At 42.2% G+C, this 270,556-nt stretch overlaps 6 protein-coding genes across 6 annotated transcripts; 4 read left to right on the top strand and 2 right to left on the bottom strand.

The window, feature by feature from the left end:
• Nucleotides 1–30,942: 30,942 nt before the first annotated feature.
• LOC308301169 (uncharacterized protein) lies at nt 30,943–34,862 on the top strand (the record flags this gene model as incomplete). The annotated part of the gene is made up of 6 exons (XM_080745062.1): nt 30,943–31,164; nt 32,751–32,883; nt 33,313–33,368; nt 33,655–33,713; nt 33,898–34,508; nt 34,765–34,862. The coding sequence occupies exons 2-6, from the start codon at nt 32,784–32,786 to the stop codon at nt 34,860–34,862; spliced, it is 924 nt and encodes a 307-aa protein (XP_080601188.1). The 5' UTR covers nt 30,943–31,164; nt 32,751–32,783.
• A 453-nt stretch (nt 34,863–35,315) lies between these two features.
• znf512 (zinc finger protein 512) lies at nt 35,316–45,458 on the top strand (the record flags this gene model as incomplete). Its single annotated transcript, XM_080745061.1, has 10 exons — nt 35,316–35,377; nt 35,880–36,004; nt 36,576–36,662; nt 37,931–38,029; nt 39,584–39,751; nt 40,422–40,619; nt 41,010–41,111; nt 42,415–42,477; nt 43,870–43,968; nt 44,913–45,458. The coding sequence occupies exons 1-10, from the start codon at nt 35,332–35,334 to the stop codon at nt 45,456–45,458; spliced, it is 1,533 nt and encodes a 510-aa protein (XP_080601187.1). The 5' UTR covers nt 35,316–35,331.
• Nucleotides 45,459–67,478: 22,020 nt separating this feature from the next.
• On the bottom strand, nt 67,479–75,716 carry LOC308301167 (tRNA-splicing endonuclease subunit Sen34-like; the record flags this gene model as incomplete). The annotated part of the gene is made up of 6 exons (XM_080745060.1): nt 67,479–67,681; nt 68,261–68,360; nt 69,714–69,886; nt 71,611–71,755; nt 74,152–74,462; nt 75,650–75,716. The coding sequence occupies 6 exons, from the start codon at nt 75,714–75,716 to the stop codon at nt 67,479–67,481; spliced, it is 999 nt and encodes a 332-aa protein (XP_080601186.1).
• Nucleotides 75,717–80,940: 5,224 nt separating this feature from the next.
• gtf3c2 (general transcription factor IIIC, polypeptide 2, beta) lies at nt 80,941–140,178 on the top strand (the record flags this gene model as incomplete). Its single annotated transcript, XM_080745059.1, has 19 exons — nt 80,941–80,977; nt 81,483–82,359; nt 86,342–86,490; nt 88,182–88,372; nt 90,588–90,685; nt 91,622–91,699; nt 94,117–94,218; nt 95,425–95,652; nt 101,952–102,063; nt 102,639–102,756; nt 110,800–110,831; nt 111,209–111,338; nt 112,772–112,916; nt 120,644–120,805; nt 122,074–122,161; nt 122,652–122,780; nt 123,825–124,025; nt 127,438–127,545; nt 139,867–140,178. 19 exons carry the CDS (start codon nt 80,941–80,943, stop codon nt 140,071–140,073), a joined length of 3,192 nt encoding a protein of 1,063 aa, XP_080601185.1. The 3' UTR covers nt 140,074–140,178.
• Nucleotides 140,179–148,928: 8,750 nt separating this feature from the next.
• Nucleotides 148,929–181,194, bottom strand: slc30a2 (solute carrier family 30 member 2; the record flags this gene model as incomplete). Its single annotated transcript, XM_080744185.1, has 8 exons — nt 148,929–149,074; nt 151,705–151,839; nt 152,793–152,898; nt 154,888–155,107; nt 157,657–157,810; nt 158,687–158,833; nt 172,477–172,688; nt 181,112–181,194. The coding sequence occupies 8 exons, from the start codon at nt 181,192–181,194 to the stop codon at nt 148,929–148,931; spliced, it is 1,203 nt and encodes a 400-aa protein (XP_080600311.1).
• Nucleotides 181,195–185,170: 3,976 nt separating this feature from the next.
• Nucleotides 185,171–264,434, top strand: LOC308300657 (uridine-cytidine kinase-like 1; the record flags this gene model as incomplete). The annotated part of the gene is made up of 15 exons (XM_080744537.1): nt 185,171–185,283; nt 189,452–189,660; nt 204,419–204,525; nt 215,110–215,280; nt 223,466–223,537; nt 232,584–232,773; nt 235,662–235,723; nt 242,643–242,659; nt 246,666–246,764; nt 247,555–247,648; nt 248,950–249,012; nt 253,764–253,886; nt 254,658–254,765; nt 259,158–259,314; nt 262,463–264,434. The coding sequence occupies 15 exons, from the start codon at nt 185,171–185,173 to the stop codon at nt 262,537–262,539; spliced, it is 1,662 nt and encodes a 553-aa protein (XP_080600663.1). The 3' UTR covers nt 262,540–264,434.
• Between the last annotated feature and the right edge of the window lie 6,122 nt (nt 264,435–270,556).

Raw genomic sequence — 270,556 nt, 5'->3', positions numbered from 1 at the left:
TCTATGCCCAATATATTTGTTGTTCTGGGCCCTGATACATGCATTATCACCCCTTGCCAATGTAGTACATCACTGTGCCCATACAGTATTTACTAGAAAACCAAATCCTTAATTCAAGGAAGCACTGACTGAGGATGGGGTGTAACGATACATTTTAATAGCGATTCGATACATATCACGATGCATGGTTGACGATACGATACATGGACTATATTGGTTAATTCATGGCGATACGATATGATTCGATTCAATGATTTAAAATCGATATAGTAACTATTTAGCAAAGACATTAAATCTGTGTGAAAGGTGTGGATAGTGCAGGTTTTTTAAGGGAAACATGTATTATTATGGATATAAATAAATAAACACAGTGATTATCTGCCAAATACATGGACATTTTATATTGAAAAACCTGCACCTTGATATGAACCCAGAGATTACACACATTTATCGATAGACCAGTGTAGCTATATGGAAAGGAAAAGTAATTAAACCCCTCCTTTTAATTTGTTCTTCTTAAAAATGCTAAATACAATGCACAAGTAGGTAGTATCGATACAATCGATTCTTTGCACTGCCGATTCGATACGATACAAAATATAACGATACGATTCGATTTTATCTGTTTTCATTTCGATATACTTCGATATTTTAAGTTAAAAACGATATTTCGATACAGTTACTATATCGTTACACCCCTACCAGTGAGAATTGATGTGTGTTGTCATCATAGCCACCTGAGCAGTCATCAGCTGGATGAAGCTGTAGAACCAGACTATGGGGTCCTGTCATTGCAGGGCACTTGGTATCCTGTTAATCCATCCAGTTGTATTCTTGTGGTATATCTTAAAAAAGCTTGTATGCAAAGTTGTTTTGTTAGAGACATTCACCTGTTGAATGTTCACACCAAAAATGGAGAGCAGTTTGAAAGGCTAGAGTGTGTGGCTGAAATTACTTTTCTTTTGTATTTGCAGGAACACACGACGAGAATTGCACATTGAATGACGAGATTCTGCAAAGAAATTGCATAATTACGTTGACTCAAGACATATCTCTGGACAGTGAGTGTGACCTGCTCCTTGCTCAGTTAGTGAGAACAGTCCCTTTTAATACACATGGCCATTTAGGAAAACCAAACTGTGTTTCTCAACTTGCCAAACAGAACATTGCAGGAAGAGTGGGAGAAGCTACGGGAAGCTAAAGCTGACGTCCGCTCTCCTCTACCTGTCAAAATGGCACGTCAAAAAAGGCCTGTATCTGTGTGTCCTCCTTGGGAATCACTGCAACAGGAGCCTCATCCCAGAAGACATTACAGGTGAAACCGAGACGAATAAGTAAATCAATACATTATTGACATATATAAAGAGAGTCTTAATTAAAATCTGAGGGTGAAAATAATTACACTATCAAGAGTTAATTTAACACAAATGTTGCAGTGTAAGGTAGTTTATTTGGAACTGGAACATCCTTTAACTAATTTAGTTTAACTAACTATAGGTAAGCAGTCATAATATGTGGATCAATTTGTCATTTCCTGTTAGTGAGAAGTGAGTCTTGTTGTTATTATCCTGTTGTATTCCAGATTGTAGCTCGTCCAAAAGTTGTACCTTCAATGAACCTGTATCAGGTATCGTAGGAATCAGAATACACCATTCTCTATAGTTTCAAATGGACTGTTAATTGCGACCGTCAGGTCGCATTTACTATCAAAACCTCCCCCGGCTGTCCGTCAGTCAGTCCGTCAGTCAGTCCGTCAGTCACACTTCACACTTTTGCTCTGCTCATATCTCCGCAACCATTGCCCCGAACCATGCCAAATTTTGTTCTCTAGCGCCACCATGAGGCCGATTCTTGCAAAACACATTTTTGGACACTGCTCCTACAAATTTTGCCCTAAAATCACGCAAATCGGTACACAGTATGTCTACACTCATCTCATCAACATGGATCTGTCCCATATAGCGCAACCGTTAGGCCGCTTTTTTCAAACACATTTTTGGACACTACTCCTACACATCTTACTGGTTATATGTGGATCAATTTGTCATTTCCTGTTAGTGAGAAGTGAGTCTTGTTGTTATTATCCTGTTGTATTCCAGATTGTAGCTCGTCCAAAAGCTGTACCTTCAATGAACCTGTATCAGGTATTGTAGGAATCGGAATACACCATTATCTATAGTTTCAAATGGACTGTTAATGTACTTGTGTCTGAACAAATTACTAAGAAACGTCACACTCTTTACTGACAGTGATCATACCACTCTATATTCATGTTGCGTGTAGATAGATGATGGATAAATATACACTACATGCTAAGATCTAACTATTTATGCATTAATAGACAACTGCAGCCTGACCTGTTTGAACACTGCAACACAATGCGGTGAAGCCACCTATAACACAGAGTTCTGCGGTAGTAAAGGTACGTGTCCAACACTTAGGCTGGCCAGCATGATGACCACAGAAACATTCTATCTCTGCTGTCAAACGCAGCAGTGTGCAAAGACCTTTAGTCAGTGTAGACAGCTATTTGTGATTTCAGTAACTAATCATTTCTGACAGCTTACATAAAATAGGCCTACAAGTCACACAAGTAGCCTATTTCTGGATATGAATATTTTAGGGATGCACCGAATATTCGGCCACCGAAAATATTCGGCCGAATAGTGCCAAAAAACGCATATTCGGTTTGATTTTATGGCCGAATAATTATTACCGAATAGTACTGAATACCAAATATTACCGAATACTGAATACCGAATACTAGCGAATAATGTATAGGCTATTCAATATATATATATTTTAATAATTTATTTAATTTTTTACATAGATATTTCTTATTTTGCAATAATTCAGCTGTATGGCATGTTAATATTTTGAGACATATTGTCTTTTATTTCAAATTTACTACACAATAGTAAATAATTCTACACAATCAATAAATGTATGTTTTAAATAACTCAATATGGACCCTTATACTTATTGCCATAAACATGTAGCTCTACAACAGAGGCACAGCCATGACAGCAATTGTGTTTCCTATATTCGGTATTCGGTTTCGGCCAAGAATTTTCCTTTCGGTACATCCCTAGAATATTTTAGGAATCTCTGTCGCTCATCTCCAGTTGTGTTTATTAATTCTTTAAGAATCCCTGACAAACTGAAACTAGAAAGGTGCAATTATGGGAAATTGCAAGTGTGGTTGCCTATTTATAGTCATAGCCAGAATGTCATGTGAAGCCTGACCAATCGTCAAGCTTGCACCACTCCTCCATTGAGCTCAATGGACTTTTGGGGTTACTCTATAAAGGTGACGTCACAGAGATTGCTGATTCCTCATTGGCTAAAAATGTATCTAGATTTAAAGCTGCACTAGTACTATAGTACTAACTGGGGACCCCCCCACCCTGACGAGCACTAAGAGTTGAGGCAGCATTACATTTTGTATAACATGGTTCTATTGTGAAAATATCTGGAGAAAGAGATTTTTTGGGTGGGAATGGGCCTTAAGAGTTGAGGCATTACATTTTGTATAACACGGTTCTATTGTGAAAATAGCAGATCTACATGCTCACAGCGCCTCTTTTCACAATTTCAGCCTCTAATATTTGACAATTTGGCCAATGTTTCATTTGTCATTTTAGAGGTATTAAAACGTCCTTAAATTGTCACTTTAGAAATGTGCAGATACCCTCTATACACTTAAATGTTTGGTTGGTTTGTTTACTGTTGAGTGAGAAAACAATGTTGCACATTAAGTTAATCTTCTGGGGACCCCCCAACATAATTTGGGGACCCCCCCTGGGGGTCACGACCCACAGGTTGAGAACCACTACTATAGTACACTACACTAACTATAAGCACTGAAGCTGCTTGTGCAAGAAAATATATATTATCTTTGTATTATTCATTCATCGTGATGGTTTTGGGGAATATAGGCCTATGAATTGCCTACCTGTGCGTATACTGTACGTCAAGGCTATGCTCACAATTCAAATTCACTCCAATTATTATTATATGATATGATGGTGTAGAAAAATACCCCTTAACTTGATGTTTCCTTGTTTTAGATTTGACTGAAAACAATTACTTTATTAACATAAGTGAATCAAACAACAGCTGTTACAACTGTCACAGCCCTGTGACAACGCCGGAGGAAAGGATAAGTGTGGATTCACTGCTGGTAGGAGACATCGACCCAAGCTGGGCTGCGTAAGTTATAACTTACAGTATATAGTCGGGGGCCTTGGGGAGATAGAATGGTAATTTCGCACTAATCAATCTAAAAGCGCCAAATGTTGCACAGATGTAGCTCAGGGCATGCTCTAATGATTTAGCTAGGGCGCCCGAGTCGGCGACCTTCGGGGTCGCCACAGCGGCCAAATGAAGTTGGGCTCCCATTGACTTTCTATACAGGTTTTCTGTGTATTTAAGTAGGATGTGAGGGGTCTAACTAGGCGTTCATCATGATGCTGAATCCATTGCAAGCATTTGTTTTGCACAAAAAACATTCCTTGAGCTAAAGATGGCCCCAGAAAACGATGTTTAGTGATGAAAAGTGATGGAAAGTGATGAGTCATCACTTTTCACAGTTTTGTGGGCGTTTTCTGGGGCCATTTCTAGCCCAAGGAATGTTTTTTGTGCAAAACAAATGCTTGTAATGGATTCAGCATCATGACAAACCCCTAGTTAGACCCCTCACATCCTATTTAAATACCCAGAAAGTCGATGGGAGCCCAACTTGATTTGGCTGCTGTGGCGACACCGAAGGTCGCCGACTCGGGCGCCCTAGCTAAATCATTAGAGCATTCCCTGTGCTACATCTGTGCAAAAGTTGGCGCTTTTAGACTGATTAGCGTGAAAAAACCCTAAGGCCTCCGACTAATAAAAGTGAGTGTAGGTTTAACAGTGCGGTACGATGACTGCAATACCGCTCCTGCTGCTCAGAGTATAGTGGACAATCCAAATATTTGTTATTTTAATTACCCCCCAAATATTTATTTTTGCATTATTATTTAGTATTTACAATGGCTCAGACACCAGCAGCAGTGTTGTTTTTGACAGCAAATCTTGATTTAGTTTTAGTCATAGTCTTTTTAATAAAATGTTTTAGTCACAATTTAGTCACCTGAAAAGACTAAATGTCATAAGATTTTAGGCGACTAAATCTACAGTTGATTTAGTCAACTGAAACGTATTTTGGCAGGCCTTGATGGCATCGTAATGACTGATTTTACACTTGGTTGTGTGCTGAAAATAGCAGATCTACAAGCTCACAACACGTCGCAGGGATTGTAGATCTGCTATTTTCAGCACACAAGACCTGAGAGCAACCAAACATAAAATGACTCTCTTCTCCACTAGTCCCTCCCTAACGTCTAGTTTTTATTTTGTTGACGAAATTGTTGACGAAGCTTAGTTTTTATTTCGTTTTTATTTAGTTTCTGTCAGTGAAAAAAACACAGTCGACAAACATTTTTCGTCATAGTTTTAGTCAACAAAATCAACACTGACCAGCGGTCAACTGCTCTACATTTCCTTCAACAGTCTCATCATGGACAACATGTCCTCCCTGATCCCTTTCCTTCAACAGTCTCATCATGGACAACATGTCCTCCCTGATCCCTTTCCTTCAACAGTCTCATCATGGACAACATGTCCTCCCTGATCCCTTTCCTTCAACAGTCTCATCATGGACAACATGTCCTCCCTGATCCCTTTCCTTCAACAGTCTCATCATGGACAACATGTCCTCCCTGATCCCTTTCCTTCAACAGTCTCATCATGGACAACATGTCCTCCCTGATCCCTTTCCTTCAACAGTCTCATCATGGACAACATGTCCTCCCTGATCCCTTTCCTTCAACAGTCTCATCATGGACAACATGTCCTCACTGATCCCTGAGATGAACGGCTCTTCAGTGGAGGTGATCATCGGGGAGGTCATGGGGACATTGGTGACCCAGGAAGATGATGTGGATTTTGAGGCCATCTCCTTTGGCTACACCTCCCCCAACTCTAGCGCAAACGTAGGTGGCATATTTTTTTTTTTTTTTAAGATTTGTTTTTGGGCTTTTGCCTTTATTTGATAGGATAGTAGGCTGACAGGAAATGGGGAGAGAGATGGGGAATGACATGTGGCAAAGGTCGTCCGGATCGGGAATCGAACCGGCGACGCCAGCAGGCATAGCCTTGTATGTGGTATGCGCCTCGACCACTAGGCCAGCGGGTGCCCTGGCATTTTTTTTAAATAAAATATATATTTTGTTTTGATAATAATAATTTAATCTGGGTTCTGGGAGTATTCATTCTCAGTCTACATGATAATGTGGGAGGTGCACAACCATTAGTTCACTGCAAATATTGCTACACAAAATTAATGCACACACACGCACGCACGCACGCACGCACGCACACACACACGCACACACACACACACACACACACCACCAACTTGTTAGGGTTAGGGTTAGATATTTCTGTACTTTTACACCTTTTTACATGAATCCTGTTATGATGCATGAGGCTTCACAAACAGGGATTACCTGATGCTAGTAGCCTAATAATAAAAAATAAACTGTATAGACACTCATCACCTGTGTTGTTTCTTACAGATTATAGAGAGCAAAGATGGATTGCGTGACTATTCAACATCTGTTTCACTGTCAAGGGAAGCATTTGAGCAAGCGTACGATGCAGCCAATGGTACACAGGTACCATTTGCAGCTGTTTTCAGATTCATCAACATGGCTAAGGTAAAAAACTAAATCTCCCAAGTAGACACAAGTAATTGTACCATATCAATTATTTATAATTATATACGTAACTCAGGGGTCTTCAAAGTTTTCAGGCTAAGGACCCCTTAGCTGAGAGAAAGATGAAGCAGGGACCCCCCACAACCCGTTCATAGATTCCATATAGTTTCATCGTTTGACAGCACAATCATCAGTGTATTTTGGATTCATGTCAATTTGTGTTTTCAGATATTTAACCACTTGAACCGTCAACACTTAATAAACTTGAACTTTTCCCCTTTTTGCCGAAAATAGCCGATCTACAAGCTCACAAGCGTTGTGAGCTTGTAGATCTGCTATTTTTGGCTAAAGTTCTCAGAATATGGACATTAGGGTTCAAGTAGTTAATATAACTATCACACAAAGATTTGGAGGACCCCCTGTAGTCACTCTGAGGACCCCCTAGGGGTCCTGGACCCCCTGTTGAAGACCCCTGACATAACTATTTTTATGTTTGTTCCATGTTTTAGGATGAATTAAACAGCAGTATTTTACACAACGAGACCATAGCAATTCAAATGGGAGTAGCTGTTTTTAATCTCACAGATAAAATACTCATCACTTTTCGACATGTCAGAGAGGTATGTCCATAACGTTTTATTCAGTGTTGTTTTTGACAGCAAATTTTGATTTAGTTTTAGTCATAGTCTTTTGAATAAAATGTAATTTAGTTTTAGTCATAATTTAGTCACCTGAAAATTTTTAGTTTTAGTCTAATTTTAGTCGACTAAATCTACAGTTGATTTAGTCGACTAAAATGTATTTTGGCAGGCCTTGGTGGCATCGTAATGACCGATTTTACACTTGGTTGTGTGCTGAAAATAGCAGATCTACAAGCTCACAACGTGAGCTTGCGTGCTGCGACGCGTTGTGAGCTTGTAGATCGGCTATTTTCAGCACGCAACACCTGAGAGCAACCAAACATGAAATGACTATTCTCCACTAGTCCCTCCCTAACGTTTTAGTCTAGTTTTTATTTTGTTGACGAAATTGTCAATATATTTAGTCTTAGTTTTAGTCATCACAGCTTAGTTTTTATTTTGTTTTTATTTAGTTTTCGTCAGTGAAAAAAAACGCAGTCGACAAACATTTTTCGTCAGTTTTATTCGTCAAAATCAACACTGGTTTTATTATATTTTATTTATTACTATTAGTATTTATAATAATATGGATTTTAATTTGCCTCTCAATATCGGCATTTCTCTAGAAAGGCGTTCCCTCATGTCGCTCATGGAACGGACAAGGTATTGTGTTGCCTCTTATACTGCATTACTACTGTGCGTTTATATAAGGGGTGGTCGATATGGTGATAAATATCGTTGAGACGATACAATGTCTCCACAATATGCCTTTTCAGAGGTATCCTATATATCGTGATACAATTGAGGGAGCCTTGTGAAAAATTCATTTGTATACTGTCAGAGTTACATACTTGTAAAGTTTAATTTAGACCTCCCAAAAGGAACCCAGAGAGTCTAGTTTTTGTCAAGTAACTTGAAAAATAACCATAAAAAGGAAAGTGTAAAAGATTTGTGATAAAACTGTGTATCGTGATTTATGATACAGCTTGGGAAAATATAGTGATATTGTATTTTTCCATATCGCCCACCCCTAGTTTATATGTGGCTTTGCTTTTTTTTTTGTGGCTGCATGATCATGTCATCACATCTGACATGAAATATGAACTTATAATCGGGGGATATCTTAAAAAGTCCTGGAATAAATTCCTTACCAAAACATTTCTTCACCAATGTGTTTGTAAAGGTGTCTAGTAACATATCTAACAAAGACTGAAATTCAGTTTCCCTAGGAACATCTTTGACAGCTAGGGTAATTCTGGGTCTCATTCACTCACTATACACTATACTATAAGGGAAAAAATCACTCCCAAAAAATATGCTTTAAGTGGGATGTGAGGGGTCTAACTAGGTGTTTTTAATTATTCTGAATCCATTGCAAGCATTTGTTTTGCACAAAAAAACATTCATTGGGTTAAAAACAGCCCATAAAATGATGGTTTAGTGATGAGTCATCACTTTTCACAGTGGTATGGGGGTCCATTTCTATCCCAAGGAATGTTTTTGGTGCAAAACAAATGCTTGCAATGGATTCAGAATAATTAAAAACACCTAGTTAGACACCTCACATCCCACTTAAAGCATATTTTTTGGGAGGGATTTTTTCCCCTATAGTATAGTGTATAGTGAGTGAATGAGACCCAGAATTACCCTAGCTGTCAAAGATTTTCCTAGGGAAACTGAATTTCAGTCTTTGTGAGATGTGTTACTACAGTAGACACCTTTACAAACACATTGGTGAAGATTTATTTTGGTAAGGAATTTATTCCAGGATTTGACACTATTTCTAAAGATATCCCCCGATTATTATCCAAAAGCAACCAGTCCATTGTTCTTGGTGTAAAACAATGTGCTTACTGTTGTAGGAAGCCTGCCAAACTGGACAGATGAAGGATGTCTGACCGTCTATGTCGGAGACAACATAGAATGCCAGTGCACACACTTGACATTCTTTGCTGTGCTTATGGTAGGCTACACAACCATTCCCATATGTTTCTTTCTTTTTCTTTATTTTGTACTCTTATTTATTCACATTTTCAGGCATTAGCAGCACCCTGAAATGCCCCTTTACTAGGGCTGTCACGATATGACATTTTACATGACGATTATTGTCACTCAAATAATTGGCGATTAACGATTTAATTGTGTTATGGTCATTGACAATTACATTTCTGTTTGGCTTTTAGGCTTTGAAGTTGTACATGGTAGATATGACACAAAACCTAAATACACGAAGAAATGACTGACATATTCGACAACTTACTACTTAAAAAATAACATTGATAGTGGAAATAGCAGATCTACAAGCTCACAACGCGTCGCATCGCGACGTGTTGTGAGCTTGTAGATCTGCTATTTCCACTATTTCTGACATTTTTTAACATTCACGATCATGACGATTATGACAAAATAATTGCGATAATGTCAAATAATCACGATTAGACGATTATGTAATAATTGTGACAGCCCTACCCTTTACTGACAGTCTACGCTTTGTTGTTGTACAAATTGCTCCTGAAACTAATACAAAGCAGAATGCAACAATACAAAACACACACACCAGAGTGTTGTTTAAATAGGTGGTGCCATAGTTTTGTACTTTTTCTGTTTTGTATGTGTCTATGGAGTTAACAATACTCTAATAGACCCCCAGGTGTGGTTATAATATGCAAATATGTTTTCCCTGTGTATTTTTGGTTTCTTCCAGAAAACTGAAAACCTCTCAGTCAAAAGGCCCAATGTAAATACACTGCTTTAGTGACACAATAAAATCATCCCCTCTCCTTTTTACCAAATACAACAGCTAGGGTGTGGCTAAATTTGGGACACGATCAACACAATTCTGAGTTATTTTTTGTGTTCAATCTGTGTTTTTAGATATTTTAGTATTTTGCATCACTAGTAGTACATGCTGAAAAACAACAATAAAATAAGATCGGGTTGTCCCAGAGATGAAGTGGCCCTTTAATGAACAGGTGGGTGTGGCCGGCACCCTGACAAAAATGACTTCATGAGGAAAAACATGACAATCTGTATAGTCTGTTCAGGTTGACCGTGGCGTGAACTTGTTTTTCTTTAATGGCTTTAAAAGAAAAAGCACATTACTTATTTGCTGCATGTTGTGGTGATGTTAAGGAGCAAATTGACTCTTGTATGACATTGTTTATTTTTTGTTCCCCGTTGGCAGACTGTGCCCACCATCTCCATCACTGACTTAAACGCTCTCACCTACATCACCTACGTTGGCTGTGGCCTGTCGGTGTTCTTCTTGGGGATAGGCCTCTTCATGCACTTCACCAGGTGAGAAAAGAGAGAGAGAGAGGCTGTATTGAGGGAATGTTGAATCTTTCAAACCTGCCGTTCCTATTCTGGGCATGTCATTAGCGAAAATCTCTCTCGATGATGATTTTCAGAGTATGTCATCATTATTACTAGAAGGTTTCTCATTATGATGACTAAAAACATATTTTTTTCTTTCCCTGTAATGCGTCAATCTAATGCAGGGCTTCTCAAAGTGGCACCCTAGGGTGCCTTGACGCGAGTCCAGGGGTGCCTCAGAATAATTTGATCGGTGGCGCAGTGGTTAGCGCTTCGCCTCACGGATAGAAGGTCCTGGGTTCGATTCCCGCCAGGGGACGATGTGGGTGCTGGGGGCGTGTTTCTCCCTCCGCGTCATCAGCGCCCACACCCTAGGTGGGATCGGCGATAGGGCCTTTCTGTGTGGAGTTTGCATGTTCTCCCCGTGTCTCCTAGGGTTGATACCCTCACAAAAACATGCAGTAATCCTGGTCTCTATAATGCCTCCCCCTGGCCAGCCGGGCGCTTGATGGAGGGGAAAGGAACTGGTTGGAATAACGTGTTCCTTCCACGCGCTACGTCCATCCCGGTGAAATCCCCCCTGTCAGGTGAAAAGAAACAACTTGGACTACTCATGCATTGAAGGAAGCATGAGGTCAGTCCGTTGTCTCCCCAGGCATGGCAGAGGGAGAGCAGAGCCCAGGATTACATAAGCAATTGAGTGAAAATGGGTTGGATAAAAAAAAAATATAATAATAATAATAATTTGATCATATTTGGAATTCATTAATATCACTTTAGTTTAACCACTTAAACCCAGTATACTTAGTAAAACAGACCTGAGTTGCACTGTACTTGGTGAGTTCCTTTTCACCAAAAATAGCAGATCTACATGCTCACAACGCATCACGTTGTGAGACATTGTGAGCTTGTGGGTCGGCTTTTTGGTGAATGTTCCCCCAGAATAGGGATGCTGGGGGTTTAAGTGTAAAGGTTATTTTGAATCTGTCCTATAATGGAAACGGATATTCTCTAAACTTTACTGTATCTGTAATTATTTACATATTTGACATAATTGTAAGGTGCTTTAAAGTAACAATATGTCATTGAGGGGTGCCTTGGATGAAAAGGTTATTTACAGGGGTGCCCTGAGCCAGAAAACCACTGTTATAATGAATGTTATTTTTGTTACCATCGACCACAATAACAGCTATAAGACTGTATGTAAAGTATGTGTAATCATGTAAAGTAAAAGGTACTTAGGAAAGTGAAACTGTTGAAGAGCAGCCTCTGTGTTGTGTTGGAGTGCCAGGATAGCCACGACGGCTGTCTAGCTGATCCTTATTCCTAATGCAAATGTATATGTACAGAAGGCCTATACAGTATGGTTGTGCAAATTACTCATTTGGAATAATTGTAGCAATCTTACAGTACACAATCCTAAATCTCACAGCTTGACTTTTCATTCTGAATATACCGGTAAGACTTGCATCACATTTTGATGATTAAATAGAAAGGGCCGCAGTAACAGGATTGATTACATCCATGGTAACGATATTCAAGGTAATTTAGGTTGCAACCTTACTGTGTACAAAGACTTGCTATCTGTGCAGTGCTTGCTCCACCATCATATTAACTATTTGTTGTTAGATTGTTCCTGATTAATATGCATAAATCATGATACAGTAATATTAACTATATGATGGCATAGCAAGCACTAGTCTGCACAGATACTGTAGCAAGTCTTTGTACAGAGTAACAGTGTAACCTAACTACCATGAATATTGTGGATGTACCCTTATACTGATGTTGTCATCCGCCCATTTGTCGATTTGGTCAAAAGAAATTGGTCGAACAGAACTCATATTTTGGGACCATCGCTCCATTGTTCACAATGGTTTGTAATGCAGGCTGCTATCCCAGGAAGTCATGTGATCCAAGATGGCCGCGGTGTGAATATGGTCTATGGTAGCCTGACTGCAAGCGTCAGACTCTATCACACACTCCGTTTGGGACACCACCCACCAACAGGGGGTGGTGATGTGCGGACTGATTTATCAGGCTAGGTCTATGGGGCTTTTAAGCCTTGACATCATTTTGTAGTCAGACCTCCAAGCAGATTTATTGTCAATATCTGTCCCTCGCTATTTCAACAGATCCAAGAAAAAAAATAACGACTAAAGTATAATTCTACCACTTTCCTTTCAACAACAAGAAAAATTAGTAAATAGTAAAAATAGTAAAAAGATTAACGGGCGCTGGGGCCTTTTGGCCCCAGAAGTTCTCCTCTGCCTACAAAATTATGTCAGACTTAAAGCTATACTGTGTAAGTTGCTCAACTAGTGGTCTGTAGCAGTATAGCAAACCGCGGTCGCGTCTGCTTTTTTCGGCCTTTTTTCGGCCTTCAGACCACCGCGTCCGCCTCGCCTCGCCGAGACGCATCTATAGAGGGGTCTCGTGTCCTTCTACGAGCAGCGGTTGGGGAGTTACATGCTAGACTTCTAGACCAGTGTAAACAAAGCTGTTGAAGCAAGCTATTTCCTGAAAAGACGCAAGATGCACTGTAATTGGCCGGTAGTGTATCATGTGTGTATGATCTGCGATGTGATTGGCCAACGTATACATCTGTCTGACATTGTGTCCCGTCCTCCCAGGTGGCGCAGCAAGGCCAACGACACCACAAAGATCCTCATGCAGCTCTTTGTGGCCATGTTGCTGCTCAACCTGGCCTTCCTCACCAACAAAGGCGTGGCAGACCTGAAGAGCCACGTGGGCTGCGTGATGATGGCGGTCATCATGCACTACGCCCTGCTAGCAACGTTCACCTGGTTTGCTGTGGAGGCCTTCCATCTGTGTCTGCAGCTCTACAAGGCTGGCACCGTCACTAGCAAGCACTATCTGCTCAAAGTCTCCGTTGCCGGTTGGGGTATGTCTTGTGTCTTCTTGTGACAACAGTCTTTCCTGTGAAGAATGAAAAGAGAACCAAAAAGAGTGGTTCTCTTTTTGGTTCTCTTTTCATTCTTCACATAAATCAATTTCACCTATAATGACTTGCTCAAAATATAACCTGGTTGGTCAATAATTGCGACCGAAGGTCGCATTATACCCCGAGAAATCTTGTAGCTTGTCTGACTGTCAGTATTGTCTGACTGTCAGTACAGGAAGTGATGTCACGTGATGTCAGTGAGTCACAGTGATGTGGTACAGAATGACTCATATATGGGCATAAAAAGGATGTTACGTGACATCACTTCCTGTACTGACAGTCAGACAGACAAGCTAGGAGATTTCTCAGGGTATAAAAGTCCATATATGGTCATTCCCAGAAAAAGGAAAAAAAAAATGTTTATGCCCATACATGGATATCATAAATCCCAGGCCGAAAATGAGATTGTTAGGGTACCCCCTTATGCCCATATATGGAGATCCAGAGGTATCAAACCTAAATCACCAAGGCCCTGCTTGGCATTACTTACGTATGTTTTATGCCCATATATGGAGATTCCTATATTGTCAATATTAAGGACATTATTAAGGATATTATGTTATCAATATTAAGGACATATATGGGAATGCCCATATTTGGTAATATCCATATATGGGCATGTTTTGACATAGCATAACTACCATTATGAGTAACTGGTCCCATATACATCACTGGCCAGATGGCCAAGAATTGGCGCGACCTCGCCCTTTAGGGCGAGGTCGCATGTCACCCTGAGTTCGCAAGTCACCCTGAGGTGTCTTACTAGTTTGTATTGATTGACTGAGCACTTTATTGAGAATGAATTTAAAAGGATAAAGGCACAAATTGTGGCCTACCACTCTACATTTTAGGCTCTCTGTTACGGTCTGCCTTTGAGGTTTTTTTTTTAACAATTATTTCTTGATTTGAGCATTAAAGTCATACTAAACAAACCCTTGGTTAATAATAAAGTTAACCTGTTATATTGTATTGTATTTTGTCTGTTTTCAGTTCTTCTTTTCTCTTTCTTTTCTTCTTAAATATGCTAAAACAGAAAATTGTTAATATGATAACTGATACATGTTGTTGATAATCTTTTGGCACTTATTTGACAAAAAAAATAATAAAGTTAACCTGTCCGCTCTTTTTCTCTTTTCATATCAAGTACTGCCGAGTATTGTCGTGACCACCATCTTCAGCCTGGGAAAATATGGTGAACAGGTCATCATCACAGAGGATAACACTCAGGTCACCATGTAACTAACAGCATTTCCTAATCCTACAAAATAATATGTTTTGTTTAATTTAATATGTTTTGGTTGCGTTTACCTGTTAAATTGTCTGCGGATGTGATATGTCATGTTCTGCAAGAAAGTTCAACACTCGGTGGTTCTCAAAGTGGATTCCAGGGACTTTGTGGGTGCCTTCAGGGGGGTCTAAAATTACCCTTACAAGTCTGTAACTCTGACAGTGTACACATGGAACCAAATGAACCCTGACGGGTCCATTTGGTTCCATTTGTACACTGTCAAGAGTTAAGGGGAGACCTTGAAATTTGAACGTTTGAGAAACACTGCTCTAAAAGAGCGCTGTAGATTAATTGTACAGAGCAGAGCACTTTGTTTGCAGGTTAATTACAACCTGTCCTTTCTGTACCGAGGTGCTGGATAACAGACAACGATGTCCACTACTTTGTCAACGTGGGCTACTACGCCGTGGTCTTCCTCTTCACCTTCACCACCTTTGTGGTGGTGCTTCGCTGGCTCTGTTACGTCCAGAGCAGCAGCGTGAGGGCTGGTCAGATGGACAGGAGCAGGAAAGATACCTGGACCGTGATGGGTCTGTGCTGCATGCTGGGAATCACGTGGGGTTTCGCTTTCTTTGCTCACGGCGTCTTGCAAGTGCCCGCCTACTACATTTTCACCATTCTCAATTCTTTCCAAGGTATTCACAATCACAGCTATTCTATGGTTAACAAGTTGCAACTATTTTCTAACACCCCGCCATCCCCCCCGGCAATTATTTTACTTTCTAAAATATTTATTCACAGATCCATTCGGGGTAAGGGAAATAGAATTTGACTTATAGGCCTAATGCAATTGTTCTCAGAAGGGGTCCAGGGACCCCCAGGGGTCCTTGCGGGGGTTCGCTGGGGGTCCCCAGCAAAAGTAGTTAATATACTGTTCTGTTTTATCAAAATACAACACTTTTAACCACTTTAACCCTGGATACATACTGTAGGCTAATTGACTATAGACAATAATCTAATCTGACAATGCATTGTCAACATGAAAAATGTTTGAGAACCAATAATGGTTCTGATAGTGATCTTCTAGGTGTGATCTTGTGCTGTATGTTTTGCCTTCCTGTGTGACTGACTGGTCTTGTTTACTTGGCAGGTCTTTTCCTGTTCCTCTACTACTACAACACCAGGCAAATAAGAGGAGATGACAATGACAATGAGGGATGTTCCAGCACCACCACAACCATGCAAATCTTTGCCTATGAAAACCCCTACATTCATTATTAAGGTGGTTGCTAAAGAGTCAACAGAGCTTGTGTAGACTGAAGTCCAAAGTGCACTTGTTTGACGTCCTCTCTGGTCACGTGTCTGGTGCTGTCATCTAGATAAGCGTTAACGTCATGTCTGTGAGAATCACTGGTTTATTTCCTTTCAAGAGTGAGAAAATTAAAGAATGAATGAATGTGGATAGATTCATTTATACTGTACATCAAAGGATCCAACCAGGGGTGTTGCACCAAATTCTGGGCCCTGGGACTGGGTACTTTAACTATTGAAAAATAGCAGATATACAAGCTCACAGCACAGCACTCACGGCACCGAGTGCCATGCTTCGAGCTTGTAGGTCTGCTATTTTTGAAAAATCGGGAACATTTGTGCAAGTCTTTGAATATTTCAGATCCTTCTAAGTTTTTTTTTTTGGAAAAACCTATGTTTCTATGTCAGTGGTGCTCAAACTTCACCACAGACCCCCATCTCAAAATATTTAGTTCCAGGGACCCCCCAGAAGCAAAGTTTGAGTTATAAATGTTCAGTTTAAAAATACATATTTTCAAAGATTTGCACACATTTTCACGACTTCTCAAAAAATAAGTATAAAATAATTCCACCCCCCTTGTGACACCCCTGAATGGAAGATTTCTCACTTGGAATCTTTCCCATTGCCTCCTTGACAAAGTTTACATCAGTTCCAGTTTGTGCAGGGCATGGTGGGCAGAAAGCCAAGATGTAGTCACTTTGGTCAATTGATTTCTTCTGTCGCTGTCTAATATCTTTAAGTTTACTAATGACTGCATAATGAGCACCGCCAGTCACGAATACCAGAAAACTCGCCCTCTTTCAAAGTCGCCCCAAACTCGTTTCCCAACGGGTCTGTGGCCTTAAGCTAGATGCAGATTAGACTAAAATCAAATCTGTGCTTCTGGGGGTCCCTGGAACAAAAAGGTTTGCAATAGGGGTCCATCCGTGGAACAAAATATTTTGAGATGGGGGTCCACAGCCAAAAACACATTTTGGGGGTCCTTAACCACTGATAGGCACATTCTACAAATGTCTTCTAAATCATAACAATTTTCTGAAAAAAAACCCACTTATGTTGCCATCAGTGTTTCTCAAACTTTGTCATGTGAAGGACCCCCAGAATGATATGTATTTGGCTACGGACCCCCATCACAAAATATTTTGTTCCAGGGACCCCCAGAAGCAAATATTTGATTTTAGCCTATTTTGCATCTAGCTTAAGGCCACAGACCCGTTGGGAAAAGAGTTTGGGGCGACTTTGAAAGAGGGCGACTTATCTGGCTACCCCAGTGAATCCAGTCACACAGACGTAGAAAGGATTGTGATATCGTTTGTGCCAAAAAGTGAATTATAACAACACTGAAAGGACAGAAAAATATGAAAACAATCAACATGTTTGCCTTTAAAATACATGTAAGACATTTATCTGATGCTTTTTATCCACAGAAAAGTATAACAAGCGTTATCATAAAATAAATGATCTTATCTGATAGCAACCAATCAAAGGTCAATGTAATTCTCGAAGGGTATAGTGTCAAGAAAGGCTACACCTAGCTTGCCACTCAGGGTTTTAACAGTATGTATAACAGTATAACATTTATCTATTAAGTATCAACATGAATTTGTTTCATTTTATAATTTAAGAAAAAGTGCAAATATGTGTGGGGAAATTTCCATTTTGTTACATATTAAATGTTTGTTGTTCACATGTGTGAACTTTTTTGTGACGCCGTGTGGGCACGAGGCACACGTGGGCACTTTAGGGACATGTGGGCACTTGGAGAGATGGGCACCTGGACAACTGGGCACCAAAACCATCTGGGCACTATAGGAACATGTGGGCACCTGGAAGAGTGGGCATATAGGGATGGAGACATCTGGGTGTGCGCTATAGGGACATGTGGGCACTTGGAGAGGTGGGCACTTGGACAACTGGGCACCAAAATCATCTGGGCACAACGCCGTTGCACACAGTTTCTTTTACCTTCTTCAAAAGGTTAAACTATCACAGATCCATCCATGAATGAATTAAAGGTAATCAATGTGTTTTACTGTAGCCATAGAATCATCTTCATGCTGTTTTAGCTGTGTGTGTGTGTGTGTGTGTGTCAGTGTGTGTGTGTGTGTGTGTGTGTGTGTGTGTGTGTGTGTGTGTGCGCGTGTGTGTGTGTGTGTGTGTGTGTGTGTGTGTGTGTGTGTGTGTGTGTGTGTGTGTGTGTGTGTGTGTGTGTGTGTGTGTGTGTGAAATCATCACTTTATAGGCCTAGCATCATATCTAACTGCCAAACAATAATCACTTTAGAGCGTCGTAGACTATATTTAGGCTATTATTAAAAAGGGTTAGTATAAAATGTATAGGCCCATGCAACAATATTTATGAATCTAACTATATTTGAGTACCTTTTTCCACCATTGGTCAATAATATTGGTCAGATTGGTCACCAGCCTTTCCACCGCAGAGGAAAACTTTTGATCCAGCCCGCCCAGCTATTCTCAGTAAAGTGTAGTGCAATTTGAAGAAAGTGCGCCATCTTGTGACCAAGCAGAGGTAACAGCCGTTTCATCACTGTGGACAACTGCAGTTAAACGACTCGTGTGATGGACATGTCAATATGTCATCAGTTTAAACAAATACCTACATTCTAGATGTGTGTGTGTTTAATACAGTACTTATAGATGTATTGTATATTATTATTTTGTTTTAGAAGAGTAGGCTAATCGACGTTGCACCAGAGGTTTTTGTGTATGTTGTCATATAGCGACCGCATTGCACATTGTGGGTGCAGTGTCCATAATATTAATGCATTTTTTACTGAGAGGTTACCTTTTCTTTCTTCTGACAATTCATCATTCTAAAAAATAGTCTTAATTTTTCAGACGACATGGTGACGTCACCCGGCCAGGATCCACCACGTGTCGTTCGCGCGCGTTCATAGCAACGGTTGCTAGGCTGCGTGTCACTCACCACACACCATATATGGTCATCATAAACAAATCAAAACGTGTCACAAATCAAATAGTGACGTGGAGGTGACGTTGCAGAAAATGTGGCCCTATAAAAGGAGATCCCAGCCACACATGTATCAGTGATCAGTTTGATTATCAAGCAGCAGTACATTTCATAGCAGTCAAGATGTCCCAACTTGGAGATAAAAGACCTTCATGCAGCGACTCAGCAGATGAACATCATGACTCCATGGGTTCAGCTGGAGACAGCAGAGAGAGGAGGATGAGAGGAGATGAACATCATGACTCCATGGGTCCAGCTGGAGACAGCAGAGAGAGGAGGATGAGAGGAGAGCTGAAGCGAGAGGCACTGAAAAAGATGACACGTGGTCGTGTGAAGATAGAAATCAAATTCATTGCGGACACGTTAAAGCGACGAAAGGCCTTCAGCAAGCGTAAAAACAGTGTCATAAAAAAGGTCAAAGAGCTGGTCAAGCTGACAGGAACCCAGGTTCTCTTCCTGGCGGCCAGCGAAACGGGACGCGTCTATGAATTTGCCTCCGACAAGCTCCAGCCCATGCTGACCACAAGAGAGGCAGGCATTAAAGCCCTGATTCAATCGTGTCTCAACTCAACACCAACAGCCCACGATGTTGACACACCCACGGATGATGTGAGCACCTGTTCACGAGATGTTGATGATGATGTTGCACCCACGGATGTGAGCCAGTGGGCCGTACCGTACCGTAGTGCTACGGCTGCCACGGGCTTGGAGGAGAAGATGGACCTCAGCTTCCAGGCTTCTGAGTCCAAGAGCCTGGCCAACACTAATGATGAAGCATCTTTGGACAACGTGGTCAGTATACCAGCCACCACCACCACCCCCAGCAGCAGCAGCAGCAGTGCCCAGTCCATGGTGGCCACAACCTCCAGCACCTGGACTGCAGGTTCAGCAGCACAGCCAGGCTCTCACTCAAACAGAGAAAGACTTTCTCCATTGAGTGCACTGTGTGCATGCGTGAGGAGCGTCGGTACCTGCCAGCGAGAAGCTCTGCCACTCTGTGTCAGAGAAATGTAACAGATTTCTTCTACTCAACCTTTTAACACCAAATGCTTGGATACTAGTCCTCTGATATAGGCCTACCTACACCTTCTGAACCACCATGCAATCTCAGTGATCATGATGCACCTTAGATTCGGAGTCGCGCTGTTCTGCTAGCTGGCTGTACGTGGCTCGCCTTCAGCCTAGAAGCCGGTCTAGCGAACAGCAAACAGCAGGCTAACCATAGCTTTTCTAGGATCTCCTTTTAGTAGACCTTGTACCAGTGAACTGTACCGTCATGAAACTGTACCTTTTCCTAACTTCTAATAAAGTCTTCAATCAATCAAAACATGCTACTTAAGCATATTTTTTGGGAGTCATTTTTCCCCTGATAGAATAGTGTATAGTAAGTGAATGTACCCTAGCTGTCAAAGATTCTCCTGGGGATGTTGAATTTCAATCTTTGTTAGATATGTTACTAGACACCTTTACAAACACATTGGTGAAGAAATTGTTTGGTAAGGAATTTATTCCCAGGTTTTATTAATATCCCCTGACTATACTTCCTGGCCAGGGATATCATAGTTTTGTCCCAGAGGTTCTTCTCGCCCCCCTAGAGGCGAAAAAAAATAACTTCTGGGAACTCAGATTGGTATAATGCCTGACACTGTGGTTCCCCTGACACATCACTGTGACTTCACAGGTGACATCGCAGTGACATCAGATACTCAGAGCAGGGATCTCCATATATGGGCATAAAAGGGATTCTGTTAGGGAACTCCATATCAGAGCAGGGATCTCCATATATGGGCATAAAAGGGATTCTGTTAGGGATCTCCATATATGGGCATAAAAAGGATTAGTGATGTCAGATACTCAAGAACAGGGATCTCCATATATGGGCATAAAAGGGATTCTGTTAGGGATCTCCATTTATGGGCATAAAAGGGATTGTATCCCAGATGATGCCCTGTTAGGAAAACTACACTAACAGAATCCATATGTATGGCCAAGACCTTTAGGGCGAGGTCGCTTTTCGCCCTTAGGCGTCTTACTGGTTATGATCATTAGGTGTTTTAAGGTAATAAGAATTTACAATTCCAAAGGCCAAACGACCGTGTCTGTAAAAGTTATTAAATTCTTGCTGGGCACTTTCACATGGTAGGCATTGGTGTGAACTGGGCACTGTTTAATTGCAATTTTCAGGCAATTAAATATACACCTTTCAAGTTTTTGTAATGTGGACAATTCTGAATCTATTCCTAGTGATTTCCACTTTTTAAATGGCAAACAATGAAGTGTAATCCATTGCACACACATTAAAGAAATTACCATCATCCCTACTACACATGGTTGACTTTTATCTATGAAGGCAATAACAGCTTGATTATAAACACAAAGGCAGTAATTAACATGAATTATAGTTTTAATTTTATTTTCATCTGGTGTTATAACACGCTGGTACTATGAAATAGCAGCACATAACTTCTAAAAAAAAGAGTAACAAGTAATTTGTGGATTAATTATAAAGGATTCTAATGTACAATCAGTTGAGACATTGTTCTTCAATGAATACAAATTATATCCCGTAAAATAGATACATGAAGTCCTTCTGAAATTCTATTATGATTTCAGTTTAAAAACGGTGCACAGTTATTTCAACCTCTATTTAAATCTGGCCTAGATATAATATTGTTTGAATAGGTTTAGATAACAGAAGGGCTTATTAGGGCAAATGGCACAAATGATTACAACATGGCAAGATATGCTGAACTTTGTTTGCTTTGTAGCAAGACTAAGTATTCTCACAGGGCTCCCATTCTTTTCATTTTGCTGGCCTCCATTTGAGAACAGTGTCAGCTGCATTTATGTAGATAGAGTCTGTATCCCACAGCCTATAGTTTTATTTTAGAGGGTTGTGTTGTTCAAAGCCTTTGCCAGCTAAAATCAACTCAGAATTCAACATCTTGTTGTAGGTATACTCCTAGCCTGGCGGGGCCCGACGTCATACTGCGTTCACTCACTCATTCCTTCCACAGTATAACCGTCCATAGTTACCATAGTATTCCATAGTATTATACTGTGGAAGTGAGTGAACACAGTATGATGTATGGCCCCGCCAGGCTAGTATACTCCAGCATAAAATGTCTGACAAAGTGCAAAAAGAAACGACTGATAAATGATTGTGTTGGGTAAAAGAGAATGACAAGGATCATGCCCTGGGTCATCTCTGTTTGACCATGCTTAGCAGGAACCTGGCTTGTGGGAATACCAGCTATTCTAAACAATTACATCTGACCTGGGATCAATGATAAGTCCTTGAAATTGGCTCATCTTGTTAAAATCTCTGTGTTGAGGAGCAAACGTTTTTTTTTGGTCAAAAGCATGAACAGACATGGGGATTATTTCAATGACAGGGTTAGGCATTTAGAAAGATAACTCATAAACATCCATAATGAAAGGAGCTCAAATATAACAGATAAGTGTGTTACATCCATCATGGGCAGACATTTACAATAGCAGAAAGAGACATAATGTTATTAATAGTCACAGACCAAGGTGCCTGGTGACTCAGGCAATTAGTGCACAGACCATATCGTCGTTGTCGGGTGAAAACCTTGTATGTCCAAAACCGTTTGTTTTGTATTTATCATTTTTAAAATGATTTAAACTAGTGTGCGCAGTGCGAGGCGTTGTGTGCTTGTAGATCAGCTGTTTAAAACTACTTGTGATGGTCTTGTATGGTGAAGAAGGGCTTTACTTTGCAAATAAATTTACAAATTTGAAACTTGGAGATACAAGGTTTCTGACAGTGACGATATTTGAATATGGTTGGAGTCCCATCTTGTCTTGTATGTCTTACACTGACCTAACTGAAAATATTGCCAAAAAATGAAACTTTATAAAAGAAAAATGCTGGTTCATTGTTGAAACAGCCCCCATGTGTGGGTTATTCTTCTGAACTTAAATCTTCTTTCAAAAAGGCATCTTATGAAGGGCAAAATGCACTTTGACCAGAACCACACAAATACCTTTGACACAACATTTTAAGATTAACAGTTTTGTTTTTGTTGTTGCAATGGAACGATTAAGTTCCTCCAACCAAGTTTGGCCTGACAGAAGCACAGAAAGGGAAACATTGATGAAAGAAAAATAAACTCAATACATTCATGAATGCAGAGAAACTGAATGAGAAAATAGAAATCATTAGACTACATTCTGATCCTAAATCCATCTCCACTGCACAAAAACAAACTAAACTACTGTAGTGTCAAAACATCACAGACGTACAACGACCATCCATGACCGTACACCACTAATATCAAAGGTACAAAATGCAGAGTACATAAACATTACATGCTATTGGTTAAATATGTAGTGAAATAGATATATAGAAAAAAAATATTTAGTTCCAGGGACCCCCCCAGAAGCAAAGTTTGAGTTACAAATGTTCACTTTAAAAATACATATTTTCAAAGATTTGCACACATTTTCCCGACTTTTCAAAAATAAGTATAAAATAATTCCAGCCCCCCCCCCCCCCCCCCCCCCCCCAAGTGATTTCTCACTTGGAATCTTTCCCATTGCCTCCTTGACAAAGTTGACATCAGTTCCAGTTTGTGCAGGGCATGGTGGGCAGAAAGCCAAGATGTAGTCACTTTGGTCAATTGATTTCTTCTGTCGCTGTCCAGTATCTTTAAGTTTACTAATGATGACTGCATAATGAGCACCACCAGTCACCTCAGTCACATGGACGTAGGATCCCAACAGATTCCCTATGGCGATGACACATATTTGAAAGGATTGTGATATCGTTTGTGCCAAAAAGTGAATTATAACAACATTGAAAGGACAGAAAAATATGAAAACAATACATGTTTGCCTTTAAAATAAATGTAAGACATTTATCTGATGCTTTTTTATCCACAGCAACTTATAACAAGTGCTATCATGAAATAAATGATCTTATCTGATAGCAACCAATCAAAGGTCAATGTAATTCTCGAAGGGTATAGTGTCAAGAAAGGCTACACCTAGCTTGCCACTCTGGGTTTAACAGTATGTATAACAGTATAACATTTATCTATTAACTATCAACATGAATTTGTTTCATTTTATAATTTAAGAAAAAGTGCAAATATTTTTTGGGGAAAATTCCATTTTGTTACATATTAAATGTTTGTTGTTCACATGTGTGTACTTTTTTGTGACGCCGTGTGGGCACGAGGCACACGTGGACACTATAGGGACATGTGGGCACTTGGAGAGATGGGCACCTGGACAACTGGGCACCAACACCATCTGGGCACTATGGGGCTGTTAAGTCTGACATCATTTTGTAGGCAGAGGAGAACTTTTGGGGCCAAAAGGCCCCAGCGCCCGTGAATCTTTTTACTATTTTTACTATTTACAAATTTTTCTTCTCTTTGTTGTTGAAAGGAAAGTGATAGAATTATACTTTAGTCATTATTTTTGTCTTGGATCTGTTGAAATAGCGAGGGACAGATATTGACAATAAATCTGCTTGGAGGTCTGACTACAAAATGATGTCACGGCTTAAAAGCCCCATAGGGACATGTGGACAGTGGGCACTTGGAGAGGTGGGCACAGGTGTGTGTGTGTGTGTGTGTGTGTGTGTGTGTGTGTGTGAAATCATACAAACTTAGGCCTAGCATAATATCTAACTGCCAAACAATATAATCACTTTAGTGCGTAGTCTATCTAATGTTTCAACATGGTGCCCATATAAGTGTATTGGGTAAAGCATTGCTAACATGTACATACTGAATTTATATCAAAATGTATTTTAATTGGTCATAAAATAGACATTATCCTTAAGGGGGGCCTTTACCCCACTTTACTCTATAGGCTATTATTGAAAACGGGTTAGCATAAAATGTATAGGCCCATGCAACAATATTTATGAATCTAACTATATTTGAGTAACCTTTTCCACCATTGGTCAATAATATTGGTCAGATTGGTCACCACTCACCAGCCTTTCCTTTCCACCGCAGAGGAAAACTTTTGATCCAGCCCGCCCAGCTATTCTCAGTAAAGTGTTGTGCAATTTGAAGAAAGTGCGCCATCTTGTGACCAAGCAGAGGTAATAGAGAGGTAACAGCCGTTTCATCACTGTGGACAACTGCATTTAAACGACTCGTTTGATGGACATGTCATCAGTTTAAACAAATACCTACATTCTAGATGTGTGTGTGTGTGTGTGTTTAATACGGTACTTATAGGCCTATAGATGTATTGTATATTATTATTTTGTTTTAGAAGAGTAGGCTAATCGACGTTGCACCAGAGGTTTTTGTGTATGTTGTCATAGCGACCGCATTGCACGGTGCAGTGTCCATATTAATGCATTTAACGTTACTGAGAGCCATGGTGACGTCACCTGGCCAGGATCCACTACGTGTCGTTCGCGCGCGTTCATTGCGACCGTAAGGTCGCAGTTTAGTATGAAAACCTCCACCGGCCGTCCGTCGGTCACACGTGCGGTCGACCGCACGTCACACGTGCGGTCGACGTGTGATGAGGTCACGATGAGTCATCTATGCCCAAATATAGATTTCTAGGTCAGATGGCCCATAGAGTTTGTGATGTCAAACCTAGCAACCCAATATAAACAAACCTGATGTCAGACCTGAAGTATCCTTTTATACCCATATATGGAGATACAGAGATCTCCATATATGGGCATATTAGAAAGCCCATATATGGGCATATACGGATGACATCAGGGATATCCATATATGGGCATAAAAGGGACAAGGGCTTACAGTTAAGAGATCTCCATATATGGGCATATCAGAAAGCCCATATATGTTCATATACTGATGACATCAGGAATATCCATATATGGGCATAAAAGGGACAAGGACTTACAGTTAAGAGATCTCCATATATGGGCATAAAGGGACAAGGACTGTTACAGTAGATATAGAGATGTCCATATATGGGCATAAATGAACTAGGACTGACAAACACTGAGATCTCCATATAACCTATGGGAATATAAGGGACGAGGACTGTCAGCTTGTAGACCTATTTTCTAAATATTGTTGTACATTAAAAACTTGAAATGGGTCGTTCTGCATAGTACTTGGGATTTGTTGATGTAAATGTTCACATAGAGTGTAATAATTGGTAAAACAAACTTTTGGCCTATTTGTGGAGATAAGCGACCAACGGTCGCTTATCTCCCGATTAGGGAGTCTTACTGGTAGCAACGGTTGCTAGGCTGCGTGTCACTCACCACACACCATATATGGTCATCATAAACAAATCAAAACGTGTCACAAATCAAATAGTGACGTGGAGGTGACGTTGCAGAAAATGTGGCCCTATAAAAGGAGATCCCAGCCACACATGTATCAGTGATCAGTTTGATTATCAAGCTGCAGTACATTTCATAGCAGTCAAGATGTCCCAACTTGTAGATAAAAGACCTTCATGCAGCGACTCAGCAGATGAACATCATGACTCCATGGGTTCAGCTGGAGACAGCAGAGAGAGGAGGATGAGAGGAGAGCTGAAGCGAGAGGCACTGAAAAAGATGACACGTGGTCGTGTGAAGATAAGAATTGAATTCATTGCGGACACGTTAAAGCGACGAAAGGCCTTCAGCAAGCGTAAAAACAGTGTCATAAAAAAGGTCAAAGAGCTCGTCAAGCTGACAGGAACCCAGGTTCTCTTCCTGGCGGCCAGCGAAACGGGACGTGTCTATGAATTTGCCTCAGACAAGCTCCAGCCTATGCTGACCACAAGAGAGGCAGGCATTAAAGCCCTGATTCAATCGTGTCTCAACTCAACACCAACAGCCCACGATGTTGACACACCCACGGATGATGTGAGCACCTGTTCACGAGATGTTGATGATGATGTTGCGCCCATGGATGTGAGCAAGTGGGCCGTGGTACCGCACCGTAGTAGTGCTGCGGCTGCCACAGGCTTGGAGGAGAAGATGGACCTCAGCAGCTTCCAAGCTTCTGAGTCGAAGAGCCTGGGCAGCACTGAAGATGAATTGAAACCATCTTCGGACAACGTGGACGTGGTCAGTCTACCAGCCACCACCAGCACCAGCAGCAGCAGCAGTGCCCAGTCCATGGTGGCCACAACCTCCAGCACCTGGACTGCAGGTTCAGCAGCACAGCCAGGCTCTCACTCAAACAGAGAAAGACTTTCTCAAATGTGCGCAATGTGTGCATGCGTGAGGAGCCAGAGCGAGAAGCTCTGTCACTCACTCTGTCTGTTACAGAGAAATGTAACAGATTTCTACTCAACCTTTTAACACCAAATGCTTGGATACTATAGTGTGTGCCAACGGTAACACAATTGTAGTCCTAGAGCGGCCATATTTTGGGTCAAACACAGGTGTTTCAATTGTTTGATTGGGATAGAACTAATGCTCTACTCCAATCAGAACACCTGTGTAAGGCTGTGTTGACCCAAGAAATAGCCGCTCTAGAACTACATATTGGCACACCCTATAGTCCTCTGATATAGGCCTACACCTTCTGAACCACCATGCAATCTCAGTGATCAGCACCTTAGATCACTTTCTTCGGAGTCGCACTGTTCTGCTAGCTGGCTGTGGCTCGCCTTCAGCCTAGAAAGAAGCCGGTCTAGCGAACTGCAAGCTGTGACTAACCATAGCCTAGAAACTACCCAGCTTTACTACGGATACTGACAAAATGGCACCAACAGCGGCAGAAGTCAACTCATTGAGGACGGAGCTCCACTCCATTATAGTTCGTTCAGGAGGTTAGTAAAATGGACCATTACTAACCTCCTGAACGAACTCCTCCAGCGGCAATCACAAATCCAGGACCGCCTGGCCATCATGGATCCCCAGAACGGAGAGATGCTCGGAGCGGAGAGGCTGCTTCCCGGGAGCCCTGCTGCCCGGGAGGAGTAGCGGCCACAGTCTCCTACCTTCTCTCGGAGGGGCTACGTACCTCATCCTCTACGGTGGTCAAGGGATCACACCGGCGGAGACTATCCTTGTCCCTCTTCGATCCATTGGGTTGTGGAGAACGTGACCTGACCATTGGCTTTCCCTGTTCTAACTCCTTGCCGCTCCTTTTACCAGTCATGAAACTGTACCTTTTTCTGTGCAAACTTCTAATAAAGTCTTCAATCAATCAATCAATCAATCAATCAATAAAGGGCAAGGTCGCGCCAATTCTTGGCTATCTGGCCAGTGATCTATATCGGACCAGTTACCCAATCTCAACAGTGCCTGTTGAGATTGGCAGAACATGCCCATATATGGGCATTACCAAATATGGGCATTCCCAGATATTCCCTTATATTGATGACATCGGGACAGGGATCTCCATATATGGGCATAGAACGGACAAGGACGTAATTAATTTGCAAGTGTGATCTGGGAATGCCCATATATGGGCATGCCAGAACATGCCCATATATGGGGATTCCCAGATATGCCCTTAATATTGATGACACAGGGACAGGGTTCTCCATATATGGGCATAAAACGGACAAGGATGTAATTAATTTGCAAGTGTAATCTGGGAATGCCCATATAAGGTCATGTTCTGACATCACATTGTCGACTATATATGGGCATAAAATATATGGGCATAGAAGGGACATCAAGCCAGAGCATGAGGTCCCAGTGACATCAAAGCATGATGTCAGAGTGATGTCACAGTGACAAGAGAACCGTAAAAATGTGTACAGACTGACGGCTATGGCATTTCTCATGGTATACTGCCACCTTCGGTCCCAACCACCCAGTACAACTTCAGCAACCTAGCAATTCCCTTTACCAACCAGCAACATGTCCAACTGCCCCAGTTTTAATGGGTCTTTTAAATGTTAGAGAAGTAATTTTTATGTCAGGATTTTATTCCGAATTTTAATGTAGACTTTTTTTATGATTACTGAGACATGGCTGACCCCCGATTATTGCGACCGAAGGTCGCAGTTTACCATGAGAAATGTCACAGCTTGTCTGTGTGTAGACGTGAAGCGTGTGTGTACACATTTTTACAGTTTAGGTTGGTTCCCTTGACACATCACTGTGACATCGATAGGCTATAAAAAACACCTGTTAGGATCATGAAAAGAATGTATTAAAGATGTATTAAAGATTTAAATGTAGTAGCCTCATCTATCTATAAATGCGACAAATCTCTGTCTGTTTGTTTGTTTGTTTGTAATCCGCGTATCTCGAGAACCGTTCGTCCCACCGGCTTCAGATTCGGCACGCGCGTTCCCCGCCGCCGCGCGGAGTGCAGTGCCGGGCCTCGACCCGACCCGACTCACGGTTTTCCGAAACCGGCGCGAAACGTTCGGAATCTCCTTATGCGGAGCTGATTGTTGACATCAGGCTGTTCCGGAGGAAATCGGCGCAAGCGCTGACTCATTGTGACATCACTTCATAAAAGGCTCTGACATCACGTACGCCACATGAGTCAACAAAAAATCTCTGTGAATGTGTATGTATGTATGTAATCCGCGTATCTCGAGAACCGTTCTTCCCACCGGCACGTGCGTCTGACATCAGAGTTTTCAGCAACCGGTACTGTGTGTGCAGAGATCTCCATATATGGGCATAAGGGGACAAAGGCAAACAGATGGTCAAAACGGGACCTATGACAACAGGTATATTGGGGTTTGCATTAAAGGGTGGGGCATTCATGGGGTCTGCTCCAAAAAAGAAAAAGAAAATAAAAGAAACAAAGACAAACATAAGACAAGCAACAAAGCGTGGGACTGGGAGGATGACTTGAATGATGCAGATTTAAGCAGGCTGCGTATTCTGCTTAAAGAAGAAACAAACAAAAAGCAACAGAGATCTCATATATGGGCATAAGATGGACGCAGATAAACAGATATCTCCATATATGGCATATATGGGCATAAAATGTACGCAGAATCACAAAGATCTCCATATACGGGCATAAAGGGACACAGACAGACAGATACAGAGATCTCCATATATGGGCATAAAATGGACGCAAATAGACAGATATCTCCATATATGGGCATATATGGGCATAAAATGGACCCAGAACTATATCTGCAGTGATCTCCATATATGGACAGATATATCGACAGATAGATACAGATATCTCCATATATGGGCATAAATGGACACAGGCAAACAGATGGTCAAAACGGGTCCTATGACAACAGGTATAATGGGGTTTGCATTAAAGGGCGGGGCATTCATTCCCTATTTACATCGTTCCCGAGTTGGCCAGGTCGCCGACTAGACGGGCGGCCCAGCTTCTAGTATAATTAAATATTCATATAATAATTCACCAGTATCTTTGATGGCTTGATTCTAGGCTTAATTGATCATTGATGTAGCCTAAACATGTTTGTAAAAGTTTATGGGAAATTGAAAGGGAGATGTTTTAGTGGCACTAGTAAACCACGCCCACTGCATGCCCTATAGTACCCGCCCCTTTCACAGTTCTATAGAGTTATTTATTATACATTATAATATATATGTTCTAAACTCATAGATAACTTAGCCTTAGCTACAATAGACACGTTTATGGAAATGCAAAGCTAGATTAATCAAACGAGACTGTAAAAGTACCTTTGTTTGCTAAACTACGCTCAGCCAATCACAGCGCGACCCACGGTCCCTCTGGGCTATGGGACTGAGACGTGGCGAATAGGCCGCGAGGAGGCCAGGAGGGGCGGGTCCACGAGATGACGTCATGTTGTGAAGTAGCTTCACGGTTGAATTTATGGTGATGTTGAAGCCTGGTGTGTTGTTGTGGTGATGAGAGACACAAATACCATTTTTGAGAAAGACTGTAGCTTTTGTCCGGGGTGGATATGATATTTATTTCCCCGACTCGGTCCCGTGATGTTGGCCCCTTAACGAGTGCACATTATTGGGGATGCAGTCGTATCACTGCCGGGGGAAAGGCGAAGGAGGAGGAGGAGGAATAGCTGGGGAAGATATGGAGGCTAACCTTGCAGAGGGGAGTGTACACAGTATGGTAGGGTCCACTCCGATCGCAACACATTTGTTTTAAACAACCTGCCCGTGATCTGATAGATAAACTATCGAAATCACGCCCGCACAATCTCAACTGTGGCGCGGCTGATGGGTGTGAATGGTGGTGTGAATGAATGCACGGCGCGCCCGTCACATAATGTCAAAAATGCAGCTAAAATCTGTACAGTTCTAGTCGGACGTCTGTTTTTCGGTGTCGCGGGGTTGAAGGCAAAAAGCGACCGCTTTTGTGCGGCTATCCGCGGATAATGATGGTGGTGGAGCCCGTTCTGCTGCTCTTCAAAGCGGCTGTGGTCTCAACAATTTATTGTTGGACTTTAAAGCACAAATGAGCCCGTGTGTTGTTGTACTCATTCAACTGAACAGTAATAACGTTGCTTGTAATAACGTTATTTGTCTGTCATTCAATGTTATATGAGATACTTCAATGGTTTCCAGTGGAAATAAGCTTAGTCTTTTCATGGATCTCCTTTTAGTAGACCTTGTACCAATGAACTGTACCGTCATGAAACTGTACCTTTTCCTATGCAAACTTCTAATAAAGTCTTCAATCAATCAATCAATCAATCAATCAATCAATCAGTCGCCCTCCTGGCGAGATGTTCTATTCTAGACTACTGTACACCTTAAATGGGAAAAATGTCCAAATTAAATGTGCAACGACAACAGACACACACACCTCTTCCATAATTCCCATTGCGTGACATGCTGGTTTGTTTGCAATGTGCAGGCCTTAAAAAATGTGTAACAAGAAATGACACATTCCTTCTAAACCAGCTTGTGGAAAAGTTTAGTGTTTAGCCTTGTGGAGCAGATCACTGGGAACTGAATTCTGTCTTACAATTTATATTGACACACACACACACACACACACACACACACACACACACACACACACACACACACACACACACCGTGTGTATGTACTATTATTTATAATATCTCATAATTCTGATAACATCTCGTAACATCTCCTGCAATTTGCGTCATCGGCTGTCTATATCTATTGATCATCTTTGTAAGCTGGAAGGCCTAATAATAAAGACAATAGCTTACTGTAGCAGGTTGAAAACAATTGTAAATCAGAAGCTAAATGTCAGTTTATAAGTTTTCAGTTGTGTAATTAGAAGATCCAGACTCATGTCATGATGTCAAGCAGGTTGTACCAGTGGCTTATCCTATTGCAAATACATGAAGACATTTGAATCCATACATTAAAAGCTATATATCAGTAGAGATAGGATGACACTCTAGAACCCAAGTCCCAAGAAGTTAAATGCTCTGAAATAATAGGGCAGTGAAATGCATTTATTCCCTAACCAAGCCAGAAGCCATGTGTGGTAAAAGCAGATGACTGACTCTGAAGTGGCTGGCAACAAGTTTGATGTAAGAGTTAAAACTTCATGTGTCACTGTCTTTTTCATGGATGTACAGCTGGTTGCTGTCCCAACGTTTCTATAATAGAACCCCAGAGGTACCTCTTAGCCAAATTGTGTTGAAGGGGATGTAGTATGACGACCAAAGGCATGAACCGATAACATCTTACATGATTTGTGTTCTGTATTTCAGTGGTGATCATTGAGGTGTGCTGCCACTCCTGCAATGGACCACACACACATCGGAGGGGACATGTCACCTTTGTATGTGCCAAGGAAGAGAAGATCTGTCCAATCTCAACAGAAAAGTGGTGTGCCATGTCCAGGTATAAGCTAACACCTGCTTGCCCTTGCTTAGTTTTAATTCACACACTTTCTGTGTTTAATTTTTAGGAATGAATAAACCCTTGAATAAACGCCTCACCGCGATGCGTTTATTCAGGTGAAGACAAAAACAAACAAACAAACAAACAGGCAGTTTCACATAATGTATTTCTCAACAGAGAAAACTGACAGCACACAAAATCTGTCTTGTTTCAGCACAAATATTTTTTTTTCTACCCCAAAGCATCTTCAGAGCTTGAAGCACCTAACAGTGTGATGTGATTGAGATTGAAAAGAGGGCAGTGAACTTGTCATGATTGTTGCATGTGCATCCATTATAAGATATGCATGTATACAGAAGGGGTCACTGTTTTATTCTGATATTTATGGTGTTTTTAATAATAAGAAATTAACTTTGATCTTCCCTATAGTTGTCCGACGAATGCCAGAAAGAGCCTGTGAATTAAGTGTGATCGGACCAGCTAAGGTGAGAATGACTCAGCACCCCCACATACAGTATAATGTATGATTTATCGTTCTTACTTATTCTTCTTTCAAAGAGTTGTTTTTGTCCATGGCCAATTTGTATTTGCCTTGTTTGGCTGGCATCCATTCATTCATTTGGTTGTCACTGAATTCTCATAGCAGAACCTTTGCTAATGATATAAACATAAGGATATGGTTGTCCGTTTCCCACTTCTAATATTTAAAATATGTTAACTTTATGCATACCGTGGAACTCTACTTAACAGTTCTGTACTTGAATGTTTTAGAATGACGGGTCTCAAGCCCAGGATGCTTCAAAGATGAAAAGATCGTATGGTCGAAAAAGGTAAGTGATGATCTCAGTCCGTACAGTACTAGTGCGACTTTATTATTTCTAGATTCCCTTTTAGCCAATGAGGAAGCAGCATTCCCGGTGACTTGAATGGGAGAGTGTAGAAAAGGCAACCACACTCGCAGTTTCCCAGAAGTGCATCTTTCAAGTTTGTAATGTTCTGCTTTTGACTCCTCAGATATGAGATCCAGAGCATTTCTATTGGAACCGAGGACTTCCCGACCACCAGTTGCTCTGTCATGGCATCAGGAGCTCTGGCCAACGGAGCTGGCCCGGTGTCCCTGACCGCTGGCCCGGTGGCCCTGACCGCTCCCACTGCAAGGCTGCCTCCGAGGCTGGTAGGGAAGGACGTGTGGCCCCAGCAGGGCCAGGAACCCAGCAGGGAGTCGAGATCCCAGGCCCAGGAGCAGTCCTGGAACACGAGCAGGGAAAGAGGTGCTGCTGAGCAGGCCTGGGGGGCCGCGGGTCGAGACAGAGCCCAGGATCAGGCGTGGAACAACGGCAGAGACAGAGTGGGACACTCGGGTCAAGATCAGACTTGGATGGCAGGGAGAGATGGGACCCACGGCGGGGCGGACCAGGCTTGGGCTGCTGCTGGTCGAGAGCGAGCACCGGAGCAGGCCTGGGCCACGAGCAGAGACCGAGCTCAGGATCAGGCGTGGAACCCTGGCAGGGACCCAGGAAGGGACCGGGCCCCCTCTGGACCGGAGCAGGGGTGGAACACACCCCGAAGCCAAGATCAGTCCTGGAGTTCTGCAAGCAGAGGACAAGACCCTGTCTGGAGACCTGGTACTCATTCACATCAATCACATGCATTGTATTGTAATTGCCTGCAGCTCAAGGTTCAATTGGGGTTGTGTAGAATTTAGAATGGCATATAAATGTCTACTAAATGGTTTTTGGGGGAATGTTATTATTCCAGGAGAAATAAAAGAGATGGTATCTCAAACAGTTAAGGACTGCTTAGAAATGCGGGGACAGCCATATTACACATACAGTACATTTTAGATGTTTTTAATCTTTTCCATTTTTGTTCCCTTCCCAGACCTGGCCACGAAGAAGGTCCAGAGAGTGGAGATGGATAGAAATCCTCCTGTCATCAGTTTCCCCCAGGCCCCAGACGCTAGAAACTGTGGCAAGTGATCATACAATGTTTTTACATCGTCTTATCAAGAGTAGCATACATTACTACTGTATGGGTCAGCTTTAGTGTGGATTTAGTGTAATGCATTGTATGTAGGGTTTATATATTAAGCATTTAAAGAATAGATAAGATCTGATCCCAGGCTTGCTTTCTCAGAAAGAAAATAGTGTCCACATTAAACTACGACTACTCAGTGAAACAAATGACTGCAGTAAAAAAGTACAAAAGATGTTGATGCAATTCAGTGTAAGCCTTTCTGCACCATGACAGGACATTTAAGGGGACTTACCAACATGTATTTTAGCCGCAGCTGAATGAATGACACAATCCATCCACTAAATGGACAGATCAGCAGTCTATCTGGACTCACAGGTGTTTGCTTCCACTGTGGTCCCACTAGGCTCAGATCCAGTGAACTTTGGAGACACCACAGAGGCCTCCACTGCTCAGCCCATTGAGGAGCTGAAAATGCCACTCTTCTCCACCAAGAAAGAGCCTCCTAGCTACCCTCCAGGTGAGTGGAGCTCACTTGTCTTTGGATGAGAGAGGGGTAACACTAGTTGTGAATTTCTAAGCCTACATATCTTGAAACAATATCTAACAAACTCTCCACAAATTCTGTCCTTTGTAAGAGCATCTCCTCAGGAGTCCTTGTTCTCAAACTGTATGCTGCTTCCCTCAGTCGTCTAGTCGTCAAAATGATAATGCTGTTGTCCATTGTAGATTGTGTCTTGGCGAAATGTTGTACAACAGCATACATTTTTGGATTTACCTATTTGTCCTCATTATACTCTGCTGTATTTGGTGAACACTTCCAACTCGGTCACCTTTTTAAAATGTTTTTGATGTGCAGTCCATGAGCCCAGTGTACGTTGTGAGCATCAAGTAAAATAATAATGAAATGACACGCCCACACTGTTGAATTTAAACAACAAATCAAGAATATGCACCGGTGAAGTCATCATTCCAAGTAAACTTGTGTCGATGATAGCTGTGTGTCTGTGTCCGCTGACCAGGTAGTCCGGAGGAGCGATGGCAGCTGCAGATCGTGGCCAAAGGAAGGGTTAATTGTCCCAAGTGTAAAAGCGTCAGCAGGAAGACTGTGGAAGGACTGAAGAAGCACATGGAGAACTGCAGGCTGGTGTGTAGAGAACCTTCCCCTCAGTGCTACTAACGTTATGACGGTGAAAGCAGGGAAGACTCATTTCCTACAGCGCACTTGCTACACCCGTGTTCCTGAGAGCACCATTGGTCCATTTACATTTTAGTGAATGTCTAAAACGGGGGTCTTCAGCGTTTTCAGGCCAAGGACCCCTTTGCTGACAGAGAGATGAAGCAGCACCAAACATCTTTACCCGAAAATAGCCGATCTACAAGCTCACAACGCCTCAGCGAGGCGTTGTGAGCTTGTAGATCTGCTATTTTTGGCTAAAGTTCTCCGAATATGGACGCTAGGGTACAAGTGCTTAATATAAAAAAAGTCACAGAGATTTGGAGCACCCCCTGTAGTAACTCTGAGGACCCCCTAGTGGTCCCGGACCCCCTGTTGAAGACCCCTGGTCTAAAACAAAAATACATATGGAACTTGAACTTGACTACAGTGTGTACAGTGTGCCTGTGATGTTAATCTCTTCCTCTAGCCTGGACCTGATGTGTAACTCATGTACTGTACGTTGTGTGTAACTCATGTACTGTACATGTGTTGTGTGCAGCAACCGTTCACCTGTCAGCACTGTGGGAAACAGCTCAAATCCTCCACAGGGATGAAGTATCACGTCATGGCAGACCACAGCCACTTGGTAAGAGCATGCCTGCCCCTCAAATGATCACTGAAGCCTAGGGCTGTCACGATTATGACATTTTACTTGACGATTAATTGTCACTCAAATAATAGCGATTAACGATTTAATTGTGTATTTGTCGTTGACAATTACATTTCTGTTTGGCTTTTAGGCTTTGAAGTTGCACATGGCCGATATGACACATAACCTAAATATACAAAGACATTACTGACATATTTGACAACTTCACACTTTAAAAAGAACATTGATAGTGGAAATAGCCAATCTGCAAGCTCACAAGTGAGCTTGTAGATCTGCTATTTCCACTATTTTTTTAAATGTTTGAACATTTATAAAAAAAAATCAACATGTAAACGATTATGACGATTATGACAAAATAATTGCGATTATGTCAAATAATTGCGATTAGACGATTATGTAATAATTGTGACAGCCCTGCAGTTGCCACTGTTTCTTAATATACAAATGTGGTCGGAAAAGAAAGAGGGTATAAATAAAACAAAACATGCTCTTTAGAAAATATTGGCTTATGATATTCACATGAACACGATAATGGGTTGACAAATCTTTTTTTTTTTAAACACTTAACTCATCTAGTGCCTTTCGCGTGATGTCACGCGATAAGTACTAGAGTACGTATAGTGCCGAATGCGTGATGTCGCGCGAAAAGTAATATATTACTGTAACAGCGAGTAAAAATACCTAGTACAATGGCCGACGCTCCGGAGACGAAATCCGCGCTGATTTGTCATCATCACGGCTCCACGAGCACACAATAGTCATCCCATAACATTGAGGTGGACGGCCGATCTCATCTTTAATGTCCATTATCTCAAAACAACACTTTAGAAGCGAAGATGGAGGCAGATGCTCGCTTATAAAACACATGTATAAACGCTCCTATGCAATCCAGCATGGCACCACGTAAACAATGTTCGGTTCCGTCGCAGGATCCGATGACGTCAGACCGGAAGTACTTCCGGTCTAGACTTCTGGCCTTCAAAATAAGACAATGGCCGTTAATGGGGCCGGGAGGGGGCACTCTGGACCCCCTAATCCGTTAATGTCCTGGGCTCTGGATGAGTTAATAGCTTCAAAATTCACAATTGAGATATTATAGCACAGACCACCAAAACAAAACGTTGGAAATCTGGCAAGGGAACCCACTGATGACTTTTTCAAGACTATAAACTGTAGCACTCTACAACAACAACAATAATAATAAAATAATAACTTGGATTAATTGTGTCTTCTTCTCTCTCTAGCCTTCACCAGATGATGCCAATGCCCTGGATGACAAACAGGTTAAAGAAAAACTGCGGAAAATTCTAAAGAGACTGGGAAAATTAAAATGCTCTAAAGAGGCAAGTACTGTAACAGTCACTTGTGGTACTGCAGGCTGTTTACTGATGTCAAATAGTTTGAATCTGGCTCCTGACTTGTGTTGTATGTCCTCTGTTCCCTGTCTACAGTGCTGGTAGCATGTTTTAGTGTTTATATAAAGGCTCAAAAATAGAGATGTCCCGATTGATCGGTGAGTGATCGGGATCGGCCGATAATGCCTCTATCGGCTTTGATCGGTATCGGCTTTGCCTCTATTGGCTTTGCCGATCTACAAGCTAGATCAGCTATTTTCACAATATTTATCTGTGGGACTGAATGTAACCTCAGCTTCAACTCCTACAAGTTGAATTGGATACTAAAGGACCTCAGCCTGCAATCTCCTAATGTTTATACTTAATATACAATGTCATTGTTTTGTAAGAAGAATCATTAAATACATAAATGCTGCTACAGTAACACAATAAATAGAAGAATTTATGGATTTGACGCTGTAATCAGGAATACCGGTATCGGCAGATACTGATTTCCAGTTGATCGGTGATCGGTATCGGCTTCTAAAATCGATTCCCAGCCTTTTCTAATCTCTGAGGAGTACAACCTGCAGAGTGTGTCTATAGGGCTGGACTTCTGTCGTATATGTACTCCCCCGGAATTATTCTTTTTTTTTCTTTTTTTTTTGTCACAATACAGGTTTCATGCACGAGAAATATAAACGGGTCACAAGAAATATAAACAGGTCCGTAAAGCCTCAGCGTAACTTCCTTGGGTCGATACTTCTGCCAAATTCCAAAAACTCCGCTTAGACACTCAACGGGCTTGATCTCGCACAGTGTGGGCAAAAGATGAGAAAGCTGCTGCAGTTCACAGTACTTGTGTTAAAGCTCCATCTACTGATCACTCCATTAAATAGCGTCTTTAGCGTTCTAACTGCAGGATAAATAATGGTAAAAACAAAGGTGTCATAACTGCTGATTCTGATGTCATCAAAAAAGTCAAAAAATGGCTGGTATATCGGTTGAGCTCTATGTTTAACAGTTTTACTGCCAGATGTTGTTATTTATTTATTGGGTTTTGTGCCAGCAAAAGCACCTTACCTTTGCAATGTTATAGACAAAGATGTATTCATTTTTTTTTTCATCATTATTATTTTCTTTTCTCCTTAAATAGGTGTACTTTCGCTATACTAGCAGTAGAGGGCAGCCTCATGCAAGAATTAATGTGAAATGGCTGCGGTAGGCTACCGTCCGTCAAGACAGCTCAATCGCTACAGAGCAATAGACCCAGAGAAAATAACAAGGAAGAGTGTTGTTACTCCATTGATGCTAACGTCCAGTGGGTTTTTGAGAGCACTTTTACGGTAGCTGTCTCTACGGCACACACCCGTGCGACCCCTCATCAGTTTACAGACATCAAAACAAGGTACAAAAGAACGAGCCAAAGAACGTACAATTGGCATCGCGCCGCCGGGAAAAATGGGGCGAACGGGAACGTCCAAAGCGGTAAAAGAGTTAAGAAGCTGTGTGTGTGTGTGTGTGTGTGTGTGTGTGTGTGTGTGTGTTTCCCCCTCTCCACAGGGCTGCAGTGCTGGGTTCACCAGCATCATGGGCTACGTGTACCACATGAAGAAGTGTGGTAAAGCTCAGTCTGAGCTGGAGAAGCTGGTGCTGAACTGCTCTCACTGTGGCAAGGCCTACCGGTCCAAGGCTGGCCTGGAGTACCACCTCAGATCAGAGCACGCTCCTGTGAGTGTTGCTGTTGCATTTCATGAACAAAATGATTCACCAGGCACTCAATCAGTGGTTCTCAAAGTGGATTCCAGGGATTTTAGGGGGTTCTAAATTGACCCGTACGGTACAAGTCTGTAACTCTGTCCAAATGGACATTTGGTTCCATATCTCTGCTGTCGGGCCGAAACCTCTTAACTCCAAAATGTTCATTTTCGGGAAAATGAGCTCAAGTGGAGTTAGGAGGTTTTGACCGAAGGGCTTTTTACTACTTTTAATTGGTTCAATATTATTTTAACCAACACACAGACGTAAAGGGTGTTCAATAGCACATATTTATGAAAAGAGAGGGCCAATCGGGTGGAGTTAGCTGGCTTGGCAGAAAGCGTGGAGTTAGGAGGTTTTGTCCCAAGCACCTTTTACTACTTTCCATTGGTTCAATATTATTTTAACCAACACTCAGATGTAAACGGTGTCAATAGCCTTGATTTATGCCAAAAAAACATAAAACAACGCTCCACCTGGCTCGCAGCGCTGTGAGCTTGTAGATCTGCAATTTTTTTTAAGTTAAAGCATAAAATAATATTACTTAATAATGCGTACCCGGTATAAATGGGTTAACATTTTTGTCGAAAAGTCATTTTGAAAATGTCTACACTTTATTCCCTGCTCTCTGCTTGCCACCCAGACCCCCCAGCGGAACGAGGAGGAGGACGCCCTGAAGACGGAGACGGAGGCCAGCCCTGAGAGGACGGCCAGCGGCAGGGTGCAGAGAGCCTCGGCGCAGGTGGCCAACTTCCACCTGGCTGAGATCGCTAACAACGAGCTGCCCAAGGACTGGCCCAAGAGGAAGTTCCAGTCTGACCTGGTGCCGGAAGACCACAAGGTCAGAGGATGAACACGTCCTTCGTACAGTGACGCGCAGAGAATGTTAGAGAGGCTGAGATTTGTAAAAGGGCGGTTTTGGGGGGCGCCCGCTGGCCTAGTGGTCCAGGCGCATACCACATACTAGGCTGTGATGCCTGCTGGCGTCGCAGGTTCGATTCCCGATCCTTACGACCTTTGCCACATGTCATTCCCCATCTCTCTCCCCATTTCCTGTCAGTCTACTGTCCTATCAAATAAAGGCATAAAAAAGCAACAAAATAAATGCGGTTTTGGTGAAAATAGACGACCTCCAAGCGTGAGCTGTGAGCTTGGAGGTCGGCTATTTTCGGTAGTTCAAAGTAAAACGTCTTCATTACAAACCCCTGTTTTCCTGTCTGTTCCAACACAGTTGATGTTTACGCGGCCCAGCCTGCCTGCCTTCAGCCAAGAAGTCCTCAGGAAATGGAAGAATGAAGTGAAGCTGCAGAGAAAGGTCCAGTGCCCCAACCAGGTTAGGAATTGAATTACATGGCAATGTGCCACAGGTGCAGGCTCATCTGGCTTTTAACACTTATGTTGCAGTGATTTTTTCTCTCCAATGTCCCGCGATGCCATGGTCTCCATAGACTTCCATGTAATTTATAGTGCACGGATCGTGCGCGCCCCTTGCCTAGATGATGCACCACGTGTGTGCACACTGTTCACAGCTTTCAAACAAAACAATCCTCTTGGAAATCCGTTCAGGCATTCATGATTTATCAGCCATTATGTTTTCTTCAGATGTAAACAAACATGGCTGCCATGTTTGAAAGAATGGGTTGGTATGGGGGTTAAACATGCAATTTCGCGATCGCGATCATGCCTAATACATTTCTGGAGGTCCAAAAAATATTTTTGAAAAAAAAAAATGAAAAAAAAAAAAAAAAAAAAAAAAATCTTCAAAAACGGCCCAAACTCGGGGTTGGCACAGGGGTGGTAGTGGTACCTTTTCAAACTCGGGAAACTCAGGGTTGGCACCAGATGTGTTAAAAGACAAGAGAGAAGATTCTGATTAGGGGTGTAACGATATAGTATTTGAATCGAAATCGATGTTAATTTGCAACAATCTACTATATCGATATGCAAAAGTATATCCTACTGTTTTGGCTTTGTATCGTATCGGTGTCGTTTGACAATGCAGATAATTGGTATCGAATCGTTTTGCAGTGCAAATAATTGATTGTATGGAAACTAAGTATTTGTGCCATATATTTAGCAATTTTAAGAAGGAAAATGAAAAAGAGGGGGTTGATTACTTTTCCATTCCATAGAGCTACTCTTGGTCTATCGATAAATGTGTGTACAGGTAATCTCTGTGTTCATGTCAAGGTGCGGGTTTGTCCATATTATGTTGAAATATAATGTCCATGTATTTGCCAGAGAATCACAGTGTTTTTCCCTTAAAAACAGACAGATTTAATTTCTTTGCTAAATAGTTACTATATCGTATCGCCAACCATGTTGGTATCGTATCGTTGTAAAAATGTATTGTTACATCCCTAATTCTGATTGGTTTCATTCAAGTTACGCCCAAAATGCACCCAGGACCAATTCAGAGACTTACCTTGCACCTTACTTTGCCCCCAGAGAATGTAATAAATTGCTAAATTGGAGTTGGACACGGCTTCAAAGTTCTTGTGCCCTGTGCTTTACACCTTGCACCACCGTGTGCCATAGATGGTCTAAAATCGAAACAGGCCCCTAAGAGTTTTTTCAAAGCCTCTGCATTAATCTGTGCAGAGGACAAAATAAAAGTATCTTTAATCCATCCTCAGGACTGTGGCTGCATCTACACCAGCGTGTCTGGACTGAAGGCTCATCTTGGAATTTGCACAAAGGTAGGACATGTTTGTCACTCTCAGAGTCAGAATCTCTTTCTTCACTAATATAAACGTACAGAAGTCTGATGACCAGTGGGGGCCATTGTTCAATTTAATAATATTTTGGACCGATTTGATCCCTCGGGAGAAATTCTGTTTTCAGCGAGTGCGTGGAAGGAACACGTTATTCCAACCAGTTCCTTTCCCCAACATCAGGCGCCCCGGCTGACCAGGGGGAGGCAGTATAGAGACCAGGATTACTGCATGTTTTTTGTGAGGGTACCTACCCAAGTTCAAGTTCTTGTCTGAGCACTAATGAACACTGAGGACATTGGAGTGTTTTTTTTGTTGGAGTGCTGGTTCTTCTGTGTCGCTCTAGCAATGTATATTATTCTACGTTTTCCTCATAGTAGGCCTGCTGGACAGTTTCTTCCTCGCGTAAACAAAACATGACTTGACAGTTATTCCCTTCATCATCAGCGCTGTGTAGTTGTCCAGTCTGACAAAAATATAGGCCCTATCATATTAGCCTGGCGTTGCTCATACTAATTCCTCACTGCGTATCGGATATTAGTCTGGACTCAGTCTGGTTTTGGTGGAGTCTGAAAAGGTGAGTCTTCACTCGCTAGCTTTCGCCGAGGACTGAAGACTCACCTTTTCAGACTCCACCAAAACCCTTAGCACTACTGGAAAATCAATGTCCATACATGAAGCTAGTTAGCATTTGTTTTTTAGGTGTTTTAGAAACCTTTTTATTATTGTATTTTCTTTACAGATTATACTGTTTTTCTAGATAGATATTCATTTGCATTTGTTATATTGCTGTTGATGTACTGACATTTGTTTATTATTGTGATATTTGATCTGCTTATTGTAAGTCGCTTTGGATTAAAAGCGTCTGCTAAATGCCTAAACTGTAAACTGTAAACTGACTCACGGGCAGAATTTTCATTTCCAAGGGGTGGGTTAATTTTTTTTTATCTGGACACGATTGGTTAGACCAGACCAATGCTGGGCCCTGCTGATTGGTTCCCCCAAATTTTGGGGGAGAGGCCAGACCCATATTCGCCAAGGGCACGGTTTTTTGCCCAGGCGGATTGGTCTCGTTCCAGGCTACTATCATATTGATGGAATTGTTCAGTTATTTAAAATAGTTGATTGACTGGCTTTGTCTTTTTACCAGTTTCGAGTTGCAGACACCTTTTTTTCTTTCAGAGTGGTTTTAAAAGAGAGTAGGGATTTACAGTCTGACTGACTTCCCACTCAGCCCAACAAACCCTAGTGTCCTCTGCGATACACATGCAACATTTGAAGTTGATCAGTCAGATGGTCTTTGAGTAAGACAAAGATGACTTGCCTTTATAGATAGCTGGTGTGTTGCTCATTCACTGTCCTGTACCGTTACTCCAGGGGGACTTTGAGGCTGGGAAATACAGGTGTCTCATCTGCAACAAGGAGTTTAACTCTGAGAGTGGAGTTAAATACCACATTAACTCTGTCCATTCACAGGTATGTATAACATCTTCTTAACGTGTGTGCGTGTGCGCGTGTGGGGTCAGATATTGATGGATCTGTCAAGTGAATTCCTTCATGTCAAGGAATCCCCTGAAAGGTTCATTCTGTTTTGGGGATTTGGTGCGTGGCTAGAAACACGTCCCAGTCACCATTGTTTTCCTAGCGTGCCTGGTGCATGCTCCTTTTTGTAGCTGTTTTAGATATGCTTAAAAATTGAAATATTACAAAATATCGCACTACTCATTCCTGTTTAGATGAAGGTAAATGTGGTACACAGGGTGGGACAATGGCGAAATGGTACGTTTGATATTAAATTAAGATTCAGTGTCTTGAATTTACCTGATTCTGGGTATTCTAAGTATGACTATTTAAGAAAAAATCCCTATAACACAAAGTATCCTTTTTTAACAGTTCTACTGCCAGATTTATTATTTATTTATTGGGGCTGGTGCCAGCAAAAAGCAGCTTACCTTTGTGATGTTATAGAAAAAGATATATTCATTATTTTCAAACGATTCTTTTTTAATTTTCATTTATTATGTGTGTACTTTGGCCAAGCTGGCGGCAGAGGGCAGCCTTATGCAAAAGAATAGGTGTGAATTGGGCCGCTCCGCTTGCCGTCGTTCAGAGCATAGAAATGCACAATCTAGATCAGGTCCACAGAGAACAGCCAGGAAGTGAATTGGATATCATTGATGTTTACGTGTGGTGGAGATTTGAAAGCAGCATTACGGGAGATGTTTTTACTGTACACACCCGCGCGACCCCTCATCAGCTTACAGTCATCAGACAAGGTAAAAAAGAACGAGCCGTATTGGCAGCGAGCTGGGTTCAAAAATTGGGAACGTCCGAAGCGGTAAAAGAGTTAAAGGAGCACATTTAAGAAATCGTAAATCTTGACTGGTTCGCTTTGACTCCACCGTGTCACATCTCAACAGGAATGGTTCGTGACAAACAAGAAGGCGTCCAAGAAGTTCGAGAAGTTCCTCAAGAACCAGCCCAAGGAGTGTGTCCACGGCGTGGACCGGCAGATCATCCAGCAGTACCACCAACACCACCTCCATCACCACCACCTGCAACAACATCATCATCAGCAACACCACCAGCACCACCAGCACCACCACCAGCAGCTCCAAGCCATCCAGCAGCCACTGCAACCCCTTCACCACCTCCAACACCAAGTCCAAGTCCACCATACAGAGAACTACCACCCGCAGCAGCATCACCCGACACCGATAGAACCTCAACTGCAGCCACTGCTCAGCTACACCCCTCTGGAGCCACCCGTGGTGGGATCCATGTGGGTGGACATGGACCGCAGGGTGGGCTCAGTCGTACCCGAGCAAAGCCAGGTTCATCTGGGTTTGCCCGGGATGGATAAGTCGTCTGCGGGTGAGAGCAGCAGCGGAATGGTGGGCGGCAAGCGGAGGGAGAAGGGAGGGGTGGGCAACTCTGAGCTCGCTAAGCGACAGAGGAACGCTTAATAGAGCCATTTAGGGCCTAGAATTATTGAATGCTATAACTATTGAAAAATAGCAGATGTACAGGTTCCGCGCAGCGAGCTTGTAGATCTGCTATTTTTGAAAATTTGTAAACATTTGAATTTTGACCCGATTTTGACCCGATTCTATTACCGGTATGTGTATTTTGAAAAACCTATGTTTCTATGTCAGTGGTTCTCAAAATTTTTCATGTGAAGGACTCCCAAAACGTTTTCATGTGAAGGACTCCCAAAATTATAAGTATTTGGCAAAATCTGAGTTACAAAACGTTAAAAATACATGTTCAAAGATTTGCACACATTTTCACGACTTTTTCAAAAATAGCAGATCTACAAGCTAGCAGCACGGCACTCGGTGCCGCGCTGTGAGCTTGTATATCTGCTGTTTTTCAATAGGTAAAGCATTCAATAATCCCAGGCCTAAATGGGGTAATATAGAGCCAGTGGGGTTGCTTTGCAGTGACGCGTAAACAAACCAAGAGACAACGGTTTTGAGAACGTTTGTTCTCTTCATCGTCTACTTTTCTCATGCAGCACCTCTGCCAGAGCAGGACTGATCTGGTGACAAACAAACCAGTGGATAAGAACGTTTTCCACCTACCTGACGTGGATGAAAGTTGAACTTTGTCATTAGTTTCAAATGAAACACACTCGAAGGAAAAACGGTGGAGGAGGCAGCTTTAGAGGACTCAACACAGTTTGAGGAAGTTCTCAATGTTCTGATTTTTTTAGGCCATGTCGGATGCCTTTTAAGATGACCCTAAGGCTATAATGTCCCGATGACAGCAGACTGTTTCGTTAGTCAGTGTATAGCCTATACAGAGATGTAGTATATTGTTTACGTGCTTAACTGTAACAGAGATTCTTTTTGGGCAAACAATTCAAGTTTGATAATCCTTTGTTTTTCATTTGTCCAATATTGAGAAGGGGAAAAAAATCTACTTTGTGTTCTACTTGTCTTACTTGCTCTCCCTTTCAAAAAAAACAAACATGTGCCTCTAAACTAAAGTATGATCTGTATTACCTCAGTTTGTACTATTCATCCACACGGGCCCCTTCCATTTTAACTACATTCTAACTTGACTGTGTGTGCAGGACACTAAAACTCCTGGTTCATGCTTCTTGTACGGTGAGGTGCATTCATAACGGTCTGCTTACACCAGAACCACCTGTGCACGTGAAGCCTAATTCTTTCTTTGCAGCACGACTGCATCACTTCCTGAAAAGACATGTTTTATGGCGTGGCACCGTGGGAGGATGGGAGAGTGTTTTCTGCTGGTCTTTCAGTCCGAGTGTATCAAAGGGTGCGTTCGGAAATGCGCACCGGGTCTGGTTAGGGTTAGTTTTAGGCATAGTTTACAGTTTACAGTTTAGGCATTTAGCAGACGCTTTTAATCCAAAGCGATTTACAATAAAAACATCACAATAATAAACAAGATAAATAGATAATATGTCAGTACATCAACAGCAATAACAAATGCAAATGAATATCTATCTAGAAAACAATATAATAGGCATAGTTTTACTGAGGTTAGGGTTGGGTTTAGGCATAGTTTTACTGAGGTTAGGATTAGGGTTGGGTTTAGGCCCTCACTACACTGAGCACACACCCAGTGCGCATTTCCTAACGCACCCTTTGATACACTCGGACTGAAAGAACTGCAGAAAACACTCTCCCGTAGGAGGCTAGTTGTCTAGAAAAGGGTCTGTATGTCTGGGACAAATCCTGCAAACTGATATGTCTTGTGCACAGGCCAAGGAAGTACCTACTGTACCTCCACACATTTTGTTCAGATGTGTATAATATTCTTTGATGTAATATTTAACTTAAATGTTTTATAATTGAAGTCAAAGGAAGTTGGAGCGGGCTAAAACCTTGCTCAAATATGTAATCATACATACTGTAAATACTGATGTCATAGACTACAGAAGGTCCAAGTCCTACATGGAAGCAGCGCCTTAATTAGATCAAGTAATCGTTCAAGTGAAATCTGTCCTTTTCAGTGAGCAATGCAGTTGTACGATGAAATATAAATTGGACGTAATGGTTCCCAGATAGTAATATTTGATGAGAGAAGTGTATAAATTATTGTTAGTATTAACTAACTAATACTACTAATTGTAACACATTTTATTTGAAACCACATTTCTCACACCCAGTGTGCTATAATCTATGACGAGAGATATGGTATGTTTTTCCCGGTTTGCCTAGAGTCTTACAGCAGCACCAAAGCACTGGGGTTTGAGACCAGCATGACCATGTAATGTTTGCAGATGGCATGTTCTTCATTAATGCACGTCAAGCTGCAGAAAGCATGAACTGAGAGAGAGATGAAGCAGGGACCCCCACAACTCCATAGATACATATAGTTTCATCGTTTGACGGCACAATCATCTGTGTATTTTGGATTCATGTTTTCAGATATTTAACCACTTGAGCCGTCAATACTTAATAAACCTGACCTTTCACTCTGTACTTAGTCTGCTCTTTTCCCCTCTACACCAAAACTCTTTGCTGAAAATGGCCGATCTGCGAGGCGTTGTGAGCTTGTAGATCTGCTATTTTTTGGCTACAGTTCCCAGAATAAGGACAAGTGGTTAATATAAAAAATTAGAAACATAAGATTCTATTCTATCACTCAAAAGATTTGGAGGCCCCCCTGTAGTGACTCTGAGGGACCCATAGGGGTCCCGGAACCCCTGTTGAAGACCCCTGAACTAGGCCTTAAGACACAAAATCAACCGGTACTGTTAAGCCCGGGTCATAGTCGGGTCCGCGGTGTAGTCTTTTCGAGTCTTTTTGAGTCATGAAACTACAACGTTACATCATTCCTCGCGGTGGAGAGCTTTACACCTCGAGTCCCAACACATCTCTCTGTTTTTACTATCAGTCCTTCATCTACCCTTCTCTCTTCCCTCCTGAGTCCTGATGGTTACCTTTGGCAGGTTTTGAAGAAGCTTCTGGTGCAAAACCAGCTGATTCATGATGGTGCTTTTTAAACTTTGTTCAGACTGGTTAGTTTATCAAATCTGATCTTTAGGACTGACTTCCCACTGAACGCGATCAGATCAGATTAGTGTATTCAGACGTTGTAATCTGCTCTGGTTGTTGTAAGGCCGTTATGACAGAGGTGTGGGTAATGCTTTAACATACTCTGTCGGGGGGTGCCTGCTGGCCTACTGGTCCAGGCGCATGCCACATAGGCTCTGATGCCTTGACAGTGTGTCTCAGGTTCGAATCCCCATCCCGACGACCGTTGCTGCGAGTCACTCCCCATCTCTCCCCATCTCCTGTCAGTCTACTGTCATGTCAATAAAGCCCCTTTTTCTTTTTTAGCGGTGTGATGGTGAAAATAGCCACGCAAAGTGACACGTCATGTGATGGAGCATAAATCAGACCTGAGATGGTTTGAAATGGTAGAAATATGATCTGAATCGCATTTCATACCACCTACAGTACATGGAGGAATGTTGTTCAATCAGATTTTTAATTCCAATGTGTTTCTTTGCCGTTCAGATTTGTCAAAACCAATCTAATTCCAATCTGGATGAGCCAGTGTGAACATAGCAGATATTAGGCCTAGAATTATCGAATGCTTTAACCAGTGAAAAATAGCAGATATACAAGCTCGCAGCGCGGCACCGAGTGCGGCACTGCGAGCTTGTAGATCTGCTATTTTTGAAAAATTGTGAAAATTAGAATTTTGACCCGATTCTATAAGTGTCTTTTGAATCCTTCTAAAGATTTTTTGAAAAACCTATGTTTCTATGTCAGCAATCTGGCCAGCCATCGTCAAAGAAAAGGTCCTTTTCACTTAAATGGAGCTCAGTCTGTTCTTGAGAGACTACTATGTCAGTGGTTCTTAAACACAGCACATGGTCCACATTGGTCCAGGTGGAAGGGAAAAGATAACGGCCACATGTATCATCCTCTCCCTTGCCCACAAAGCAGTGGTGGGAAAAGTACTCAAATGTTTTACATAAGTAAATGTATGAATACTGCAATGTAGAAATACTGTTACAAGTAAAAGTATGGAATTCAAAATGTATTTGAGTCAAAGTACAAAAGTATTGGCATCAAAATGTACTTAAAATACCAAAAGAAGAAAGTAGTAATTAGGCAGAATGTCCCATTTTACAAGTTTTCAAATGTATACTAATCTTCTGAATATAGTAGATCTACAAGCTGTGATTGCGACGCATTGTAACATTGTAGATCGGCTATTTTCAAATGGCCTAAATGTATACCAAGCTGAAGTGGTTAATATATGTTTTGTAATAATGATCAAAATCTACAAAGTAGGCCTACTTAAGTAAATGTCGTACTTAGTTACTTTACACCACTGCCCACAAGAAGCTTCAATCACCACCAAATAGAAACAGTCTAAAACCATTTCATCATCAGGCATTTAAAATGGAGGAAGGGAGCCTCATTTCTGTACGTTTAAATTCTACCAGACAGACCTCTATACTGTATATCTATTTCACTACATATTTAACCAATAGCATGTAATGTTTATGTACTCTGCATTTTGTACCTTTGATATTAGTGGTGTACGGTCATGGATGGTCGTCGTACGTCTGTGATGTTTTGACACTACAGTAGTTTAGTTTGTTTTTGTGCAGTGGAGATGGATTTAGGATCAGAATGTAGTCTGATGATTTTCGTTGAACTAATTTCTCATTCAGTTTCTCTGCATTCATGAATGTATTGAGTTTATGTTTCTTTCATTAATGTTTCCCTTTCTGTGCTTCTGTCAGGCCAAACTTGGTTGGAGGAACTTAATCGTTCCATTGCAACAACAAAAACAAAACTGTTAGTGTTAAAATGTGTCAAAAGTATTTATTATGTGGTTCTGATCAAAGTGCATTTTGCCCTTCATAAGATGCCTTTTTGAAAGAAGATTTAAGTTCAGAAGTCTTTTTTGCAATATTTCAGTTAGGTCAGTGGTCAGTGTAAAGACATGCAAGACAAGATGGGACAGACTCCAACCGTATTCAAATATGGTTTGTGCACTAATTGCATCAGGCACCTTGGTCTGTGACTATTAATAACATGTCTCTTTCTGCTATTGTAAATGTCTGCCCATGACAGATGTAACACAATTATCTGTTATATTTGAGCTCATTTCATTATGGATGTTTTTCAGTTCTCTTTCTAAATGCCTAACCCTGTCATTGAAATATTCCCCATGTCTGTTCATGCTTTTGACCAAAAACGTTTGCTGCTCAACATCAAGAGAATTTAACAAGATTAGCCAATTTCAAGGACTTATCATTGAACCCAGGTCAGATTTAATTGTTTAGAATTCTCAACCTTTTCAGACCGCGACCCCCCAAAATAATCATATTTTCACAATTTCCATCTCTAATTATTGACAATTTGGCCAAAGTTTGATTTGTCATTTTAGAGGTATTAAAAAGTCCTTAAATTGTCACTTTAGAAATGTGCAGATACCCTCTATACACTTAAACGTTATGTTGATCTGTTTACTGTAGAGTGAGGAAAACAATGTTGCACATTAAGTTAATCATCTAAGGACCCTCCAAAATAATTTGGGGACCACCCTAGGGGTCCTGACCCACAGGTTGAGAACCACTGGTTTAGAATAGCTGGTATTCCCACAAGCCTGGTTCCTGCTATGGTCAAACAGAGATGACCAGGGCATGATCCTTGTCCTTCTCTTTTACCCAACACAATTCTGTCATTTTTTGCACTTCTGTCATTTTTTTGCAGCATATTTTATGCTGGAGTATACCTACACAAGGTGTTGTCTTGAATTCTGAGTTGGTTTTAGTTGACAAAGGCTTTGAACAACACAACCCTCTGAAATAAAACTATAGGCTGTGGGATACAGCCTCTATCGACATAAATGCAACTGACAATGTTCTCAAATGGAGGCCAGCAAAATGAAAAGAATGGGAGACCTGTGAAGATACTTAGTCTTGCTACAAAGCAAACAAAGTTCAGCATATCTTGCCACGTTGTAATCATTTGTGCCATTTGCCCAAACAAGCCCTTCTGTTATCTCAAACTATTCAAACAATATTATATCTAGGCCAGATTTAAATAGAGTTTGAAATAACTGTGCACCGTTTTTAAACTGAAATCATAATAGAATTTCAGAAGGACTTCATGTATCTATTTTATGGGATATAATTTGTATTCATTGAAGAAAAATGTCTCAACTGATTGTACATTAGAATCCTTTATAATTAATTACTTGTTACTCTTTTTTTAGAAGTTATGTGCTGCTATTTCATAGTACCAGCGTGTTATAACACCAGATGGAAATAAAATGAAAACTATAATTCATGTTAATTACTGCCTTTATGTTTATAATCAAGCTGTTATTGCCTTCATAGATAAAGGTCAATCATGTGTAGTAGGGATGATGGTAGTTTCTTTAATGTGTGTGCAATGGATTACACTTCATTTTTTGTGCATTTAAAAAGTGGTAATCACTAGGAATAGATTCAGATCAGGGAAATAAATGAATATATATATATATATGAATTTAACAAAATAAAGTATTTTAATTTACTTAGTAAATAAGTAGAAGTAGAAATAAATATTTACAAAGTATCAACATACAAACTGGCACTGGGGCAGTGAAGGCAGGGAGGGCATCAAGGCCAATGTCTTGTACCTTAGGGCAAGGGTCTTCAACATGGGGTCCAGGACCCCTAGGGGGTCCTCAGACTTACTACAGGGGGTCCTCCAAATATTTGTGTGATAGAAACTTTTTTTTCCTTCTTTTTTTATATTATTAAGCATTTGAACACTAGCGTCCATGTTCTGAGAACTTTAGCCAAAAATAGCAGATCTACAAGCTCACAACGCCTCGTGCTGCGAGGTGTTGTGAGCTTGTAGATCGGCTATTTTGGGCAAAGAGGTTTGGTGTAGAGGGGAAAAAGAGGAGACTAAGTACAGAGTGAAAGGTCAAGTTTATTAAGTATCGACGGTTCAAGTGGTTAAATATCTCAAAACACAAACTGACATGAATCCAAAATACACTGATGATTGTGCTGTCAAACAATGAAACTATGTGGAATCTCTGAACAGGTTGTGGGGGTCCCTGCTTCATCTCTCTCTCAAGTTAACTAAGGGGTCCTTGGCCTGAAAACATTGAAGACCCCTGCCTTACATGATCAGTCACTGGGAGGCGTGACGAGAGGCGAGCCATAAAGCTCAGCCAGAACATCCTCCCACTGGAAGGTGAGTACAGTCTGAGGAACGGGTGCTGCTACACATGGTGCTACAGTGTGGGGCTGAAAGGTCCTCCCCCCAAAATGTATTAACATATATATATTCTCCTGTGTTCTGTTGAATTCTGTGCATGTTTGATACACTTATCAGGCTTGCTTTACTAGCATGGGTACAATTTCAGCCTTAAGGCCTCTCCATACTTCGACCGAAATGTTCGGTGAGTTGTGTTTTCCGGCGTGCAAATTTCCGAACTCTCGTTCGGTCCAATGCTTTTCAGAAGTCCCGAGGGATATAATTTTATGGTAGAAAAGTACCTTTTGACCGAAAACGGCGGTTTCGGTCGAAGTATGGAGAGGCCTTAAGTCATTACTTAAAAGTGAATATCTGTTGCATGCATTGCCCCCATGCACCCCTGAAGCAGGGGATCTGGGGGTCCTCCCCCAGAACATTTTGAACATAGTAGATGTAATTTCCTGTGTTCTGGTGAAATTTGGGAGTTTGATACCAAATCCAGGAGAAATCCAGGAGATTTGCCAATCCAGGAGCATGGCAGATGGGATCAAAATCCAGGAGACTCCTGGGAAATCCAGGAGCATTGACAGGCCTGCTTGGGATGAACAGGGGGCTGGTGGGTAGGATTCTGGGTCTGATTCTCACGTGGGTCTCTCGTTCAAACTCTTGTACCTGTGTGGAGAAAAAATGGGGTTAAAGTGTTAAAAGCCAGTATCCTATTATTTTACATACAGCACAGTACACCCCTAGTAAATAACTGTTGAAGATCTGCATGACAGAACATGACTGAACATGACTGGTACGTTGCTCCATTAGCCTTATTCACGGCCCGCCCACTCAGCATCCCCCGGGTGCTGAAGTCACATTTTGAAGGGGAAAATCCTACTATAGCCTATAGAGTTAACACAGAAGTAAAGTATAAAATACGGCTAGCATGATCAAGAACACAAGATAGTAAAAGGCACAAAGCATTATAATTGACTTTACCGTTCGAAATAATGATTTGTTGGCTTTAAGTCCAGCTATTTCTGTTATAGTTTCCCCTTCTAAATTGATGTCAGCACCCGGGGTATGCTGAGAAATTTGCTGAGTGGGCGGGCCGTGAAACAGAAAGTGCAGAGAAACAGAAAGTGCAACACTGGAATAACAGTGTTGCACTTTCTGTTTCTCTGCTCCCGAGTCCCACCCGTCCAGAGGACAGAAGTAAATCGTTACTGCCACAAATTAAACGAGGTAAGCTACTTACTTTGGTGTCCTTTTGCGACCTATAATGGTTTGTGAAGTCAAGGTGTAATTGATACGATTCTGTGGGTCTGCTGAACATTTGATTAGCTGTATCCTATTAATGTCTACTCTGCATGGCTTCAGTGATACAGTAGACGGAACTCAAATGATAATAATAGCTTAAGATGTACTATTTTCATGAAAGTTAAAACGTTTCAGACAACAGCTGTACTGTAGATACCTGATTAGAACACAGTTAGCTTTCATCAAACAATGCTATTGGCAGAGTCAGAGAACCATCATTCCACAAAACCGGTACGATTTGAGGTCCCTCTAATCCTTTTAGGTGTATTTTATCTATTTGGTCACCAAAATTGATTTTTAAAAGCTTTTTATCATTAATTGAAATGTTCCCTTTAATATTGTGTAAAACTTACATAGATTTGATCTTAATTCCAGAAATTATCTTCCCTTTTTTTAGTAGACACCACCTATTTTGTCCATTTTCTCATGTCCCGGATGGCTGCTAAGGAAAGTGGACTTGAGATATGACTACCGGTACTAAAAATGTAAAATAATTCATAAATTATGCTATTCACACAAAACCAGCAATGTACTCTATTGCTGGTCCTGTTTAGTATTTTAATAGATGATTTATCATTAAAATCACATTATATACCTCTGTCCCCAAATCACACTCAACCCCGTTACAAAGTCATTCTCCTCTCTGTAAAAAGTATGAACTGCTCCTTTAGTGACATCAACAACATGCAATGGCATTCTACAAGTCTTCAGAGCAAGATGCTGCATAAAGAGGACATTTCCCAACTTTTTACACCTATTTATAGTCATTTATACTTTCATAGTGTGGTCGTAAAGCTTAACAACTCAACCCCGTTACATGAAATAAAGATAGTGTTGGACATAGTGAAATGTAAAAGAACGTAATTTATGTTGAACAACTCACAGGCTTATTATATTATCACTTGGCCTGGTTAAAGAAGGAACAATATTGACTGGTTGAAATGACTGCAGATGCACTGGAAACTTTTCAAGCCTTTAGGGGCCTCTTTGTGGTTAAGCATTTCCTGTGTTTGAAGTACATACGCTGTGTACGCTCTTTTTGGGGGATTCTTATCTTGCACCTTGCTCAGATGTCAAGCAGTTGGAGGAAGGTAAAATTGACTTACATTAAAATTAAATTATTTTGAGATTAAGCCTATTTGGCGTTAAATATTATACATTTTTGGAACTATCAAATCTAGACTGGCCTGTAACTAAGGCTAAATCTAATGGAACCTCCTGCTTTTGAATCTAAATTCTGAATTATTTTGGAACAAGCCTAATTTAAGGCATTTGTAAATCCTGATTGATTTCTTTTCTATTCTTTTTGTATTCGCATTTGTATTGTTAAATACACATGTGTAATACCGCTGAGCAAATAAAAGGAAGCTTTTAAACTTCCAAAAAGCCTAATTTTCTGAATTTTATAGTGCTGTAAGGATACATTGACTTGGTCTTCTATAGGAGAAGAAGCAATACCCATCTGTGAGTATCGGAATTCCACACGGCTGTTACATTACTGATAAAAGCTCACATTTCACGCTTTCAGGGGAGCCCCCCGGCCCCCCTGTTACGGTCTTTAATAGAAAACAATCATTTGTTAAAACTATCTTCGTTATTTCAACAATGTATCTGATTTCCTAATGTCATGCATGCCATGTGGTCTCCTCGTAATCACCACAGGTAGAGTAAGTGCCATCTTGAGTAAAAAATCTCAACCCCGTTTCACTCAACCCCGTTATCAATGTCAACCCTGTTAAATGGATTATTCCATATGCCTGAGATGGGAAAATATGTTTTTCTGCATGTTAAATATGTCCTTAATGGTGTGGGCTATTCAGAAAAGTAATTCATTTCGATCAAATCTTCCCGAAAAAAAATGTCCAAATCGTACCGGTTTCGTGGAATGACTCTACTACGGTGGTACAGTATCTGCAAAGGTTCTCAAACTATAGGTCAGGACCCCAAGTGGGGTCAAGGAAAGTTGACAGTGGGGTCTTTCATTGGCAGCTGAAAAAAGAAAAACACGTCCTTTCATTTAAGTCTAGGGTTAGGGTTAGTCTTGTTTTTATGTAAAAAAAAAACTATTCTGTATAGCTTTTAACCTGCGTTAAGGCATACCATTTGCAGGGATCACATTCCTGTTTAAGTCGGGACGTACCTGTTCCCCAGGTTCTATGTTCCCCAGGTTCTATGTTCCCCAGGTTCTATGTTCCCCATTTACCCCCCCAAAAAAGGTTCTATATGTTCCCCGCTTATCCAAAAAAGGTCTATGTTCCCCACTTATCCCCACAAAAAAGGTTCTATGTTCCCTGATAGATAAATCTATAATGTGTTTTTATTTGTTATCATTTGTATGTGTTTAATGTCAAGGTAATCTTAAAATGTGAATAATAAAACAAACTCCAATGGATTATACTGTAAGTCCTGAAAGCGGCAGTCTGATCTGCATGTCATCTTGTGACATGCAGTGTCCTAAATGTTTACTCAGATATTTACAGTTTCCCGTGAGTCAGTGGTGTGAGATGTTATACCACCGTTTTCTATTCTAACCATTTGTATGTATAAAACTGATGATTCATATGTTGGAAAGAAGAAGCCACTCAAAGGAAATATTGGACTATAAGATATCAGACTTTGACCACCACTCCTCTGCTGTCTACATCTATTGACACATCCTGCTGTACTGATGAGGACCCTGGGACTTCACAATGGGAAAGGAGGCTAAACCTGTGATGAACTCAAACATACAATGACTTGCTTCCTCAGTTGTTGATTCATGCAATCAACAACTATCAGTTTGTGACTGTCTCATCACCCAGTGTCTGCCTGCTACATTGACTTATTGTTTCATTTAACTGTTGTCAAAGGATGTGAACTGATTAATCCAATCAACAGCCTCAGCTTTCGACTGTTCCATGACTGCTTGATGAGTATTGAGTAATGTCCTGCTTGTACTTTGGAACTTGGAGGTGTGTCTTGAAGAGGAGTGACTTAATTCCAATAGCCTATATAAACCTGTGTCTTTCTGTATTCTAGAGAATTCTCATGAATAAACCAACGGAACGTCACGTAGCCTACACTTTTCTCCTCTCGTCTCTATTTATTATCAGTTTAATGGTTATTTCCTACTTAACAACTTGGTCCTTCGAGCGGTGTCTCAATATCTCTGAGCGTAATGCTGGACGTGGTTGAGGGCCCGCGCAGAACTCTGCGTTTTTCGAAAGTCCTGGTTCTGAAATAAGAATTTCAACAAGGCGAACCGCACCAGCAGACCGAAATTCACCGAATCAGAGTGACGAGATCAAAAGAACTATTTCCGGTTAGTATTGGTTTATTCATTAAAATAGGTTTATTTGAACAATTGACTACTAAATTATAATACATTAGATGTTGTGATCTTGTGTATTATATTCTACAGTCCTTTTGCTTAACATTACTAAATTCTAAATTGTTTAAAAATATTTCTTTCTTGTTTGAGTAAAAGTTTTATTAATTTCATATTTCAGTACGACAAGCAAGCCTATTGATAATGTTAACGGGGTAGCTATTAGGTGGGTGGAATGCACAATATAAAGTGTCTTGGATAAAGCCAAGGTGCGATATAAAATGCCCCGTTTACCATTATTTACCAACTATTAATATAAGATGTCAAATACAAGATTGCCGTCTGTTTTTGTTTTAATATTATGATTATCTATTCTTTTATCTGACACTAATTTGTGTTAGACCTTGATTATTTATGCCTTTTATCTGACACTAATATGTGTTAGACCTTATGCACAATATTGTGCTGATTATGTATTATTTTATCTGACACTAATATGTGTTAGACCTTATGCACAATATTGTGCTGATTATTTATTAATTTTATCTGACACTAATATGTGTTAGACCTTATGCACAATATTGTGCTGATTATTTATTATTTTATCTGACACTAATATGTGTTAGACCTTATGCACAATATTGTGCTGATTATTTATTCTTTTATCTGACACTTATATGTGTTAGACCGTAGGCACAGTATTGTGCTGATTATTCTTTTTATCCAACACTAATATGTTTTAGACTTTTGTGTGTATGCGTATGTATACAGTATCTTTCATTTTTTCACAATATTGTGCTGATTATTTAAAAGAAAATCAAACAGCACAAGTATTGTGTTGATTAGTTTGTATATGTTTTGTCTTTCCCCACTTATCCAAAAATGCAGGAAACATTCCTTTATAATTATTAATAATAACTCAAAACACCCAATAATGGGGAGAGATTACGAATACTAGTAGTCCAGTCATTTTAGGCCAAAATTAGGCCAAACCTGGAACAAATTGCAATAGTAGCAAACTCAACTGATTTTGTATCCTCAATATGTCCTTAGTGAGGGAAAAAAAAGTCCCAAGGAATCCCATCGGGGCAAAGTTTTGAAAACGACCTATCTACCTTCACTTACTATACACTACAATATAAAGGAAAAAATGAAAAGGAAAATCTGCTTTAAGTGGGATGTGAGGGGTCAAACTAGGGGTTTTTAATTATTCTGAATCCTTTGCAAGCATTTGTTTTGCACGAAAAACATTCCTTGGGCCAGAAATGGCCACTCAAAACGTCAATTTTCATCAATTTTCATCAATTTTCATCAATTTTCAGTCTTTTGGGGTCCGTTTTTAGCCCAAGGAATGTTTTTCATGCAAAACAAATGCTTGCAATGGATTCAGAATAATTAAAAACACCTAGTTTGACCCCTCATATCCCACTTAAAGCAGATTTTTTTTCAGTCATTTTTTCCGTTATATTGTAGTGTATAGTAATTGAAGGTAGGTAAGTCGTTTTCAAAACTTTGCCCCGGTGGGATTCCTTGGGACTTTTTTTCCCTCACTAAGGACATAATGAGGATACAAAATCAGTTGAGTTTGCTACTATTGCAATTTGTCTGAGGTCTAACCCTAAAATGACTGGACTATAGTGGGACAGGGGGCACTAGGGACCTCTGGACACCATACTTTTGTCATGTCTGGGCATCTGGACGAGTGGGCACCTGGACATCTGGGCAATAGGGACGTGGGCATTTGGACGAGTGGACACATAGACGAGTGGGCACTTAGGGGTGGAGACATCTGGGCACCTGGGCAAGATGTCCCACCATTTCCTGCATTTGAGTGGGGAACATACATTTTGTAGATCCTGTTTTTGGTTGCGAGGGGAATATAGAACCTTTTTGTGGGGAGGGTAAGTGGGGAACATAGAACCTTTTTGGGGGTAAGTGGGGAACATAGAACCTGGGGAACATAGAACCTTTTTGGGGAGTGAGTGGGGAACATATAACCTGGGGAACAAAGGGTGGACCCCGTTTAGGTCAATATATGCTTTATTTTAAATATGCTTTATTTCAACTTTGAAATTGCATTAGTCAAGTGAGGTTGCCATAAAATGGGGTCCAGGAATAAAGAAGTTTGAAAACCTCTCACAACAAAAACCAATGTGTCGACTAAATAAAGATAGTCTTTGTCATTAATCGTAAAAGACCTGAGAGCATTTGGCTGAACTAATGACTTTACTCAAGTTCAATTTGATGACTTTGTAAATGTAAGTGGTGTACTTCCTGTCATACTCAGTGTGCTCATACTGTACACTGACAACACAAGAAACCAGGGCACCAACCTGTTCTTGGGAGCAGTTAGGGGTTCATTGCTCAAGGACACTTTGATTTAACAAATATACAAATATACAAAACTGCACTTAGGTACAGTACTTAAGTAAATGTAATCTGGGTTCCCAGAAGTTTTTCACTTTTTGGCCACTAGGGGGCGCGGGGGGGGGGGGGGGGGGGGAGGGGAGGCTACACGTTACTTTACACTACTGTAACACCGCAGAAATGGCAGGTAGCGCCCTCTGCAGGGCCGCTCAGTAACTCGGTCTATACTTGTGTCATAGAGGCACAGCATTGCATCCCAGTGTGAGTGAGATCAGGCTTAATGCAATCTGATTGTGAAAGAATATAATACTATACTATAATAACCCTGCAATAAGAATATAATACTATACTATAATAACCCTTCAATTTAATGTTACATGCAATACCTTTTCATTTCATTTCTTCTTCCAGACATCCCACCTTTGTGTTGGACAGGCCTATTCATGCTTGATTGATTATTGATGAAAACCATTGATTTTATCTGAAATGGAGAGAAAACCCTGTGTGATTGGTTCATTTGTCTTATTGGTAATGTGGAAACAGCCTCTCACTCACACACCTGTACATCTCACACATCTCAAATGTACCTATGCAGAAGTTCAAAGTAAACTATTTCTAGCCTTGAAAAGGCTTAACACCTTAATGTTTTATTAAAGACACCATTCGAATAGCTAATATAACTAATGATCACGTTTTCATTGTTCAACAGATTTGTATTATGCATATGGATGTTGGCTGTGCTGTCACATGTTCCAGTGCAGAGTATAATGCAGAGGGGAGATGCTGTCAATTGTCTGACACTGGTACTAAAAAACTAACAAACTGTTTTACATGTAACAACTGTTACGCAGGTACATTATCTATAATCTATAAATATTATAATTATAACATTTTGCTTGAAGTTATACTGTATATACCCCCATCATCACAGCTTGTCCGTAGACGTCCGTCCGGATAGGTAAGGCCTCACTGTGGTTCCCCTGACACATCACTGTATCACTGTGACATCACAGTGATGTCAGATACTCAGAGCAGGGATCTCCATATATGGGCTTAAACAGGTGATATCACAGTGATGTCAGATACTCAGAGCAAGCATGTCCATATATGGGCATAAAAGGGATTGTATCCCAGATGATGCCCTGTTAGGAGAACCACACTAACATAATCCATATATGGCCAAGACAGATGGCGCGACCTCGCCCTTTAGGGTGAGGTTGCTTTTCACCCCTAGGCATCTTAATGGTTTAGTATGCTTCCTTGCCGATATGACCTAGTCACCTAGAAAACTGTATTTTCTGGATTTAAACATTATGTTCAATTTGTGTCATGTGATTGTGTTTCTGTTTTCCTAGGAACATCATCTAAAGATACAGTGTGTCACAGTACTGGTGACACATATTCAGATGGTACATTTACATCTTGTCAACCTCACACAGAGTAAGTGTAATGTACACAAGAGCAAAGTCCTTCATACCAATTCATAAAATGAACTGAACCAATTCAAACCTTTGTTCTCTATTATTCCACCAGGGAACCAATTAGACCAGGAAATCGTGAAGAGAAGAAAAGTTCAACTTCACAAACAAGCACTCGTGTTGTTGGTGTGATTGTTGTTGTAGTTGTTGCTGTTGTTGTTGTTGTTGGTGGTGTTGGTGTAGTTGCTGTTTTGGGTGTTTTCCGGGTTGTTTTCCAGCTTGGTGATGCTTTAGTTGTTGCTAACAGTGTTTGTCTTTTGTTTGGTATTGTTCTTCGTCTTGGTTATGTTGGTGTTGATGATGTTTTTGCTTCTGTCGTTTTTGGTGTCTGTGTTGTTTTTGTTCTTGTTTTTTTTCTTGATTTTTTTATTGGTGCTAAGTTTGTTGCTTTAGCTGGTTTAAGTGGTGGTCTTTTGGTTAGTAGTGTTGTTGGTCTTTTTGGTTTTGGTGTTGATGTTCCCAATGTTTATGTTGGTTTGGTTATTGCTGGTGTTGGTGCTGGTGTTGTTGGTATTTTGGTTGGTCCTTATGATGATGATAAGGGTTATCATATTGCTGATAGATATAGATTTGCTATGGTTGTTCATGCTGTTGCTGCAGGGGTTGCTGTTGGTGTTTTGTATGTTGTTGGTGTAGAATCTGTGGGTCGTACTGATAGTAGTGTTGTTCGTGTTGTTATTGGTTTGCTTTTATTTCTTATTGTTATTGTTATTGGTGTTTTAGTTTGGATTCGTATTGTTCTTAGTGCTTTTCTTGAGGGTTTTGTTTATGGTATTTTAGGGAGTCTTACTGGTGGTATTGATAGTTTGATTATTTCATCTTCTGCTTTTTATGGTAGTATTTTGGTTGGTATTGGTGGTAGTCATGCGTTTGGTCATGATGCTATTATTTTCAAGCTTGTTGTTGGTGAGGTTATTGGTGTCGGTATTGATGTTGGTTTGGTGATTCTGATGTGGATTAAAAAGTCATTCCTAGATGATTGGTATCGTCAGAGAATACATGGTAAGTTTATTTAGAAAATGTATAAACTTATATACAGTATAATTATGCTGTAAAATTGTACTGTTGCCGTTGAATAAGCTGATGGTTCTCATTGTTATTCTACAGCCAGAAACATTCCACAAGAGGTTTGTTTTCCCACATGATTCTATTTAACACCATTTACAAACATTAGATTGAAATTATTTTAATGACGCTTCTTGCTCATTTAGGATCATTTCTATTTTCAGGTCACAATGGGACCATCACAGCCAGATCCACTGGTAAGATGCCACTGAACTCATGTCCTTATTCATAAATGTATACTGGCCAAACACTGCCTCTCAAATGTTTTTTTCTCTCAGGCTTAAACATCGGTATCTCCAAATAATTAAATCTTTTTTAATAAGACTCATTTCGGATATTTCTTTTCTATTTTCAGATCGCAATGGGACCATTACAACCAGATACATAGTGACCAAACACTGTCTTACAATAAACATACATTTTCTCATGCTGTTTGGACCAATACCTACTCAGGCTATGGGCTGAGAAGTTTGTATGTGAAATAATTCTTTTTTAATAATTCACTATTTAGTTATTTGATATAAATGTCCCCCCATTTTCTCCCTTCCAGGACCTTGTTTGAAGTTATAGTGGGTTTGTATAAGAAGGTCCTGGAAGGGGGGAAATTAATATCAAATATCTAAATAAAGAAATTCTAAAACTGTCCTGGGTGTTCATAAAAGCCTGATTAGAGGATAAAATGAAAAAAAAATTTTTTTTAAAGTGAAATATCCCTTTAACCTTTTCATAAAAAAAGGAAACATCACTTGCACTATCATTAATAGGCACGTTAACACTATGATGTGATTTCAAAGAAAAGGTGAGATATCTTCAGTAGTTGCACCGTTGATTAGAAATAGTTTTACCAAAAGAGACTCATACCGCCCTTCTAATAAGCAAGGAGGTTGTGTTTTTCATTTACTTTTTTCATTTATTTTTAATAATGTTTAATTGTATTTTTTCTTTTCATTTTCCAAAAGAATTATACAAAATACATTCAGATGGTACCGGTAAATGAAAAAAAAACTGCAGCATCCTCACGTATTAGGAGGGCGGTTAGCTCTGGTCCATAGCGTTAGTGGAGTTCTCCCTAACGCTATGTTCCTCTTCCTCCGTATTCCTTGGCAAAACCGGAAAACCCTGCCGTCTGGTCCGAAAATAACAAAAAACTGTTTCGCCCCTCACCAAACCAAAGGTATCAGTGGACAGTTGAAAGCTTACTCTACTTAGTGGACGCGGGCTGAGCCCCCCACCACACGATTAAAATACATTTCTAGGACAAAATGAAAAATATTCTACCGGATGGAGACTCCATTTCTTCTCGTTTTTCACTATTTGTCGTCGCCATCAAGGTGCCAACTCACTACTGCCGCGCAGGTCAGAGGACCGAATTACACAGAGCATTAGTCTCGTTGGGTGTTATTCAACTCTGCGACGTTGGAAGCGCTGTTTCGTAAAAACGAGGAAGAGCGTCTCCATCCGGTGGAATATTTTTCATTTTGCCCTAAAAAATGTATTTTAATCGTGTGGTGGGGGGCTCAGACCTCGTCCACTAAGTAGAGTAAGCTTTCAACTGTCCACTGATACCTTTGGTTTGATGAGGGGCGAAACAGTTTTTGTTATTTTTGGACCAGACGGCGGGGTTTTCCGGTTTTGCCAAGGAATACGGAGGAAGAGGAACATAGCGTTAGGGAGAACTCCACTAACGCTATGGACCAGAGCTAGAGGGCGGTATGAGTCCAAGGACGGGTGTTTTCAATGAATCTGGTTAAAAGGGAGTTTGAACTTACAATGGGTTTGTTTAGGATATCAAATGTCTAAATACTGAATCAACTGCCTGCCATAGTGACTCACTTCTTCAGCCTGATGGACTATAAAATCTAATATCTCCCCTGGTTCATAAAGATACTCCTTTAGTCTGATGGTTAAGATGTTGGACTTTCACGTGGGACACACGGGTTCGAATCCCAGGCGTTACAATGGTGCTGTGACCCGGTTTGGGTTTTCCCTGTGGAAGGCGGTCAAAAGGGACTCACTGGCTCAGCCTGATGGCCTGGAGAGTCTAATATTTCCCCTGGTCTGACGGTTAAGTTGTTGGACTTAAACGTGTAAAACCCAGGTTCATATCCCGGGTGTTACACAAAAACAAGGTAAAAACCGTCTGGGGTGCTCCCAAAAGCCTGAGTAGAAGATAAAATGACCAAAAGTTGTTTTTATCCCTTTAAATATATTGGTTTGGTTTCTTTTCATGTAAGTGTATAGTTATGATATGGTTACCAAAAGATACCTACAGTACATATAGATAATCGGCTACTTACAGATTATTTTCATCAGTCTACTGTATTCTGTGATTTTTAGGGCTGGGATGCGATATTTTTTTCAAGTAAAACACATTTTGTTGTACGAGTGAATCAACGAGTGAGTTTTTTAATCTAAATTTCGCACCCACTGGGCCAAGCAAAGCGCTCTGATCGTCTACTTCTCCTTTTGCGTTTGTTGTCTCTTCTTGTTTGGTGCATCGATCGGTATGCCCGAAACTGAAGGTTCTGTGGTGCAAAAACTAAGTGCGATTAAAATGCGTACATTTTTTTAATCGCGTTAATTTTCTGTAATTAATTAATCGCAATTAATCAGTTAAAGTCCCAGCCCTAGTGATTTTATTTGTTCTTTTAATTCTTTTTGCTTGTAATTCAGTCTACTGTCTACAGTACATGTCGAAGTGTCCTTGGGCAAGACACTGAACCCCGATTTGCTCCCGGTAAGCAGGTTGGTGCCTTGCATGGTTTCCACCGCCACCGGTGTATGAATGTGTGTGTGAATGTAATGCACATTGTAAAGCGCTTTGAATAAAAAGTGATATAAATGCACCATTTACCAATGAATATGCTTACATCCTTATAATGGTTAGTTCAGTGATTCTCATAAGTAGAGTAGATTGGTTGACACTTAGCCTACCTGATCAAATGGTTGAAGGGAGGCTCTGGGCCTGTGGGTGTGTGGACCAGGACAACAGAGTTTGAGTCTGGATATGCACTGACCGACCCATGATGATGAGGATGGCAGAAGGGCACTTAGTTTACTGCTGGCCTTGTCAGCAGACTCAGAGAGTCGTCGGTTGGTATACAGTAGGATCTCTGTCTGGTGGTAACTAACTAGTTCTCTCTCAGTAACTGCTAGTTCCCACCACTACTGCTAGTTCTCTCTCTGGTTCTCTTCTCTCTCTGCAACACGTTGACACCTTTAAGCGCCACAACGTTCAAAGCTTGGCCAATCACAAGGCTGAAAGGTTGAGTTGACCAATCAGAATCAGGAAATGTAGCACCGGTAAACTCTGATTATGCAAGACTAGCACACATGGCGGATATTTTTAACCATCTGAATGGCTTTGTGTGTCCCACGCCCATATATGGTCATTTCAGTCCAGAATGAACAGGTCTTTTCAAAAACAAAATGTGTGTTTAATGTCCATATATGGTCATCTCAGTCCAGAATGAACAGGTTTTTTCAAAAACACAATGTATGTCACCTCATGTCCATATATGGTCACTCCAGTCCAGAATGAACAGTTTTTTTCTGTCCCGTACGTCCAGAATATCAGTCCAGAATGAATAGGCTTTTTCAAAAAGCAAAATGTGTGTCCCATGTCCATATATGGCCATTTCAGTTCAGAATTAACAGGTTTTATCTGTCCTGTCCCGTCCGTCCGTCCGTACGTACGTACGTACGTGTGTAGTGTCCGTCCCGGTCTGATGATTGGATACTTTGAGGATTGGTCAAGCTTCACATGACAATTCGGCCCTCCAGATAAAATCATTAATTCATTCAGAATATAAAGAATGTATAGATCACAGAGTTCATAGCTCTAGAACACATAGAATAAAAGTTCACAGCTTCACTTCGAACCGAGGTTTGATTTTTATTAAAAGAATCTTATTTCACGCACGTTAGGGTTTAATGTTGACATTACAACGCAATACACCGTGGAAGACAACCTTTCGTCAGGGGGCTGGGCAATCTTTGTGTATACATGTACCCTGGATCCAACCTTGATTAAATTAAATGTGTAACGTGCATGTAATCCGTTATATGCAAAAAAATATAACAATCAAATAAACATTCCGCCAATTGTGTTATTTCTGAGCTCAGATGACAGTCCTAGTCTCCAGGGTTCCAATGAAAGTGATCAGGTAGTTTCTAGATATCATCCCAAAGAGACTCTCCGTGAAGGGAGCCGACAAGTCAGTCTGTTTGATGAAGGGAGTGTCAGACCATTCCACTCCACTGTAAGGAGCGTTAGACCATTCCACTCCACTGTAAAGGCCACTTTTAACCAAACAGATTCGTGGCCGAATCGGCGGCGGATAGCGGCGGAAAGCGTTGCCGAACGGGAGCTCATCGGTAGGTTTTCGGCAGCGGGTCGGGAACGCTATCGACCAGTATCGACGGAAAACTGGAAGACTGGACTTGCTCAGTTTTGTTGAGTCGCCCCTGGACGTCGGTGAATTGTAGCGAGTTGTAATGGACCATTAGTTTGCTACTGCTGCAGCAAAACTAAGCCTAAATAAGCCAGAGACATTTTCCCGTTGCACATTTTAACTAAATAGCATATTCACAATCTCAACTCTCAATTTCCTATACTAATCAACTCCAAGGCAACGCTAGTAACAGTGATGTGTGTTGTTTTGGTGTGAGAAGAAGAAAACACCGGACAGGAAGAATCTCTGCTTCTGCTCCCCGGTTGCCAGATTCTGTGAGTTAAACAAGCGACCAGGTCTATGAAAACAAAGCCTAAAGAAGCGTCCAGTTTCACCTATTGAGCTCTATTATATTAGCTATTTTCGAAAAGAATGTTGAAAGCAAGACCAAATAAGCAACTACAATTCAGAAACATGCCCAAACAAAAGTAACCCACAACTAGCAACATAGGAAAACAGGATCAAAGTCGCTTGTAACGAGCCGATATGGCAACACAGTGCGCATGCGCAAAACTGTACAGTAATTACAGTCGGCATACAGTCGGCTGGAAAATTCAATGTGCTTAGTTTTTTGCAGTTCTTTGCAGTCTGTGAACAGTTTGAACAAGTCTCCTGTAGTATTTTCGGTGTGGAGGCACCTTAAGGAGCGTTAGACCATTCCACTCCACTGTAAGGAGCGTCAGACCATTCCACTCCACTGTAAAGGAGGGTTAGACCATTCCACTCCACTGTAAGGAGCGTTAGACCATTCCACTCCACTGTAAAGGAGGTTTAGACCATTCCACTCCACTGTAAAGGAGGGTTAGACCATTCCACTCCACTGTAAGGAGGTGTACAGGACACGTCCCTTTCCGTCCACGTCCTCTGGACAGGGGGAACACAGCAGGACAGTCTTCTTCACGTTGGAACCAAGCCGAGCCACCGACAGAATGTCAAACAGGGACTGGGACTGGTCTAGCAGCAAGCACACTGCAATGAAATGAGCGTGGAATCGCAGCGGGTCACCTAATAGGACAGAACAAGAACACAGAGAATCATTGAATGAAAGATACCAAGTAAGTAAGATATGGTAACAATATTGTATTGTGACAATAATAGACACTTTCTAAATCATTTTCTAAAATAACAACTAGCTCTACAAGCTTGTAGATCGTTGTATTTTTGGCTAACAGGTGAAAAAGAAGGGAACCAAGATTCAAGTATAGACCCCTGGGGTACCCCGGTCAATGACATATATAATACTGTAGAGTTTAAGTGGTTAATAGCGACTTTAAGCTCGATGATTTTCAGGACGTCAACGCCAGGCGGACTACGGCTGCTATGACGTAATCGCCGTAGCGGTCAAAATGGTTAAGCAAAGCCTCGGCGGCGACGGGTTCCCACCCCTTTCACTGAACGCTTTGGTTCCCATGGCGACGCGTACATGCAGCAGACGGAGTAGGCGCTACGTGGGAAGGGACCTTCTGCCATAGTAGAGACGGCTGCAGCGACGGCAGGTTTATCTATCAAGCACGGATCATTTCCGGTTACCGCTGTCATCTGCCGTTGCGTTGCTTAAGGTCGCTATTATTAACCTCCACCCACCTGGATAGACCAGGAAGTCTCCTCCAAACTTCCCTGCAGACGTCAGGAAGAATCCTCGCCCTCTCAGATCTCTGAACACCTGGTAGCGAGTCTCAGATATCTGGAAGCACAAACTAAAGTTACAAAGTACACCTAGACACACAGACAACACACCTCACATACAGTGAACCCACAGAGATAGGTTCCATCACATTTGGAACCATTTCCGGACCCAGTTTATCACCCTGTCAGAGCTGGTAAGTGGACTTTACGTCTGCAGTGGTTCTTTCAAGGACCATATATAACCCCCCAGGAGCATAACTCTTACGGGTCCAATGGGTTCCATTTGTACACTCTCAGAATACAGACATGTAAGGGTCCATTTGGAAGCCCCTATAAGAATCATTAAAGGAGTAGTTCACCCCCAAAATGTCTTTTTTTTCTATTGATTACTCATGCCATGGAGAGTAGAGTTCAATAATATTTTTTGTTTTTTGTAACATTCCTAAGACAAAAATTTGATTCGAGTAAATTTATCCCCATTGATTCTGGACCCGTTTCGAAACAGGTCCCCATCCGGAACGAATGGGAGTAAATTTATTGTTATCACATTTTTGTCTTAGGAATGCGACAAAAAACTAAAAATATTATTGAACTCTAGTCTCCATGGCATGAGTAATCAATAGAAAAAAAGACATTTTGGGGGTGAACTACTCCTTTAAGGAATTGGACCGTTAAGAGGGTCTCGTTAAGGAACCAGAATCGTCAAAATCCCAAACGATTCCCAACATATACTGTACAATAAATACTACTAACATACTAACACATTACATACTGACACACATGTTACAGACAGCACAACAAACATACAGTGAACTAGCATACAGTTACTGTCGGGTGGAAACCAAACCTCTTTTCCAAAACTTCCAAAAATAGAACAAAATAGCAGATCTACAAACTCAAAACACTTCGCAACACATAATGACTCAGCAGATAAACCACTGTTCCTCAGCGTCAGGTCTGGGTAACTGGAACTAAATATTTTGAGATGTGGGTCCGTGGCCAAATAAATATTATCATTTTGGGGGTCCTTCACATGAAAACGTTTGAGAACCACTGACATAGTAGTCTCTCAAGAACAGACTAACTGAGCTCCAGTTAAGTGAAAAGGACCTTTTCTTTGACGATGGCTGGCCAGATTGCTGACATAGAAACATAGGTTTTTTTTTTTTAATCTTAGAAGGATTCAAAATACACTTATAGAATCAGGTCAAAATTCTAATTTTCACGATTTTTCAGAAATAGCAGATCTACAAGCTCGCAGCGCAGCACTCTGTGCCGCGTTGTGAGCTTGTATATCTGCTGTTTTTCAATAGTTAAAGCATAAAATAATGATACACTATAATGTGTACCCGTTCTAAATGGGTTAAGAATAAGTGGTATAAATGGACTGTGTATATTGATGGGGTCCTACCTGGTCCGAGGCAGGCCAACACATCTTGAGGTAGTCCCGGTCATCAGGCCAGTAGTCCAGACCAGCTCTGGCCGTGTTCAGCTGAACAGACATGGCTGAACGATCGAACTTGAAGCTCTGCTCTAAAGACCTCAGGCGTTCTTCCACAGACTGCCGACTTCCAGACCCTTCACCTGAAAACAACACAACACTGTGCATTATGCTTTATTATCATCAAAAGGATCACGAATGTTGATGAAATATCATAAACACATGCACACAATCTCAAGTAGCACAGTTCTTACTCAACCAAAAGATATTAACCACTTTAACCCCAGCATCCCTCGCCCACACCCTAGGTGGGGTTGGCGATAGGGCCTTTCTGTGTGGAGTTTGCATGTTCTCCCCGTGTCTCCTAGGGTAGATGCCCTCACAAAAACATGCAGTAGTCCTGGTTTCTATACTACCTCCCCCTTGCCAGCCAGGTGCTCCCCAATTCCCCTGGCGCGGCAGGGGGAGAGTGGAAACCAGGACTACAGGTTATGTAGTTGTCACTGGGTGAGAAAATGGGTTGCAAAAACCGTAGGATAAAAACTATTGAAAAAAAAAAAAGAAAAAAACAGCATCCCTATTCTGGGCATGTCATAATAAGTGAACCTTCAGCAAAGAACATCAGATCTACAAGCTTGACATACTGTGAGCTTGTGTAGAGACTTGCTGTGTAAAGCATGGGTCTTCAAAAGGGGTCCGGCACCCCAAGGGGGTTTTCAGAGTTTGAACTTTTTATCTTAATTACACTTGGAACCCTAGCATTCCTATCCTGGGGACAACATTCACTGAAATTAGCAGAGCTACAAGCTCACAATGCAAAGTGGGGTAAAAGAAAAGAGCAGACCAAGTAAAGAGCCAAAGGTCATGAATGAATGCCTTTTTAAGCGGTGGTAAACCGCTCCATAGAGTGGCTGTGCGTGTGTCTGTAGCCACTTTTTCCTCAGCATTTTGCCATAGCAATGTGTGTGTAGCCTGTACTTGTCATGTGAAGCTCAACCAATCCTAGACTTGTAGCCTGTACATCCTAGACTTATATCCTAGTCTGAAGACGTTATGCAAACACGACCACCGCTCACTTCACATTGGGTGTGATTTTTATTTAAAGATGTGTCATATGAGTACGAGTGTAAAAACAGCTAAACACAAATAGCAAATATAGCTACTCTTCAAGCTCACACAGCTCCGTAATGCATTGCAAATGTGTCTGACTGTGGGTTTTATCAATATTAAACCAATGAATTATTAACAAGAGCTTGTGTCTAAATAACTACACAGGATCCATTGGAACAAAGGGAACACTGGTTATTCGTTGTTACTTTTCCTATAAAGTAACAGTTTTGTTCACTGTTTCTACCTTGACCAAACAATATGCATTTAATGTTCTTTCATCTTAGCACACAGGGACGTGCAGAGAAGGCAGGGGCTCACATTTCTGAAAGGGCACTTTTGGTGAAAACATCGAAAATAGCCGATCTCCAAGCTGACAACGTGTCGCGCTGCGACGTGTTGTGAGCTTGGAGGTCGGCTATTTTCGATGCTTGATGCCACACCAAACTAAGCATAATCAAGTCAATACTGGAGATGTGACGTGCAGCATGGGTTTCTACACAGAGAGGGCAATTCTTTCAACATAAGATAATGCATTCAAGTTCAGGAGAGTTTGGATGCTGCCTTCAGGTATGGCATGGAAAGAGGGGCATTTGCATTTCTTTCACCATAGTAAAAACTGCATTCATGGTCTGGAGAAGGCACTTCTTACAGACAAATAAAGGGCAGGGGCTCAATCCCCATTTGATGTTTATGTGTGCACGTGCCTGTTAGCACAGAGAATCCCACAGCATGTTGTCTGTCTGTCTGTCTGTCTCACCTTGCTGTCTGTCTTTCAGAGCGGTGAGGAGAGCCTTCTTCCTGTCCTCCAGGGCCAGAATGCTCTGCTCCTCATAACTCCTCTCCTGCTGCTCCTCATACTGCTCTGCTGATCTCCTCCTCTTCACCTCCTCTTCCTCACCTCCCTGCACAAAACACCAACCAGCGTCTCTTTAACCCATTTAAGCCTAGAATTATTGAATGCTTTATAAACTATTGAAAAATAGCAGATATACAAGCTCACCGCGCCGCGCTGCGAGCTTGTAGATCTGCTATTTCTTTGAAAAGTTGTGAAAATGTGTGCAAATCTTTGAATATATGTATTTTTAAGCGAACATTTGTAACTAAAATTTTGCTCCTGGGGGGGTCCCTGGAACTTAATATTTTGAGATGGGGGTGTGTGGCCAAATACATATCATCTTCGGGGTCCTTGACATGAAAACGTTTGAGCACCACTGACATAGAAACATCTTGCACACATTTTTCACGATTTTTAAAAAATAGCAGATCTACAAGTATATAGATCTACTTGTATATCAGCTATTTTTCAATAGTTAACATTCATGGGGGGCCAACAGTGAATCCTTGTACCCAGGGCCCAGAGTTTGGTGTGACGCCCCCGCCTCCCTGCACAAAACACCAACCAGCGTCTGTTTAAATGATTTGTGGTGGAGGGCTCAGAGTGCTCCCACTAAAAGTAGAGTAGGCTTTTAACTCACTGCAGCCGTCTTTGTTTTGTTGAGTAGCGAAACAATGTATGTTTTTACTACAGGCGAGAGGGTGCGCACCCTTTCCTGCTGGTGCAAAGGATCATCGGTGACATAGTAATGCTAGGGAACTCCTTCTAACACTATGGGCCATATGAGCATTTAGCTCTGGTCCTCTGACAGGCTGCTGGCTAAAAGACTAGACCAGGATTTCTCAACTTCAGTCAATATAAAATTCACAACTCACCAAACCAAAGGTAGTTTGTAACATACATTATTTCTGTCAAGAAATAAAACGCACCCGCCTCGAGCCATCCAGCGGCCACCGCAGACACAACCCGGAAATAAGCGGCGGTCGAGTTGGATGCGTTTTATTTCATGACAAAAATAATGTATTTTACAGAGTGGGTGGGGTGCTGAGAGGTTTCCCACCGCGGAGAATAGACTTTCAACAACGCAAAACTACCTTTGGTTTGGTGAGTAGCGAAGTAGTTTAGTTTATTTTCACTGAAGTTGAGCCCTCGTAGGGGAAGAGAAATCCTGGTCTAGTCTTTTAGCCAGCAGTCTGTCAGAGTGTCAGTGCAGCTGATGCTCTGGACCAGAGCTACAGAGCAATGTTCCTCCTGGTATGTGAGGTCTTGGTAGAATATAAAACAAGCAGTACTAGAGGTTCTGGTTGGAAATCAAACCAGCAGTACTAGAGGTTCTGGTTGGATATCAAACCAGCAGTACTAGAGGTTCTGGTTGGATATAAAACCAGCAGTACTAGAGGTTCTGGTTGGATATCAAACCAGCAGTACTAGAGGTTCTGGTTGGATATAAAACCAGCAGTACTAGAGGTTCTGGTTGGATATAAAACCAGCAGTACTAGAGGTCCTGGTAGGATATATAAAACCAGCAGTACTAGAGGTTCTGGTTGGATATCAAACCAGCAGTACTAGAGGTTCTGGTTGGATATAAAACCAGCAGTACTAGAGGTTCTGGTTGGATATAAAACCAGCAGTACTAGAGGTCCTGGTAGGATATATAAAACCAGCAGTACTAGAGGTCCTGGTAGGATATATAAAACGAGCAGTACTAGAGGTCCTGGTAGGATAAAACCAGCAGTACTAGAGGTCCTGGTAGGATAAAACCAGCAGTACTAGAGGTCCTGGTAGGATAAAACCAGCAGTACTAGAGGTCCTGACTGGTAAGATAAAACCAGCAGCAGTGTTGGGGTTAGAACCAAAGTTTTAACCCATTTAGGCCTAGAATTATTGAATGCTTTAACCAGTGAAAAATAGCAGATATACAAGCTCACAGCGCGGCACCGAGTGCCGCGCTGCAAGCTTGTAGATCTGCTAAAAAGTCGGGAAAATGTGTGCAAATCTTTGAATATATGTATTTTCAAAGCGAACGTTTGTAACTCAAATTTTGCTTCTGGGGGGTCCCTGGAACTAGATATTTTGAGATGGGGGTCCGTGGCCAAATAATAAATATCAGTTTGGGGGTCCTTCACATGAAAAGGTTTGAGAACCACTGACACAGTAGTCTCTCAAGAACAGACTAACTGAGCTCCAGTTGAGTGAAAAGGACCTTTTCTTTGACGATGGCTGGCCAGATTGCTGACACAGAAACACAGGTTTTTTTTTTCAAAAAACTTTAGAAGGATTCAAAAGACAGTTATAGAATCGGGTCAAAATTCTAATTTTCACAATTCTTCAAAAATAGAAGATCTACAAGCTCGCAGCGCGGCACTCGGTGCCGCGCTGTGAGCTTGTATATCTGCTATTTTTCAATAGTTGAAGCATAAAATAATGATACACCATAATCTGTACCCGTTAATTAATACAAACCTGGCGTCCAGTGGGGAGCGCTACAGCTCTGCCCATCTCCCCCAGCAGACGAGCCTCCTGGTGCTGCAGCAGCAGGGGCCTCCCCAGGCGGCCGTTCTGGCGGGGCTGGCGGGGCAGAGAGCCCACCAGAGTCCCCACCACGCCCAGGCCACGGACCACCTTCAGGTCAGCAGCACCAAACACAAGAGGGGTGGAGTCACACAGACTGACCCCCACCACAGAGGAGCCCCCCTTCTCCTCCTCCTCCTCATCGTTGTCTTCTTCAGCTCCTTTCACCTCCTCTACTGCTCCTTCCTGACACTGGTTCCAGTCTGTCAGTGGAGGAAAGTAACTCATTACATTTACTTAAAGGGGAAGACCACTCATTTTCAATATTGAACTATGTCATTAATATAACTTAGAGGAGTCGTGTGGAAATAGAAAAAAAGTTCCCCCCCTTCTGTGTTGCCTAGAACTGGAGGATTGATTTTGGGGTTTGTATTGTAAAGTACAACTTGATGACATCACACCGTTGTACATTGAAATTTTGGGGTATTTGTACTTTACTTGAGTAATTCCAATTTCCAGTACTTTCACTTCTACTCCACTACATATCGGATCCAAATATACTCCACTACATTTATTTGAACATGTTAGTTACTAGTTACTTTGTAGATTGATTATTACACCACTTCAACTCTATATACATTTCGGCCATTTGAAAATAGCAGATCTACAAGCTCACAATGTGTCTTCATGCGAAGTATTGTGAGTTTGTAGATCTGCTATTTTCAAAGGATTTTTATACATTTGAAAACTTGAAATGGGACATTGTGCACAGAGTGCTTTCTACTTTTGGTACTTTAAGTACATTTTGATGCCAATACTTTTACTCAAATAAGATTCTACAATGCAGACAGTATATTGATAGTTGTACTTACTTAAAAGGGAGAACCACCCATTTTCAACATTGAACTATGTTGATTGATTGATTGATTGATTGATTGATTGAAGACTTTATTAGGAGTTTGCATAGGAAAAGGTACAGTTTCATGACGGTACAGTTCACTGGTACAAGGTCTACTAAAAGGAGATCCATGAAAAGACTAAGCTTATTTCCACAGAAAACCATTAAAGTATCTCATATAACATTGAATGACAGATGAATAGAACACAGTACTATGCAGTAGATATAATAGTCAGTAAAACAACAAAAAAATGAAAGAACAAAATACAGTAAGTCAATACAAACAGTAAGTATATACAAAGAAGGGGCAGGGGAGGGTGGGGCTGGGCTGGGCTGGGCTAGGTTTGTTTGAAGGGGCAGGGGAGGGGAATTAATGTCATTAATTAATATACCTTTGAGTTGTTATGTGGAAATAAGAAACAAGTCAACACAGAAGGAGGGGGACTTTTTTCTTAATTCCACATAAAAACTTCAAGGGTATATTAATGGCATAGTTCAATGTTGAAAATGGGTGGTTCAACCCAAGAAATGTGAGTAGCCTACTTTTCCCACCAGTGCAGTGTGTTGTTGTGGTCTTCTCAATCTCATCAGACCCTCCTGGTCCTCCTGGTCGCTCCATGGTCAAGGTTTATCCACACGTGGGTTCATCATTCATTCAGAAACATGTGTTCTTCTATTGCCAGATACCAAACAATGAACACAGAGAGAGTAAAACTAGTTTTATCCTAAAGAAAAACACTAAAATGAGATCCACGCTGGTGTTCAGAGTGAATGAAACACTCGTGTAACACATTTGGTTAGACCAGGTTCACGGCTGTGCCCGAAAGGGCGGAGTTAAATGGTTTTAAACGGCGTTTAAAGACCTCACCGCACGTCCGGGCTGTCCGGGAGTTATGTCACACGCGCACCCAAAACAAACAGCACTTCCGCGTGTGACCGTCCAATAGAAATGTAGATGACAATAAGTCAAGCTTGCAAGAAAATAAATACATTTACAAGTTAAAACAACGCTGTGAGCTTGTAGATCTGTTCTTGGCAAAGTGATGCCATCGTGACCAAATTTATGCTAAACGAAGAAAAGCGCTGTTAATTTTCGTTCTTTTGCAGAATAATGGTACGTCCCAAGTGTAGTCCGCCAACACTAGGTGGCGGTAACACGCACACGCACATCTAAAATACATAACACAATAAAGAAGAAGAATAGAGATGGGATTTATGGCTCTTTGAAGTGAGCCGGTGGGATCCGTTCCTTTCAAAGAGCCGTTCAAAAGACTGGCTCATTTTAATTTGTTACTTGAATATAATTACAAATCACTTAAAATTGATTACATTTCGGCCATATGCTTTTCCACCATTTGAAAATAGCCAATCTACAAGCTCACAATTTGCGTCGCGAATTGCGATGCATTGTGAGCTTGTAGATCTGCTATTTTCAAATGTTTTTTTTTCTACATTTTATGGAAATTGTGAGTAGCCTAATTAAGTTTCTACTATTGGTACTTTAACTTAAGTACATTTTGATACCAATACTTTTGTGCTTTTACTCGAGTACATTTTAATTCCGAACTTCTACAGCAGAGTAGGCCTACCGGTATTTCCACATTGCAGCATCGATACTTTTACATAAGTAAAGTAAGAATTTGAGTAGCTCCTGACCCCTCTTTGTATTTACTACTATGTTTTTTTTTTTTTTATTAATTTTTCCTGACTATATCTAGGCCTACTGCATAGTTGCGACCGTCAGGGAGCAGTTTACTATGAAAACCTCCACCGGCCGTCCGTCCGTCGGTCGGTCCGTCGGTCGGTCGGTCGGTCGGTCACACGTCACACGTCACACCTTTGCCCTGCTCATATCTCCGCATCAGTATATAGGGCTTGTTTGTTTATTGTATGACATCACGCCACATCATCAGCTGTGGACTCTGTGATGTCATCGTATCGCATCAGTATATAGGGCTTGTTTGTTTATTGTATGACATCACGCCACATCATCAGCTGTGGACTCTGTGATGTCATCGTATCTCCATATATGGCCATCTCCGTATATGGAGATATAAGTCGTCCATGCCCAAGTATGGGCTGGTGAGGTCAGACTTTGTGTGATGCGTAGGTTATCTCCATATATGGAGATTCAACATTCCAGGCAATGCTCTCTTCCCTGGTGAGAATTGCCCCTTTATATAGGGCTTGTTTGTGTATTGTATGACATCACGCCACATCATCAGCTGTGGACTCTGTGATGTCATCGTATCTCCATATATGGCCATCTCCGTATATGGAGATATAAGTCGTCCATGCCCAAGTATGGGCTGGTGAGGTCAGACTTTGTGTGATGCGTAGGTTATCTCCATATATGGAGATTCAACATTCCAGGTGTAACTATGGCTACCCGTATGACGTGAGAGGTGGAGGTTGTGATATTTGTGGAGACTTATCTCCCGATTAGGGAGTCTTACTGGTAGTGTTCTATCGTCTGTCATTCAGTGTTATATGAGATACTTTAATGGTTTCCTATGGAAATAAGCGTAGTCTTTTCTTCTAGGATCTCCTTTTAGACCTTGGACCAGTGAACTGTACCGTCATGAAACTGTGCTTTTTCCTATGCAAACTTCTAATAAAGTCTTCAATCAATCAATCAATCAATCAATCAATCAATCAAGACAATCAATCAAATACTTTTTTCCACCACTGTGTTCATTAGTAAGGAACGGCTCCCTGCTGCGAACCGGATCCCATCGTTCATTTCAAAAGAGCCGTTCAAAAGACTCGACTCGTTCGCGAACGTCCCACCTCCACACAGAAACATACAAATGCTTCTTCCTCCAGATTTTCATAAAGTTGCAGGATGAGTGATGACTAAAGTGGATTTCTATGAAACCAACAGCATGCGGATTCAAAGCGGCGCACGCTGCTCATAGAGGTGCAACATCTGTGAGTTTATCACCGTTAAATACATCCAGGTGAGACTTTTATTTCTCTCTTGCAGCAGCATGGGTATGTATGGAGCAGTACAGTACCCAATGCTAGCCTTACATTAAGAGACTCCTGCCGAGACTTCCACATTGCCGTCGCCCCAACGTCTCGGCAAGAGTCTCTTAATGTAAGGCCAACGCAATGCTAATGCACACACTGTTGAAACTGCAGGAGCAAGGGGTGAAGTTAAGTGAACTTAACGGTATTTATCTGGGTAGGTGGATTGTATTTTGCCTAGAAACTGAGGTATACTTATTAATACTTTGTGTTGGCTTGTGCTGCATGTTGGGGGATTCGAGCCCTTGCAACTTGCAGCCTGGAGACCTTTAAAGAACCGACCGAGGTCTTCCACCTTGCGCCACCGGGACAGCACGGCGGTTGACCACTTTAAACCTGGCCAACTAACTCATATTTGTTTTAATTTTTCATAAACTGGCTGCCAACCAACGTGATTGCTAATAGGTTGCCAGCGTTGCTATCAACGTAACGTTTAGCAGAGTCAGACAGTGAGGCAGTTCGCCTCCAACCGGGAGTCGAACCTCAGCCCCCCACTCAGCAGACAAGGCAAGCAACCCGCAACACCAAGAAAACTAGCTCACTTGGCATAGCGAGTAACGGCCATATCTCTTGCAGGGTCGTTACTTACACTATCATCAGAGCAGTCAAGCTAACATTGTATGACACACACACACACAAAGACTGTACAAGAGCGTATTGTAACATTTCGATGACCATGGGCATGGTGGATAGATGAGATCTATCATAGATCTCACTGCCTATAATAGTGTTCCAATTACAAACTGGCACTGCATACATCATGTAGTGGACAGCAGTAGAAAGTCTGTACAGTTGGTTCTCTGGTTCGACCCCGGTTCGATCCCCCATGTGTGTGAAAACTCATTAAAACTACTCTAGCGCCATCTGGCGATCATGTTGATTGTTGAAGTTTCAAAGTCTTGGAAGCAGAATTATGAATTATGAATGAATTTGAAATGTTTTCCCTTTTTTCCCCTCCTGACTATATCTACTGCATAGTACTGTGTTCTATTCGTCTGTCATTCAATGTTATATGAGATACTTCAATGGTTTCCTATGGAAATAAGCTTAGTCTTTTCTAGGATCTCCTTTTAGTAGACCTTGTACCAGTGAACTGTACCGTCATGAAACTGTACTTCTTCCTATGCAAACTTCTAATAAAGTCTTCAATCAATCAATGTGAGCTGTATGGTCAAGCTAGCCACGTTGTTATGAACTCAAGTTTACTCAGCTCACATGCAGCACAAATGAAATGTGGTTTGTTAAATTGTTCAAAATGATCTCTGTGCCTCCTTCCAGCTTGGCAGAAGACATAGTCTGTAGATGTTGATATGAGAGTGACAAGTCTTCTTCAGTCATTGGAGCTGGCACGGGTGGCTGAAATAATTCAGCCAATTACAAAATAACAAGTAATATGGAGGTACGTTTCTTCAGTGATCATATTTTGCAATCACATATTTAATAGCATACACTTATAATATATAATGTCACATACATACTTTTATATGCTCTATAATATTATATATTTTACAGCAGGGACGTGCTGGGCCCCTGATTCAGTCCGGGAAAAAGAGTTGGAGAGGCCCTCATTGCGCGCTATGGAGAGATATCTCTCTCTATAGCGCTGCTGCTACTCAAAGATTTGCCATTTCAGATCATGACAAGTGACAAGCCAGTGGGCCAATTACTGTACATGAGTAAAATTTCGTCGTTGCCGGGTGGAAACCTTGTAGGCCTATGTCCAAAACCGTTTGTTTCGTATTTATCTTTTTAAAAATGATTTAAACTACTGAAAACAGCCGATCTACAGTTGTAGATCGGCTGTTTTCACTACTTTTGTGCGACAGCCTTGTATGATGAAGCAGGGCTTTTGCTTTGTGAAAAATTTACAAATTTGAAACTTGGATATACAAGGTTTCTGCCCGACAGTGACGATTTACTTTGTTGGCCGCCCAGCCCCCAAAATGGAACGAAGGCCGACATTTTATTTAATTTTATTTCCTAATGGCCGGCCGGGAATGAACCAGCCGTTCGGGGGGTTGTCCCGCTTTTCCCAATGGCCAGCACGTCCCTGTTTTACAGACCGGTGAATGTATGTTGAAGTGCATAACATGTGTATTTTTGTTGTTGTCTGACTGCAGCAGTCTCCCCAGGCAGAGAATGACAGTGTTCTCACACCCAGGGATGTTAATACCACAACACAAGCAGCAAGCAGTGAACATCCTTTGGCAAGCACATCAGCACAAGGTACTGTATGACGTCCGAGTGATATTGTTAGGCACGTGCACGCATAGACATGAGTGAGCACCTGCCCTTTTAACAGTCTGTAAAAAAGTGCCCTCTCCAGACCATGAATGCAGTTTTTACTATGGTGAAAGAAATGCAAATGTCCCTCTTTCCATGCCATACCTGAAGGCAGCATTCAAGAGAATTGCCTTGTCCAAACTCTCCTGAACTTGAATGCAGCCTCTTATGTTGAAAGAATTGCCCTCTCTGTGTAGAAATTCATGCTTTACCTCACATCTCCAGTATTGCCTTTTTTATGCTCAGTTTTGTGTGGTATCAAGTACTGAAAATAGCCGACCTAACATTCCCTGCACGTCCCTGGATATTGTAATAATAATATGCCTTTGCTGTCACCTTCCGTGTGCCCTATTAATGGCAGCCACAAATTCTGTGCACATGCACATTTACAGTAGCAAATACTGCAACATCTGTTTGTCTGGGGCTAATATTGCATGTCCTGGTAGTCAATGGTGATCAATTTGGGCTGAAATAGTTATCACTGAAAACAATACAAATGATCATGCACCGTCTTTTAATGTATTTCTATCATGAAAGAGCCATCTACTAAAGGCTTTCACCAGAAGAGTGTTGTGGCTTTTCTCTTTGTTGTACCTTTTGGGTCCCCAACCAATCAGCCCCCTTATTACACTCTTTCTGGACTTCTGAGCACTCCAGACCTTTTCTTTTTTCACTGATTTCATAGATGACTGACATCATACTATACTAGCTTCAAGTTCATCCCTGCATCCTTTCATATACAGTACATTTTCTATGGGGCTGTTAAGTCTGACATCATTTTGTAGGCAGAGGAGAACTTTTGGGGGCAAAAGGCCCTAGCGCCCGTGAATCTTTTTACTATTTTTACTATTTACAATTTTTTCTTCTCTTTGTTGTTGAAAGGAAAGTGGTAGAATTATACTTTAGTCGTTATTTTTGTCTCGGATCTGTTGAAATAGCGAGGGACAGATATTGATAATAAATCAGCTTGGAGGTCTGACTACAAAATGATGTCACAGCTTAAAAAGCCCCATTAGGAGAGTGAAAGCACCTCAAAACGACTTTGAATAATTCTTGACGTTGTCCCTCACAGGGGGAGATGGGCCGGTCGAACAGCACTCCCTCACAGGGGGAGATGGGCCGGTCGAACAGCACTCCCTCACAGGGGGAGATGGGCCGGTCGAACAGCACACCTTCACAGGGGGAGATGGGCCGGTGGAACAGCACCTCACAGGGGGAGATGGGCCGGTCGAACAGCACCTCACAGGGGGAGATGGGCCGGTCGAACAGCACTCCCTCACAGGGGGAGATGGGCCGGTCGAACAGCACTCCCTCACAGGGGGAGATGGGCCGGTCGAACAGCACTCCCTCACAGGGGGAGATGGGCCGGTCGAACAGCACCTCACAGGTGGAGATGGGCCGGTCGAACAGCACTCAGACCTGAGCTCCAGAGGGAGAGCACGGAAGAGGAACCCCAAATTTATGGACTATGAAACCGACCTGGATCTTAACGAGGAAAACCCCAAACAACAGAGAAAATCCCCCGCCAGGAAAAGCCCAAATAAGGGGAAAGCCACCCAGAAGCGGGGCAGAGGGCGTAAGAGCTCCGTCAAACCAATTGAGGATGGGGACCAGGAAACTAGTGAAAAACAGACGGTGGAATCTACTGAAGAACCTCCTAAAAAGACCCCAGCGGGAAAGAGGACTCGAGCTAAAAGGAGGTCTGCTAAGAAAACCAAAAAGACGGCCAAGGCAGTAGAAGAGGTCCCATCCACGACGGTGGGCGCCCAAACGTTAGCGAAGCAGCCGCCCAAACCAAGAGGAAGGAAGCGAGTGACGAAGCAGGAGGTTCAGGACGTGGGTCCGGCCGAAACCCTGGCAGATCAGGAGAGATCCACCAGCCTGCCTGAGGAGGAGCCGGAGGAGAGTGTGCCCCCTGGTGGCCGTCCCAGGAGAAGTGCCGCTAAAGCGTAGGTCACATCTACAGTTGTCTGACACTTAACATCCTCCTCACTCAAATATCATGGCTGTGATTTATATGGCCAATGGCTACCTGTGAAAGTTGAGTAGAACGTGGAATTTATTGCAGATTTATCCGCGATTTGCGGATTTCTCTGCAATTTGTGGATTTCTCTGCCGTCCGCGGAATAACAGTAAAACCTGACATTATATCAGTTGTTACTCCTATTATAAAACGTAGGGATGCCCCGATCACGTTTTTTTTGCTCCCGATCCGATACCGATCAAATATTATTGCTTCCGATTCGATCCCGATCTTTCCCGATCCGATCATTTGGTAAGGCATTAAGAAAAAAAAAAATCTATTAATTCTATCACTTAGTGCAGCACTGAATCAACAAATTAAAAACAAAGCTTATGAGTAGTGTATAGTGATATAGGCCTACTAGTGCAGTGTTTCTCAAGCATTGTGCAGCGGACCTTTGGTGTGGCCTTTGAAATTTGGCAGTGAAGTCACGATTTAAGGACTTTTTTTTACCTAAAAAAATAAAATAAGATAGACCATTACAGCATCAAAAATAATCAACAAACTATATAAAAACTGGTAAAGCATTGGCCATTTTTAAAGTTGAAACAAAATAAGTTAAGAACCAATTAACCAGTCTGCTTGAAAAGTATGCATCTGTAGCAGCTAGTTGACAGTGCAGAGAGACATAATTGCCTTCCTTTGATCCATTAACAAGGGGCCGTTACTACTTATTGGCATCAGCTGCCAGCTGGACACAGAGTCTGACACAATCACCTCCCCTCTGCAGGGCTCTGTCTGTCTCATTTCTCCAAAAGCCCTTGAATATGATTGAAAATGATTAAGGATTACTGTGATTATGGTAAGCTTACATTTCATATCGCATTCACCTTACCTGTAACTTTCACTACTCCCAGAAAATATTTTTTTCGATATTTTTTTCCCGATTTCCGATCTTATAAAAATTACCATATCGGCGGCCGATCCGATCACGTGATCGGGATCGCACGTGATCGGGATCGGGCAACACTAATAAAACGATTTGTAGCCTGCATGGTGAGACCACCTCATAGGACTTTGCTTCACAGGGCCCTGGGGGAATAGTTTGACTGACCGACGCTGGATGGTCCCACATTCCTACATGAAACTGTGTCCTGACATACAGTAGTTACTATGGGCATGGTTTGGATGGCAATATAGTCTTTGCAACAGAAATGAAATATTAATAACAACATTTATTTTTAATTTAATATTACGTAGATGTCTATTCTCAAAAATGATCATTCGAATATTTAATTATTCTAACCACTAAGTACAATTAAGTGTAGCTATTTCATGAAGGGTTTTACTTGATTATTAGAACAAAATATTTTTTTGTTTTTTGATAACTGGTCGTTATTTTTTGTTTTTTTAGGTTAGGTTCTCTGCAGAATTCCACAGAATCAGGATTGTTCTCCGTGAAATTAAGACTTTTTCTCCGCGGATTCCTGGGGGGACTAGTTGAGGTTGAGTTGTTCTTAATCGCAGGCCGGTGTCATGCACTGGTTATAGATGATCCTCAAGTAGTAGATCAGATGTTTTTGATGTTCGACACCTGCCCGCCAGTGGAGGAAGCAGACTGTTTCTAATAACTTTAGAATAACTATCCCTTTATAAATAGTTAATTTATAATTCACAACCTGTTATTTAATGACTTGGTTATTACTTGTTGTGTTTCTTAAAGGGATATTTCCCTTTAAGAACACATTTTGGTAATTTTATCGTCTAATCAGGCTTTTGGGAATACCGGGACAGTTTTTAAGTTGCTTGATTCAATATTTAGAAATTTGGTATTGATTTAATCAGACACGCCCCCTTCCTATACAAACCCATTGTAACTTCAAACTCCATTTTAACCAGTCCTTTTTTCTGGGGACTCATACTTCCCTCCGGATACGTGAACAGGCTGTGTGTTTTTCATTTATATTTAATATATTTTGATTGTATTTAATCTTTTTCATTTTCCAAAATAAAAATGTAAAATAAATGAAAAAACTCGGCCTGCTCACGTATCCGGAGTCCCCAGAAAAAAGGACAGGTGTATTCAATTAATCTAATCTATCATGGTTAAAATGGAGTTTGAAGTTACATTGGGTTTGCATAGGAAGGGGGCGTGTCTGATAAATCAATACCAAATATCTAAATACTGAATGAAGCAACTTAAAAACTGTCCTGGGTGCTCCTAAAAGCCTGAGTAGACGATAAAATGTCCAAAAGTTTTTTTGAAAGTGAAATATCCCTTTAACACATCTGGTGCCAACCCCGAGTTTCCCGAGTTTGTATTGGTACTAGTGCTGTGCCAACCCCGAGTTTCCCGAGTTTGGGCCGTTTTTTATTTTTTTATTTTATTTTTTTTCAAAAAACTTTTTAAAAAATTTTTTTGGACCTCCAGAAATGTATTAGGCATGATCGCGATCGCGAAATTGCATGTTTAACCCCCATACCAACCCATTCTTTCAAACATGGCAGCCATGTTTGTTTACATCTGAAGAAAACATAATGGCTGATAAATCATGAATGCCTGAACGGATTTCCAAGCGGATTTTTTTGTTTGAAAGCTGTGAACAGCATCTACACACGTGGTGCATCATCTAGGCATGGGCGTGCTCTTTTTACACAATTGCACAATTACATGGAAGTCTATGGTAACCATGGCAACGCGAGACATTGAAGAGAAGAAATCATAGCAACATAAGTGTTAATTTGTTATGGATTTAAAACTATGCCTAATAAATAGTTAACAGATCATGATCAAGCTGTTAATATAGTACTTACTAATGACTTAAGTATTGAGAAGTATTGATTAACAACTTAAAATACAAGTAAACCCTCTCTGCTGCCAACTAATCTAACATCATCAGTACAGACAAAGACAACGCCTCTTCTCTTCTCAGCCACCTACAGTACTACATAACCCAGCACCTCCCTGGAACCTACAGCTGGCCTCATCTTGCATTCCATCTAACACATAATTTTAAAGTGTTACATTGTTCTTTTGTTTTTTGATGGAGACAGAAGTAGAGAATTGACAGCATCACTACTGAGAGAGGAGGAGTGGAGAGAGAGAGAGAGAGAGTGGACAGCTGCCGGTCGGGGAAGGTATATGGAAGATCCACCATGTGTCTGTCCAGGGGCGTCACAGGGGGGGGGAAGTCGGACTCAGTTACTAGGGCCCAAGCTGGAGGGGCCTTTATTATTTTATATTTTAGCTAGTGAAAAATGGCAGATAAACAAGCTCACAGCGTGGCACCGAGTGCCGTGCTGTGAGCTTGTAGATCTGCTATTTTTGAAAAGTCGTGAAAATGTGTGCAAATCTTTGAATATATGATTTTTTTAAGCGCCTATTTGTAACTACAATTTTGCTTCTAGGGGGTTCCTGGAACTAAATATTTTGAGATGGGGTCCCGTGGCCAAATACATCATTTTGGGGGTCCTTCACAAGAACAAGTTTGAGCACCACTGACATAGAAACATAGGTTTTTCAAAAAAACTTTTGAGATTTGAAATTTTCAAAGACCTGCACAAATGTTCAAGATTTTTCAAAAATAGCAGATCTACAAGCTCGCAGTGAGCTTGTATATCTGCTATTTTTCAATAGTTAAAGCACAAAATAATGTGTTCCCAGTCTAAATGGGTTAAACCCCCTCTCCCTTATGAAGAACATTCATGGGGGGCCCGCAGTGAATCCTTGTACCCAGGGCCCAGAATCTGGTGCGACACCCCTGTATGGAAGATCCACCATGCATGTGCCCACGGTCATTTTGCCTTCATAGCTCCAACACACACACACACACACACACACACACACACACACACACACACACACACACACGTCTCCATCGCAGACACAGGGCGTCTGAAAGGGCACATTGCTTGTGCAGTTCAAACTAAGGTAAACCTGCTTCTAATGGCATGTCATTCTTCCACAGGGCATTGAAGTACCTCCACTCCTTGGCCAGAGAGGTGCTAGGCGGTCCCAGCAGTTACTCTGAAGCTCAGCAGAGGTCCCAGAGCGGTGCCTCCACCCCGGTCTCAGAGACTGACCCAAGGAGGAAAGCTCCCAAAGGTGGCAGAGGAGGTATGGCCGCAAACCCCACGGGAAATAGCCTATGCTGTAACTCAGGGGTGGGCAACTTTGATGATGGCGAGGGCCACTATATTTCCACCTTCACTCCAGAGGGCCACATTGCATATTGCTACGTCCTACTTTGTCATTCTAGTATCTCATACAAAAGAAGCAAAAATAGCAGATCTACAAGCTCAAAACGCATCGCGCTGCAATGCGTTTTGAGCTTGTAGATTGGCTATTTTTGCCTCTTTTGAATTGGAATCCTAAATTATCTTTTGTTATTTTTTAATTGGAATTCTGAAATGTAAAATTTTGATTAAATTTCAAACGCATTTAGTTCTATACTCATGTTAACTTCATGAACCTAAATACAAATACATTGGACATAAAAAAAACACATTTTAATACTACTATACTAGTCATTAAGCTACTAAGATTAGACTGACGGAATTAAAGCAGGTCATGTTTGGAATTGTAACAGGTGAAATCAATAATATATCAGTATTCCGGTATTAACCTGTGGGCCGCATTAAGTGAAGGTGAGGGCCGCATGTGGCCCCCGGGCCGCCAGTTGCCCATGTATGGCCTATGCTGTAACTGTACGCAGTGCATCACAAAAGCCCTGTAGAAATGTTAAATTCAAGATTACAAATGTTATGCAGATAATATACATATTAAAAAATGTATATTTTTATTTTGTTAAATGGAAGAATAATCTTGCTAATGCCCCAAAAGTAGACTGCAGGACCCTAGGATTATGGTGGCCCTACGCAAAAAGAAACGTGCGGCCCCCACAAAACAATCACAGTGCAGCCACCAAATTGAACTGTTGGAGTTTGTTGGAGTTCCATACACTGGCCATGCCAATTAGCCCGGCCTCTACGTGAGATAATTGTTCACTTTGTGATACAAGCACCAAATTTTGCCCAAAGTTTCCTCTGGACCTTGGCCTTTCTAGCCCAAGGAATGTTTTTTGTGCAAAACAGATGCTTACAATGGATTCAGCACCATAAAAATCCCCTAGTTTGACCCCTCACATGCTATTTGAAGCAGATTTATTTTTTTGTATTATTTTACTGTATAGAAAGTCAATGGGACCCCAACCCTATTTGTTTTTAATTGAGTGGCTAACTTGCTTTCCTGAACAAGTAGGTCCTAGGCATGGTTCATGCCAAATTTGGTGCTTGTATCACAAAGTGAACGATTCTATCAATAAATTGACTTGTAGCCGCTTGACTAGGGCCCTCCACGCAAGAGCCTTCCTCATTTTAAGATCTTGCTCTGTTGAGTTGACCCATGAGCTGCCGGCCCCTTGGGTTTCTGACAATGTGGCCCCCTGAACAATTTAGTTGAATACCCCTGCCGTAGGCCTTCAGAATCTTCATCATGGGGCCTCTGTGTATTGAGTCAAATACAGCCGTCAGGGTGTTCTTCTTCACCTCCTCGATTCATCTCCTCAGGGCCACGGTCTGGGCTACTGTGGTTCTCTGCTCTCGAAAGCCGTTTTGGTTTTCCGTCAGGTGAGGGTCGACGGCATGCTGAATCCGGTTTAGTAACATACGGTTGTAGACCTTTGCGGCGATACAGGTCAGGCTGATGCCTCGGTAGTTGTCTGGCTTCGAGATGGTCTCCAGGGAGGATCTAGTCAGCATTATTGTAGCAATACTGTACACTTAAGTACCCTTAACATGTGTTTACAGGATGGGGTAAGGGTAGAAAGAGGAAGCGCCGTGACAGTGGGTCATCAGATGATGGAGACGAGGAGTTCCTACCAGGAGGAAATGACGAAGATGCAGAAGAGGAGGAGGAGGAGGAGCAAGTGTCAGAAGGAGAACTGGAGTCTGACTTTGAGCCAGAATCACGAGCACACCATCGCAGCAGCAGGATGATTGTGAGTACTATGTGAGAGCAAAAAGAACCATTTCCAACATGCCAGGTGAATGTCAAGTCTCTTTTTTTTCGACAGCAGTGATAAATGTAAAATAATGCAAGGCGAAGGCAGCCTGCTTTGCTTAAAGTTTGCTTTGTAGTTGTCTAATATAATTGAATTCAATTCAATTCGAGTGTACTGTAACTTGTACAATGCTGTGCATGGCAGAATGAGGCAGCATTCGTGAATTGTCAAGGATCTCTATTAGTGCAAAAAAAACACATAACAAACACAGTCCCTGACCTGAGCTACAGTAACATCATTTCATTTTTTCTTTTTTCTATAAGTTTTATCCCACGATTTTGCAACCCATTTTTTCACCCAGTGCCAATTGCCTATGTAATCCTGGGCTCTGCTCTCCCTCTGCCGCGCCTGGGGAGACAACGGACTGACCTCATGCTTCCTTCAATGCATGAGTAGGCCAAGTTGTTTCTTTTCACCTGACATGGGGGATTTCCCCGGGATGGACGTAGCGCGTGGAAGGAACACGTTATTCCAACCAGTTCATTTCCCCTCCATCAGGCGCCCCGGCTGGCCAGGGGGAGGCATTATTGAGACCAGGATTACTGCATGTTTTTGTGAGGGTATCTACCCTAGGAGTCACGGGGAGAACATACAAACTCCACATAGAAAGGCCCTATCGCCGACCCCACCTAGGGTGTGGGCGCTAATGACACAGAGGGAGAAACACACCCCCAGCACCCACAGCGTCCCCCGGCGGGAATCGAACCCAGGACCTTCTAGCTGTGAGGCGAAGCGCTAACCACTGCACCACCGTGCCCCCTAGTAACATCATCTATACTATAATTTTGCGAATGTCTGAGTGAGTGAGTGAGTGTCTGTCTGTCTGTCTGTCTGTCTCAGCGTTTCTCCTCAGTGGCTGGAGCAATTGATCTGAAATCGCATCACCATCAGCATATGAACACACCTGACATAACTGTGAAGCCCGTTTGTCACTTTCACAAATCGTATGCTGTATATTAGCATTTTTATGGTGTATCTATATCTATTTAGCCTACAGTACCTTTTGTGACCACACATGTTAAGGGAGGGGCGCTGTTGTTCAGGCCATGCACAATCACACACAAACACACACACACACACACACACACACACACACACACACGGGGGGGGGGGGGGGGGGGGGGAGAGTGTGTGTGTGTGCAGGCGGGCAGGCGGGCGGGCGGGGGGGTGGGGGGTTCTGGCCCTGTTACAGATGTTGTCCAAAAATCATGCAGATCGGTACACAGTATCTCTGTAGCCGTTACATGGAACGGGTATTTCTTACATTGATGCTCCTACATATTAGCATGCAAGCACCAGTTAAAGTTACTTTCCATCCCTCATATACTGTGTGCACAGTGCACATCCCATAACCCACACACTGCACATCATTTCGGAGCTCATATCTTTGAACGGGTAAGGGCTAGTTTCAAATAATATGTTGAGCCTGGGCCCTGGTCCAGCGGTCCAGACACCTAGGCTGAAGTGTAGCCTGACAGCACATTGTGGGTTCGATTCCTGTTCCCGACCATCGATTCCCGTTCTCCCCATCTCTCTCTCTCTCGATGTTTCCTGTCTGTCTCTAATCTGTAATCTATGAATGAAGGCCAATACGCCCCCCAAAGTATCGTAAAAAAAAAGAATAATAAGATGAATACATTATTAATACCTAGCACGAAAGCACAAAAATAAAATGTAGAGACAAATGTAAAAGTATCCAACGTTAAAATTGTCTTTAGTTCGGTGACATAATAATGACTGATACAACAGAATTATTATTATTTAACATAATCGCGATTATTTTTCATAATCGTCACAATCGTTTCCATGTTGAAAAAATGTCATATTAAAAAAAAAAAGGTCAAAAATAGTGGAAATAGCAGATCTACAAGCTTGTAGATCGGCTATTTCCACTATCAATGTTCTTTTTTAAGTATAGTTGTCAAATATGTCAGTAATTTCTTTGTATATTTAGGTTATGTGTCATATCTGCCATGTGCAACTTCAAAGCCTGTGTAAGCCAAACAGAAATGTAATGTTCAACGACAAAAACGCAATTAAATCGTTTTTTTTTGTTGTTTTTTTTGACAATTAATCGTCATGTAAAATGTCATAATCGTGACAGCCTTAATCATGGATCTTGTGTGTTTGTGGGTGTTGCTCCTCTGTGCAGATTCATCATGGCAAACGGGCGCTGGGCATTGCGCCTAATGGACTTGCTAACAACACGCTGCAGCCTTGCTGGGAAGCCACACAGTCCAACCAGAAGTTGTAAGTATCCTCACCACTTTCTCCACACGTGCTCATTTGCATGGGCTCTGTGCCGCTGACTGTGTGTATTACTGTGCTTTTTTTGTTGTTGATTGATTGATTATTTTATGAGACAAAAATGGAGAACAGTACAAGTATAGGGCTGTCACAATTATTACATAATCGTCTAATCGTGATTTTTGGACATAATCGTGATTATTTTTCATAATCGTCATAATCGTTTCCATGTGAAAAATGTTCATATATTTAAATAAAAGGTCAAAAATAGTGGAAATAGCAGATCTACAAGCTCACAACGCGTCGCATCGCGACGCGTTGTGAGGTTGTAGATCGGCTATTTCCACTATCAATGTTCTTTTCTAAGTATAAAGTTGTCAAATATGTCAGTAATTATGTGTCATATCTACCATGTGCAACTTAAAAGCAGAAATGTAATTGTCAACGACAAAAACAATTAAATCGTTAATCGCAATTATTTGAGTGACAAATAATCGTCATGTAAAATATCATAATCGTGACAGCCCTATACAAGTATAGTCAATACAATAGTAAGGTAGTACAGTACAAGTACAGTTAAACACCCTGCCTAAAAGGAACATCTCAAATAAGACCTTTTACAGTCTTTTTTTACATTGAAAGCCCTCTGTATTTAATTCATGGACATAATAAATAGCAAGCAAAAAGCAAAAAAAAACATTCAAAAATATTGCAGTTATAAAAACACTATATGTACAGGATCGGGGAAACAAGGGGGTGGGGCTAGGGGAGAAGTGATAACTCCCTCCTTCTCTGGCCTCCTGAAAGGTGAGTTTTCAGGGCAGTTTTGAAGGATGCCAGCGAGCTACATGTTTTAAGGGAGGTAGTCAAGGAATTCCACACAATGCATGAATGTAATTCCGCATGATGTGACTGATGTCTGTTTGGTCCGTTTTCCAGCCGAGAGAAACATCAGAGCAGCTGGGTCTTCCCAGACTGGATTCCCTCCACAAATGACTGGAGCGTCGTTCCACAAAGGTTAGTCCCTCTTTCATACAACTTCAAATATTAGTTCATACAATCTCTTACATTCTCACGGTTACTGCTGAGAGACATGGAAGGGATGGGTGGACGCGGAGGGAGACCTTAGAGCAGGGGCGTCACACCAAATTCTGGGCCCTGGGTACAAGGATTCACTGCGGGCCCCCCATGAATGTTAACTATTGAAAAATAGCAGATATACAAGCTCACTGCGAGCTGCTATTTTTGAAAAATCGTGAAAATGTGTGCAAGAAACCTATGTCAAGGACCCCCAAGATGATATGTATTTGGCCACGGACCCCGATCTCAAAATATTTAGTTCCAGGGACCCCCAGAAGCAAAATTTGAGTTAGAAAAGTTCGCTTAAAAAATACATACCGTAAATCCCCAATTAATCGCCCGGTGGCAAACTGCCGCCGGGTCCCATATATCCGCCCGGGGTCTGACCCCATTTTGCGCAATAAACGCCTGTTTCAAATAAGCGCACGGTCCGTATAAGCGCCTGGGCCGTTATTTGCAATTAATATTATCCTTATTATGTTTTATGTAAGAGCCCGGGCTATTATTTGTTTGGTTGTTTGGTATTATTTGCTATTTATTCAACTTAACTGGTCATTTATGTTGCATGGCAGTGGTGCGCTGAAAACAGCAAATCTACAAGCTCACAGCAGTGCTGTGACAGCACGTTGCAACGCACCGCACTCGCTGTGCGTCGCTACGGGTCATATGTTGCATGACGGTAATGCGCTGAAAACAGCAAATCTACAAGCTCACAGCCCTGTGAACAGACACTTCTACTTTTAAGCCAAATGTATATGGTGCCCAGCCCAGCCCAGTGCTGCGCTACCATATGAAGCGCAGGACGCACTGTCTGTCTGTGCGTCGGGGAACAGATTGCCAAAGGACACAAAAAAAAGAGAGAGAAAAAAGGACTAAGGAGTCTGCTGCTCTCTGCTCACTGACCACCATTCATTACTGTCTAAAACGTTGCTACAATGCAAAGTTTGCGTGAGTAGGCTACTTTAATGGCAAAACGTTGTGATGGAGAAAGACTGGACAATAAACACCAGCTGGATCAGAATAACTCATTACCTGTTGCTGCCTCTTGTTATCCGCATTTTGAAGAAGTAATCCATTATTTTGAGGTTCAAGGGGAATGCAGAAGGTTTAATCATAATGCAATACCATAATATTTTAATGTCAGGATAGTGGAGCTGTTCAGTGGTCATGTCAGAGTCCAGTCAGAGCACCAGCTGCAGGACTTCTGCGCTAATTGGGTCGTTGAGTCGACTCGTTGACTACAGAGTCAGACCTAGATGCGTCTTTGCTGGTATGCGGTAATTGATTATTTTGGAGAAAGATTCCCTTAGTATAAATAATAGTATATATTTTTTTTTAAAAGGCATTCATACACTCTTGATATTTTTTAAATGAGGTTTGGTCTAATAGATCGCAATGTGCTATTTTCTGGGTGTTCATAACAATTAAAATAATAATAATTCTAACATTTATTATAACATTTTGATTATTATTACTATTATATAGTTTGAGAAAGAAAAAAAATACCAAATAATGGCCCAGTGCTGGCCAGTGCCAAAATAAATAAAAGCCTGTTACCAATAGCCGCCTGGTCCCTTTTAAGCGCCCGGGGTCCGACCCCATTTTGCGAAATAAACGCCCGGGCTACTAATTGGGGATTTACGGTATACCGGTATTCAAAGATTTTCACACATTTTCACAACTTTTCAAAAATAGCAGATCTACAAGCTCACAGCGCGGCACTCGGTGCCGCGCTGTGAGCTTGTATATCTGCTATTTTTCAATAGATAAAGTTATAAGGGCCCCTCCACCTTGGGCCCCAGTAACTCAGTCCCACTTAACTTTCCTACCCCTTGTGACGCCCCTGCCTTAGAGCAGTGGTTCCCACATGTTTTCAGGTCGAGACCTAAAAGAAGTTTGCCCGGGACCCAAACTAGTGAATTATTATTATTTATAATATTTATTCATGATATGTCTTAGATTTGTTTGTTTGTTTTAAAAATGTATAATCTTTTTTTTTTAAATATAATAAATTGTTACTGTCAGGCAGAAACCTTGTATCTCCAAGTTTCAAATTTGTACATTTCTTTTGTACAAGTTGTACAAGTTAAGCCTTGCTTCATCATACAATGCCATCGCACAAAAGTAGTGAAAACAGCTGATCTACAAGCACACTGCGATTGTAGATCGGCTGTTTTCACTAGTTTAATAATTTTAAAAATGATGAATACAAAACAAACAGTTTTGGACACCCGACAACGACCAACGATCATTTAATGGCTGGCTACTGGACCTCTCCTAGAGGCATCAGTCTTGACTGCACAACCATAGAAGGGCGTGTCAAAGTCCATCCTTGTGATCTGTGTGTTCTTTAGTGATGTGGAGGAGTATCTGCCCCAGGAGATGCTGTCTGCCGCTTTCAAGATTTCCCGAGAAGGTCTGAGCAAGGAGGAGACCCCTCTACACAATCTGAACAGGTTGGGACAATCAGCTGCTGTAGTTATTATTTCGTGCAGTTATTATTTTGGCTTGTGAGTAAACCTGTGAGCATGGAAACTTCCGGTGTGAATTCTTACCATGACAATGACCCATTTCAAGGGATCCGAAGTCTAGCAAATCAAAATGGAAACTGCAAATTGATTTTGTCGTTTTTAGTTAATTTAGATTATATAATTATAAACAATGTATAAACTCAGATTTGTCAAGGTCCCACCCCCATTATGTCATTTTCTGGCATCGTAATGACTGATTTGACACTTTATTGTGTGCTGAAAATAGCAGATCTACAAGCTCACAACGTGTCCCACTGCTACGCGTTGTGAGCTTGTAGATCTGCTATTTTCAACACTCAACACTTGAGAGCAACCAGACATACGGTAAAATGACTCTCTCCTCCACTAGTCCTTCCCTAACGTTTTAGTCTAGTTTTTATTTTGTTGACGAAATTGTCAATATATTTACTTACATACATACTTAGTTTTAGTCATCACTGCTTAGTTTTTATTTCGTTTTCGCCAGCGAAAAAACGCAGTCAACAAACATTTTTCGTCATAGTTTTAGTCGACAAAATCAACACTGAGTGGCACTGACTAGACTTGAGCACAAGTAAACTTTTTTTTTTTTTTTAAACAATATGTTTATTTTGTTTTTTTTTCACATTTGTTTAAAGACATACAAGACAACATATACAATACAACAAAATACCACACTCAAAGCTCAGACAAAACAAAAAAGTATACAATATACAAAAAAAAAAGAAAAAAAAACTGACACTAACACGACATAAGAATATAAAATAATTATGGTACAAAGAGCACATATAACATTAACATCCAGATTCCTATGCCACACGGCCAGACAAACGACTGTAGAGAGAAAGCTGCTACCCCACTCCCGGTTCCTCCATCAAATAGGAAAGATCATTGCCCTTTATATACTGAATAAAGTTCCCCCATATTTTCTCAAACAGCTCTTGTTTGTTTTTGAGAGTGTACGTGATTCTTTCTAATGGAAGGCACAAAGACAGTTCCTTAAACCACTGAGCGATGCTAGGTTTCCCTGTCTTTTTCCATGAAAGGGCGATAACCCTTTTGGCTTGTAGGAACCCAAGATCCAGAAATTTTATCTCGTTGTTTTTTGAGCACACGTAAACTTACCTGCTTGTTTCTTTGAATGCCCTCCAGGTTTGAGGCTGTGGAGCCGCACCCAGAGCGCTGGGACGCCCTCATGTTCACCGGAGGGCCCGTCTGGGCCATGGAGTGGTGTCCCAGCCCGGACGGCTGCACTGATCAGCAGTACGTGGCCCTGGCCTGCCACCGAGGCATGGACGACCTGCACTGTGCCAACGAGAAGTACCCTGGGCCTGGCCTCATTCAGCTGTGGGACCTGGGCAAGCTGGAGTATGATAGCAGGTAAGAAGTACCCTGGGCCTGGCCTCATTCAGCTGTGGGACCTGGGCAAGCTGGAGTATGATAGCAGGTAAGAAGTACCCTGGGCCTGGCCTCATCCAGCTGTGGGACCTGGGCAAGCTGGAGTATGATAGCAGGTAAGAGAAGTACCCTGGGCCTGGCCTCATTCAGCTGTGGGACCTGGGCAAGCTGGAGTATGATAGCAGGTAAGAGAAGTACCCTGGGCCTGGCCTCATTCAGCTGTGGGACCTGGGCAAGCTGGAGTATGATAGCAGGTAAGAAGTACCCTGGGCCTGGCCTCATTCAGCTGTGGGACCTGGGCAAGCTGGAGTATGATAGCAGGTAAGAAGTACCCTGGGCCTGGCCTCATCCAGCTGTGGGACCTGGGCAAGCTGGAGTATGATAGCAGGTAAGAGAAGTACCCTGGGCCTGGCCTCATTCAGCTGTGGGACCTGGGCAAGCTGGAGTATGATAGCAGGTAAGAGAAGTACCCTGGGCCTGGCCTCATTCAGCTGTGGGACCTGGGCAAGCTGGAGTATGATAGCAGGTAAGAGAAGTACCCTGGGCCTGGCCTCATTCAGCTGTGGGACCTGGGCAAGCTGGAGTATGATAGCAGGTAAGAAGTACCCTGGGCCTGGCCTCATCCAGCTGTGGGACCTGGGCAAGCTGGAGTATGATAGCAGGTAAGAAGTACCCTGGGCCTGGCCTCATTCAGCTGTGGGACCTGGGCAAGCTGGAGTATGATAGCAGGTAAGAAGTACCCTGGACCTGGCCTCATTCAGCTGTGGGACCTGGGCAAGCTGGAGTATGATAGCAGGTAAGAGAAGTACCCTGGGCCTGGCCTCATTCAGCTGTGGGACCTGGGCAAGCTGGAGTATGATAGCAGGTAAGAAGTACCCTGGACCTGGCCTCATTCAGCTGTGGGACCTGGGCAAGCTGGAGTATGATAGCAGGTAAGAAGTACCCTGGGCCTGGCCTCATTCAGCTGTGGGACCTGGGCAAGCTGGAGTATGATAGCAGGTAAGAAGTACCCTGGGCCTGGCCTCATTCAGCTGTGGGACCTGGGCAAGCTGGAGTATGATAGCAGGTAAGAAGTACCCTGGACCTGGCCTCATTCAGCTGTGGGACCTGGGCAAGCTGGAGTATGATAGCAGGTAAGAGAAGTACCCTGGACCTGGCCTCATTCAGCTGTGGGACCTGGGCAAGCTGGAGTATGATAGCAGGTAAGAAGTACCCTGGACCTGGCCTCATTCAGCTGTGGGACCTGGGCAAGCTGGAGTATGATAGCAGGTAAGAAGTACCCTGGGCCTGGCCTCATTCAGCTGTGGGACCTGGGCAAGCTGGAGTATGATAGCAGGTAAGAAGTACCCTGGGCCTGGCCTCATTCAGCTGTGGGACCTGGGCAAGCTGGAGTATGATAGCAGGTAAGAAGTACCCTGGGCCTGGCCTCATTCAGCTGTGGGACCTGGGCAAGCTGGAGTATGATAGCAGGTAAGAGAAGTACCCTGGGCCTGGCCTCATTCAACTGTGGGACCTGGGCAAGCTGGAGTATGATAGCAGGTAAGAGAAGTACCCTGGGCCTGGCCTCATTCAGCTGTGGGACCTGGGCAAGCTGGAGTATGATAGCAGGTAAGAGAAGTACCCTGGACCTGGCCTCATTCAGCTGTGGGACCTGGGCAAGCTGGAGTATGATAGCAGGTAAGAAGTACCCTGGGCCTGGCCTCATTCAGCTGTGGGACCTGGGCAAGCTGGAGTATGATAGCAGGTAAGGAGCAAGGAGAAGTACCCTGGGCCTGGCCTCATTCAGCTGTGGGACCTGGGCAAGCTGGAGTATGATAGCAGGTAAGAGAAGTACCCTGGACCTGGCCTCATTCAGCTGTGGGACCTGGGCAAGCTGGAGTATGATAGCAGGTAAGAAGTACCCTGGGCCTGGCCTCATTCAGCTGTGGGATCTGGGCAAGCTGGAGTATGATAGCAGGTAAGGAGCAAGGAGAAGTACCCTGGGCCTGGCCTCATTCAGCTGTGGGACCTGGGCAAGCTGGAGTATGATAGCAGGTAAGAGAAGTACCCTGGGCCTGGCCTCATTCAGCTGTGGGACCTGGGCAAGCTGGAGTATGATAGCAGGTAAGAGAAGTACCCTGGGCCTGGCCTCATTCAGCTGTGGGACCTGGGCAAGCTGGAGTATGATAGCAGGTAAGAAGTACCCTGGGCCTGGCCTCATTCAGCTGTGGGACCTGGGCAAGCTGGAGTATGATAGCAGGTAAGAGAAGTACCCTGGGCCTGGCCTCATTCAGCTGTGGGACCTGGGCAAGCTGGAGTATGATAGCAGGTAAGAGAAGTACCCTGGGCCTGGCCTCATTCAGCTGTGGGACCTGGGCAAGCTGGAGTATGATAGCAGGTAAGAGAAGTACCCTGGGCCTGGCCTCATTCAGCTGTGGGACCTGGGCAAGCTGGAGTATGATAGCAGGTAAGAGAAGTACCCTGGACCTGGCCTCATTCAGCTGTGGGACCTGGGCAAGCTGGAGTATGATAGCAGGTAAGGAGCAAGGAGAAGTACCCTGGGCCTGGCCTCATTCAGCTGTGGGACCTGGGCAAGCTGGAGTATGATAGCAGGTAAGAAGTACCCTGGGCCTGGCCTCATTCAGCTGTGGGATCTGGGCAAGCTGGAGTATGATAGCAGGTAAGAGAAGTACCCTGGGCCTGGCCTCATTCAGCTGTGGGACCTGGGCAAGCTGGAGTATGATAGCAGGTAAGAGAAGTACCCTGGGCCTGGCCTCATTCAGCTGTGGGACCTGGGCAAGCTGGAGTATGATAGCAGGTAAGAAGTACCCTGGGCCTGGCCTCATTCAGCTGTGGGACCTGGGCAAGCTGGAGTATGATAGCAGGTAAGAAGTACCCTGGGCCTGGCCTCATTCAGCTGTGGGACCTGGGCAAGCTGGAGTATGATAGCAGGTAAGAGAAGTACCCTGGGCCTGGCCTCATTCAGCTGTGGGACCTGGGCAAGCTGGAGTATGATAGCAGGTAAGAGAAGTACCCTGGACCTGGCCTCATTCAGCTGTGGGACCTGGGCAAGCTGGAGTATGATAGCAGGTAAGGAGCAAGGAGAAGTACCCTGGGCCTGGCCTCATTCAGCTGTGGGACCTGGGCAAGCTGGAGTATGATAGCAGGTAAGAAGTACCCTGGCCTGGCCTCATTCAGCTGTGGGATCTGGGCAAGCTGGAGTATGATAGCAGGTAAGAGAAGTACCCTGGGCCTGGCCTCATTCAGCTGTGGGACCTGGGCAAGCTGGAGTATGATAGCAGGTAAGAGAAGTACCCTGGGCCTGGCCTCATTCAGCTGTGGGACCTGGGCAAGCTGGAGTATGATAGCAGGTAAGAGAAGTACCCTGGACCTGGCCTCATTCAGCTGTGGGACCTGGGCAAGCTGGAGTATGATAGCAGGTAAGGAGCAAGGAGAAGTACCCTGGGCCTGGCCTCATTCAGCTGTGGGACCTGGGCAAGCTGGAGTATGATAGCAGGTAAGAAGTACCCTGGGCCTGGCCTCATTCAGCTGTGGGATCTGGGCAAGCTGGAGTATGATAGCAGGTAAGAGAAGTACCCTGGGCCTGGCCTCATTCAGCTGTGGGACCTGGGCAAGCTGGAGTATGATAGCAGGTAAGAAGTACCCTGGGCCTGGCCTCATTCAGCTGTGGGACCTGGGCAAGCTGGAGTATGATAGCAGGTAAGAGAAGTACCCTGGGCCTGGCCTCATTCAGCTCTGGGACCTGGGCAAGCTGGAGTATGATAGCAGGTAAGAAGTACCCTGGGCCTGGCCTCATTCAGCTGTGGGACCTGGGCAAGCTGGAGTATGATAGCAGGTAAGAGAAGTACCCTGGGCCTGGCCTCATTCAGCTGTGGGACCTGGGCAAGCTGGAGTATGATAGCAGGTAAGAAGTACCCTGGGCCTGGCCTCATTCAGCTGTGGGACCTGGGCAAGCTGGAGTATGATAGCAGGTAAGGAGCAAGGAGAAGTACCCTGGACCTGGCCTCATTCAGCTGTGGGACCTGGGCAAGCTGGAGTATGATAGCAGGTAAGAAGTACCCTGGGCCTGGCCTCATTCAGCTGTGGGACCTGGGCAAGCTGGAGTATGATAGCAGGTAAGGAGCAAGGAGAAGTACCCTGGGCCTGGCCTCATTCAGCTGTGGGACCTGGGCAAGCTGGAGTATGATAGCAGGTAAGAAGTACCCTGGGCCTGGCCTCATTCAGCTGTGGGACCTGGGCAAGCTGGAGTATGATAGCAGGTAAGAGAAGTACCCTGGGCCTGGCCTCATTCAGCTCTGGGACCTGGGCAAGCTGGAGTATGATAGCAGGTAAGAAGTACCCTGGGCCTGGCCTCATTCAGCTGTGGGACCTGGGCAAGCTGGAGTATGATAGCAGGTAAGAAGTACCCTGGGCCTGGCCTCATTCAGCTCTGGGACCTGGGCAAGCTGGAGTATGATAGCAGGTAAGAGAAGTACCCTGGGCCTGGCCTCATTCAGCTCTGGGACCTGGGCAAGCTGGAGTATGATAGCAGGTAAGAAGTACCCTGGGCCTGGCCTCATTCAGCTGTGGGACCTGGGCAAGCTGGAGTATGATAGCAGGTAAGAAGTACCCTGGGCCTGGTCTCATTCAGCTGTGGGACCTGGGCAAGCTGGAGTATGATAGCAGGTAAGAAGTACCCTGGGCCTGGCCTCATTCAGCTGTGGGACCTGGGCAAGCTGGAGTATGATAGCAGGTAAAGGGGCAACTCATCCAGAGAATGTACGCCAGGGGTCTTCAACGTTTTCAGGCCAAGGACCCCTTAGTTGAGAGAGAGAGATGAAGCAGGGACCCCCACAATCTGTTCAGAGATTCCATATAGTTTAATTTTTTGACAGCACAATCGTCAGTGTATTTTGAATTCAAGTCAATTTGTGTTTTCAGATATTTAACCACTTGAACCGTCAATACTTAATAAACCTGACCTTTTACTCTGTACTTAGTCTGCTCTTATTCTCCCTCTATAAGCTTTTTGACGGAAATAGCCGATCTACAAGCTCACAACGCCTCGCAGCGCTTGTAGATCTGCTATTTTTGGCAAATGTTCTCCGAATATGGACGCTAGGTTTCAAGTGGTTAATATAAAACAAGTTTCTATCACACAAAGATTTGGAGGACCCCTTGTAGTAACTGTGAGGACCCCCTAGGGGTCCTGGACCCCCTGTTGAAGACCCCTGATGTACACAACATCACAGGTTCAGATCCGTCCCATGATGCATGCTGTTTCCTTTCTCGCCGTTGTACTGATGATAATAATAGTTAGTTTGTTCAGTAACAGGGGCATCCACCATCTCTCCTGCTCTTTAGTAATTAGAAAATAGATTTCCAGGTCGGGATAACAATTTGATCCAATCAGGAGAGAGAACTCGTGCAGGATACAGACTAAACCAATAAGACTCCCTAATCAGGAGATAAGTGACCGTCACAGAATATGGGAAATGGGACAGATCCATTTTGACGACTCGATGACTTTAGAGATACTGTGTATTTTAGGCCAAAATCTGTAGGAGCAGTGTCCAAAAATGTGTTTTGCAAAAATCACCTCATGATGGCACTAAAAGAGGGCCATGTAAGAAATCAGGGCTGGAGGTTGTGAGTTGCCATCCAAGGAGTGTGTGTGCAAAGTTTGGCATGGATAGGGGCGATAAGAGTAGGGGCAAAAGTGTGACGTGGCGGACAGACAGACAGCCGGTGGAGCTTTTCATAGTAACTTGCGACCTGGCGGTCGCAATAAGTGAAATTGGAAGTGATGAAACAAATTGCTGACAAAGTAGTAACCTGAACACTGACTTGAAAATCTGTATTCCGACACTTATGTTATTATGATTTCAGACAATAGAGCTTTAACATTTCTTTACGCAAAGAATATCTCTTAAACCAGTGGTTCTCAAACTTTTTTGGCTGCTGTACCCTCTTATACTGATTTCTGAAACTGAGTACCCCCTTCCCCTGACTACAGCATTTTGCTAATCAAAAGCTCATCAATTTATATAATAACAGTTGTACTAGTCAAGTTGTTGATTTGGTTTTACAATGTACAGATTAGAAGGTTCACACAAAGACTGTCAATGTTTTGTCATTACCCATAACCGTAAAATACATATTCCCATTTTCTCCTGTACCCCCTGCAGTACCCCTGCGTAGGCGCGTACCCCTAGGGGTACACCTACCCCCTTTGAGAAACACTGTCTTAGACTACCTTTAATCTCATAAATATTTCATAAATGTCCTCTCTCTTTTCCCAGTCCAACCTCCAGTCCATCTCTAGTGTACGGTCTGGCTCAGGACAAAGGTTTCATCTGGCAGCTCAAATGGTGCCCCTCAGGAGCCTGGGAGCTGCCCACCTTCCCCAGGAAGGTAGGAGACACAGGAGTAGAGCTGGCACAATTATTACAGAATCGTCTAATCGCAATTATTTGGGGTAATCGCAATTATTTTGCATAATCATCATAATCGTTTCCATGTTGAGAAATGTTAATATAGTTACAAACACTTTCAAAAAGTAGTGGAAATAGCAGATATACAAGCGATGTGTTGTGAGCTTGTAGATCGGCTATTTCAACTATCAATGTTGATTTCTTAAGTGTAAAATTGTCAGTAATTTCTTTGCATATCGTCACTGTCTGGCCCAAACTCAATTTTTGAGGTTTTTGATTTTTTGGGAATAAATCAGGGCTATTGAACACCCTTTACGTCTGTGTGTTGGTTAAAATAATATTCAACCAATGAAAAGTAGTAAGAAGCCCTTTGGTCAAAACCTCCTAACTCCACTTGAGCTAATTTTCCTGAAATTGAACATTTTGGAGTTAGGAGGTTTCGGCCCAACAGCAGAGATATGCAAAACCTAGGGTAAATAATGTATGTGGTGTACTATAATGTATACCACATATAGGGATACTGGGGGTCATTAATACACTCTCCTACTCTGTCAGGCTCCATACCTGCCCAGGCTGGGTCTGTTGGCAGCAGCGACCTCTACTGGCGTGGTGACCATCTACAGCCTGCCACACCCTCAAGCTCTACTCCCTGGCAAAGTGCCAGCCAACGCAGGTAAGAGTTGGGAGCTGAAATCAAATGTAACTCAACCTCCAGACAAAAGGTATCAAATAACTTGCACAATAATTGACAATGTCAATATGGTGGCTGGCAACCATAAACTCAATAGTCCATTGATCGCTGTATCACTGTGCAAATATAATATTTATTTACTGTTTTGGGGGGTTATTCTCCAAACATTGATACTATTTGGAGTTGCATCAGGTTGCAGTTTGTGTGTTTCCTCAGTAGGGGGCAGTGTTTGCCAATGTTACCAGTTGTGTCTGTTGTAGTGGTCTGGAACTGAATATTTTGAGATGGGGGTCCGTGGCCAAATACTTATCATTTTGGGGGTCCTTCACATGAAACAGTTTGATCACCACTGAGAAAAAAAAAACCTTAGAAGGATTTGAAATATTCAAAGACAAATTTTCAAGATTTTTCAAAAATAGCAGACATACAAGCTCACAGCGTGTGTGAGCTTGTATATCTGCTATTTTTTAATAGTTAAAGCACAAAATAATGCATAATAATGCGTTCCCAGTCTAAATGGGTAACCCCCCCCCCCCCCCCCCATGAAGAACATTCATGGGGGGGCCCACAGTGAGTCCTTGTACCCAGGGCCCAGAATTTGGTGCGACACCCCTGTGTATGGCTATCAGTGGACGGCTCAGGCGATGGCCCTGTGGTCCAGTCTATTACGTTGAGAATGATGCTAGCACCATTAGCCTCTGGGGCTGTGGTGATGAAGACTGTTATTAATGAGATTAATGTCTCTGTTATCTGCACCATCCATCATACACAAGACCCCTGTTTGTGTCTGGTCTGTCATTCTGGCCATCTGCATGTGTGTGTTTCTCTGTCGGTCTGTCTTTGCCCGTTAACCGAGGCTTAATTTTATTACTTTGCTCTCATTGCCATCCCCGCAATTTGTCAAACTTTGCAGTTATTTTTTGTTATGCAACGCTTGATGAAAGGGTCTCTCATTCTAATCTGTACCCAAACCCAGCTAGCAGTGAATGACCAAAACCAAATTACAACACATTATGGTCCTGCTTACAATCTGCTGCTACACACATACTGATATGATGGGTATTTTTCCCTGGCTAATTATCTGTTGCATGTAATTAAGACAAGAATAAATACAGTTTCCCCAAAAGATTAAAAAATCACTCCCACACAAGAAGAGACCACACCAGTGTAATGTCCGTTTTCTCTTAGTTGTATTAAATCAATCAGCGTACAAAATAATGTCCAGTGGTACAATGATCAGGTTTCTCCTCTCTGAACACAATGTCTATTCATTTTACAATTATAGTTCAGTGTGCACAGACAAACAAATAGACATGTCACATTTATGATTGGCCTGTTAAACATAACAACAAATCACTCACCACACATGCATAAGTTGGTTGTTCCAAAACAGAATAACCTTGACACTGTGACACTGAAGTTGGTGTCTAACATATAATCTAGATATTAAAATCTAATTTATACCAACACACACACACACACACACACACACACACACACACACACACTAGGGCATTAATGAAAAAGTCAACAAGTTGACTCAGTTGATTTCATTACACAAGTCGAAGTTGGAAAAAGAAAAAAAACGTTCTATTGTGAAAATAGCCGATCTACATGCTTGTAGATCTGCTATTTTCACAATTTCTGCCTCTATATATTTGACAGTTTGGACAAAGTTTAATATGTCATTTTAGAGGTATTAAAAGTCCTTAAATTGGCACTTTAGAAATGTGAAGATACCCTCTATACACTTAAACTTTATGTTCGTTTGATTACTGTTGAGTGAGAAAACAATGTTTCACATTAAGTTAATCATCTGGGGACCCCCCAAAATAATTGGTGGGTTGTGTGTGATGTGATGACGTCATCAAACGATAAAGTCGACTTCAATTCAACTTTTTACTGAGTCGAGTCGACTTGCAAAAATCACGTTAATGCCCTAACACACACGCACGCACGCACGCACGCACGCACGCACGCACGCACACACACACACACACACACACACACACACACAGTTTGCAAGGGGGTTCCTTCAAGAGATAAGGATGCTATTACATTAGTGCTGATTCACGGTGTTGATCTTTTCCATAATCTCAATTGTGTTAGCCCTCTCTCTCTTTCTCTCTCTCTCTCTCTCTCTCTCTCTCTCTGTGTCATTCATTCATGGCTGCCTCCTCATGATTTAGAGGCAGTCTGCGCTGAGCTCTGTTGACGTTGGTGATTTGTGGTGTGCTTTTATTCTCTCGCTCTGAGCAGCAGTGACTCTCAGTGCCTGAAAGGAGTCGTGCCTTTGTGTCACAGCCACTCTGTCAGAGAGAGAAGGACACTCAGGGCTGTTTTTTCTCCCCCCTCGCATCCATCAGCCAGTCAGTCAATATCTTTGCTTTGTAAGTGAAACTATACGCTGTAAGTTGAGTTAATTTACTTTTTAGCCACACGAACCACAGTCAGTGTTGCTATTCTGGGCATGTGGTTGCGGCTGTCACAGTTATTACATAATCGTGACCTAATAATCATAATTATTTGACATAATCGCGATTATTTTTCATAATCGGCATAATCGTTTCCATGTTGAAAAATGTAAAGTAAAAGTATCTGCCGGAGCTAAAAAATAAATAAATAGCTCTAGTGATATACAAGAACGGAAGATACAAGGTAATACAAGGTAAGATACAAGGTAAGATATGGAAGATACAAGAAGGGACCCCTGGGGGACCTTGATCAACGATACATATAGCGTTGTTTGAGTGGTTAGAAAAAAACAGGTTTGTTATTTTCACTAAGGTGTCGGACGGCGTCACAAAATGAACCGGGGTGAATTTGAGCGTCCGACGTTGACGTCGGCAGTGGAGCACCCTTCATTGATTAAAACGGGAGCGTTCCCAGCGTTGACGTTGACGCGATGCTCGACGCGCCCGGTGGAGCCGGGGGGTAACATGGAAACCTTGATGATACTATTTTCCTAATTCATTCCATGGTACAGTCTGTGCTTGAACAGTCAGATACAAAACAAAAAGTGTTTTCACATCATCAGAAATGTATTCATTTTAATATTTTCCAGGAGTGGTACAGTACAGTACATAATACTGCCAGTTGAAACATTAGGCAGCCTCACAGCATGAACATGGGTTGTGCTGTATATCCGTTGCTTCACGAACTCCATAGCCTTTGATTTCCATTTTCTCTCTGGTCACGGGTCATTGTCTCCACATCCACACTGAGTGTTTCTCTCAAGGCTGGCAGAGGAGGATTCCCTCCGGTGCGGTCGGTTATGGGATTCTTAAAGGTTAGAGAGGTCACTTAACAGGCGCGCTGTGGCGCTTGGCCGATTTCACAATAGGATATAATGTCGACCATGAAGTCAGGACCCTGTTATGTTAAATAACACAATATTCCTCTCTTATCGTGAAATCGTCCTCCTTGCACTGGGATCAATTCACCTTTTATTTGCCGAGCTGCATATAATCTGGTACCACTTAATTGGTAAAAGTAACAGACCTGGAAATAAGGTGATAGTCTTTTTTCTCACTCTCTACCAAAGCTCACAACGTGTCGTATTGCGATGCGTTGTGAGCTTGTAGATCTGCTATTTTTTGGCAAATGTTCCACCCCAGGATAATGTTTGGGATATTTTGATTATCACAATATTGTAAATCGCAATTTATTTGGTCACAATAACCATCCCATCCTTAGTCTGCAACACCGTAGGCTGACGTCTCCGCCTCCCCAGTGATTGAAGGTTATCTGCCTTTGAAGACAGCACGCTAAGAGGGTCGTACAGGGTCAAATGGGGACGGACATGGTCAAATGAGGATGGACAGGCCGTGGGCGTGAAGCCCAGTTCATGCTCCATCGCACGCAGCAGCAGCACGCAACGGAAATAGCAGAGCTACAAGCTCACAGCGCGTCACATTGGAGTATATGAATGGGTCTTAACCCATTCAGAACGGGTACACATTATTGTGTATCATTATTTTATGCTTTAACTATTGAAAAACAGCAGATATACAAGTTCACAGCGCGGCACCGAGTGCCGCGCTGTGAGCTTGTAGATCTGCTATTTTTGAAAAATTGTGAAAATTAGAATTTTTTGACCCGATTCTATAAGTGTCTTTTGAATCCTTCTAAGGTTTTTTGGAAAAACCCATGTTTCTATGTCAGCAATCTGGCCAGCCATTGTCAAAGAAAAGGTCCTTTTCACTCAACTGGAGCTCAGTTAGTCTGTTCTTGAGACACTTCTATGTCAGTGGTTCTCAAACCTTTTCATGTGAAGGACCCCCAAAATGATATGTATTTGGCCACGGACCCCCATCTCAAAATATTTAGTTCCAGGGACCCCCCAGAGGCAAAATTTGAGTTACAAACATTCGCTTAAAAAAGACATTATATTCAAAGATTTGCACACATTTTCATGACTTTTTCAAAAATAGCAGATCTACAAGCTCACAGCGCGGCACTCGGTGCCGCGCTGTGAGCTTGTATATCTGCTATTTTTTAATAGTTAAAGCATCCACTAATTTTAGGCCTAAATGGGTCTTAACGATGGGCCCGTCCTTCTGACTGGGCAACGGCCCTTCGTGGCGGATCATTTCCAAATAGCTTTATGCCTCGTAGGCGACGATGACTGAGTGCAAAATAGCGAACGGGAGGCGGATGCACGGATGAGCGGGGATCGGGTGGTGGTGGGGACAAAACAGAGACCAGAGCAGCGCAGAAAGAAAAAAACAGTAGATAAATTATGGCGCGGTTTCCCATCAGACAAGGATCTATAATTGAAATGACAAAGAAGATGCATCGCTGAGACCGCGGCTTGGCATCGGAAGGCGTGAGTTTTAGGCCTGGTAGCTGCTGACGCCTTCTGTCCGTCTCTCTCTACCCCCGAAGCCCACTGACCCCCACACTACACCTTCCCTGTCCAGGGTTCCCACGGTCATGAAATTCCTGGAAATATTTTGAAATTAGAAAATATATTTTTCCAGTACTGGAAAGGTTTTGGAATTGATCAAGGGTCCTGGAAAAAATAGCTATGCATTGTCTTTGGTTATTGATTTTGTTAATACCTCTGAAATGACAAATTAAACATGGGCCAAATTGTCAAATATTAGAGGCAGAAATTGTGAAAATAGCCGATCTACATGTTCACAAGGCCTCGCAACGAGAGGCGCTGTGAGCATGTAGATCTGCTATTTTCACAATAGAACCGTGAATACAAAATTCCTCAACTCCTAGTGCTCGTCAGGGTGCCGGGGTGCCCAGTTAAAACATGATTATTTCGGGGGTCACGGCCTGAAAAGGTTGAGAACCACTGGCATACACTACCTGTCTTTGGGCATTGCGCATAGGAGTAAGCGACCTGTTATTGAGCTGAATTATCGTTATATAGTCCTGGAAATTGGGTTAAATATTCTGGAAAAGTTTTGAAAAAGTTTGGGAAATTAATTGGTAAAAATGTGTGGGAACCCTGCCTGTCTGTCTGTCATCCCAGGCTTGGATACAATTGGAAGGCAGCCGAGGTGTTGGGATGGGATGGAGGAGGAAAGAGTAGCATAGTTGGTGGCAGGGTTGTTAAGTAACGGATTACATGTAACGGGATTACGTAATCAGATTACAAAAAACTGGTAACTTGTAAAGTCTCAGGTTACATTTTAAAATGTGTAATCTGGATTACAGTAACGGATCTGAATGATGGGGGTTACATGCTGGATTACATTCTCCCCTTGCCCTCATCAATTTTACAAGTTATAACGCTAAACTATAAAATAATCAAGTCGGATCAGCATAAAGTACTGCCACTTCGCTCAAGTAAAATTATGTTGTCCTTTTCCTAATTTCATAGGCTCAATATTCTTGTCTAGTTATCAATGGTAAAACTTGTTCTATTTAATTAATGAGAGTTTTGCTAAAAAGTAATCCAAAAGTAACGGAAAGTAACTAGTAGTTACTTTTTAAATTGTGATAATCAGATTACGTAGTAACTTGTAACTGTAGGGGATTCCTTTTTAAAAGTAACCCTTTCAACCCTGGTTGGTGGTGGAGGAGGAGGAGTGAAATGATGAGTAGCAGGGAAATGATGTCCTCCAAGTGGGGTGATTGTTGCAGAGCCTCATGTTTTTCAGCGGGCTGCTGGGTAGGGCTGTCACGATATGACATTTTACATGACGATTAATTGTCACTCAAATAATTGCCGATTAACGATTTAATTGTGTTTTTGTCATTGATGATTACATTTCTGTTTGGCTTTTAGGCTTTGAAGTTGTACATGGTAGATATGACACATGACCTAAATATACAAAGAAATTACTGACATATTTGACAACTTACTACTTAAAAAATAACTTTGATAGTGGAATTAGCCGATCTACAAGCGCACAACGCGTCGCGATGCGACGCGTTGTGAGCTTGTAGATCTGCTATTTCCACTATTTCTGACATTTTTCAACATTCACGATTATGACAAAATAATTGCGATAATGTCAAATAATCACGATTAGACGATTATGTAATAATTGTGACAGCCCTACTGCTGGGTTGATGGAGGAGAGGGAAGAGAGCAGACAAAGCAGGGGGCAGGATAGCTCTGGTCCAGACAGACTGCTGGCTAAAAGACTAGACCAGGATTTCTCAGCCCCTACGAAGGCTCAACTTCAGTCAAAATAAAGTAACCTCTCAGCACCCCACCCACTCAGTAAAATACATTATTTTTGTCATGAAATAAAACGCACCCACCTCGATCCAACTCGACCGCCGCTTATTTCCGGGTTGTGTCTGCGGTGGCCGCTGCATGGGTGGCTCGAGGGTGGGTGCGTTTTATTTCATGACAAAAATAATGTATTTTACAGAGTGGGTGGGGTGCTGAGACTTTCAACAACGCAAAACTACCTTTGGTTTGGTGAGTAATGAAGTAGTTTAGTTTATTTTTGACTGAAGTTGAGTCTAGTCTGAATAGTCTGAAAGCTGAATCCTGGTCTAGTCTTTTAGCCAGCAGTCTGTCAGAGCAGCAGTGCAGCTGACGCTCTGGACCAGAGCTAGGGGCAGGAACACCAAAGATACAAATCTGACAGTTAAGGAGAACATGTCAAGGAGAGGCCAAAGTGAAATATAGCCTCATCATTTATATACACATTGCATAAAACAGGAAGTATGGCTAGGTGCGAGGTGGTGACACTTCAGCGGATCCACATTAGCAGCAGGTTAGACATTAAGGTGCAAAAGAGTGTCAACGCAGTGTCATGTTCACATAGAACAGGGGTGTTTAATGTTTTCACGCCAAGGACCCCTTAGCTGAGAGAGAGATGAAGCAGGGACCCCCACAACCTGTTCATAGATTCCATGTGGTTTCATTGTTTGACAGCACAATCATCAGTGTGTGTTGGATTCATGTCAATGTTGTGTTTTCAGATATTTAACCACTTGAACCGTCAACACTTAATAAACTTGACCTTTAACTCTGTACTTAGTCTGCTCTTTTTACCCTCTACACCAAAGCTCTTTGCGGAAAATAGCCGATCTACAAGCTTACAACGCCTCGCATCGCGAGGCGTTGTGAGCTTGTAGATCTGCTATTTTTGGCAAAAGTTCTCAGAATATGGACGTTAGAGTTCAAGTGGTTAATTTAAAAAAGGGGAAAAGGTTCTATCACTCAGTTTTGGAGGACCCCCTGTAGTAACTCTGAGGACAGCCTAGGGGTCCCGGACCCCCTGTTGAAGACCCCTGACAAAGAATGAAAGTCAACATAATCCATGGCCAAGCTGGTGATAGGCGATGGCCAGGCCTTGTTCAACAGTCTGATGGTAGCCTGGTGGAAGCTGTTCAGAAACATGCTGGTCTTGCCATTGACTCTACGATAAGGTGTGAACAATCTTTTGGCCGGGGTGATGCACATCCTTGATGATGGAGTGCGCACCAAATCTCTTTGTGGGAAATAGCTACATGTCCCTTGTCATAATGGTGCCTATCAGACATATAACATACTGTATGCTACTATACTGACTGAGATAAATGATTTGTTGTTTCTCTCAACAGAAGAATCCAGTCAAGTGCCACCTGTATTCAAGGTATTCTGCTCTACATTACATCTGTCTCTGTGACAAACTAACAAAAAACATATTTTCATCATTATTTTTGCTCCATGTGTGCTTGTGTACAGCATTCAAACAGTAGGATAGTTTATTGTCAAGGACAGAATGATTCTCTCCTTCTCCAACTGTGTTTTTTCAATGGAATTAAGCACAGGGTTTCGGTTTGTCTGAAACTGCGACCGTCAATGTGATGACGTCATCAAACATAGTCGATTTCAACTCAACTTTTTACTGAGTCGAATCGAAAAATCACAAGTCGTTAATGCCCTAGTGTGTCAGTGTGTGTCTGTTGCATTTGAAGATTGTGGGATTATTTCTTCTTATGTAAATCATTTCCCATCCTCCTCCTCCAGGCCAAGGGTGTGATCACTCTGAAGTTGGGTTCCTTCAGAGCTCCACACAATGAGATGAGTGGACAGGTTCTGTGTATGGACTGGTCAGCAATGAAGGAGCACAGCATCATGGCTCTGGGCTTCTATGACGGTATGAACTTGGTACATCATTGATTGACCGAACAACCAACAAGTCAGGGGTCTTGAGAGGCTCTATTTTACTGAAACCAAGTTTAAAATGAGAATTGAACACACAAAATAACAATAAGAAGCAACTGAATTTCAATGGTAGTGGATGGAGAGAAAGGACTTTTGTCCCACCAAGACACAGCAACCAATGGGAGCGAAGAGGGGCAGGAGAACGGGCGGGACTTTACAAAGGGTGAATTGTGCAGCCGATGTGTAGTTTTCAGAAACTGCAGATCTGCTATTATTGGATAGGGCATAAGTAGTTAAATGTTCTGTTTCTGTGTATTTTATATGTTATAAAGATATGTATTTTCTTACAGTACATTGAAAAATGCATGCACCATTTGAAAACATACTCACCATGCATCGGATCCAATAATTTTTTTTTTAAACAATATGTTTATTTTGTTTTTTTGTTTTTTTTAAGGACATACAAGACAAGTTATACATTACAATACAAGATTACACCCAGACAAAACAAAAATACAGTACAACATACAAAAGAAAACAAAAAACAAAATACCTGACACTAACACGACACATAAGAATATTAAACAATTATGACACACAGAGCACACATACCATTGACGCCTAGGTTCCTATGCCACAAGGCCAGGTAAGTGGTTGTAGAGGGAAATCATCTACCCCAGTGTTTCTCAAATGGGGGTACGTGTACCCCTGGGGGTACGTGGAGGTACTGCAGGGGGTACTCAAAAATGCCCCCAACAAATTGAAATAGAAGTTTAAATCATGCTAATATAGTTCATAGAATTAACTCAAATTGAATTACTCAAATTGAATTAAACCTGTACTGTTATGTTTAATGATGACACATGGAGAAACTTGAGTTGCCCAAATTACATACCAAGAAACTGGATGAAGTTATTGACATGAAAACTTCTTATTTATATATTTTATATTCTTGAAATGGGGGGTTATCACAGCATCATATACCATCATTTATGTATATTTCAATTGCAGTTTTATAAGCAAAATGTTGTTGTCGGGTAAAGGGGGTACTTGGATTCAGAAATCAGGGAAAGGTGGTACTCAAGCCAAAAAAGATTGAGAAACACTGATCTACCCTACTCCTGGTTCCTCCATCAAATAAGAAAGATCGTTGCCCTTGACATAATGAATAAAATTCCCCCATATTTTCTCAAATAGCTCTTGTTTGTTTTTGAGAGTGTATGTGATTCTTTCTAAAGGAAGGCACAAAGATAGTTCCTTAAACCACTGAGCGATGCTAGGTTTCCCTGTCTTTTTCCATGTAAGGGCGATACGGATCCAATAATCTGGCATAATCTCTCTCTCTCTCTCTCTCTCTCTCTCTCTCTCTCTCTCTCTCTCTCTCTCTCTCTCTCTCTCTCTCTCTCTCTCTCTCTCTCTGTGTAGGACTAGTAGGCCTGTGGAACCTGTCGTCCACATCGTCCTTCATGCGTATGCGTGAGCCGGACCGCTCCCTCACCTTCCTGCCCTATCGATGTTTCCAGGCCCACGACAACAGTGTTCGATCCCTGGCCTTCTGCCCCGCCTCCAGGTACCATGCCAGGGGGTCCGGGACCCCTAGGGGGTCCTCAGAGTTACTACAGGGGGTCCTCCAAATCTTTGTGTGATAGAAACTGCTTTTTTCTCCTTTTTTCTATTAACCACTTGAACCATAGTGTCCATATTCTTTAGCCGAAAATGGCAGATCCACAAGCTCACAACGCCTCGCGCTGCGAGGCGTTGTGATCTTGTAGATCGGCTATTTTTGGCAAAGAGGTTTGGTGTAGAGGGGGAAAAGAGCAGACTAAGTACAGAGTGAAAGGTCAAGTTTATTAAGTATTGACGGTTCAAGTGGTTAAATATCTGAAAACACAAATTGACATGAATCCAAAATATACTGGTGATCGTGCTGTCAAACAATGAAACTATATGGAATCTATGAGAGGGTTGTGGGGGTCCCTGCTTCATCTCTCTCTCTCAACGAAGGGGTCCTTGGCCTGAAAACGTTAAAGACCCCTGTTAGAGAGTGTGCCAATTGTAGTCCTACATCAGCCATATTTGTTGCCTGGCTCCAGCCCATAGACCCGCCCACTCTCTGAGCGGACTGGTTCTCTTACTCTGGTGTTGTCATATAATGACGCTGAAGTTTCTTTGGTTTCTTCGGTACCAAGCCAATGAAATCAATGCAATTTGGAGGAGGGGGCGGGTCTAACGAGAGAGCAAATCAGCCGAAACAGAAAATCAACAGAAACAGTGGAGGGAGGGAACTCAACCAGAGCTCTTAATTGCTCCCTTTGAACTTCAAAGGGGTTGTGAACTGCGGTAATTGATTGAGCCATACAATAGGTGTCAATAGCTTGTTAGTGATCTCTCTAATCAATGAAACATCAAAGACAACGACCTGTTTGATGCCTGTCATAGAGGGGAGGGGGAGGGGGGAATGTTTTTGTGTACACACAAGTCAAACACAACCCCTCCCACCAGATCTCTTGTGATTGGGAATTTCAAATTTCAAATCCCCTTCCCTTTGAAATCTCTTGTCAATGGGACAATGTCAGACTCAAGCTCAGCGCAGAGTCTGAAATCAGGCTACCATATTTGGGGTCAAACACGGGTGTTCTGATTGGAGTAGATTATTAGTTATATGCCAATCAAACAATTGAAACACCTGACCCAAGATATGGTGTCTCAAACTCAATTTACCTTGGGGCCGCTGGAGGCAGAGTCTGACTGAAGCTGGGCCGCAGCCTCAGCGCACATGCATATGTGCATGTGAGCATTATGATTATTATACTGTAGTTTCATACCAGTCTAACAACTACTGTATCTATCTCCCCATCAGTCTTCTCAAATGTCTTTTTGATTTTTTAACACAAAATAAGATGGACCCTGGTGTAAACAAGTTGTGTTTAACTTATGGAACATGTACTGTACTGTTAACTGTACTGTATTATTAACTGTTTTGAGGTTCATATAAAACTCGCGGGCCGCACTAACATTAAACTTACATATTAAGGTGGGGGCCACAAAATATCGTCTCGCGGGCCGCAAATGGCCCCCGGGCCGCCAGTTTGAGACCCCTGACTACAATTGCCACACTCTATATAGGGCCACCTTTCAGCGCTTCATTCCACGCCAGTGCAGTCAGCGTGTGCATGCTGTATGCGCTTGACACATGTGGGTTTGAATCTTGATCTTTGTGTGTTCTGCCACAAGGAAGCATATGGCCCACATGCCTCTGTCCAGATGTTCTGGCAGGGGGGAGAAAGTGCCCTCGGTTATACTGGTCGTTTCAACGCAACCTTGAGCATCTGATCACGCTCGGCTGTATCAAGCTAACTGACCTGTAACTGACCTGTGCCATGTTGTCCAACCCCCTCATGTTGTCCAACCCCCTCTTCCTATCCTAACGTTGAGTGACAACGCTGATCTTTAAATACAGTATTTAAAGATCAGAAGGGCGATATCCGATATGTCTACCTATCATAATGTATGCACCGTTCAGCAATATGCAGTACCTACGTGTATATCGTCACTGTCAGGCAGAAACCTTGTATCTTCAAGTTTCAAATGTGTATGTTTTTTCGCTAAGTAAAGCCCTGCTTCATCATACATACGGGGCGGCATAGTTCAGGGGTAGAGAAACCGTTATTAGAGCACGAAGGGTTCCCGAAGGGTTCCCAGTTCGAATCCGGGCTCCCCCTGAGTTAATGTCGAAGGGCAAGACTCTGAACCCCTAGTTGCTCCCGGTGAGTAGGTTGGTGCCTTGCATGGTTTCCTCCACCACCGGTGTATGAATGTGTGTGTGAATGGGTGAATGTAATGCACAATCTATGTAAAGCGCCTTGGATAAAAGCGCTATATAAATGCACCATTTACCATTTTACAAGGCCGTCGCACAAAAGTAGTGAAAACAGCAGCTCTACGTGCTTTTAGATCGGCTGTTTTCACTAGTTTAAATCATTTTTAAAATGATAAATACAAACCAACGGTTTTGGACATACAAGATTTCCACCCGACAACGACGATATATGGAAATCGGGCTAAGTCCTGAATGATGCCGGGCAAAACGGAAAGCAACAGAATGGTTAGGCTGACTTTGGTTAATAGTGTATTTTCACATCTTCATATGGCTGTTATATCTATCATCTATCATATTTCAGAATTAATTGAAATAATGCCAGGCCCAGCCATGCTCCACTCGCGGCCCGCCTCTCCACTGTACTGTGAAATATACCAGAAATGCCAGCGAACATGTATTACGTTCACTGGTTGGTGTAGAGACTCTTCTGGGACAAAGTAGATTAAAAAGAAAAAGTCATGCAACCTTGCGCAGTGAGTTTAATTCGTTGTGTGGTCTAGAAGGTCTCCAGAGCATTAACATTCACAGCGTGCAGCCTTGTTTATACGGGCCTCCTCCAGTACGGCCGTGGAGCGGAACGGGCACTGTCAACCTCCTGGCTAAAAGCCTCATGAAGCTGCAGTGTGTGTGTGTGTTGAGCTGTCGAGAAGTTTGCTTCCGCAGAGAAAGAAAGGAACCGAGTGAGCGTTCAAATCCCCTATAGCAGGGGGTCCGGGACCCCTAGGGGGTCCTCTGAGTTACTACAGGGGTTTCTCCTTTTCTATATTAACCACTTGAACCCTAGGGTCCATATTCTGAGCACTTTAGCCAAACCAAAAATAGCAGATCTACAAGCTCACAACGCCTCGCGCTGCGAGGCGTTGTGAGCTTGTAGATCGGCTATTTTCGGCAAAGAGCTTTGGTGTAGAGGGGAAAAAGAGCAGACTAAGTACAGAGTGAAAGGTCAAGTTTATTAAGTATCGACGGTTCAAGTGGTTAGATATCTGAAAACACAAATTGACATGAATCCAAAATACACTGATGATTGTGCTGCCAAACAATGAAACTATATGGAATCTATGAAAAGGTTGTGAGGGTCCCTGCTTCATCTCTCTCAACTAAGGGGTCCTTGGCCTGAAAACATTGAAGACCCCTGGTCTATAGGGAAGCTCAATAGCTGGGGGTTTGTCCTCATCATGCTATATGGGGTACAAAAATCAAAAACGTGACGTGTCATGTCCAGGGGTGTCGCACCAAATTCTGGGCCCTGGGTACAAGGATTCACTGCGGGCCCCCCATGAATGTTCTTCATAGGGGGAACTGGAAATGCATTATTATGCATTGTTTTTTGCTTTAACTGTTGAAAAATAGCAGATACATAGCAGATACATACAAGCTCACAGCGCGGCACCGAGTGCGAATTCGTTGGTTGACTTTTTTGATTACCTTGCTAGTCATTTTTTCACTGGATAGGTTAGCCTCCAAGATACAACCCAGGTAGGAGATGTTAATTTTTCTACGAGTTAATTTAATTATGTCCCGCGGAGCTTGGCCAATGCCAGGCTTTGTGGGACATACGGATGGACTTACGGACATACACACAAAGTCAGATGTAGGAGCGGTTAGCACCACTCAAAATCTATTCGATTACATTTGTTGATGTCCAACAAACAAATGATAAAAGAAAACATGCTGCCAGGTTATTCAATTAATTGTAAAAGTAATCTATAGAATAATCGCTATGAAATTAACGGATAGTTTTAGGCACCTTTGCTTCCTGTGCAGTTGTGACAGAGGTGTCACAACTGAGTAAAGCCCTTTGCACACAGGACAGTTGCGTTTTTTTCGTTTGCGGCATGAATAAAACGCATTGGATTTGGTGTGCAAGGCTGTGCGGAATCGGCGCTGCGGATCCAAAAAGGAGTCATAAAAGGAGTGATGAGTTTTTTACCGCATGCGACAAGACGCACAAATCGAACTGGTTTCGATTGAGAAAAAAACGCACGGCGGCAGCCACTCGTCGCACGGCTAATTCGGAGCCGGTGTGCATGAGGTCATAGAGAATCATTGTTTTCTTTTCAAAAAATTATATTGTCCGTTTTATCCGTGCGGTTAAACGCGCCTGTGTGCAAAGGGCTTTACTAGGGCCCAAGGTGGAGGGGCCTTCGTTATTTTATACATTGCTATTTTTGAAAAGTTGTGAAAATGTGTGCAAATCTTTGAATGTATGTATTTTTTTAAGCGAACATTTGTAACTAAAATGATGCTTCTGGGTGGTCCCTGGAACTAAATGTTTTGAGATGGGGGTTCGTGGCCAAATACATATCATTTTGGGGGTCCTTCACATGAAAAGCACCACTTTCTTTGTGAGCACCACTGACAAAGAAACATAGGTTTTTCAAGATTTTTCAAAAATTGCAGATCTACAAGCTCACAGCGCGGCACTCGGTGCCGCGCTGTGAGCTTGTATATCTGCTGTTTTTCAATAGTTAAAGCACAAAATAATGTGTTTCCCAGTCTAAAAGGGTTAAACCCTCTCCCCCCCTATGAAGAACATTCATGGGGGGGGGGGGGGGGCCCGCAGAGAATCCTTGTACCCAGGGCCCAGAATTTGGTGTGACACCCCTGACCACCAGTCACAGGACATGCTGTAGATCAACTGGTCAATGGAGCCGGGAAAAACTAATTAGATAGAGTTAACGGAGCATGGAGACGCGTGTGTGCGCGTGCGCGACACGTGCGTGCGTTCGCAGGGAATTGGATGAGTGAGCTGTGCGGACGGAAGAGCGAATGTTTCAATTTTAAGCATTTTAGAGCGGGTACGCATTATTGTGTATAATTATTTTATGCTTTACCTTTTAAAAAAATAGCAGATCTACAAGCTCACGAGCTTGTAGATCTGCTATTTTTCAAAAATCATGAACATTTGAATTTTTTGACCCGATTTCAACCCGATTCTATTATTATATTCTAAATCCTTCTAAGGTTTTTTTTTTAAAAACACACGTGTCAGCGTCAGTGGTTCTCAAACTCTTTCATGTCAAGGACCCCCTAGAATTATATGTATTTGGCCACCGACCACCGTCTCAAAATATTTTGTATCAGGGACCCCCCCAGAAGCAAATATTCGAGTTACAAATGTTCACTTTAAAAAAGAGATATTCAAAGATTTGCACAAATTTTCGTGATTTTTCAAAAATAGCAGATCTACAAGCTCGCAGCACGGCACCGCGCTGTGAGCTTGTAGATCTGCTATTTTTCAATAGTTACAGTAAATCATTAAATAATCCTAGGCCTAAATAGGTTAAGCACTTGGCTGACACTATAATCAAGAGTGACTTGGAATATCTGGGGCAGAGGGCTCTCTAACTAATCCCTCCTGCTTTTATAGCCATATCTGATGACTACAGCCATGACTCTGGCTCAACGACATCCACATGTTTCACCTTCAAACTAGTTTGTGGAATGTCACACCAGGGAGAATAAAACATTAGACAGAGACAGGTGGACACTAATGGACCTAGACATTTGCTCTTTTGCACTCACAACTCTTATGCCATGGCTACACGGAGCTGGATATTTCATATATCCCGGTTTTCCATATAGAAAAATATCTAGGTCCACACGACAAAGATATCTAGTTCTAACAAGCACACACACAGTAAAGTCTTCAGAGATATCCGGGTACCATGTCTACACAGATCCAGTGAATCGGATATTTTTCAATGTCCTCACTTATTTATCTGGTTTAAAGAATATCCAGCTTCACGGCTGAAACATTTTTTTGTGCTGTTGGGGCTTGCAGCCACACAAAGCTGGATATTTCGGCTACGAAGCTGGATATTTTTTAAACCAGATAAATAAGTGAAGACAAATATCCGATTCCGAAAAAATATCCGATTCACTGGATCAGTGTAGACAGGGAACCCGGATATCTCTGAAGACTTTACTGTGTACTGGGGCTTGTTAGACCTAGATATCTTTGTCGTGTGGACCTAGATATTTTTCTATGTGGATATCTGAAAAACCGGGATATATGAAATATCCAGCTCCGTGTGGACCAAGATATTTTTCTATGTGGATATCTGAAAAAACGGGATATATGAAATATCCAGCTCCGTGTAGCCATGGCCCTAGACATTTGCTCTTTTGCACTCTCAGCTAAAGCTATATATATTGTAATATTTTATATTACCAGTAAGACTCCTTAATTGGGAGATAAGCGACTGTCAGGTCGCATACACAAACTTTAGAATGCAATGGTAGCCAATCAGGAGGGAATATGGGAAATGGGACTGATCCATGTTGATGACATGACTGTAGAGATACTGTGTACCGCGTTGCGTGATTTTAGGGCAAAATCTGTAGGAGCAGTGTCCAAAAATGTGTTTTGCAAGAATCGGCCTCATGGTGGCGCTAGAAGAGGGCCATGTGAGAAATGAGGGGTGGAGGTCGTGGTTTGGCAGCCAAGGAGGGGCAACGGTGGCGGAGATATGAGTATAACAAAAAATAAATAAAAAAAATGTATCAACATTATCGTGGGTAGGGGTGCATGGTTGTGCAGTGGTTAGCGCTTCGCCTCACGGCTAGAAGGTCCTGGGTTCGATTCCCGCCGGGGGATGCTGTAGGCGCTTGGGGTGTGTTCCTCCCTCCGTGTCATCAGCGCCCACACCCTAGGTGGGGTTTGGCGATAGGGCCTTTCTGTGTGGAGTTTGCATGTTCTCCCCGTGTCTCCTAGGGTAGATGCCCTCACAAAAACATGCTGTAGTCCTGGTTTCTATACTACCTCCCCCTAGCCAGCCAGGTGCTCCCCAATCTGAGTTCCCAGAGGTTCTTTTTTTCGCCACTAGGGGGGCGAGAAGAACCTCTGGGCCAAAACTATGATATTCCTGGGGCAGGAAGTTGTCCCAGGCTCAGAATCTGAGCTGGGACAATACAGGAAGTAGAGCCCTGTGCAAACCTTCAAAACATTCAGAAAAGAAACCAACCAAAAACACTACAACAATATGCAGCCCATGTTTCAAGGTGAATCCTACCAGACTAGGTGCTCCCCAATTCCCCTGGCGCGGCAGGGGGAGAGCGGAAACCAGGACTACAGGTTAGGTAGTTGGCACTGGGTGAGAAAATGGGTTGCAAAAACTGTGGGACAAAAATATATATTAAAGAAGAAAAAAAAAACATCGTGGGCCGATGATGTCATCTATGATATGTTTCGGGCCAAACAATTGTGTGTGTGTGTGTGTGTGTGTGTGTGTGTGTGTGTGTGTGTGTGTGTGTGTGTGTGTGTGTGTGTGTGTGTGTGTGTGTGTGTGTGTGTGTGTGTGTGTGTGTGTGTGTGTGTGTGTGTGTGTGTGTGTGTGTGTGTGTGTGTGTGTGTGTGTGTGTGTGTGTGTGTGTGTGTGTGTGTGTGTGTGTGTGTGTGTGTGTGTGTGTGTCAGTGATCTGTTGGTGACGGCTGGAGACGACCGCATCCTGAAGACGTGGGACCTGACCAGGCTGTATGGCTACATCAACGCCCACAAGCGTCACCTGACCACCGAGATCTTCTGGCCCTTAACGGGCAGCGGCATCTTTCTGTCCCAGGAGAGCACCTATGCACCGTACGATACGCACTCTCTTTGACCTACCAGTGTTGTTTTTGACAACAAATTTTGATTTACCGGTAGTTTTAGTCATAATTTAGTCACCTGAAAAGTATTAGTTTTAGTCTAATTTTAGTCAACTAAATATCATGAGATTTTAGGCGACTAAATCTACAGTTGATTTAGTCAACCATATGTATTTTGGCAGGCCTTGATGGCATCATAATGACTGATTTTACACTTGGTTGTGTGCTGAAAATAGCAGATCTACAAGCTCACAACGCGATGCTTTGTGAGCTTGTAGATCTGCTATTTTCAGCACTCAACACCTGAGAGCAACCAAACATAAAATGACTCTCTTCTCCACTAGTACCTAGTAACGTTTTATTCTAGCTAACTTTGTTCATCCCCAGGGGGTGGAATTCAATTTAACAGCAGCAAATCGACAGCATGCAATGATGACAATATCAATAAAACACATAATGTTAACACAGCAGCACATTATTTTGCCCCTTTCTTCTCTTCCTGACCCTCCCACATACCGTACTCTGATTGCGACCGTAGGTCGCACTTACTACAGAAAGCTGCTCGAGGTGTCCGTCTGTCCGTCCGTCCGTCCGTCCGTCACACACGTCACACGTCACACTTTTGCCCTGCTCATATCTCCGCAACCGTTGCCCCGATCCATGCCAGATTTTGCACACACACTCCTTACCTGCCAAACTACAACCTCCAAGGACCCCCGGAGCTCCAGGGACCCCCAGCTCCCTCGGGGACCCCCAAGTGTAAAAAATGAGCACATGTGCAAAAATTACCAAATGACCACCCCAACGGGGCTGCTCACGGGGCATTCCCGGGGACCACCCACTCCTGGTGCTCCAGAACGGATGCAAAAGTGGTGGCGCCCCCAGTGGAGGACCCCCTGCCACTGCAGCTCACATAAAATGCCGTAACTCGGGCTAGGAGCGACCGGGAGAGCCGGGGCCGGTACCTATTCGTCCGCCTTGCCGGCGCGGAGACCCCACCCCTCATTTCTCACATGGCCCTCTAGCGCCACCATGAGGCCGATTCAGATTTTGCCCTAAAATCACGAAAATCACTACACAGTATGTCTACACTCATGTCATCAACATGCTCAGGAAGATTTTGGAAAAACAAATTTTTGCTCTATTTGTGGAGATAAGTGACCTACGGTCGCTTATCTCCCGATTAGGGAGTCTTACTGGTTTTATTATATTCCTTCTGCCGTGATGCTCCCTGATGGTCTTGTGTTGCTGGTTCCTCAGAAACGGCAGCCAAGGCATGCATTTCATAGACGTGGGCTACAACAGCAGCAAGGCTGCCTACGTGGTCCCCAGGATGGCCACTATGTGGGTGAGTGTTGTTTGAGATTACCGGTATTGATAGCTTAGTTTTTCGTACCCCATATCTATCGGACAGTGAAATAATTATTGACATCAATAAACGGAGGAAACATCTTATAAGTTATAATAGTATTTGGGTTTATTCCAAGGAAGGGATCTTACAAGCATCAGAACGACATGGTTCCAGATCAATTCTTCCTACGTTAACACAGCGATACAAAGGTTTTATACACGTCTTTACGCCAAGCCGTCCGTCAACATATTAATGTGCTCCTTTTCCTAGGCAACTAGGGTTGGTGTGACACCAAAACTTTAAACAACTCCAGGGTTAACTTGATATCATGGCTTTCTGTGAGAGATTCTACGAGAACAATGCTGATAACAGCCTCAGAGGCACAGACATTTAACCAAACTTAAACTCCTTAGACATGCTGGCTACCTAATATGAATATGAATTATCATCTTGATGCTGACTGTGTCTCTCTCCCGTGTCATTCCAGTCCCTGTCGTTCAGTGATTGGATGAACTGCCTCTTGACGTCAGACACCATGGGCGAGGTCATCTTCGATATCCTTCCACGTCTCCATGCCAACATCAACAAGACCAAACAGAACCAGCTGAGGCGTTTTGTATGTTTGTTTAATCCAGTGGTGCTCACACTTTTTTTTTTACTTGAGATCTACTTTTGAAATGACCAGCTCAACATGATCTACCCCACCCCAAAAACGATCTAGGCCTACCTCAGGGGGTTTTACAAAGACAAACAGTGGGGAAAACTCTTAGGTTAGTCGTATGTTTTCGGGTTCTTTGTAATGCTGACTCTTGAAAGCACGGCAGCCATTTTGGAGAGAAATTGGGTCTCTTCTGACTTCTTTCATAGGTGTTAACAATGATAATAATGAAGGCTCTGTTCCATTTCATGAAGCAGTGGTTCTCTAACCTTTTATTTCAAGGACCCAAAAAACTCTGAGAGTGGAAATTCACTTCCCAAAACTCAAATATGATTTGAACCACAGGGCAACCACACTTGCAATTTCACAAATTGCAAGTTTTCTAGTTTCTTCTCAAAATGCATGTAAAGGTATCAGCTCTGTTTCATACTGTATGTGCAGTAGTATAGGTCTAGATGTCAATCCATGGTTTGTAGTCCTTAGGGTGGTTGTGTTCCAGTCTCAAGCCTTCTTTTGTCGCAACAGTTCACAAATCTTGCTGCTGTGTTTGCACATTGTTGTACTTCTCCCAGTAGGAATGGGAGTTTTTCAATACATCAGTGGTTTTAATCATAGAGTATTATTATTATATATATAATAGAGAGCGGACCAGCCCCGCCCCCAGCTATCATTTCAATGCAAGTGCTCAGTGGCGTTTTGAAGCATGCGGAAGTAGCTGCATTCCAGTGCATTGTGGGTGAATCCAGTTGCATTCTGGGGGAAATTGGTCTCTACCGAGAGACCAAAATGTTTGACGCCGAGACGCAATGACGTCACGAACGACGTCGACGTCCATTGAACCCTAATGTAGACTCCAGCGGCGAGCTCTTATGCTCGTGCATGTATGTTTCACCCCGCCTAAAATTCCAACTTTGGCCAGTATAGGGCGGCCGCTTCAACGTTTACAAGCCGTTCTGGGGGCTTGGTTTTAATGCCTCCCATGTCTTCTGCTTCCTCCTGCAGCCGGTGTTCTTCACAGACATGGAGCCTCTCGAGGCCAACGCCTCCGATGAACCGACGGGAGGGGAGGGCGAGGGCGAGACGGAAGGACCGGTGGCGGAGCAAACAGAGAACGTGGAGCGACCAGGGGACGCTGAAGGCCTGACCCAGACATACAGAGAGGCTGTCAAACAATACTACCTCCACTTTAGAGATGCTGATATGGTGGGTGTGCGTGTACAGTCGAATATTCGAATATCAAAGTCACTATTCACTCCTTGGGCTAAAAAGTGACCCACAAAATGATGGTTTAGTGATGAATCGTCACTTTTCACCGTTTTGTAGGGGCTATTTGTAGCCCACGGAATGTTTTTCATGCAAAACAAATGCTTGCAATGGATTCAGCATCATAGTTTGACCCCTCACATGCTACTTAAAGCAGATTTATTTTTTGTATTTTTTCCCTGTATAGTAAAGTTAATGGGACACAAACACAAATCATTTTTTTATGAGGTTTCCCCCGGGAGTTGAATTTCAACCTTTTAGTACATATTATTACACACCTTTAGAAACACATTGGTGAAGAAATTTCTTGGTAACGATTTACTTCGCAGATTTTCTTATGTTCCCCTTACTAAGTGCATGACGGAGGACGATTTCACGATAAATTAAATCTCCACGATACGATTATCGTGAGTGTTTTTTCATCACGATAAACGATAATATCGCCTATCGTCCCATTCCTAATGCCAGGTTGAAAGTAGTTAATGGATGGAAAGATGACCTCCCGCCCCACCCCCACCCCCGCCCCACTACCCCATCTGTTCCGTGGTGTTCTGCTTCATTGGCCGTGTCACTGCTATACGTACACAAACACACCAATGGCTAATGCACACGGGCTCACCCTCTCTGGCACAGAAACATACATCGTCCTGACTGTGAGACCCTGAGCACCAACCATGACTGACTGACTGCTAACTCTTAAAGGAAAATTCCAGAATAAAACATATTAATCCTTAATCAGCCTTTTATCACGTCTGTACATACCTGGTATGATGGATTTTTATCAGAGTCCTTTCAGTTTTTACTTCTCCTGGACTCCTCAGATCTCTCTCCCACAGCCAAAACGGCGGTCAATTGTGGTTCTCCCAAAGCGCTAATTTTCACCGCTGCAAAGTTAATTTTTTCTTCATAAATCTGCTATTTATAGTTCATTGAGAGCCAGTAATCCACTGTTTTATCGCGGGGTTGAGGGAAATGGCCGTTGTTGACATGATCCCAATAGTACTCACAGAAGAAGAATGAAGTCTCGCGTCTCGCGTGATTACCGCGTTTCCTTTAGCTTTTTCTTTAGCGCAAAAGAAAGCTTTCTCCTGGAGTTATTACAGCCAGTATGTACACAACAAGGCATCGTGGTATATATATAAAAAATAAGAAAGCAGAAGAATATAATCTAGTTAGTCTATTGATCGCTAGAATCTAGTAATATGACTGAGAAGGATTCATAACAAAGCATTTTAACGGACTTCCTGTAGTCATAAGGTAATTCTATTACCTTTATTTATTTTATTTTTTCCTCAATACATTTCTTCGATTTTATTTATTATTTATTTATGGAATTACTTATAAAATAACTTTGACGTGCAATGCCTCACCAAATAAACTTTAGGTAAAAATTACTTCATGACCACAGAAACGTGTCTTTCATGAGGTACTTTTTACCTAACGTTTATTTGGTGAGGCATTGCAGAATGTCTTGAGGAAAATACGATTATTTTGTGATTATATTGTAGCCTACATTGTTTACAAATAATAATACACGTCAAAGTTATTTTATAAGTAATTCCATAAATAAATAATAAATAAAATCGAAGAAATGTATTGAGGAAAAAATAAAATAAATAAAGGTAATAGAATTACCTTATGACTACAGGAAGTCCGTTAAAATGCTTTGTTATGAATCCTTCTCAGTCATATTACTAGATTCTAGCGATCAATAGACTAACTAGATTATATTCTTCTGCTTTCTTATTTTTTATATATATACCACGATGCCTTGTTGTGTACATACTGGCTGTAATAACTCCAGGAGAAAGCTTTCTTTTGCGCTAAAGAAAAAGCTAAAGGAAACGCGGTAATCACGCGAGACGCGAGACTTCATTCTTCTTCTGTGAGTACTATTGGGATCATGTCAACAACGGCCATTTCCCTCAACCCCGCGATAAAACAGTGGATTACTGGCTCTCAATGAACTATAAATAGCAGATTTATGAAGAAAAAAGTAACTTTGCAGCGGTGAAAATTAGCGCTTTGGGAGAACCACAATTGACCGCCGTTTTGGCTGTGGGAGAGAGATCTGAGGAGTCCAGGAGAAGTAAAACCTGAAAGGACTATGATAAAAATCCATCATACCAGGTATGTACAGACGTGATAAAAGGCTGATTAAGGATTAATATGTTTTATTCTGGAATTTTCCTTTAAAGAGCCAGCTGGTCCCAACACTGTTATTGCTTACATCAGATAAAGGGCAGATCAGGACACTGTGTGTGTGTGTGTGTGCGTGCGTGCATGCGCGCGTGTGTGTTTGAGTGATGTACTCCAGTGGAAATACCATTCTGGGCCAGGGGCATAGTTCCGCCGATTTAAAATGACTCCAATACGGAACTAAAACTTCCTATGATTGGCCGCTAGTTGCGCTGTTTTCCCCCCTGGGAAATATTTTCATAAATGCTTTATGGTTCCTATCGCTAGTTAAAAATTGCCTTTCAATCTCGATTATATGCGTTTTGTGAAAATAAGGTCCCATTTATGTTAAAATTGATGATAAAGTGGCCAACTAAACTAATACCAGCTGGCTGTGTTCTTCTTCGTGTGCTGTATTTCGGGAGGCTCCGACCACATTCTCCCATGTATCTCTGCGGTTGCACGTGACCGTTGGCAGCCAATAGCATCCTCTGATGCCTTTAGAATCTATGATGGCGACACCCATGCCAAGGACCCAAAATGTGTCATTTGCGCTGCATAGAAACCAATGGCTTCGCTTTGTCCATATCTTTTATACAGTCTATGTTCTGGGCTCAGTTTTCTTGCTCACACTTCTAACAATAAACTCGCTCTGTTCACTCGTGAGAAGTTTGAAGGAAAAACTAGACGTTCTTAAACTTTGGTTTAAATAGGCTGATCCTGTGAGTGAGATTAAGTTTGAGCTTCGCCCCGCTGATGGCTGCTCAGATGATCATGATGGGCGTTCTGCTGGGAAGATGTTAGGAAGTTAAGTGTCTTGTTCTAGGACACATATCGTCGTTGTCGGGTGAAGACATTGTATGTCCAAAATTTTAAAAATGATTTAAACTAGTGAAAGCAGCCGAGCTACAAGCACACGGCGCGAGGCGTTGTGCTCTTGTAGATCAGCTCGAAGATCTGCTTTTCTGCTTGTAGATCTCTTTTCACTGCTTTTGTGCGACAGCCTTGTACGATGAAGCAGGGCTTTACTTTGCGAAAGAACGTACACATTTGAAACTTGGAGAAACCCTGTTTGACTACCAGACGCCTCTCTGCCCACAAAGCTACAGCTGCCATAAATAAAGGCTAATGTCATGTATTGTACTGTTGTGTTTTTCTCTCTTCTACTGTGTAGCGGAGCTTTAAGAACTTCCAGAATCGAACGCCATGGAAAAGGATGCGAAAGACGGAGTATGGGACCAAGGTAGATTTTGACATCATGACAATGGGAGCTCTGCATAAGGTATGGTTAAACTCACATTACATAAGGTATGGTTAAACTCACACTGGTCGGGAGGAAAACTTATACTGTATGTCCAAAACGGGTCCTTTTTTATTATTATATATATTTTTAGATTAGTTTTTGGGCTTTTATTGATAGGACAGTAAACTGACAGGAAATGGGGAGTGACATGTGGCAAAGGTCGTCCGGATCGGGAATCGAACCGGCGACGCCGCCAGGCATCCATGCCTATGTGGCAATGCCTAATTGGTATGCGCCTGGACCAGTAGGCCAGCGGGCGCCCCTAATACAAATTTTAAATGGTGATAATAGCCAATCTACAAGCACACAACATGTCACATTGCGATATGTTGTGACTGAGTTTGCAGATCTGCTATTTGTGTGCGACACACGCCACGACAAAAACTTAAAATATTGAAATATGGAGATACAAAGTTTCTGCCCGACAGCAGCGCTGTGTTAGGCTGGCATTCCATTCAGTGTTAGAAATATACTGTAATCTCAATATGCCCTGAAATCACTTAACAAATAAATTCAAGTTAACGTTAGATTAACAAATAAATTCAAGTTAACGTTAGATTAAAATGCAACAATAGGTTATCACCTGTTTCCGCGAGAATTTACTGTAGCATTATTTGCGGGACACTTCCGGTTAACAGCAGACATACAAGCTCACGTCGCGTCGCAGATGCAACCGTTGTGAGCTTGTAGATCACTCTCGGCTGCGGCGCCGGAAGCTGCCTGCACATTCTGCGCAATGCATCATGGGATGTAATGTATGTATGGGATCATAACTCTGCATGATCACCATTCATTGCATAGTCTATAAACAATCTATCAACAATTAATGTATTAATTAAAATACAGTCTACAGTCTATAAACAAATATGGATGAACCCGTATCACCAATGACCACCATGAATATGACTGAATATACAGTATGTCCAGTCTATCAACAGTTAAGCGTAACAATCACATGATGAAGTCCAGCAATAATAAGCCTTATTCACGGCCCGCCCACTCAGCAAATTTCTCAGCATCCCCCGGGTGCTGACATCAATTTAGAAGGGGAAACTATAACAGAAATAGCTGAACTTAAAGCCAACAAATCATTATTTCGAACGGTAAAGTAAATTATAATGCTTTGTGCCTTTTACTATCTTGTGTTCTTGATCATGCTAGCCGTATTTTATACTTTACTATTCGGAAATTGCATTAAATTTGCGATTTCTGTGTTAACTCTATGGGCTATAGTAGGATTTTCCCCTTCAAAACGTGACTTCAGCATGAATGATGATGCATTTTGCATCATATGATGCAGCATGATGACTCATATGATGCAAAATGCATCATCATTCATGCTGAAATACTAAAATATCTCAAAACACAGATTGAACACAAACAATTATTCAGGATTGTGTTGATCTTGTCCCAAACAACAATAAAATAAGATCTGGTTGTCCCAGAGGTGAACTTGCCCTTTAATGGGACCTCAACTTTCAGCAGCTGTCAAGGATTCTCCTAGGGAAACTGAATTTCAGTCTTTGTGGGATGTGTTACTAGACACCTTTACAAACACATTGGTGAAGAAATGTTTTGGTAAGGAATTTATTCCAGGGCTTTTTAAGATATCCCCCGACTAAGAGCAGTGTTTCTCAAACCTTCAAATTTCAAGGTCTTCCCTTAACTCTGACAGTGTACAAATGGTTCCATGTGTACACTGTCAGAGTTACAAACCTCTACGGGTCAATTTAGACCCCCTAAAGGAACCCACAGAGTCCCTGGAATCCACTTTGAGAACCACTGATGTAGAGGGATATCATCATGTACTTGAGTACTCATTAGACCTACTCTGCATTTCACTGAAGAACGTAGCAAAGGGAATGGAGGGGGAAATGATCTGGCACCTTGAACCATGGTCAGATCCATGAAAGTAGAGGAGATCTGTATTATGCGCAGTGATGTCATTACGTGCGCATCCCGCATCAAAAACTCATTCAAGTCACCCAGGGACTCATTCATGTTACTGTCCTGGGGTCCCGGGGATGCGCCTCCATTGGAGTCCATGTTAAAATAATTTACCGGGTTGCGGTAAAAGAAAAACATTCTAAAATTCCACAGACACCACCATTGTTCATGGGTGAAAGCATCCTACTTTACCCTACGTTAACACAAATAAAATCCACGTAGAAAGTCTTAAACAGGCGATAGAACGTCAATGTTTTGATTCCACCGACGTCCGACGCCATTTTGCGCGCCCAAATTCATTAGGGGCACATGTTTTAGTAGTTATAGTAGTTCTAAGTTCAAACATTAACCAAATTGTAAAATAAATATAGGAAATAGGCAAACATTTTGAAAATAGCCGATCTACAAGCTCACAGCGCTCGAAAACATTGTATTGAGGACTCATAAAACTTTTCTGGGACCCATTTGAATGACCACCTGTGGGTCCCGGGACCCATTACATTGAAAACCTAGTAACATCACTGTATGCGTCAGTGATAGACAGGGGGAGGGGCATGACAGTAGAGCCAAAAAAAGAGCAAAGAAAAGGGAGAGGGGGCAAAGGAGAGACAGAGAGAGAGAGTACACTGACTCTTCCATTTGATGGCCGGCCATAAAGACGGACAGAATGTAATGGTGTGTAAAATGAAAGGAGTTTCACTCTGGGTGCTGGTGGACAGAGACAGGTTGGTTTGTGGAGGGGGTGGAGGATAAAGGACTGCCATTTGGGGGCATTTGAGGTGTTTAAGCCATTTAGGCCTAGAATTATTGAATGCTTTAGCTATTGAAAAATAGCAGATATACAAGCTCACAACGCGGCACAGAGTGCCGCGCTGCGAGCTTGTAGATCTGCTATTTTTTTTTTTATCATGAAGATTTGTTCAAATCTTTGAATATATCCACGAGTTTCCAACGCCCCATAGTGCATTGCGCAGACGTTGTACCGAGCTTCCGGCGCCGCAGCCGAGTGTGATTTACAAGCTCACAACGGGCTGCATCTGCGACGCGACGTGAGCTTGTATGTCTGCTGTTAAACCGGAAGTGTGGTCCAAATAATCTCCAGTCGCCTCCGGCAAACTCCCGCGGAAAGAGGTGGATATATATTTCTTTTAAAAGGGAACATTTGTAACTCAAATATCTGCTTCTGGGGGGGTCTCTGAATTTTGAGATGGGGGGGGGTCTGTGGCCAAATACATATCATTTTGGGGGTCCTTCACATGAAAAGGTTAGAGCACCACTGACATAGAAACACAGACGGATTCAAAAGACGCTTATAGAATCGGGTCAAAATCGGGTCAAAATTCAAATGTTCACGATTTTTCAAAAATGGCAGATCTACAATCCGTGAGCTTGTATATCTGCTATTTTTCAATAGCTGCTAAAGCATAAAATGATACACAATAACGCGTACCCGGCGGTCTAACTGGCTTAATGTTGAGGGGTGGAGAGAGAGATTGATGAGGGAAGTGTAGAGGAATTGGCCCCAGAAGATGGCGCTGAGCCCTGCGGCGTGACAAGATGAAGAGACAGGTTCTGGGACGGTTTAAGGAAAAAAAGGAAAAGAAATGTGCCGTTTGTGGTGAGTTGAGCCATGATGGCAGCCAGACTGACAGAAAACAGCAGAGCAAAGGAAAAGGAAAATAATGATTTAATGGTCTGAACTCTGAACGCATGGTCCCAGTCATCTTGATGTACTTCTTTATGGAGTGGTTACTATAGCCCCTTTTCCACTGGCCCAACACCACACCACTCCACACCACACCGCCCACTTGTGACAGGTTTTCCACTACAAGGACCTGCGTAGAGTGGTGTGAAAGTGGTACTAAACGTGGTATCCAATCTAGAGTAGGTCTGAGCTAGGCCAAACAGGGCCAAACACTTCATAATGACTAATCACTCACTGACTTTTCATTTAGACCACCAGGATATAGTTGTTATACATGATAATAGATTATATTGTGTTATAACCACTATTATAATCTATTATAGTGTATTATAATTATCATAGTATTACATTCATACTATACAGTGTATTATAATCACAGTTCTAATCAATTATAGTGTATTATAATTTAGGATAGTTGTAATACAAATTTATATTGTATCATAATCACAGTGAAAAGGGTCAATTTGTTTTTTACCGGTAGGGGTACTTTTGTGTAATGGAGAATGTAGATATTTTTATGTGGTGCGGTGCGGTGTGGTGTGGTGTGGTGTGGGCTAAAGCTGCAGTCGAAAAGGGGCTTATGGGGCAGCTGTGTGTGTGAGTCTATTGGTTCCCTTGTCACTGTGACATCACTCGGACATCATGCTCTGATGTCACTGTGATGTCAGGGGAACAACTCTTAACAGAATGGGTTTGCTGCTCTGACATCACACTCTGGCTTCACGTCCCTTTTATGCCCATATATGTTATGCCCTTATATAGTCGACAATGTGATGTCAGAAGTTACATGCCCATATACGGGCATTCCCAGATCACACTTGCAAATTAATTACGTCCTTGTCCGTTCTATGCCCATATATGGAGATCCCTGTTCCGATGTCATCAATATTAAGGGCATATCTGGGAATGCCCATATTTGGTAATGCCCATATACTGTATGCCATGGGCATGTTCTGCCAATTTCAACAGTGCCCGTTGAGATTGGGTGACTGGTTCGATATATACACCTGGCCAGATAGCCAAGAAATGGCGCAACCTCGATGTCGCCCTGAGGCGTCTTACTAGTTGCTAATTAGAAACCAAATGGACCCTTCACCCCGTCTCGTTTAGCACACTTTATTTACAATGTTTTCCAGAGTGAAGGAGAATGAGTGAACAGAACAGATAGTGTCTGGTTCAAGGACACAAGGCAGCAGAGCACATTGCAGCTGTGCTCTTAACCCATTCAGGCCAGGAAATATTGAAAGCTTTAAAGGTGATACACCATGCATTTAAAAAGTATTTATGTCATATTGTTTATGTCCCAAAAACGTTTTTCAAAAGGTTTGAGGCTAAATTACCACTCCTGAATAGAGAGCCTCTCATTTTTGAATGGCTCTCAGAGCATTTTCAGCTGCAGTACCACCTTTGGCCTGAACTGCGCCACCAAAAAACATTATTTTTGAAAAAAAAAAAAATCTTTTTGAAAAAAAAAAAAAAAATCTTTTTTGATTATTTTTTTTCTTCAAAAACGGCCGTTTATGACTTCACAAACAGCAGCAAATCTGGACAGCCTGTTTTGAGAACCCGTGGGATGCTTTTAACCTCCACCTTCCCAAAACCAGAGAAAGACACAACGGTCTGAAATGGGACTTTGTGAGGATAGAAGGTGCTAGTGGGACCCCAAAAAAAGGTTTTAAAATAGGAAAAGTGAATTTTCATGGTGTATCACCTTTAACCAGTGCCACGCTGCAGCTTGTAGATCTGCTATTTTTGAAAAAGTCGTGAAAATGTGAGCAAATCTTTCAATATATGTATTTTTAAAGCGAACGTTTGGAACTAAATATTTTGAGATGCGGGTCCGTTGCCAAATACATAATATCATTTTGGGGGTCCTTCACATGAAAAGGTTTGAGAACCACTGACATAGTAGTCTCTCAAGAACAGACTAAACTGAGCTCCAGTTGAAGTGAAAAGGACCTTTTCTTTGACGATGGCTGGTCAGATTGCTGACATAGAAACATAGGTTTTTCAAAAAACCTTTAGAAGGATTCAAAAGACACTTATAGAATCGGGTCGAAATAAATTCAAATTTTCACGATTTTTCAAAAATAGCAGATCTACAAGCTCGCAGCGCGGCACTCGGTGCCGCGCTGTGAGCTTGTATATCTGCTATTTTTCAATAGTTAAAGCATCAAATAATGATACACAATGATGTGTACCCGTTCTGAATGGGTTTTAATGTTACGGCAGACAACAGAACACTTGGGGGAGGAGGGGGGAGGAGTGGGGGGGAGGGGGGAGGAGGGAGGAAGGGCAGGCAGTCGAGCATGGAATGTTGCGTAAGGCTTTCATTTATACTTGGTTGCAAGACCAACAGAGATTATGTACTTTTTCTTCTTTCTTCTCTTTTTGTTTGTTTTTCGTTTTAGAATTATGACACTTTTATCGACTGTGCAATTAAATCGAATCAAATCACGTTTATTCATAGAGCACGTTTTAAAAAGAACTTTCATCGTGCCAAAGTGCTCTACAGACATTTCATCACGGTGGCGCAGTGGTTAGCGATTCGCCTCACAGCTAGAAGGTCCTGGGTTTGATTCCCGCTGGGGGATGCCGTGGGCACTGGGGGGCATGTTCCTCCCTCCGCGTCATCAGCGCACACACCCTAGGTGGGGTTGGCGATAGGGCCTCTCTGTGTGGAGTTTGCATGTTCTCCCCGTGTCTCCTAGGGTTGATACCAGCCTGATGGAGGGGAACTGTCAGGTGAAAAGAAGCAACTTGGACTCCTCATGCATAGAAGGAAGCATGAGGTCAGTCCGTTGTCTCCCCAGGCGCGGCAGAGGGAGAGCAGAGCCCTGGAAGGCAATTGGCTCTGGGTGAAAATGGGTTACAAAATCGTGGGATAAAAATTAGGAAAAAAAAAAAACTATTTTTTTTATATATTTCATCATCCCAGCAATACAGTAAAGAAAACATCTCAATGCATAACAATGAAAGCAATAAGGACAATTACAACACGGTAAACTAAAATCAATGCGATGGAAACATAAAATGTGTCAGGGGGATTCAAATGCTTGTGAGTAAAACAGGGTTTTGAGCCTGGATTTAAACGAATCAATGGAGTCTAAATTAAGTGTAAATTAGTCTGAACCACTTGAACATTCGCAGAATACATTAATTATTTTCGGTGAAGACATTTGGTGTTGAGGGGGTGGAAAAGTACAAAGCCAAGTACATTTTGTTTGGGTTAGGGGACACCAAAGAGCTCTCGTTTAGCTTCAGTTTTTTCTTTTCCCCCCTTTTTACTTACAGCAGGGGTCTTCAATGTTTTCAGACCAAGGACCCCTTAGCTGAGAGAGAGATGAAGCAGGGACCCCCACAACCTTATCATAGATTCCATATAGTTTCATTGTTTGACAGCACACTAGGGCATTCACCGAATATTCGAATATTCGAATATCAAAACACTATTCGATTACTGTAATCACTATTAGAAAATTCGCCGAAATTAATTTTAATATATATTTTTTTTGTTTTTTTTAGACGTGACAATATTTCTACAGCAGACATGCAGCTGTGAGCTCTGGTGTTAGTATTTCTCCTAATCCATTCATGTTTGATTGTTGTCAGATCCAACCACAGTGTAGTAACCTCGCATCACCAAGCCACTGTAGTGGCTAGCCTATGTGATTGATGTGCCGACTGCCGACATACACGGCTGGCCCGTCACTATAGATGACACAGTCACTCAGTGTAGGAGGGGAGCGGCGCTCCAGAACAAGCAAGCTCAATGCTCGTTGCTGACAAAAGTGTGTAATACTTTAGGCTACTTTACTTTATTGCTGCTGAGTTTCGTTCCTCTTGCTGAGTATATCCAGTTTAGAGGACACCCTTCTCTTTACAGTAGCTCCTTCGGACCGCGCTTCACCGCAACCGCGTTGATGTCATGCTTCATATTCAAATGTATCTCATCTTTAAACCATAAAGGTACAAGCGTCCGGCGTTTTATTTATGATAACGGGTCGAGAGTTTCGCGACACGGATTGGAGTGGAATTGATGATCTTGTAAAGCTTGTGTTACATACTGTATACTTCTATACTATACTATAGCATGTAATCATAACCCATCTTAGCCTTGTCTGTTGTACTGGTCGAGACTCGAGTCACACCAGCCTTCATTAACATTGGAATGAATCTCGGTACATATTAATGGCCTGCTAAGTAGCGTAACGACATGCGTGTGAAGTCATTAACATAGCGTGCATCCCATCAAACAATCACTATAATGCCTGAATCCTGAGGCTAATCAATTCACAATACAACACTGCTTGTAACGAACAAAGGATGGACAGTATAAATGTGGTTGTTGTTGAACATAGATAGGATAGGCTTGAACAGTTATTTTCGGAGTTTTCCTAGTAAAATGAACTCGTTTTTCATCGCAAGCTTCATCAGCATGTTTATGCTATGTTCAGTCGTAAGACAGTGCAGCGTGTCAAAAATAGCAGATCTACAAGCTCACAACACGTCTATCCGCGACGCATTGTGCATTGTAGGTCTGTTCTCTCTCTGCTGCTTGAGGTCCGCATCCACCAGTGAAAACCTCTCACAGCCAATCGATGGCTGTTATTTCACGAACCATGCATTTTGTCCCGCCTACAAAGGTTAACCCGTTAATTGCTGGTTGTTTTTAAGGCTCGCAAAGGAGCGTTTTAATGATTTATTAGATTACAAAAATATGATATTTCACCCGTCGAATATTCGAATACTTTGAGGTCGAATAATTTGAATTCTAAAAATCACTATTCGTGAATGCCCTACAGCACACTCGTCGGTGTATTTTGGATTCATGTCAATTTGTGTTTTGAGATTAAACCACTTGAACCGTCAATACTTAATAAACTTGACCTTTCACTCTGTACTTAGTCTGCTCTTTTTCCCCTCTATACCAAAGATCTTTGCCAAAAATAGCCCAACTACAAGCTCGAGCTTATAGATCTGCTATTTTTAGCTAAAGTTCTCAGAATAAGGACACTAGGGTTCAAGTGGTTAATATAAAAAAGAAGAAAAAGGTTTCTATCACAAAGATTTGGAGGACCCCCTCTAGTAACTCTCAGGAACCCCTAGGGGTCCCGGACCCCCTGTTGAAGACCCCTGCCTTACAGTATCATTTGGTGGGTGGGCGTGCGTGCACGCGGGCGTGCACGCGTGTGTGTAATGTAATGTAAGGAGTGGTAATCAATGGTCTGTTCCCAGCTTAGCTCTGTTCTCCTCCACTAGCTCCAGAACGCCTTAACCCTGCAAGACCCGAATTAATTTCTACTGGCCAAAAAAAATAAAAAAAAATCAGATGCTGTTGTAGGAGTCCTAATCACAGGAAAATGTAATGTTAAAAAATTAATAATGTTTTTGTAAGGTTTTATAGCCATAAATCATAAATCATGCTCTAATTTGCATTTTGGGGATATTTTTCACAATCATAACATATGTACATGTTTTAGACATTCTAATGATCACGAACAAATATATTACAGGCAGTTTACTTATGTTTTAGTGAGGAATAGCTTCAGTTAAAAAGTGAGATGTTGTTCGTCCAAACGCTGAAATTTCAACTTCTCTGGGAGGTGTGAATGTCAGTCTCTGTGGGGGGTATTTATATGCAAATATCGTGGCCAATGGCATTGTCATACTAAACAATAGGATTTAATGGTGAATGTGAAAAAGAACAGGAAAACTAACTATAACATTTTTTTAAAAATGATTTAAAAATGTTTGCCAAAAAGCAACGCTGGGCCTTGCAGGGTTAACTGTGTAGTTAACATCATAATGATGGATCTATAGTTGAGTCTCAGGGGGGAGCAGATAGATTTACTCGCACAATAAACACCCACTGAGAGAATGGCCTCTTATCTGTGCTCATTTATCTGCATTTGCTTTCATTATGGAACTGACTGGAGTGAAGCAGCGGAAAACAAGGCCAAGGGCAAATTGAACGAGTGTCAGTTTGTACAAATTAACTCTTATTCTCATTTGTAGTTGGAAAAGTTCCTTACCTTATTCCTTAGGACTTTTAACACAATACTCATGACATCTCACATTCTAGATCAAGGGTCTTCAAACGTTTTCTGGCCAGGGACCACTTAGCTGAGAGAGAGATGAAGCAGGGACCACTTAGCTGAGAGAGAGATGAAGCAGGGACCCCATAGCTGAGAGAGAGAGATGAAGCAGCGACCCCCCACTACATATTGTATAAAATTGGGTTGCAGATTAAAAATGTTCATAGATTTCTTAGACAGCTTAGACTTGTTTGACAACACTGTCATCATGTTGGAGTAATGTGTATTTTCAGACATTTAAAGGTGATACACCACCATGAAAATTCACTTTTCCTATTTTAAAACCTTCTTTTGGGGTCCCACTAGCACCTTCTATCCTCACAAAGTCCCATTTCTGACCGTTGTGTCTTTCTCTGGTTTTGGGAAGGCGGAGGTTAAAAGCATCCCACGGGTTCTCAAAACAGGCTGTGCAGATTTGCTGCCGTCGCTGACGTCATCAACAGCCGTTTTTGAAGGGAAAACTTTTTTCTTTTTTTTTCTTTTTTTTTTTACTTTTTCTTTTTTTTTCAAAAAGATTTTTTTTGGGGGGGGGGGGGTGGCACAGTTCAGGCCAAAGGTGGTACTGCAGCTGAAAATGCTCTGAGAGCCATTCAAAATGAGAGAGGCTCTCTATTCAGGAGTGGTAATTTAGCCTCAAACCTTTTGAAAAACGTTTTTGGGACATAAACAATATAGAAATACTTTTTAAATGCATGGTGTATCACCTTTAAGCACTTGAACTGTCAAATACTTAGTATGCTCTTCTTTTCCCTCTAAAAACCTCTTTGCCAAAAATAGCCGATCTACAAGCTCGAGGCGCTGCGAGGCTTGTAGATCTGCTATTTTTGGCTAATGTTCCACTCAGAATAGGGATGCTAGGGTTCAAATGGTTAATGTATAAAACATGATCCTATCACACAAAGATTTGGAGGACCCCCTGTAGTAACTCTGAGGACCCCCTAGGGGTCCTGGGACCCCCTGTTGAAGACCCCTGTTCTATTTCCTGCAATATTTGCAACAATCCACCGTCTCGACCGTCCTGTGTCATGAATTTGATGATGTTCTAATCTTCTAATTAACCGTGTTGAACCTGCAAAACCTGTCGTTTTTTTACCCATTTAAAACTGGGAAAGCACCCGTGTGTCATTTTAGATTTTTGCATTGGCTATTCAAAAACAGCAGATATACAAGCTCACAACGCATCGCTTCGTGTTGCACTGCGAGCTTGTATATCTGCTATTTTTTTAACATTATTAAAGAATCTGTGTGAGAACTAGTGATTTAGAAGGTATTTTGTGGAATCAGCCTCAGGTCTTAATCTCAGGGCGGATTCACACTGCGGTCTCGAGTGCGAACTCGAGGGTACTTGGCAGATGTATTGATAGTGTGAAGCATGCGTACTGTCCTCAGAAACGCCGGCCCCGAGACCACCTCCGGAGGTAGTTTCGAGTCCGCTTGATGCGTCCTCGAGAACGGTGCGCTGCAATGTGAAGCTACCGTTCCATGAACAAGGAAGTAGTGATGCTTCTGCCAGGATGAAAATAACAAGGATCGGTCCGCGACGTCACTATTAAGATACAACGGATGCGCCAGTGACGTTACTGTTGTGCGATGATTACAGACGGCTCTACATTTATCATGTTTCAAAGACAGTCAGCAGCACACACTGCTTTGGTTGTGTATTGTTGTTCTGTTATTGTTAAAACTTTCATTTCATTTCTTTTTATCACTTTAATATTCGCTCTAAATTCTGACAAGATAGTCTTCTTCTGTGACGTGACGTTTTATATCTCCCAAAGCCCCATGGTCAACAGGCACACAAATACAGTTACAGTTGAATGAAGTGCACTCCAGGGAGTCCAGGCACAGGAGAATTTTGGCCAATGTGAATGCTGGTCAGCGGGGACCAGGCAACCGTTTTCGGGAACAGTTCAAATCAATCGGACTGCAGTGTGAATCCGCCCTTAGGCCGGCTTTACACTGCCACTGAAATCTAGCCTGAATCAGATCTGAGTCACATCAAAAGTGGAATCCGATTTTTTTTAAATACGGTAGTCTAAATCCAGACAGGTCACATGCAGGTCACATGAAATCCGTGGTTTCAAATCCGATACATATCGGATCTGAGAACATCTGACTCAGTCTGAAAGCAGCAACCACATCCACCCATAGAGTTATATGCAAGTCACATGCAAGTCACATCAAACTGGCCAAGCGTCACTTGCTGCGCGACCCGAGCGCGTCTGTAAATTACATCATTACAGAGCGCAAGTATTTACTATTTGATTACAGCGCACTGAGCACATGAGAAAAACAAGAGATAAGAGTCATTACGCCTACGTCGTTACCACGGTAACCAAAGCATACATGTCGCTGCAGGGCAGCTTTGGGCTGACGCTGTCTGAACGCACAGATCAGATCTGTGTCACTTGCAAATGCTGTGTGAAAACTCGGGCCAAAAGATCGGATTTGACAACCAAATCGGATTTGGGCTGGATTTGACTGCAGTCTAAATCCAGCCTATGTTGCACTGTTTTAAAACCTCCTTTCTCTCACCCCCCCCCCCCCCAGGTTCGCTTTAACCCCAACATGAGCAGCCACACCTGGCTTGTGTCGGGCGGCCAGGCAGGCCTAGTCAGACTCCACTGTCTGAGGAGCATGTCCAGAGAAGACACCAAGAAGCTGCTCACCAAGTGCAAGAAACAGTTCAAGGACCTCTACTCCCCACAGGCCCAGAGCCACGACACAGAGACTGTAACGGCCGCCCAGCCACTATAGCACTATTTTAGAGCAGTGGTTCTCAACCTTCTCAGACCGGGACCCCCCAAAATAATCCTATTTTAACTGGGGACCCCTCCCACCCTCACGAGCACTATAGAGTAACACTTTGTATAACACGGTTCTCGCGTTGCGAGGCGTTGTGAGCATGTAGATTGGCTATTTTCACAATTTCTGCCTCTAATATTTGGCAATTTGGCCAATTTTTACTTAATACTTTTTTACTTTTACTGTCATTTTAGGGGTATTAAAAAGTCCTTATTATTGATTGTCACTTTAGAAATGTGCAGATACCCTCTATAGTATACCATGCTCTATACACTTAAACGTTCTGCTGGTTTGTTTAATTTTTAGTGAGAAAACAATGTTTTACATTATAAGTTAATCATCTGGGGACCCCCTCCAAAATAATTTTCCCGACCCACAGGTTGAGAGCCACTGTTTTAGAGCTACAGTATCACTCTGACGTGTCAGAAAGTGGTTCTTATTTTTTGTTTTGTTTTTATCTCGCCCTTTGGGTCTGCAAGACGGAAGGATTTTCGGTATGTCTGTGAAATGTTAGTTTTTCTGCCTCACGTCAGCCTTGTTTCATTTAAACATTCCCACTCCATAGGAGTCGGGAGGAGGGCACAAGATTGTCAAGAATTCATTTGTTCAATTTCTTGTTTGGTTTTATTCGTTTTTAGGGTGCTTTTTCTAAGAATGTCGTTTGTGTGAATAAATTATCTAAGTGAACGTAGCCTTTTGGTCCCACATTTCTCAATTTTGATCTTGATTCTTTTCCACCCAAAAGTTAATCATTTCATCAGGCAGGACTACTTGTTCCACCCATCTGTTGACATTGACCATTATGACCCAAAAGCTAATCATCTCTTTGGGTCAGCCTACTGATCATAATTTCAGAAGGAGCGAATACATTCTCCTTTCCGGCACCTGCCGCGGAACTGCCGCGGCAGGCGCCGCGCACGCCGCAAGGACCGGCATTCGCGCTGCATCGCCGGCAATGTGACCGGCGGCCGCTGCACAGACCGGCAGTTAGACCGGCAGTCACGCTGCGTCACCGGCAGTGGTGAAGCCAGCCATTAGGAAAAAATTCAAAATAAAATGTCGGCCTTCGTTCCATTTTGGGGGCTGGGTGGCCAACAAAGTATATCGTCACTGTCAGGCAGAAACCTTGTATCTCCAAGTTTCAAATGTATAATTCTTTTCGCAAAGCAAAGCCCTGCTTCTTCATACAAGGCTGTTACACAAAAGTAGTGAAAACAGCAGATCTACAAGCACACAACGCCTCGCGGTGCGAGGCGTTGTGTGCTTGTAGATCGGCTGTTTTCACTAGTTTAAATCATTTTTAAAATGATGAATACAAAACAAACGGTTTTGGACATACAAGGTTTCCACCCGACAACAACGCAATATAACTCATGTAATTGGCCCACTGGCTTGTCAATTGTCATGATCTGTAATGGCAAATCTTTGAGTAGCAGCAGCGCTATAGAGAGAGATCTCTCTCTATAGCGCGCAATGAGGGCCTCTCCAACTCTTTTTCCCGGGCTGAATCAGGGGCCCAGCATGTCCCTGGATGATGTATTTCAGAATCAGCAACTTCCCTAATGTGATGCTGGTGTAGTCAAAGTCCAGGAGCCCGGGCCGAGCCCTACGGGTAAGTAGCTTGATGAGTGTGTGTCTGTCTTTAGACAGAGTCTGCTTAGGTGAGGTTACGCCTCATTTAGTGGCAGATGACCTGGAAGAGAAAGGAAAAACAAACTCCATTTAGTCACAGCTAAGAGCATCAAGTCAATTGAAATAATCAAGGGCCTGGCTTTGCCACTGACTGTGCACTGACTCTGCTTTATCTGACGATAGACAGCCAAATACTGTCTTAAATCCACAATATGTCGCTTTATCGTTGAACTGTGAACGTTACAGCACTTGACTGGAACAATCCTACAGATTGCGTTTGCGAGTTACAGTTATGGCAGGCAATATCAAGTTACCAAACGCGCACACACGTGTGGTGTGGTTTGTTTGAGTTCACATAGTGAATCCAGCTTCTTCCATTTTCTATGTACAATATGTATGCGTGTAGGCTGCTGAAGTGGTTTTCAAACATGCTCAAGGCACACCAATGGTCACAATCTCACCTATTGGTAAAAAAAAATGCCCATCTACAGGCTCACAACATATCTCAATGCAAGTTTGTGTAGATTGGCTATTTTCCCTTTTTTTCTTTTTTCACTTTACGGGACACCAACTTGAAAGTTTTTTTCTTATAAAGGTTTTTATAAGATGTGCGTCTGTATTGTGAAATGAGTGAAAGAAATCACTCATAGTACTGATATACTAAATAACAAAACTAATTCTAAACATACTTGTACTGTACAATATGTACAGAGCCATAATAATGTGTGGTCTTCTACAAAATCCCAAGGCACAGCTAGACATGTAAACGGCAGGTAGTATCCTACACACCAGTACACCAGTGTTCTTTATATACACTCAGAGGGCATCAGTAGACTGTTTCTCAAACCGTTTTTTCATGTCAAGGACCTCCAAAAAACATTTGGCCACAGATCCCCATCTGAAAATAGTGGTTAAACAGATTTTTATGCTACATTAACTAATTTCGCCGGTGACCCCTTGAAACCACCTCGACCACTGGTCTTCTCAATAGAGTGAAGCCGAAATCACCATGCAGAAGTGTTGATTTCGTCGACTAAAACTATGATGAAAAATGTTTGTCGACTGCGTTTTTTTCACTGACGAAAACTAAATAAAAACTAAGCTGTGATGACTAAAACTGAGACTAAATATATTGACAATTTCGTCAACAAAATAAAAACTAGACTAAAACGTTAGGGAGGGACTAGTGGAGAAGGGAGTCATTTGTCTCAGGTGTTGTGTGCTGAAAATAGCAGATCTACAAGCTCAGCGCGACCCGTTGTGAGCTTGTAGATCTGCTATTTTCAGCACACAACCAAGTGTAAAATCAGTCATTACGATGCCTTCAAGGCCTGCCAAAATACATTTTAGCTGACTAAATCAACTGTAGATTTAGTCGACTAAAAACGTATGATATTTAGTTGACTAAAATTAGACTAAAACTAAAACTTTTCAGGTGACTAAATTATGACTAAAACTAAATGACATTATATTCAAAAGACTATGACTAAAACTAAATCAAAATTTGCTGTCAAAAACAACATTGGCCGAAGCATGTACACTTGTACAGTATTCATGATAGTGTTAAGTGGTGGGGGTATCTCCCTTCCCCATCCTGTTCTTGTTGACTCTCCATGGTGTAATTAGTTCCTTCTGTACCCTCCTGAAGACCTGCCACAAAGATGAACGATACCGCAGTGCCATCACTGACACTGTTAATTAATTACTACACAGTCTGTAGAGCATAGTAGTATGGCATATGAATACATAAAAACAAAACTCAACCAGTAGTTCTGAAACTTCTTCCTGCCAATGACCCCCAAAATGATATGAATTTGAAAAAAATGTTTTGTGCCATGGACACACCCAGAAGAGAAGATTTATGTTAAAAAATGCCTCTTTACCCACTAAAAGTGATTGCAATACCCATCATGCATTGTTATGGGCAGGGTAACCAATCGGTCTCATTGTAGAAAATATTCAAGATTTGCATTATTTAGGCCTAGAATTATTGAATGCTTTAACCAGTGAAAAATAGCAGATATACAAGCTCACAGCGCGGCACCAAGTGCCGCGCTGCGAGCTTAAGTAGAGAGAAATGAAGTAGAGAGAATAGAAGATCTATGATCTTGTAGATCTGCTATTTTCACTATAGGGTCCGGGCAGACCGGAAACATCTCTTTTGGATCTTGTGCTAAGATGTTTGGGAACCACTGACTGTACTACACTGTATCTAGACCAGTGTGGTTCTCAACCTGTGGGTCGGGACCCCCCAGGGGTTTTTGGGGGACCCCAGATGATTAACTTAATGTGCAACATTGTTTTCTCACTCAACAGTAAACAAACCAACATAAAGTTTAAGTGTATACCGGTAGATTGGGTATCTGCACATTTCTAAAGTGCCAATTTAAGGACTTTTTAATACCTCTAAAATGACAAATTAAACATTGGCCAAATTGTCAGATATTAGAGGAAGACATTGTGAAAATAGCAGATCTACATGTTCACAACATGTAGATCTGCTATTTTCACACTAGAACCGTGTTATACGAAATGTAATGGCTCAACTCTTAGTGCTCGTCAGGGAGGGGGGTCCCCAGTTCAAATAAGATTATTTTGGAGGTTGTGGCCTGAAAAGGTTGAGAACCACTGATCTAGACTGTGATATTTTCACAGTGCAAACTGTTCAGTGTCCATCCAAAGGGAATTGACACACACAGACTATTCTACAACTGTCAAGTAAAGTCACCTTTATTTATACAGCACATTTTAACAGAAGTTGAACCAAAGTGCTTTCCAATCAAGTTCCATGACCAAACCAAACTAAAAGAAAGCTAACCAAAAGCCAGAACTGTAAAATATATGAAACATAATAATTTTTTTAAATCAACAGCACCATGTTAAAAGATAAAGATAGACTCTATAGCAATGATTACTTTCAGAATTTAGAGCTGTGACCTTTTCCACACAAAAATATCAATAAGACTTACCAAAAAATTGTTGAAATAAATTAAGTTAAAAGTTAAGTACAATGTAAGTTAAAAACCATTAGTGTATTTACACGAGTATACACAAAATCATACACAGGAAATACAGGATATTTGGCATATTTACAATAATCACACATTTTACAAATGTCACAGACTGTTGACAGTACAGTACAATACAGGGCATTCTCAAAAATGACACTTCCATTACAGCAGACAAACAGGAACACGGATGAAGATGTATTTAAACATCACCGTCTCTTCAGGGATGAATTGGAACACTGCACTCCATCAGACCTGTCTTACACTGTAGCCTTCTGTCAGATTGGAAGTACAGTGGTCTATTAGTTTAGTTTTTTATTTCATATTTCAAAAGAAAAAATAAACCTAATTTTACTTTTTAAAAAGTGGAAAATATATAGGACAGGATCATCATTGTGTGCTTGATTGGCAGTTGATGGGGGGCTATTTTCACTGATGAGTAGAACAACTAACAATCATGCAAACGTTTCGTCCAAACAGAGTGTCCACCGAAGATTTGGTTGACCTTTTTTAGAACAGTGCACGGTTCTCAAACCTTTTCAAGTCAAAGACTCACATGTGAAAAGATTTTGTGGACTCTCCATACAAGATCCGTCATTAAAAGGTTTTAAAAATATTCCAAAATGTTCCAACAAATTTGCCCAATTTGTTTTATTTTTTATAGCAGATCTACAAGTTCTACAAACATGACCTGATCAGCTATTTTCAAATAGCCAATGTATATAGCATTAAAGTAGTTAAATCACTCATTTTGCTGTGGACCCCCCTGGAACACCCCCAAGACCCCCTGGGGGTCCCTGGGCCCCACTTTGAGAACCAGTGTTTTAGAATGTACAGTACAGCCGTCTTTCAACCACGAATTTCGAGAGTAAATGACAACATCAACACTTGACAGACAGCAGGCAGAACAACACTACTAGAATGGTGACTGACTGGCTGGCTGGCTGGCTATTTGCTAGGTTGGCTTTCCACATGGCTGTGGTTAGTATATGTTAGATGTGTATCACTGCATTGTACAGCAGTGGTTCTCAACCGATGGGCCAGGGCCAACTAGAGGGCTGTGATGATATTGAAGGTGTGCCCCCAAATAAGTGGCAAACATTAATAGTAGGACAACTTTTTTACAACAAGGGTTCATATTTTAGATAGTCATCAGAGAAAAGAGAAGATGAGTGTTAAAATGTTTACATTTACTTCTTTCTGTAATTTTAGTGATTTAGATTTGCATGCATTTCCCCAGGTTGGGGGCATGCATGCAAGTGGCTAAATGTGTATTTTTAAACACAATAAACCCATTCCCAAGATGCACTGCAATCTTTCATGGGCAGATGTGACTTATGGGGCTGGTGTAAATAGTAACAAAGAAATTGCCAGCTTATTGTGTCTAAAAATACATATTTAGCCACGTGTACGCATGCCTCCACCCACTGAAATCAAAATGCTAAAATCTCTAAAACAATAGAAAGCAGTAAATGAAAACATTTTAACACTCGTCTTTTCTTTTCTCTAATTACAATCTAAAATATGAACCCTTGTTGTAAAAAAACAAAGTTGTCCGATACAATATGTCATGGTTACGTAAAAATGGTAATTCATTTGAGTTGTCATACTCATAGTGCTAAATAGGAACTTAAAGTATACAACGTTCTGTTGATCCAAACGATTGACGGCTCATAACGTGCTCTGAAAATGCTTTTTGAGACTTTGAAGTGGGCCCAGATTCAGAAAAGGTTGAGAACCGCTGTCCATTAACGTACAACAATAAAGTGCTGCAAGAAGCCCCAAAAGACTAAAGTAAAAGTTCCTCGATTAAAAACACCACCACTTTATAAAGCATGCGTGCCCTGCTTGTTGAGGACCAAGTCTTCCTCCAGGCCTCTGCTGTTCTGTTCCAGCTAATGAAGCAGTAATGCATGAAGAAAAAGAAGCCGATCTTCCCCAGCGTCTCTTCTGAACTTTAAATAATTTTTGGGATTTATGTAATGTCTTTAAAAGTAAAAAATATGCAAGTAGGCTACTGCACTTAACCTCACCATTACAACCTTACCAATTCACACTAAATAGCTTGAATTACATGAGAGTGTTCTTTTAGGCCACATATTTTAAATGTGCATTAGCCATAACCTCCCCCCATATATACCGGTACGTACCATTCATATTTGGTCAAAGTGAAACCATGCTACTGTGTCCCATCAGTAGCTTCCAATAATACAACCAGCCAAAAGAAAAGTCTGAAATGAAAATTGGAATACTTTTTTTTAACACTAATTCTGTCATTCGATTAAAGGCTCATATCCAGACATAGACAGACAGGGAGGAGACAGACAGACAGACAGACAGACAGACATACTGACAGATAGATTTACAGATAGATGACTGGATTAATGATGGTTATGGTGAAGCCACAGTGATAGAAGATCATAGACGGATGGACAATACTGCAGCTGCTGGAAGATAGTGGACAGTGCGATGGATGGATGGATACACAGAACTGAGCCTAATTGTCTGACTGGAGAGTGGAGACAAGAGGGGAGTAAATGATTGTGCCCTCTGAGTCGAATATGCCTTTGACAGAGAGTTGGCGGTCGTGGGCAGCCAGGATGCTTCCTCACACTGACACCGATCCATTTCCAAGCGCGGCTCCTCTCACAGCCCTTGTCCATCCACAGCAACATAGTGCACCATTTGGCAAAACGCCTCTCGCTGAGACGCACATTAAAGACGGGAGAGATGGAATCAACAGAATTCTAATTGTCTTTCCTCCGAGTTCTTGTACATCAGTCGATATTGACGTATTCGCAGCTATTACATCCTAGAGCAGCCGCAGTACCGGTGCCCATTGCTCAGGCGGAGGCGTGAGAGGAATGATGGCCAACTCATAACTTTTGCCTTTTACTCCCAACAGTACAAATAAAGCAGGAAAACAGCAGCTGCCCACTATTGAGGCTTTTTGTCTTCTTCTTCTTTTAGTTATGGCCTGGCGTGCACAGTTTAAATTACTCTCCCCTTTTTTGTGTGGTTCATCAAAAATGGCAGTTTTGCAGACTTGATGTCAACAAGACAGAATTGCACACGGGACAATTTCCTTCCCCAAACAATGGAATGTAACCTGCACTCCTCTTTGGCTTTTTTACGTTTTTCTTTTTTTTTATCAATAGCATTTAACACTGAACACGACACACAAGCTCGTGCTGATGGACAGGTAAGAAGTCAAACACACTTTTTTTCAGCATATGGCATGCTGCTGTCAATCTGTATCGAATTGAATTGAAGTAAAAAACAAACAAGAGCTAGCTACCATGAACACACAAACAATAAAATAACAGCCCGGATATTACCATCATCCCACACTAGAAATCAGATGATTAAAGCGCCACACTGTGTTGCGTCCTTTGTTTTCTTCTTGAATAACGCAAATATACAGATGATGTTGACCACACAAAGATGCTTTGGGAGGAACTCATCTCTCAGGTCAGTCCAGTTCTCTGACAGTGTGAATGAGCTGGAGCCAGTCTAGTCTAGTCAGTGTCAGAGTGACGTGTAGCAGCAGCGTCTCTCGTGGGCAATGCATCCTCCATCCAGGGGACGTGCTGGGCCCCTGATTCAGCCCGGGAAAAAAGAGTTGGAGAGGCCCTCATTGCACGCTATAGAGAGAGATCTCTCTCTATAGCGCTGCTGCTACTCAAAGATTTGCCATTTCAGATCATGACAAGTGACAAGCCAGTGGGCCAATTACATGAGTTGTATTTCGTTGTTGTCGGGTGGAAACCTTGTATGTCCAAAACCGTTTGTTTTGTATTTATCAATATTTATCAATATAAAAACGATTTAAACTAGTGAAAACAGCCGATCTACAAGCACACAACGCCTCGCACGTTGTGTGCTTGTAGATCTGCTGTTTTCACTACTTTTGTGCGACGGCATTGTATGATGAAGCAAGGCTTTACTTTGCGAAAAGATTTACAAATTTGAAACTTGGAGATACAAGGTTTCTGCCCGACACTTACGATTTACTTTGTTTGCCGCCCAGCCCCCAAAATGGAACGAAGGCCGACATTTTATTTTAATTTTTTTCCTAATGGCCGGCCTGGACCAGGCCGGGAATGAACTGGCCGTTTGGGAGTTGTCCCGCTTTTCCCAATGGCCAGCACGTCCCTGCCTCCTCCATCAGTCCGTGGGGTCCTGACACTGGCTGCAGTGGGCCATGTCCTCTGCGTACGGCTCCACCTGGATGGTGGTGCTGTGGAATCCAAACTTGGTCTGAAGCAGTTCCGTGGCTTCCTTCAGCACAGCATTGGGGTCGGCGTTCTCCTCTGACAAAAAGAAAAAGAAGCAGAAATGACCATCGAAAACTTAACGTCAGGTTATTGGTGAAAAACAAATCACACCCAATGTGAAGTGAGCGGTGGTCGTGCTTGCATAACGTCTTCAATTGGTAATTGGTGATGTAATACAGGCTACACACACACACATTGCTATGGCAAAACGCTGAGGAAAAAGACTAGGATATAGGTCTAGGATGTAATTGGTGATGTAATTGCGACCGAAGGTCGCATATACTCTGAAGAACCATGTCGCTTGAGTGACCTTCCGTATCCTCGTGACCGTCCTTCCGTATCCTCTGTGATGTCAGTTTGATGTCAGCAAGTTGTGACATCACTTCCTGTACAGGGCGGCTACACGAAATGTGGATAACACTATATATGGAGATAGTCCAGTCCATCATGTCATATGGGACTACCGTCATAGAAAGTAGCCTAGGCCGGAGTCAATGGCTGTCTGTCTGACTGTCTGTACAGGAAGTGATGTCACATGACATACTTTTTATATATTATGTAAATATGGGGGCGTCTGTGTTAAAAACGTTTCGTTGTCAAGCTCAACGTTGGGCATTTGGACCTATACATGGAGAAATGGAGCGAATCTGTTTGGCCTAAACATGGAGATGTGGAGAACACGTTGACAGTATTAGGCCTGGATCCAACTTTAAGTCGACGCACATGATTCCAGAAGTGTAGTGCTTATTCGCTCTTGTATCAAACCGGTACTCGAAACGTACTTAGAATTTAACATATTTTCTAAAGTAAATATGGGGGCGGCTGTGTTAAGAACGTTTCGTTGTCAAGCTCAACGTTGGGCATTTGGACCTATACATGGAGAAATGGAGCGAATCTGTTTGGCCTAAACATGGAGATGTGGATAACACTATATATGGAGATAGTCTAGTACATCATGTCATATGGGACTACCGTCATAGACAGTAGCCATTGTTAGGTCGGAGTCAATGGCTGTCTGTCTGACTGTCTGTACAGGAAGTGATGTCACATGACATACTTTTTATGCCCATATATGAGTCCTTCTGTACCACATCTCCATGTTTAGGCAAACTCCACACAGAAAGGCCCTATCGCCAACCCAACCTAGGGTGTGAGCGATAGGGCCTTTCTGTGTGGAGTTTGCGTGTTCTCCCCGTGTCTCCTAGGGTTGATACCCTCACAAAAACATGAACAAACTCCCCCCAGAATGACAACAACTAGAATCGTCAGAGAAACGCTGTGGTTGGCCAGATTGTCAAGAATTGGCGCGACCTCGCCCTTTAGGGCGAGGTTGCATGTCACCCTGAGGTCGCATTCCACCCTCGGGTGTCTTACTAGTATGGCTACACACACACACATTATTGCTATGGCAAAACGCTGAGGAAAACACATTGCTATGGCAAAACGCTGAGGAAAAGTGGCTACAGACACACGCACAGCCACTCTATGGAGCGGTTTACCACTGCTCAAAAACTACAATACCTTTTGTAGTGTTCTATCTGGGTACCATTGGGTAAGCTACACTGTGTAGCTTACCCAATGGTACCCAGATAGAATTGTAGTTTTCTGTAGATCCCTCATCTGGGGGTAATGTCATAATACAGTATTTGCAACCATACTGTATGTCTAATCATTGTAATCAAATAGATACTTCCCTAGATGTTCTGAAAACTGCCTGGTCGGGGGACTTCAGTGCTATCTTAACACTTTGTAAGCCACGGGGAGCCCCTTAATGTTAAAACCGTAGTATATCGCACATCCCAGCAAGGAGTCTCAGCCACGCCGTACTTTCCCGGACTTTGTCATTAAAACCGGAATAAATGATTTTGATCCGAAAATCGGCGATCGTCTAACCTTCCCTAGTCACCGCTCGTCCATCGGTGGCTCGTGGCTGCTCTGACATGAAACAGAAGTGACTCTCATGGCCTCTCCTTCTTCAGCCTTCCTTCCTCCCACCCACTTGTTGTTTGGACGTTAGCACTAGCAGAGCTGGAGTGCTAGGTGCTAGGCTATCCAAAGTGGACACATTGACTGTTCAGTCACTCCTGGACTATATGCATGGATCGTTATGCGCGTGGATCGCGCACGCGAAACGCACGGGGAGATTGATGCTCGGCCAAAACCACCACTTTATCCCAACGGAGATCGAGAAAATCACGGTGAGCTAATGACCTGGGGGGAAAGAAAAGAAGAAAAAACAACGGCGCTGTCCAAGAAGGAGGGGCGGCGGGCTCATGTTTATAAACATAATATTATGTCTCAGATCACAATACAATAATAGAAATTTCACGGCTAATCTACCAACCACCATTCTATTTCGGACGGCAAAGGGTTAACGGAGGAGCAGTGGATGGCGGAACAGGAGTGTGTGTGCACTCATGGTCTTATTATACAATTCAAGATGTTGCATTGTCTCCATCTTCACATTACGAGGATAGCAATGTCCACCAATGTTTTCAAATAAAAACAGCTTTTGTTGTCTCCGCCATGCCTTTCGGCATGGTGAGAGTATGTTTTCACCCCTTAGGGCGTCTTACTAGTATTGTGTTGCTGCTACTTTTACGTCTAAGTCAGAAATCTCAGTAGCCTATTTCTTCCACCACTGCCGGTGTAAAACAAGGTCTTACCTATAGCCAGGTGAACAGAGATGACAGGCTGGCCTACAGTCAGGTTCCACAGGTGCAGGCAGTGCATGGCTTTCACCGCCTTCAGGGTCAGAAGAACCTCCTTCACAGAGTTGAACTCGATGCCCTTTGGAGCACCTGGATATCAAAGAGGATGAAAAATTTATCATTTCCACATCAACAGCAGCTTGTCTGATGGAAATGGGTATCAAGCTTTTGTTACATGAGTATAAAGAAATATCTTTTATGTGTATAGGCTTAATTATGTTGTTAAAACAACTATCTTGTCACACCGCTATTTCGACAACAGCCAGGCAAGGAGCTCTATACGTAGCTACCATCAGAATGTTGAACACTTTCCTTTGACAGTTTCCGCCATTATGTTGGCTTCCTTCATGTGGAATAGTTCCCTATGCCACCTACTGTCCTATTTTAAGTTTAACCTTTCTTCTTTGTCTAACCTTATGTGGACTATGTCACAAGCATATAAATGTACTTCACCTCTGCTATCTTTGTTTGACCTGCACCTTACAGTATGTCTCAGCTCATGTACTGTACTGTATATACATGCATGCTACGTTTTGCACCAATTATGTCTAACCTCATGAACATACCTGATCCTTTTTATGCTAAATGTATAAATGTACATAGCTCTGATCTATCTTTGGACATTTATTTCCTATGCTTTTGCTCTGGCTCTCTCTATTATTATTTTTTTTTTAAGATTTGTTTTTTGGGGTTTTATGCCTGTATTTTGATAGGATAGTAGACTGACAGGAAATGAGGAGAGAGATGGGGAATGACATGCGGCAAATGTCGTCCGGATCGGGAATCGAACCGGCGATGCCAGCAGGCATCATAGCCTAGTATGTGGTATGCGCCCTGACCACCAGGCCAGCAGGCGCCCTCTCTCTATTTTTTTTTTTTTTACAGAAAACTGGATGGAGCTTATTTACGCCAGTAAACCTGTGATGTGACCAACGTGCAAATGACAGCAACATTCAAAATATGTATCGCGTGGGGCGGTCGGTCGGGCGGGCGTCTGATTTGACACGCTGTCTGATCCAGACTTTTTTTAATTGATATTTTACCTTCCATGAGTATCCTGAAGACATCTCTGAGGATGGTGACCGTGGTGCACAGGACGAAGACGGAGAAGAGGAAGGTGCAGATGGGGTCTGCTACTTTATATTCAGGCTGCAGAGAGAAAGAGAGAGAGAGAGAGGAGAGAGAGAGAGAGAGAGACACAGAGAGAGAGGAGAGAGAGAGGGGGGGGGGGGAGAAAGGCCACAGGGAGAGAGAGAGGGAGGGAGCGAGGAAAAACGATGGGAGAGAGATTTTGTAGAGATTATGGAGGAAGAGGAGGAGTGCCGGAAGGGATGGTGAGAAATGGTGTGTGACGGAGTGACGAGGGGGAGAAGAGAGAGAGGGATGTGAGCAGGGGTGTCACACCAAACTCTGGGCCCTGGGTACAAGGATTCACTCACACTTTGTGCTTTAGCCCTATTCACGGCCCGCCCACTCAGCATCCCCCTGGTGCTGAAGTCACGTTTTGAAGGGGTAAAACCCTGCTAAGCCTATAGAGTTAACACAGAAATAGCAAATTGAATGCAATTTCCAAATAGTACAGTATAAAATACGGCTAGCATGAACAAGAACACAAGATGGTAAAAGGCACAAAGCGTTATAATTTACTTTACCGTTCGAAATAATGATTTGTTGGGTTTAAGTCCAGCTTATTTCTGTATTAATTTCCCCTTCTAAATTGACGTCACACCAGGAAGTTGCTGAGAAATTTGCTGAGTGGGCGGGCCGTGAATAGGGCTAATTGGTGCCGCGCTGCGAGCTTGTAGATCTGCTATTTTAGAAAAATCGTGAACATTTCTTTGAATCCTTCTAAGGTTTAAAAAAAAAAAAAAAAACCTATGTTTCCATGTTAGTGGTGCTCAAACTTTTTCATGTTAAGGACCCCCAAATATTTCGTTTCATGGATTCAGAAGCAGAATTTGAGTTGCAAATAAAAAATACATATATTCAAACTTTTCATTCAACTTTTCAAAAATAGCAGATCTACAAGCTCGCAGATCTGCTATTTTTCAATAGCTAAAGTATATAAAATAATTAAGGTCCCTCCACCTTGGGCCCTAGTAACTCCCAAGTCCCACTCCCGACACCTTCATGTTACAAACAACTTACACAAAACATTAGTGAAACCCATACATAGTCTGGCTATATACATACACTATACTATAAAGGAAAAGAATACCCCCAATAAATCTGCTTCAAGTAGCAAGTGAGGGGTCAAACTAGGGGGTTTTAATGATGCTGAATCCATTGCAAGCATTTGTTTTGCATGAAAAACAATAATTTGGCTAAAAGCAGACCCAGAAAACTATGGATTAGTGATGAGTCATCACTTTTCACAATTGTGTGGGGGGACGGGCAGTCAGCAGGTGGATTCATGAATGTATATTATATAGACAATATAGACGATATTTTAGGCCAATAAAAAAAAACGATTTACCAAATTTCATACTTAACCCATTCAGAACGGGTACACATTATAGTGTATTGTTTTTCTATGCTTTAACTATTGAAAAATAGCAGATATACAAGCTCACAGCGCGGCACCGAGTGCCGCGCTGCGAGCTTGTAGATCTGCTATTTTTTTTAAATCGTGAAAATTTGAATATTGACCCGATTCTATAAGTGTCTTTTGAATCCCTCTAAGGTTCTTTTTGAAAAACCTATGTTTCTTGTCAGCAATCCAGAAAAGGTCCTTTTCACTTAACTGGAGCTCAGTTAGTCTGTTCTTGAGAGACTACTATGTCAGTGGTTCTCAAACCTTTTCATGTGAAGGACCCCCAAAATGATATGTATTTGGCCACGGACCCGCATCTCAAAATATTTAGTTCCAGGGACCACCCAGAAGCAAAATTTGAGTTACAATCGTTCGCTTTGAAAATACATATTCAAAGATTTGCACACATTTACATGACTTTTTCAAAAATAGCAGATCTACAAGCTCGCAGCGTGCGCTGGGAGCTTGTATATCTGCTATTTTTCACTGGTTAAAGCATTCAATAATTCTAGGCCTGAGCCAGTAAAGGCCAGTTGGCAGCACTACTATATAGTGTGTGTACAGATGCCATATGTCCAGTGCGTGCAGAAGCGAAAGCAACTGACCCGGAAAAAGATGATGGTTGCAGCCACCATGACGCCCACACTCTGCAGCAGGTCTCCCATCACGTGGATGAAGGCTGCGCGCACGCTGGTGTTCCCGTGGCCACCCAGCGTGTGGGAGTGGCCGTGATGAGCCACGGGACTCTGGCCGTTCTCGTCGATCTGATGGTAGCCCTCTCCGTGTGCGTGGAAGGTGGTGGAGTGATGGAGGATGTAGGCCATGCTAGATAGAGGAGGCAAGGTAGGACAGAGATTTTAAACACATTTGCGGCCCGTGGGGGGCTACTGTCTGGCCCACACCAACCCCAGTAATAATGGTGGTATAAGAGCAGCAACAACACTAGTATATTGTCGTTGTCGGGTGGAAATCTTGTATCTCCAAATATGTATGTTCTTTCGCAAATCATACAAGGCCATCGCACAAAAGTAGTGAAAACAGCAAATCTATGTTGTGTGCTTGTAGATCGTCTGTTTTCACTAGTTTAAATCATTTTTAAAATGATTTTCACCCGACAACGACGACAACTGTCGCAGGAGTAGCGGGAACGCCACCGTCGCCCCCTGCAATGTTGTGGCCCTCGGCTTGGTACCTTAGACATAATTCGGCCCTTGGGGAAAACTAATTGGGGAACCCTGACATACACCCTAGCACAGGGGTTCTCAAACCTTTTTAGGCCGTGGCCCCCAACATAAACACATTTGAACTGTCTGGGGACCCCCACCCTGACAAGCACTTGGAATTGTAGGTATTACATTTAATGTGACTCGGTTTCACAGATAAATATTGTGAAAATAGCAGATCTACATGCTCACAACGCCTCGCGTTGTGAGCATGTAGATCAGCTATTTTCCCAATGTTCGCCTCTTGCTTACTTAATATTTGACGGTTTGGCCAGTTTGGTATTAAAACAGTTTTGAAAGTCCTTAAATTGTCACTTTATAAATGTGCAGATACCCTGTATACACTTATACTGTGTCTTGGTTTGTTTACCATTGGAAAAAAAAAATACATTAAGCTAATCATCTGGGGACCCCACAAAATAATTTGGGGACCCCACTTAGGGTTCCGACCCCAAGTTTGAGAACCACTGCCCTAGCATATCTATTCTGGTTATGTCATAATAAGGTGAACAATCTGTGAAGAATTTGAACATTTGGCAAAAATAGGCGGCCATTGGGCATGTCTATGAGCTTACAACACGGTGCATGAGCTTATAGATCAGCTATTTTAAGCGAAGTGATTTGGTGTAGAATTAAAAAAAGGTTCAGACCCTTGGGGGACCTTAGTCAATAAGGTTTAAGTGGTTAATGATCTTTTGGTCCGTAGCGTACAGGGATCCTTATCCAAAACACACTACCAAGCTCAGTGACGTTCACATTGTCATGAAACTATTTTAGATGGGGGAGATTTGGTGTATTTGAGTTGTTTTTAAAGGTTAAAAAGTGCAGCCCCTGGGGGACCCTAGACCCTAGTCAATAAGCTTTAAGTGGTTAATTATATATTTTGGTCCATAGCATACAGGGATCATTATCCAAAACCCACAACACACTACCAAGCTCAGTGAGGTTCCCTTTCTCATAAAACCACTCATTCTTTTTTTTTAAAGATTTGTTTTTGGGCTTTTTATGCCTTTATTTGATAGGATAGTAGACTGACAGGAAATGGGGAGAGAGATGGGGAACAACATGTGGCAAAGGTCGTCCGGATCGGGAATCGAGCCGGCGACGCCAGCAGGCATCATAGCCTAGTATGTGGTGTCATTCTTAAAGGTATACTTCACCCCCAAAATGTTTCGCATCCATTTTGTGTCCTCTGCCTTTTGATCTGAACTATGTTTGAAAAATACACATCACACCTTAACACGTTGCAGTCCGAAATAGAATGGTGGTTGGTAGATTAGCCGTGAAATTTCTATTATTGTATTGTGATCTGAGACATAATATTATGTTTATAAACATGACCCCGCAGCCCCTCCATCTTGAACAGCGCCGCTGTTTTTTCTTTTTTTTCCCCCCCCAGGCCAGTAACTCACCATGATTTTCTCGATCTCCGTTGGGATAGAATGGGGGTTTTGGCCGATCGTCGATGTCCCCGTGCGTTTCGCGTGCGCGATCCTTTCACGTAAATGTCCCCGCAAATAGTCCATGTGTGACTGAAGAACAGAACTGAAAAGTTTCGCTAGCATAGCCCCAAGCATGGCTGCAGGAGGAGCTCGAGTGTGTAGACAGTAAACGGATGGGTGGAAGGTGCCTTGGAGAAGGAGAGGCGCTGACGTCACCTCTGCTTCATGCACGGTCTGCATGAGCTATCAGTGCACGAGTGGTGACTAGGGAAGGTTAGACGATCGCCGATTTTCGGATCAAAAGCTTTTATTCCGGTTTTAAAGACAAAGTCCGGGAATGTACGACGTGGCTGAGAGTCCCTGGGGGGATGTGCGATATAGTACGGTTTTAACATTAAGGGGCTCCCCTTGGCTTAGAAGGTGTTAATAGTGTTGCAAGAATGCTGCGTTCAGCATTTTTTTGTATCCCTCGTTTGCTGAGATGCTTACTTTATTTTGGCTATTGGTTTGCTGTGCATGAAATTCATTATTTCCCAAACATGTCACATACAACCAGTCCAAGCAGAGTCGAATTTCATGCAGCAATCATGCAGTTTTTAAAAAGTATGTTATGTTCCGCAAGTCACCCTCACCCTTAAGAATGAAATGCCTCACAAACCCAACCCCAGACATGCTCCAGATCAGAACCCTAACTACAACAACAACGTACACAATGTTGACGATGAGAGCGAAGGCTGAGGTGATCAGCATGACGCGGCCCTCGATCTCGTAGTCGTTGCGTACGATCCTCTCGATGGCCAGGTAGACCAGGGCCCCCGTAACGATCCAGATGGACATGACTGACAGCAGAGCTCCAAGGATCTCTGTCCAATAGGAGAGGATATGAGAAGAAAGTCAGGATGATTTAATGATCAATTATTGGACTAACATTTGAGCAGAGATATCATATATAACAGTATAATATAATAAACAATGAAACTACTGTCTATATGCCAGGTTAACAAATGAACCTGTCATCTGTCTAAATCAGGGGTTTTCAAAGTGGGTGACGGGGCACCCTAGGGTGCCGCGGCGGCAGTCCAGGGGTGCCGCGAAATAATTTGATAATATTTCGAATTTATTTGGACACTTGAAAAAATATTTAGTGTCATTTTAAACTTGAAGTACAAAGTTATTTTCAGTCAGTTCTAACCAAAATGGCTATTATCTCAACGTTTTCCTCGCAACTTAATCACTAAAATATCGTCACTGTCGGGCAGAAACCTCGTATCTCCAAGCTTCAAATGTGTACGTCATCTCAAGACACTTCTTGGCAGTTATTCCTCCAGCAGTGACAAGACAGGTGTTGTATGACTTCATATGATAAACTCAAGAAAAGCACAACAAGAAAGGAAACCTGACTTCGGTCCATTATATCTCCCCTTTAATTATGCCAAATGGTATTGTGTTTGTTTGATATCATTGATTAATGATTTGTCACCTTTACAACACAATAAGAATTTGTATTATTAAAGGGGAGATATAATGGACCGAAGTCAGGTTTCTTTTATTTTTGTGCTGAGTTGATTTACCTAAACGGTTCCAGTAAACATTTCTTTCATTCATTCATTCATTCATTCATTTGTTCATCCATCCATCCATCCATCCATCCATCCATCCATCCATCCATCCATCCATCCATCCATTTGTATTTTCATCCATTCACACATCCATGCAACCAGTCTAGAAGGGGTCGTGACCTGATCTGTGCCAGCCATAGTTCATGGTTTTGGTGGGAGGTCTGGAGGAGATCCACAGGGAGAAGAGGCTGACCATCATGCTGCCAAAGTCCGTCAGAAGGTGAGCTGCGTCTGTCATGATGGCCAGACTGTGAGCCAGGTACCCTCCTGCAGCGACAAGAACATACAACAACTGAAGAGAGTAACTGTGTGTGAACAGACTCTGCACCCACTGCACACAAAATGAAGTGTAAACTGAGCTACACTTCCTAACGGCCTGTCCACTGTACCAAGACATCAGAGACACATACTTCCCAGAAGTTCCCACAGGTCATAACCACCCATGGAGAGTTTGAAAACATGACCAATGATGAAAAACTCCCATACCTGCTGGGTGAAGTAAAACAATGTGCAAACACAGCAGCAAGATTCGTGAGCTGCTGTGAAAAGAGAAGGATATCAAGTGGAACCCAACCACCTTAAAAACCCATTGTAAATATCCCTGCTCTGCCTGCACGTAACCGTGATGCATGAAAACTGTTACACTCTTTTCACCTGTACATATACATACATTGTATTGTATTGTGTACACTTCTGCTTTGGCAATGTAAACGTATGTTTTCTCATGCCAATAAAGCCCTTTGAATTGAATTGAAGTGAATTGAATTGTGTGTCGGGGGGATTGAACCTCAGATTAAAGGAGCTATAGTCAACTTTTTCATTGTAGGGCCGACACTTTGTTTACATCCTAGTCTATAGACTAGAATGTAAACAAAGTGTCGGTCTGACAATGGCCAAAATGATTATTTTATCATTATTTTACGCTTTTTGTGGTCATTTTTTTATAGAAACACATGACATATATGAAGCTTATTTTTTTATAAAATATTTTTGAAACATTATTTTTATTTTAGCATCCGTTTTTCAAGAAAAAGTTGACTAAAGTTCCTTTAAGAAAGAGACAAACAAAAGAAACCAAAATGATCCATCTAATCCAAATTGGCTTGTACCTCTGCCCTCCAGAAATACGGAGGGTTTTTTTTTCTCACACAATCTTCCCCAATACACTGTGGACAAAAGAAGAGTTTGCGTGATGCTCTGACGAACGTCTATTGTTCCTTTTGTTGGAGCCACTCAGAGTTTCAGAGACAGCAATATAACTACAACACCCTCTCTTGGCACGCATCCAATACAGCGAGCGAGCAATAACAGAACAGCAACTTTTGGAATTTGGATGGCTCAGATGGTGGAGGAATTGAGATAGCAGGAATGGAGCAATGGGTGAGTTAATATGAACAGAATTAACTGACTGCCTGGAGTTAGCATAACATAGCCAATGGGAAGCCCCAAAGTCACCCGAAATAATATTGTGAAAGGAAAAATATGATTTAATGAAGAAAACCTGTTTTAGCCGACTTTATACCCGAAAATACAGATTTTAGCCGACTTTATAACCGAAAATACCCGAATATGTGCTCCCCCTACTGAGGACAAAGTTAGGCGCCAGCGAAGTCTTCGTTAATTTCAATCCTCGTCTCCTGTGTTTGATGTTACTGTACCTCTTAAAGGACCAGGTCACCTCTGGGACAACTAGATCTTATTTTATTGTTGTGTGGGACAAGAGTTATTTTTTGTGTTCAATCTGTGTTTTTAGATATTTTAGTATTTCAGCCGATTTCAGCATGCTACAACTGGTCATATGATGCAAAATGCATCATACGACCAGTTGTAGCATGCTGAAATACTAACATATCTAAAAACACAGATTGAACACAAAAAAAATTCAGGATTGTGTTGATTGTGTCCTACACAACAATAAAATAAGATCTGGTTGTCCCAGAGGTGACCTGGTCCTTTAAGCCCCAGGGGGGTCCAGGGGAAAAATCCGCCTAAAATGTATGTCCAAATTGGAACAGATGTGGACACAAAACTACAATGATTGTGGCTAATCTTGTCCCACCAAATGTAAGCTAACCCCTGACAATTCACAAATGCAGTGTAAAACATCACATTTCTCCCAAATTGTCCTGCTGTGATCATTTACCTAGGAAAAGATGATTGAAAAAGACCTCCGCCTATGGACAATTTGCCTTCTGAATAGTGAATGAGCCTCAAGACCTCATTGAAAACATATATAGTGAATAGATAAATTGTTCACCAAGGTGTCATCAATTGATAGGCAAAATGGTATGAAACAAAATATTCCAAACTACTGTATGTAAACTCTACAGATGTTTTAGTGAGAGTAGTGCTGTAATATTAGTAATGTTTAAGTATAGGGTGAAAAATGATTAAAACAAGTAACAATAAGTTGTAATAATACTGTAATATGAGTAATGTATGGATTAAAAGTACAATGGCAGCTGATTACTATGCTGTAAGCCCACTGTAACAATAATCAACAAAGAAATTGTAGTTTGATTTGGTCTATATTGATTTATTGACATTTATTGATAGCTGTTCAGAGGTCAACACCTTTTGCCCCCGCCGGTGGGCGCAATGGGGTTCAAGAGGTTAAGAGTTTCTTGAGTTTTGCTTTCCTCCGTGTGGATCCTACAACTCCCCTTCCTGACAGCCAGGGTATCAAAAGTCCAGGCATTCAGCCAATGACTCTGAGGCATCCTTTTCATATGAGAAAATGTTAAACTAGGCTACTAAACAAGTGACTGAAGTTCTTTAAAGCTTTACTGGCTTCAAACACCTCCCCCAAGTCATTTTAGTCTGACAAAACATAAGAGAAAATGAGGAAAAGGGCACAGCAGCGGTTCTGTGTGTGTTGTGATAGATATCTAGATAAATGTAACTATTACTTTGTTTCTAAAGTAACCAGAAGGTCATGTCATTGGCATAGTGCCGTGTCAAGGTTTATATTCTAAGCTTTGGGTCAACTGAGGAGTGAGGCACTCTCTCACCTGTCACCAGAATGTCGTGTCCTGTCATTCAATTGTCCCTGACTGAAGCCTTACATGGATGTACTCTGATTTACTCCTTCTGCTATTCCTGTAATCCTGCTCTATATAAGTGTGACGGTGCCCAGGGAGAGGAGGCACAGTTAAGCATGCGTGTGTCTCAAAGAGCTCTTGTGTAAATATATTGTTAAATAAATATTGTACTCATTGCACTTTCACCTTCTGGGAATTCAATTTATTATATTATTATTAGTATAAGTATGATGCTTAAAGAATTCTATTACAGTGGCGACTCTGGTGGGACCGGCATAATCTGTCTGTCAGCTTTTCTCTTTTTCTGTACAGGACACACTGGCTATTGATTCAGAGCAGCTGACGGACAGGGATCGCCGGTCGAACTTAACCGAGGGTGAGAAGTATCGTGAATACAATATGATTTGGGAGGCCAGACGTGGTCATTATAATTGCATGTACCCGGGACAGGCCACGACATTTTTATGCGGCTGTCGTACTTGCATGAACAAAATTTAATAGAGAGATGCCTTGCATGTATAGAAGGTATCTACCGTATCTCGGAAGTATACTGTTTAAACGTACAGTACCCGTGTAATCCGGGGTGAAAGCTAATACGTAGCTCCACGTGATCGTGGGTTGTTTCTGTTAAAGTACAGTACCTGTAGGAAACCAGGGTTAGGGTTGATTATCGATTGGGGAATCGCCTTTCGGCAATAATCATCTCGGTATAGGATATTGCATGACGAAATATTCTCTAAAACGCCGCATGTGGGCGAGTAATTATGAACGTAATCAGGCGATCATAAATGAACGTAACCAGACGTGAAATATGTAATTATGAAATGGTCGTATATATTTAACTGTGAAAGCCAGACTTGGTTGTTAAATAACTATTCCATGTAGTACAGTTGTGAGCATCTTTCTGGTAGGCCATGTTTTGGGGTGCCTTTATGGGCATCCGTCTCCTGTGAAAGTTGCTTACAAAGGGGGGGTAGGTATGAATTTAATTTATGCATTTATGATAATCAACTAGAAGTGGGTAGTTGAAACCAGAACCAAAATAGGAATCGGGATCATCTTTTCTTTTCTCTCGCTGGGTTAAAATGGCCTGGGAGAAGGTCTTATGTCATTAAGACATTGGGTAGACTAAATATAGGTTTTGACCTTACATTTTTTGTGAAAAGCATAAGTCTCGAGCTGCTGGGGGTGTGAATGTGAGGCCGTGAATGTAAGGAAATGCATTTTCGGCCTATATCAAATAACTGATGCTATTGGAAAAAATACCAGGCGGACGGGAGAGTCCGTTACCTTGTATAACTAGTCAGTCGTGGTCGAGCGATCAATATATCTGAAATGAAGAAACTGTTTCGTTGAGTGGTAATAAAGAATCCACGACCACCAGGGTCAGCTGGGAAAAGAAAGATTTTAGGCTATAATTTAAGCCTATAAAACTACAAATTACACATTATTATTTGTCTAAAGTGGTAAAGCTACAACAATACCTAATTAATTGAGGTCTATGACCTGTCAAACTCTTGTGAGTCTGTCTGATACGGCAGCTGTCTGCTTCTGTTACGTTCTATTCTCGCCGTACAACAGTTACGCGCGGTGGGGGGGTGACAGAGCGCCTATGTGAAATGAGCAGAAATAGCGTTAGCAGAAATAAGGCTTCCGGCGCTGGTCTCTTAAGAATAAGAGTATCCCTAAAGCCGGCTATAATATACATTATGTAGGCCTACTGCACCTTTAGTTTGAAGGCTGGAGCCTGGCATATTTCTGCCGTCTCTCAGACCGGAAACGTTCTTTCTGCTCACTTCACTTCACGGACCCGTCAGAGCTGCAAGCTGACAGCGCGGTGAAATGCGCTGCGCTGTGGGCTTGTAGGTCTGCTATTTTTAAATGAGATACAGGGTCACAGCAGGCAAGGGTTCCTTTGCTGGCTATTTTAGTAGCGTACCGCACCGGCCATACGAAGAAGCGGATAGGCCTACATTGAGGAGACGATTGTTCTCGTGCGTCAACGCTTGCATAATCATACAGCAAAGGAAACCTCGGCACAATTAAATAGACATTATTTGATTTAGATCTAAAACCCAGGGACACGTTGGGGTCAGGGAAAACCCATGAGAGTAGACCATTGTAAACTTGTGAGTCTGTTCTAGCAGAACGGTAGATCAGCGGTTTTCAAGGCATGTTGGAGAATATTGATTATAATTTATAATGGTTAATGAAGGCTTAATTTTGTCTTAATATTTAAGTAGGACATAGAAGTCAGTTTGACTATTGAGACTGTATACTGTACTGTGAATGTTAGCTGCAGTGATTGGAAACTAGGCTATAGTTGTGACAGAGTATCTCATTGTTTGGTAAACAGTGATGTTTGAAGGTTAAATGGATGAATTTACATGTATGTGTTGACCAGATCATTCTGGGTTGACCTCTAAAGCTTGACTTAGATTATTTTACCAGGGTTAAATTAAGGTTGGGTAGCAGTCTATTCTTAATTATTAACACTACGGTAAAATCGGTTGGCATTGCTTTGTGCCAGGTATTAAGTGAGGTAATTTGTGGGTGAGAACCACATCATAGACATGGTAGTGGACGTCAGTCTAAATGGTTTAGTAGTTCATTAATAGACAGCTTGGGCTGTGATTGACATTATGCTATTTGCTGACTTGGATAGGACAGTGTAGAATAGCTGGACATGGGGAACAGGTGCCGTGCTTTAGGAATGGTGGGGGCCTGTGGAAGACAACCCCTGCTGTGAGAATAACATTTCTGTGGTCCATCACAAATGTGTGTCAGTCTGGGTGGAATGGCTGTTTCGATATTTGGGCCTATTTGGCCTTTGTACGCTCATTTAAAAGGAGAATGTAACTTATTTCAGCCAGTGGACTGAAGAAGAGATTGTCCAAATATATCTTTAGCTTTGCAGTTTAGCAGTCGTCAAAATAAAAATGACCATATGAACTAATGAACATTGATTTAAAATAGGCTGTAGTCAGCTTGTTGTCAGGCTATTCTCTTCATAGGCCAAGCAAGGACTAAGGGTAAGGGTAGGAAATAAACAGTAGTGCAAAATATATATGGTTGGCTGAAAACTTTATTGATAAAATGTTTCTCTAATTCAGTGAAACTCAAGCAAAGTGATGGTGTAATCTGGTTACACAAGTATGTCACATACAAGAAGTTAAATGTTTCAGTAGAATCTAATTTTTCCTAATATAGACAGTAAAAAAAAAAACGGTTGCCGACCTGTCAGTATATTTTCGCATACTTCAACTTGTGTGGAGACCAGTGCTCGGGGGAGCACTGCTACTAGTTTATTTTTTAAGTCTTAGCAGCCAACATGGCAATTTCTTTGAGAAAGGATAAACAACCGATTGGTTGGATGACTAGCTTTTAAGTGTAACAATTTTAAATTCTTAGATGTGGCATGTAAAATGTATCTAAAGAAAGGGAGCTGAAAAACGGGCACTAAATAGTGGTGAATGTATGTACTTAATATTGTAAGATGGGTAGTGAAATTATCCAATGTACTGGGGTTTTTTCCATGTGAAAAATAGACATAATATTATAATATTATATTATTTGTTATTAATGGAAGACAGGTTAGTAGTCAGATCTAGAAAACTGACTATAAGAAGGTTAGTATAAAACGGTATACGGACAGTGCATGTATTTCGGAGTCAGGACGTAATAGAAATAATTCTCTCACAGCAGCTGTTCGGTCCATAGTATTTACAGAATTGCTTGAAGGAAGATTCTGTGTAACTGTAAAATAAGATCGCATGACATTTCCCACTTAATTACTATCATTGAAGTTATAATTAAATACCAGAAGAATGAAGATAATTGTAACATTGGGGTAAAGATAGTGATAGTGTATGGTTGTATTGTTTGATCATATTGGTATAGGCCAACCCTAAAAAAAGCATAGACAAACTAAGATTCATTACATGGTAGTGGTGAACAAACTGGGGAATCCTTCCAGTTGCTCACTGCGTCTCCATTTAGTGTCTCACTTGTCCCATGGTGCGATTACTGGGAGGAAAACTGCACGTACATTCGCACTTCCAGAACGACATGTGTTGACATGGAGCAACACAATGACTAAGAAGGAATCTAATTCCAGAGACATTTTGAGATTGGCATGACCTACTGTGAGGGGCACACAGAGGTCACCAGGGCACACGGAGGTCGCCAGGTGGCAACTGGCAACAAACTGATGACTCTGATGACGAACATTCCTGGAGTCACATGGGAAGAATGAACTCTCTTGATGAACTAATGATTTTATCTTTCCGTTGACTATTTTTTTTTTTTTTTCCTTGAATGGGTGCATTTCCTCTCCGGGTGGAGCGCGGTGTGGCGGTGGGACATTGATGGATCCGTAGTGAGCTGACTGTGAGTAGAAAGGCTGTTTCTCTAGGGATAAGTGGCTTCCATATGATAAAAAATGCAACATTACTATCTAGATAAATATAGTCCTATGCCAGGGTGATACAAACCAGTATATAGATAAACCATTTACTTATAACTCAATCAAAATTGTTTACAGAACATGTAGAGTTTTGTAGAGTGTTTGAAACCATGATATTTTGGATTTGGAATATAGACCTAACTAAAAGAGGGTGAATGGGAATGAAGTATTCTGTGAAATTTGAACCCTATTTAAAATACTTTATAGTAGTAGTATGCTTAGTTAATATGCCCATAACTATGTATACTGGGATGGTTCTTAACCTTGCCAGTCATAGGACAGTCTGTGAAGAGAATTGTCTCACTGAAAATTATTATGCCCAGGAGAGGAAGTGTTCAGCCGTGGGGTAGTCCTTTGGACTTAAGAGAAGGTCCCAAGGATGTCTAACAATAGAAGCCTAATTTTTACACTTACATAGGATAAGTGTCACATTGTCATTAATATTGGACCCAGATCATGTAAAATAGTGCAGTGGCATGGAATTTAAGAACAACAGTGGCTCTTCCGACTAAATAGAGTAGTCATCTTAAATCTATTGAGATTAGAGTAGGAATGATGCATTTTTATATGAATAGAGGGGTCTAATGTCTTAGACATAAATAATTATAATATAACTCTTATTTTGAATGTATTGACATACAGTACTGATTCTATAATAGTTGGACTCAAGTAAATAGGTACTTTAGGTAAGCCTACTAGTATGTACTGTAGGTATTTTCTGACTCTGGAATAAACATACAGAAGGACAACAACAAAAATAGTATTTATTATTTTCAGGCTAGATCACGCCTGGTGACCACTTACGACTTGGTCTGCAGTGGGTTGGAAAGTCCGACATGGGACGTTGGGGGAGACAGGCAGAGGTCAGTTCAGCGGTTCAAGCTTGTAATCACCCAAGGGTAACGAAAATAGCTGAATGACAAGAACGGTGTCGTTTTCAGGTGACAGTAATTGACTAGGTTGAAATGAGGACATTCAAAGATTGAAAGGAGAATTATACCATGGAGTTGGACTAATGGGAATTCACTATAAAGTTTGGCCTTATAGTTCTGTCATTTCTCATAGGATATCCATAGGAGTAATGTTGAGCTTGTTGGAGTAGTACAGTACATTGCAACAACGGATTGATCTATGTATTAGATGTATTGCACTACTAATAGGCAAAATGAAATCGTACCAATTTCCTCCATAAAACAAGAAAGAAGTCCTGTGCCGGATAAAATAATATATAATTCTAGGAAAAATATATGTTTTATACATAGGGGGGTCAGTGTGGAGTTTAACATTTAAGTTGTTAAGTTAATACATGCAGGCTTAAACCAGTGGGCTGGTTGTTGTTTACTTCTATTTTAGTTAATAGTGAGAACACTTACGGTGGTTCCTAAGGACGGTAATAATCGGTGTTGGGGGATAGCATGTTATTAGCAAATTGAGCCCTCTTATTTAACTAATAAGCACTATCCATGAAGTTCCTAGGAGTTTAATGGATAAGGCCCGCGACATGGGGTCAGTCAGCATAAACTCGAATGGGTCAATGCGGTTGTATTCAGTTTCTAATACGACGCTACTAAGCCAGGCTTGCGTCACAGGTGACATGGCAGTCTGGTCTCTTTCTTTATTTTTATTTTTTTATGGCTTGCTTGCCCCGCCGCCGGCCCCGCACTGCCAGTGGCCCTGTTGGGGGGGGGGGGTTTATGTGTATTTGAGCCTGCCTGCTCCTAATAATTATTGGTGTTCTTGGGTGAGCAGCGCGTCACAGTGAGAGCTTGTACTGTAGGTCATGCTCAATTGGGAGACCGGGATGCTTCGGTTTGGAGAGAGTGAGCTTAACCAGTGCTTCTCAAAAAGAGGGGGGAGGTAATATATGGATTATAAAAGAAGTATAAGAAGAATTCGTATAAGAAGAATGGTAATATAAATCATAAAAGAAGACAGGATATGAATTAGCCTTTTTATGAGCATTAGGCTATTAATTATAAGAGGACTAGAAGAAGTTACAATTATAGAATGACTCTAGTACATTTTCAGGTTTGTTTGGTCACCTGTTCAGTTCTCTACTGGCCAGAGGGACTCCTGCTGGGTTAATGACCAGCTGATAGAAATGGGAGGTACACCCTTGGAGTCACTGTATGTTTGGGAATAACAGGAGCCTGAACCACAGGCCACTGCCCACTGAATTGAAATGCAAGGAGTGCATGTCTGAGGTTGAGTGATACCCGGGTATATTGAGCATATATGGGTCGAATATATGTGTATGTATGAGTGAAGACAGTGTTTTTTGAGAATCACTGGTTTGTTGGAGAATAATGTTGAATGCATTATACGGAGTATGTTTTCAAAATTAGGATGTTTTCGAAAGAACAGTCACGCTAACTATATTTTTGATTTCTCTCTATAGGGAGCCTGAGTCCCATTTTGGACGGAAATGAAATATATTGTATGTCATGGGATTGTCTAATGAAAGATTGTTTTCTCCCACGAATCACTTAGGCACGGAGAAAGGTGTCAAGTGTTTTAATGCAAAATTGGGTCCTCCCATGAAAGGATTTTCCAATTTTTAGGTGCTGAAATACTCTGGGGGTCTTAAGAGAGAAACACATGTTAAGTTGTGGATGTCTTAACGGATTTCTCTTTTCTTCCCAACATACTGTATGTGTTGTTAACATAAACTAACTAACTAAACCCGTAACAACATGTCTATGCTATGAAATATTGTTGCGTAGATGAAATGTAATTACAGGAGATGTCAAAATGTTTCCAAAAACATTGAGTCAATATGGTAAAAGAACACTCCTAACAATGGAAAAAATGGAAGGAAAGATATGTCAAATATGTCTAAACCCTATGGTAAGAAAATACTTCCACACATTAAGGTATGTAAAAATATAAGGTATCATTCATTATTGCACTATTTATGACCATTTTGTACTACAAATTGAATATTGTTTAAGTGATAAATGCTCCCCATTGCCATGTTGGAAAATACAGAATATTGATGGCTGTATAGATTATGAAAATCATTCTAGGTTAGGATGTGATAACCCTTGGTGCTGAGTTTTCTATTTCCAGTTTTATGAAATCCAATAAATTAAACCATACATGAAAGATGAGACGGAGCCATAAAAATGAGATGTATGGAAACCAAAAGATGTCTGGGAAATCACCATGGAATTGCCGCCTTGCATCCCAACCAGATGAGATGATAGAACTGTGCAAGGGACATACCCTAACTGCCTTGCATCCCATCCACTATGAAGGACGCTGTCAATCCAACTGCTATGAGGACGTTGTGATCGGAAAAGGGGCATGGAAGCCCTGTGTCGTGACATTGCCCAAATAAGGGAAGAAGAGACATTACGAACCAACCTAAGAAGGAACTCATTCATTCAAGTGGAGAAGAGTGCAGGAGAAACACATACACAAACGAAATGCTGGCTTTACGAAGTGATCGCTCAAACCTGAGGGTCGTAGGATGGAATTTTCCCAAGATATGCATCATTGGTTTTTTGCCCCTACCAGAATTAAAACGTGTTTCAAAACTGATTTTTGATCCTCCTGTAGATGGAAAACAAAACTCATTACATTTACTGTTTATGACCATATGTTATATGATCAAAAGGGAGGAATGTGATAGATATCTAGATAAATGTAACTATTACTTTGTTTCTAAAGTAACCAGAAGGTCATGTCATTGGCATAGTGCCGTGTCAAGGTTTATATTCTAAGCTTTGGGTCAACTGAGGAGTGAGGCACTCTCTCACCTGTCACCAGAATGTCGTGTCCTGTCATTCAATTGTCCCTGACTGAAGCCTTACATGGATGTACTCTGATTTACTCCTTCTGCTATTCCTGTAATCCTGCTCTATATAAGTGTGACGGTGCCCAGGGAGAGGAGGCACAGTTAAGCATGCGTGTGTCTCAAAGAGCTCTTGTGTAAATATATTGTTAAATAAATATTGTACTCATTGCACTTTCACCTTCTGGGAATTCAATTTATTATATTATTATTAGTATAAGTATGATGCTTAAAGAATTCTATTACAGTGTGAAATGATGTCATAAATAGAAGCACCTCGTAAAATTGTTATTTCAAAGTGAATAGTTCATTGCACCCAAAAAGAACATTTGGGTTTACAGTACTGGCTAGGAAAGCACGGTACTACTCAACTCAGAACTTTGACACAAAGGGGAATGTCAAGTAAGCACAGATGTTCTTTTCCAGCAACACCCTGCCTTCTTCAAGTGATTCAGGCTCATTTTCACACAGTTACAGGATGTGTATGCACATCCACAGTTGGCAGCGCGTATTTCCTAAACCCACCAGGATTGAGTTAAGACCCGCCTCGCGGAAACGCCCCTCTCAATAATCTTAAGTATGAAAATGCATATGAACCTTTTTACAGTCTATATATGAACGTTAGTGCTCTTAGTGCAAAGTAATACTGTACCTACTACCTACCGATCCATTACAATAATACACGCAGCATAATACGCACAAAGCCATATCCAAACTATAACAATTTAACTGATAATCAGTAAGAGTTTATTTTGAGTACAGTAGGACTACTAGTGACAAATTAATAGCGTTCTCAGTACGTTTTTCTCTTTAGCAAAGTTACAAAGTTTTCCCTTTTTTAAACACAGTAGGCCTACAAAGTAAGTTCAGTACAGTCACAGTACAAGTTTTAAGATTGTCTTCATGCCTTTACTAGGTCTGACTTTATCCACCCTCCATGTGTCCGGAAAGGATTTCAGCCACTCCTGGACATTCTCGCGTTTCCGCAAGGCGGGTCTTAACTCAAGCCTGGTGGGTTTAGGAAACACGCGTTGGCAGCAGGCCAGAACAACAACAATCCTCCAATGTTGGCTATTCTACTGAAGTTGTTGTAGAGGGAGACATTACTAGAGTGACAGCAGGGAGAGACAGGGCAGGGGGTGACATGCAGTAAAGGTCACCAGGTTCGAGCATTAGAGCCTATAGGAGATTTGCTATGCACCTCAACCACTAGAGTCTAGACCAGGGGTGGGCAATTATTTTTTCCATGGGGCCACATGGACAACAGAAAATATTGTGGAGGGCCGGGCCAAAAGGCAGTGCTCCCCGCAAACTAAACACACAGCTTCCGACTTCAGTAAACAAATACTTTAGCAGTCCAATTTTTGTTGAAAGTCCGGCATTCTTTTTTTAGCCAGTTTAGCCATTTTTGATGGGTAAGATAAGGCAGATCGTCTTGACGTGTGACCAGTCTGACCACCTGCTTGTTATTGAGACAACATCCAATGATCAATTCACGTCCATATGTACGTAAATCAAAAACTTCTAAATAAAAGAAATGCTGCTTTAGTCCATGCATGAGGTAAAATTGGAAAATGTGTTTATTTTGTAATTTGCCATTAACCCTACAAGGGCCGGTTAGAGTGAACCGCACAATGCCCAGGTCTGGTCTAGACCATCGGCAACCCCAGTACAAACGTATCTAAAGCCCCTTTTTGACTGCAGCTTTAGCACCACACCACACCACATAAAAATATCTACATTTTCCATTACACAAAAGTACCCCTATCAGTAAGAAACAAATTGACCCTTTTAACTGTGATTATAATACAATATAAATTTGTATTACAACTATCCTAATTATAATACACTATAATGGATTCTAACTGTGATTATAATACACTATAAAGTATTAATGTATTACTATGATAATTATAATACACTATAACAGATTATAACCGTGATTATAACGCAATAGAATCTATTATCATGTATTACAACTTTATTCTGGATTCCTGGTGGTCTAAATGAAAAGTCAGTGAGTGATCAGTCATTATGAAGTGTTTGGCCCTGTTTGGCCTCGCTCAGACCTACTCTAGATTGGATACTTTTTAGTACCACGTTTAGTACCACTTTCACACCACTCTACCCATGTCCTTGTAGTGGAAAACCTGGCACAAGTGGGCGGCGGGGAGTGGTGTGGTGTGGTGTTGGGCCATGTCAGTGGAAAAGGGGCTTAAATGGATGCTTATGGGTTCATTTGGCTTTTCTACACTCTCTGCGTTAAATACTGCGTTAAAGTGTACTCCCATTCCTGCTAAAGCCTATTTTTTTTTTTTTTGCAACCCATTTTCTCACCCAGTGCCAACTACCTAACCTGTAGTCCTGGTTTCCGTTCTCCCCCTGCCGTGCCAGGGTAATTGGGGAGCACCCGGCTGGCTAGGGGGAGGTAGTATAGAAACCAGGACTACTGCATGTTTTTGTGAGGGCATCTACCCTAGGAGACACAGGGAGAACATGCAAACTCCACACAGAAAGGCCCTATCGCCAACCCCACCTAGGGTGTGGGCGCTGATGACGCGGAGGGAGGAGCACGCCCCCAGCGTTAAAGCCCATACTTGAAGCTCACCTATGACCTCTCCGATCATGAAGATGAGACACACGGCGGAGGCGATGCAGAGCTTCTTCTTGGCCAGCAGCTTGTCAGCGCTCTCCTCCTGCACAGAGACCTTGTTGCCATGACAATGGGCCTTGACGGGCCGCTTCAGCTCGATGGCCCCCGACACACCTCCGTTCTCAAAGGGGAAGCTGGGATACTGCTCTTTAGATTCTGACAGAGAACTGGAGGACATAAAGAGAAAATGAACCATCAGTGAACAGGGGCGTCGCACCAAATTCTGGGCCCTGGGTACAAGGATTCACAAGGATCCCCCCCGTGAATGTTCTTCACAGGGGGAGGGGGTTTAACCCATTTAGACTGGGAACGCATTATTACGCATTGTTTTGTTCTTTAAAAATAGCAGATATACAAGCTCACAGTAAGCTTTTAGATCTGCTATTTTTGAAAAATCATGGAAAAAGTCTTAAGAATATTTAAAATCCTTCTAACTTTTTTTTGAAAAACCTGTGTTTCTATGTCAGTGGTGCACAAACCTTTTCATGTGAAGGACCCCCAAAATGATATGTATTTGACCACGGACCCCCATCTCAAAATATTTAGTTCCAGGGACCCCCCCAGAACAAAATTTGAGTTACAAATGTCACAAAAAATACATATATTCAAAGATTTGCACACATTTTCACGACTTTTCAAAAATAGCAGATCTACAAGCTCGCAGCGTGGCACTCGGTGTGCTGTGAGCTTGTAGATCTGCTATTTTTCAATAGCTAAAGTATACAATAATTAAGGCCCCTCCAACTTGGGCCCTAGAAACTCAGACCCAATATTCCCCCCCTTGTGACGCCCCTGTCAGTGAACAAGAACAATGGTTCTGTACCTTTTCTCTTCCTTTTTTCCCCTCAACACTAAATAGCCAATCTGCATGCCCACAATGGGTTGCAGATATTTCTGACAAATATTTGCCTGTTATTACATTTGGGGGCAGCCATAACTAGGGATGGGTATCGTTCACCTTTGAATCAATACAATACCTTTTTCGATACCTGGGAATCGATATGATACCCTTTTCGATACCATTTTCGATAATTTTTATTTATTATTATTATAATTATTATTTGCCTTTTTCTATGGGCTAGTTTACACACCAAAATAGGTTATTAAGCCAGTTATTCAGCCATTTTCATGTCAAGAGCAGAGAGTATAGACGTTGGATAATCATCATAATAATAAACATTATAGGCTATTGTCGGCTATTTTCCACAGTAATGAGTGTAGCCTACTAAAGCAGTCATTAAACTCTCAGTAGCCCAGATGCGACCGGCCAGGGGTGTGTTCAAGAGTATCGAAACGAGGTATCGTTCGTTTTTACGTGAACCGATACTCGATAGTATCGACGTCAAGCGATCGATACCATTAAAAGTATCGCAGACGATACCCATCCCTAGCCATAACTGAACGGGTGGAGACTAGCCCTCCTGGAAAGCAGGAGGTCCCAGGTCTGAGCCCTGCAACGTGTCAAACCCATAACCTGAGAATATGATGAGTTACGTAAATAGGTCTAATTAATGAATTATGGCCAGAGGTTAGGGTTATGGTTTGTATGTTTTAATTAATTAAGATGAAAGAAATGAACCAGAAAAGACAAAATGTCTAATTAATGGTGAATGGGGATTACTACATATGCCTACTACATTTTAAAAATGTACTCTTCCAATTTCATATCATGCTCCTTTACATATTCAGGAAACCTTTCAGCACAGATAGTTATTTGCATAACTATGAATATTGTACACATGCTGATCTGTCAGTGGATGCTTCTGTAAAGCCCTTTCCCTTTATGCTCAGTTGTCAGTGTCTCACCTGAGAACTACATATGTAGCTCTCTCTCTCTCTCTCTCTCGTGCAATACACATCAGATTAGAATTCAATCAATGCACAAATGCTGACTTGTCCATTTTCCTCATGCACATGTACAGAGACGCACACACGCACACACACACACACACACACACACACACACACACACACACACACACACACACACACACTGGCTCATGGACTGCACGAGAGGATGAGTGGCAATGATGTGTCTAATGAGGTGGAAAAACCTCATTTGGGAGATAATGCACATGTTCTCACACACGCACGCACGCACGCACGCACGCACGCACGCACACACGCACGCACGCACGCACGCACGCACGCACGCACGCACGCACGCACGCACGCACGCACACACACACACACGCACACACACGCACACACACACACACACACACACAGGACCTTCATGGGACTGCCCATGCAGGGGATGTTGAATAGAATCAGTGAAGTGGAAAAACTGATTCTGTTCAATCACACCACTGGGATGTGGGAGCAAACACCCACCCCCACGCACGCACGCACGCACGCACGCACGCACGCACGCACGCACGCACGCACACACACACACACACACACACACACACACACACACACACACACACACACACACACACACACACACTCTACCAAAGGCATAGGCTATATAAGTATATTCAATGTGAATTTGGTTGCACGGAAATATGCAACAACAGTATTATTTGCACAGCATTCATTTGGTCTGTGAGATCAATGCTCTAAGACAGGCCTAGACTCATTATGTTGGCACGCCTGACACCAAACTCTAAATGGACACAGAAAGACACAGATACAGAAACAATGGCATAAGCAACACAGACAGATAGACAGACAGACAGACAGACAGACAGACAGACAGACAGACAGACAGACAGACAGACAGCTACTTGACAACAGATAAGGTTATTATTTAAAAAAAAAATAAACATCCTTATAGTTTCTGAGAAATTGGGCCCTTATAGACATGGACTTCAACTCCACCACCTTCCACACTCTCCCATCCTCCCAGGTTAAGCAGTACACTGACTTTGCATGATCGACAGCACACGTGTGCACAATCAACACTGACACACTCACTGAATGCACAGTGCAATGCACCATTAACTCCAACAGCATATTACATCGATAGGCCTTCACCTGCATCTGAACAGGATTTACAGAACAGAAGACTCCAAACATAATGTATAAGAGCACATTAACAAAATACATCACTCTCAACCACAAATAAGAGATAGGCTATACATTTAAACCAGCTCTGATATTAAAAAAACTAATTCTAACAAATTCTGTCCCATATCCACCAACGCCTCTATTTCCAAAGTTTTTTGCACCCTTTTTTACATTTCTTTTATTAAAGGTGGTACTGTCACCTAAAGGGGTTGAGGGGCAGATTACACAGTGACATGAGCTTCTCTGAAAACGGTCTGAAACAGTCTGAAGCTCATGTCACAGTGTAATCTGCCCCTCGCCCCTCCAACAACAGCTGACCAGTACAGTAAGTAGTCATACAGCCAGGCTATACAGACAATTAATTTGATTGGCTTATAATTGTGCATCCCCACAATGACATCATAAAAATATTAACTTGTTTTTTAAGATGATTCTTAAAGTGACAGTAACCCTTATAGGTGACAGGCCCCCTTTAAATAATAATAGCAACAATTCACACAAGGCTCTGACCACTGAGATCTTGGGCCCTAGGACCTGCAAGGGCCTGTTAGGTAATCCACACCTGCATGCTTGTTCTAAGCCAAAAATCAGGCCTTCTCTCGATTCTCTCCTCAAATCCATTCCATCTTAAAGAAATATGAGAAACTTGTTATAGACCAGCCAGGCAGTCCGACTGTGGACTTCGGTTTAAAACTAAAACTAAATTTGATGTGTATTTATAGTCCATTTAGCAATGTTGAGTGGACAGTCAGTCAGTCAGTCAGTCAGTCAGTCAGTCGCCAAGCTCATCATTGTCTAGCAGTGACGTCAGTTCAGAAAAAGCTAAGGTATGGCAACATGACTGGTGTCTTGCACGCGCGCGAAGGCTCGCGTGCAAGACACCAGTCATGTTGCCATACCTTAGCATTAGCAACAGGCATGATACATTTATTTTATTTACATTTAAAAGTATTTCCCCCCGTTTCTACGGTTTCTTGGGCTGGATATGGCAGCCTGGAACGGTTGTTCAAGTGCAGCTAAACTTGGCATGTTAGTAAACGTGCCACAATTAACAATAATGCATTGCACCTATGCAGCTGACCTGCGGAACCTGGGAATATACCATTTTGTCAAGATGGGGAGAATACAAGTGTGGAGAATATAATTATAATACCTTGTTAAAGTGACCATTTTGTTACATTTTGCATTTGTAGTTATTTTACTGTAGCATAACAACATAATAACCAGCAGATAGACAAAGAGACATTCATGGATTTATATTTAAATGTAACTTTTATTTCCCCCCCTGGACCCGGGTATGGCAGCTGCATACCCCTGCCATACATTGACGCCCCTGTTTAGCCTGTTCCTGTCACCCATGATTTTAGATTAATTGGCCTATAATATGCATTCCAGGGGAAGACAATGCTGTGCAGTGTGCCTTGCTGTGAGTTAGGCTATATGCTATTCAAAATGTTACAAAACGCTCTTAAGGAAGGTTTTACAAACAAAAATTCTCCATGGGTCATAAACATCACAGCGGTAAGTAAACGGGTGAACTACTCCTTTAATGGTGAAACGAGTACCATGGACAGCGACCGCGATCAGCACTGCGTCTCCAGGACCATGGAGAGCGGCAGGGAACGCAACGCAATACCTGTTCTCTTCTCGTTCTACAACAAGGCCAAACACGCACTAAATGACGTAAAGATTTACGTAGGTCACTGGACCATAGGCCTATGGCTATTAGCCCACTGTTTCTCAAACTAATGGGTCGTGACTCGTGACCCATTAGTGGTCGTCACTGACCAGTTTTTATGGGTCCCTTAATTTTTTGGTTTCCTAACATTTTGTTTTTAATTAATAGGCTACTATTATTTCAAAACATAAAAAAAAAAACATTCCTCAAAAGAAGAATTTGCGTGAATAAAAAAAATGCAATTTAAAAATGTTTAAATCTTTTTTTTTAAATTAATTTTAAAGTAATTTAATGAATTAGTAAAGGAAAAAAAAATCGAAGAGATTCCATAAATTAGAAAAATAGCAGATTGGGTCACGACCTACAAGGTCTGCATGTGGAACCACTGTATAGGGCCGTGCTTGGCTTTATCTCGTGAAGGCCTCTATAGGCCTAGTTTTGAACGAAAACTATTCAAAAAGGAATAACACAATAGATGCCGCATTTAGACTATCGTATTTTCAATTCAAATGAAGCGCATGAAGGTGTAAATTATAATGGCAGCGGACATGTTGGGGAATTGGCTACAAGTCACTGATGTGTGAGATTACAGCTGTTCGTTGAATTAATATGCGCGATGATGCATATGCGAATAGTAGCCTATAAACCTATAATAAGCATCTTCCGTCTAAAATAAATATCACCCATTTGATCCACCAAACTAACCCTTTGTAGGGTTAGTGGGCCTAATCGATATTTTGCAGGCCGTTCATTTTATTTTATAGGACCGCATATAGGCCTACTATTATCCTAAATGAGAAAAGATAGGCTACCTCTACCCTGGTCCTTTGTTCCAAGTATAGGCAACGCTTTCTAAATGAACAAAAAGGCATAGTAGGGCAGACTGACTAGCCTATACGTGTTTGTTTTTGATTGAGTACCGTTTAAATGACTCGCATGTCTGCATGTTGCAGATAGGAGGACCCGCCGGGGTGCGTTCGTTCTGTCATCTCATCCTGAGAGGTGACAGGGTGGTCACGACACAGACAGTTTTCCTTTCTTTATTTGTTTTTTAATCGAGATGGGTGTGCATGGGAGGAAATATATATGAAAGGGAATGGAACAAACTGGCCATTTGGGTTGTGAACGATTTATTTGGTGGCCACTGCAATAATTGACCCTAAGAGAGAGAGAGAGAGAGAGAGAGAGAGAGAGAGAGAGAGAGAGAGAGAGAGAGAGAGAGAGAGAGAGAGAGAGAGAGAGAGAGAGAGAGAGAGATGCCCTGTTCTCTATCTTTTTGCAGGTCTTTCAGTTCAAGTATAGGCTATAAAAAGGCAATTCGGTTAAGGCAGGAGAAGCTTGTGATTGGCTGTGCGGAGGTGAAAGTCGGGGGAACGGAGATAGATCGGGACTGGAGGTCGTCTCCACCTTAACCGAGGCGCTTTTTTGATGCACTCGGACTGAAAGACCTGCTAAAAAACACTGTCCTGTTCTCTATCACTTCATTCAAACAGCAACACGTACCATTTTTAGTTTTTCTTTTTATTTACTTGAGTATTTCCAATTTCCAATAGGCCTATACTTTTACATCTTAACTATTAGGCTACATCTCGGATCCAAATTACTTTTACTCCACATTTGAAAACTTTAGTTACAAGTTACTTTGCATATCAATTTATAATATTATAAAACATAATAAACACATTTGACAATAGCCGATCTACAAGCTTGCAACACATCCCATCACTACCGTTGTGAGCTTATAGAGCTGCTATTTTCAAACATTTTGTACTTTTACTTTTGGTAGGTACCGTATACTTTAAGTATGCCATTGTCAACACTTTCATACTTTCAAGTAGGCCTACATTTTGAATTCCGGACTTTTACTTAACAAAGTATTTCTATATTGAAGTATTTTTTTCCCCACCACTATAGCTGTCCATATCCCAAGAGGATATTATGGGATGTCCGCTCTGTTAATTATTGAATGTATTCTCTTCTTCTTCCTGACAGCTGTGGTAATAGCATATCATTAGCCTAATAGTCTGTAAACTTTGTGTCAGTTTAGCGCCCATAAGAGCAGATTGGCAAATTGCTTGGGAAAGTGGAAACGCAACAACTTTATAGGCCTATAGGACAGTGACAACATGGAGATGACCAAAGGAAATGAGTTGACCTTTTATATATGAAGCAGAGAGATCAATACCCAGAACTACAAATAGCCTTTAAAGCAGTGGTTCTCAAAGTGGATTTCAGTTACTCCTTATAGTTTCCTTTGTGGGGGTCTAAATTGACCCTTATTAAGTGAAGTTGGGGAGACCTTCAAATTTAAAAGTGTGTTAATAAGCTATATGTCTATATATAGCCTTGGGTGTGGGTGGGGATATAATAGTGGATTCATTATTAGACTATATATGTTTCTTTTTGGAGACAGGCTAAATAGGCTGCAGTAGTATTTTCGGTGGTGGGGAAGCCATTCTTTCAACAAATATAGCTTATGTGGTTTGAGACGAAATTCTTGTCAAGTCAAGTCAAGTCACATTATTTATGGCTAGATGTTGCAGGTGTAGTGTAGGTGGTTAATGACGCGCGTAGGAGGACATCGAACCTAAGCCTATACTCGCATGTTCTAATGAGTTGTAGGCCTATAGCTGTTCCATACACAAATCAATAATGTGTTCTCTTTTTGTTGTAACAGTGACTGCTGATCTATTTGATTTGCTGAAGAAAAACTATATGTTATGTTTTGGTTTACAGGTAGGATAGCTGGCAGCTGCATTTTTATACAGGCCCTATCCATTGGTATAGGCTGCAGTCTACTCTGACACCCTGAGGAAATACGACGTTTTCAATATTTCACAGCCGATGTTCAGAAATTGAATTCATCTTTGATGGAAGATGCTGTGATTTGCCTTTTTGAGGGTATATGCCTATATATTTCTCGGCTTATCAGAAGAAAACGTTACATTTAAGTAGCTGTTCTTAATTAGAAATAACCAAGGCAATTATGGGATATATTATAGGCCCATTCTTAAATAAATACTCATTTTGTATAAGGCGAATTAAACATATCGTGTTCGTTAAACAGTCATCCATAGATTTTTGGAAATCATTCTAAATGCAGAGAGAATTCTGGGGGGACATAATTCATCCCAACCGGTAGACCTATAGGCTTATATTTTCTTATATCTCATATTTATAGACCGTTTGTTTGTCAAGGCCAGAGATAATATATTTTATTACATTTCTTTGAAGAGTTGATCCAGGCAGAGAAGATGTGGCCTTGCCTAATGACAGATGATGAGTTTCTACCACTGCTCAATGAGCAGCCCCGCGGGGCCGTTTGTCAGCAGGCTGTCCAGAAACAAGCCAAGCATGGAAATGAATTTGTTCATTCACATAAAACACCCACAGTAGCAGCTTAGGGCTCCTGATGGCAACATGCGCTGCACATGCGGCATATAAAGAAAGAACAATGTAAACCCAGACTGCATGGGTTTGTAAATAGGCTATGTTTAAGGCTACAAATTAATGTTATCATGCTTATTATCAGCCTGAACACATGTTATGCTCTCTTCTTCCAACATGTCAACAGCAACAACATTTATTAATAGTGATTTATTTTCTAACATGTTTTTGGGGATCGCATAAATATTGCACAAAAGGCATGTCTGATGCAGTCCTGATTGACTGTCACGTTCCCCATTAAAAAAATGAAAATCGTCTACACTTCCCCAATTCACTTTTTTTTTAATTATTAAATCAACATTATAAGCTACTATAGGCTATTATATGCGTTATGTCAAAAAACGTGATATTTTATCGTAGCCCTTTTATTTTTCATGCAACATTCTATTCAATAAAATTAGCGACCTCTCAATTAACACGTTTACCATGCAGATAAAGTTTCCCTCCTACCTGTTCGTTTTTAGTGAATACATTTTAGAGTTCTTCTCGTGTATGAGGTGAGATTTCTCAGAATTCGCCTGGTTATTATCCATTTCTTTCTGTGTGAGCAGCAGCCTTAACGTGACTTATTCTGAATGTTCTGGCGACGTCCGCCCGGTGACGATCGATAGGTCCGAACCTTTGCCTTTTAAAGGACGCCGAGAATGTCCATCCAGAAGCAGCAGCAGCGCATGGTGGTGATGACAGTCTTCTCGAAAAGAACAAAATCCTTCATTGCAGCAGTGGAGCGGCTGGACAGAAACAGCAGGCTTACAGCACTGACTGAGGACGAGCTGATGTAGAACTTGTGGGTAAGAGAGAGTGGGGCGCAGGGGTGTCGCACCAAATTCTGGGCCCTAGTGGGTACAAGGATTCACTGCGGGCCCCCCACCCATGAATGTTCTTCATAGGGGGAGGGGGGTTTAACCCATTTAGACCAGGAACGCATTATTACGCATTATTTAACTATCGAAAAATAGCCGATCTACAAGCTCACAGCGCGGCACCAATATGTCAAATGTCAATATGTCAGTGGTGCTCAAACTTTTTCATGTGAAGGACCCCCAACATGATATGTAGTAGGCCTATTTGGCCACGGACCCCCATCTCAAAATATTTAGTTCCAGGGACCCCCAGATGCAAAATTTGAGTTACAAATGTTCGCATAGAAAATACATAGGCTATTCAACGATTTGCACACATTTTCACAACTTTTCAAAAATAGCAGATCTACAAGCTGATCTCGGAGCTTGTATATCTGCTATTTATCAATAGCTAAAGTATAAAATAATTAAGGCCCCTTGGGCCCTATAGTAACTCAGTCCCACTCCCCCCCCCCCCTTGTGACACCCCTGGTGGGCGGGCTGGGCTGCAGCTGCAGGTCACAGCTCACTAGCCTGATGATGAGGCAGAGAGAGGGCTTTTCAGAGGCTCTCCAACATTTTCAACTAGCCCTACCTGTAGCCTATAGTGGGTCTCAAACTGGTAGACTACATTTCAAGGTCTTCCCTTAAAGCAGGGGTCTTCAACGTTTTCAGGCCAAGGACCCCTTAGCTCTGAGAGAGATGAAGCAGGGACCCCCACAACATATCGTACAAAATTGTGTTGCAGATAAAAAAAATGTACATGGTTGGATTAATTTTCATATGCCTACTAGTCTGCTCTTCTTTTCCCTCAACAGCAAACCTCTGTGCCAAAAAATAGCTGATCTACAAGCTCACAACGCCTCACAACGCGAGGCGTTGTGAGCTTGTAGATCTGCTATTTTTTGGCTATTGTTCCACTAAGAATAGGGATGCTAGGGTTCAAGTGATCAAACTTGATCACACAAAGATTTGGAGAACCCCCTGTAGTAACTCTGAGGACCCCCTAGAGGTCCCGGACCCCCTGTTGAAGACCTCTGCCTTAAGGTGAGACATGGCAGGTGAAAACATGTAAAAATTCAAAATGTAAAAAAATGAGATTATTTAATATTTTGCTTCCTAAACATGCCTTCTTTCAAACTAATGCAAAATTAACGTTCAAAATACTCATATAGATGTTCATTTCATATGTGAAGGTGCCGGTTAACAGCATTTGTTTTCATACATTTTTCATAAAATATAGATATATATAGACAATAAAAAATAAATAAAAGATAAATCAAAGAAACATGGCCCCCTCACGTATTAGGTGGGCAGTATGAGTCACCAGAACCGAGGACAGGTATTTTTGATGAATCTAACATGATTAAAATGGAGTTTGAAGTTACAATTGGTTTCAATGGGATGGAGGTGTGTCCGATCTTTAAAGGCCGTTTTCTCAAAATGTGTTTTTCCTCATACTTAGGAACATAAATCTCCACTTCAGTTGCACCCACATACACCAAACCTTCCAGTTCTATTCTTATCTATATCCTGAAGATATTTACAGAGGGGTTTGTTGATATATCATTCATAGCCTGTTTTACATCACATTTTGTCACTAAAAACATGGCGAAAATTGGGTTTTTATGCCTGTTGACACTATTTTCTGATTTATGGAATGATACAAATAGATATCAAAAATCCCCTCTGTAATTTGTTAAGTCTCTAATATGTCAAGAAAATGAAACAATAATTTTGAACCTGTTGTATCCAATCTTCAGATTTATGTATGAAAAGTATGCAAATTAGCCATTATTAGCGCATATAATGCCTAATTTGCATATCTAATGATGTAATTTCAGAAAACTTGTAATATAAAAAGTCTTAGTCTTAATGTAAGTAATCAACTCTAGGAGACACGGGGAGAACATGCAAACTCCACACAGAAAGGCCCTATCGCTCACACCCTAGGTTGGGTTGGCGATAGGGCCTTTCTGTGTGGAGTTTGCCTAAACATGGAGATGTGGTACAGAAGAACTCATATATGGGCATAAAAAGTATGTCATGTGACATCACTTCCTGTACAGACAGTCAGACAGACAGCCATTGACTCCGACCTAACAATGGCTACTGTCTATGACGGTAGTTCCATATGACATATTGGACTAGACTATCTCCATAGTTATCCACATCTCCATGTTAGGACTCATATATGGGCATAAAAAGTATGTCATGTGACATCACTTCCTGTACAAACAGTCTGCCATTGACTCCGGATTAACAATGGCTACTGTCTATGACGGTAGTCCCATATGACATATTGGACTAGACTATCTCCATATATAGTGTTATCCACATCTCCATGTTTAGGCCAAACAGATTCGCTCCATTTCTCCATGTATAGGTCCAAATGCCTAACGTTGAGCTTGACAACGAAACGTTCTTAACACAGCCGCCCCCATATTTACTTTAGAAAATATGTTAAATTCTAAGTACGTTTCGAGTACCGGTTTGATACATCGACTTAAAGTTGGATCCAGGCCTAATAACTTTATCTGGCCGCCCCGTTGCCACCTCCTTGTTACATTTTCTTTTCTCCAGGTGGATGGACATTCTTTCATGGACATCCTTTCATAGGTGATCTAAGTCCAGCCGCCCGTATCAGCCATTGACTCCGGCCTAACAATGGCTACTTTCTATGACGGTAGTCCCATATGACATGATGGACTGGACTATCTCCATATGTTATCCACATTTCGTGTAGCCGCCCTGTACAGGAAGTGATGTCACAACTCGCTGACGTCACACTGACATCACAGAGGTTACGGAAGGACACTCAAGCGACACAGTTCTTCAGAGTATATGCGACCTTCGGTCGCAACAACCATTGCATAATAATAACTGAAGGTTGTGTGTGTGTGTGTGTGTGTGTGAGAGAGAGAGAGAGAAAGAGAAAGAGAGAGAAACAGACAGACAGACGGACGGACGGACAGTAAAAATAAACAGAACATGTTATAATCATAACAATCTTAATAATCACAATTATTATGAAGTACTTTTTCCACCATTCTTTATTATGCCTTGGAATTACTGCTGTCAACATTAGGCTTGTTTCTAGACCAGGGGTCTTCAACAGGGGGTCCGGGACCCCTTGGGGGTCCTCAGAGTTACTACAGGGGGTCCTCCAAAACTGAGTGATAGAATCTTTTCCCCTTTTTTAAATTAACCACTTGAACTCTAATGTCCATATTCTGAGAACTTTTGCCAAAAATAGCCGATCTACAAGCTCACAACGCTTTCGGCAAAGAGCTTTGGTGTAGAGGGGAAAAAGAGCAGACTAAGTACAGAGTGAAAGGTCAAGTTTATTAAGTATTGACGGTTCAGGTGGTTAAATATCTGGAAACACAAATTGACACAAATCCAAAATACACTGATGATTGCGCTGTCAAACGATGAAACTATATGGAATCTATGAAAAGGTTGTGGGGGTCCCTGCTTCATCTCTCTCAACTAAGGGGTCCTTGGCCTGAAAACGTTGAACAACACCCCTGTTCTAGACATTTAGGGGGAAAGCAGCACATCCATATACACAAAGAGGAACGTCATCACGCAGCGTCCCATGTGTTAGTTTACGCGCCGGCGGCTCCTCTCTCTGTTCTGCAGCTCAGACAGACCAGATGGAAACATGGCTTCTATGACAACCAGCCAAGCAGAGGACCAGCAGGAGCAGCAAGCAACCAAAGAAGATGTCCAGGAAGAAGAGGAGAAGGAGGACCGGTCCATCTCCAGGTCTGACAGGTCAGTGATGATGAAGACAACGGAGGACAACGCACAAATGTGTTGTTATCATTAAACGGCGCGGGGCACAGGAGAAGAAACGGCTAATATTAGCCTGCTGGCTAAAGTTAGCCCAAACCCACTCAATCAATCATTCTATGCGTGAGCATCTTGTATGTAGCTTATTATATATTATACTACCAGTATATGTCGCTTGCTGACAGGGACTGATGTTGTTAAATGTGTGCTTTTCGGTGAGCGACACCGCCGTGTGATTAATTGAGCTCGCGTCAGAACAAAAGCTAACTGATGCATAACAAGAAAACAGGGAGAATTATGATTTGCTGCTGTGTCCACAGACATATTAGTAATATGGTATTAGTGCATAATAAGGCATAAGGTTCTAGTTCAATATAGAACTAACGGTGTACTGTTTATATGATTAACATAACATCCCATCTGGCTACTCAGCCATCCTGCGTACACTAGTATTCGCTGAATCATAACCAGACGTGGCGTTGAGGACACGACACACAGAGGGATCAGGTGTCTCTGTGGTTGTATTCTCTCCAACCTTCCCAGCTGTTAAAGTTCTCTATTGCCTGGCGTTTCTAAATTGCTTCTAGTTGTCGGGAACGATAGTCATGCAAATTAATGGACGTTTCTTTCATGGTGATTGCTGTCAGACAGTGCAACGCTTCACGCTTGGCGATTGATAGGTTTGAGAATGTATTGTCACATCACTCACAGTTTTGCAGGTGTCAAGTGTAAGGAAGTGGGTGAAGCAAGACATTTGTTTACGTACAAGCTCCATAATTCATTGTTTTCAGGGGGGGGGGGGGGGGGCAAGGAGAGAAACAAAAAATACATATCTCAAACAAAAAATCGCACCCGTGCGAAGTGAGCGGTGCAAACTAATTTCTGCGCAAATCAGTGTTGATAGGCATGCATGGCAATATTCTTTTTGTTGTGTATGATGTCAGTCTAGAGGTCTGCTCAGACTATATAAGTCTTTATCGTCATTTCTCATCAGTTAGTTGACCAAGCTACGGATTGTAGCTTGTAAGAGTGTCATAGTGTAATGATAAGTGACCTTATTGACCTCCAGAGAGGCGAGAAGAGGCCAGAAGATGAATATTTTAGTTTTTCAAAGTCTGTTCATTTGTATTTTAAACTTGTATTAGCTGCCTATCATTTATAACCTGTAAGATTTTCCACAGTCTGTCTAAAAGTGTGGTTATTTTATCGCTTATAAGTGATATTCATCTAATATAATTTCGAAATTCAAGGTTAGCACCGCTCAATAATTTTTTATGATGTATTTTATGCGGCCTAAACGCGTTATGACGTATTTTATGCGGCCTAAACGCGCTATGACGTATTTTACGCAGCCTAAACGCGTTCTGAATCAGGGTGAACCAATCGGGTGCCTCTGTGACTATGACATCATGGACAGATCAACAGAATCGAAGTGTTTCATTGGTCTAGCGAACTCATGTCATCATCATTTGTGACATCATAGTTTTGGTAAAAAAAAGGTCTATAGGAGCGGTTAGCACCGCTCAAAAATACATATCTCAAAGAAAAAAGAAATCTAAGATATCTACAGTACATTTATGGTTGGTGCCTGTTGAGATTGGCACATTTTCTGGGGCAACCTGCCAGGAAGGCGAGGGAGCGCTTCGCTGCTACGTGTCATCTTTTCCAAACCCAACCCTTACCCTAAGCCCCTATCAAAGTCTGCAGTGAAGAGCTATCACCTCAACTTTTAGGTGATAAGCTATCACCTAAAAATTTGATGGCCATTAGGCACAGGCTAGCACAGAATGATTCACGGTGAAGTCTTGTCACTGTGCCTGCAGTGAACAGGGTGATGGGGAGATTGTCTGATAGTAAAAATCAAACCTCGGTTCGAAGTGAAGCGGTGAATTTTTATTCTATGTGTTCTAGAGCTATGAAATCGGTGTTCTAGATCTATACATTCTGTGTGCTTTAGTTCTATATTTTTATGAATTCTGAATTCTGAATGATTTTGTCTGGAGGGCCAAATTGTCATGTGAAGCTTGACCAATCCTCAATTCTGCATGCACGGGACATGCACGGGACAGACAAAGCCACTCCTTGGAAGCAACTTTCACTACTTCAAAAACAGATGTGTCGTGGTTTGCGGTGATGGCTCTTCACCGCGGGTAATGACGCAATGTTGTAGTTTTCTGACTTAAAAAGACTACACCACGGTGATAAACCATCACCACGGACTACACTCTGATAGAGGCTTAACCCTAGCCTCCGTGGGGTGAGTGAGTCGCTAACCCTCCCGACGCTCCGTTGTCGACATGATGACACGTAGTAGGAGCGAGATTTCACCAACCTGCCAAGATTAAACACATGTCACACGTGTCTTCTTCTTCTTTTTTTAGTTTTTTACTCTCAAAAAAGGCCTTGCAATGTAATGTATTTGAAACTACATTGCAGTGCACATCATGGGGTGATCACTGCTTGCCTCCTGTGAATTGTTTTCTTTTTCTTTTCTTTTTATTTCGTTGCTGAGTGAGGTCAGCAGACAAAGTGACGTGAGTTAGATGAAAAAACCTGGGTGAAATGTGCCAATGTGATGTCAATAGGCACTAACGGTACATACTGTATATACACACCATTTTAACTACCAAGTGATGATAGCCTTACTCAGGCGAGTACCTGCCCCCATACTGTACCATGCTGAGTCAGAGAGGCAGCTGTGTGGTTTTCCTGGGGAGGGCTGGCCAGCTCTCCCTCCCTCCCCCTCGTCCACACAGACAGACAGCAGGCTGAGGCCAGCACTGTGGAGAGACGCGGTCAGAGAGGGTCTCCTGGAGCGCACGGATTCCCCCTCCCCTCTCTCTGCAGTACAGTGAGTGAGTGACGGACAGTAAGGTTGAACTGCCTCTCTTGCACCAGCAGCACGGGGGCCGGTGTGAGCTTACATGGCATTTCTGATGGTGACTGGTAAACGAACAAGCCCATTAAACCACTTTCATCTTTCAACCACTCCGAAAGATTCTGACCTAAAAGATTAAAAAAAAATCTTTATATAGCGGATCCACAAGCTCAAAATAAGCCGCAATGTATTGTGATATTGTAGATCTGATATTTCTGCTGTTAGTTGTACAACAAAATTTAGGGCTCTCTATGCTCATTTAACTCATACACAGCCAACTTACAATATGCTTGTGCGCTTATAAGCCAGGAATATTATACATTTTTCAGTTATACAGTAGTACATCATTCTAGCTATTGTAGGCTGTAGTGGATTTAATGTACCACTAGATAGCGCCAACGATTAGGTCTCCGGCCTTTGCTACTAGGCCTCATGATACTAGCCTGCCCATCCACTTTACATTGGACGGGAGCTAGCGTTAGCATGGAAGAGTGTGGGACCCTGTGTGCCACACGCGCGCTTGATGGTGTAAAAAATCGACTATCACCTGGGGCACGCAATAGACGCCACAGACACTTCAAACCGGATCAAAATCCGACGTATTGACGCTGAGATATAGCGGCGTTGCTTGCTGTAATGGCTTCCAATGTGAAAATAACATGTTGTTTACGTTGGAGAGACGCTCCATTTCCGGTTTCCGGCGATGACGTCATTTCCATCGCAAATCCAATGCTTGGACTCATATGAACCTAGAATGGTCAGTTTTTGCTCTAAAAATGTCAAAAAAAATACCAAAAAATCAAAAAGGTGATGAAAGGTGATCTGGCTGACTGGGACTACTCAAAAAAGGTGATGGAAGGTGATTTGGCTGGGAATGAGTTGTTAATATACATTTGTAGATCTATTCTAGATCATACATGGGAAACTGGCGGCCCATCATCTTCACTTAATGCGGCCCGCAGGAATACTGATATATTATTGGTTTCAGCTGTTATAATTCCAAATGTGCCAACATGACCAGCTTTAATTATTTCAGTCTACGGTGTATATTAGTATCTTGATGACTAGTAGCCTACTACTAGTCTATGTTTATGTCCAATGCAATTTTGAGCTTGTAGATCGTCTATTTTTGACTATCTTTGACTGTATATGCAATGTATACTGTATTATGCAATGCATTGTGGCCTCCCTGATCTAGATGGTGAACATTTGGAATACAAATGCCCGACTTTGACCGTGTGAATTGTGTCTGTGTGTGCTGTGGTCACTCAGTGGGAGTGGAGACGACTCTCTGGACGGCCTCTCCAAACCCGTCCCCCGCTGTCCCCTGACCCCCTCGCTATCACCACGGAAACGCACCACGAGTCAGTCCAAGACGGAACCGCCTCTGCTGAGGACCAACAAGAGGACCATCTACACGGCCGGCAGGCCACCCTGGTACAACGTCACTGGGACCACTTTCAAAGAGGCCTTTGTCATCGGTGAGTGAACTTATATAACCCGGCGTACAGCGACACAGTAACACCCACTAATCCAAGAATTTAAACATTTCAAGTAATTTAGCTGATCCAGAGATGTTTACACTGAATACATAAGTAGGAGTCTCTGTGTCTCTCGCGCGCACGCACGCACGCACGCACGCACGCACGCACGCACGCACGCACGCACGCACACACACACACACACACACACATATATATTATACACACACATCACTTGTGGGGACATTACATAGACTTCCGTTCATTTTTAGGTCCTGTGGCCTTACCCTAACCTCTATCCCTAAACCTAACCCCTAACCCTAACCCTAACCATTGTGGGGACCTACTATTTTGTCCCCACACTGTCAGAGGTCCCCTGCAGGTGACTGTGTGAACATGCGTTTAGTCCCCATAAGTAAAGCTAGACAAACACACACACACACACACACACACACACACACACACACACACACACACACACACACACACACACACACACACACACACACACACACACACACACACACACCCAGAGAGAGACACTTGATGTGATGTGTTTCTTGTTTTTGGAGACAGTCTTGTGGTTGTAGCCTGGCTCAGGAAAGGACAGTTCGTACTGTAGCTCCTTGTTGTCATAACATCAGATTACATGATGTTTCTGGTCCACCCTGTCTCCTACCAGAATTTGTCTTAAAGGTGATACACCATGCATTTAAAAAGTATTTATGTCATATTGTTTATGTCCCAAAAACGTTTTTTCAAAAGGTTTGAGGCTAAATTAACACTCCTGAATAGAGAGCCTCTCATTTTTGAATGGCTCTCAGAGCATTTTCAGCCGCTGTACCACCTTTGGCCTGGACTGCGCCACCCCCCCAAAAAATATTTTTGAAAAAAAAAAAAAAAAAAAAGGTTTAAAAAAGAGAAAGAAAAAAAAAATGTTTTTCTTCAACCTCCACCTTCCCAAAACCAGAGAAAGACACAACGGTCTGAAATGGGACTTTGTGAGGATAGAAGGTGCTACTGGGACCCCCCAAAAAAGGTTTTAAAATAGGATGGTGTATCACCTTTAAGCCCTACATGATGGCAGCATTGCTATTTGCAAATTGTGAACCACTGTTTTTGATTTTTTTCTTGAAGTCATTTCAGCAGTCGATTCTCCCCACCCATAGACCCTAATGTTGGTCTGAAGGGTGTTGACTATGTGGCAAACTGCCAGCAGTGCCCTCTATGGCTGACAGTACAAAGGCTGCTGTCTGTTTGTATGTGGCTGACGGTACAAAGGCAGGGCCTTTAAGCCAATGAACGAGCAGCGTTCTCATGCGACGTCACCACTAAACAAGTGTCGTCACATACCACTACTAGGGCATACATGGGCAACTGGCGGCCCGGAGGCCACATGTGGCCCCCACCTTCGCTTAATGCGGCCCTCGGGTTAATTCCGGAATACTGATATTATATATATAATTGATTTCAGCTGTTACAATTCCAAACATGACCTGCTTTAATTCCTTCAGTCTATATTAGTAGTTTAATGACTAGTATAGTAGTACTAAAATGTTTTTTTTTTTTTTATTATTATTTTTTATGTCCAATTTGTATTCAAGTTCATAAAGTTAACATGAGTATATAATTAAACGTGTTTGAAATTAAATCAAAATGTTACATTTCAGGATTCCAATTAAAAAAAATAACAAAAAAATATTCAGGATTCCAATTCAAAAGAAGCAAAAACAGATCTACAAGCTCAAAACGCATCGCGCTGCAATGCGTTTTGAGCTTGTAGATCTGCTATTTTTGCTTCTTTTGTATGAGATACTAGAATGACAAAGTAGGTCGTAGCAATATGCAATGTGGCCCTCTGGAGTGAAGGTGGAAATAAAGTGGCCCTCGCCATCATAAAAGTTGCCCATCCCTGGTCTGAAGGGTGTTGACTATGTTGCAAACTGCCAGCAGTGCCGTCTATGGCTGACAGTACAACGGCTGCTGTCTGTATGTGGCTGACAGTACAAAGGCAGGGTCCTTTCCTTAGCCAACGAGGTGCAATTGGAAATTGCCGGGAAAACATCTGGGAGTGGTGTTAGCTGGAGTATTGGTTGAGCTTCACATGACAGTTAGCACGCTGCAGAATATTAGTCACGTTGGAGGTGCCAATGAGCCAAAGGGTAGATCTTTGTGCCTATACTGTACATGGTGTTACAACAATTTATTTGATTAAGAGTTTTTATTTTAGTAATCTTTTTTTTTTAAATTACTTCTTTATAACGAGCGAGCCCACACTGTTTCCTAGGACAGTATGTGGACTTCTTTTTTTCTTTTTTTTTACAAATTTCCTTATTGTTTTTTGGCAGATGAACAAGGTAAAAGAATAATCACAAAAATGTACATATCTGCATTTTTTTTACAATAAAGAAGAACAAAAGAGAACGAGAAAGAACAGCCATACAAACACATTCATCCAAGGTGGGGAAGAGGGTATGAGGGGGAGAGGGGGTCTCTCTGCTCTTAGCCTAGATGGAAAGGTCATCGATTATGGTCAGGGTGCCAACAGTATGTGGACTTCAATCAGCTTTGTTACTGTTGGTAGTCATGGCTGCCAGTTCCCACCTGATGTCATGTGGGAGTCCTGACCGCTCCAGACCGTGCTGAGTGACTGCTAGCTTGCACAACGTCTTCAGGCTGGGATTTAAGTCTAGGATGTGCAGGTCACCAGAAACGTGGTTGTATCCTTTGTATCCTCCATGGATGATGATACGATCTCCCACCATGCAACAGCACATCCCATACATCCTACACAGGTCTTTTCCCTTGAGCTCAACCTGCTTCCAGGAAAAGGCCTCCAGACTTAATTTCCACAGATCATTGAAGTACTGGTTCCCATTCCGTCCACCAAATACATACAGCTCTCCATTGTAGGCAAAGGCTGAATTACAGTAACGTTCTTCTAGGCGAAGGTGTCCAGATGGCTTGTTCAGCCAGCACTTTGTCTCTGTGTCAAACATTGTGACCTGGTTGCCCTGGCCCGCCCAGCTCCCAAATACAAACAACTTTGTCCTGATGATGGTGGCAGAGTGACCGCGTGAAGCAGGTGGTGGGGTTCCTCTGGTGTTAATGAAAGACCAGACCATTGTGCTGGTGTCCAACTTGTACATGTCATTAGTATATCCAGTCAGCTGGGTGTGTCCTCCATACACATACATGACCTTCTCCAGGAGACAGGCTGAGTGGTAGCACCTTGCTTCTGGAATAGACCCAGAAATATTGGGTTTGAACCAGCTGTGGGTGTCGACATCAAAGGCATAAAGCACATTGCAGTAAGGATACCATCCTCCCCAGATGTAGGCAATCTCTTCTACCAGCACAGCTGTATGGCCAGAGCGCAAGGAGGGAACCTCAATGGGACTTTGTCCTCTTCCATTCGTCACTGGGGGCAACTTCCTCCAACGCAAAGACAATGTGTTGAAGATGTGGACTTCAATCTGATTCCTGTTGTTCAGGTTGTATCCTCCAAATGAGTACAGTTTGTGTCCGACTAGCACAGCAGCATGGTGGTAAATCTTAGGTCCTCCTTTCAGATGTATCGTGCAGTGAAACATTTCACAGAGCAGCACCACCGTGACGCAGTGCAATAAATTTACAGGACACGTTGTTAAATGACAGTTTAACTCGTAGGAATAGTTGTTGAATGACTTTTGGTTTATTGGATGTTTACTTTTAAAGGCCAGTACATTGGTTGTGATGACAATTGCGTGATGCCATAGTATTTGTACTCTAGAATAGATCCATCCAGACTAGTACAGAGCCCTGTTGGATCCCAGACAACTAAGGAAGAGGGTTTAAGTGGCTGGACTGTCATGATTACACCCACACACACTGTGAATATTATGCAGCGTCGAAGTGACTTTTTTTTTTAATAATATTTTTTATTGATTTTCAAAGTTATGACAAAAAAGACAAGACAGCTCAGCTCAGACACGTTGCAAAAGCAAAGGACACAGGCATCAATGTACATTTCCTTAGATGATATACAGTGCGTCGAAGTGACTTAACACCTGAGGCAGATCATGTCTTCTAAATCCTAACAGTTTTCTGAAAAGATTATGTTGCTATATGAGTGGTGCTCAATCCAAAATTATAATGAATATATTTTTTTGGCAGTGGAACCCCATCTGAAAATTAGATAGCACCTACAGTAAGTGTGCCAATGTTCACTCCTCCAAGATTTGTGTCATTTGTGGGCTCGCTGAAAGCGAGCACACGTATGTTATCTTCATTATTTATCTATCAGTCAAGTTCTCCTCCACAGTACAAAGGCAGGGCCCTTAGCCAATGAGGTGCAGCCAAAGGCTAGATCTTTGTGCCCATCCATGGTGTTACATGCGAGCCCACATTGTTTCGTAGGAACAGTATTTCTAGTTGCAACGAGTGTTGATTATATCTTTTTGAAGCGGTGGAAACCACTTCCAATGAATGGCTTTGTGTGTATCACGCCCATATATGGTCATTTCAGTCCAGAATGAACAGGCTTTTTCAAAAACAGAATGTCCGTTTAATTACCATATATGGTGATCTCAGTCCAGAATGAACAGGGCTTTTCAAAAACAGAATGTCCGTTACCTTATGTCCATATATGGTCACTCCAGGCCAGAATGAACAGATTTTTCCTGTCCCGTACGTGTAAAATATCAGTCCAGAATGAATAGGCTTTTTCAAAAAGCAAAATGTCCATATATGGTCATTTCAGTTCAGAATGAATAGGCTTTATATGTCCTGTACATCTAGAATATGTGTGCGGTGTCCCTCCCGGTCAGATGAATGGATACTTTGAGGATTGGTCAAGCTTCACATGATAATTTGGCCTTCAGGGTTTATCTGTCTTATTTAAACACTTTATATTTATTTATGTATTTATTTAATTACAAATTCTTATTTTAATGTATGTGTTTTAATCTATTTTATTCTTTAAACCTATTATACCAACTGTCATACCAGCTCTCCAAATACATTCAGAATATAAGTTTTATCTGTCCACCGCTTCAATTCGAACCGAGGTTTGATTTTTATTACTTGCGCCAGAAGAGCGTGCAAGTACTGCAAGCGATCGGCTGGATGTGCATGTGTCGGCGTCCTCGTTTGTTTAAGCCTGTAGCCCAATTGTGTACACTTGTCAGGAGTTGTCAGTGTTTCTGATACGATGGGTTCAGTACAGGCTTATTTTAGAATGAGTCGCCATCATTCTGTCTGGCCCAGGCCCGTATCTGCTTTGGTGAAAAGAAATAAATGAAATGAGCCATTGTCTGACGGAGAGAGTTTGTGCAAGCTGCACAGATATGTGTGTCCGTGTGTTCTTTTTGCACAAGTAAAATAGTTGATAAAGTGTGTGCTTTTATGTGTGTATCGATTAGCGTCATCCAACTGTGTGTGTGTGTTTGTGGCTGTGCATTGGATGTGTTGGTGCAAGCAGTAGCACTGCTGGCACGCATCAGACTGCTACGAACGGGAGCCGACCGGCCGTTATCTTTAGTAGGCAATCAGTTCTCGTCATTGGGTGGCGGCGGTTGCAATTTCACACTCGGCTGTGCTCCGCTAGATGTGGCTCTTGTAAAAAAGAGAAGGCCCAGGTTTAGAGATGGACCGATTGCAAAATTCTTGGCCGATACCGATCCACCGGTTTTATGAAGGTCTGACCTGCCAAAACCGATTTTTCCGATACCGATTTCTTTAGCTAAGAACTAGAAAATAGGGTTGCTCCAATACCCTTTTGTTTCAGGCCAAGTAGGCCTACAAGACATACTTCAATTTGAGTACCAATAAGCTATAAGAACACTAATGCCAAATCAATCACAATAGTACAATATCCAAAATCACAGACAATATCCAGTCTAATATGACCGTCTGGACTAGGCAGGAGGAAAGCAGGTGACGCATGCTTCCCCCCCCCTTCTTTTTGGAGACGACATTGACACAGGATTATGGAATATATCCTTACATTGCAAAGGTAATCAGCACCATCTGTATTCTGTAGGCTGCCACTAAGTAGACTGGCTGCTACTTGCAAATGTTTACGTCACAGGACCGAGCATCATGCTGTGCAGTGCAAGAGATACAATTGGCCGATTTTGGCATATTTATGTCAGTGACCTGCCGATCACCGATTTGGCCGGTTTGATATGATACCTGCCGATTTCTGATATTGGCCGATACCGATGTCCATCCCTAGTTTGTGTTTGTGTGTGTGTGTGCACAGTCTGCACACATGCATATAGTCACATACAGGAACAGTACACACAATTTGTGTGTGTGACACAAAGAAGGGAATAGGAGAGAGGGCGTTCATGTGGAATAATCAACCTGCATTGGTCAATTGAAGGCAACGGGCAGGGACGTGCTGGCCATTGGGAAACGCGGGACAACTCCCGAACGGCCGTTTCATTCCTGGCCGGTCCAGGCCGGCCATTAGGGAAAAAAATTAAATAAAATGTAGGCCTTCGTTCCATTTTGGGGGCTGGGCGGCCGACAAAGTAGATCATCACAGTCGGGCAGAAACCTCGTATCTCTAAGTTTCACATTAGAGCATTTGTACATTTTTTCGCAAAGCAAAGACTTGCTTCATCATACAAGGCTGTCACACAAAAGTAGTGAAAACAGCAGATCTACAAGCACACAACGCCTCGCGGTGCGAGGCGTTGCTTGTAGATTGGCTGTTTTCACTAGTTTAAATAATTTTTAAAATGGTTTTGGACATACAAGCTTTCCACCCGACAATGACGAAATACAACTCATGTAATTGGCCCACTGGCTTGTCACTTGTCATGTTCTGAAATGACAAATCTTTGAGTAGCAGCAGCGCTATAGAGAGATCTCTCTCTATAGCGCACAATGGGCCCAGCACGTCCCTGGCAACAGGAGTGGAGAGCGAGCAGCAGATTAGGGTGGAGAGGAAGAGGGATTGGAACAGATTAGGGTGGAGGGGAAGAGGGATTGGAGCAGACAGGGGTTTTCAAAGTGGAGGCTGCGTCGCATTGCCAGGGGGCGTGTAGAATAGATCAGCTATTTTCTTCTTTTTTTTTAGCGGTGGTAAACCGCTCCATAGAGTGGCTGTGCGTGTGTCTGTAGCCTTTTTCCTCAGCGTTTTGCCATAGCAAAACTTGTGTGTGTAGCATAGCCTGTACATCCTAGACTTAAATCCTAGTCTGAAGACGTTATGCAAGCACGACCACCGCTCACTTCACATTGGGTGTGATTTTTTTTAAAGATATTTCACAATCACAATATAAAAGGGGTTGACTCGCAGCCACGGGGCTGTGGCTATTTAGGGTCCTTGTCATGGACAATGTTTGGGAATCCCTGGATTAAGAGAGGCACGAGAGGATGGAGACGATAGTAAATGGACAGTTCTGCGAAGAGCTAAACAGAACAGAACAAAGGTTAATGGCCTGTGGTCATGAGTTTTGCCTTTTCTCAGTGAGGAATCAGATTTCATTGCTAATAGAAAATGCTGTTTTATCACCCATAGCCACTGGTGTGAACCGGCAGGTTTCATTGTGGTGGGTGAATGTGCCACAGTGACAATTCTCATCACTGTGGAATCAATAATGGAACAATACAGATAGGATAAAGACTTTGACATTGTCTTAGTTAGTACAGCAATTTACAGACACTAATGACTATTCCCAGAGTTAAAGGGCCACTTCACCTCTGGGACAACCCGATCTTATTTTATTGTTGTTTGGGACACGATCAACTCAATCCTGAGAAATTGTAGTATTTCAGCATGTACTAGTGATGCGTTTTGCATCATGCAAAACGCATCACTGATGATGCAAAATGCATCACTTCACTAGTCATGCTGAAATACTAAAATATCTAAAAACACAGATTGAACACAAAAAATAACTTGAACAAAAAAAATAACTTGATTGTGTTGTTGATCGTGTCCCAAACAACAATAAAATAAGATAAGGTTGTCCCAGAGGTGGCCCTTTAAGCAGATCTGCCCGAAACTGACAAAATAACGTCCGTAGTACAACATTTTCCAAAAATGTTGCAACGTGTGATGTGACCTACGAATGCGATACAATGACATTTTCTTCCTTGTGCTCAAAGTTATTCACAAAACAATTTCCTCCTGAATGTAACATGATTTATGGCCTCCAATTCTCCACAGAAACAGAGACCTTTTGTTCAGCTTTCATAAACACCATCTTGCAGTTAAGAGATTTCTTCAGTCAGGATTGTGATTATGTTTTTTTTATTCTTTTTTTTATTAACCTTCAAAGACCAGTAACCACTTTAACCATTATGTTCTGCTTTAACTATTGAAAAATAGCAGATGAGTGCCATGCTGCGAGCTTGTAGATCTGCTATTTTTGAAAAATCGTGAAAAAGTGTGCAAGTCTTTGAATGTCCTTGACCCGATCTTTGACCCGACTTCTAAATCCTTCCTCTAAAGCAGCTGTTATCAAACTTTTTCATGTCAAGGACCCCCAAAATTACAGGTATTTGGCCGCGGACCCCCATCTCAAAATATGTTGTTCCAGGGACCCCCCCTCCCCCAGAAGCAAATATGTGAGTCACAAATGTTCGCCTTTAAATAGATATGTTCAAAGACTTGTCATTTGAACATACTTGTCAAAAACAAATCACGATTTTTCAAAAATAGCAGATATACAAGCTCACAGCGTGGCACTCGGTGCCGCGCTGTGAGCTTGTATATCTGCTATTTTTCAATAGTTAAAGCATTCAATAATTCTAGGCCTAAATGACTTAATTGTGCCGCCCTAGCTGTCTGTCATTGAAAACCATTATGTTGAAATGGGGTGTTTTGCAGTTTTCTCACTTTCCCCCATTGGTCGTGTCGTGTCTGGGACATTTTGTGTTGCCTTCAGTGGTGGAAGTAAAGCTGCTGGATGATGTGTGCAGTCAGCGCTTTTTACACTTAAGGAGTTTTATCTGAAGAAAACCCTCATTCCCAGCACTTTACAAGGTGTTCAGCTCAGAAGGAGTCCCACAGGCTATTTCTGTTACGCACGCACGGATGCACACGCGCACACACACACACACACACACACACACACACACACACACACACACACACACACACACACACACACACACACTGGGCAAGCAGTGGCGTCAGTTCAGCAAAAGCTAGGGTATGGCAAAGATGGGAGTCCTCATGGAAAAGAGGCATTACATTTTGTATAACACGGTTCTATTGTGAAAATAGCTGATCTACATGCTCACAACCCCTCGCGCTGTGAGGTTTTGTGAGCATGTAGATCGGCTATTTTCACAATATCTAAAAAAAAAAACTAGTTTTGACAGTTTTTTTTACACAGGTTTCTACGGTTTCTTGGGCTGGATATGGCAGCCTGGAACGGTTGTTCAAGTGCAGCTAAACTTAGCATGTTAGTAAACGTGACACAATTAAATAATGGCATTGGCACCTGTGCAGCTGACCTGCGGAACCTGGGAATATACCATTCTCAGTGATGTTACTAGGTTTTCAATGTAATGGGTCCCGGGACCCACAGGTGGTCATTCAAATGGGTCCCAGAAAAGTTTTATGAGTCCTCAATACAATGTTTTCGAGCGCTGTGAGCTTGTAGATCGGCTATTTTCAAAATGTGCCTATTTCTTATATTTATTTTACAATTTGGCTAATGTTTGAACTTAGAACTACTAAAACTACTAAAACATGTGCCCCTAATGAATTCAGGCGCGCAAAATGGCGTCGGACGTTGGTGGAATCAAAACATTGACGTTTCTATCGCCTGTTTAAGACTTTCTACATGGATTTTATTTGTGTTAACGTAGGGTAAAGTAGGATGCTTTCACCCATGAACAATGGTGGTGTCTGTGGAATTTTAAAATGTTTTTCTTTTACCGCGACCCGGTAAATTATTTTAACATGGACTCCAATGGAGGCGCATCCCCGGGACCCCAGGACCATGACATGAATGAGTCCCTGAGCGACTTGAATGAGTTTTTGATGCGGGATGCGCACGTAATGACATCACTGCATTCTGTCAAGATAGGGAGAATACAAGTGTGGAGAATATAATTATAATACCTTGTTAAAGTGACCATTTTGTTACATTTTGCATTTGTAGTTATTTTACTGCGCAGATAGACAAAGAGACATTAATGGATTTATATTTAAAAGTAACTTTTATTGAGGGGCACGGTGGTGCAGTGGTTAGCACTTCGCCTCACAGTTAGAAGGTCCTGGTTTCGATTCCCGCCGGGGGAAGCTTTTGGCGCTGGGGGCGTGTTCCTCCACCCGTGTCATCAGCTCCCACACCCTAGGTGGGGTTGGCGATGGGGCCTCTCTGTGGTGAGTTTGCATGTTCTCCCCGTGTCTCCTTGGGCATAGGCCCTTACACAAAAACATGCAGTAGTCCTGGTTTCTATACTATCTCCCCCTAGCCAGCCAGGTGCTCCCCAATGTCCCCTGGTGCGGCAGGGGGAGAGCGGAAACCAGGACTACAGGTTAGGTAGTCACCGGGTGAGAAAAATGGGTTGCAAAAACGTGGGATAAATAATAATAATAACTTTTATTTTCCCCCCTGGACCCAGGGTATGGCAGCTGCATACCCCTGCCATACCCAATTGACGCCCTGTGGGCAAGGTATCCTGTGTTTCAGCCCCCCTGGTGTGTATTTTTGGCTCAGGGATTTTTTTTTTTTTTAAAGATTTGTTTTTGGGCTTTTATGCCTTTATTGATAGGACAGTAGACTGACAGGAAATGGGGGAGAGATGGGGAGAGACATGCGGCAAAGGTCGTCCGGATCGGGAATCGAACCGGCGACGCCGCCAGGCATCAATGCCTATATGGCTTAGACCAGTAGGCCACCGGGCGCCCCCGGCTCAGGGATTTCTTGTTGTGGACTCGTATGCTGATGATGGTCTTGCGAGGGATGGGACGATAAGCGATATTATCGTTTATCATGATAAAAAAAACACTCACGATAATCGCATCGTGGAGATTTAATTTATCGTGATATCGTCCTCCGTCATGCACTGGGATCAATTCACCTTTAATTTGCCGAGCTGCATATCCGGTACCATTTAACCCTGCAAGACCCGAATCAATTTCTACTTGCCAAAAAAAATTGAAAAAATCAGATGGTGTTGTAGTCCTAATCACAGGAAAATGTAATGTTTAAAAATTATAAATTTTTTTGTCAGGTTTTATAGCCATAAATTATGCTCTAATTTGCATTTTGGGGATATTTTTCACAATAATAACATATGCACATGTTCTAGACATTCTAATGATTGCCAAAAAAAAATACATTTTGTGAGGAATAGCTTCAGTTAAAAAGTGAGATGTTGTTCGTCCAGACGCTGGAATTTCAACTTCTCTGGGAGGTGTGAATGTCAGCCACTGTGGGGGGTATTTATTTGCAAATATCGTGGCCAATGGCATTGTAATACTAAACAATAGGATTTAAAGCCATACTGTGTAAGTTCAACTAGTGGTCAGTAGCGGTATTGCTTTTTTCGGACGTTTTTCGGCCGGAGTCGTCGCGGACCACCGCCGCGGACCACCGGAGCGGCGCCGCAAACCACCGCGACCGATAGTAATCCGTGCAGGGGTAGAACGCATGGTAGAACGTAATTTTCTGGCCAGGATTTGTGGATTAAGAGGTTAAAATCCTTCACCATGGTAAACACTGTAGCCAAGCGGAGGCGCTTCCTGGTGGAGACCAGAGCAGATAAGCTGTGATTGGCCGGTAGTGTACCATGTGTGCATGATCGGCGATGTGATTGGGCAACGTATACACAACGTATACAGATGATGCAGATTACGTCATTTTGGCGCGAAATCCGGTCCACGGCCAGGATCATAGAAAACATATAAAGAGAAGGCTTCAGAAGCTGAAAATAACGGAGTGGGTGTTCTAAAACTTTAGCGATTTAACAGTTAGGACAATTTTAAGATTTGTTTTATAAAAAAAGTTACATGGTACAACTTTAATGGTGATGTTAATGTGAAAAAAAGAACAGGAAAACTAATTATATATTTTTTTTAAAAATGATTAAAAAAACTTTGCCAAAAAGCAACGCTGGGCCTTGCAGGGTTAAACCCACTGTAATTGGTAAAAGGTACTTATAATATACGTGCTTGATACAGTCTTTTTTTTCACTCTATATCAAATGTCTTGCCAAGAAATAGGTGATCTACAATGCGACGCGTTGTGAGCTTGTAGATCGTCATTTTTTTTTGGGCAAATGTTCCACCCCAGGATAATGGATTTTGATTATCGCGATAATATCGTAAATCGCGATTTCTTTTGTCACAATAATGGTGATATGAAATGTTCATATCGTCCCATCCCGAGGTCTTGCTCAGTCATAGGAAATATAATAAGAGAGCTGAACTCGGTGCCCTGGATATGAATGAACCTGTCTTACAGCATGTGTTTGTTTGATTGATTGATTGAAGAATTTATTAGAAGTTTGCAATAGAAAAAGTACAGTTTCATGACAGTACAAATCACTGGTAAGGTCAACTAAAAGGAGATCCTAGAAAGCCGAGGCTTATTTCCACAGGAACCACACTTTAAGTATCTCATATAACATTGAAAGACAGACGGATAGAACATAGTACTTTATCTAGGATAATATCAGTTTCAAAAGCATAACACCAAATACAAAGGCAGAAAAAAAAGAAAAGGGGGGCGGGGGGGGGGGGGGGGGGGGGCATGGGGCTTAGTCTATTTACAAGTCACGGGTAGCAGCTGACTGAAGGTGACTTTTCATACCAATTTTGAAGGAGGCTAGGGATTTGCTCTCCTTTAGGGCTTGTGGAAGGGCGTTCCACATGTTGATGGTATAGCAGGAGAACGAGTTAGTAATTGAAAAACCACCACAGCCTGCCTGACGTATGTAGAAGGACCCTATCAGTCTCCTGCACCAAGGACAGGTGTTTTCAATGATCTAACATGTTTAAAATGGAGTTTGAAGTTGGGTTTGGGTTTGTATAGGAAGGGGGCGTGTCTGATAAAATGAATATCAAATATCTAAATAAGGTATCTAAATTGGCATGAAATACTTGAATTTCAAGCAGGCTTCACCTGGAACTCACATGTGGTGAGTCAAAGTTGACTCTAATCTTTAGTAATCACTAATCCAACCAGTTGAAATGGAGTAAAGCCCTCATTCTGCTGTTTTGTGTCACTGTATGACCCACACTGAGCATGGACACAATATAAACAAGGAGAGAATTGTCAGGAGGTCATAGAAAAGATTGTAGCCAAGCATGGACAATCTCAAGGCCCCAATCTCAAGTTTCTGCGAGAAATGGTGTTTTTTTAAAATAAATGCAAGGGTGCCAATACTTTTCGCCACGACTGTACAAGCTCACAAGACCTCGCAGAGCTTGTAGATTGTCTATTTTCGGCAAAAAGGTTTGGTATAGAGCAGATTCCGTACAGAGTGAAAGTTTATACAAGTATTGACAGTTCAAGTGGTTACATATCTGATCTCAAATTGACATGAATCTAACATACACTGATACACTGTGCTGTTAAACAATGAAACTACATGGAATCTGGGGGTCCCTGCTTCATCTCTCTCTCAGCTAAGGGGTCCTTGGCCCTGAAAACGTTGAAGACCCCTGCTTTAGAAGTTGTCAAACTGGAAAAGATGATGTATATTATTCATTGTTTATTGTCATGTGACGCTGCTTAGTGGGGCGTCTGTGGTTTGTAGCTTAATGTGAACTGTGACAGAATGCCTGTGTGATGCCGTGGTCCTCTCCTTTCTTCCTCAGGGGCGTCAATTGGGTATGGCAGGGGTATGCAGCTGCCATACCCTGGGTCCAGGGGGGGGGAATAAAAGTTACTTTTAAATATAAATCCATGAATGTCTCTTTGTCTATCTGTTATTGGAGCGGTGAAAGCGCTCCCAATAGACAGGTATGTCCGTGGGTATGTCCCTGGGTGGCTGGGTGGGTGGCTGGGTGGCTGGCTGGCCGTGTCCGTAGCCTGGCAATACCTTGAGTGGCCACACACAACACACTAGTTAAAGGAGGGGCGCTGTTGTGCAGGCACACACACACACAGCTTCTATGGCACTATTGTGCAGACTAGACACACACACACACGCACACACACACGGTATAGCTGCTCAGATTCACCGCTCCACTTCGAACCGAGGTTTGATTTTATGATGTTAAATTACAGTAAAATAACTACAAATGCAACATTTAACAAAATGGTCACTTTAACAAGATATTGTGGCCAAGCCCCCAGAACCCTGGGGGCGCCCTGAAACCAAATGGACATGGTGGCCGTTTCGAGGTACTGCAGTTGGGGCCAGAAACATGAACGCGCATCTAGTCTTCTTTGTATTGACGCGCGTTCATACCGGAAGTGCTCGTTCATGAATGCGCGTCCATGAACACAAACTATGACGCAAAATGCGTCACAAAGGCCCCACTACGTCACGGTTTTACTACGCGGAAGGAGGGGTGAAAACGCCTCATGCGCTGGGTGAGCAACTCAATGCAAGTGGACGGGCGGGGATATCTGGTGTCCTCTCTATTCTTATTATAACTCTATGATTGTGGCGCGTTTACGAACATGCCAAGTTTAGCTGCACTTGAACAACCATTCCAGGGGGAAAATAGAATGCACATCATGCCTGTTGTTAAGGTATGGCAACATGACTGGTGTCACCACCAGTCATGTTGCCATACCTTAGCTTTTTCTGAACTGACGCCACTGTTCTTCCTGCCTCCTCCCCACAGGTCTGTGTGGCGGCAGTGCCTCTGGGAAGACCACGGTAGCCAATAAGATCATAGAAGCCTTGGACGTTCCCTGGGTGGTGCTGCTGTCCATGGATTCATTCTATAAGGTACGTTCCCTGGGTGGTGCTGCTGTCCATGGATTCATTCTATAAGGTACGTTCCCTGGGTGGTGCTGCTGTCCATGGATTCATTCTATAAGGTACGTTCCCTGGGTGGTGCTGCTGTCCATGGATTCATTCTATAAGGTACGTTCCCTGGGTGGTGCTGCTGTCCATGGATTCATTCTATAAGGTACGTTCCCTGGGTGGTGCTGCTGTCCATGGATTCATTCTATAAGGTACGTTCCCTGGGTGGTGCTGCTGTCCATGGATTCATTCTATAAGGTACGTTCCCTGGGTGGTGCTGCTGTCCATGGATTCATTCTATAAGGTACGTTCCCTGGGTGGTGCTGCTGTCCATGGATTCATTCTATAAGGTACGTTCCCTGGGTGGTGCTGCTGTCCATGGATTCATTCTATAAGGTACGTTCCCTGGGTGGTGCTGCTGTCCATGGATTCATTCTATAAGGTACGTTCCCTGGGTGGTGCTGCTGTCCATGGATTCATTCTATAAGGGACGTTCCCTGGGTGGTGCTGCTGTCCATGGATTCATTCTACAAGGTAGACATCACTGTGACCTCATCATGCCTTTAACTGGGTTCATGACATCACAACACCGTGACCTCATCATGACATCACAACACTGTGACCTCATCATGCCTTTAACTGGGTTCATGGCAACACAACACTGTGACCTCACCATGACATCACAACACTGTGACCTCATCATGCCTTTAACTGGCTTCATGACATCACAACACTGTGACCTCATCATGCCTTTAACTGGCTTCATGACATCACAACACCGTGACCTCACCATGCCTTTAACTGGGTTCATGACATATTTACTCTGCCAGAGAATGAGACAGGGTTCCCACGGTCATGAAATTCCTGGAAATATTTTGAAATTAGAAAAATATTTTTCCAGTACTGGAAAAGTTTTGGAATTGATCAAGGGTCCTGGAAGGTCCTGGAAAAAAATAGCTATGCATTGTCTTTGGTTATTGACTTTGTTAATACCTCTGAAATGACAAATTAAACATGGGCCAAATTGTCAAATATTAGAGGCAGAAATTGTGAAAATGGCAGTTCTACATGCTCACACCAACGCGAGGCGTTGTCAGCATGTAGATCGGCTATTTTCACAATAAAATTCTTAGTGCTCGTCAGGGTGCCGGGTCCCCAGTTGAAATATGATTATTTCGGGGAGGCGTTGTGAGCATGTAGAACTGCCATTTTCACAATAAAATTCTTAGTGCTCGTCAGGGTGGGGGGTCCCCAGTTGAAATATGATTATTTCGGGGATCACGGCCTGAAAAGGTTGAGAACCACTGGCATACACTACCTGTCTTTGGGCATTGCGCATAGGAGTAAGCGACTCGTTATTGAGCTGAATTATTGTTATATAGTCCTGGAAATCTGGTTAAATACTCTGGAAAAGTTTTGGAAATTAATTGGTAAAAATGTGTGGGAACCCTGTTAATTGCTTATGGCAGTGGCTCCAAACAGCTGGCCTAACCCTATCCTTCATACTGCGTTCACTCATTCCTCCTTCCCACAGTATGAGGTCTGGACTTCAGCAGAGAGGCACCGAGTATGAGAAGTTGGCCCCCATCATTTTCTGATCGGGGCCAATCAGTGACTGCGTTTCAACTGCTGTCCGCACAACAAGTGAAAAGCTTCCCCTGATTGGTCCATATGTAGATAGTGACATCGATGCTTGCTGCAGCATTTTCCCCCTTCGTCAGTTTAGTGCATTCAATTAAACCAGTTTAACAACCGTTCTATAATAATAACTATTAGCTTTTGATTTCAAAACAGTCTTGTGTACATTATTAATGAACGCAGCATGCAAGTCAGCCCTTCGCCTTCCTCAGTCCCTTGGCGGTTCATAATTAATCCAGATTGTTTCTATTTCTTTTTTCTTTTTTTTAGACGACTCGCAGCCCATGGCCATTGCCAATAAGTGATTTAAATGAAATGATTTATATCAATTATGTTCTACACTGCTTTGGGACTGAAAAGTCATTGGCTACTCCATGCGCTCTGATCACTGAACTAGAGAAAAACATTATGAGTGTAGTTCTATGGATTTTGTCATTGTTGCTGTTATAAACTCAGCACAAAAAGAAAGGAAACTTGACTCCGGTCCATTATATCTCCCCTTTAATAATAATCTATTTTATTGTGTTTTATATCATTTTTATCGTTGATTCGTCACCTTTACAACGAGGTACAGTTTGTAAGCATTGGGCCTTCATGGAATGAGTACCACAGCCAAACGTGTGGGTAGCGCAGACCCAAAATGTGCCAAAATTAGGTCCATTAAATCTCCCCTTATTATGCCAAATGGTATTGCGTTTGATATCATTGTTATTGTTGATTTCATGCCTCGAATGCCCGATGCTTACAAGCTGTACCTCGTTGTAAAAGTGACTAATCAACGATATAAATTATTTAAAACACAATACAAATTGGTATTATTAACACATTAAATGCCCACGTGGTGTCAACGCGCCAATCTCTTTGATGTCTACGTGTGCCCATCGACGCGTTCGACGCGTTGTACAGTAAACTACTGTACTGTAGCTACTGTACTTGGCTACCGTGGTGATGAAACAAACTCCATTTCCCAAAATGCAGCGCGAAATCACGTGACCAGGAAGTGCTGTCAGCGTCGTCCACTGCCCTGTTTAGCTACTGCACAAAGATGCAGTTTGCTCCGGATCTTTTCTTTTTTTTCTTTCACGTTCAAAACGGCGGCCTCTTCTACCGGCCATCACACAAACGCTGTGGCCTAGGATTGATACAAAACGGTCCTGACTGAAAGAAAAGATTTTCGCGAAATAAACAGGACATGCTTGGATTACATTTACTCAGATTACTTTTTTCGCCAGGACCTCGAAGGTAGGAAAAATGGTGGGTTGCCATGGGCACCAGCAAATTAACCCTTGCATTCATTGCGGGCAGCCAATGTGTTAAAGATAAGTCACCTCTGCAGTAATTATTGTCAGAGGTGAAAGCATTCATCATTACATTTCCCCTCCCAGGCAGGTTTGTGGATCAGGACTGACAACAGTCTGGTCAGTGCAGTGGTCACTAGCCTGCTTCTCTATCCTCTATGTGGTCAATTACTACATTGATTGAAGGAGCAATAAAAAACAAACATATAATTGAAAAAGACATGATTCATGGTCTTCTACATTTATGTGGGTGATTGTGAAAAGACTTGCAAAAGGCGTTTGCTCAGTCAGCAGTGTTTGTCACTGACTTGGCAAGCTGCTACCTGAGAGCAGCAGTGTTGTTGTCTTTAAGAATTTCTCTTCTGTTTCTTACTTTTATGTTCTGTATATTCTGTTGTGTTCTGTTGTCAACTCTCTCCCCCCCCCAGCTGTTGGTTTGTTTTTCCTAACAAAACCAAAAGATGATGTGTGCATACATAATGTGTCCCTAGCAGGGATGTCAAAAATGGACCTTTATCAAAATCGATTATTCTATAGCAATATTCGAATATTATTCGAAAATCGATAATTAATTATTATTATTTTTTTATTAAAAAAAAAAAAAAAATCTTCTGTTTTTCGTTTTTTTTTTTTTTTTTTTTACTGGATTTCAATGCACATTTACATACAGTGGGTTACAACATTTAGCGTCGCCAAGTCTAAAATGACACCTAGAGGTGTCAAGAGGTGCCTAGAGGTACCTCTGTCAAACACGCCTCCAAATTCTTAGCCGCGCCCCCTAGAAATGTGATATTTTATTTCAACGTGTAGTGTGGCTGTTCAGCCACGGGGTGGCGATTCTTCAATATGAGTCGACTATTCGAGTCTATTACTTGTTGGTTACTTGTTATCTCTACCTGCATTGTGAGCTTGTAAATAGTTTCTTTTCAAGTTATTTTTGCACTCAAATTGTAATTATTTGTTTAACCCATTTAGGCCTAGGATTATTGACTGCTTTAACTATTGAAAAATAGCAAATATACAAGCTCACATGTAGATCTGCTATTTTTTTTAAATCATGATTTTTTTTGCAAGTCTTTGAATATATCTACTTAAAAGCGAACATTTGTAACTCAAATATTTGCTTCTGGGGGGTCCCTGGAACAACATATTTTGAGATGGGGGGTCCGTGGCCAAATACCTGTAATTTTGGGGGTCCTTCACATGAAAAGGTTTGAGAACAGCATGATTTCGATTTTAGAGGAAGGATTTAGAAGTCGGGTCAAAGATCGGGTCAAAGATATTCAAAGACTTGCACTCATTTTCACAATTTTTCAAAAATAGCAGATCTACAAGCTCACAACACCTCACACTGCAAAGTGTTGTGAGCTTGCAGATTGGCTATTTTCGGCAAATACTTTAGGTGTGGAGGGGAAAAAAGAGCATACTAAGCAGTAAGCACAGAGGTTGAGGTACAAAAGGTTGTGGGGGTCCCTGCTTCATCTCTCTCTCAACTAAGGGGTCCTTGATCTGAAAACGTTGAAGACCCCTGTATTAGTGTATTTTTCTTATTGAACTTTTTTTCCCCACATGATTCCACAGTAGCTTAAGGTGTCTCCGGAGACTACCCTTCCCCCTCTTCACACCTCATACAGACTGGTTCTCTCTTTGCATTGACTCATTTGCTTCAGAACACAACATGCTGTCTATCTATGCTGTCTATCTGTGTCAAACAACACTGTTAAATGGCTATTTCACTTTAAAAGGCTCATGTCTCACCACAGATATCATGTTTGCTTTTAGTCTCTGAGCACATACACTTTTCTTTATAAACTTTAAGAGAACTTTCAGGTCAACCGTAGCCTATACTCCTATTTTGGTTCAGTTTTGTGAGCTTGTAGATCAGCTGTTTTCACCAGTTTGTTTCCTGGGAAAATGTCTAATTTCCAGAGACTCTGTGGGTTCATTTAGGGGGGTGGTCATTTGTACACAGTCAGAGTTAAGGGGAGAGAGACCTTGACATTTGGAAGTTTGAGAAGCACTACTGTAGAACATAGTTAATAAAAACTTAGTATACATTTTTTGTATAGCCTCCTCTTATCACTTGATTAAAGAAAACATTATTTGATAACGTTTCATTGTGCTCCTAAAATTATTTATATTCTACCAGATGTTTCATGTGCCACTTGTGAAAATACAAAGCGTCAAGACTTGCTTGTAGTCACACCAGTAAATGCAAATACTTGGTAAAACCGGTTTCACTTATGCGCGGGGGAGGGATTGTCCCAGCCTCCCCGAAGGCCAGGACAGAATTGAATCACTGCAGTAAATAGATTTGCCCTCATACCCAGTGGTGGAAAACGTAAAAGTATCAATACTGTAATGTAGCAATACTCTGTTAAAGTACATAATTCAAAATGTACTTGAGCAAAAGTATGAAAGTATTGGCTTCAAAATATACTTCTTATACCCTCTTGTGCTGATAAATACAAGATTTGTTAGAATGAACAAAAATATTTAAACATTGTTAGATTTCTTTTTGAAAAAGATCTACAAGCTAGATTAAAGTGGTTAAGCTGATTTTGATACTATATACTGTATGTATGTATATATTCTAGGGCTGGGAGAGAGAGAGAGAGAGAGAGAGAGAGAGAGAGAGAGAGAGAGAGAGAGAGAGAGAGAGAGAGAGAGAGAGAGAGAGAGAGAGAGAGAGAGAGAGAGAGAGAGAGAGGCGGAGAAGTCATCAAATGACAGAACGTTGTGACACAAACAATTACAAAATAATTGGTTCACACACTGTCCCAAAACAACATAAACGTGACATAATAATAATAAGCTAAATATAAGGAAACGAAAAAGACACAACTTTTGTTCACATGTTCAATTGAAATTGTTCTTTATTTGGAAACAAGGCAGTAGGCAACATTTTTCCAATAGCCTCATAAAGTTGTTCATAAAGATTTATTAGTTGTCCCAGACACCTGGACAAACATTTGATTGTGGTTTAATAATAATAATGTAATGCCATCATGGTCATAAATGTAGGCCTAATGCCTGTAGAAATCCTTCTCCATTCCTCCTCTTCTGGTAAATGTCAACGTCTCAGAAGAAGATGTGACAGCGAGGAGGTTTTTGAGAACCAAGCCTCTGACATGACCAATCGCTTTTGCTTTTGTGAAAGGGTCCCTTTCTAATTACAGAGTGAAAGGTCAAGTTAAAATGTCAAACTATTATTTACCACACTGTTTTTCAATACTTTTCGGTAATCATGACATTTTGTGAGAAAACATACGTTTACATTGCCAAAGCAAGTGTCAAAAAATTAAATAAAAACAGTCTATAAGGGAGAACATGGAACATATACAGTAGGACGGTTGGAGGGGGAGCAGCTGACCATATAGGCGACCCTCTAGACAAGCTAATTGCTTCCAATACACAAGTATCTGTGCCAAACATGTTGAACCAGTTCTATTGTCCGCCCGTGTTGAATTGACGGCACACGCAGGCTTCATTGGTGTACTGAGTACATTTACTCGAGTAGGCTATTTTTATTCCACTACAATCTTTTGAAAACAGTTAGATACTTTGCAAATTTCGATTATTAGGCTATATTATTAGGCCTTTCTCCCTGGCTTTTGTTTCAATGTTAATATTATAGATATAGATTCCTAGGCAACCAACCAGCAGCATTGGACAATAAAGTCTACATTACATGATAAAGTTTACACCGCTCTGACTTCTGACAGTGCCTGTCAATCAGTTCACACAGCTGCAGTATGTTAGATTGAGTAGACCTCACCACATGAAAGGCAAAGGCACGCATGGACTTTTAATAGCCTAATCATAAGCTAAATGCTCGGGTCTCTCTGAACCTCGGAAATAAACGGATTTCAGGACAATGTCACAGGTCTAAAAAAAAACAAAAAAAGAATCAGAACGGGACGGAACTGGACAAGACCATTACGGGGCCACTCGGGTTACAAAGCATGTCTCATTAAAAACAATATATATTTTATAGTTGAAGGGTAAATACACAATACTAAAGTAAAATACAAATACCTCAAAATTGAACTCAAGTAATTCTTAGAACTTAGGTAATACATCATTACACCAACACCAATTACATCAAATGCAAAGAAATAGTAGAATTAGTTGGCTAATCTAAGAAAAACATGGGTAGACACATGTTTTCAAACCAACAAGGAAACAAAGACAGACAAGCGAACAGCAGAGCTTTTCCATAATGAAACATGCTCTCTCTGAAACAGTGGAACTGTTATTAAGTGCTGGTAATAAGCTCATTGTCATGTGAACTGTTAACTTTATAATTATCCGTTTTAGTCCCATAGCCAGTTTTAAATGGACCCTTACAAATACAAATGAGACATTTAATTAACATTTAATGAAAAAGTCCTATGCCAAAATGTATTTTTACTTCATTTAAAGTATAATTACTCTCTATTATCTACAGTAGTCTCTTCTGTGGTTCATTTCAATTCATTTCAATCCCCAGCAAAATAGTTAAACTAATTGCTCTGCTATGCCATCTAGTGTCACTTGACTGTATTGCAGAAGATAAGCTGAAAGGACGGCCTCCTATTTTTAGACACTCCCATCTCCAGAGAGACCGGTGGGTGGCCAGAGGTACCTACAGATACCTGAGGCGACTCAATTTTCTGTGAACCACTGTATGTACAACATGGCTCTTCAGGTAATTGGTAGCCTAACTACTACTCTTCATCTTTCTTTTTAGTGTGCCAGTGTACTGTTCACCTAATCTCTCAAGAACAGATTCTGTGATGCTTTACAATACAGAGGACGCTGTTTTCCCTTTTCTTTGATGATGGCCACCAAGTACCAAACAATCAAGCCTGAATCAATCACACCTGTGTCTGAGACGGGGGAGGGGAGTGTGTAGCAGGCAGCCACTCTGCTGTGCTCCTTCACTCTACACAGTTTACAGTTGGTGCTGGTGTGAATAATAAATCAATGGCCATTTACTATTATCATTAATACTATTGTTAGCCTATATTCTATATTTTGGTTGAAACTAACTAACTAAGCCAAAAAATAGTATAAAAAAAAAAAAAAAAAAAAAAAAAAAAAAAAAAAAAAAAAAAATCGATTATGAAATATTAAAATCGAATATTGATTAATCTAACGAATATTCGAAAATCGATTATTCGGTGACATCCCTAGTCCCTAGGGTTGTCACAATTATTACATAATCATCTAATCGCAATTATTTGACATAATCGCAATTATTTGACATAATCGCAATTATTTTGTGATAATCATCATAATTGTTTACATATTGAAAAATGTTTATCCACCTGTTTCCGCGGGAGTTTACTGGAGATTATTTGGACCTGTTTGGACCACACTTCCGGTTTAACAGCAGACATACAAGCTCACGTCGCGTCGCAGATGCAACCGTTGTGAGCTTGTAGATCACACTCGGCTGCGGCGCCGGAAGCTCGGTACAGCGTCTGCGCAATGCACTATGGGGCGTTGGAAACTCGTGGATATATGTTCAAACATTTAAAAAAATGTGGTAATAGAAGATCAACGCGTCGCATCGCGTTGTGAGCTTGTAGATCTGATATTTCCACTATCAATGTTATTTTTAAAGTGTAAAGTTGTCAAATATGTCCTTCATTTCTTTGTATATTTAGGTTATGTGTCATATCTGCCATGTGCAACTTCAAAGCCTACAAGCCAAAGAGAAATTGTCAACGACAAAAACACAATTAAATCGTTAATCGCAATTATTTGAGTGACAATTAATCGTCATTTAAAATATCATAATCGTGATAACCCTAGTTCTGTATATTCTGTTCTGTTGTCAAGTCTCTGCCCCCTAGGGATGGGATGATACGCGATATTATCGTTTATCGTGATAAAAACACTCACGATAATCGTATTGTGGAGATTGAATTTATCGTGATATTGTCCTCCGTCATGCACTGGGATCAATTCACCTTTTATTTGCAGAGCTGCATATCCGGTACCACTTAAACCCTCTATAACTGGTAAAAGGTACTTATGATATACGTACTTGATACAGTCTTTTTTTCACTATCTGTCTTTGCAAATGTCTTTGCCAAAAAATAGCCGATCTACAAGCGCAAAACGCGTCACATTGCGACACGTTGTGAGCTTGTAGATCTGCTAATTTTTGGCAAATGTTCTGCCCCAGGATAATGGGTTTTGATGTTCGCGATAATATCGTAAAAATCGCGATTTCTTTTGCCACAATAATCGCGATATGAAAATGTCATATTGTCCCAGCCCTACTCTCTGCCCCCCCCCCCCCCAGCTGTTGGTTTGGTTCTCCTAACAAAACCAAAGATGCTGTGTGCATACATAATGTGTCCCCATGGACCATCAACATTCTTTACCCGCTCCTGTGAGCCATGAAATCTGCTTTTCTCCTGAATGAGCAGCACTGGATTTGGCACGATATTAACCCATTCAGGCCTAGAATTATTGAATGCTTTAACCAGTGAAAAATAGCAGATATACAAGCTCACAGCGCGGCACCGAGTGCCGCGCTGCGAGCTTGTAGATCTGCTATTTTTGAAAATCTTTTGCAAATCTTTGAATATATGTATTTTCAAAGCGAACGTTTGTAACTCAAATTTTGCTTCTGGGTGGTCCCTGGAACTAAATATTTTGAGATGGGGGTCCGTGGCCAAATAAATATCATTTTGGGGGGTCCTTCACATGAAAAGGTTTGAGAACCACTGACATAGTAGTCTCTCAAGAACAGACTAACTGAGCTCCAGTTAAGTGAAAAGGACCTTTTATTTGATGATTGCTGACATAGAAACAGGTTTTTTCAAATAAACCTTAGAAGGATTCAAAAGACACTTAATGAATCGGGACAAAATTCTAATTTTCAGGATTTAAAAAAAATAGCAGATCTACAAGCTCACAGCGCGGCACTCGGTGCCGCGCTGTGAGCTTGTATATCTGCTATTTTTCAATAGTTAATATAATGATATAAAATAATGATACAAAATACAGTGTACCCGTTCTGAATGGGTTATGGTTAACAGCACGGCGGTGTATTCAGGGCCTCGATGCTTGTGTTGTTCTCAACTGATTAACTGTATTAGATATGGTCAAATGATTCCAAATGTGCCCACAAATACATTATTATGACTGGCATTCTGGTTGTTCTGGTCAGACTGCATATATCAACTGACGATTCACCTGGATTGTACTTAGTTGGCCATGCATTGTTTGTTTACGTTTATTTGTATAGAACATGTCAACAGCAATAGTCCATCCATGGGCCATACGAGATGTCACTCTCGGAAAGGTGGCAAAGGTTACCATGCATTTTTGAGAAGCTCTATATCATTCTGTAGATTATATTTTGGTATGATAACCCATAACTGTATTCACAGCTATATTGGTGTTATCAGCTGCTAAAGTTGGTGTCCCATTAACGTTACTATACAGGAAAAACATTTCTGGCTCATGGCATGAAAAGGCCTTCACAAATGAGTATTGTGTTTGTTTGTCCAGCCATTGGGGGAAATTCACAGACACCTTTACATTACTGTCTGTGTGCGTGTGTGTGTGTGTGTGTGTGCGTGCGCGTGCGTGTGTGCGTGTGCGTGCGTGCGTGTGCGTGCACCAGGTATTGAATAAAGAGGACCAGGAGCTTGCAGCCAAGAACGAGTACAACTTCGACCATCCTGATGCCTTTGACTTTGAGCTGCTGGTCACTGTGCTGAGGAAGCTGAAGAAAGGCAAGAGCATCAAGGTTCCAGTGTACGACTTTACCTCGCACTGCAGACGTAAAGAATGGGTAAGACCTCACTGTGTCTGTGTATGTCTGTTTGTTTTTGCATTCAAACACCCGTCTGCAATTATGGGTCCCAACCTAATTTACAGTACACTTTAAGACAGAATAAGACATAATAAAGCCATAATAAGAAATAATGTGTTGGTAATTACAACTAATATGTTTTATTAGACAGAAACAAAGACAGAATAGCAGAAAGAGCAAATACATTCTCTGGCACCGGCACCTGCCGACCGGCAGTTCGACCATCAGTCGTGCTGCATCGCCCGGCAATAGGACCGGCGGCCGCCGCACGGAACTGTAGTTCCACGGCAGGTGCCGGTGCCAGAGAATGTATCCGCTTTTTCTGCTATTCTGTCTTTGTTTCTGTCTAATAAAACATATTAGTTCTAATTACCAACACATTATTTCTTATTATGGCTTTATTCTGTCTTATTCGGTCTTCAAGTGTACTGTAAATTAGGATGGGACCCAATTATGTTTAGCCAACATTAACGCAATTGTCCGGGCATGTTCAATAAACTTTTAACAACTTTGGATAAAATGTGTAAACAACCGTCTAAAAATAAAACCATTTATGGGAAAATGGTCAGTGTTTATGTACGACATAATAACTTCAGGAATTGACACTAAGGTTTCAGAGGCACTTGCCCGTCGGGCAAGTACAGCCCATGTTCTACTTGCCCCAAGGTCATGCCCACTTGCCCAAAAAGTAAATTGTCCGTTATAAAATGATAGGCAAGATTTTAATTACCGCTCAATTTAACACTTATTTCTTTACTTTCTGGGGCTGTGCGATTAAAAAATGTCATACGTCAAATACCTCCAAATACCAAATATCTGCTTACAGTAGCTATGATTGAATATGTCTGTGGTTTCACACATGTTATTTTATATTCTTCAGTGTAGCAACAGTAGAAAAAGCACATTATAGGTACACAGTGCTCTTATTTTACATTCCACAGACCAGAAGACAGCTATCTGGCCATGTCCAGGTGTTTAGACAGATATCTGGTGTTATGTTCATAGACTGTTGCGTCCCCTCTTAAATGTCAATGCGTACTAATCCACCAATCACTATGGGTTAATGTGTCCTATTCATGGATGCGTTCGGAAATGCGCACTCAACGCACTGGTGTGCCATGTTGTCGTTCGTTTATTCGATGCACTTGGTGCGTTGTCGTTCGGAAATCCAGTGCGCGGCGCACCGGTGTGCTGAGTGCACGCACTCACCGACCCTACTAAGAAGATGGGGTTTGACGGTGTGGTGCGTCGGTGCGGTGTTTTGATTGGTTGGTTTTCCTTCTGAAAAAGCAAACAGCTGCCTCTTAACTGGTCGTTCGTAAATAAGCCACACTGAATGCACTCTACAACTTCACCGCCCACTGCACTCACTACATTGAGAGCACACCCGGTGCGCATTTCCGAACGCAACCCATATCATAACCTGTGACGCTCCACTACTGCGACGACAACAATGGCTGATCTCCTGCTGGCAGCAGACATACAGTATCTCTGCAGTATATAGACTGCACACAACAAGACATACAGTATCTACGGTATATAGACTGCACACAACAAGACATATAGTATCTACGGTATATAGACTGCACACAACAAGACATATAGTATCTACGGTATATAGACTGCACACAACAAGACATACAGTATCTACGGTATATAGACTGCACACAACAAGACATACAGTATCTACGGTATATAGACTGCACACAACAAGACATACAGTATCTACGGTATATAGACTGCACACAACAAGACATACAGTATCTACGGTATATAGACTGCACACAACAAGACATACAGTATCTACGGTATATAGACTGCACACAACAAGACATATAGTATCTACGGTATATAGACTGCACACAACAAGACATATAGTATCTACGGTATATAAACTGCACACAACAAGACATACAGTATCTACGGTATATAGACTGCACACAACAAGACATACAGTATCTACGGTATATAGACTGCACACAACAAGACATACAGTATCTCTGCAGTATATAGACTGCACACAACAAGACACACAGTATCTATGGTATATAGACTGCACACAACAAGACATACAGTATCTACGGTACATAGACTGCACACAACAAGACATACAGTATCTACGGTATATAGACTGCACACAACAAGACATACAGTATCTACGGTATATAGACTGCACACAACAAGACATACAGTATCTACGGTATATAGACTGCACACAACAAGACATACAGTATCTACGGTATATAGACTGCACACAACAAGAACACTACACTAGGATGACTGCTCTCCCGGTCATCTCTCTCTCTCTCTCTCTCTCTCTCTCTCTCTCTCTCTCTCTCTCTCTCTCTCTCTCTCTCTCTCTCTCTCTCTCTCGCAGTGTAATTTAATGGCTGGTGGACCCGGCGGCTCCCAGGGGACACGTGACATGACTTGTTAACCAAGAAAGAATTTTACGGGCCATTTTGTATTGACTTTGAGTTTAATGACATCGCGCTGCACAAAGGACGGTAGTTGGGACAGGGTCTATAGACAACCAGTCAGTGGCTGCACAGTATTATGTCTGAACACATAATGGTGTCATGGTGTGCGTGTGCGTTTCTAACTTAAAACCCACTCAGAACGGGTACACATTATTGTGTATCATTATTTTATGCTTTAACCATTGAAAAATAGCAGATATACAAGCTCACAGCGCGGCACCGAGTGCCGCGCTGCGAGCTTGTAGATCTGCTATTTTTGAAAAATCGCGAAAATTAGAATTTTGACCCGATTCTATAATTGTCTTTTGAATCCTTCTTTTTATGTCAGCAATCTGGCCAGCCATCGTCAAAGAAAAGGTCCTTTTCACTTAACTGGAGCTCAGTTAGTCTGTTCTTGAGAGACTACTGTGTCAGTGGTTCTCAAACCTTTTCATGTGAAGGACCCCCAAAATGATATGAATTTGGCCACGGACCCCCATCTCAAAATATTTAGTTCCAGGGACCCCCCAGAAGAAGCAACATTTGAGTTACAAACGTTCGCTTTGAAAATACATATATTCAAAGATTTGCACACATTTTCATGACTTTTTCAAAAAATAGCAGATCTACAAGCTCGCAGCGCGGCACTCGGTGCCGCGCTGTGAGCTTGTATATCTGCTATTTTTCAACAGTTAAAGCATTCAATAATTCTTGGCCTGAATGGGTTAAGTAAAAGAAATTGCCGGCCATAATAATAATCATAATCCCATTGTTCCATTACACTAAACGTAGAGGTCACCTTTTCTCTTGAGCTTCTGGCTTACTACGCACGCACGTACACACACCTACCTCATACTAGGGATGGGACGATAAGCGGTATTATCGTTAACACAGCGGGTGCCCACGAGGTGTCTACACGCCAATCTCTTTGATGTCCCAGGAGGCCCACGACGCGTTGACGTGTTTACTGTATATACAGTATTAACTTTAAATCTCACCGTTACGTTGGGGCTGCGCCTGGATGTAGCCCATTAGCCGCTAGTCGCTTCGAGTCGACGCTGAGAGCATCGCGCGGCCGTTTTTTTCCGTATACTCCAATGCATTTCCCCATCTTTAAAGCCCTTTATCTCTGATGTTTGTTTTATGGCTAAAACTGTGGCCGCGTGCGGCAAAATGTCCAAATTTTGATCGGCAATGAACAGCTATGATCAACACTGGCCCATACAGTAAGTTACACAATAACATCCTGTCTGCGCTCATGTGACCAAGTATCACGCATGCATTGACGCAACAGGGCCTTGTATTCTTCTATGGAGGTCAATAGAGTGGCTTTGGGCACTTAGCTGGGGCTCTGGCGCCACCTTTTGGGCAGCCGATGTGTTAAAGGCCCATTCCCACTGGGCCAGATAACAGATAAAAAAATCTCTTTCTCCAGATATTTTTCCATTCAAAGTGGATGGTAGATACAGATAAAACAAATATTTGCCACAGATAAAAGTAACTGTGGCAAATATCTGTGGTAGATATTTTTTTTATCTGTATCTACCATCCACTTTGAATGGAAAAATATCTGGAGAAAGAGATTTTTTTATCTGTTATCTGGCCCAGTGGGAATGGGCCTTTATCCTGATAAAAAAACACTCACGATAATCGTATTGTGGAGATTTAATTTATCGTGATATCGTCCTCCGTCATGCACTGGGATCAATCCACCTTTTATTTGCCGAGCTGCATATCCGGTACCACTTAAACCCTCTATAATTGATAAAAGGTACTTATATTATATGTACTTGACAGTCTTTTTTTCACTCTATCAAATGTCTTTGCCAAAAAATAGCAGTTGGCAAATGTTCAGCCCCAGGATTATGGATTATGGATTTTGATTATTGTGATAATATCGTAAATCGTGATTTCTTTGGTCACAATAATCGTGATATGACATTTTCATATCATACCATCCCTACCTCATAACGCACACAACTGGCACCTCACATACCCACTAAACACACACTTACAGTCCTCTGTAAATCACTGTGTTAGGAAGGAACTAAGGAATCGATAAACAACTCATCACTTTCTGGAACATTCACTCTTTCGGATGTTCTCTCTCTCTCTCTCTCTCTCTCTCTCTCTCTCTCTCTCTCTCTCTCTCTCTCTCTCTCTCTCTCTCTCTCTCTCTCTCTCTCTAATCAATAAAGAAGTGACCAGTCCATTGACTCTAGCAGTGAGTAGGTGTGTGCGAGGTAATGGGATCATGACATACTCTGGACCATATTGTTTTAGATCAAAGTGATTACACACACACACACACACACACACAGTCACACACACACACACACACACATGCATGCACGCACGCGCGCGCACACACACACACACACACACACACACACACACACACACACACACACACACACACACACACACACACACACACACACATAATGATTACGTATTTTGGTCACATGTTGGCGCTTGGTGTAACAAAGTATTTGTGACTGTCATGGAAGTGTTCAGTGTCCTCTGCACTGACAGCCTATTAAAGACACACACACACACACACACACACACACACACACACACACACACACACACACACACACACACACACACACACACACACACACACACAGAGTCTCCTGGGAGTGCTTGTTGTTTGAGAGGGTTTATCAGATGGCAGCAGGTCAAGGCAGCTTGCTCTGTGCCTACGCCAGCATCTGGTAGCATGACTAGAGCAGTGTTTCTCAACCACTGTGCCTGGGGACCTTTGGTGCGCCCCTGAGAAGGGTCAAGTGTGCCCCTTGAAACTGCTTGAAAGCCAGTATTGATCATTTTAAAAATTATTTAAACTAGTGAAAACAGCCGATCTACAAGCACACAACGCCTCGCACCGCGAGGCGTTGTTGTGTGCTTGTAGATCGGCTGTTTTCGCTACTGTTGTGCGACAGCCTTGTATTATGAAGCAGGGCTTTACTTTGAGAAGAAACCTACAAATTTGAAACTTGGAGATACGAGGTTTCTTCCCGTGACGATATTTACACCCCCGTATTATGTTGGTGTGCCCATGAGATTCTTGGGACATGAAAAGTGTGGCCATGCAGAAAAAAGGTTGAGAAACACTGGACTAGAGGACCGGGGGGGAGGGGGGGGGATGCTGTGTGGGAGGACAGATATTGAGTAAAGCCAGTGGGAACATGCAAAGCTATTTTTGAGTTAAGATAATTGTCTGCTGTTTAGCCATAATTGTCTCCACCAGCCGAAGGCATGGGGGAGAGTATGTTTTCCCCTTCGTCCGTCCGTGTGTCCGTCCGTGCGTGCGTGCGTGCGTGCGTGCGTCCGTCCGTGTGTCCTCGCAGTTTGTGTGCACCTAATCTCTGTCACCGTTGGCCCGGTCGCTGCCAAAGTGAGCACACACATTCCCTGGATGCCAATCTAGAACCTCTGTCCTACATTTTTCAAATGGGCCTTTTCTAGCACCACCTAGTGGCCGATGTTCGCAAAACACATTCCTGTGCACTACTCTTACAGATTTTGTCCAAAAATCCTACAAATCGGTAAGCAGTATCTCGACAGTCATGTGATCGACCCGGATCTGTCCGATTTTGCATATTCCATCCTGATTGGCTAAGATTGGCTTCCAAAGTTTGTAGGATTGAGCCGTTTGGAACAAAATACCTCAAATCCCAAACGCAAAGTGCAATTATCATGAAATCGCGCACACACGTTCCCACTAGGTCGAGGAAGAAATGCCACTTCAAATTTTTGAAATCAGCCTCATGGTGGCGCTATAACAGGCCGATTTGTGGTTTTACCTATAACTCCACCGATCAGTTTCAAACTTTGTAAGCGCACTCCCTAGAGGCCAAGGCAAAACCCTTTCTCTGCATTTTTCACACCAGCCTTTTATAGCGCCACCAGGAGGCCGACTTATGTAAAACACAATTTTTCCGATTATTCCTTGAGATTTTATCCAAAAATCATGCAAATCGGTACACAGTATCTCCAATGTCATGTGATCAAGTCCGAGCCATCTGATATTTCATATTCCATCCTAATTGGCTAATATTGGCTTCCAAAGTTTGCAGGATTGCTCAGTTTTTGAACAGAATGCTTCAAATCATCAACGCAGCTTGCGATTACCGTGAAATTTGCCACACATATTCCCACTATGTCAAGGAACAAATGCTACCCTTTTCACGTTGGCCTGTTATAGCGCCACCAGCAGGTAGACTTTAGCAAAACACATTTTTGGAACACAATGCCTCAAATCATGCATGCAGCGTCCGATTGCCATGAAAGGTCTAAGGTGAAGAACATATGCCAGCCTTTTTACATTAGCCTATTATACAGTAGCACCACCAGGACGCCTGGCCTGGTGGAGACCTGTGCTCGGAAGAGCACTGCTTCTAGTTTACTCTTTGTTTGACTGGGGTTTCCCAGATTTCTCTACCTGGTCACCTCCTTGTTTTAATCTCTACACCAGTGGGCCAGGGCTCTTCAACGTTTTCAGGCCAGGGACCCCCAAACTGATGGGGAGATGGAGCAGGGACCCCCTATATAAAACATTGTTTTTTTTTTCTCTCTGGGAAAACCCCTGCTCTACACCAATGAAGCACATGAACCTTGCTGAAAATGGTGTGGCTTGTGTAAATGGTAAATGGTGCATTTATATAGCGCTTTTATCCAAAGCGCTTTACAGAGATTGTGCATTACATTCACCCATTCACACACACATTCATACACCGGTGGCGGAGGAAACCATGCAAGGCACCAACCTGCTCACCGGGAGAAATGTGGGGTTCAGAGTCTTGCCCAAGGACCCTTCGATATTAACTCAGGGGGAGCCCGGATTCGAACTGGGAACCCTTCGGGAACCCTTCGTGCTCTAATAACGATTTCTCTACCCCTGAGTTATGCCGCCCCGGCTGTGTATAAACAGCCAAGTACAAAATGGAACTTTGAGTTCCTTGAAGCTAAGCTAGTGGCATTTGTCTCACGCTGGTCTAAGTGCGGGTAATGTTTGGCCAAAAGACACTGATAATATTATTCAAAAATACTAGAAATGTCCGGAAACACTCAAAATAAGCTCAAACGCAAAATACTGAAGTAGAAAGGCAGAGTCTTTGTTCCAAGAAACAATTCCAACAAATATAATTCTTTACAACAATCAATAAATACAGTGCAATTCAAACTTGTGAATAATGTCGGTTAACACTTAAGTTGCAGTGATTTTTTCTCTTCAATGTCCCGCGATGCCATGGTCTCCATAGACTTCCATGTAATTTATAGTGCACGGATCGTGCACGCCCATGCCTAGATGATGCACCACGTGTGTGCACACTGTTCACAGCTTTCAAACAAAAAAATCTGCTTGGAAACCGTTCAGGCATTCATGATTTATAAGCCATTATGTTTTCTTCAGATGTAAACAAACATGGCTGCCATGTTTGAAAGAATGGGTTGGTATGGAGGTTAAACATGCAATTTCGCGATCGCGATCATGCCTAATACATTTCTGGAGGTCCAAAAAACATTTTTGATTTTTTTTTTTTTGAAAAAAAACTTTTCAAACTCGGGAAACTCGGGGTTGGCACCAGATGTGTTAAAACTTATGAGGGGGAAACAATCGGCTGCTAAATACAGTCAGTGGCAATTAAAGGGGAATTGCCACAGCATTGACCTTCCATTTCCTTCTCCCATGGCAGAAAACGGTGTACGGGGCCAACGTGGTCATCTTCGAGGGCATCCTGGCCTTCGCCAACAAGGAGCTGCTAAAGGTAAGCTGCTTCTTCTACCACTTTTTGTGGTCACATGTTCAGATACTGGATTCTGATTGGCTTAAAACAGTGGTAAATCAGTCAACAACCTTGAGTTGGCTCATGGACCCCGCCCACTGTTGTGTTGCAGTTGTAACATTTCCAAGATCAATGCAAGTTACAACTGTGTTTTCTTTCATTTATATGGTAGAAGTGGTAGAAAAGCAATTTACCATTCAAGGGTTGTGGGTTGTTGGCTGATTTACCACTGTTTCAGGGTTGTTTGGCACTCCGCTTCGCCTCGTGGCACAACCCTGAAACAGTGGTAAATCAGCCAACAACCCACTCCCTCTCATGGTAAATGGCTTACTTCTAGCCTTATCAGTCTTCTCTTATCTTATCGTTGTTGTCGCGTGGAAACCTTGTATGTCCAAAACGGTTTGTTTTGTATTTATCATTTTTAAAATGATTTAAACTAGCGGCAAACAGCCGATCTACAAGCACACAACGCCTCGCGCCGCAAGGCGTTGTGTGCTTGTAGATCTGCTGTTTTCACTACTGTTGTGCGACGGCCTTGTATGATGAAGCAGGGCTTTGCTTTGCGGATTCTTTTTTTTACAAATTTTAAACTTGGAGATACGAGGTTTCTGCCCGTCAGTGACGTTATGACCTTATCATAAAGGTGGAAAAATGTGCGCAAATCACTTTTTTCTTTCTTCATGTGGGTTTGCTTTTTATTATTATTATTATGTATTTATTATTTACTTATTATATTTTTGTATTCATATTTTCAAAAAGTGCTTCTCGATCATTCGATTAATTTAAAAAGCAATCATTGGCAAGAATCGCTTAGAAAACAATCAGACGTTTGCAGCTCTACTTCTAACCCTTTTCCAGGCCTGATTAATCACACCTCCAAGTCCACGAGACAGCCGGCAGTCTGATTAATGGAGCGCCGGAGCGGTGATTCAGAGTAGGGAAATGAGAGCAGCTAGCTGCTTGTGTGTGTGTGTTTGTGTGTGCACTGTGCACGTCGTGCGTGTTTGTGTGTGTGTGCGTGCGTGCGTGCACTCCAGTCGACAATATTTGTGTGAAGGAAATGGGCTCAAGGGTTTATTAATGACACTCTCGAAGGCTCCTTTTATTCTCTTCGATCTGCGCGCGTGTGTGTATGTCTGTCTGGAGCCACGTTTGTGCGCACGCATGAGTGTTTGTTACAGTACAGTGTGTGTGTATGTGTGTATGAGCATGCCAGCTTGCATTTCTACGCATCTCCAACCAAGCGTTTAGACGTGCACTGCTTTGGTGTGTGCACATGTGGGTAGGGATTAGATAGATATCGTCGTTGTCGGGTGGCTGGAAACCTTGTATGTCCAAAAGCGTTTGTTTTGTATTTATCACTCCAAAAATGAACTAAACTAGTGAAAACAGCCGATCTACAAGCACACAACGCCTCGCGGTGCGAGGCGTTGTGTGCTTGTAGATCGTCTGTTTTCACTAGTTTTGTGCGACGGCCTTGTATCATGAAGCAGGGCTTTACTTAGCGGAAAAAAACATACAAATTTGAAACTTGGAGATACGAGGTTTCTGCCCGACAGTGACATGATATGATCCATTAAAAATAAAGGCAGGGGACGAGGGTGTCGAGTCGACATTTACGTACATCGGCAAAACAGTTGTGCTGGTTGTGATTTATCTCTATGGATGCGCCAGCACCGTGCTGGGCCTTGGTGATAAGAAGACCACAGCCAATAAGGGTTCGTCTGCCCGGGCGTACACACACACACACACACACACACACACACACACACACACACACACACACACACACACACACACACACACACACACACACACACACACACACACACACACACACACACACACACACACACACACACACACACACACACACACACACACTCTCCCTCCCTCCCCTGGGAGTATGCAGCGCAGCAGAGTTGATTATCCTGCAATTCTATTACCAACGGCTATTGTCTGCCGTGATGAAGTGTGTGTTTGATTTGTACATCCATTGATAATGGTCGTAAGTGAAGTCTATTACTGTGTATAAGGGGGGTATAAATAAAGTGCTTGTGGGGAGGTTTGTTTGAGCCTTTGTGTGGGGGGTGGCCTTGCATGCGTTTGTCATGGGATCTGATGGGTCTCAAACAGCATTTTCTTTTTTCAAAGAATACCAGAGTGTGCACATGTGTGCGTGTGGCTACCCACTGGCATTTTTCAGGAAGTAATTCAAATTTTGACTTTTATGGACGTTTTTGTCATCTAATGATAGATAATATCTATAATATGAAGACATATTATGACTGCCGGAGTGCAGGTATACCCTTAAAATGTGAAAAAAAAAAAAAAAAAAAAAAAAATATATATATATATATATGTTACAGTCATTTTGGGTAACTCAGTGAGACTGTGGTAAGAGCGCTCGTTTTGTAGTTCACCACACACCAATCACCACCAGATGGCGACAACAGCCAGTCAGCCATTCACTAGTGCAGGCGCTGACGTCACTCGTTTGCGACTCTCTTTCGTTTATTTACTAGCCCAGCTCGGCTGTGTTTAGCCATTAGCTTACTATGCCTTACTCTAACCCTAACCCTAACCTCAGTAAAACTATGCCTAACCCTAACCCTAACCCTAACCTCCGTGGGGTGCGCGCTATCATTCCTGCCGACGCAACGTTGTTGTGGGTCAAAGCGACCGCTTGTTCCGCCCCGCGACGCACGACAAGCGCTCCGTTTCTCTATCTAACCGTTTCTCTATCTAACCGTGACATATATATATATATATATATATATTATTATTATTATTATTTCTTTTTTTTTTTTCATTTCACTACATCTTTAAAAACTCTTAGCCAGCCAAATCGCCTTCCATCGCCATTTTGAGGAGGGTGAGGCAGCCAGATCGCCAAACGTCGCCTTGGGGATCATTTTCTGATCATTTTGGTATTTTTTTGACATTTTTTGAGCTATAAATGACCTTTCTAGCTTAATTTTAGTCTAAAGTTACATATTCGAAGGAAGTGACATCATCGATGACGTAACCCGGAAGTCGTTCGGCCATAACATAGAATGGGCCTTTTTACAGCATTGAATGTTGACGTTTTTCTTATCAAACTTTACCATATTTAGACCGATTTTCATTCGGAAAAAAATGGCTGGACTGACAGATTGGTCACTCAAGAGCAAAAACGAGTGTAAATGGCGTGCGCACGACGTTCGGATCGTGTTTTATAGCTCCCGTTCGGCGGACCGGGAGACATAATGGCCGCCAATGGGCGCCGCCATTATGGGTCTACTGCTGTCCACTCGCTAGTCCAGACTCTAGGAGATTATCGTTGGGCACACTCTAGTGGATAGTACTAGTACTACATTCTACAACAATATGATCCCTGTTGGGTTAGATTAAAGCTAACTTGGAAATTAATAAAATTCCTGGCAGTATAGGCGCACAAGCCTATTGTAAATGGCTAAGAATGAGTTTTAAGAGGGAGAAGAGGACACGACTACAGAAGAGGACACTCGCACAGACAGAGTCCGTCGAGTGGCATATTCTTGTTATGCACGTATAGTTTAAGAAAACATTTGAAAAAACCTCATGGAAGTAACACCAACAACACCAGAGAAAGACGAAATTAGGCCCCAAAAAGGGAGCAGGTGCGTCACATCCGCTTTATCTCGCACACATCGTTAGAACCTCCGTCTCCCAGACTGTATGCCGGGATGCAAATCGCGGAGGAAACACTCTGGCCACGCGAGACTACTCATGCGTTAACATTAACACTTGGGAGGCCAAACTCGTTCAGTAACGAGTTAAGGCCACTAGGTGTCACCACGCCAAACTCGTCCCTGAACGAGACAACGAAGGGTTAACTGTACGTGCAGCTGCCTGCCCTCTGAATGACCCGAGTCCATATGTCACCCCGTAGCAGAGAGAGAGAGAGGGAGAGAGAGAAAATAGCAGAGGCTGGTTACATTGATTTCCATTCTACATAAAAAGGGTTTTATCTCTGAATGAGATGAAGAGAACGCCAGGGAAGCAGAGATCTGATTGTTTTCACGGCGACACTTTATCGCGATGGTCTGCTCCCGTTTGGATTTTAGTTTCGCGAGCTTTTGTAAACAAAGGGATTATCTTCCTCAATCGTCAGTGGACACCCACGTGCACACGCACGAAGCTTCCGAGGCTCTTCAAAATAAAGCGTGAGTGAACGGCGGCAGCAGCAACAGCTAGAAATGTTATAAACCTGAGCAGCCCATGTGTTTAAATGTGAAAAAAAAAATATATATATATTTTTCATTTCACTACGTCTTTAAGAGGGAGAAGAGGACACTCGCACAGTCCGTCGAGTGGCATATTCTTGTTATGCACGTATAGTTTAACACCTTCTAAGCCTGGCCGCACTCCCTCGGACTTCCTACTGGGTCCCCTCAGCCAATCGTCTATTCCCGTACTTCGCCGTAATTTATGAAATTAATCATAATTTTTTGAAAAATACAGTCGCAGGTCGTGCTCTGTCTCTTTAAGAGACGTTGTGCAATCGGATCACGTGATCCGATTGATGACGTCATCGGCTGGCTCTGCCACTGGCTCCACGAGCGGCCATTACGTTCCCCTTCACTGTGTGTGCTGCAGCCTGGTTTAGCCCATCCCCCCTAGTATACCGACCAGACGACAGGCGAAATCAAGGCTTCGGAATGAGTGGAATACATGGAATTAGATCGATGTGCGTGCGACGAGGACGTAATGTACTTTCGAACGCTGTTTTTTCTCGTGGATTACCCCATCTCGCTCCATGCAAATGAACGGCAGAAATACAGCCAGCAGCAGCTTCTAAGTAAGTGGCCGCCCAAACACGTAGTGTGTGCACGTCCTGCTGGCTTGCACTGAACGACCCGCGCGCGTTGTTTATCATTTGGTGTGTTTGTTTTTTAAAATATGTTTATAAATAAAACGCTGATTGCACGGCAGTACCGGGGTTCAGGGGGTTCTGCCGCGGCTTAGAAGGTGTTTTTAAGAAAACATTTGAAAAAACATCATGGAAGTAACACCAACAACACCAGAGAAAGACGAAATTACGCCCCAAAAAGGGAGCAGGTGCGTCACATCCGCTTTATCTCGCACACATCGTTAGAACCTCCGTCTCCCAGACTGTATGCCGGGAGCATTTGCAAATCGCGGAGGCAACAGTCTGGCCACGCAAGACTACTCATGCGTTAACATTAAAGGGCCAGTTCACCTCTGGGACAACCAGATCTTATTTTATTGTTGCTTGGGACAAGATCAACACAATCCTGAGTTATTTTTTATTTTTTGTGTTCAATCTGTGTTTTGAGATATTTTAGTATTTCAGCATGAATGATGATGCATTTTGCATCATATGAGTCATCATATTGCATCATATGATGCAAAATGCATCATCATTCATGCTGAAATACTAAAATATCTCAAAACACAGATTGAACACAAAAAAATAACTCAGGATTGTGTTGATCGTGTCCCAAACAACAATAAAATAAGATCTGGTTGCCCCAGAGGTGAACTGGCCCTTTAACTGGGCAAGGCATCAGGGTGCTCCATGCCTGAATATCTCCACAATGCTCCTGGAATCTCCCACATCTGCTTTTCTCTTGGGGGGAGGGGGGGGGGGGGGGGGTGAGGTGTGGACTGGAGTTGTACATGTTAGAGTATGCGCTCGTTAACCCTCAAAGACCAGGAACGCGCCCGAGTCGCGTTAGATTTTAACCACTTTAACCATTATTTTATGCTTTAACTATTGAAAAATAGCAGATATACAAGCTCACAGCGCGGCACCGAGTGCCGCGCTGCGAGCTTGTAGATCTGCTATTTTTGAAAAATCGTGAAAATGTCTTTTGTGTTGTGTGACTATCTTAAATCATTTTAAAAATGATAAATACAAAACAAAGGGTTTTGGACATTGTTATACTCTTTTTATTTGAGTTTTGGGCATACCAAGGAAGTCTTTGAATATCTTTGACCCGATCTTGACCCGACTTCTAAATCCTTCCGTTAAATAAGTGGTTCTAAAACTTTTTCATGTCAAGGACCCCCAAAATTACAGGTGTTTGGCCGCAGACCCCCATATCAAAATATGTTGATCCAGGGACCCCCCAGAAGCAAGTATTTGAGTTACAAATGTTCGCTTTTAAATAGATATATTCAAATCGAGATTTTTCAAAAATAGAAGATCTACAAGCTCACTGTGAGCTTATATATCTGCTATTTTTCAATAGTTAAAGCATTCAATAATTCTAGGCCTAAATGGGCATAAAAGCCTATTCTCCACGGAGGGAAGACACTCAGAACCCCCACAGTTTGGTCAGAAAATGTAAATATGTCCACCAGTCAACACTGCTCCATGCCTGAATATCTCCACAATGCTCCTGGAATCTCCCACATCTGCTTTTTTCTTGGGGGGAGGGGGAGGGGGGGGGGGGGGGGGGGGTCTGGACTGGAGTTGTACATGTTAGAGTAGTGATCTACAGCGGAGGCCTTGCTCTGCAAAGTATCACAGCAGACCACTCCTCATCCACCACCTCCTATTGGCTGACAGCAGACCACTCCTCATCCACCACCTCCTATTGGCTGACAGCAGACCACTCCTCATCCACCACCTCCTATTGGCTGACAGCTCTGCTGACCCGGCAACATGCCCCCCCCCCCCCCCCCCACCCCCCCCCACCCCCACCCCTATCCGGTCGGTCAGTTCTGCAGATTTACAGCCCAGTGTGTGTGTGACACCAACGGCTTGTTGGGCGACTGAGTTATACCTGTACCACGTTGTTCTGTTTCCAACCTGCTCGTTGTCATTCACATCCAAACCTCTCTCTGTTCCTCTCTCGTTCTCTCTCTGACATCACTCAACCCAGTTTTTATTTTATTTTGTATTGTATTGTATTTTTCTTGTTTTTTGAAGCGGTGAAAGCCGCTTCCAACTCAGGAGTGGCTTTGTCTGTCCCGTACCTGTTTTTTGAGGATTCCCATAGATTCTCAAGGAGTGAGAATGTCTGTCCTGTACATGTCCCGTGCAGAATTGAGGATTGGTCAAGCTTCACATGACAATTCGGCCCTCCAGACAAAATCATTCATTCATTCAGAATTCATAAAAGTATAGAAAGTATAGATCTAGAACACAGATTTCAAAGCTCTAGAACACATAGAATAAAGATTCACCGCTTCACTTCAAACCGAGGTTTGATTTTTTTTTTTTCATCTGTCATCGGGTACTTTTTTTCATGCTGTAGCAGTGCTGAATCATTTTGACTGGTTTTGCTGAGCTCGGCGTTTACATTTAGTGGGACTGTGGAGAATATATGGACAGACGGACGGACGGACAGATGAATGGATATCTGACTTGCTCTTTAAAGAGGGTACAGAGAAAAAATAAGTGGATGGCCTGGCCTGGCCGTGCAGTCTGTCTGTGCCTCTTTTGTATTTTTGTTTCTTTGCGAACAATACTAGCCAGTGTTCTGCGTAAGCTCAGAGCTCTGCAACGTGCCCTGCCCAGGGTTGTGTAATACATAGATAGATACCTTTATTATCCCACGGGGGAAATTCAGTTGTCCAGAGGCAGCACAGCAGCGTAAGGTTACAAGTTACAAAGAGTACAAAAAGAGTACTGTTGTGTACGGTCAAAAAAAGCAAGGCACAATAAAAAGAAGAATATAAACATAAAGTGACCAAGAAATATTCAACGCTCATAAGTGTCACGTCACACACAAAAAAGCAATACTCAAAGCACAACTTAACAAAGCAGTGCCAAACAAAAAGTGTTCATAACAGTCAATGCTAGTCAGTGCAACACAAATATCTCACCACCATATCAACACAGCAATAGTACTCAATTCTACCAACACAACCCAACAGTGCAGGGCCAAAAATAAGTGTCCATAGTCAGTGCAAATAGATGAAGAATAAAAAAGCAAGAAAGGGTGCCACAAGCAACCCTCTCTGGAAAAGTGCTTAGAGGTCAGAGTCAGTACAACTTTTGTTCCGGTTGCGTAAAGTAACAGTTTTCCTAGGGGGGGCGCCCGCTGGCCTAGTGGTCAAGGCGCATACCACATACTAGGCAATGAATGATGCCTGCTGGCGTTGCCGGTTCGATTCCCGATCCGGACGACCTTTGCCACATGTCATTCCCCATCTCTCTCCCCATTTCCTGTCAGACTACTATCCTATCAAATAGAGGCACAAAAAAGCCCCAAAACAAATCTTAAAAAAAAAAAAAAAAAAAAAAAAATTAAAATAAACAGTTGTCCTAGGTCAGGGATGTCAAACTCAAATACACAGTGGGCCAAAATTAAGAAATTGGTACAAGTCGAGGGCCGGACTGGTTCAATGTTTATTGAGCGGCAAAAAAGTAATTTTCCTTCAAAAATCAAATATGTCCCTTAATTGCAAGATAAATGCAGAAATTAAACTGCATGCATTGAAAACTGAAAATAGTCAAATGAGAAAGTAAATCAAAATCAGTTGCATTAATTTCTATGCCCTTTACATCCGTGAACATGTACTCTGCCTCCCACCTGGCTTGAAAACCTCTGTTTTCAGCATTCGTTTAGCTATTTCTGGGGAGAGGGGTTGCTGAAAGTTGACCACAGGCAATAGACTTCCGCTGCTGATGATTAGTGAAGACGCGGGATTGTGATACTTGCCAATGCACTCGCAGTGCATTGTGGGACTTATATACCAGTGGGCCAGTTCTAATACTAATTAAATATCATCCCGCGGGCCAAAGATAATTCATTTGCGGGCCTGATTTGGCCCCCGGGCCTTGAGTTTGACATGTATGTCCTAGGTTGTAATGTAGCCTTCGCACGCACGCACAAACTGCCTTGTGATTCTCTCTCGGTCTTCTTCCCCTCCCCTCCTCCTCTAGTTGCTGGACATGAAGGTGTTTGTGTTCTTCCCCTCCCCTCCTCCTCTAGTTGCTGGACATGAAGGTGTTTGTGTTCTTCCCCTCCCCTCCTCCTCTAGTTGCTGGACATGAAGGTGTTTGTGTTCTTCCCCTCCCCTCCTCTAGTTGCTGGACATGAAGGTGTTCGTGGACACCGACTCGGACATCCGGCTGGTACGGAGGCTGAAGAGGGACATAACGCAGCGCGGCCGTGACATCAGCGGCGTGATCAAACAGTACAATAGATTTGTCAAGCCTGCGTTTGAGCAGTACATTGAGCCCACGGTTCAGGTGGCTGATATAGTGGTGCCCAGAGGTCAGTGGGATGGTTATTAATACTACACAATGCATTTCACTGTCCAGTCCTGGCCTGGCCGTGGTCCATAGCGGTAAGGAGAACTCCGAGCGCTCGTTAACCCACCAGGAACGCGCCCGAGTCGCGTTAGATTTTAACCACTTTAACCATTATTTTATGCTTTTAACTATTGAAAAATAGCAGATATACAAGCTCACAGCGCGGCACCGAGTGCCGCGCTGCAAGCTTGTAGATCTGCTATTTTTGAAAAATCGTGAAAATGTCTTTGAATATCTTTTTTTTTTTTATACTCTTTTTATTTGAGTTTTGGGCATACCAAGGAAGTCTTTGAATATCTTTGACCCGATCTTGACCCGACTTCTAAAGCCTTCCGTTAAATAAGTGGTTCTAAAACATTTTCATGTCAAGGACCCCCAAAATTACAGTGTTTGGCCGCAGACCCCCATATCAAAATATTTTGTTCCAGGGACCCCCCAGAAGCAAATATTTGAGTTACAAATATTCGCTTTTAAATAGATTATTCAAAGACTTGCAAAAAAAAAAAAAAATTTTTCAAAAATAGAAGATCTACAAGCTCACAGCGCGGCACTCGGTGCCGTGCTGTGAGCTTGTATATCTGCTATTTTTCAATAGTTAAAGCATTCAATAATTCTAGGCCTAAATGGGCATAAAAGCCTATTCTCCACGGAGGGAAGACACTCAGAACCCCCACAGTTTGGTCAGAAAATTAAAATATGTCCACCAGAAAGAGGAACTTGTATTCAGTCAACACTCCTACTGTACCTACAGATCCGGTCAATAGCATTTTTCGATCCCGTTTTTTAATGATGGCTTTGAGACTGGACTTTTGTCCACAATCTGCAAAAACAGTGGACACAGATATTATGATGTTGGCTTTCCTAATTCGATGTTACAAAAATAATTTAAGTGTATTTATAAAATCACACCCGTGTGAACTGAGCGGTGGTTTACTGTACTGTATACTGTACTCTACTGTACCTAACTGTACTGTACTGTACATATTCTGTGTTCTATATCTATGAATTCTATGTGTTCTAGATCTATGAATTCTGTCACCTCCCCCCCACCCCCCCCCCCCCCAGGCTAGTCTCAACAGCACCCTCTTACCCACCAACCCCCCCCCCCCTCCCCCCTGTGTGTGTGTGTGTGTGTGTGTGTGTGTGTGTGTGTGTGTGTGTGTGTGTGTGTGTGTGTGTGTGTGTGTGTGTGTGTGTGTGTGTGTGTGTGTGTGTGTGTGTGTGTGTGTGTGTGTGTGTGTGTGTGTGTGTGCCTGGCCTGGCCTGAAAACAGCGCCCCTCCCTTAACATGTTTGGTCAGAAAAGGTACTGCAGGCTTGAGGCTACATACACGGCCGGACGGCCGGACGGACGGCCGGACGGCCGGACGCATACACACACGGCCACGTATAGGAGACGGTGTGACCACCGCTCAAAAACAACAACCATATTACCCACGTATTTACATAGGTATGACAGTCAAGCTCCAAATACTGTAAGCCTAGAACTCAAATATACCAATTTGGTGCTATTGCTCTTTGAATAAGTCTTGACATGTCCAACCTGATTTCTCACATGGCCCTCTTCTAGCGCCACCATCAGGCCGATTTTTGCAAAACACATTTTTTGGACACCGCTCCTACAGATTTTGCCCTAAAATCACACAAAGCGGTACACAGTATCTCTACAGTCATGTCATCAACATGGATCTGTCCCATTTCCCATATTCCCTCCTGATTGGCTACCATTGCCTTCTAAAGTTTGTGTATGCGACGTGGCGGTCACTTATCTCCCGATTTAGGGAGTCTTACTGGTTATAGCATTGCTTCCTTGATCCGGTGTAATGAAAGAACACTCGTATGCAACCACTAGCTCATACAGACTAAGAATTATTTGGATGAAACCGCATTTACTGTGCAATATTAGTTCCATTCATTAGCTGGGTTTCACTGCCATTAGTTTGAAAGCAGTAGCCAGTTGACAGAATATATTTAGAACATAATAGATTTTCTCCATTAGTCGGAACTCGGAAGCTAATGTTGCTGCATTCAGCGCAAAGGTTTAAAGTCGAGTGGGATCAGAGTTCTACTGTATATCCTAATACAGGGTTCCCACGGGCATGAAATTCCTGGAAATATTTTGAAATTAGAAGAAGAAAAAAAATTCCAGGACTGGAAAAGTTTTGGAATTGATCAAGGGTCCTGGAAAAAATAGCTATGCATTGTCTTTGGTTATTGATTTAGTTAATACCTCTGAAATGACAAATTAAACATGGGCCAAATTGTCAAATATTAGGGGCAGAAATTGTGAAAATAGCCGATCTACATGCTCACAACGCCTCGCAACGCGAGGCATTGTGAGCAAGTAGATCTGCTATTTTCACAATAGAACAGTGTTATACAAAATTCCTCAACTCTTAGTGCTCGTCAGGGTGCCGGGTCCCCAGTTAAAACATGATTATTTCGGGGGTCACAGCCTGAAAAGGTTGAGAACCACTGGCATACACTACATGTCTTTGGGCATTGCGCATAGGAGTAAGCGACTTGTTATTGAGCGGAATTATTGTTATATAGTCCTGGAAATTGGGTTAAATATTCTGGAAAGGTTTTGGAAATTCATTGGTAAAAATGTGTGGGAACCCTGCTAATAGAGTAATGTAATGTAACTTGTGCTGTCTTTTAGTATTGGATATATTCTCTTAAACCTTAACAATTTCAGTCAAGTCATGGCCCAAAAGATGCCTTATATGACTCACATTGACATTTGGAATGTTAATTTGAAACTTTTAGAAGTAACACGTTTTGCTTTGCACCAAGTGGATGAGAAACCCTGCCATTGGTTTATTGTGCCGTGTGTATGTTTACTTTCCAGGTGGCGAGAACTTTGTAGCGTTGGACCTCATCGTTCAGCACGTCCACAGTCAGCTGGAGAAGGTAGGAGGACAGCACACAACATCATTCATTACCTCGTGTCTCTCACAAAGTTTGGTTTCGTAACCAGAGTTTGCTTGAAAAGGGTGCTGCCCTGGGTTTGTCTGGGTTCTACTTCCTTGTCATTCATGAGTGGCGAGATCCTTAAAAATCATATTTGAACTGGGGACCCCCTCACCCTGACGAGCACTAAGAGTTGAGGCATTACATTTTGAATAACACGGTTCTATTTTGAAAATAGCAGATCTACATCGTTGCGAGGCGTTGTGAGCATGTAGATCGGCTATTTTCACAACTATTTTCACAACTTCTGCCTCTAATATTTCACAATAGTTGAATTTGTCATTTTAGAGTTATTAAAAAGTCCTTAAATTCTCACTTTAGAAATGTGCATATACCTGTACCCTCTAGACACTTTTGTTTGTTGACTGTTGAGAGAGAAAACAATGTTGCATATTAAGTCATCTTGGGGACCCCCCAAAACAATTTGGGGACCCTCCTGGGGGTCCCGACCCACAGGTTGAGAACCACTGGTTTAGGCGAGGTCTGGACATTGAACAATGAGGCCCGTCTTCTCTGACCCCTGACCTTAATGCCCCCTAACATCATGGGTCAGTGAATGGTTGATGATGATGGCTTACAGAACCACTGTTAAATATCGCCGTTGTCGGGTAGAAACCTTGTATCTCCAAGTTTCAAATGTGTACGTTCTTTCGCAAAGCAAAGCCCTGCTTCATCATGCAAGGCCGTCGCACAAAACTAGTGAAAACAGCAGATCTACAAGCACACAACGCCTCGCACCGCGAGGCGTTGTGTGCTTGTAGATCGGCTGTTTTCACTAGTCTAAATCATTTTTAAAATGATAAATGCAAAACGAACGGTTTTGGACATACAAGGTTTTCACCCGACAATGACGATATGTCTTCAGGCTCTCCACAGATTGATCAATAGACATTCAGGCCTAAAAGTGTCTGTAATTCTCTCCTTGTTTTTTAAAGATTTCTTACCCTAAGTGTTTCTGTCTTAAGCATGAAGTAGGGAAAACAAGGCTGCTGAAGGTAAAACACGAAAATAAGATGATTGGGCCTCATCTACGAAACTCTTCTTACATTTCTACTGTATTTTAGTGTTTTACTATTTCTGAAATGACCAGCGTCAGATGGAGGGGATTTATTTTCTTATTCTATTTCAAATCTAAGAACATTTTGAACCAAGTTTAGTCCTGGCTTTCAGCTCCCTCTGGTGGTGAAACAGAGTAATTTCAACTGAATTGCACATAGAACAAGCTCCAAGCAACCTTAGAGATTTGCCATAGGCATTTATAAGGATAAGCTGAGTAAGTGTGTGTGTGTGTGTGTGTGTGTGTGTGTGTGTGTGTGTGTGTGTGTGTGTGTGTGTGTGCTGTGTGCTGTGTGCTGTGTGCTGTGCACGTGCATGGGTTTGCAGGTATGTTCACCTTTATGAACGTGTGTATGTACTGTAACTGTATGTGTTCCCCTCTCCGTGTGTTTCCCTGTGCCGATTCCTTCATACACTTCGTTCAAAGTTGATTAAAAAGAGAATCGTTCTGTTCTCAATGTGTGCCGAACCAAAAGCCCCGTACCGAATGGTTCAATACCCCAAATATTTTTTTTTATATGTATACATAATCCTTTTTTTTCTCCTTTTTTATATTAACCACTTGAACCCTAGCGTCCAATCCATATTCTATAGCCAAAGATAGCAGATCTACAAGCTTCGTGCTGCGAGGCGTTGTGAGCTGACTAAGAGTGAAAGGTCAAGTTTATTAACAATTTCTCTGCCATTTTAAACATAGCTGTAGTAAGCAGCTGCCAAATTGTCCTTACCTTTTAACGTGGGCACGCGCACGCATCGTGCACAATCTGTGCGCGACTCATCTAGTAGACGTGTAGACTCGGTGACAAGCTTTCGAATACAAAAAACCCCATTGAAAAAGACATATCCGTTGCCACGCTGTATCTCTGCTTATCAGCCAGTGTTTACATGAAAAAGCATTGAAAAAAGCCAACTGTGCGCTATGGTAACACGTGGACACGTTCGCGCACAAAACGCACGATATGTGCGGGGATCATAATCCAGGCGTGTAGAGACTGGATCAAAGTTTCCAAACGCAAAAATCCGATTGAAAAACGAGCATTCCATCGCCGAGTAGCTTCCACTTCTGTTACACAGTAAACCAATGGAGGCGGGACTATGGCCCAGGCTCAGACTGGATACGGAAAGCTGGATCCGGTCCAGACCGGAAATGACCGGATACAGTTAGGGGGGCGGGCCTAAAGAGCCAGAATCAGCGAAAATCTGCGCTAATACTTTTAATCCTTTCATAATGATTAAAGCTAATTAAACTTTACGGGCTCTACGGGCATGGCAGCGCGGTACAGCGGGAAATCTACGGTCTCTACGGGGATCGCGAGGTATGAGTTAACACATCTGGTGCCAACCCCGAGTTTCCCGAGTTTGTATTGATACCAACGCTGTGCCAACCCCGAGTTTCCCGAGTTTGGGCCGTTTTTGAAAAAAAAAAAAAAAAAAAAAAATATTCAAAATATTTTTTTTCAAAAAAAAAATTTGGACCTCCAGAAATGTATTAGGCATGATCGCGATCGCGAAATTGCATGTTTAACCCCCATACCAACCCATTCTTTCAAACATGGCAGCCATGTTTGTTTACATCTGAAGAAAACATAATGGCCCATAAATCATGAATGCCTGAACGGATTTCCAAGCGGATTTTTTTGTTTGAAAGCTGTGAACAGCATCTACACACGTGGTGCATCATCTAGGCATGGGCGTGCACTTTTTACACAATTGCACAATTACATGGAAGTCTATGGTAACCATGGCAACGCAAGACATTGAAGAGAAAAAATCATTGCAACATAAGTGTTAAGTATTGACATTTCAAGTGGTTAAATATCTGAAAACACAAATTGACATGAATCCAAAATACACTGACGATCGTGCTGTCAATTCAAACAATGAAACTACATGGAATCCATGAAAAGGTTGTGGGGGTCCCTGCTTCATCTCTCTCTCAACTAAGGGGTCCTTGGCCTGAAAGACATTGAAGACCCCTGGTGTATACTAAACATGCGTGAATAGTAGGGGTGTAACAATACATTTTAACAGCGATACGATACGCATCACAATACATGGTTGACGATACGATACATGTACGATATTGGTTCATTCATGGCGATTCCATGATTTAAAATGGTAGATTTAAAATGGTAGTAATGGTAGTATTTCTTACATTGATTCTCCTACATATTATCATGCAAGCACCAGTTAAAGTTACTTTCCATCCCTCATATACTGTGTGCACAGTGCACATCCCATAACCCACACACTGCACATCATTTAGGAGCTCATATCTTTGAACGGGTAAGGGCTAGTTACTCATTATTTTGTGCTTTTGCGTGAGCTTGTATATCTGCCATTTTTGAAAAAATATGTGTATGTCAGTGGTTCTCAAACCTTTTCATGTGAAGGACTTTTTCATGTGGCCACGGCCCCCCTCTCAAAATATGTAGTTCCAGGGATCCCCCAGGAGCAAAATTTGAGTTACAAATGTTGGCTTAAAAATAAACAATTCAAAGATTTGCACACATTTTCACAAAAATAGCAGATCTACAAGCTCGCAGTAGATCTGCTATTTTTCAATAGATAAAGTATAAAATAATTAAGGCCCCTCCACCACCTTGGGCCCTAGTACCTCAGTCCCACTTTCCCCCCCTTATGACGCCCCTGCACTCGTGCACAGAGCAATATGCTCTGAAAGCTGTGTTATGTGCACACTCTCATGCATACACGCACGCACGCACGCACGCACGCACACACACACACACACACACACACACACACACACACACACACTCTCATGCATACATGCACACAGCACACCAAGCATGACATGTTGTCATGCTCCTGCTAAAGGCCTGTCAGTCACAACTTCCATCTCACTCACTCAAATCCCTTCATCTCTGTGTGTGTGTGTGTGTGTGTGTGTGTGTGTGTGTGTGTGTGTGTGTGTGTGTGTGTGTGTGTGTGTGTGTGCGTGTGCGTGTGACACTGGTCTATGGAATGGAGAGTATGTTCAGTTGTAATTTACTGTGATAACAAGATAGAGACAGGAGAATCGTTTTTTTTTACGTTGTCGTGTGTAGGATTTTCTCTCCACGTAGTGTGGAGACTGAAGAGCCAGGGCTGACAAGCAGGACATGAGCCAGACTCAAACAAACACTGATTTTATATCTCCAAAACCGTTCGTTTTCTATTTATCATTTTTAAAACGATTGAAACTAGTGAAAACAGCCGATCTTGTGTGCTTGTAGATCTGCTGACCTATTTGTATCTGCTGACAGTCTTGTATGATGAAGCAGGGCTTTACTGTACTTTATGAAAAAACATACACATTTGAAACTTGGGGATACGAGGTTGGAGATACGAGGTTTCTGCCCGACAGTGACGATATACTGTATATTTTTTTTATCTTCTTTTCTTTTTTACATGATACTGATACAAACGGTGCCGGTCGGAGGATATGTTTTCACCCACGTTCTGTTTTGTTTGTCTGTTGGTAAAATATACCTTGAGAAATGGTAGCCCGGATTTTCATGAAACATGGTGGGATGATCATCAGACCTACTGTAACTGTATGATTATTTGGGGTTTAAAAGGTTCGAGTTAAAGGCGGGGTTCTCACGTATTGGGTCATGATGAAATTACTGGAAATATTTTGAAATTAGATTTATTTTTTTTCAGTACTGGAAAAGTTTGGGAATTGATCAAGGCTATGCATTGTTTTTGGCTATTGACGTTCTAAAACATGTATAAAATTGCACAAGATATGTAACAAGTAGTTTTTCGCCAAACAGTCGTGATTGCAGCCTACCGTAAAGGTATGTGACGAAAACACTCATTGTATCACCATTCTATGCTTTATGTTTGCTGCACTGCCTTTCTTTGGGCGTTGCACATAGGAGTAAGAGGCTCGTTATTGGGCTGAATAGTTGTTATATAGGCCTGGAAATTGGGTTAAATATTCTGGAAAGGTTTTGGAAATTCATTGGTTACAATGTGTGGGAACCCTGTAAAGGTCTTTATCAAGATCAATACTGAGGACAAATGCTGGTTGATAGTCGGCTGCCCCAAAGAGATTATTACGTTTTGGGTTGAAAAGGTCTACTCTAGATCAGGGGTTCCCAAACTGTTTTGTCTCAGGGCACCCCATAAATATATTTTTTTAATCCGAGACACCCCTACATTATAATTTTCACTCCCAGCACCTTATATTTATAGCATATCGTCGTTGTCGGGTGGAAACCTTTTATGTCCAAAACCGTTCGTTTTGTATTTATCATAGATAAAATGTACTAAACTAGTGAAAACAGCAGATCTACAAGCACACAACGCCTCACCCCTGGACTGCCATCGCGGCACCCCAGGGTGCCCCGTCACCCACTTTGAAAACCCCTGCTCTAGATCAAGGGCAAAATGACAATCATTATTAACATACCTCAGGTAGATCTATCTTCCCAATTGCATCGTGTTGGCAGGGGTATACTATGCACTCTACTGAGCTCAATCTTTATAGTTTATGGCAAGTGAACATAGAGCCGCCAAGAAGATGGGATTTCTACCTATGGCCAGATATAAATAGACTCCCACATTTTATGCCTTTTTACTACTAAGGCAATATGCAAAATGTTAAATTGAATGCCTGTGGTGCTCACTGGCCCTTGTTATTGAACTAGTGTCGTAACGTAGACCAACGCGTGCTCACAGTCTGTACCCTGCATCTCAATGAGCTGACGGGTTCCTGGGTGTCGTAACGTAGACCAACGCGTGCTCACAGTCTGTACCCTGCATCCCAATGAGCTGACGGGTTTCTGGGCGTCGTAACGTAGACCAACGCGCGCTCACAGTCTGTACCCTGCATCCCAATGAGCTGCCGGGTTCCTAGGCCGTTGTTTCTCTTTTTATTATTCTTGAATGTTACGTGAGTAACACTTTTGTTTTCTGTGGGGAAATGGTAAAATTACCATTGAACACTTTTTCAAGAAGTGGAGGTTCTGGAGTCCCAAGTCAGGATTTAATTGAAAATAAATCAATCTTATTAAAACCGTGAAAGCATCGGTATCATTTTCGATTTTAGCTAAAAACGTAAAAGCAGTAGTATATTTTTTTATTTTAGCTACAACAGTATATCGTCGTTGTCGGGTGGAAACCTATGTCCAAAACCGTTCATTTTGTATAATCATCTAAAAAATTAACTAACTATAGTGAAAACAGCCGATCTACAAGCACACAACGCCTGGCATTGTGACGTGTTGTGTACTTGTAGATCTGCTGTTTTCACTAGTTTTGTGTGACGGTCTTGTATGATGAAAGCAGGGCTTTGCTTCACTAAAAAACGTACACATTTGAAACTTGGAGAAGAGGGTTTGGGCTGAAAAATAGATGAACAATGAATAATGTAAATTGAATGTACATTTTTGTTTAACACAAATCTTCTCTTCTGGGGGGTCCCTGGCACAAAACACTTGCAGATGGGGGGAAGGGGAGGAGGCGCTGCCAAATACATCATCATTTTGGGGGTCCTTGGTACGAAAAAGTTTGAGAACTACTGATTTAGAAGTCATTTGTGGAATGGGGCCTCAGGTCTCAATGGGTTACGGAAGTTTTCTCTGTGGGTGGCGTGGCGGTGAGGTTTCATTGGAATGGCTCGTTTGATTTTTGAGTTGTGACTTGTGTTTGTTTTTTAATTTCTCTCACTCCGTGTGTGTGTGTGCGTGTGCGTGTGTGTGTGTGTGTGTGTGTGTGCGTGTGTGTGTGTGTGTGTGTGTGTGTGTGTGTGTGTTCCCCCTGACTGGCTGAATTCTGTATGACCCTCCCTCAGCGTGAGATCACAGTGAGGTACGACTGCCCCGCCCCCTGGCCCTCCTCTTCTCCCACTCTCCTGCTCCTCTGTGCTCCTCCTCTTGGTGGCGCTGTCACTCACGCTCTCTTTTCAGAAGGTTTTGGCAGCGGCAAAGACAAAATGAAATACCAACCAACGCGCAACTGCTTTCACGCAGTGGCAGCAGTTGTTCTCAACGACGGTCGGCTCAAAGCCACCAAGCTAATAAATGACACATACTTCTAGGGCTGTCACGATTGTGACATTTTACATGACGATTAATTGTCACTCAAATAATTGCGATTAACGATTTAATTGTGTATTTGTCGTTGACACTTACATTTCTGTTTGGCTTTGAAGTTGCACATGGCAGATATGACACATAACTTAAATATACAAATAAATTACTGACACATTTTATACTTAAAAAAGAACATTGATAGTGGAAATAGCCGATTTACAAGCTCACAGCGTGTCGCATCGCGACGCGCTGTGAGCTTGTAGATTGGCTATTTGCACTACTTTTTTAAAGTGTTTTTAACTATATTAACACTCCTCAACATGGAAAAGATTATGACGCTCATGCAAAATAATTGCGATTAGACGATTATGTAATAATTGTGACAGCCCTACGATACTTCAAGTTATTATTGAGCAGCAACCCTGCCAGAAACTCCTACACACTCCTCCTGCATCTTTTGGGTCATAAAGACACACTGTTTTGAGATTATGTGATTCTGTCACATATCGTGCAACACGTTCCAATATCCCTTTGCCTTGAGACACGTTTCTGTCAGATTTCCTTTTGTCTTTGCTGTTGGCTGTTTGCTGATCAAGTCACCACCGGCTGGAAGCTGACGTTTAGCCAACACGTTTATTTCCAGTGATGTGAAGTTGGAAGTGAAGTTCTGTAGCACGCTGAGCTCCAGAAATAACCTCACATCATTTTCTCTGATGCTTTATAATATGAGGGGCCCATCACAGCTCTGTCCTCCTCTTAGAGGACCAGCCAGGCCTAAGAGATGACCAGACAGCTCTGTCCTACTCTTAGAGGACCAGCCAGGCCTAAGAGATGACCAGACAGCTCTGTCCTCTTAGAGGACCAGACAGGGGCCATTTTCTCACAACCAAGTCGGCATGTATCTGTGCTGTGAACCTTTGGTGAAAAACATACAGTAATCCTGGTCTCTATACTGCCTCCCCCTGGCCAGCCGGGGCGCCTGATGGAGGGGAAAGGAACTGGTTGGAATAACGTGGTCATTCCATGTGCTACGTCCAACCAGGGAAGCTTCCCCCCCTGTCAGGTGATAAGAAACGGCCTGCTCACTCCTCATGTACCGAAGGAAGCATGAGCTCAGTTCGAGGGTCCTCCGCAGGTTGGCAGAGGGAGAGCAGCGGCCAGGATTACAGCTCAGGCAATTTGTACTGGGAGAAAAATGGGTTACAAAAACGTGGGATTAAAAATTATCATTTAAAAAAAAAATAGTTGGAAGTTTGAAGAGTTTGCAAATCCACTTTTGACACTAGCTTTGGGTGTAGGATTGGTTAGGTGGGATTAATGGTTGTGAAAATGGCGCCCGCTGTGCTCTCTCAGGTGAGTTTGGTTGGTGGATCCATCCCATCATGCTCCAGTGATTTGGGCCCCGTAGCGATGTCGAGCGGCTGCTCACGTTCCATGTTTCTAACCGTCTTGTCTTCTTTCTCTCTCCTACTCCTTCTGTTTGTCTTTTTATTCCCTCTCTCTCTGGTCGCATCTTCTCCTCCCTTGGCTTGGTTCTTTGTTCTCTCATCTCTTCTTCTTCGCCTCGCCCAATGAATATCTGTCAACCTGTCCTCCAGAGGAAGCAACGCTGGCTTATGTGAGGATCACCCCTGCCTGCATCTCCTCCTCCATTTTGTAGTCTCAAAAGCATGTCTAATTTTTATTTTAGTAGAATATGAGATTCCAGAGCTATTTTCCCCATATATGGATGTTATCGTGATAACATTGCATATACAGTACAGTACAGTACAGTACAGTACAGTACGTACACAACAACGACTAAATTAAACAAACCTTTTCCTAATAATGGGTGCTAAGAGGTATTTCCAACATGAATCTGCTTTGCATCTTGGTTTTGGTAATGGGATTTCATGATATTTTGAAGGCGATGGTAATCACTGTGTTGTCTGAATTCATGACTTTTCAAACTAACCCTACACTGGCAACAACAAAACAGGGCATTCAGCTAGTATGCAGTTATTATTAAAACAAACTAATGTACAATAGTTTACACTCACAGCATCAGAAGTGTTTATTCAGAAGTGTGATATTCACATGATCTTTCCTCATTCCTTCATTATTTCAATTACATTATCAACAATTGAATCTGATATGGGACCAGAGAAGCCACTTGAAATCTGAACCTCATAAAAATATATGACAGACAGTAAGTACACTAATAAAATCTAGAAACCGTGGCCCTTGTAACTTCCCAACTCGGTTGGTTGCAAGTGGCTATTAACCATAGCATCACTGTCGGGCAGATACCTTGTATCTCCAAGTCTCAAATTTGTACATTTTTCCGTAAAGTAAAGACAAAATGAAAAGTGGGAGCAGTTGTTCTCAACTATTGCACAAAACTAGAGAAAATAGCTGATCTACAAGCACACAACGCCTCGCATCGCCATCGTCTATTTTCACTAGTTTAGATCATTTTTAAAACGATAAATACAAAACTAACAGTTTTGGACATACAAGGTTTCCACCCGACAACAATGATATTCAACTCTGCAGCCACAGTGTAAATGGTTGATGGTAAAACGCCACCATATCCCTGTGTTGTTGTTGCCAGGTCATCCAAACAACTTCCCCACACACTCTTCCTCACTATTGTTTGAAGGTGAGAAAGGTAAAACAACCGACTGTTTTACTTTTTCACCTTCACTTTTCATTTCCTTCGTTGTTCACGCAATCATGAGTCCTGAAGAATTGACTTAACTTCCCTGCATCCCACCCACAGTAAGCACATTTTAAGTTTTGCATTGGTGTGGAAAAGTCTTGGAAGGCCTCATGATTGAAGAGTCCAGATTTTGTCCACGGCTGTGATCAACAACAACAGCCCCGTGGAACAGGACTGTCCCCACCTGAGTTTGTCATACAAATACTGCTGGCTGGGTCTCGAGACTTTTTGAGACAGTTGTCATTAACCCATTCAGAACAGGTACACTATATTGTGTATCATTATTTTATGCTTTAACTATTGAAAAATAGCAGATATACAAGCTCACAGCGCGGCACCGAGTGCCACGCTGCAAGCTTGTAGATCTGCTATTTTTGAAAAATCGTGAAAATTTGAATTTTGACCCGATTCTATAAGTGTCTTTTGAATCCTTCTAAGATTTTTAGAAAAACCCATGTTTCTACGTCAGCAATCTGGCCAGCCATCGTCAAAGAAAAGGTCCTTTTCACTTAACTGGAGCTCAGTTAGTCTGTTCTTGAGAGACTACTGTGTCAGTGGTTCTCGAACTTTTTCATGTGAAGGACCCCCAAAATTATATTTATTTGGCCACGGACCCCCATCTCAAAATATCTAGTTCCAGGGACCACCCAGAAGCAAAATTTGAGTTACAAACGTTAGCTTTGAAAATACATATATTCAAAGATTTGCACACATTTTCACGACTTTTTCAAAAATGGCAGATCTATCTGCTATTTTTCACTGGTTAAAGCATTCAATAATTCTAACCTTGAATGGGTTAAAAATCTTTAGAATTGATTGAGCTCCTGGGATACTTTGGTTATCAAATCTCAGGCACATTTCCAAATAGTGACAGACATTGCACTGTTTGATAAAAGGCAATTATGCGACGAAGTCGGTATGTTGAGTCAAAGATCTCATTTAGTGGGGGCAGACCTACAGTAGTGTGCCATGATGTCAAGCACTCATGATCATCACCACGTGTGTGTGTGTGTGTGTGTGTGTGTGTGTGTGTGTGTGTGTGCGTGTGTGTGCGCTTGCGTGCGTGCGTGCGTGCGTGCAGGTCAGCATTGGCCTCGGCCCACCAAGACCAGCCCTTACCCAAGACCCTCAGCGTCATAGGGAACACACCACAGGTCCGCGGCCTGCACACCATCATCAGGTGAGCGCAATTTCTATCTTTACCTCTCTTTATTTTATCATTTTTTCCAACCCTATCCTCATGTTTAAAACCAAGATAATAAATAAATACAAAACACTATAAAAATATTGCAATATAAGTAACAAATTATAAAGAAAAATAGATATAAAAAATTATGATAAGTTAATATGAAAATATCTTAAAATATATACTAATGCATTTATTATAAAACAGTAATAAATGCATAAACTTAAAATAACATTGGTACAATAGTGGGTCAGAGTCTTATTGATGCACATGTATATACTGCATATACATGTGCATTGTATGTATGTTTTGTGTAAGTGTATTTATCATATGGCATTGTGTCTATTTATTATTTATAACTATTTAAGTGGCAGAGTTTGGTGTTAAATCGTGGCTATATTTCCATATCGCCACATGATATAGCGCCAAACTGAACTGTTTTGTTCTTCATTTTTTGGACTAAAAAAATCAAATGGAATTACTAAAAGTTTTGTTTCTGTTTTTCAGTTTTGTAAATTCAAATAACATTAACATAACATTTGATATTTTAATTTAAATGGGGTAGGCAATATAAGCTACGGCTTCCGCCTATACCTTTTTGGACCTTTTTGGACTGTTTTGAATGTGCTAATAACTACTGTATGCATTGTATCAACTGTCTGAAATGGTACCAAAATAAACTAACCTAAACCTAAACCTAAACCATGTACTCGGGGGGTGTGTGTGTGTGTGTGTGTGTGTGTGTGTGTGTGTGTGTGTGTGTGTGTGCGCGCCCTTCATGCAGGAACAAGGAGACAAACCGTGATGAGTTCATCTTCTACTCCAAGAGGTTGATGAGGCTGCTGATAGAACACGCCCTCTCCTTCCTGCCACTCAAGGTGTGTGTGTACAGCAGGGGTTTTCAAAGTGGGTGACGGGGCACCCTGGGGTGCCGTGACAGCAGTCCAGGGGTGCCGCGAGATCATTTGATAATATTTGGAATTTATTTGGACACTTGAAAAAATATTATTTAGTATAATTTTAAACTTGAAGTACAAAGTTATTTTCAGTCAGTTCTAACCAAAATGGCTATTATCTCAATGTTTTCCTCACGACATAATCACTAAAATATCGTCACTGTCGGGCAGAAACCTTGTTTCTCCAAGTTTCAAATGTGTACGTCTTTTGCCCTGCTTCATCATACAAGACCGTCGCACAAAACTAGTGAAAACAGCCGATCTACAAGCACACAACGCCTCGCGATGTTGTGTGCTTGTAGATCTGCTGTTTTCACTAGTTTAGTACATTTTATAGATGATAAATACAAAACGAACGGTTTTGGAAATACAAGGTTTCCACCCGACAACGACGATATGCTATAAATATAAGGTGCTGGGAGTGAAAATTATAATGTAGGGGTGCCTCGGATTAAAAACAAAATGTATGGGGTGCCCTGAGACAAAAAAGTTTGGGAACCCCTGGTGTACAGTGTGCTCAGATGTGTGCGTGTGTGTCAAGTAGGGCTGTCACAATTATTACATAATAATCGTCTAATCGCAATTATTTGACATAATCGTGATAATTTTTCATAATCGTCTTAATCGTTTCCATGTTTGAAAAATGTTCATATATTTCTTTCGAGTCGAAAATAGTGGAAATAGCCGATCTACAAGCTCACAACGCGTCCCATCGCGACGCGTTGTGAGCTTGTAGATCGGCTATTTCCACTATCGATGTTCTTTTTTAAGTATAAGGTTGTCAAATATGTCAGTAGTTTCTTTGTATATTTAGGTTATGTGTCATATCTGCCAGGTGCAACTTCAAAGCCTAAAAGCCAAACAGAAATGTAATTGTCAGCGACAGAAACACAATTAAATCGTTAATCGCAATTATTTGAGTGACAAATCATGTGACAAAAAAAGTGACAAATCATCACGTGACAAATAATCGCCATGTAAAATGTCATAATCGTGACAGCCCTAGTGTCAAGTAGAACAGAGAAGTTGTGAAAATAGCACACAGAAAAAAAAGGGAAAAAAAGGATAATTGCTTCATTGAATATCTAAATATTCAATCAAGCAACTTAAAAAATGTCTGGTCCATTGATTGATTTTTACTTTTATTAGACATGCAAATGGCGGCCCGGCAAATGCAAATCTACTAACGTACATCTCCTGGTTTGTCCCTTCTCTCCCTGCAGTCTGTGTTGGTGGAGACACCCCAGGGTGCCATCTACGAGGGCAAGAGGCTCAGCGGAAAACGAGTACGTCCACTTTAGTCACATCTTCCTATTGTTCTAACGTCATCAAGAAGACCATGTTGGTTTGCAGGCTGCAGCTTTGCCATCATAAAACCTCGAGTCCATATCGAATCTGAAAGCATCTGCACTTAAAGGTGTATTCAGTGATAATGAAAGTGGCCGGGGGTCATCTTGTACCTTACTGGCCTTACAGTGAGGAAATGTTTAGTTTTTTTTATAGATTTGTTACACCATTATAATGTTCTCGTTTTGATCATTAGACCCAATCACTGAATATCGGTAGGCCTACCTCTCCAGCTTCAGGATATGTATGATACTGATTTACTATGAGACTGTGACATTTTATGAGTTCAGTAGTTTACAATCTAGGCATTTAGCAGACGTTCTTAATTCAGAGCGACTGTGGTTCTCAAAACCTTTATTTTGACCATCATAACTAAACATCATAACATAACTACGGCCATACTCTACCCTGATTGGTTGAGGACTGGCTGGCCACCTCTGAAAACCGAATCTAGCTATGCTCGTAACACGGGCCATGGTGGAAGTCCTTATATGTTATATCAGCACACATTCTAGTGATGAGAATGAATGGAAAATTTGCCAATTATATTTTTATTTGAATGAAATACAATCACTGAATATACCTTTAAATGTGATGTCCCTGTGGAGGTGTTTAAATCCAAGGTCTAAGCAAGCCTCAGAAATTACATGACAAATTCAGTAAAGCACTTGGTTTGTAATGTGAGACGAGCCTCATCGCAACTTCAGAACGTCTTGAGTTTGGTTCCTGCACGCCACTGTGGATTCCCTCCCTGGTTGCTGGTAGGGGAGGGCAATCTGTCGTTGCACTAGTGACTCCTACGGCAGGGGTCTTCAGGGGGTCCGGGACCCCTAGGGGGTCCTCAGTGTTACCATAGGGGGCCCTCCAAATCTTTGTGTGATAGAAACCTTTTTTTCTCCTTTTTTATATTAACCACTTGAACCCTATGTCCTTATTCTGAGGACTTTTGCCAAAAAAAGCAGATCTACAAGCGCACAACGCCTCGCAGCGCAGAGAGGCTTACTGGTACCATGCGACGTAAGCACTGCTCACTTCGCACAGGTGCGATTTTTGGAGCGGTGAACACACACACACACACACACACACACACACACACACACACACACACACACACAGGATATAGCTGCTCAAATTCACCACTTCGAACTGATGGTTTGATTGCCAGACCCATGAAATGGGTAGGCCTACATAAGCAAATGTCGGTCTGTCTGTCCGGGTTTTCTATATAAAGGGTATATATGATGATGACATGATGATGACATGCCTACAAAAGGCATGATGTCATAAATGATGATGACAGACAGGGGGTCTGGCACAACCAGGTTGACCTGGTCTTGTTTTATTTTCTATGGTGTTTTATTATTTGACCAAAAACATGAAACCTTGAAACAATAGGAAAAAGGAGCTCAAGCTTCTTCTTCTTCTTCTTCTTCTTCTTCTTTCCTTGCGGCTGCAAATGTACGCATTGGGTACAGGAGATCCTTCTTCTGCTGTTTCTTGGTTCTGAGGCTGGCCTCCTTGGGGCTGAGCTGACGGCACAGAGCTCTGGTTTTGTGGGGCCTCAGATCCAGTGGTTTGTACTTCTTGCCCTTGTAGAACGTCCTGAGTGCCTCTCTCTCTTTCTGGTTGATGACAGTCAGGACTGCGGCAATAGATTTGCGGACAACGCCGTACTTAGAGAGTTTGGAGGCGGCGCCGCCGGTCACTTTGGCCACACCAAGCTGGCCAAGCTCATTCTTCAGGTCGTCCAGCTGTTTTGACAGCTCTGGTTGGCTCTTGGCTCTCAGACCTTTGGCTTTGATCGTAGACATGATGTTCCTTGACGGTGCCCTGTGTGAATATAGCCTTGAGAAGTCGTGGGTGATAGACAAGACCGACGCTGCCCCGTTCGCATCAGTCATTTATAATGATATATTTGTCAATGACGTATCATATTGATCACACGCAACTCCAAATTAGTGCAAGATTTCATGATGATCACATCATCATTATAAATAATGTTAAAAATCAAACCTCGGTTCGAAGTGAAGCGGTGAACCTTTATTCTATGTGTTCTAGAGCTATGAAATCTGTGTTCTAGATCTATACATTCTGTGTTCCAGATCTAGACTTTCTATGTGCTTTAGTTCTATATTTTTATGAATTCTGAATGAATGAATGATTTTGTCTGGAGGGCCAAATTGTCATGTGAAGCTTGACCAATCCTCAATTCTGCATGCACGGGACATGTACGGGACAGACAAAGCCACTCCTTGGAAGCGGCTTTCACCGCTTCAAAAAACTAGCCTGTAGTTTTAAGTTGAAAGGCCTAGTAGTGTGGCTATGATTACGAGGCCTTCATTCCACTTCCACTGTCCAATGCTGAAGACACATCCATCAAAATGACATCATGATGACCAGGCAGTCTGACAAATGGTAATGGTGCGTGTTACTAAAACGCCTTGTCTTCATGGGCATTTCCTCTCCTATCTGGTACTGTTAGACTGATGAAAAGAAAACTCTTCTTCACTCTGTTAAAAGTGGCTTCAGGCAGTGAGTGGAGTCCCCCTGCAAATTGGAGAGCTGTTTCATGGACATGCATGCTGTAGATCTGTAGTTGATGTCATTTGAATGTTTCTTCAGAATAGGGATGCTAGGATTTAAGTGGTTAACATGTGACTTGTGTGGAGGGGGTGTTTTATGCTATGAGCCAGCAGAGTGTGCAAGTACTGCGTTTGGTGATTTTGTATGTGGCGTGTCTGTTTGCGTAAATGTCTGCGTAGCCAATCAGTGACCAGTATTCTTGGAGACGTCACCATCAACAGCCAATGAGGGACCAGCATTCTTTGTGACGTTACCATCAACAAGTGCGACCTGATATAAATAACAGGGCACGCTCCGCTGGTGCACCAGTCTGCCATACATGGACACCACGAGTGCACAAGGTGCAAGGTGGCACCTCCGCAGAGTGCAGTCTAGTTTTTGTTGTTTTAGTTTGACCCCCCTTTGTTGCCAATTTGATTCATTATTATTTATTTATTTTATTATACATTTTTATTAGATTTTATAAAAGACAATACAACAACAAGACATAACAAGACAAGACAAGACACACATTATAAACAACAAGAGTAGTAACCTGTCATACAAAAAGTACAAAAGTCCAATTTATTAAAAAAAAACTTGGAGCAATTACTTGAAAAATCACACCCGTGTGAAGTGGAGCTGTGTGTGTGTGTGTGTGTGTGTGTGTGTGTGTGTGTGTGTGTGTGTGTGTGTGTGTGTGTGTGTGTGTGTGTGTGTGTGTGTGTGTGTGTGTGTGTGTGTGTGTGTGTGTGTGTAGATCATGTGTACCGATTTTTGTGACATTTGAAGAAAATATGTAGGAAAAGGAGCAAAAAGTGTGTTTTGGAGAAAATTCAAGATGGCGGAAAATCTATCCTGGCGCAAATGGGCGTGGCCTATATGGGGAGATGCGTCTTGACCCAAGGAATCCAGGGAAAAAAGAATTTTAATTTTCCGATCTACGGTTCAAGAGTTACGGGGCAAAACGTAAAGTGGGCCGTTATAGCGCCACCATGAGGCCGAGTGATGTAATTATTTTTCGATTCATTCTTAAAATCATTATGAATCTCCTCTCCGAGGTTTGAAACTGTAGCTCCTATGGTTTACGAGAGAAAAATACTTGAAAGTGATTTCTTGCATTGTCCCATTATAAGTCAATGGGGACAATTAAGCGTCGTTTTTTGCCGATTACGTCGGCATGGTAAGGCGGATCGGAACGAAAGGTAATAGAACACCATTCCCGGCCGAGCCGCACATTTTGATGTATATATTGCGCGAGTGGCGTAAATGGTGCGGCACTAGTTACGCGCCGAAGTCAGGCTACATACACACAGACACACAGACAGACACACACACACACACACACACACACAGACCCACACAGCCACGTATAGGGAGCTGCACACAGCTCCAAAAAGTACTTGGAACAATTATAGTCTATATACTGTATAAAGGTTATGCAATATATTAATATCATCATATGCAGTCATAAAGAGTCGAGAGGACTCGCAATAGGACCCCGGATGTATTTGTATGTTACAAGACTGTCCTATCTGTGGCAACGCTGCCTCTCCAAGTGTATTAGTGATACAAACTCATTAAGCCATTTGGTGAAACTTGGAATTTGATTCATTATTATGCCAATTAATTTCTCCCCACACACATTTCTGTGTGTTGTCACTGTTGTGCTCCTCAGCTGCCAGTGAGGAGCCCCCACCTGGAGGACACAGCACCTCCGTCCCACTCCTGGCTTCACCTTGCACTCTCTGCTTCCCTCCCCCGAACACGAGCTCCTTCGCTTATATGGGCTTCTTAAGCCGTGACATCATTTTGTACGTGCCAAGCAGATTTATTGTCAATATGGGCAGTGCTGTGTCCCTCGCTATTTCAACAGATCCCAGACCAAAATAACGACTAAAGTATATTTCTACCACTTTCCTGTCAACAAGAAAGAGAAGAACAATTAGCTTATAGTAAAAAGATTCATGGGCGCTGGTGCCTCTTGGCAAAAATGTGTCAGACTTAACTCATTGACTGAGTTTTTTTTTTTCTTCAAAAATGTTTTTTGGACCTCAAAAATACTCTCTCCTGTGTGAGTGCGTGTGCGTGCGCGTGTGTGTGTGTGTGCGTGTGCATGTGTGTGCAGATCACAGGTGTGTCCATCCTGAGGGCAGGGGAGACCATGGAGCAGGCTCTGATGGCCGTCTGTAAAGACATCCGTCTGGGGAAGATCCTCATCCAGACCAACCACGACACTGGAGAACCTGAGGTACTACTGACTGTGTCCACACAACACAAGTATGTTAATACATACCTTGTGTTGTGGCAGTAGTACCTTGTGGCATTTTGTTTTTTATTCATACGGATTACAGGCGGAGCGCGGACCGCGTGGACTAAAAGCGAAAATGAAACTATCTTTTACTTTTCCCACCGCGTCGCACCGACTCGCCCGTTGTGCCCCGTCGCCGATTTTATAACCTTTTCTGTCAAGTCTTGTCACTAAAACCTGTATATATCAGCACTCAATCGCTGCGATTTCAGACGTGAGTTAATCACTGTACACGATCTGATTACCCGTCTCCGTCTCTCTTCTGGTTTGTTCACACACAGCAGCAGTCTGTGTCTTAAAAGCCCATGTAGCTACCGTTACTATGGTAACCCGACAGTGCAGATCTAAAAGCTCAGAACGCGTCGCGGATGCGACGTGTTGTGAGCTTGTAGATCTGCTCCTTTCAAAGCCAAAACTGCTGTGCTGTACGGGGAAGTATAACTCGGGCAGTCAGGCTGTGGAGAGGCGACTTTTGGGAAGACGGTTGCAATATTTTGGCTTATCGCCGAACCTTAATTAATAGATACGGGGGTGCGGTAATTACCGCAATACCGGCGGTAAATGGGAGGACGGTAACCGCGATAACAAAATGTTGATACCGAGCCACCCCTACTGAGGAATATACTCTGTAGTACTCTCCAGTCACCTCTTTTTGGATAGGATCTCAGCAAAAAATACCTTTGACTTTTCCCTGTTGTGTCTTTGCTCCAGCTCCACTACCTGCGTCTGCCAAAGGACATCAGTGAAGACTACGTCATTCTGATGGACAGCACCGTGTCCACTGGAGCAGCTGCTCTCATGGCTGTCAGGGTGTTGCTGGTAGGTTTTAAACTGCTCTACATCTACAGTACTTATTTTGAAATTAGAAAAATATTTTTCCAGTACTGGAAAAGTTTTAGAATTGATCAAGGGTCCTGGAAAAAATAGCTATGCATTGTAATTGGTTATTGATTTTGTTAATACCTCTGAACTGCGCAGCGTCGCATAGCGGTATCGACGCACGTTACGTGCCGCGTGGTAACCCCAACTGGATGACGCCGCCGGTGTGGGTTAGTTCATTGAAAATAAGGGGGCCGTATGTTTTGACGGCCGCTTCCGCTCCGCGTCCGGTGTGTGTTTCGCTTTAGTCTTCTGAAATAGTTTTAGTCTAGTCTAGTCTCATCAACAAAATATCAAAATCTTGTAGTTCTTTTAGTCTAAGTCGACAAAATGAACACTGCTTTAGACCTCCCAGCAGTGTCTACCAGTAGACATTAGTTTGACACACCTTTGGCCTGTGGTTGTCAACCTGGGGTCAAGGTTATTATAGTAAACGAACTAAAAAACGAAAACTAGAATGGAAAAACATTTTAGTTAACTGAAATAAAAATAAAAACTAAGCTTTTTAAAAAAACGAAAACTAACTGAAACGATATTGTGTGTTTAGAAAACTAACTAAAATAAACTAAAATTATAGAATAAAAAACACCAGTTGGTGAGGTCAAAGAGAGAAGTTGTATGTCTCAACATTCCTGCCACTCTCAACAATATGATGTTTTGTTGACTTTCTTTATTAGACAATACTTTTTCCGGAGCTTTTTTAATCTCACCCCTGACAAATACCCCATATTACGTAAAAGACTAAAACTAACACTAAAACTAATAAAAACTAAACTAAAACTAAGCATTTTCAAAAAAATAAAAACGAAACGAAACTAGCAACCTCACTTTAAAAACGAATTAAAACTAAACTGTAATTGAAAACAAACCTCAAAACTAATAAAAATAAAAACTAATGGAAAAATCCCAAACTTGCCAGGAGTCATCCAGGGTGCTTACCGCGGTACAAAAGGGCTTAAGGAATACAGTGTTCCTCCTCAAGCGTTACGTCCTGCTGGAGAAGCTCCTCGCCGGCAGGTGAAAAGAGGCAGCAGGAGATGCTATTCCATCGCTAGGACCAAGCAGTCCCAAGACCAACCAGTAGGGGTCATCAGTGACACAATTACATACTGTGTGTGTGTGTGTGTGTGGGGAAAACAGGGCCATGGCATAATGATTTAGTCCCTCGGACTAAATTAGGAGTAGGTACTGTAGGTATATCATGCATCTTAACGCAACTCGTGAGCTTGTACATCGGCAAGTTTCACTATTTTCCCTTTTTTATTTTATTTTTTATTTTTTTACATTTTCCGAAACTTATTTTACAATCGATTTAATAAATTACTGTTGCACCGATACATTACATTACAAAAAGGGGGGGGGGGGGGAGAGTATGTGTCTGTGCTTGACAGGTAAGACAGGGGTCTTCAACAGGGGGTCCGGGACCCCTAGGGGGTCCTCTGATTTTTATATTAACCACTATTTATATTAAACACTTAAGCCACAGAGGCGAGCTTGTAGATCGGCTATTTTTGGCAAAGACGTTTGGCATAGAGGGGGAAAAAGAGCAGACTAAGTACAGAGTGAAATGTCAAGTTAAGTATTGACGGCTCAAGTGGTTAAATATCTGAAAACACACATTGACATGAATCCAAAATATGATTGTGCTGTCAAACAATGAAACTATATGGAATCTATGAAAAAGTTGTGGGGGTCCCTGCTTCATCTCTCTCTCAACTAAGGGGTCCTTGGCCTGAAAACATTGAAGACCCCTGCGGTAAGGATAAGCCATAGGCCTGTCAGCATGTGTCCAAACTACAAGCACTACCGCACAAGTGAAGAGTATGGGATTTTCTGTGCTGGGCAGTGGAGAGTCTTGTATCGTACCGATAACACTGGGCTTGTGGGCAATTGGATGCAATCATTGTCAACCAAAGCAACAGTGCACACCTGCAATGTCAAATAACTGTCTGGCCTAAAAGATAAGAGGAAGATAGACTGATGGAACCGGTAAGGAGAAGGAGAAAGGGCTTGGGGGTTGAGAGATAAAGAGACAATGTCCAGGCAGGCACTTGGGAATCTAGATATGGCTAGAGAAAAGAGATGCTGTAAAACAATCCTTTATGTCTACACAGTAATGGAGCGGTTCAGTCGTCTTTGGAGCGGCTGGTAATCACTGTTACAGGAGGGTTTGAAAAGATAGAAAGGTTCATAAGAATCCTAGACTGCAAAGATGCCGTAGTTTAAAAGAGAATTCCGGACTCTTGAGTTTGTTTGTTTTTCTTTTCACTTTTTTCTTTTTCATATCTTGTTGTCCATTCGCCAAAACCCGACCACAGCTCCAGACCAGAGAGTGCTTGGTACTTGGTTACAATGCAAATCCGCTTATCTCTCTCTCTCGAAAATCTTTTTTTTTTTCTATAAATGTCTGTCGTACATAGTGAGAGTAGTCCCTCCGCAGTGTCATTTTCACGGGGCTCTCCAATTAATTATTTTCTCGTCTCGTAAAGACTTCCGGGTGCCCACTGGGTCAATAACACCCAGTACGCACCCCGGCTGCGCATCTCAGCTTCTAAACAATCATGGCAGCGCTCAGTGGGAAATTACACTGTGTAGCGACTAGTGGCATTACGTACGACAGACATTTACAGAGAACAAGAGAACAACACCAACTAAAGGTAAGAAAACCTTCTAGGCCGGAATTCTCCTTTAACACAATTATTGATTAATACCAGGGGTTTCAGTGTGACCCACAATTCCAAGCGGTTCTGACTTCAAACCTTCATCCTGTGTGAACGGTAGGCATTGGCTGCAATGTGAGAGTCATTTGCCAGGGCGCAAAGTCCAGTCAGATTCCAACGGCTCAGGGGCCATTCAATATTTACTCTACTGTTTTTGGTCCTCATGCAGGGTTTTTAGGCCTTCAGAGAATGTTCCTTATCAGCGTTCACTGCTGACTGTCAGGACAACTACAGTGAACACTGGCAGAGATGAACTGGATAGCTGGAATCTTTGCTCACTGCCTGAGTTGAAAATATGATATCTCCAGTTTGCTTGGATATAGCAAAGTATTCTTAAAGTAAAGCAGAAGGCGAGTAAAGATAAAAAGAAAAACATTATCAATCTCCAGGGGGATATTTGGGTTGATGTGTCGGCCTGCATGTGTGGAATTAGGAGATGATAATCATGCAAGTGGACTAAAAATGAAATCTGAAAACACTTTCATAGTTGCATTAAACTGGATTTTGCAGGCCATAGTCTGTGTCTGTAAAGTAAACAATACTAAAAGCAATGGACAGCTTTCTTTCCTTCTAGGCCAAACCAACAGTTTCTCAGTCCAATGCAGAGGTTCCCTAAACTTCTTTTTTTTTTTTTATTAATTTTTATCCCACGATTTTGCAACCCATCTTTTCACCCAGTGCCAATTGCCTATATAATCCTGGCCTCTGCTCTCCCTTTGCCGCACCTGGGGAGACAACGGACTGACCTCATGCTTCCTTCTATGCATGAGGAGCCCAAGTTGCTTCTTTTCACCTGACAGTGGGGATTTCCCCGGGATGGGTGTAGCGCGTGGAAGGAACACGTTATTCCAACCAGTTCCTTTCCCCTCCATCAAGCGCCCCGGCTGGCCAGGGGGAGGCAGTATAGAGACCAGGATTACTGCATGTTTTTGTGAGGGTATCAACCCTAGGAGACACGGGAAGAACATGCAAACTCCACACAGAAAGGCCCTATCTTCCCAAACTTCTTAGCCCGTGACCCAAAAATAAATGTGAATTTTGCCTGGGACCCAAAGTAAAAAAAAAACACTTCCCATTTTCTTCTCCTACAAATAAAAAAGAACAAAATACGTTTTTTTTTCTCGAGTCGTGGCCCACAAATGGGTCCCGACCCATGATTTGGGACACAGTGCTGTAATTAGGGCTGTCACAATAATGACATTTTACATGACGATTAATTGTCACTCAAATAATTGCGATTAACAATTTAATTGCGTATTTGTTGTTGACAATTACATTTCTGTTTGGCTTTTAGGCTTTGAAGTTGCACATGGCAGACATGACACAACCTAAATATACAAAGAAATTACTGACACATTTGACAATTTTATACTTAATAAAGAACATTGATAGTGGAAACAGCCGATCTAAAAGATCAGTGAGCTTGTAGATCTGCTATTTCCACTACTTTTTGAAAGTGTTTGAAACTATATTAACATTTCTCAACATGGAAACGATTGACGATTATGCAAAATAATTGCGATTACCTCAAATAATTGCGATTAGACGATTATGTAATAATTGTGACAGCCTTAGCTGTAACGCCTCCATGTGTGTCCCTGTGTGCCACCAGGACCATGACGTACCAGAGGACAAGATCTTCCTGCTGTCTCTGCTGATGGCTGAGATGGGCGTCCACTCTGTGGCCTACGCCTTCCCCAAGGTCCGCATCATCACTACTGCTGTGGACAAGGACGTCAACGACCAGTTCCACATCATCCCAGGCATCGGTGAGAAAGGCACAGTCTTTTGTTTCCTCTTATATATTAGGGATGGGTGTTTTCTCGTAAACATGTACTCTTGGTGTGTTGAGCAGTTAAATGCGGTTAAGCATTAGCCTGGAACCAGACCAATCCCCCTGGGCTAGGAGACACGGGGAGAACATGCAAACTCCACGCAGAAAGGCCCTTTCGCCAACCCCACCTAGGGTGTGGGCGCTGATGACGCGGAGGAGGGAACACGCCCGTGGCACCGAGTGCCGCGCTGTGAGCTTGTAGATCTGCTATTTTTTTTAAATCGTGAAAATTAGAATTTTGACCCGATTCTATAAGTGTCTTTTGAATCCTTCTAAGGTTTTTTGAAAAACCTATGTTTCTATGTCAGCAATCTGGCCAGCCATCGTCAAAGAAAAGGTCCTTTTCACTTAACTGGAGCTCAGTTAGTCTGTTCTTGAGAGACTACTATGTCAGTGGTGCTCAAACCTTTTCATGTGAAGGACCCCAAAATGATATGTATTTCGCCACGGAGCCCCATCTCAAAATATTTAGTTCCAGGGACCACCCAGAAGCAAAATTTGCTTCTGGGTGGTCGCTTTGAAAATAAATACATATTAGTGATGCGCGGATAGGCTTCTGAAGTCATCCGAATCCATCCACGCAAATTCATTATCCGCCCATTATCCAACCGCATTAATTATATCATCCAATTTATAAATCCGCACCATCCTCATCCGCAACTTCAAAAGTATTATTATTATTATTACCCTTATTATTAGGCTAATATTATTTTCTGGTAGGCTATTCCCTGTTAGTTTAGTTGTGCGATCACAGAAATGCATTGATCTAGCCTACGGAATGTCTCCGTTCGTCTTTTTTTCTTTCTTTTTTTTTTTTTTTTTTGGAGTCGGTGCTGCGCGTCGATGCAGACAGACATGCAGGCAGACAGACAGAGTCAGACACACGAGAGAAAGAGAGAGCGAGGGAGAGAGCGAAAGAGAGGAACAAACACAACTTAGTGGGAAGTTTAACTTACCTACTGTACAGTACTTTACAATATGGACTATGGACCTGAGAGAGATTCACTTTTTAGCGCAGCGACCAGAGGTAATGAGTGCGTGCCGTGATGCCGTTTAAGTGGACACAGCTGTTTAGTGTTATCGTGGACTGCACATTGCCTCATGAAAAATGATGGTTACTTTACAAATTATACAAAATAGCCCTTACCCGTTCAAAGATATGAGCTCCGAAATGATGTGCAGTGTGTGGGTTATGGGATGTGTGCACTGTGCACACAGTTTATGAGGGATGGAAAGTAACTTTAACTGTGTTTGCATGATAATATGTAGGAGCATCAATGTAAGAAATACCCGTTTCGTTTAATGGCTACAGAGATACTGTGTCCCCCCCCCCCCCCCACCACCCCCAACCCCCGCCCGCCCACCCACCCGCCTGCACACACACACACACACACACACACACACACACACACACACACACACACACACACACACACACACACACACACACACACACACAGAGAGAGAGCTGGTTAAACATGTTGCCTCATGCTAGATGCAGAATAGATAGTAGATACACCATAAAAATGCTAATATACAGCATACGATTTGTGAAAGTGACAAACAGGCTTCACAGTTATGTCAGGTGTGTTCATATGCTAATGGTGATGCGATTTCAGATCAATTGCTCCAGCCACTGAGGAGAAACGCTGTTTCAGACAGACAGACAGACAGACAGACAGACAGACACTCACTCACTCAGACAGACATTCGCAAAATTATAGTATAGATAACACACACTAACACAGACACAAGCATACCTAGACTTCGCTTTTTATTGATAGATATATTAGGCCATAATTTATTTCCTGCATTATTTCATCCGCGGATATCCGAAATTAATTAATAATTATATTTGATTGATCCAAATCCGACTGTACCGCGGATCACCGCGGTCCACCGCGGCTAAAACCGCTATCCGCGCATCTCTAATACATATATTCAAAGATTTGCACACATTTTCCCGACTTTTTCAAAAATAGCAGATCTACAAGCTCGCAGCGCGGCACTCCCTTGCATCCCACTACTCATCTCTCATTCTGCTGTCATACACAGACGATCCGATGACGCTGGGCTGACAGGCTCATCTGTGGCTCCGGCGGGTGCGTTGTCAGGTCACACAGAGCGAGAGAGAGGCGTGTGCGTTGTCAGGTCACACAGAGCGAGGACAGCTGCTGCTTGTCTGGGTGCCCAGCGAGGCGCGCGTGTTATAAATTATATTAGAATTAGCAAGCTGTTCCGTCGTGTAAATGTGTAGACGGACGTCAGTGCTCGGCAGCAAACATTGTTCCTTAATCACACTGACTTCGTGATAGGGCATGATTTTATTATATCACAATATTGTTAATATCGAGGTATTTGGTAAAAAAAAAAAGATAATATTTGATTTTGTCCATATCGCCAAGACGCAGGGGTGAACCAAAAGGTGATAGATAGCTGGTAGAGGGCTGGTAGCTTGTAGAAACTGGGTTTTTAGCAGGCTTGCCAACACTCCTGGATTTGCCAGGAGTCTCCTGGACTTTGACCCCATCTCCTGCCATGCTCCTGGATTGACATTCCTCCTGGATTTGGTATCAAACTCCCAAAATTCACCAGAACACAGGAAATTACATCCGCTATGTTAAACTGTTTCTGGGGGAGGACCCCCAGACCCCCTGCTTTAGGGGTGGGGGCAATGCATGCAAGATCATACAGATATTCACTAATGATGAGTAATGACTTAAAGATGTCTTACTTTGCTTCAGTCAGCAAATCTGTACACATTTTAAGACTGAAATTGTACCCATGCTAGCAAAGCAAGCCTGATAAAAGTATCAAACATGCACGAAATTCAACAGAACACAGGAAAATATACATGTTTTTTGGGGGAGGACCCCCAGACCTCCGCTCACCCCCAAACAAAGAAATCTCCTGGATTCTGACAGTCCAATGTTTGCAACCCTGGTTTTTGGTCTGTACTGTACTGTACTGTACATAACCAATGTTCTCTTGTTTAATTCCACCTCATGAGCTGTGTACTGTACTGTACTGTATATTCTCCTCCTCTCATCTGCTCGTGCTCTCTCTCTCTCTCTAACCTCCAGGAAACTTTGGAGACCGCTACTTTGGGACAGACGCCCCCTCGGACTGGTACGAAAGTGACGACGGGATGGAATACTGAAGAGGGAAGAGAAGGGAAGCATGAGCCTAAATGTAATGAACGCTATAAAACGGACTTGGACTGGCCTTAATGTCCAGTGTTGCATTGGTCTGGTCACGTGTGTACATGCCGTGCCGTATCTTTTCTGAGCAGGGTCACGCACGCCTCTCACGCACACAGACAAACAACCCCCAAGTTCACACCTCGAAGTTTACAAACGCTTTAGTGTAGAGAGCCTATATGTGTATGTTAAGCAACGTGTGCGTGAGTCGCGTGACGTCATTAAATCGAGCGCCGTCCACCCAAACATTGAATCACCAATGCAACACTGGCCTTGTCCCCCCTCTAATCTGTTCTCTCTCTCTATTCCTGCCTAACCTTTGGGGTTGACGGCATACAAAATAGGTGCAGACACCAATCAGCTGGATGGCGAAATAACTTTTAGGTTACTCAGTTTAATGTCTCCATTCAAGCCATCCAGAGTTCACTGGATAAGTCTATTAAAAAGCGACGAGGAATGGATTTTCCCATTTTGGAATGTGTCGAACATTCACAGGGATCTGCTTTCGAGCAACTAACATGACAGCCGTCCCGTTGACATCAGCGTGGACTGGATTGTTGTTTCCATTCACGTCGTGAAAGTGAATGGATTGAAATGCTATCCGTCTGCTATCAATCCTCCTGAGAAGGTCATGTGACGTTGTTAGCAAAGCTTCGTGAGCTGTGATGTCTATTGCAAGGGTCTTCAACAAGGGGCCCGGGACCCCTAGGGGGTCCTCAGTGTTACTACAGAACTTTAGCCAAAAATAGCCGATCTACAAGCTCACAACGCCTCGCAGCGGCTATTTTCGGCAACAAGCTTTGGTGTAGAGGGGGAAAAAGAGCGGACGAAGTACAGGGTGAAAGGTCAAGTTTTATAAGTATTGACTGTTCAAGTGGTTAAAAATCTGAAAACACAAATGGGCATGAATCCAAAATACACTGATGATTGTGCCGTCAACCGATGAAACTATATGGAATCTATGGGGGTCCCTGCTTCATCTCTCTCTCAACTAAAGGGGTCCTTGGCCTGAAAACGTTGAAGACCCCTGGTCTATTGGCATAGCTCAGAAGTACTCAGTACTTATGTTGGCTGGGCCTCCTAGACGGCTTCACAATGAAAACTGACATTTTTTATTTGAAGTCAACAGCAATGGGAATCATGCAAAACAGCAGCCAAGCTGCTGATTAAATACTTGATGATGGTGATGATAATGACAATGACAGTGACAGTGACGTCACTAATAGGCCCCATCGTACACTCGGTGCCAAACAGCGCAAAGCGCATAATAACAGATCAATTATTGTGATTGATTATGCTTGGACGGGTAATGGGCCTAAATAAATACATTGCATGACAAGTGCTCACGGTAATCATTAATTTGTTAAGATTCCATTTATAAAATAGAATACTCCTGCTATGCTATTCAGTCAGCTTCCTGGACTTGTGTTATTGGCAGGACATTAGACAGTATTTCTTTACATAATCGTTACATAGTGAAATGAACAAAAAACTGGGAAGCATTCAACTAAACTCTGGAGCGTCTAAATAACAACACCTCCAGTTTTGCTGCCTTATGCTGCTAAAAGAAAGGAATGTTTGTCTCGTTGCTTCTGCTTTGGTAAAGACTGATCTTTTTTCTGTTTTCAACTGAGTTCAGAAATATGCAGAGGCATGTACTGTATCCGGCTATGTGACAGGCATTGTTCCATTTTACATTAATCACAAAGTATAGTAGAGTAAATGCAACCAATAAGTTGCCACATCATATCGTCACTGTCGGGCAGAAACCTCGTATCTCCACGTTTCAAATGTGCGTACGTTTTTTCGCAAAGTAAAGCCCCGCCTCATCCTACAAGGCCGTCGCACAAATGTAGTGAGAACAGCAGATCTACAAGCACACAACGCCTCGCGGTGCGAGGCTTGTGTGCTTGTAGATCGGCTGTTTTCACTAGTTAAGTAACGTTTTTTTGACGATGAATACAATACGAACAGTTTTGGACATACAAGGTTTCCATCCGACAACGACGATATAATATTGGGGTTTCCTGGTAGCAGCTGTGATGTGTGCTCATTATGAGCAGGTGTATATTAACATTGTCACAGCTGTCACAGCCTGATCACAAGAGCTGCTTGTTACTTTGAACTCATTGTGAAACAACTACAAGTTCAAGGGGACTAGAGTGTGCTTTCATCCTAGAGGGCTCTGGGAAATACTACACGAGTTAAAAAAAAAAAGAAAAACCTGCGATAGCAACATACTAGCAAAACAAAACATTAACAAACATTAACCGCTAAACAAACATTTAGTTATGACCCTGGGTTCAGAAAGCAGACCCCTTCCCAGATGACCTTGTGTGTTTCAGACACTCAAAAGTACTAAATAAAAACAAGCTAGTGGAAATAGTCAGGGAATATTATCACAATACCTGTCAAAGCTGCAAATACATTTGTTACCAAACGATTTCTTCACCAATGTGTTGGTAAAGGTGTCTAGTAACATCTAACAAAGATTGAAATTCAACATCCCTAGGAGAATCTTGTGACAGCTAGGGTAATTATGGGTCTCATTCACTTACTATACACTATACTTTAAGGGAAAACATGACTCCCAAACATTCTGCTTTCAGTGGGATGTGAGGGGTCTAACTAGGTGTTTTTAATTATTCTGAATCCATTGCAAGCATTTGTTGTGATGACTCATTATTCTTTTTTTGGGCTGTTTTTAGCCCAACAAATGTTTTTCGTGCAAAACAAATGCTTGCAATGGATTCTGAATAATTAAAAACACCTAGTTAAGGTCTTTGCACACTGCTGCGTTTTTCGGCCGAATATCGGAGTGAATTTCGGAGCGCGTGAATAAAAAAATCAACCTCACGTTATGTCAATCACGTTTGCACACTGCTGCCCGTTTCCTATTTATTCTCGGACCAGGGTTGATTTTTTTTCTGATTTTCGCAACTGTCAGCACTGGGTCTCTTGCTCTCTCTCTCTCTCCTCTCTCTCTCTCCTTGGTCTGAAAAATGCTTTCGAGGATTTCCGATTTCCAAAACGCAACGAGAAAACGCAGTGCAGTGTGACCAGCTTTAGACCCCTCACATCCCACTTAAAGCAGATTTTTTTGGAAGCAATGCTTTCCCTGATAGAATAGTGTATAGTAAGTGAATGAGACCCAGAATTACCCTAGCTGTCAAAGATTCTCCTAGGGATTTGGGATTTTGAATTTCAATCTTTGTTAGATATGTTACTAGACACCTTTACGAACACATTGGTGAAGAAATCGTTTGGTAACAAATGTATTCCCAGGTTTTATTAATAACCCCTTGACTAATAAGATAGCAAGAGACTTTAGGCGTTTAGCAGATGCTCTTATCCAAAACGTCCCAAATGAGAGATTGCAGTATACTCAGTCTGGTGGTACAGTAATACAACAGTCTGGTGGTACAGTAATACAACAGTCTGGTGGTACAGTAATACAACAGTCTGGTGGTACAGTAATACAACAGTCTGGTGGTACAGTAATACAACAGTAAGTTCTCAGGATGGTTTCTCATGTGTAATCTGACTATTTGCTTTGACCATGACCCAGTATTTCAGTAGCCTGGCGGGGCCCCGACGTCATCTGCGTTCACTCACTCATTCCTTCCACAGTATAACGTCTGGCCTTCGGCCTATTGGCAGCTTGAAAAGTGGGCGGGAGTACTTGCCTTGACAGACAGACTCCTCTAACCAATCAGAGTAGCAAAACATCTCTCAGCCAGTTGGAAGAACGGCAAACAAACACGTTTTTTCGGCCGATGAACTCCACTAGCGCATCCCCCGTGTTACTTTTTAATTGTTGTAATTGATTCCAACTCTGAAATAACTGCACTTATTGCTTGTTTTATTGTTAGAGCGTTAACTGTTACACTTGTTGCATCGCGAGGGCAGCCATTGTTGTTTTGAAAATGCCGCAGCATGCATCTACGCCACCGTCTACACATGGATCAATCAGGGAAAGCTTTTCACTTGTTGTCAGGAAAGACTACGTTTGTTGTGCGGAAGCAGTCACTGATTGGCCCCGATCAGAGAATAATCAGTATACTCGCTGCCAATCCCCGGAAGTCCAGACGTTATACTGTGGAAGGAATGAGTGAGTGAACGCAGATGACGTCGGGCCCCGCCAGGCTAGTATTTCAGATGATATCAGTCTGTTATAATTACTTTATATCTTGACTGTCAAAACATCTCAACCCCCTTTTTGATCCTGACTTAGTGATGAAGGGAAGGCATCGGTGTAGAATATCTCTGTAGCTTTTAGAGTAGTGCAATAGTTTGGCATGCCTCCGCAACCAGTTCTACTTATATCTGTGCATCTGTAACAAAACAAGGTCTCAGGCCAGATTCACCAAAAGAAAGGGAATAAATTGCTACTTTGACTTTGTTGGAGAGATCTGTGATGAAGTCGAGGAGAATAATCTTTTTTTGTTCATGTCCATGTTTTACACGTATTAGGTTACCACAGCAATGATCCAGACCCGGTTATTTCTGCCATGTTTTTAGTTTTTGTTTTCTGACATTTTTAATTGTTTTAAAGTTCAAATGTCTCCAGACACACTCACACCAATAGTTTGTGTTTGCAAACGTCCTTATAGTTTGATGATCAAAATTGATGATCAAAACAGAAGTATTGTACAACGTTCAATTGACTATAAACTAATTAACCCCCTAAGATTCACCGGTGGTGTCAATTACATCAGCTAGGAAATATCTTCCAAAGAAAAATGCTGATTTTATTTATTTTATTTTGAATTAGGCATGACCTCAGCTGTATGGAATACAGTTCATTTAGTAAGGTTCACATTTTAGTTTAGGATTTATTTGTTCATGGTACGGACGGGAACGTATTTAAAAAAAGCTCAACCGCATGGTTAAAAAATACACTGAAAATGGGAAGAGTGTCTAGTTTGTTGTTTGGAATACATACTCTAAATTTCTCACAATTATATGATTTGGTTTGAATGTGTAAAAACTGACCAAGAAATAGGGGTGGGCGATATGGTGATAATTATCGTTGAGACGATACAATGTCTCCAAGATATGCCTTTTCAGAGGCATCGTATGTATCGTGATATGATTGAGGGAGCCTTGTAAAAAATCCTGTTGAATCGTTAATACAGAGATTCATTGCAGAATTCAATTTAAACCTGCATTTTGGTCTAAATCAGTGGTTCTTAAACTTTAAAATTTCAAGGTCTCCACTTTGACAGTATACAAATGAAACCAAATGAACCCGTAAGGGTCCATTTGGTTTCATTTGTATCCTGTCAGAGTTACATACTTGTAAAGTTCAATTTAGACCTCCCAAAAGGAACCCAGAGAGCCTAGTTTTTGTCAAGTAACTTGAATAATATCTATAAAAAACAACTTGAAAAAAGAATCGTGATAACATCGTGTATCGTGATACAGCTTGGGAAAATATTGTGATATTGTATTTTTCCATACGATTGAGGCTTGTAAAAAATCCTGTTTAATCGTTAATACAGAGATTCATTGCAGAATTCAATTTAAACCTGCATTTTGGTCTAAATCAGTAGTTCTCAAAAATGTTAAATGTCAAGGTCTCCACTTAACTCGTGACAGTATACAAATGAAATATCGTGATATTGTATTTTTCCATATCGCCCACCCCTAACAAGAAAGGGAGCTTTGTGTCATATTTGCACTGTGGTAACCTGCACACTGCTTCATTGCTGTTTTTATTTTTATTTTTTTATTTTCTGCAGGGATTGTTTTCCTAATGAAACTTTATTTCCTAGCCATTTATCCAGATTAAATACTTGAATTTTCTTTTCAGATGTGTAACTTATTTAGTTTGTATTTAAAATGTTTTCCACGAGAATCTCTAAGTCATAAGTCATGACGAGGGCTTGAAATGATAAATGTAGCCGTGATGATGTGGGGCTTAACACCAGGGAGGATTGTTTCTTACTGCTATGGTGTTTAGCAGCGATTCCCTACCTGAGGGTATTGCAAGTGGGCTCTCAAATAATTGGCGTACACTAAAGCCTCGATCAGAGTCGGGTCTGCGGTGTAGTCTTTTTGAGTCATGAAACTACAACGTTACGTCATTCCTCGCGGTGAAGAGCTTTCCACCGCGAGTCCCGACACATCTCTGTTTTTACTATCAGACAGACAGGCTCTACACCCCGTTCACTGATTGGTCGATCTAGACCAGTCAGTCACGGTGAAAAGGACTTCACCGTGACTGACTATGATGGCCTGCACTTATTTTCTGACTTGAGGTGGAAAGCTTTCCACCTCAAATTTGCGGTGGATAGCTCTTCACCGTAGACTCTGATCGAGGCTAAAGATTCTTCATGTGACTGACTGTCCACTCCAACATTATCTTTGATCAGGTTTACATCAACAAATCTAAACATTTATATATATTTCTACTTGTAATATTTTGTGTGTGTACACACACACACACACACACACACGCACACACACACGCACACACGCGCGCACGCACGCGCACACACACACACACACACACACACACACACACACACACACACACACACACACACACACACACACACACACACACACACACACACACACACACATTTTCGTTAACATTGGTAACTCAATGTTGGTATGGAAACAAGTTGGGCTACTAATTATCATTTTAAAATAAATGTTACATGTTGTGGAAATAAGGTTAACATTGTTTTACTTTGCTTTTTAAATTTGTACAGTTTGGTTGTGTTCCTTCAATGTCTTTTTTTTGTTCGTTTCTTTTTTAATTCTTTAATGCAACCTTATTCATACCAGTGCTGATTATTTCATGTTGAAAGAATAAAATATTCTTTGTGACTTATTTGTCAGTGGTGGTGTTTGTCGCAGTTTACTATGAGAACCGTCACAGCTTGTCCGTATACGTCCGTCCACTGTTGTAAGCTCTATGGGTTTGTCGCTCTGACATCATGCTCTGATGTCACTGTGATGTCTGGGGAAGCACTCTCACAGAATGGGTTTGCCGACTTTACCGTGATGTCAGGGGAACCACACTAACAGAATCCCTATCATGCCCAAATATGGAGTTCCCTGATGTCATCAACATCTAACAACTTCATATGGGAATGGGAATACCCATATATGGAGGCCACATCGGCCACATACCACACTAACAGAATCCATACATGGCCAAGACAGCCCATATCTGTGTGGCTGATTCTACAGACATCTCCATGTATGGGCATAAAAGGGATTGTATGTATGATGTCATAGACGTCATAGGACTTTCACATAACGAATAACTGAGTAAGCATGTTTGGGCTCTCACAGCATATCTCCATATACAGTACATGGATCTCCATATGTGGGTACCAGGGGTCTCCATATATGGGTACCAGGGGTCTCCATATATGGGTACCAGGGGGTCTCCATATATGGGTAACTGGTCTAATATACATCACTGGCCAGCCTATTTTAACATTAACTCCATAATAACTGACACTGACATGTACCAAATTCAAAATACAAATACACAAATTCTTATCAAATGAAATAAAACTAAATCATATTGAATGTTTGGAGGTTCTTGAATTTTCTCTGTAGACGCCAATGCAAACTGTAGACTGTGTTTCTGTTTGACCACTAGATGGCAATGTACTCATTCTTTGGTTATTATGGTGGAAGTGACGTTGATATTATGATCAGTAAAACTGGTACTTTTTGCCTTAATCTGACTGCTAGACAGCCCTTTATTACAGGCTGAACGCTCAATTTAAAGAGAGATTCAACCACCGGTGGGGGGAAAATATTTTCAAACTCTTAATGTTTTGTACTTTGGAAATTTGGACAACATATTGTCAAGTTAATCTTCACCCGAGGGGTAGCCTACACTCAGGGGCGTCACACCAAATTCTGGGCCCTGGGTACAAGGATTCACTGTGGGCCCCCCATGAATGTTAACTATTGAAAAATAGCAGATATACAAGCTCACAGCGC

The sequence above is a fragment of the Nannobrachium achirus genome (genome assembly GCF_963921795.1).
Source record: "Nannobrachium achirus genome assembly, chromosome: 16".
In the NCBI taxonomy this organism is placed as follows: domain Eukaryota; kingdom Metazoa; phylum Chordata; class Actinopteri; order Myctophiformes; family Myctophidae; genus Nannobrachium; species Nannobrachium achirus.
The sequence above is the reverse complement of the archived record's forward strand: the minus strand, read 5'-3'. Positions and strand labels throughout refer to the sequence as shown.